Source organism: Vidua macroura, chromosome 12 (genome assembly GCF_024509145.1).
Source record: "Vidua macroura isolate BioBank_ID:100142 chromosome 12, ASM2450914v1, whole genome shotgun sequence".
NCBI classification, from domain to species: Eukaryota; Metazoa; Chordata; class Aves; order Passeriformes; family Viduidae; genus Vidua; species Vidua macroura.
This window is the reverse complement of record NC_071582.1, coordinates 16,039,244-16,252,132: the sequence shown is the minus strand read 5'-3', so window position 1 is coordinate 16,252,132 and position 212,889 is coordinate 16,039,244. Positions and strand designations below refer to the sequence as shown.

The 212,889-nt window shown below is 44.5% G+C and overlaps 1 protein-coding gene across 1 annotated transcript; it reads right to left on the bottom strand.

Annotated features, from left to right (window-relative positions):
- Positions 1-41,248: 41,248 nt before the first annotated feature.
- SLCO3A1 (solute carrier organic anion transporter family member 3A1) lies at positions 41,249-179,681 on the bottom strand. The gene is made up of 10 exons (XM_053988417.1): positions 179,168-179,681; positions 156,265-156,730; positions 77,858-77,956; positions 73,803-74,066; positions 65,150-65,314; positions 63,068-63,266; positions 62,051-62,189; positions 57,574-57,749; positions 54,729-54,793; positions 41,249-50,351 (listed from the first exon to the last, which is right to left on the bottom strand). Exons 1-10 carry the CDS (start codon positions 179,339-179,341, stop codon positions 49,972-49,974), a joined length of 2,127 nt encoding a protein of 708 aa, XP_053844392.1. The 5' UTR covers positions 179,342-179,681; the 3' UTR covers positions 41,249-49,971.
- Positions 179,682-212,889: the final 33,208 nt, after the last annotated feature.

Here is a 212,889-nt window from a genome sequence, read left to right as displayed (position 1 = left end):
CAAGTGTTAGTCATTCTGCACATTCGATCCACCATGAATCTTTACATGATTCAGCTTAAACAGGTGCATAAATGTTGCAGGATTGGGTCCATAAGCATCCACAGCCTCAATTTTATGTCTCATTTGTAAGATGGGTTGCAGGAAGATGAGAGCAAACTGTCGCAAATAGACTGTTGTGGTAGAGTAATATCTTCTAAAACAGAATAAAAGCTGATTATATCTTCTAGTTCCTAATAATTTGAGGAAGTAATTCTGTATCCGGAACATTTGCAGTAAATACAATATGGTCTACTAAAAAAAAAAAAATGTTAGCATTGCAGCTAAAGTAACTACACCAGAACAATATTGCATTTTCTGCTTTGTAAGGAGAAGAGAAAAGAAATGGCATTTTTACATTTTCTTTTGACCTTTGAGAAATATCAGGAATATGTAATAGCCACACTCACCAGCAATAGCTCAGAGGATTCAGAGAATACGAGTTAAACACCTGGGGACATTTACAAACAACTGGCAGAGAGGTGATGAATTTAAGATGTGCGTATGAAAGGCACAGATACACAAAGAGTGCAAAAATAATACATAATTAAAATGCTTTTAATCTACGTGAGAAGCATCATTGAGGTGGGTAGTGACTCCTGAACAAGCACAGGAGGGGCAGGGAACACGACCCACGAGGTCCCTGCTACGCTGTGCCAAGTGCTAGGACCTGGTGCAGCGGGAGGTCTCAGGGGACCTTTCTCCATCAAATTCGTAATGCTGTAAAGCACACATAACCTTTATCGTATCTGTCAGCCAAAATGAGCAAAGTTTACAGCCCATTTTATACAGCTGAGCACTGCTCTGATGTGACGAACAGGCACAGGAGCCCGGGCTGGCCAGGGCTGTCGTGTTCCATCGCGTCACTGCTGACACCCCACCTGCCTCCCGCTGCTTCCACCAGCAAAACCCGCCCACGAAAGAGAGGTGACTCCCAAGGGCCATGAAGTGTCTTTTCCTTCACAGCAGGTTCACTGGCAGGAGGGAAGGATGCTGATTCAGTAGGTTTGATGCCCTTCATCTTCTCCTGAATGCTCTTGCTGGTCTCCATGCCGAGCAAGGGATAGGACAGTACCACCCCAGCAGCTCTGCTCATGGATGGAGGGTGCTGGTAACAGCCCAGCAGCTTCCAGAGCTGCCAGCCTCCTCACCTGGCTTCATCTACCCTTGGGTAAATGGTTTCCAGCTGGATTCTGAAGTGGCTATGCCCATTACTGAGGTGCATTCACCGGGCTCCTGAAGGACAAGATGTTTGTCCCAGGCTGGGGAATATGAATTTTTATTTTTTTTTTTTTTAATCAGCAGAGAGCACTGAGTTGCAGCCCAAGTACGGAAATTTAGACCTGTCCTAAAGTCAGTGAATCTGAATTTTGCCACATTACAGGGGTCCATAACTTTCTGTGATCCATCCCCGATTGAAATGGGTAAGGAAGCATCCCCTGCTCCTCATCTAGACAGGAAGGGAGAGCCTTCACATCCTCGGATAAAGAGCCAAAACCCTCCTGATTCTCTCTTTTCAAGGATTTTTGCCATTGGAAGAAGGATGCCAAGTCTGCCATCTTCTTTGTACCCAGACTTGTGTAGCAGCAATAAGAAAGCTTTGTTGGTTCACAAGAAAGGGAGAACAAAATTAAACTGTATTAATTTCAAGCTTTATTAGGATTTTAAGAAAGTAAAATCAATAGAAAAGGATGGACTCGGTAGGGAATGTGACCTTATTTTCCCAGTGTCTGAAGGGGAAGTGCACACAATAGAGAGATAAAAATACATCTATAAAACCAGATCAGTTTCTTTGATATTGAAGAAAAGAAGTTAAAATGTTTATGTGAACTTGCATCACTTGACTGGCATTTAGGAGAAGCGTCTTAAAGATAAAAAGAGCAAAACCAAAAAATCCCAACCCCAAATCCATCAAAAAATCCCCACACCCCACCCCATCCATTAGTCCTTTCTATTTCTTTCTCTCTTGCACTAAATTGTAAAAATGGAACGATCCATGCAATATTTCATCAAATATGACTCGCTGTTGTCAGAGCAAAATGTTTGATATAAAACAAGAATGATATTTCTTTTCTTTTTGGTCAGATAAGCTGGTTTGGATTAATAAAAATGCCACATTCACAATGATATCGATAATTTGCATGTGAAAAGCCTTCCACCTTGTAATGAAAACAATTTTTCAGTTTTGCCACCACTAGTCAGGAGAGATAAGGTCTGCCATCCTCCCCCTTGCAATTAACCACAGAGACAGAAAAAACGGAAAAGGGAGAAAAAAGGGAAAAGGCAGAATATGTGTGACAATTGCAAATTGCCTGTTACCTGAACCTGATGCCAAGGAATTGATATTTCCACCTGCAGCTGCACAGCTGGCTCACTCCTACAGCCTGGCCCTGCGTACCTGCCAAGCTGGGCACCTCCAGGTTGGGAAGGCAGAGCTGGGTATGTGTTTGTATTAAATTTGTACACCATGTTAATGGCATTTAGGGGAGAAGACCCCACCCTAAACCAAGTTTGCAGCCCCCCTTTGTGGTTTGCAAGCCACTGGGTGGCAGTGCTGTGTGTGCACGGGTGTTTATATACACACACATAATGGGGGCCCCTCTTTTTGGGGGTGTTGTGAGCCTGGGTTTTGCTCATTCTGTGAAGCCACTGTGATGCCCAGGGCAGAAGGCAGGAGGAGAAAGGTGTTTCAGCTTTCAAGAACGTGGACAATTGCTGCATCTCCATGGACCCGTGGGAAGCTCTGCAGCCAAGGAGGTGTGAGTGCCCAAATGTCACTCCCAGTGCTGGCGTTCCGCACCATCCAAGCTGTCCCAGCCTTTTCTTCAAACTTTCACTTGCAGTGTTTGTCTTGCACGGTCACCAGAGGAACAAAGAAGCCTTTTGCTGATAGTCATGGAAAAGAAATGACACAAGACTCCTCCCTGTCCCCTGCTTCTACCCTAACCCACATGCTTCACCCTTTTTTCCCCACCTCACAGAGAAATAATTAAGCCAGCAAGGCCGTGTTTTCAGTGATTCAGAAGATGCCCACGTTCTCAGTGTGTATGAAGGATGCACATTTTTTGCACACAACCAGCAATGATTTGAACTTAACAACACATCCACCCGAGATGAGTCCAAAGTGTTATGTAATTCTCACTTATAATTGTAGATTTGAAGTGGCTGATAAACAGATGTAGGGTTCAGATGCCAAACGGAGACCTCAGCAAATTTCAGATTTTGTGTTTTATCTCTGATTAAAGCTGCTAAGACATGACATTTCTTTCAGGTTTGTTTCTGCAGCACCTCCAGCACGGAATTGCTGCATTTCATGGCCCTCGAAGCACAGGTCATATTTGACTGTAGTTTTGACCTGTTTCAGACAGACAGGTTTGATTAGTCTTGTTCTATACTTGACAGAAAACCAATTACTCTCTACAGCCATGCTGAGGGGGTAAATCTACCTAGTTTGGATAAACAATCTCACATGTAGGAAGAAGGAACAAGCTCTGCATAGGCACTGCAAGGTGTGAGAGGGGGTTTCTTGCAAGAATAATTTGAGATTTCAGATTGTTCCCACCTGTGAGAAGTCAGAGTGAAAAAGAGGCCTGGGAGTGACAACACAGGAATAGATAAAGAAGGGGAAATCTTTATTACCCTCCTTTGGGCCATCCAAGACAGCACTGTTAACCACTCAAAAATCTATCACTTTAGTGATGAGCACACCTGAAAAAACCTGCAGGAAGGCTCTCTGGCTTTTTTCCCTGCCTTCTTATGGTGCTTTGGAAAATTTTGATTGAAATATTTGCAAAATGTGCAGGTTACAACAGCAATTAAAACAACCAAAAAAAGAAAAGGAACAAGAAAATTCACATGCACACATGGTCCTTTGCAAATGAGAACTCTTCTGCCAGGAAAACACGAGATCTGACAATATGTTCCATTTAGCAAAGATGAAAAAACCTAAAAGGGTAACATTAAGAATATAACTTTTTCTTCTCTCCACCTCTTCCTAACAGCTAAAAAAACTGCTGTGCAAAAGGCCTTTAATGTGAAGCCTCATTTCAGCTCTAGAAAGGCACTTGATTTCTGTAACTACGGTGACTGTCGTTCTGCCCCCCATCAATAATAAATGCTTTTTTTCTTCTCTTTTCTACTAATATTTCTCATCCTTCATGTCCTTTGTGGTGGGCAGAGCTGCCGAAGGAACTGCTTGGGCTTTGAAATAAAGGGAATTTTGAAAGAGCAAAGTAGGGCAAAAGGACTTCCCCTGAAGAGCTCTAGCCAGAAGGTGCAGGGAGAGCATGGCCCCCAGGTTAGGTCCTCCTGTGAAGCAAGAACAGAACTTCTTGGCTAGAACTCACTTCTTGGTGGCCAACACCAAGAAAGAAGCACTTATATCGATCCAAAACACTCTTAAGGAATTGCAAACACCCCAATCACATTAGGAGCAGCCAGGACAGGATATTTTCAAGATCATACTTCCCTTCTGGGTTCCAAAATCGAATTTTTGAATACCTGCTCCTGGCTGTGCAGCACCACACGCTCAAAACCCCACCTCTGTGGGAATCTGATTTGTCAGCTCAGTGAGCCCGTTCCCTGGGAGGGAAAACTTCAGTGCAGCTTGTGCCAAAATGTGATTTTTGCTCTGATCTGGGATCATTAGTGTTCTGTGTGGTGAGGAAGATGAATGATCTGCTGCCAGATCACACCTAGCACAGGACACCCGTGGGAGGGGGGCTGCAGGGAACACTCCTTGCAGGTTGAAGTGCTCTGTACAAACACAGGAGGAGGAAGGAGAGAGAAAAAGAACCACAGGCATGTTAGAACCTCCCTGACCCAGTGATTTATTTATGGCAGTCCTAGAGGGGAAGAAGCCATGCAAAGATCATGAGCCTGCATGCTGCAGTAAGTGGTGTATATGTGCTGGCATATATTTAGCCAGCAAGAGTACAAAGCACAAAATCTACAGAGGATGGGGAAATGCTTCCAGTCCTTGCAAGGTTTTTGAATGATTCGAGTCAAGCAAGAGGAGAGGTTTATTTGGAGGAACACAAAAGATTTCCCTTGTTTCTTCCTATAAATAAATTACAGGTTGATTCTTGGGCTTGCTTCCTTGAAAGCCAGGGTGTTTCCTCTCCCAGCAAACATCTCATCATGCCTCACTCTTGGGCTGACCAGCAACTTCAAAGGCCTCAGCAGGGAATTTTGGATGCTGATAGCCCTCTGAGATCTGTAAAAGAAAAGACCCTGTCTGGGATGAGGTGCCTGAGAGGTATTTCACAGTGAGCTGCTCTTTCCAGGGAAGGTGAACAATAAAAGGAGCATTGCAGGGAATAGGCCTCCAGTACAGCAGAAAAAAAAGCAGAATGTGTGTCAGCTGAAACCAGTTGCAATGTTCATCAGCCTGACAAATCCCTGCTCTGGAAGGTTTACAAAGTACAGTATCACACGAGGGGACTGCATAAACGTTTACCCTGCAACCCTGGGGAAGAGCCCATCACTGTGGCCACTGTAAACAGAAGTTATTAAAGGGGTTCTCCTTCACATCCCACTGGAGAGAAGCCTGATTCCACCAGGATGGTGCAGTCAGTGGGACCTGGAGCAGCACAGCAGGGGCTGCACTGTGCATGGGGAGAGCAGGGGGAACACGGGGTGTTTGGTAGCATTCATCAAACCTTGCACATCACAAAATATTAAGCACTAAATGAGAACACAGTGTCACTTTAGAGCTCTTGACTCTGTTGTCTAAATTAAACTTCATCAGAAATAGGATCTTAAACAAGAGCCTGTGACACCATCTTTGGTTTCTGAATTTAGCTCCTGCTTCAGCCTTGGGGATTTCAGAACCCTGGCCTGAGCTCCTGGAGATCTGTGGGGACACAGGCCACCAAGTGTCCCAGCTGCCTCTCCAGCTGTGTAAAGCTGAGGGTCTGATCACCTGAGGAAAGCTCAGAAGCACCACTGGGCTTATCCTATGGACCTTGATGAGCCCTGTGGGTTCCTCCCAACTCAGCATATTCTATGATTCCATCAGCATTGACTTGATTTCAGGAGCTGGATTTGATTAGTCCAGGAGTGGACTTAATGCTTGGACTTGCATCTCAATCAAACTTGTCTGTCATTCATAGATTCTAATGGAAAAAAATAATCTCCATTTATATATGGGAATATAACAATCAATCAAACTTTATAGCTCCTCTTTCCATTCTAGCAGCTTATAACCACATAATAAAAGCATATAATGAAAACATCATAAAAATACACAGTAAAAACACATTTACCATGCATGTATTGCCATCTTAGCACATCCTGGATAGAAATGCTGGAGAATTCTTGAGGCTTCTGGTATGTACTAATAGCCTCCATAACACTACATCACACTCACCCTTCCCACTTGAGGAGTGCTCTCTATTCAAACAGCACTGGTTATAGAAGATGCACGTAAACGTTTGGATTCAGCAAATTAAGAACATGAAAGATCTCCAGAAGAATTTTGCTTTCCTGGCTTTACAAAGTTAGTTAGAATAGCCTATGAGAAAAGCCTCCTCAGCTGCTTTTGTTGTATTATAGCCCTTATTGGAAAAGCTGCATGAGGCGGGTGTTGCATTAACACTCTTCTTCCCTGCGGTTTAAATTAAAGTTCATCTTCACAGGCAGTTCTCTGCTTCACTTGAAGGATGCAAACAGCTCGTTGTGCCTCCCTGCTCTTTCTTCATTTCCCTGACACTTTTCCATAAATCCTTGCTCTAGCAGAGCACGGTTTGCTCAGTGTGGAGGAACCAACAACCTGGTCCTGCACCAGGGAGATGATTCTGCACCCTGATAAAAGATATTGGTCCCTGCTAACTCTGCTTTGAACCCAAACTGTTGTGATCCATCTCAGCTGACTCTCAGTGTGTGGCATTGAGGGCAGTAGCACTCTTGGAATTCTCCTCCCACCCCATGTAGCTGCAACTCCTTTATGTGAGGGAAGCTGCTGAGGTCAGAGCCTTCTGTGGCTGAGCAGTGGACTTGCCCACTTGTCCCTTCACATATTTTCCATAGTTTCTCACAAAGTTGTTGCAGTGAGTGAATAAACCAGAAATTAGTCATCAAACCTGTCACAGTGACTTTCTCCTTCACTTCAATAGTGCCAGAATAGTCACCTCACACTTTAATAAGAGCCTCTTGAAATCTTCTCACTTTCAAAGATTTTCATTTTGGTTTGAAGCAAGCATTACAGTGACACTGTGGACCTAATGGCTCCAGCTACAGGCTGATTTTTTGTATTTTTTTTTAAAGCCACAGATGTTACTGTAATATCTAAAATGACTGAACCTGTTTATCTTAGAGATTAAAGGCAATATAGTTCCCAGTTTTCCCCAGCTGCTTATTTTGTGGCTTTGGGAAGCACTTTTTACTCACATGGCTCTGCTTTTTTCCTCCATTACTTCCCTCTCCTTTGTTTGCTTGACACTCTCGTGCAGAGAAAGGGCAGAAACCTAAGCTGGACAAATGTGGTTTGATCACAGAGCTGGTGGGGGGCAGGTTGCAGTCAGTCACACTGCCATGAGCTCTCTTGTGTGCGATCAGCTGGAGCTTGTTTGGGGAGAGCCCCTTGAAATGATGCTGTGCAAAGATGCCAATCCAAAGCCTGTGATCCAGGGATACATTTGCATGGACCCTGGGTCTGGTGTAGTGTGTCAGTAGCGTGTCAATGTTCCCCTCTCTAGTCTGCAGATGTGTTAAAGCTGGAGGCTGGTTTACCAAAAACTGCAGATTGATTCAGCCGCAGAGCAGAAATTCCTGACCCGAGTCCTTCAGCTCCTCTCACAAAACACAAAACCACCATCAGAGGCTTTTTTTTTTTTTTTTTTTTCCCAAGTTCTCAGCCTCTTCAGAGACACACTAAATTAACCTGAACTCCCTTGGCTTCCCTTAATCTTACAAAAACACAAGAAGAAAAGTAACTGCATTACAGATGAAGGCAGCAGAGCTGCCCCCCTTACCCCAGCTCAGAAGTTGGTCCCTGGGATTTTAACTGTTCCTTTATCTACTGAAAAGGAATGTTGAAAAGTTTAATTGGCATGTAATGAGATAACTATAACAAGTTAATTAGTTCTCAATTAAATTGCGTTTACCATACGTTCTGAATATGTTGTTAGCAATTAATGACACCTAATGAACTTGCAATAGTGACTGAGTTTACTGTGATAAGGGAAATAATAATAATAATAATAATGCTCACACGTGGTTTCATAGAGCATTAGAAGCAACAAATGATTTAATAAGCATGTGGTTAAATCGTCATATCTTGTGCAGCCACTGGAAGGGAAACAGCCAGGAAATTTATTCTGGCGCATCTAGCAGGGGTCTGGGAAGAAATTACTGGCTTTTAGGATAGGTCATCTTGGAGAAAAAAATTCCCTGAGAGCTGTTGAAGAACTGCAGAGGAAAAGGGAAAGCAGAGCTGCAGGATAAGGTGATTCAGTTTAGATATAAGAAAGCATGACAGTTCCAGGTTTGATAGGGATTTGAGCAACCTGGTTTAGTGAAAGGTGTCCCTGACCGTGGTGGGGGGCTGGAATGAGATGATCCTTAAGGTCCTTTCTAACCCAAAAACCATTCTGTCATTCTGTGATGATTTTACGACAAAGAAAGATCATAGCAAACAATTGGGATAAGGTAGAAACCCCTGTGGGTGAGAGAAAAGGGTTAAATTCTTTTCCAAGATCACTTAAGCAGGTGAGTATATGGAGAGCAATTTGTCTCTGTGCTGCCAGTTAACCTCCCCTTAATGCTTTGTGCCATTAGAGTGTCACACTGAACAGGCATTAGAAGGAAAAAACCCTACAAAGTAATTTACATTTTAATGAATTTTTAATTGAACCAAAATCTGTTGTTTCTGTTTAAAGATGCAGTGTTGACTTTGTGGTCTGTGCTGCTGAGAGCCAAGTGGGATCTTAATGTGATAAAAACAATGATAATGCTAAGCTTAATTAGGTTTGAAAGCATCTCTGGTAAAGTGGTGGGGAATAAAAACATCACCTTCCCACATGGAAGCCAAGCAGCCAGGCTAGGGAGAGCCTGGACCACTTGGCCAGCCTGGCTGCCATGAAGCAAGAGCCAGAGCTGCTACTTCTTGCTTGTGTAAAGCTCAGCCTACGGCCCGAGTGGGTTCAGAGGGACAAACCTGACACAACAACGTTAGTTCCATCCTTTCCTGCCGTTAGATCCAGCTTGAATGACTGGCAGGACCTCCTGGGGTTTCTCTAATCACTTTCCCCTTCATAGCTGGGTATATTGAAATTCCAGAGCCTGGCAATCACATTTTCCATGGCTGGGACTTGGAAGCATGGGCTCTCATGCCCTTCTCTGAGCGTGTCTCCAGCAAAATGAACATTTCCTCCTCTATGCATCCAGCCTGCCTGGAGCTTGGAGACAAGAGAAATCACTGCACGGATTGAACCAGAAGTGCTCCCTAGTGTAGAGGTGCACACACTTCCTCTCTCTCTGGGGTACCTGTAATCCTGATCCAGACATTATAAGGAATTTTGTTGTGTTTTTAGTGTCTTGTGCAGAGCGATTTGCCAAGTAGATCGTGGCACACACATACCCAAGGAGCTCAGTGAAATGACAGCAAAGCAGCTTTTTAACACTAGTTGCACATCCTCTACTTCCATCTTTCCTCTGGCTGCCTCTGCTCCTGGGAGGATTGCTCTGTTCATAACATGCTCACAGTTTCACATAATTAAACCTTGCTCTTTATTAGTTATCATTTATTAGGTTATTGTTGATTTGGTTGTAGCATGAGCATAAGCTGAATACACCCCTTACCTCCACAGAGAGCCTGAGCATCTGACACTCTAACGAGCCCAAATAAAATCACAGCAATTGAAAACAAGCTATGGCAGCAGGTTTCAAAACCTGTTAAAATCACTTTGTGAGCTTTGTCTTCAATATCCTGCTGCTACTTACCAGGTCTTGCATTTTGCAGCAATTTGCTCCACTCTTGCTCTTTTATGACATTGAATTTATACTGCACAGGAGTCCCTTGCCTCGATGCTCAACTTTGAACTTTACATTATATACCATGTTATTTTTGGCTTTTAAAAGTAAGGTTTCCCTTGACCAATTTATTTCATACCTCCTCCTGCTGCCACGGGCAGTAATTTGGTTCCCTGTTAGCATGGGCTGGAAATATATTTCATTCTAAAGTGAGCAAGTTTGTCATTAAAAATATCTTTGCATGCATAGTGGGTTCAGAAGAGTTAAGACAGAGACCTTGCACCTCATCACATGCCTGAAAAACTCCTTATTTCTAGTTGGAAGCAAGGAACTTTTCACTGCTACATGAATTTTTCAACTGCTGCTGCTTTCTCCTTCAGAGGCATTAAACTCCAGACTCACTCTCCCTGCCTTGCTGCTGTATCTGAGCTACTTCTCTCTGGAGTTACACCAGCTGAACAGAGAGAGCCACGGCACTCCTCAAGTTGCCTTGCCTTGGAAAATTATTCCTGCCTGCCTTTCCATGCCCTGGAACAGCAGGAGCTGTCAGTGCAGGCTGCCGTTGCTGGGTGTGATCAGCAGAGTGGTCCAAGAATAGCCCCTGGTCCTGACAGGACATCATCCCAGAATAGCTGGGATGTTAGGAAGCTAGCAGAAGGGAAAGGAGTCACTGAGAATTTTGACTTTCAAGCAGGGACACCAGGGCTCCCAAAGCCACATGTACTGAGGAATTGAGCACAGAACTCAGCAGCTCTTGCCCTCACACATCACAGTGGGGATTCACCTGCCTCAGGGAGGTTATTAGGACCTCTCTGGGCAGGGGAGGTGCTGATGCATGTTACTCCCCAAGAGCAGCTCTGGAATGGGTCAGAGTGTTTCCAGTGTATTGTGGTCTCTCTAAACTCTATTTTCATCTTGGCCACTGAGCAAGAGCAGCCCCAGAGCTGGAAGGCTGGGTGCAAACCCAGTGAGCAGAGTGGGAAGCTCTCAGGGCACAGAGAGGGATGGAGGAGAGACCTTTTTACTTTTCTTTCTGCTGTACTTGTACAGGAACTGTCACTCTCTAGCCCATAGGAACTAACTATCCTGAAATCCAGGAAACAGCTGCTAAATGACAGAGATGGCTTTGCATTTATACGATGATCATTACTGGAGGGTGTGAACTCAGCTCCTGCAGATAAGCTCTAAGTGTGGGAGGGTGCCACATCAGTTTGCTTCTTCCTTCAGAATGGGTCTTCTCTTCTCTTCTCTTCTCTTCTCTTCTCTTCTCTTCTCTTCTCTTCTCTTCTCTTCTCTTCTCTTCTCTTCTCTTCTCTTCTCTTCTCTTCTCTTCTCTCTCCTCTCTCCTCTCTCCTCTCTCCTCTCTCCTCTCTCCTCTCTCCTCTCTCCTCTCTCCTCTCTCCTCTCTCCTCTCTCCTCTCTCCTCTCTCCTCTCTCCTCTCTCCTCTCCCCCTTGTTGTTGCTGTGGGACATAAAATGTGATGTCAATTGAACGATTTTCCATTTTGCCCTGACAGTTGCAGGCACTTGAGGCCATCTGGAGATCCTTGGGTTTATCCCCAAGAGATGAACCAGGCCAAGGGACAGCGTCTCCCTCTCTGATGCCCTAAGTGTGTACCTGGCAGGTCCTGGTGAGCACCACAGCAGTTTCTGCTTTTGTGATGAGATGAAAAATAAATAAATAAATAAACCCTGCCTAATTGCCTTTTTGCAGATTTAGGTGGCTATGGCCCAGCTCTACAGAAAAGGCTTTTTTGAAGAGAAGCGTCTCTCTGAGATTGTTTTTTTACCATAGCTTTATGTAAAATCTCTGCTTCTTCCCCACAGTTGAATCAGATCATTGATCTTACACTGCAAGCTTTGCCTCTCCCTTTTCACCTGTTCCTGCCTCTGTTCCACACAGCCTGGTAATGATTCCAAGATACAAAAGCTTACTGCCTTCCTCATAATGAGTCCACTTCTGTCACAAAGCCTAATTTTGGGTACCTGGATGGAAAATATTGTCCAGATCCCATTTATGAGAATGCCTTTAATTCTGAAAGAAGGATGATTTTGCAGCTCTATTTAGGAAAAATGAGGACAACAAAGGGAATTTAGTGCAGAAGGGCCTAGAAAAGATCCATTCCACATGCTGCAGGCCACAAAACACTCTCCATCTTCTTTATCTAACTTAATGTCTAGAGGAAAGAATAAGCTCACAATGCACTGAGCTGCAGGAGGTCTCCCACCCTCCGAAGTCAGCATGTCTAGGAGGGAAAGGTACCTGAACATGGGTTTATGTGAATGTTTCTGTGGTGGTTTAGGGTGTTGCCCCCTCCTCAGAAGGGCACAGGGACCTGGACCTCAGTTGCAGCCAGGCAGGCTCTGGCACCCTTCAAAGCCACCACTGCCATGTGTGAGACAGACCTGCTGCAGAAGAGGCTGAGGTGCTGAGCTTTGGCAGAGAGGCAGCTGAACAGCCAGGGGCTGTAATGTCTGAAGCTGTTGCAGCAGGAATTCACCTGGCAATGCTCTGTAACCACGAGGTCCTAGTGAGTAGGTGGCTGTACACCCATGTCCAGCAAGACTTAGGTCAACTGTGATAATTTTGTTCCCCAGCTCTGTAACGTGGTTAGGCACAGAAAAGCTGTCTTTCTGAGTGGATTGATATAATTGACAGGAGCAGACATCAAAAATTCCTGGGAGACTATGAGTATGATCTTCTTTGAATGCAAATAGTTCCTAGCACAGCAGCCCTGACTTTGGTTAGCCCTAATGCAAATTAATAAGCAAAATAAATTATATAATGGATGGAAGAACTTGAAAAAAACACTTCACTCAAGAAAGTAGAAGTGATTTTTCAATAGCACACTGTCCAGGTTTTCACCAGGCTTCAGCTGCTTTTTGAATAATGAAAGAGATGAGCAAGTAAAATACATATGCTTAAACCACAATCCTAATTGAAATACATTATGGTCAAATAGGGCATGTTCTACAGAGGCAAAGATCAGTGTGATAAAACCAGGAACAAGATGGAATAGTGCTTCAGAAGTGTTTAAAAGCTCTTCCCATTCCGAAGGAGTGGCTCACATTTGCAAAACATTTATTCAAGTCTCAGCCGAAAATAAATCCTTGAACGTAGCTATGCTACTGAGAGGTTGCACAGTGGCAGTGGCCTCTTTAATCATTGTCCTATTCAAGCCCTAATCAGGGCAGCATATGCAGGAATGAGTGGTAGGAGCTGAGAATTCACCTCCTCAGCAGGGTGAGATTGTCTGTGTGTCTTCTTTCCAATTAGAAGCTCTATTCAAATGTTAATCAGCAACACCATGATTAAGGAGGATTAAAGAGAACACTTGGCCATCACTTCGCTGATGTGGCTAAAGAGGATTTTTTTTTTCTTTCTTGTAACAAATAAGGGTGTTCTGCTCCTGGTGGAAGTCAGTGTTGTTTGACTTCTCCTCAGCATCGAGGATACCACCCCTTCTCCAGGATGCTGCTGTGATGGAGAACAGCTGTTTTACTTCCAAGACCTTCTGCCAACCGTCTGAGCCACACTGGTCCTTGGTAAACACTGCTGATGTTTGACTCGTCCACCACAGCTGAGAGGAATTTGGGAAGTACTCCAAACAAAGATGGCCTGAGAGAAGGTCACAGGAATAATCTCTCTGCTCCCCTGACATTAGCTGTGAGCTCTCTCCTTGGTTATTCCAGTGCTTTAATACCCTTCTTATCCCATCTTCTCTGCCAATAGGGGCTCCTAAATGGTTCTGATTGGATTTTTCTTTAGAGAAAGGAAGAAAAATAATCACTGTCAGGGTAAGATGAAATCAAATGAATCTGAGACAAATGGGAGAAGTCAATGAAAGGATAGTCTTATACCTGATGGAAATGGACATAACCCTGCAACTGGAAGGGACAAAACCACTGGAGATTATACCAGGATGACTCCAGACCAGACAGAATCAGACGAACCACAGAAACAGTGGGAACTTCCCCACTCACAATTTCTCTGCTCTTTTCAAAGGAAAAAGGTGCTACATCATTAGAGACCATGTCCTTCTCCAACATCCTCTCTGAGGTGCCTGCCTCACATGCCATGCCTTGCCCAGTGATACCACGTCATTCCCAATGCCTTCCCATGCCCATAATTAGGAGAAACAAAAAGCTCTCTTGTGTTTGTTTAAGCTCAGCTGGCATAATATGAAACCATTTGTCTAATGGTCTTGTATTTGGAAAAAATCCCTTCAAAGAGACTGTACTGGAACTGGCTATTCCTCCAAATACATGAAATGATTTAATTAAAGGTGACAAGTTAAACAGAAATTTTAGTGCATAGTGACCTCATTGTAAGCCTGTATTTTGCCTTTACAAAAACTTAGCGTCAGGTGAGGCTCCCCTCCCAAATCAAATGTCATAGCCAAGGTCTCAACACAAAAACTGTTCCCTGAACTCTGAGGCTGGGGAAACTCCCTCAATTTGCATATTTCAAGGAAAAAAAATGCAACAAACAAGAATGAAAAATTGAAAGCAATCAGCTCATTTCTGGTGAAGAATTTGGATGCTGTCTCTTGCATCCATGCAAAATCCTCAGCGCAGCAATCATTAAAGCCCTGATGATTCATGACTGGCTTCTCCAGCTGAGACACAGGATGGGTTCAGCCCTGAACTGCCCTCACTGTCTGCAGGCATTTAACTCCAGGGGTGATAACACAGATTGCTGTATTTTGAGGCTGACTCTGCTCTGTGGCAAAGTAAGCGTTGACTTCAGCTGTGTTTCTGACAATACCAAAGCAGGCAAGCAGAATTTCAATCCTGCACTATGTATTATATATGATTGATTGGGGCAAAAAAAAAACCTACCAGGGTCTTTAATTCTTCTTGGTATTGTACAGGAAGGAAAAGTGGTGGCAACACTAGGCTGTGTTCTTGCAGAGTCCTTCCAGGCTGGATTAATTTTTAAAGTAAGCTGGAGGTTAGCTCGGAGTTGTCAGGGACTTCTGAAAATTAGGGGTTTTCAAAGCATCCAATTCCCGTGTTGAGATGCTGTTTGCAGTCAATATCCAGCCCAAGTCTTCAAATATCAGCTGGGCCTTCAGCACGCCTTTAGTCACACTAATAGACATTCACAGCCCAGACACCAGCACTGAAAGGCTGGTGACTCCTTGAACTGGAATGCTGTCCCATCTAAGATAGGCTGTAATCTTGGGAGGCACATCTGTGCCAGATTTGATGCACCCAGCACATACAACAACAGGGGATGTTCCATGGAATAGACAGCTGTGTAAGCTACACAAAATCACAGTCTATTGACCCATGGCACCATCCACATCCCTCCACTGTCACAGCTCACTGGGACCTGCACTAGGTAGATTAAGCACAGCTCAATCAGCCTGCTCACATGACAGCACAGCTACACCAAAAAATCTGGGGAGAACTGGAATAGTAGCAAAGTGTGCCAGAGGGAAGGTGAGTAGGAAACAATTATTTGCTGTTCTTGCAGCAGAAGAACAAGAGATCATTATGTGAAACTTTGAAATTGCAGAGTCAAGCAAATGAGCATTTTGCACACAAAGTTAAACTGAAATATACTGCCACAGGATAATGTGGGGGTTGAAAATATTCATGGTCAGAAAAACCTGTCAAGAGTCATTAAAAAGAAGGACTTAAACATTGCCTGAAGAAGTGCATACAATACTACAGCCTGAAGGTGAAAGGACACAGAGAGATGTTTCCTCTCTTCCAATACAAAAAGCTTCTGCTGCTGTTCACTGTTAGACAAAAACCAGAGCAAAGCTGATGTTTGCTTCAGATGAGTACAGCCATTTTTATATCCTTATGAAAAAAAAAAAAAAAAGTTCTGTTCATGGATTTGTCCTTTCCAGGGAAGGTCGGGATCTGCAGATATAGTTTTTGACAAATTTTGGAAACTAATCAGATAATCAAATATGCCTTTGACTGATGCTGGACAAGGAGCATCTTCTTAGCTGATAGCAATTAATCCCGAGAGCCCCTCCAGAGCCTAATGGATTACCAGGACTCCCAAAGGTCATCTCCTACCAGCAGAGCTCTCCCAGGATAGATGAGCCCCACGTTAGCAATGCCATCCATGTCCTGACGGGGCCAGGGTAGCAGTGCCTGCTTCTCCTCACACTCAGGCTCCCTGTTCCTGTCCCTCAGCTCGAGCCAGCAGACTGAGAGGAGCCTGTCTCAGCCTCACAGCTGCCCAGGTCCCTGATATTTTTCTGCTGTCACCGTGGCTGTGTCTAGCAGCATAATTCAGCACTCTGCAGAGCTGTGTGAGCCAGCTCCAGTCAGGCATTATCTGCACTATTGGCATCTGAGCTGCAGGCACGTAGAGCTCCCCGGCACTTCCCACCGATATTTCTACCCCACAGGGCTACTTTGGTGTCTCTTGCACCTCTGCTTGATTTTAATCTCATGGTGAGGAGGCCTAACTTCCCCTTTCTCACCTCTAAGACTCTCACTAATGAGCTACCTCTTCTTACCAAGACTGAGATCACCTGGTGCCATTTAGCTTGGGACACCCAGTAGCAAACACTAGCACTTTTCTTAGGAAAGAAACTGGGAAGAGTTGAATTTCTTGTCTCCATAACTTTTACTTAAAACATGGCTTTGCATCAGAACCTTTCTAGGGTTGGGCTCTTTCATCTGGCAATAAAATTCTCTTAAAGCATTTAAAATATAAACATCACAGAGCTACAAAACACCGAGGTTTTGATCTGAAATCATTACATTCCCACATGCTTAGTAACGTATTCATATTTTTTCTCGCTCATTTCTTCCAGCTAATAGTATCTCCAGAGGGGTTCTTCCAACATCACCTATTTCTTGGCTTGCAAAGAAATAAAAAACGTGATTGATGATCTGCAGGCAGACGTGATGAAAGCATTCCAATCAGAGGCACAACACTGGTGTCTGAGTAATGGGTTTCCCACGCCCACAGGAGGCACAGCACGTACCAAGTGATGAGGTTGCTCTTCTAGCAGGCAAAATTCTGCACCTTCAGATCTACATAAACAGCTACAAGTTCATGTCACTGAGCTAAAGAAAGCAAATAGACAAGCTCAAAATACCTCCCTGCACTTGTCTTTCCTCTTGTTAACATCCAGGCGTGAGCAGTAGCCTGTTGCAGTAGGTCATTTGTTTTAAGATTGTATTTGGCTTGACAGGGAGTCTAGACAGAAGAGTACTCAGTTAATCTGTCACATTCCCATTGCTCTTCCATGCATCGAGCAAATCTTGGATGAGCTGGTGCCTCAAAGGTGAAGCAGGGAGGTGAGGCAGAGGCTTTGCTGCAGAGCAGCCCAGAGGAAAGGTCCTGGCAGACCATGCCAGGACTCCTCTGGAAGCAGGCGAGGAAGGAACTAATTTTCTTCTGAAGCAGAGCTGAGACCTTTCAGGGTGTCACGATCACAAAAACTTTCTCCAAATCATGAGTGGAAGGACTGGTGAAGTTAAAGCTGCTCAGGCTGGTGTGAGTGGATAGGTTGCTTTTTAGGGCAGCAAGACTTTGCTTTATAAACATTATAAAGGATATGTCTGTGTAAGGCACTGGGTCATAGCCCAGTGGGACCCAAGCTGGGTGCCTTTACTGCTTGCAAAAATCAGCAGTAGGAGAAAACAGCTGCAGTTTAATTGTAGTGCTCTCCATGATGCTATAATTCTCACTCCCAGGCTGATCTTTGCCACCCTCCTAGCGTGGCATTTTTTGGCACTTGTAGGTAACCTCTGCCATGAAGTGCTCACCGTGTGGCTGCTTTCTTTTAGAAACATCCATTGCCACAGTTCCAGAGAGCTCTGACCAGCCAACACAAACACTTTTGGGGGTCACCAGGGAATGGTGGGTGCCCATGACAAATGCATGGTTAAGAAACAGGCAGCCCACCAGGCAGAGTGGTTCCACTTTTATGTCAGGCTCCTAACACTGAATCTGTAGCTCTTACAGCAGCAATAATCAGCCACAGAACCTTGGAAAGACAGGCAGGCCAGGTTCATTTTAGATAAGGGAACTGTGAAAAATGACAGCATGACAGACAACTGCACGAGGGAGAACTCTTCACACAGTTAAGGCTTTACTGACAAAATGCTGCAACTTCCCAGCAAGAACTGCTCAGTCACCTCCAAAGCTTCATCTGCTGGTGTTCCTCAGTTCAGACCTTCCTGGTGGGATTCTTCTCCAAGCAAAAGGATACAGGGAGTGGAAGTTATGAGAGATATGGCTATATTGGGGTAGACAGCTCTGGAGATCCTGGAAGTAAGGATGAGCATGCCCATGGCACCGTGAAATCTGGTTAGGATTTGTATTTTGCTTTGTTGGAAGATGCCAAGTGCACCTTCAGCGAGGTCAGGAACAGGGTGCTCATCTACAAGCACCTATCCTCTGTCTTCCCACCCCATTTTTCCCCACCATGCAAAAAATTTTCTACAAATTTTCAAAACCTGCTTCTGAGGGACAGTATTAAGTCCAAACCCCTGGAGGTTGGACAGGGCAGGGTGCACCAACCTTCTTCAGCTGCTCCAACTAAAGGGCAGCCTGCAAAAACTGCTGAGCATGGAGTCAAGGCAGGATGCTGGCTGAGAAGCCCACACCTCTGTCCTGCATGATCCTGGTCATCCCTTCTCTGTGTGGGATCCAGAGCTGGTGTGTGCTGCTGCACCCCTGAGGGAATGTGAGCAAAGGAAACCATGGAGGCAGCTCCAGACAAAGATTTTTTGGCTGCATCTCTGAACACTCCTCTGCCGATGAAATATTTATGATGACATGTTGCCTAGCAATGACCAGATTGCCCTGAACAGGCAGGAGATGAAATATACTATGGGATGTAGGAACTATGGGAGAGATTGTGAAAGGAGGGGGTGGGGGGGAAGAATCAAAATAAAACCAACTCCAAATGGGCACTGATTTTGCTGGGCTTAGAACCTTTTACTAGTAAGAGATGAAAAATAGGTATTGTTCAGTAAAGAATTGGATTGGTCAGACTGATTTCACCAGCTAGGTAGCAGCTTACGAGGATAAAAGCAGGCAGTCAGGAAGCACTTAGCTGTTATGTAGCAAAATGGTTTATTTTTGTCACTGCTTGGCGATGTGTGTCCAGACAGCACTGTCCTGTGGTGTTTTCTTTCCTCTCCTTGTCAAAGTGCCAAAGCTAATTAAAGTGAGCTGGGTCTATCTGTGAAGTGGGATTTACTGAAACAAACTAATCAGGAAGGCAAAAATAGCATGTATTTTTGTCATTTGGAGGGAATTGGTTGGCTCAGAAAGAGGATGGATGGGAGAGCCGAGAGCTACCGCATGTCGTCTGTTCTGCCATCTGATTCTCCTCATTCATCCTGGTGCATATGCACAGCACTCTCAGGTTGTTTTTCTATTTTTTCACCTCCTAGATTTCACCCCATTTCCAGCAAGTTGGAGAGCCAACAGGTGAGCCAATAGTGTTTCTGAAAAACAAACACTTAAAAAAAGCTGGTGATGTGTTTGCTATTTGGTGGTTCTCGATGTAAAGAGGGGAAAAAGGGAAAGACATGAGTTCTTTTCCCGTGAAAAGAGATCATCTTGCAACAGCATTTGTTTGCTGGAGCCCTTGCAGAGGCCAGCTGTTAATAGATGGGCTGCGTGAGCCTTCTCATTCAATTTATCACCAGTCTTGCACAGAAAGATTCTGCTGCTTTCACGAGGGCAGTCAATCCAACCATCTCACATATCTACAGCAGCCCTGATTGTTTTACCATCCATTGCCTGGCAGTCTTTATTCTTCCCAGGTCCCTGTGGGGAAGGGATGGCTGCTTGCTCCATTTTGCAGATTTGCAGAGGAGTAGTGCTTAAAGCCAGACAGGAGCTTTGAATCACCCAGCCCAACACAGATCAGGACATTTCATCACTCACCTCAATTCTCTATGCATTATTGATATTGTCCTTTCTCGTAGCATCCCATCCCACCAACAAGCCACGGAGACTCTCTGGAGAGCTTCATGCTTTTGGTTAAACCTCCTGGACAACTTTCATTTCAAATCAATGCATCTCTAATTGAAAAAGTACAAAATATAAAGGGCAAAGATGGAAGTTTCAGGTAGATGCTTGGCAGTGTGCCAGGGAGAAGTGTGGGCCCACTGGCAGAATTAATCTCTCAGCAAGGAAGCTGTGGTGTGCTGAGGAATGGCCTCCAGAGGGGTCAGAAGAGCCAACATGTGACCCTCACTGTAGTAATCACTCTGTAAACACAGCCCAAACAAATCCCCAAATCTATGGGAGGGACTTCCCTGGCCAAACCAGGCAAAGCACTGTTGGTGGGACCAATGTTTTCCTCACCTAGGTTTTGGTGTGCTCGTGGGCTCTGGTTCCAGCAGGCTCCTTCAAGCATTTTGTCAACAGCTTGAGCTTCTGCACTGTTCTGGCTTCATGGAAGCTTTTTCAGCTTTGTCATTTTGACATTTCTCCTTTGCTGGGTTCACCAGGCAGAGGTGACACAACCTGCTCTAGTCGAGCTCCCAGCACTGACTCTGCACAAAGCACCCCCCGGCACTCGCCTGGGCTGCAGCAGTGTTTGCCAGACTTGCAGTTTTTTCCTTCAGCTTTTATCCAAAGCAGATGCTTGTAGGGCCTTTAGGAATGTTCACTCCACTGCTTGCACTTTGGGAAAAAATTCCCTTCCTCCAAAGTGGGCGATCCTTGTGGAGCTGTACAAAGGCATTGGGGTGTTTGTGCCATCCTCTCACAGCAGTTTTGGGGACAAGGTTACTTCACTCCCTCCCAGCTCTCACTAAGAGTCAGCGTGGGGGAACTAATTGCTGCCACTTCTAATGGATCAAGCAAGGGCTGTTAAACCTTTGATGACAGCAGATCTGGGAAATAAATTGAACAATCTTAAACATAACAAATTATATGGTCGAAAAGGAGCAGAATGCAATGGCAGCTCCATTGAGCTGCTGAAATGGAGGGTGAGGGGCCAAACGTGACCCTCTCTCCTCCACCCAGATAAAAGGCTGTCCATCAGTGCTGGGGGTCAGGGGTGGGGCCATCACAGGTGGCACATCTGTGTCAGGAGCCAGGCTCATCAGTTGCCATTGATGGGCTGTCAGTGGTAAGATATTCCCCGTGACACAGAATCAGAAATGCTGAGTCAAACCATGGCTTTCAGGAGACTTCAAAGGCCTCCACTTCTTGCCCGATGCTGTCGCTGCCATGAGCAGCTGGAAGTGTGAGATGCAGTGAGAAAGCACCAGCTCCCCTGGGTTCAGTGGCTAGCTTGGCCAGTGATTTGCTGGATGCCCTTGGAAAAGCCAATTAAGTTTTGCTGCCTTGGATTTCTCAGTTGTGCAATCCAGAGCTGTACTCAAGCATAATTAACTCATGATCTGACCGCAGTTTCGGGCATGTGGTTTGTAAGAGGGAGGCATGATGGTTTAAAAAATCAGGAATTGAAAGTATTAATAGATTTTTAGGGCCTGAGGCAATGACTCTGCTAATTTATTTATACAGCATTTGTTAACTAGACCGCAGAACCTCTTCCAGCAGTATCTACACTGCAGGCACACCTGTGAGTCCTACCTGTGCATCTAAAGAGATGCTGAGTCTTGACTTAGACATCTCAAGTGACAGAGACTTCATCACACCTGCAGGTCTGCTGTTGAAAGGTTTATTTACCTGCCTCTCTAACACACACCACATTGCCAGTCTGAGCATACCCAGGATGGGCTCCCACTGTGATGGGATTAAAGAGCTGTAAATGTGAGCAATCTCTAACCCAAGAGGAAGGCTGCAGCCAGCTCTTTGCATTCTGGTGGATAAACTGAATAGATTAGGGTTTAAGCCACTCACAGTAAAGAAGGTTTTCAAGGTCTTAAATCATTCTGGGAACTCTCTCCAATTTTCCCAGCATCTTTCTTTGAGTTTCAGATGCCCAAACTGAAGAAAGAACCAAACTCATCTCACTGACATTTCATTTAAATGTAACATCTCTGCACTACTTTTAATCTCCTTCCTTATTCATTCATGGGCTCATATTTGTCCCTTTAGCTACAGCTTTGTGCTGAGAGTTTTCCACTGTGATGCCCTATTTCTATTCCAACTGAGTTCTTGAATACTCTCAGAATACCTGTTTTACAACCTGAGCAATGTTTAGACATAAGGATAGGATGAATAACTTGGTATTTTGATCTAAGGTAGTGTAACAAGTGCCCCAAAGTCAGTCTGAGTTGGAGAGAGAGAGTCAAGTTCACAGCTGGAGTTGTTCAACCAAGACTTGAAAGGATAGCCTGGATGAAGGCTGGAATTAAATTTCAAGGTGGGGTTTGCTGTTGGAGCACATAAAATCTGGCATTAATCTTATGAAATGTGCTTCTTTATTTTTCCTTCACTGTGGCTTTGAGCAAGAACCAGCTCAGGGAATTACAGGGGAAATGCTGCAGACATTTATTCTAAACTTTTATTGCTGAAACGGAAATGTAAGTAGGATCCCTGACCTGAGAGAGTAAACCAAAATATAACCAGAGGCAGATGAGTTGGGGATTCCCAGAGAGCAGAGAAGATGGGCAGGGAGAACTGAATTTCACTGGTGTACCATGCCACATCTGTTCCTTGCTGGCACATTATTTAGATAAAAAGCCTTTGCAAGTTGCTGTGGGACCATAAATGACCTCCTGTACATCCAATAAGGACCCATCTCAAGTGCTCAAGTGGCTGTGGGGCCACAACATAAGAAATTACCAAAAGACCTCTGAGTCACCAGACTTTAAAAGTAAGTTAGAAATAAAGTGTGTCTATTAAAAAATAATTTTAAAAACCCAGCTGCTTCAACAGCATAAAGAAGTTACGGTCCCAAGGAGCATCCATCAACAAAACTGTTGTCCATGGAGGAAGACAGAAATCTGGAGAAGGAATGAAAGAAAGATGCAGGACAGTGGAAGAACAGATGGAGGAATGGTCTTTGGGAGAAAATTCTCTGGTAAGTGAAGGATATTGGCATGTAGAAAAAGGGTGTTTCACTAAATAGAATGTAAATGATAATAAATGAAAATGCCAAGACTTGCTCTAATTAAAACAAACAAACAAACAAAAGAGATATGACAGAGTGGTAGAGATGCTTGCATAGAAATCTGGAGCTGAAAACTGCTTGCTTACATGAATGGCTAATTCCAATTAATAAATGCAAGTTAAGATTCCATTTTCTCATCAAGTGGATCTATCAGGCTAAGGAGGATGGACAGTGAGGAAAGAGAGTGGGCAGAAAATAAAAACAAGAAGACAGCATTCACTGAGTGTGAGGTGTCAGATGGATAGACTAGGGGGCTACATCACAAAAACAACACGTTTGAGTGTTTGCTTTTGAAGTGAATAAATGGGAAACTGGGCAAATGGAGACACAGAGATGAGAATTGTCTAAACAAAATGATGGCTGAAAATCAGGAACTGAAACCAGTGGAAAGGGAAGCTGAGGGGAATAGGGACAAAATCCTATATGACAAAGAGGGAAAGAAATAAAGTGCTGGCAGAGGTGGAAGGGAGAATTGTTGGCAAGGGTGAAAAGGAAGTTCCTCTGCAAAGTTTTGTACTCAAAAATCATAATCAAAGATATAATGAAATGTTTCAACCTCTTGGAAGGTCTCTGGGGAGCTTCATACAGAGCTTCAGCTGCTGTATTCAGATAAACAAACATCTGGGAGGTTTTGTATTGTATATTTCTATCAGCTGGGATGGAGCTGGATGGAGCAGGACACAGGGCCATGATTTACTGTGTCATACATCAATAGTATCAAATTATGGCTCTGTGGTTATTGGGGTATATGGTGGAGTGTGTTTTACTCCTGGCAATAAATGTAGTGTTTGCCTTGGGATGTCAATCAATAAACTATCTGCCTTAATTGGTATTGATTTATTCATTCATTCATTATAACACTGTACAATGGAAACCAACACTCCTGCATTGTCACAGCCCCTGCAGCAACAGAGCTCTCGCCAAATCCATTTTGCACAGCAAAACTCAGGGTTTCAGATGGGGACAAACCTCTGTGAAACTCCCAGTGACTCCAGCTCTCCCCTGGGACACCGAGGGGCTGCCCTCCATCACTTCTGATCTCTACAGAACAGGGGACTCCTGTTCAATTTTGCCTCTTCCATGATCCACTGCTGAATGGGAAGAGAAAACCTCTCTCCTTTCTTTCTGCCTCAACTGAGCAGTGGAGAACAGAGCTTTCCCTAAGTGAGGTATAAATGTGGGTACCCCGTGGGTTCCAAGGCGCGTTTGAAGCCTGCGAGATGCTCAGCAGTGCAGTGACTTGCTTAATAATGGTGACAAAAGCTGCTCATCCTGCCAAAGCAGCTCTAAAACCTGCCCTGCACACAGGGCTGGGTGGCAGGGGCAGTGCTGGGGGGCTCAGGGTCTCTCCCAAAAGGACACCCGGAGTCTGCTGTGCTGTCTGCACAAGGCCAGCGGGTTTCACGCTACTTTTGGCTCAGTGGGATGCTGCCGCTGTAACAATATCTCCTCTCTTTCACCTGGGAGGAGGCAAAACACTCGAGTCAAAAGATTAACTCTGACACGGCTCAGAAGCTGCTCCAGAGGGGAAGAAGCGATGCAGCAGTGCATCCAGCCTGGAGAGCATGGGCTCAGGATGGGGTGAGGGCTGGTTGCTCCACTGATGGCTCGTTTTCTTTTAAGTTAAAAAATGATGACTGAAAAGCAGGAACTGTAAAAGCAGTGGAAAGGTAACAGGGACAATACCCAGTATGAAAACAGTCAAAGAAAAGATGACAGTGGGGGGAGGGAGAATGGTTTCCATGGGGTTTAGTTACAATGAATAAATAAATAAATAAATCTGGTTTTTGTTAATTCCATACTTTAAACAGTGCTCAGGCAGTCCCAAACTTATGGCATGATTCAGAAAGAGGAACCTCTTTTCCTGCCTCACTGGTACCCTCAGTCATGACTTTGTGCTTTGTTCTGGGGATGCCTCTCCCAGACAGAAATATATGTGCTGGCAATTAGAATTAGCACAGACAATTACACTTCTGGGGTTTCTCTCTCGTCTCACCTCATCTGAGCAAGTCAATTAATCTCCCTGCATCTCAGTTTCCCTGCCTGTAAAACAGCTAATCATGTGGGCACCACCCAGCATGGCTTAATCGAAGTGCTGGCATCTCCCCTGGCTGCAGAGGTGCCGTGGCTCCTTTATCTGCAGCCAGGTAAAACGCTGCTGTCTGACTGGTCGTTATACCTGCCAGACCAGCAGCAGCCTCTGCCCACCCCTGGGATTTGCTGGGTCACCTCCCAGGACCTCCTGCCTGCTGTGGCTCTGAGCCCTGGGAGACCCTGCTAAAAATAGCACTTCTGCTCTGGATGCTGCGTTCATCTATTTTTCTTTTTTAAAGAGCTGATTTTACTGACGTTTCTTTGGGGGGGGGGGGGGGGGGGAATGAGGGAGGGAGAGAAAGAAACCGTTCAATTAGGGATGAAAATAATGGCCCCGTTAGGTGGTCACTGCTGGATCAGGCAGGAGGGAGGTGAACTGCAAAGTTCTCGTGTTGGGAGGGAGGGTGTGTGGGGTGTGAAGGGCTCCCTTGCAAAAAGTGCCAGTGTGATGTGAGGAGAGCAAGGCCACAAAGGGAAACAGCCCCAGAGTGATGGTGGGGCTTGCCCAGGGTTGTGCACCACAGGTAGGAACCTCTCTCCTGGGAGGACAGGCCACCCCAGAGCACAAAACCTCTCCAATATCTTCCCCACCCACAGTTATTCCTCACAGCACTACAGAGCATTACTCTGAGCCTCTCGTGCAGTGAAAAGCGACCCAATTATGTCCCAGGATGAATATTTACCAATTAAACAACTTTTCTACGGAGGAAATTGCTGCAGACGTGCCGTATCTCTTCAGGAGGAGATGTCCATTAGTGCTAAATGTGCCTGTGACCCTGGCAATGGAGACACTGGCCTGTTTGGAGTGGGATGGACAAACTTCATCTGATTTCACTTATGCTACCAAACAGATAGTGGCTGTTAATTATTTTAGCCACTAATTCTCTGTATCGCAGTATAACCCACGACCCAGAGGGGAAATGTTTTGTACCCCATTACCATATCCCTTGCATCAGCTAATGACTCCAAAGATAAACATGTTTAAATTAATAGTAATTTCTATCTGTGCTTTGTGACAACACTCCTTCCAGCATACAGTCCTTACACACTCCCTATTTTTATGCAGAAAAGGTATTGTGCTAAAGCTTGGAGAGCTTTTTATTGGGTATTTTTGGTATGCAATGAGTGCTTTTCTGGCATTAGTCCATCTTATGCCCACTCGGATTTTAAGGAGAGACTAAGTGGCTCTGACATGAGTAGAGGAGGATGAGCAAATGGAAGAAAGCATAATTGGAGTAGATGAACTTTTCAAGACTCAAAGAGGAGTAAGAAGAACCACTCTAGAGGTTGGAGAATCCTCACATTTCCCAGCAACAATGTAGACCAAGAAAAAGGGTGTAGGTCTGCAGTTAGTGATGGGTACACAAGCAGCACATGGCAGCTGTGTCAGGCTGAAGCCCTTCTCTGGAAAATCCTTTGTGTTCTCAGTAAACATCTCCTTCCACACAATACGTCAGCCACCCTCCCAAGATTTCAAATTTTCATTGGAAAGCCCCAGTTTTGCTTATAGAAATGAATTTCTTCTCATAATTTGTGGTTTAGGGGTAGGGAAAGGTTGGTTTACTCTCAAATAATAATAAAAACCACCCAAATTCCCACCTCTTCTCATTTTTTTCATCCAGTTCCTATTAGTCTGTGATCATCCACGCTAAAGCACAACAGAAGGGTTCTTTTGGGTGGAGTTTGGCTTTTGACAACGCAACCCTACAAGAACATTTGGAAATCAGGCACTGACATATCTGAATGGGTGCGCTGCGCCTTCAGAACAATTTCTGTAACAGGCAGACAGGTGAAAGGGAGAAATCACAGGAGGATTCGCATGTCTCATAAAACGCAAGAACCAACCTGAGAGCTCACATGGTGCTGAAACAGATGGCTTTCTGAGAGGTAATCTGTTTTCTCAATTTGGTGCTGTGGAAGGCACATAAACATTTCCTAAGGAGAAGATGACTCCTCATCTTTTGATGAAAGGCACCTGCCCTCCATGTAGCCACTATCTGAACAAGGACAAAGAGAGAGAAAACGGAAAAAAAAATATTACAAAAATCATGTTGTGTTTTTCAAGTCTTTGTTGGAAAAAGGATGTAGAGAGGGTGAATATTCCTAATTATTATCTGAGCAGCATTCACAGACAGTAGCTTTGGGGAAGCCTGTGGCAGGTTAAGAGAGCACATCAGCAAGCTCACACAAATGAGAAGGTACCTGCTCAAAGGAAAACAATGCATAAAACATCCTGCTTATGCAAATGTATGATGATGACATTACCAGGTGCTGATTAGAAAATAAATCTGATTTGCTTAGGGCCCTTTTTATCAACAATCCACTGTTTTTTAAAAGGTGTCTGGTGGCTGTAACCTTGGCTCATTCCTCTGTATTTGGCTGTCCCCTGAGGTGAGGTCCAGCCATTTGGAAATTAGCAGAGGAAGGAAGGCTCCTGCTCTCAGGGTGTCCTGCAAGTGAGACTCCAGGCATGACTGATGAACAGGCCAGAGTGGTTTTTGTGCTTGCCACAGGGAAAATGGCTCTTTATACATCCTGTAATCTGTGTTCCTGCTCCTAAGGATGCTCACACGTACGTCAATTCCTCTCCAGCCTTCCTCCTGTGCACTAGTCATGCAGCAGAGGGATAAATACTGAAACAACTTACAGAGTAGGTTGGTTAAATGTTCACTTCTTGCTGTGTTTACAAAGGTTTGGAACTTTCCTGTTTTCACTGCAGGGGCAGAGACATCAGGACATGGCAGGAACGCCCCATCTGTGTAGGCTGCTGTGGTCCCAGACACCAAAGAGCACCACTGTCTCCTTTGATGGCATTCATTGCTAGCAAGATTTTTCTGATAAACACTGGCCATTAGCACATCCTGCAAGTGTCTTTTCTAAGCCCATCTCTTCTTGGCATCCACCACCTGCAGAGACTGGTTCCTAGCTCCACAAATTGGCACCGGATCACATTAACAGATGGCCTCGAGTACACGTGTGCCAGGACTCATTATGCACCTCTTTTTTTTCTTATTTTTTAAGAGCTGTGTATGGACTCTGTCCAAGTATGTGGCAACATCTCTCACATCTGGGATCATGGTGATAGCTCCTTTCTTGTACAACAAAGGCGTGTCTTGTGTGTGATGTGCTCCACAGTCCTCACTCACACTCGAAGGGAGAGAAGCATCTGTCTGGTTGGAGTAAACAGCTGTGCATTGCTTTCGGGTAGCCTGGAGTGAGCTGCTGGCAGCCAACACAAAATGCAGCTGCTGGGATCCATCCAGTCCTCAGTACACTTCCAGCCTCAGTAGATCTTCCCAGCCAAAGCAAACCTCAAATGCTCCCTCAGCTGATATTCCTGTGGCAGCCACAGCACAGGGAACACAGGGCACAGAGTAGGAATTTTCTGGCAAACAGCAGGTGGCCAGCAACACCCAAGAAAAGGGCAAATGGAGCTGGAATCTCCTTCCTTGGGGATACTCAAAAGCTGTGTGGACACAATCCTGAGTAAAGTGCTCTTGGGGGTCCTGCTTGAGCAGGGAGGTCGGACCAGGTGCCTTCCAAGTCCCTTCCAGCCTTACCCATCCTGTGAGTTTGTGATTTTACTGCTCAGGGCTCATTTCTGGGGCTGCCTCCATGGCAGAGCTGGTCAGGGAACTTCTTAGAGATGACAGCTAGAGGACAGAGATACCACAGCCACATCCTGATCCAACAAACTCTGGTTTTGAAGCTTTTATCTTAATTTGCATAACCTCAGGTCTGTGTTATTTACGTGATGGAGAAAGACTCATCCTTTTGTCTTCCTGAAGATCATCACGACTCTGCTGACTCCCCCTTTGTGTCAACCTCAATTTGTTTTTCCTTGGGAAAAATATGTTGTGCACTGATCTGTCAGTCACTTCTTCAGGGATATGGAATCTATAAAAAAGAAAAGCCTGGTTTTATATGACATGTCACACTAAACTGCCTCATTATGTCCAAAGTGAGATGAAATGCATTCTCTCTACATATTACTTTTTCACCTACTTCTCAGTATTATTCTTCATTCATGGGAATGGTGTTTAGCCAGGAAGATTATAGACTGGTCATAACCAAAGAAAAGGAGAGAAAGATTTACTCCAATCATGTCAAAGGGACCTCAGTGAGTATTAACTGATAAAGCATGTACAGGTCTCAGCACCCCCTCACAGCCCGCCTGTGAATTTATCCGGCTTGATAAATGGGAGCAGTTTACAGAGCAGGCAGGAATTGATATGGGAGAGGTTTCTATCTGGAACGCTCTGTATAAATTACTGGATGCTTATCTGTGAGTAATTCCCTTGCATATGCTAACTGTCCAGACACTTAGAGCCTATGGCAAAGACATTAGATAACCTTCGATTCACAATTGCTGGGGGCAATATTCAAGCTAAATAAATAGTTCATCTCCTTCAGACCCAAATGATATATCTGTTTCCTAGCACCACAAGAACTGGTCTAGAAATGGATACTTCAGCTACAATTTTTGAGCTGCCCTTCCTTTTTATTTTTCTGCCTGCAATTTGTGTCTGCACTTTATGTAATTTAGCAGCCTGCTACTCCTGCCTTGCCTATATTATCCATCAGGTTTCTAATGTCCCCATCCAGGTGTCTGTCAAGTAGATGGACAGTTAAAAATACGATTTTTAATCTTTCTCTTTTTGGCCATACACACTCTATTGAGGCCACAAACCACCCCAAGCACCTTCCTTCATTTGCCTGTTTGGCAATTTTGCCCACAGCTCTTCCTTGCTACAAACTTATGTGCTGAACTGAAAAGGAAATATTTTTCTACTGAGCTTTGCAGTCTTAAGATCAGAATTCATCTGAGCAAAAAGTGAGGCCAGGATGGAGGCAGGGTAAAAATCAAGCAGCCAGTACATAAAGACAAGAGCATTTTCAGCACTCAGACAGGTGAGTGACAAATATCATCCTTTTCTGATAGAACTCTCCCACCCCACCTTAATACAGACATTGCATAGTGTTTGTTTGGCATCAGCCGAATTTATAGCTCTATTTTCCAGAAATAAAATCACTATCTCTGCCTGAAAGTCAGAGCAGATTTTTTTTTTTCCCTAAAGGAATTGCATTGGCACTCGCAGCCCATCGTGCAGCCCAGTGCCAACCAAGTGTAAATGAACTAGGAGGAGGAAGTTCATGGAACTTCAGAGAGGAAACTTCAGGCTGCAGGCAATATACAGCAGCAGATCTAAACCAGATGGGTGGAAGCTGCTGCTTGTCCAGCCATAAAGAGCAAAGCCAGGGATTCCCATCCTGTTGTGGCCCAGCTCCTGAGCCATGGAAATTTTCTGCCTTACTGTGAGGGTGAACTGAAATTGCGACCAGCACGTGGCCAAAAGCCACAGTGTGCTGGGAGATGAGACACATGGAGCTGCTGTCCCTGCCTGGAGAGACACAGCCCTCCAGGGAGGACAAGCACAAGGCTCAGGGCTCCCAGCTGCTGCCTTTGGTTTAAATCTGCTGCTACACTTCAGCCAAAACCTGCACCTTCAGGTGAGCTGCAATAAGTTAAACAAGATGGTCTGCACAAGCCTCCTCACCACAGCCGTGAAACAAACTGGAAATTATTAAAACCTTGAGACACTCTTCCCCCAGCAATAGTCTCTGCCCTAACTTTTGCTGCCTAATAAGCTGTGCTGGTGAGTGCAGTTTCCCTTGGCAGTTATCAGTGAAGCTGGCTCTGTTTGTGTGCTGGATTTGTATTTCTCAGCTCTGGAAGAGGTGCTGATCCCATGCCTCATTCTTGGCATTGCCAGGGTCCCTGGCAGAAAGCTGTGCACAGATCCTTCCACAGGGGAATACTTCATTAATCTAGTGCTGACAGTCCTTCTCACTGGGTTTTTTCCCACATGAGGGTCAAACACATCATTTTTTGCTCCTGAAAGACATTGCCTGCAATGCTGCAGGCACAACTGCATCACACAGGCCCCAGCAGTGGCAGAGGCTCTGGAGCTCAGTCTGTACCTCTGGGGAAGGGAGCAGTGCTTCCCAATGCCCAGCCAGGACCTCATACAGATGCAGAGACAGAGCCTGTCTTTTTGACAAGCTTCTTCCACCTTCTGGGTTTAACAGCTAGTGACAGCCCATGGCTGCTGGTCAGAGCCCCTGTGGCTGCCCTCTCTCCCACAGCCAAAGTTAACCCTTCCTTTTCTCAGTTTTCCATGTGGAAGCAGCACTCAGCAGCTGGCCAGCTAAATATCTGGAGTCCATACCCCCAGCCAGGGGCATCCCACCCCCAGAATGGGGGTATCCCATGATTTTATATGGAGGCAAAACAACTCCCTCATTTTCAATGGACTACCTGGTATTTCACAAGCTTTTTTTGGCTGCCACTGCCCATTGAGCTAATGATATTGGAGAAGTGTCAGAACTGAATCCAGCTATGCCCAGTCCAAGCTCAGCACATGCAGAGATGGCCCAGATTGTTTCTCCCCACATTCATTATGGTCAGTTACACTGACACTCAGATTTACCTATTCACACAGATTTCTGAAATCCTTCAGAGGTTCCCTGCTATGGTGATGGCATTTGACTGCCCAGAAGACCTGAGCTCTTCCCCCTCACTCCAGCTGTGTTGTGAGCAATGCCCAGCTGGGATGGGCATTGGGGGAGCTCAGCCCTCCTGTCCACCACTTCTTGCTTCTAAGAACCCGAAGGCAGATTTTACACCACAATTACTTTTTTTCCATAAAAAGCTGACATCATTGATTATTAAAGGTCAGTGAGAGGAAGAAATATCTTTGCATTTGCCTCTTTAGCTGAAATCTGGGAGCTACTGCCCATCTGCCAGCGTTGAGCTGGAGACAAGCCCAAACTCCAAACTCAGCAGCAAGCTACATCTCCTCTAGATCTGGCCAGAGCAAATAACATCTCCTGCCACTGCTACACGCCTGTGATTTGGGTCAAATAAACCTTTTGCTGCATGCTTGCAACAATTAGCAGAAATTTCTTTAGATCCAGGGTCCAACAAGTGCTCTGTGCAGAAGGGAACTGGACACAAGTTTCTTTCTCTGCCTCAGCAGAAACACATTTCCATCTCACAGGAGAGAAAATCTAGATGCTATTTTTTCCTCCTCATGGCTTGTTGCAACAAGGACTCTCCCTACTACCTTTCCCAGAGGGGAGAAGAGTTGCCTTCATTTCTAAATTTAGATTTAATGAGTGCAAAATGAATAAGGCAGCAGGGGAACCTAATCTGGTTAGCAGAGCAGCAGCAGAAAGCACAAGATGCCTGAGTACAGCGCTGGGTTGTCATTTCCCGTGCTGAATCCACAGGAGCTTTGGTTTTGCGGATAAGCAGCTGGGTATGAATTCGGCAGGCAGTCCTTACTGCTGGTGATGAGAGCAGAGCTGAATTTGGCCCTGGGCAAACACACCTTCCTGCTGATCTTGCTGCTTGGATGCTGTGTATGAAGGGAGAAATAGCCCAGGCTGGAATATATAAAGTTCTGTGTAAAATCACCCCCTCGGCACAGCTTGCAGAGGCACTTGGCTCCTAACAGGCACCCTCTGGCTGTCCCTGCCCTCGGGTCTGGGGTGCCTCTCTCCTCCACTCCTGGAGCACTGCAGGAGCTCTGGTCACTCCCTAATTCAAGGCAAAATTATTTGCTGCATTCATTCAACTCCAAGATCCCCCCAAAACCTCCATCAATATGCCTTAGTTTTGCTCCAGACCTGATTCTGCAAGTCCCTACTGATACCCTTCATTCCTGACTTGAATTATCCATTTTAGCCTTCCCATCCCTCACAGCCCAAACGGAGAGTGCTGCTGAGCTCATCTCCCCTGCATGGCTCCTCTGATCTGCAAAATATCTAAATGGGTAGGATGCCCTGACTCTTGTAGCTGAGATTCTCAGAAAACGTTTCCTCCAAGAACCCCAATGTTATAATCCCAAATTTCTTCTTTGGGGTCATTCTTGGGGAGTAGCTCCATGGGGGAAAAGAAAATAAATTTGCCACCAATGTAACCAAAGTAGCTTCACTGCCCAAAAGTATAAAGAAGAATATGTACACAGAGATAAAATATTCAGATTCCACTGCAGAGTATTTTAAGGCAAAATTAGCACCTGGCATTTGTCAGAAATGGCAGAGGATGGCTCATGATGTTAAATGATCAAAGCACTTGCTTTGGTCTCATGTGAAAGCTGAAACTATCTTCAGAAACCATAAATTCTGCTAATCCTGTGCTGATGCTGCCACTTTCTGTGGTGTCCTGGGGCTTCCTTGGAGGTCTGTGGACCAGAGACACATAAAGGATGCAGAGACTGAATTTCAAAAGCATCTCTGCTCCCACAATTTCTAGTGAAGTCATCTGAGGAGACTGCAATGCTCCAATCCTTTCCTAATTAGATCAGCAGTCTCATCACCCCCTGAGAGGGGCTTGGTGAATCCTCTGGCTTTTAAAGGAATTCTGTATCAAAAACAGAGATCCAACAAATTGGAGCCTTCTCAAATACAGAAAGAAATGTAAAGAAAACAAAGAGCTTCCTCCATCACAATTTTGAATAATGACAGCTGGAGAAACAGCACTTGTTTGTAAATAACCCATGACCCTTTTCATCCAAAGGGATCTTGGTAGCAAATTAATCAATGCTTTTCTCAAGACATAGAGGGCATTAATAACATGCTTGGCCAGTTTTCTCACTTGAATTTTAACTTTTTCAAGGCTGTGACCACACATTCCCAGAAGAAGAAATAGATAACGTTATCTTTAATTTCTCACTAATTTACAATGGGCTTATTTTCAGGGGATGGATGATTTATTTTTATACACACTTTATTTCAGGGGATGAATGCACACAGAAAGCACCATCAATTACTCAATCAAGCATGGAGGCAGCAAATCAGCTGGGTATGAGCAACCAGGGTAAATTATCCCCCTATATAAGGTATTTCTGCAGTATATAAATGAATACAAAAGGCTGGATTTGTGTTTCAGTGCTCTCACATTGCCTGGTGTCACACAGATATTTAATGTTTATTTGTCATTGTTGGGATGAGGGGTCATTTGTACAAATGGGTGTAAAGATGACCCTGGATCTGTGTCTCGCAGCATTTGCAGGGTGAGCCGATATGACAAGGGATATTGGCAGAAAGGGATCATTATCACCCCATTTTATGGCTGAAGAGTGAAGGTGTGAGGAAACAAGGCTGAGTGGAAGTGTGTAAAGGACTGAGAGGTGACTCCTGTGCTCCAGCCACAGTGTGCATCTTCCCAAGAAGATCTACACCTCAGAAATTCAGTGAGAATTTCAGTGAGGGGAACCGCAGCTGTGTCCTCTCCACGTCCAGCAAAATGAACAGGATTAGAGATGCTCAGAGACAACAGGTGGCCCAGAGGTCACCAGGGAGCCTAACCCTCTATAAACCCCATGGGTGAGAGCTGCACAAGCCAAAATGAGCAAACAACAGTGAAGTGTTTGTGAGGATTTATATAAATGGTGCTTGAGCGTTTTCCTTGGGGACATTGCTGCCCTTTGCCACGAATCTTCATACAAATGATATTTTTGTGTGCAAGACCAACTGTACAAAGGAAAATGCTCAGAAATATGCATTTGAGTTTCACTACAAAGAAACCTTTGTGGTGTATAAAAGTTTCAGTCTCTCAGAGAGTGAATTGAAGAAATACAATCTAGGTAATACATTTTGCAAACCAGAAAATAGCAACAAAAGGCTGGCAAACAGCCAGGTGCCAGAGCAATGAACTCGAGGACTGAGATACATCACAGATTGTGTTTGAATAAGCAACACTGTCATAAAAACCAACCCTGTTCATTCATGAATAATACAGGACCAAGGGACAGGTCTGAATTTGTCATGTAAATTATTTACTGTAACTATGAAATGGCCACCTGTCTGGACTTGTTGCAGCATTTGAAACACAGCCAATTAAATAAAAAAGGGAAAAGATAAAGTTGATTAAGCTGAAGAGGAACTTCTTTGGTCCTGCAGAATGGGATGGAGACCTGTCTGCCAAAGCCAGTCTGACCCAAAGCTGATGAGAGAGCAGCTCTTAAAAACACAGCACCTTCACACCCAGCATTAGCACTTGTTAAAGGTGGCATAAAATCTGCACTGTAAGATGTCTAAGAGACATTTTTCTGGGTTCTGGCTACACCCTTCCACACCTCCCCCAGCCTGTTCCCAACACCTCACCTGAGTAAGCTCCTCCATGGTGACAAGCAGCTCTGTGCAACTTGAGCTGGAGGACAGCTCAGCTGCTCAGGATTCCAGCGTGGTCTTTTATTTATTGGTTTGTTTTTTTTTTTTTCTTTTAACCTGTTGCTCTATAAAGTGCTTCCAAAAAAAATCCCAGCAGATCAATAATGAACAAGAGTTACTTCAGAAAGGCACTCGGCATTCTTGTTTAAATAACCTCTTTTGCTCCTCAATTGCCTTGTTTTTCTCAGGGTTGTCATAGAGAGGAAGATATTGATGAGATCGTGGTGTGTGAGGCAGAATGGATGAGATGAGAGCAAAGTCATTTACTCTGTTCTCTAAAGCATTTATTTTTGACCTATTTATCTAGTGTGTGTAGCTACAGTGTCCCTCTGCTCCTTCATGTCAGTTTGGTCACTGGGAAGAGCATCCTGCAGCAGAGGCAGAGCACAGACATGGTTAATGCTGCACTGCCAGGGACTAGAGGAGTGTCTGTCATGCTTAATACATCCTGAGAAAGCAGACACCTTGTAGCAGGCAAGTCAATAGGTTGTTTAGTTATACACAGAGCTTCCAGAAGGCAAAACCTCATTTTCACCTCTCTAAAGAAAGGAAAGGTCTCAGGTGTCTGCATTAGATCTTAAGAATGTCCCATCAAAACAGAGGCTGCTGCAAAGGTTGTTACCTTTTAAGAGAAATGTCTTACTGAAATCAGCAAGGTCTCTGCTCTCTCCTATGAAAAAGGAGATGAATGAAAGCAGGCAGTAGGTTCTAAGACTGCTTTCCCCAGAAATAACCCAAAACTTTTCTTCCTGGTGCATCGCACTTGTTTGCACTTAACTAGAAAACTGGAGAAGAACTAAAAGGTGCAGGAAGCCAGGCTGGGCTGTCTCTGAGTTTCAACCATCAAAAGGCTCCTTCAGCAGCAGTAGCATTATGAAAAGTTCAAGACAGAATGTATGATGTGGATCAAGAGCTACTTACAAACTCCAGCCCTTCTGGAAGCTACATTCTTTGTTGAAGACTTTCCTCTGGATATTTCTTCCTGCCCTTGCTGAAACACACAGTTCTATTTCCAACCCCCACAACTGCTTGTCCTCTTCAGGTCTCACAATTCCTCTGTTCACACTGGAAGGCAGCACTGCCAGCAGAAGAGTTTTGACTGCAGCAGTATATTAACCAAACATCCTAATTAACTGATTCACCCTTTTATTGTCTCACATCCTTGCTATCACTGGGCCTGCTGTGCTCTAACAATGCTTTAAAAAGTCTAACTCGGTTTTTGTCCCCTGGCTTTTAAACATCCTGGCATTCCATCTGCAGCTTTGTATAGAGATACACAAGCAAATGCAAACAAACAAACAAACATGCTTCTTGCAGACTCCTTCACCTTCTTCTGCATGCAGCCCCCAAAAGGTGGCTGCCCTGCATGCTTCTAAAGCTTCAACCCAAGCTATGACCACAGAAATGCAGCTCCAGTGATACCAGGTAGCTAACACCAGCAATGGCAGTAAGAGAGCAGGGAAAGGAGGAATTGAAAAGGGGACCAGCTCAAATAATATTTTCTGAAAGATGATCCTAAAGGTTATTAACCTGATTCTCCTCTGCCATCAAAATTACACCAAGGGATCTCCAGTTCAATGAGATTCAGACCATGAAAGACCAACAAAATCCTTTCTGTTAATAAGCCCATAAACTAATGGCACTTGAAAAACTCAGCACACCAGGCTTTATGACCCGCAGTGAAACAGATTAGTAGTAATACAAAGGCAAAGAGAGCCCCCTAAAACCTTATCTTTAGCTACAAAGAGTGTTCTTGTGCTGAGCAGGTTTTGGTTTGTGGCTCAGCACCCTCTTCTGCACCTCCAGAGGCATTTATGGTCCAACATCATGTTTCCACAATATTGGAAAAAAAATAAATAAAATAAGTCAAACACCTCTGTGTCATTTCAACAAAGGCTGGGTTATATTCTGGCTTCATACAGAAATCTAGACGTTTCTCAAGCTGCTCTGCTCCTTTGCAGGCACATTTGGAAGTTGTGTGAGTGTTAGCACTGGATGAGTGGGGATTTCAGTGGCGAATCTGTACATGTCCTGAATGGAGAAGAACCTTTGTATACACTCAAGGCTTGCAGGAAAAGGCCTCCAGGATTTCAGGTGAAAGCATTCCTAATTAACCTAAGGGGAAGGGTAGCTCCAGCATGCTCTAAGGGTTGCCACAAAACCATCATCATATCAATCATTCATATCATTGGCTGAGTAGTCCCTTTCCTCCTGCATATGAAGGGAGGCTTGGAGAGGTAAGTTTAATTCCAGAAACCATCTGTAAGACAGAAAATCAGGAGGAGGGTCCACTCCATCCCAAGCAGTTCTTAGACTCCTGGATTTCTGCTCACTGAGTTTGTGTACTCATCTTCTGGCAGCAGCCTCAGGACCCCTGTTCACTTCGCCCTGCAGCCTTTGGGGCACGTTCACTCCTCACTGCCATCCTGAGACCACCTGAGAATAAGATAAACTTTCCATCCCCTTTGCTCTCCCACCTCTCAGCAGAAATTTTCCTAACCTGCTGTATAATGAGACCATTTTTATTCTTTCTGGCCATCTCCTAAAGGTGAAAATGGGCCCTCTGCTGAGCATCAGCTTCCCAGGCTCAAAACTTTTAATGAAAACCTCAAATTCCTTTATTTAAGGCCAGTGAGATGACTAATGGACTAAACAGCCTGAGAGGTGGAGGAAAGGCTCTGCAGAAGAGCACTGAACAAGGTCCTTGTGCTGGGCTAATGCTCCTGACAGCCAGGCAGCCTCATGGACCTCAGGCAGGGAGCAAACTCCCCTGAGCTGCACTTTGTTCTCCTCAAGCAGCTCTTTCACACCTACAAGGCCAGTAAGAACACCCTATTGCTAGAGCTGCCCTTCAGCTTTATGGATTTTCACTCCCAAAATAAGGAGTCTCCTACTGTGAACTCTGTGTTCCAAAAAATACAGGCTGGGGCTCTGCAGCCTGTGGGACATGAGCAGGCTCAGCCCCTGAACATGGAGCTCCCAGTCTGAGGATGAGACCTGCTCAAGCATCTTCCCCTGCCAGGGAGGGAAGATGCAAATTTGCAAAAGAGCAGACACAAAGCCAATTTTAAAACCAATGCTGGCCTCAAGCTAACAGGAAAAAAAAAATGCACCATTAGCTTTGATTTTTAAATAGTTATTCTCTCAAAGGCTGGATCAATGGAAAAAGGAAGCTGAGCAATGGATGAACCTTTAATTGCTTAGAAGTAGGATTCATCCTCACACTGCCTGCCAGAGCATGGCCTTCTGCTGGTGGCTGTGCTCCTGCATTCATTCCCTCACAGCAGCTGTGCCTGCTCCCATGTCCCAAGCGACCACCAGGCCAGTCAGGCACTCCAAGTATTTTTCTGGTGGGGTCTGGATTGGCAAAAGGCATCTGTGAAAAGTTCCAGAAGGTTTACATGCACTTGTGTCTCAAAATAGAACAAAACACTGAATTTCAGAGTTTCCACAGAAGTGTAATGTTAAGCAGAAAATATTGCTTGAAGGCAATCAAAACATTTCACTTTGATAAAGGCCCAAATACTCCAATTTATTTTATATGCTGAAAAACTTCAAGCTACAGTTTCCCAAAGAAAGCTCTAAATGCTCCAATTTCAACAAGATACTGCGAGCTCATCAGCTTTTGTTTGAATGAAATAGCACTGAAACAGAGACATTCCCACAAAAAGTCATAATTTGGAGGAAATTACATTTTTTTTCCCCTCACAGGGAATATTCTGACTGGCTGTATGTTGCAGGTTGGTTTTGCATTTTGCCTGCAGAGCCAAAGGCATTTGTGTGGAAGGACACCTATTTGTCACAGGAGTGACAGGAAAACAGAAATGAGATAAACACCTAACTTTGCCCTGCCCTGAGCCAGGGATCTGTCCCTCTTCTCTGGCTGGCTGAGAAAGGCTCTTCTAAGAAGGTTTGTGCTGGAGTGACAATTCTAATGCTGTGTTTTATCCTTCTAGAACATTCTATCCAACGTTCTCCACTTCAGACCACCAGGCTGCTCTCTGCACTCACACACACAGCCCAGGGCTGCTGCCAGCACAGGGAGCACCACAACACAGAACCCAAACAGGTTCTCCCAACACCTCCAGCCCACTCAGCCAGCTCAGGAGCACACAGATCATCTTCTAAAGCTTCAGGAGCTGAGCAAAGCTGGTGCAGAGCTAAGACCTTCTGCAGGGAACACTGCCTGGAACACCACAACCTTCTCCACTTGGAGCTCCCCAGATTCATCACCAGGCACTGCCCTAGACCCAGCTCAGGGTGGCCTTAGGAAGGGTTCCAGCATCACAATCTCCCAGAGTGGGCATCATAACATCAAGACTTACCCACAGCCCTGCAACACCAAGGAGGAGAAGGATCAGAGAAGGCTGAAAGGGGCAGGTAAACTGATGCTGTTGATGTGACCTAACTGTGAGTCCTTTCCAATTAAAGCAGGGCTCAAGCACAGCCACACATGGGCCCTGTTCCTAATTAAGGGAGGACTGAGCACTGACTGACACATTAACCTCCCAGTCTCAAAACATTAACTCTACCAGGTGTAATATCTTCTAGGTGACATAAAGGTTAATAGTCTGCACCCACAACAGAATTCAGCTCGGTAAATACCCAATTAACCAGCTTCTGTTAGCAGCAAAAATGGAAGGTCTAGGCTGGTTGAAGGGAGGCTCTGAAATGCTGGGTGTGATTATGCTGGTGAGTTCACCCTCTGTGGGGACAGGGGACCTGCCAGGAATGGCCAGAGGAGCAAGCAGGAGTGATGCCTTCAGAGAGAGCTTGCACAGGCCTCAGCACTACCAGGAGCTGGGCTGAGGAAAAGCAATGAAGTGAAATAAATACAAGGATTCTTCACTATCAACATTTAACAAAACATTTTTTTTCCCAGACTTCCTCCCTCATTCCTCCTGAACTATTCTCCAAAGCCCCTATTGTTGGAAAGTGAATTCAAAGCAACAGTGGTTGGATTCAACTCCTGTGCAACAAAATTTTTTTTTTTTTTTTTTTTTTTTTGTTTTTTTTTTTTTTGTTTTCTGACTTTTAATCTTTGTTTTGCTCACTGCCTTTCGGAAGAGGAAATTGGAACAGGGAAAGATAAAAAATGGAACAAACAAGGAATAAGTGAATATTCAACTCAGTTGGAACGCAATTGCCTCATTTAGCATAATCTTGTAGAAGCTTCAGGAGAAAACTTTGATACACCAGATTTGAAGCATTTAAAAATAAAGGGTCAAAGAAGTGATTACTTATATTCTGACCAGTACAGCAGCTGGAAGAAGGGGAAGCGTGTGTCACTGAATCCTCAGTAATGTGTCACCCTCTGGGCCTGATCCCATTGATGGAGATGCAGAAGCTTCTGCAGCTGCAGGGGCTCAGGGTGCATGGCAGGGCTCAGCCACTTCACTCAGCTGTTGCTATTTCAGCTAAAAGCTCTTTTTTTTCCCCTCCACAGCTGAACTGACACAAAGAGTGTGAGACATATTCATCACCACAGACACATACAGAATTTTCCTGCTCAAATCATGTTTCCTCTGAGCTCCTCATCAATTTAGTGTCTTCCAGGTGTTCAAGTTCCTCTGTTATGCAAGAATTTAGGATGCCTTTGTTCTAGCTTTCCTTTCTCCATTCATTAAACTTCATTGTGCCTTTCCCCAAAACCTGCCTTACCTTCTCTGCCACAGCCACTGCTTCACTGGACCTCCCCTCTGAAAGCACTGCACATGCACAGAACACATTCACCCCACTGTCATTTCTACAAACCTCCAACCTGAACTCTCAACCCTGCTTTTACTGAGACTGAGAACCCGCTGGAACAGTCAGAGCACCAGCCCAGCCAGCCAACCTGGGAGAACCAAAGAGATCATCCAGAGAAACAGGACAACAATGAAAATAGTGTTTTTAATATCATTTACAGCAAACTTACAGTATGTATTTCACATCACATATTTCTAAACTGCTCATCTGGAAAATATAAGCTGCAAAAATACAGAACACAGTATTCAAAATATATCGAGCATGTGGCTTCTCTTTTTTTTTTTTTTTTTAAGTCAATTGTACAGTGAAACATTTCCTTTTCCAAACCAGGTTTTGGTTTATTTTGGAAGTGCTGCTAAACATCTGAAAAATTACCAGCAGTCAAATTACCAGCACAGTTCAAAGACCTTTCTGAGGACCACTTTCCCTTGGGCACTGCAGGAAAACAGTAACCCCCAGCCTGTGAAGGGGCAGTGGCACGTGGGCTCATCCAGGTCCCGCAGTGCTACAGACTTATTTGTGGAGATGTTCTGTGCAGGAAGGACCTTCTCCACAGCCCACAAATGCTGCTCTGCCCAGGTGACTGTGAAGGACAGCAATGGCCTGAGGGACAAACACCATGGACTGGTCTGCTGCAGAGGCAGGTAAATACTCCTCCAGAGCTGTGGACCCTGCACAGAGCTCTGCAGGTGAGTTTCAAGCACAGGTGTGACAAACTGCATGGGGTTCATGGTCTCCAACAAGACAATCAGTGTGGAAGCACCCTTCATGCACTGATGGAAGACTGCATCCACACACCAGCTGCAAACACTTGTCAGAGAAGTCCTGAGCTGCTGAAGCCCAGAGAAACTCCCACCAACAACCCAGTTAAGAGATGCATCAGGATTTGGAGGGCACATGGCAGGCCTGCTTCGTGTGTGTGTTATTTTCTTTATTTACACCATGGAGAATGAGAAGGATGGATGAGGGAGTGAGTTAAAGAATAAAGTAGGTTCCTAATACTAGCCAAAACCCCAAGCCCCTCAATCTCTGTCAGAGACACAGAGGAGCCAGCTGGTCAAGAACTTCTTACCCTATATGCTATGAATTTTAAGCTCTTGAGTTTGCTCATCTGTAGCTGCCACTAAGGGCTGTCAGGCATGGGGAATAACCAGGTTACACAGGCAGGGCATGTGCTACTGGTCAAGCTCTCCAGCAGCAAAACAAAGAAAGAGAGATCAGCCACTGAAACCTGGCTGTTTCTCCACCAGGAATGAGGCATGGCCAAGCACTGGCTGGGCAGTCTCTTCTGCTCATGAACCACATCAAGAGCTGCTCTCCTCCTACCTGTGCAAACTGCCCCACTGCCTCTCCTCTGATTTCAGATGGTGCTCGTGTCTCACCTGCACAGGGCACAAGGAATTTTAGAACAGCCTTACTGCAAACATGCCCCATCTAATGCCATTTATGCATTGTTAGCTCACACGACTCTGAATGTCCCCGTGCCTGGAATGCGATATAAGTACATACAGCAGGGAATAAACCATTTCTGCAGACTGCATTTGACTTGTATCAAAATCCTAACGAACACCACATTTATTGTACTTTATTTACACGGTAGTCACGTATAATATAATACAATACAGCGTTCCATTTGCAGTGGTAGGCACTATGGGTTTTAAAATGTCACAGCTCTCCCTCTGCTCCATCCCACCCCTCCTCCCTACGGATGTGAGCTCCCTGTTGTGCGGTCCCAGCGCTGCTCCAGTTTCCCTCTGAACCTGCTCTGGGATGGCTCTTCCCCAAAAGCAGGTGAGGGAAGCTGCTTTCACGTGCTAACATGGAGACTCCAAAACTTTGGTGGTCACAGACCACTGGCAGACCTTAGCACTTGTCAGGGGCAGTCATGTGCAGCCTCCTCACCGTGCTTTGCACCAAAACACTGTGAAGGCAACGTGGGGCTGTAGCTGAGCTACAGACCCCTAGCACAGGGAATAGGCCACCCATGGTGATCACAGAGCACCATTTGGTCCTGCTGCAGTAAGACTTTAGGAAAAGGGCTGTGAGTCTCCAAGAGGGATCATCCTCCTCCTCTGATCGGGCAGGAAGTGTCACGGGTGAAGAACAGGGCTCATTTCTTCCTTCCAAGTTCACAGTTAAGAGTTGTGAGGCACCAAAAACACAGCACTGTTTGCACTGAGGGTAAATGCACTGCTGTTTGTGCGATGCCATACTGCAAGAGAGAACGGGTTTTGGGGGCTGAGACATCCGTGGCAGAGAAAGATGCCTTTTGCTGTCCCACCCACGGGCAATTCATTTGGGAAGAACTAAGATATATTAGGCCATATGCAACTCTCTTGATGCCCAAGAGGTTTCTGCTTCTGATCCAGGAGCTGTGCAAACATCGCAAATAAAATTTACAGCACCTGCTTCACCTCAATACCAATTCCTTTCTGTCTGGGTTCATACCCTTCTCGTGCTTGCTCTCAGCAATTACTCAAATGAGTGCTTTAACCAGTAGGAATACTGGGAGAGGCTGAGAATTTCAAGAATTTTTGAGAAATTTTTCCTGGGAAATGGACTGTGAGTTGGAAGCCAGCACTCTGGCTGTCCTGGAGCATGGTGTGTCCAGCGGCGCTCAGCCCACTGACACTGAGCAAGGATCCTCTTAGTCAATTCCTAATCACATACTTTTGAACTAAATATTTTTACTGATGAGAAAATTCCAGCTTAGGGAACTCAGGGAGCAGAAATAACCCCTTTGAGTTTTATGTCCATCCAGAACAAATCCCTGTGTGTGAATTATAAGAAAGCTTTTCCAACTTCTCCAGACCACAGATGATATGCAGAAACGACCTTGCACATACACTGGAGGCATTTTCTTGGTTTTCTCAGCAATTTGCAAGGAAGAAATAAAAGGGAGAATTAATGTGTGAAGTTGCTATAAATTATTTGCCGAGTTGCAGCTGACAAGTTTCTTATTGCTTCTTGCTATATGCAGATACCAACTTCGTGCAGAACAAGTCCAGCACTACAAACTGTTCAGGGTATGACAAAGCTTTTTCTTCTCAGGGTTGGACACCCTGCTCTGCCACACTTAATCTGAATAAATGGGGGAAACATCACAAACTCATCCCATCCCAAAGACCCCATCCCTGGGGTCACGCCATTCATCAAACAAATAGAGATTGAAGCAAAGCTTTGACAAGCAAAACGACATCAACATTACAAACATCCTGAAGTCCTACTCTGGCAGCCATCTAAATGGACTGCTCTGTCCACGTGGCTTCTCCTGAATTTCCTGTGTCTTTTTGGACTTTGCTCAGAGCGAAGCAGCCAAGGCAACACTGAAGCTGAAAGAAAAGCAGTCCATGTTCACACTCTGCCCCAGGAAACATCAGTATTGCTTCTGGGCAGGCACAGCCTCCTTCTGCTCCCCTGAATTCAGGGAACAGACAATGGACACAGATTTTACTTGGCATCACTAGTTAATAAAGGAGTACCTCATGTCTAAGAACTGCTGAGAGGCCATTTTTCAGCAAAGCAATTGTATTAAGACTCAAATTGGCTAGAAATGTCAGTGGAATGATAGAAAACATCATTTGCAGCCCAGAAGTTATAGATTTTAGGGGATATAAGAAGAACAAACTATAACATTTTGAACATATGTAAAACTAAGTGAGACTTGCTGGCATCCCAGGCAAATTTAAATGCCTCCCAGTAACTCTGGATACCTTGTATTGACTTGGCAGAGCCAAGCTGTGCTTTGCCATGGGGGGAAGGAAGAACTGTGGCTAGGGAAAGGAAGCTGATGGTCAGATTGGAAGAAAACACCCACAAACCATGGGTCTGGTGGAGGTAGGGCTATCCAGGAGCACAGAAGGGTGGATAATCCTTTCACAGACACTGAGTGGCTCAGTTACAATGTCCTTTCCTCCTCGGATCAGTGTCCACCATCAGATAAGCATGGCTGAACTGGCTCACACCAAAGGTTCCCATCTTAGTAAACTGCTGCCTATATTCCCACCACTTCTATCTTGGCTGCCAACAAAACAGGTGAGGCACAGCAGCAGTGTGGGATGCTGGGAGAGGTGAACCCACATTTAGGAAAGAAAAGCCAGAAGCCCTATTGCAAATGAGAGCAGGTCAGTATTATTGCTTGTAATCAGGGGTGCTCTGCCCTATGCACAGCAAGCTTGTGAGCTTTGCACACGTTAATCAGATCTAGAGAGAGAACAACAACAAACCTGCTCCTGTCTGCAAACAGAGTTCACATGAAATTAGGGGGATAGATGAGCACAGCTGCATTTAAAGGCAGAGCAGGAGTAAGTCTGGAAACCCTTGTGAATAAAGAAACAAAGCTGTTATCACATCAGTCCAGTGAAGCATTTGCACGTGTCTTTTATACTGACAATTCCCCATATCACCTGCCAAGAATATAGCAAACATCACACCAAGAATGCCTAAATATGAAGAAAATACCAAGCCAAACACACACAGCTGTGACAAACTCTCATATGGCAGCAACAGCTGTGGCTGACCTGGGGGCTAAAGCTTCACAGTGCTGGTAGGCTTCAGGTTGTTGTGGGCTGGCTGTGGAGTGAAACTGCTGGTTGTGAGATGGAGTTGCCTTTCTGTGTCCCAGGACCTCATTTACTGAGAGAAAAAAAATGAGTCTGTCTGAGACACAAAAGTGAACCTTAAGCGCATTGCCTCCACTGCAATGTGATGAACATGAAACTCTGATGGGGATAGGAGGGGGTTCAAATCACATTAATTCCCTTAATTTTTTTTTTTTTTTTTTTTTTTTTTTTTTTTTTTTTTTTTTTTGCAAGACAAAAGAAGTAAATGCATCCCAGCCATTTGGAAATACTCCAATCACTTTCTAAATGTCTGCAGACCATCAGTTCAATTTGGAAGCATTTTCAAGTGTAGCTAAGTCAGATAATGGAAGGTAATTCCTCTCTGCATCTTTCCCTTCTCACCTTCTGAGCAAGGTGAGACCCAACCACGATGATCAGCAGCAGCAGCACCGAGGAGTTTAGTGCATCTCAGAGGGGAATGGCAGAGGGAGGTCCCTGTTAGCTGAATTGCCAAGAATGGAAGGTTTGTGATATTCAAGTGATAATTCAAGTGATGGACTTTTCAGTCCCACTCTACATCCAAGATGTGCTGGGTAAAGTCAGAAAAATGGATGATTTCTATCTGTATTAAAAGAAGATTCTGGAAATGCATCACCTTGTTAACAAGGATGCAAAGAAAACAATTCCAGTGTCATCTGCACCAATTTTAGATTGGGGTCCCCTTTTGATTCCACTGGGGCTATTCCAAAGTGGTATCTGAGCAAGGGAAAGGAAACCCCAACCTGAAGTCATGCAAGGCAACTGGTCAATCCCAGAGAGACTGCAGAATCTCAAGCAGTTTGTTTTTCCAAACATCTCATTCCTTAGCAGACAGCCACATGGGGAACACAGTGCTTGGAAATGCCAAAAAGAACATTTCTGCTGAGACTGAGGCCTCAACAAACCCCTGAATTTCAATGCCCTTGAATATGAAGAAACAATTTCCGCCATTGGATCTGGACCACACAGCTCAGAGCATGCCCCTGTTTCTGCTCCTGGGAATAGGCATTTTTCTAACTCCATCCTTGTTTTTTAAGTTTCCTGCATGGTTAAGGCAGTTGCAGGATGGACGTGAAGTGCTGACAGGTGAAGGCCCATTAAGCAGTTTGGGAAGAAGGAGGATGTCTGACACTCTTCTTTTGTTATTCTGTAACAAAAATTGGGTTGTAGGCAAAAATGGCTTGTGGTTCGGAAATCAGAAAAAACCAAAATGCCTTCTGGTGTGGATGAAGGGTTTGGTCTGTGTATTTTCTTTCAACTAAAGCTCTATTCTTGTATCTGTACCAAAGCACTGACAGCAAAGCCCTTCATGATGAAGGCATCAGACCTAACCCTGGGGGGAAAAAAAAGAAAAGAGTGGGATGGGGGAAAAGATTTTCAAGAGTGCCATTATCAAAAGAAATAAAGTAACAATCATGCAGGAAATTCAAGTTACAGCTTAAAAATAACATAAGTAACCCCATTCAACTGCATCTCCCACACATACTAAGAGGAGAGATCAAATAGAAAAAGTAAAGAAAAACAAAAATGAAAATGTTATGTGCCCTGGAATCCTGTTTCTATAACTCTGGTCAAGGGAGACTTTTGACTGTAGCAACAAACCACAGCTCATGAACACTGGGAGTTTGTTTTACATCATATCAATCAGCATGCTATTCTCCTTCACCTTGGACTTTCAGAGGGGAAAATCATGAAATTGTGAAAGGGGTTATGAAATTTCAAGCAATCAGGCTTTTAGAAAGGTTCTATTCTGTGACATTTGTGTTTGAGTCTGAAAGTGTGTGTATAGTATAAAATTATGAGCTAACATTTGGAAAGACAGCAGTCTAAGTAATAAATCTGCAGAACGAAGAGAACTGTACAGAATGATTTCAGAGGCTTATACTCGACAATTATATATATTTTATGAGACAGTTATGCACCCTGTGCCTTTTTTGAATTCATTGCTTTATGGATGCAGTATCTCTATTTTAGCAGATAGGATATACTAAACCAATGTAATGGTCTAAAAAGCATCATTTACCACCCAACGTAACAATGGCACTGCATAGCTTAGTACTTTTTTTCCCTAAACTCCTTCATCAATTGAGTGATTCTTAACATGGCTGAAACCCAAGAATTAAATATCTGCAATTACAATATCTGTTGAGTATTTGGCACAATTGAGTTTATTTGATACACCCTTTTTTCCTGCCCTGTTGCTGAACATGTAATTCTGAGCATAAGTTGCAAGCACACATGTAAAGTCAATCAAGTGGAAGCAGTTTGATATTCTACACCCATGTTGCAAAGCCTGGATAAGAGCAAAGTCTGCTAAAAAGGTGCTGAACATGAGTGACAAGTTATCAACCCTCTGTAATTGTGCCAGCTCTGGGCTGCCCACTGCAGCAATGGACAAGGGCTTGGGGAAGATCAGCCCCTCTGCCACCTGCATGGAAGTGACATCCAGCATTTGAGTCAACATGCCAGGTTACTCCTCTAAACATCCTCAAGTTCACAACAGCTTCAAAATTCACACAAAAAAGGAACTTTTAATTATGATGCTAACCCTTAAAGCCCTTCTGACATTTAGTCCATAGGAAACAAGTCTGGTTCCTGGGAAAAAAAAACTTATCAAATCCACCAATTTGCATTGCTTCCCAGCAGGAATGTTTTGGAAAACAAAAATGTGCATAAAAAATGAGCCTGACCCCCACGTTTCTTGTGATGAGAGTTTCCCCATGGTTTTTGCAGGTTTAGGTAAGACTGCACTGCAGGAGCCAAGCCAAATCTGCTCCTGCATGGATGCTTTGTGGGGAGCTGAATGGAAGTTTGAGTTGCTCAATGCTGGCCAGCCTCTGCTCCCATAACCCAACCTTCCAGAGGGACACTATTCCCACATGTAGGAACAAAATGTGGCATCCAGGAGAGATTATTCCATCTTCCTCACATGGCTTCCACTGAAAGTCAGTGGAATTTCTCAGGTGAAAAATAAAACACCAATTGTGAGGGTTGAAGGATTAAGGTCAGTATTCCTCTCATCTTGTACATGCACACACACACACACACACACACGCTTTAAAGAAAACATCCACCACACAATTTCTAGATTGCAAATTATATATATATATCTTTAAAAACTGGAGAGAACATCAACAGCCTCTCCACATATATATGTATTCACTGAGTCACATAGAATATGAAAAAACTATATTATGTAAATCATCATATTATCTATAATTCTCCAACAGACAATTGTTTTTATAGAGACACAGTGCATTCATTCTCTTTTTTAAAAACATATTATGTGTCTTCATTGGCTTGGTAGCATATTAGAATGAAGGCGTATGGATAAAAAATGCAGAGGATTAAACAAACCCCTTGAGTCACATTAAGTTTTGGTGAATTAAACAGGATCCTTCCCCAAACTGGCATAAATAAAACCTCCTCATGGAAAAGTGTCAGCGATTTAAGGGTTAACATATACTCAAAAATAATTTCAAAAAACATCTTATTAGAGGACTACACAGATAAGTATTTGGAACTCATCCCCCTTTAAAAATGACAGCATGTTTGGCAAGTGTGAGCAAATGTCTTGAACTCTACTGGGTTTGAGATCTGAGCACGGTTATTCACAGACAGCCACGAAGCTGCAATCTGCGAATAAGCCTTGCCTGGAAGGACTTGGATACCCCTGACAGCATTGCTCCCCACTGGGAAGGTTTCCAGCAGCTTTCAAGGAATTTATTGTGGACTCGTGGCTGGTGACAGAGTGTGACTGGTGGAAGGACTCCAGCACCGCTCCCTCTTTGCCATCGAGGATGCAGCAGGTTGGAGCAGCACCCAGCCTGGCCAGCCCTGCAGGGCTCCACACACCCTATCTCAACTGGGAAAGAACCTATTGCTGTTATCACCTTGCTGTTATCAGCTTGCTGTTATCACCTTGCTTTCTCTACGCCTCGTGCCCAACTCTCTGCTGAACCTCTGCAGGTGCCCTCCTCGGAAGCTCGTACTGTCACCAAAAGGGGCTGGTACCCAGCCACAAGGGCTCCCTGCTTTCTCCATCACCCCACAGGATGTCACAAGTGATCCCATTAAAAGATGCTGTTCTCAAGAATCCTGGCTGGGTCTGACTTTGAGAAAAAGACAAAAGTTTCCTGTGTTGCCGTTGCTGTTTTGCAGTTGTTTCTTCTTCCGTTCGTGCTCTCTCCTTGTTTCTATTAAAAAGGACCCTTGTATTATTAATATAGTTCACTCCTCCACAGTCACTATAAAACAGACTCCATGTTTTCACACCACTCATGATCTTCAAGGTTATAGATAAATTTTGTCCTATGTGGTTGATTTTGGGGCACCGAGTCCCGCCCCAGATTGTCTAGGGTGAGAGTAGAGGCAAAAAACTCACTAGTGCTGAGACCACCTTCGTGGTTCTTGATGTATCTTTTATAGTTTTTCCTCAAGCACTGCCAGGTGGTTGTGTACAGGATGAATGCAAAGGACTTGAGGGCGATAGCAATGCTGACATACAGGTATCTGTAGACCACGTTGTCATACAGTGCACAGGCTCCTTGCTCGCCACAGAATGTGCTCCAGAACAGACACGTGGAGTCAATCCCGGCCCCGAAGATCAGTGGAGGTGGGATAAAACCTGCCAAAATAAGAGAGACAAATCATGCTTTTATCATCCCTGTGATAAAGAGAGAGGACGTGACTGCAGTGAGTGGAAAGAGGGTACTTTATCAAGGCTAATAGTCCCAGCTGCAGCCTGTGATTCTAATTTTTGAAGTTCTAAATCAACCTGAATGAAGTTTGTGGATGAGCTTTTAGCTTGGACTTAACATCTACAGAAGAGATTCCTGCTGATATCAACATGCAGCAAGGATTTTATTCAAGTTTGAGTGGCTTTTATTAAGCTTCTTGTTTGCCTAACGAGACTAAGTGGAGGGTAAATGAAAGAGGAGGAGGACAGCCTTGCAGCTCATTCTCTAGAAGCTGTCAATTCTGCACTTTAGGGTGATCACCTGAAGCATAGCATTCCAGTTCAGCACCTAAAATCAGCCTTGGCACTGAGATCCAGTTTTGGACCGTACCCTGACATAGCAAAAGGTTTTCTCTGAATCTAAGGAAAAGAAACAATAGCCTCTAATAGATGTCAAAGATGCCATCTGAAAAGAAGGGAAAATTTCAGAGTGCCATTAAATGAAATATCACAGCAGGATTCTCCCACAGCCACTGCAGCTAACTACCAATGAGTGTTTCTCAATCATAGTTTGCAGAAGAGCTGCAATCTTCAAGCAAAGTAATCACTCCAATCTCATTTAACTAATAGAAGAAATGCTTTTCTTGTCTACTTTCCCTCATGCTGCAGGGACACTGCAGCAACCCCCCATTTCCCATTAGTCTGATGGTGATTAGGATATCCACGTTCCAGCTCTGCGCTCCCCAGCCAGAGTGTGCAGCACTGGGAAGAAATGTGAACATTCTACATATTGTAACCATTTCTCTACCTTCTGCTGTATTTACAGGCAGAGGCAAGAAGCAGATAAACCCTGAAAAATGCCCTGATTGATAAAGTCACTGCTGTGGGTTAAGACAGTGAGCAGAGGAGAGCAGTGCATCTACTGAAATCCAACAGCAGGCAGGCACAACACCCCCCTGACAGTATCACTGCATCCGTAGGTGCTGTGATGCCTGAGACTCTATAAATACCTGTGACAGCAGACACAAGGACTGCAGTTTTTAGACAGGAAAGTGTTTAATCTTGGATCCAGTTTCATCATTAACCTGGATTTCCAGGCTTAAAAAAGATACCTTCCTTCAGCTTGTCACGAGCAAAGTAGTGACATTCATGACATGTATCCTAAGACTACAAATAAATTGGTTGTCTTCACTGTTCTCTGTGGTAACTGAGATCTCTTCATTTTATTTTCTTGATGACTGGAGCTCTGCAGATTTTGTTTGATCTTCTTTATATGTTGATAAATGCAGGAATTAAGGAAGGCTATATGGGCTTTTGGTACTCATTTGAACCAGTCATTAATAGCACAAATGTAGTAAATAAAACCAGATGATAAAAAAGCAAGACAATCTGTTTGTTAGAAATACTAGTTCCAGTCATCATATCTAAAAACCTATCTATGTTCTGGAAAAAAAAATATCAGCACCAGCTCTTTGTTTATCATTTCAATGACTGGAAAATCCAGGCAGGGCTGGTTCTGCTTCTAAGTTACAAGACACTTTTTTAGTTGAAACGTGTGAACAACCACACGCTCCGGCCACAAAGAAGCAAGAGGCTGTGCTGCTGACTGCAGTTTGTGTGCCCAGTGCTACTGGATGGCACCTCAGGAGTAATATCCGGATCTGGCAGTGACTGAGGAGCCACATTCTTTCTGTAATAACAGAAAACCACATTTGGATCATAATTTTGAGGTGTGAGTCCCTACTTGTTAATGTGCTGAGAGATGTCGACACAAAGCTTTGGAGACGTGCAGGCTGAACTTCAGAGAGAGCTGCCATCCCCACCTGCTGGCTTCAGCCTGGTGTCCACAATAATTTGGCCTGGAAAGTGCTCCTCATAAGACTTGAGGAAGGACCTGTCTCCCTTGAACTCCAAAGCTACTCCCATATCAATGCAGTCTTGTGGAGAAACCTTCGGCAACCAGTGAGTATTTCAGGTTGCTTTTAGCAGAGGAGAGAACAAGAGACTCACAGGAGCAAGTTGGTGCTCAGAACCCCTGAGATGAGGGAGCTGAGCAGTTGCACTGCACACCAAAACTCCTCCTGAGAGTGAAGCACTGTGGAGTTTTGTCATGTTAGAGTAAGAGGCAAACAACATAAGCTTGGAGGAAAAAAAATCTAAGGAAGTGCCCTGATAAGCAGGGGCTCTTCCAGGATGCATGGTGAACACCACCCACAAAAAGTGCATCCAGAATCTTAAAGGCCTGAAATTCTTTGCCATTCCAGACAATTCCATTCTGAACCTTTGGCTCCAATGGCACTGCTTTACTCTCTTCTCTGGGAAACTGCAGTAATGCTTTTATATGAAGACACTGTTAGGCTGCTCTCTCACAGCAGAATTCCTATGAAATGAGATAATATATGCAGGAGGATACTGTGAGAATTCAGTCATGTTTCATGTTATTCCACTGAATATTAAAGAGAGTCAATCATGTTCTACCTCTTACTGCAAAATGTTGCAAAAATTTCTGAGATATATATATATATATATATTTCATAGCAGAAACGGTAGGACTGCATAAAAAAAGGTGCTTCTGTCTTACTGAAATCTATTAGCTACGACTGCACCTTCGGGTCTCATACCTCTTGCATTTAATTCTCTCCTTTGGTGTAAGAAGCAGCTATTATCGCTGTCTTCTTAAGTCAAAGCTTAAAGGTGAACTGAAAAGCTTTTAAAATAAATCACTAAAGCTATTCTCAAACCTCAGGTTGATAGAGGCACAATTTGGATACCCTTGCTCATATGGAAAAGTATCTTTCTCTTCATTTTCTGTGCGTTCCAGCTACATTGCTGATATGCTTCAGGATGTATTGTCTTATTTCATGGGAATCCCTTAGTGACAGAGCAACATATAAAGATTTGAATTTAAATTCTCACTATGGCTTCTTTACTGGAATGAAAAAAAGAAATCTGTTCAACTTAAGCATACATAACTAAGCTTGGTTTTAGAGGAATTCAGGATGCTGCTATCTTGGGAGGCTTCTCTCTTTTGAAAGGAAAAAAGAAAAGCTAAAAATCCCTCCCTGCAAGTATTTTTCCTTTGGAAACAACAGCCCACAGCCATCCTCCTTGCACACTTGCCTCCTGAGACTCCACATTCTGCCAGTCACAGCTGAAGTCAGGCCAAAACCCACGAGCAGCACCAGCAGCTAAAGAAAATGCTGTGTTTGCAAGGCTTGAACCAGAGCTGACCTGGGTCATCCCAGAAACTTCCCTTTGAGTTATCTGAGCTCTGGGTAAGTGAACTTGATGGAACTTTTTGTATGGCTGCAGTTACTTCATCAGAATCAATGGACATCTAATTGGCTTTACTGTAAACTGGTCTGGGAGCACAATTTCCTGTTCAGCTTACAGGGAATGAGGTGTTAAAAAAATAAGAAAAAAAAATGAGGCCACTTATTCAAAGCAGTGTCTGGTACTGCTGGATTTTCAGTCCTGTACTTCCCAGTGTCTTGCTGTAGCCTAAGAGATGGCACATTAGTCTCCAGCTCATTCCTTTGGGACCAAGGGAGCCATGCAGGGAAGGTGCTCTCTGTGCCCTGCTAAAAAAAGTAACTTCCACTCCCACAACATGCAGAAACCCTGGGCATGAGATGGTCCCACACAATGATGTATCAGAGGATTTTGCCCTAAACCACTGAGACTAATGAGCTGAAATAGAAGAGCTTTAAAATAGGAGCCACCTCTTCCAGAGGGGGGAAAAAAACCACCTAGAAACAAGCAGCAGCCTGGTCTGTTCCCTTTAATTCATACATGAGGAGAACATACTGGTCCAGGGGAGGAGCCATAAGCATCTTAATGGGATATTAACCCACAGGAGGAAACAAGGACTCAGCTTGTCTCATTCTCCTGGTTTCATTTCTGAGGCACCCAAAGGAAGGGGCAAACTCACCATGTAACACAGGTCCTGCCCTTCAGAGGAGGGTGAAAATCCATATCCCTCTACTTCAGCAATATGCAGTACAGCAGTAATTCTGCGAGCTGCTGACACGTTATTAACAGCTACAGAAGAGAAACTGGTTGTGTGGGACCATGGGAGAAACAGTAATTTCTCATGCAACACTGCATTTTCTTCCATTAGCACAACACAAATGGCAGGAAAAGTGCCTTCAGGAGCCTTGATGTGGCATCCCTCACAGAGAGGGCTTGGACCCCAATGTGTCAGACCCCACTCACGACAATGACAGCACTACAGGGAGTAGAAATCAACTTTTGCATGCTAAAAATGGAGTGTTCCAAGAGGGAACAAAAGGTTGGGAGAGAAGGACACACAACCTTTGTACCTACCTAGCAACCGGAGCAGCAGGAAAAGCACCCCCAGAGCGTAAGACTTGAGTTCAGGGCTCACGGTTCTGCAGGGAAGAGGGAGAGGGAGAGAGAGAAATCAATTCCTGTTGTTCTGCTTTGATTAACACACCCTGTGGCCATTCTGTGCTGTCAGCCAGGATGCCACCAGCCTCTTCAAAAAGTCATTAATGGGGCTTTTCTTCTGCCTTCTCCTGAACTGCCTACAGCCCCAAAAGTAATTGCATTGGTGATAGGTTCAGGAATTAGCCAAGTCATTAATAACAACAGCTAATGTTGACATTGGATGTTTATAAGCTCCCCATCAAGTTTTCAAGGCTCCAGATGTTGAGAACTGGAGAGAGAGAAAACTTTTGGTTCTGAAACTCCCCAGACACTGGGAACAAGAGAGAGAGGGAGAATGGTGGACCAAAAGGTTCAGTCAGCCTGGTGATTCAGTGAGGAAGTGCTCAACACTAGTTTTCATTCACGTGACATCAGCATGCCACTTTTTTTATCTTGGGAGGACAGTGTTTGAAGTGTCTTCTGCTATGAGCAGAACAACCACTATTGCATTGAGAGTTATCCTTCAAAGGTGCTTTAAAAAACTATTCATGGCAGGGGTGGTTCTCTGTATAAATGCACTGGAGGGGCATTGGCCGAAACTGATAAAACAGAACCAGTTTTTAAGATAGGTTTTAAGTTAGGAGAAGATCCTTCTGATCACCTGCCCTCCTCTCACACAATCATGGCCCATGTTATACCACACCATGACGTCTGTGTGAAGCCTGTGACCTCGGGATGAATTTCAGCAGTTTCCAGGCAGACCTCCACATTTTTTATATATAAAGCCTTTATGCCAGGAATTATATGACCTTGGAAAAATCTTACAATGGTTAATGGGTTGGCTCAAATAGGATTCTACAGTTGGGTGAGAAATGAAGGAAATAGAGCATTAGAAGTTTTTTTTTAATGAAAAAGTAGATTATCACATGGAATATTCACAGTGGGCTTTTAACTGGTGGTAGTGTCCTTCCATCCACTTTTCTTTATTTAAGACTAAAGTCAATCCCCATACCTTAGGCTGGAGTAAAAATTGCTACTTGGAGACATCTCCCTTTCTCACTGACGACAGCAGTGACCAAATGACTTGTAAGACAAGACATTTGATTTGTAGACACTGAGTCAATTTTTAAATAACCATGGGAGCTGCCAGCATCACTTGTCACTGCTCTGGACACCAAGGACACATTCATATGCCACAACTTTCTTTAAGCAATGGAAGATGGCAGTTGCAAGAGAGCACGAGGTGGTATCTGGCTCAGAGCTCTCGACTGTACATTTGGTAGCTATCAGTGATTCTGAGTGAAGTTACAAATCTGGAAGCATGAATTGTTTATTTCCTACAGCTCTGAACTGAGTATGTTTAATTTTCCCTGGTATTCTTCTTCCTGGCTGGTGCTGGGCTTATCGCATTTGAAGGCAACACTAAGATGTCTCCATGCTGTATCCTAAAGGTGCTGGCAGCTTCCTTGAACAAAGAACTCTTCAAACTTCAAATTGCTTTTGTCACAATATTTATCATGAAGAAATTTGATTTCCCTTTAGCTACCGGAGATGCAAAGAGAGAAATGAACTAGTAGGTGGAATATCTCATTTTGTATCCTGCAGGGAGACATGCCCTCGCAGAGCTGTTCTGTCCAAAATCCACTCAAGAGTGTGTTTCTAATACAGACCTTATTGATTGAATTTTATTGGAATTTTCCAGGCAGCAGAATGGATCTGCTATTTATGCCTCTGGTTATTAGTCTCAGTAAGTGACAGCTTGGACAGCTAAGTAATTTTGGATAAATGTGGGCTTAGATATATATGTATGTCATAAGGAGAAGTGTTCCATATGTCTGGAAATAACACAAGGTCAGTTATTTGAATAAGCTACTTTTGCCCACCTATTCACATTGGTTTAACTCAGACATGTCCTTCAGACTTCCAAGCTCCTTATGTTCTTGGACTTGGTCCAGGGTGAGAGAAGTTGAACTCCACTCAGGGAGGTATTTACCAAAGCTAATCTTTGCCACAGCTTTTCATTTTTCCATGGTTTCTATGGTCTCCAGACTATCTCAAAAGGTGAGCCTAAGCCTCTCTCTAAGTCATTATGTGCTGAGAACATGGGGTGGCAATTGTGTCCCCCTCCCGATGCAGCTGTAACTTCCTTACTACCTGGACTGGAAAATGCACATGTGTATTTCCATGTTAATCTCAGAAGAACAACCCCTGCCACCACTCTCTGAAACATCCCTGATAGAATCTTGTCTATTTGGGGGCCCAGTTTCACCTCACTCCCTCACTTTACCAAAGGAGAGTTTGAGCAGTTTTTGTTTTCTCTCTAGCAGCTCCATACTGCAGGCCCTGAAATGCCATGCCTGGCTAAACCAGGTGCTACCAAGTGAAAAAAAAGTGGCTTAGGGAGAAAACAGCTTGAGTGGAGGTTCAGTTCAAAGTCATGCGTCTGGGACAGTGAGCTTGGTGTAAAAGGCAGAGGCCAGGAGCTGTGTGGGACCCTCAGCTCCCCCTGTGCTCTAGGGTCCCTCCAGCCCTGATATCATGCCAAGAGTGGCCTCACCTGATGAGGATGGTGACTGATAGCCCAACTTGGTGAGGATGGTGACAGAAGCCCCACCTGATGAGGATGGTGACAGAAGCCCCACCTGATGAGGATGGTGACTGAAGCCCCACCTGATGAGGATGGTGACTGAAGCCCCACCTGATGAGGATGGTGACAGAAGCCCCACCTGATGAGGATGGTGACAGAAGCCCCACCTGATGAGGATGGTGACTGAAGCCCTACCTGATGAGGATGATGACCGATGGAGTCTGCGCCATGGCCCCGATCATGCTGCAGACACACATCACACACAGGAATGTCAGGAAGGCCTCTTCGCACCCAGGGCTGGGGCACTTGCCAGGAACGACGGTGGCGTTTTCGGCAGGGACCGAGGTGAGGCACGAACAGCCACTGAGGTTCTGCAGAGGAGCACAAGGAGTCAGGAGAAGGGAGAGCTGTGATCCCCATCGCTGTAACAGGGCTTGTCAGCAGCAACGCCTAATCCTCTAATGGTCAATTAAATAACTCCGAAGTGCTTGTTGGAGGGGGGTTTGGAAAGAATTTCAGGAGCATCAGAGCTGATGCATGTTGCCAGCAAGGGAAAGCTGTCCCTTGGCTTGTTTCTTTTCTTCTGCTCCTTTCAAGTCTCTCCCATAAATGTCACGGAGACAAAATTATTACTGAGTCCTACCTCTTTGGAGGAGAATAAAGAAACAATTTGTGTCTCTGTGACAAGGAAGATTTCCCCCATTATGGTTCTAATTACTTTCTTATTTACCTCCATCCTCTTGGTATTGTAATTAAACTGAAGTACGTTAAATGCAGGTAAATCTGCAGCTCTGTCCTTGGCTGCAGTTCGGGGCCTGCTTCCAGCACCTCAAACCCTGGGAAGGAGCCACCCACGATGGGTGCTGCAGCTCACCCAGAGCTGAACTACCACAGCCTGGCAGCACGGATGCTGCTGGACTTCAGTGCACTCCAGGGCTAATAACTGACATCTGGTTCAGAGGGATTTGTGTTGAGCTAAAAGCTCAAGTCAAGCAAGATAAACTTTATCAATATGTGATCAGAAGGAGGGTGGAATGACTGCATTTTGCTTTGATCTCTCCAGCAAGTGCAGGATGTGAAAAGAAGCTTTGTTTGCCAGTCACAGATTTAAGGATTTACTTTTTTTTTTCCCCCTTATTTTCCAACTCGCCCTCCTGAATTTCTGAGTGGGGGATGTCAGTGCAATTAAGGCACACAATACTACCAAGAAATCCCTTAACGAATACAGAAAGAAACAGTCATTAATGATTCATGGCTTGTCTTCACAAGCCCGCTGGGTTTGCAGGTCACATGTTTGTATGAGGAGTAACGTCATAAAATATAACATATTGAAAAGCAGCTCAGTCTCCTCCCCTTCTCCTCTACCATGTGCAAGCAGAAATTCTTTTGCTTTTCTGCCAAAGGGGTCCCCTTAGGACCACACAAAACCACACTTTCTGGTTCACTGCCTCTGAAGATAAGGATCAGCAGGGATACTACTCCAACCTTTCTGACACCAATCTCTTTCCTCTGCATAGGACTCAAATAATTTTTTTTCCAATTAAGTGCACAGAGGACAAGAGAGACTGTGGTGCAGAACTCTAGGAGAGCTGGAGCAGACATGCAGGTGCCTTCCCACTGGCAAGCAGTAATTAAAATAACAAATTCCTGTGCTGTGAGTTAGAAGCTGACACCTGAAGGCTCCAGAATGGTGACAATTAGCACCACTGAGGTGGTATTTGCACAGACAACAGGAATTTGTAGCTCCTGGCTCTGACTGCAGTGCATTTCTAGCCACCAACCCTGTGGATCAAAACACATGTAAGTCTGGAAAAGTATATACTTGCATTGAATAACCCTGGGACAAAATTCCCATCACAGCAAACATGGAGAATTGGGTGTTTATTTCCCATGGGCTCTCATCAAGGGACAGAAAGTACCTGTTTCGGGCAGTGGTGGGGCAGAATGTCCTCCCACTGGTGTGATTTTTTTACAAAGCACAAGGCAGGTCTTACCTTCATTGCCTGAAAATTTGTCCCTCAATCTGCTTTTTTGACCACTTTGCTTCAAGGTGCTGGCCTGAAGCAGTGTGAGTGGTTTGTACCAACTACCTCAGCTTGCTTGGCACTGCACCTCATCCTTACCTGGGAGATCTTTGATCTTTTATTACTGACACAGTATGCAACTCACAGACATCAAACAAGGAAACATCAAAGATGGAGTTATAACTTTGTCCTGTGGAGAGGAAATTTTTTTGCTACCTGTGCCAAACTCCTATAGATCCCCTTGTCTGCAACCCCACTGCATTCAACCAGTTGTTATCAGAACCTTCTGCTGCCCAGCAACCTGCACACCCAGATTTATGTGTGCCTGTGAAGCTACACAGATGCAGAGTTTACACCTTTAACAGCATCTTGACTTCGGTGTGATTATCCATGCAAATTACCCGTGTTTTTAATTACTCATTTTTTAAGCCCTGGCTCTGATAGGGAAGGGACAGGCTGGTATTTCAATGCAAAGCTGTGAGGTGCCAGCACAGTAACTCCAGGCTGAAATTCATGTGTGTCCAGCCAAAACGCTGAGAGAATCAATGGCATCAAACAAACAAGATGCACAGTCCAACACGTGGTATGCAAGGGTCACTCCCAGAAATGGCTTGAAAGAAAAGTTCTTGGGGGTGCCAGAGCTCTGCCTACCAGCACTGACATTCCTATGGCTTTTTGGACAAGTGCACCTCTGGAATCACCTCAGTAAGAGAGAAGGAATGAAAAAGAAAAAAAATAACTGAGCTATACATTGCTTTTAGAAATAGTTCACAGAGGAAAAGTGAAGAGAAGCAGTCAGAAACGTAAAATGTAGTAAAGTTAAATAAAGCATTCAGAGAATTTTATGTCCCAGTAAAAAGCAACCCTTGGCTCATCACAAGCACATAACATTCACAAGACCCTCCAGACAGGTCATTACCTGGATTATGGGTTTAAAACTTGGTTTGGCAATTTGGCTTTGCCTCAAGGCCATTGCATGACCAAACTGGTCCATAATTCTTGATAATGCCCTTTCCAGCAGATGCTATTGCTTCACCAATTTGTGTTCAAAATGTTACTGCAAAAAAACCCCCACAAAACAAAGAGATGAGAAGAACCCCAAGGATGACAACAAAAAGGCAAAATAAGAAGGAGTGAGTAAGAGAAAGCATGAGGGAGAGTGAGTTTTTTGCTGAGAGGTTTTTTGCCTTGCAGAGCACAAGGTCAGGCAGCTGCAGACTGAAGGGGCAGAGCTGAATTTTCATTACCATGCTCCTTCCAGAGGAGCCAGAGCTTTGCCCTGCACTGCACAGCGAGGAGATCGCTCCCACGCTGCAGCCACACACCAACATCAGCTGTACTTTTGCTGAAGGCTTGGTGAACTGGTGAGAGACGATTCTGTGGGCCTGAAACAAGCTGGTTTCTTCTTAAAATCATCCTGCAGCCATCTCAGGTGCTGACTTATTGGGAGGAGGAGGAAGAAGAGGGCAGGAGGTAACACCTTCATGTGTCACACATTGATGTAGATCCTTGTAGGGCTGCTGAAAGGTCAAAACTGGTGTTTCAAAGGGATGCCTACATCTCTGAGGCTGGAGAGGGAAAGGAGGAGACAAGATGTGTCTGCTCAGCAGCACTCACATGTGCTTTGTCTCCGGGGCAGGAAGGGAGGTTTGGTATTTCCTCAAAGAGGAAGGATGAAGCCATGGAGGGATAATTGCATGTGGTGAGCACTGATGTGTAGGCACAAACAGTCCCTGTGACCAGGCTGACCTCCCACAGACTCCACACAGCAGTGATCACCACAGGCACAGCCCCAGGCAGCAAGCAAGGATGGAGGGATCCCACCAGTCCCCACCCAAGGAGCAGCAGGCACTCATTTTCAGTGTACCCCAGATGACATTAACATTTCAGCAGCAAAAAATGAAAAAGCTGGCTTTCAAGATACTGTTAAAAATTCCCCACATCTTCTTTACAGAGAGATAGTTTGGTCTTTAAGAGTTTTCTAAGGGAAAAAAACTCTTAGAGAGAACTGAAAAATGCAGAATGTCTTTGGATGGAAACTCTGCTCCCCTGACAACTGCTCTTGCTGCTGCCTCAGAGCAAAGCAAGGAAAGAGAAATAAGCAAGTGGAGTTAAAGGAAAGCTTAAACAAGGGTGGATAAAACCAGGAACTGTTCACAACTATCTAGGAAGCAGATTCAGGGAAAGAGCAATGGAAAAAGACTAAAAGGGTTGGGCAGGGCAAACATGGGCAGGTGGAGAAGAGGGGAGATGAGAAGTGGCAGGATAAAAGAGAAGCTGGTTCCTCAGCTGGTCTGTTCTGGGTTAGGAATCTCTTGCAGAGGATGTGTTCTGCCACTGGACACCTGTGCAGATCTCCTATCACATTCCTTGCTTCCCTGCTGAGGAGAAGACCAGGGCAGGAGGTTGTGAGATCCCATCCTGCTCCGTGGGTGACCCTGGCAGCTGCTGCTGGAGAGAGTGGGCATTTATGGAACAGAGTGAAAAAACAACAGGGCTCAGGCCCACCAGAGGTGTGAGATCAGCTTTTGGGGGTGCAGCCACTGCTGGCTGTAGGTGAGCTACCCTACCAGACATGCAGAACCTCACTCACTTGAGCTCCCAGAACCATTCCTAGAGGCGAGAGGTCCCCAGGAAAGGCCACTCACCGTGCTGCTGCAGCCAGCAAAGCAGGCAGATAAGTATGTGACCCCGTCTGCCCCACACACTGGAGTGAAGGAGTCAGTTTGGCATTCACAGTTGTTATTGCACGGGGAATATGGGTCCAGAGATGAGGTTGGAGTTGAGCTGTAAGACAAAGAGAGGAAGGAATTAATGGACAGTGTGGTATCAGACAGCTTTTCCAATTGTTGCCTCACAGAGATGCCTTTGAGGGGGATAGTTAAGGCAAACACATTACAAAAAAGCAGTGGGCAGGATAGCTGGTTCCAGCTCGAAGAAATCCAGGCTACAGCCTCTCCTTGAAGACTGAAATGCCATGGCCACTATCTCCCTGCAAAAGAGAATCTAATGCAAGGCTTGGGCTGTCCTGTTACCTCAACAAGAATCCTCAAGGAAACACAAAGAGATGCTGTGGAGATTGCTCTGTGTTTTTCTGCAACACTGTAAGCAACTGACAGGCTGATGTTGTCATCTAAAGAGCTGCCACTGCATACAGGAGCACTCAGGAAGAAAATACCAAATAGCTCCCTCCAAGTCCTGTGAGTGCAGGACAAAACAGTGTTACGTGGGCCTCACTTCTCACATTAAAATGAGCCTGCAGCCAAAAACACTCTCTCTTCACCGTATCTGTATTTCCAGGCATCAAAAACCTGGTTCTACAGATTCCCCTCAGGCACTTAAATCAATGTACAGAGCAGTGCATGTACCCTACTGCCAGGACAAACCAGACCCAATGCTACAGAGGTGCCTGTAGGTACAGACTTAGGTCTGGCACTTTTTGATTCAGTTTGACTGAATTTCGAATTTAATGAAACTCTGTTGTCATCTGCAGGTACTCAGCTCTCTCAGTGGTGAGTGGCATGGAAACATCCCAGACTAAGAGCCCATACAACACTGCCTTCTCTGTGCTTGCTCTATGGTTGTCTGAAGGCCAGCACTGCCTGTTGAGGACACTAACATGGATTTATGTTGGTAAAGCTCCCTGAAACTCTCTGTGGACTCACTTGTTTCCATAGGGAACAGTAACCCCTGCCACAGGTCCTGTGTCACACCCTAGGAACAGGAATGACACGTAGCAAGCTGTGGACACCAGGTTCACCAGCATGGCCATCCTGATGGCTCCCAGAGCAGACAGGCTGAGCTTCTTCACCAAGAGGCCACCCAGGAATATGCCCAGACATGCACACGGGATTGCTGTCATCCCTGCAAAAGAAAAAAATGGTTAGCAAGGCCCAGGGAACTACACTGTGACAGCGTGACAGTGCTGAACTCTCCAGCAGCCAGATCTGTGCGCTGGCATGAGGAAACCTTGCAATGCCCAACTGCTGGAGTAGCACCAAGCTGGGGTTGCCTAAAAAAAGGAACAGATGCAAACAGGCATGCTGCCTTGCATGGAGGAACCAGGATCTTCTGCCAGTTCTCATCCGTGCTGGAGGGAATGCCAGACTTGCTGAGCTTGGCCCAGCCTGACCTAAGCAGCAGCAAATAAAGTAAAGAATTTTCCAAAGTGTCTGGAGGCTTTGGATGAGCCCTGCCAGTGTGACTCACAGAAATCTGATCTTCAGAGACTAGGCAGGAGCAGCATTTGAAAATATGAAATCTCCCTAAAAGAATTTTCTTTTAACTGTGAAATGCAAAATCACTGCCAGAAGTGACTCCCTTTCCAGCACAGACAGAAATTACCACACTATGCTTGTTTGGGATCCCTTTTATCCCTTTGCTGCCAGTTACACTCCAGATCTCACTGCCTGAACTGTGCTTAGAAGAGAATCCCAGTCCTGGCATTTCTAGACTCCCTTAAACACCATGTGAGAAATCTGATTACAACTTTGTTTAAGCAAGTTGCTGTGAGAAACACAGAGGTATCCAAGTCTCCTTTCCCACTGTCAGCTCAGAAGCAGGATGTGCTCTAGCTCATGGGTGATCCCCTCTTTGCTGGCCACCCAGCTGCACTCACATGCTGACTGCCCAGCCAGCTCCCACCAAACAGCTTTTCCCCTTCTCCCACTGGGTCAACAGTAAAGTTACTTTCCTTTGCCAAGCCTTTAATTTTCAGGGAAGATGGAATAGCCTAACAACTTTGAGACCTCTGGCCTTCTGTCAAATCGTATTAAAATTCACTAGCAAATTCCTGGGTTGCTGGGGGAAGCAAGGCTGACTGCAGGGGATTGTCTCTTTTGGAAAACCAAGCCAAAACCAGAAGATATCAATGAGTTTAATAGGGAAATAAACAACTGTCAGGAGAGCAGCTTGCAAACTCCTTGTTATGCTATGAAGATCCACCCACTTCCTGATGTCCCAGTTTTTGACAGATCACTGCCAGCTGCCCATCTGGCGAGCTGTGGTCGCAGATCGTCCAAGATCAACTTGCAGATATCTTAATTGGGTGCTGCTGAGAAGGGCTGTCATAAACAAATGGCTGGGCCTGCCTGGGATGAGCAGCAGCAGAAAATAAATGACTATTCTGCCATCAGTGTCCTGACAGGGAACAAATGAACACTGAGAAATGTAGAATGTGAAATCACAGCAGCATGGAATGGTCAGAGAGAAGGGACATTTGAAAGACGACCAAGCTGCACTAACTCAGGTATTGAACTGCTCATTGCAATCTTGTCATTTCCAGGCCAAGGGGAAAGCAGTGACTAACAGGAGACACTGGGCTTCCTAACCCAGACTGAGATGGGCTGCAGAACTGTGGGGCACCAGACCATGAGACAAGCAGTTCAATGGGCCACACTATCACTTGGAGAGCAACTGCAGTCTTGGGCAACCAGACCGTCCATTTCTGCTGCATCCAAGGCTCTCAAAGACTCTCCTGTCCTGGGAGTCCCACACAACAGGCTGGGCCACAGGGGAAGTGATGGCAGCAGGATGCAGTGGAGAAAGGATGCTGGAGGTCTGCCGTGGGCCCTGTAGCCATGGCACAGCTGAAGGCCAACCTCTCACTCACAGACACATCCCCACATGTCAGACAAGTCACTTTTTGGGCAGCCTAACCAGCGAGACTGGCAGCAGTTACCAGCCACGCTGAACGCTTTTAAATCCCTTTGGAGGGCAGAGGTTTGGTGTCCCCTGTGGTTACTCACCCAGCAGCTGGTTGGCAGATGAGGTGGTGAGGTTGAACTGCTGCTCCAGGTACTTGCCCAGGAAGGCGGCGAAGCCGGCCACCACCGCGATCTCCATGCAGGCTGCCAGGATGATGCAGGTGAACACGGGGTTGGAGAGCAGGTGCTTAGTCACTTTGGGGATCACTAGAAGAAAGGAAAAAGGGAGAGGTGTTTCTCTGTAGACTTTACTTGAGGTGCCTTTCTCCTCTTCTGTAGGGTAAACTCACTTCACAGCAGGAGAAATTTCCTGTTCTGCACAGACAAGCTGCTTGAAATGAGGGAACACCAGAACAAAGTGAAACACCCCAACAGTGCCACTTAAAGATTCAAGAATCAAGAGGGTGCAAAAAGAAATATTATTTACTCTTACAGATGATTTTGAAAATTGGAAGAATGAGAAAAATTTCCCATATTGCTTTTTGTTTTCCCCACAGAGAAGTCAATCAAAACCTGCTGTCCCCTTCTCCTTTCTGTACCTGCTCCCCATGAACAAAGCTGAGCCAGCTGATGGGTGCCATCAGTGCTGTATTCATCATAAATTCTTGCAAGCTTTCAGACACAAACTAACCCAGCTCACATCTGGCTTTTCCTTCTCCTGTCATCCAGATTTGATTCGCTTTCCTATTCCAAACTGGCTCACTCACTGATGGTCACCTTTGTGCAGCACATGTGGGTGTTTTCAGCAAGCTGAAACTCTCAGGCTTAGCCTGGCCCATGGATACCCATGGCACAAGGGTCCTCCTTCCTGGGACAGGCTTGTCAGTCTGTGTGTTCCCACAACCTAAGGCTTCTTCAGCCTTCCATGTAGACCCTCCTCTGCCTAAGAGGGTGGAAGAGGACGTGCTGAGCTGTTCACTGTGTAGGACACACACATGTGGCTCTGGTTTCATGATCCCTTGGCTCTCCCCTTCCAAATCATCCGTGTCTAGAGTCTTCTCTCCTCCAAGCCCATCTCAATTTCCCATAAGCAAACAAGAGTTACCCTACAAAGGGAAATCTGTCTAATGAATCAGATTGCACGTTTTCTACTCCAGCGAGCATTTTAATTATTGTTGAGCTAACATAGCTTGAACAGGAGAGCATCCCAGTACAGAAGAGAGCCTTCCTTTGACTCAATACCTGATGACTAATTTCTCCCTGAATTAAATGTGAAAATCATTAAGTTTGAAAATTACCTTGAAGTAGTGTAGTGGAGCCTCAATGGACCCCTATTTGCATTTTGAAAATCCATCCCCCAGATTCCCTGTGGTGTACCAGGGACTGGCAGATGATGTTTCTCTGGTGCTGGCTTATGTCTTCCCTCAGGGATTTTTTTGCACTGGCCTCAGCAGAGAATGCACAGCTCTTTGTCAAGGCTCTGCTTGGGTGCCCTTGGTTCTTTCTTGGGGACAGTGGAAAAAAGGGTTATAATTAGGTTTGGTCTAACCTTTTTGGAAGAGGTCACTTCACAGTTTCTAGTCTCTTTATATCAGAAACATTTTTCCAAGCTGTACAAAATTTCTGCTTGCTAAAGATTTACTGAACATAATTAAGGTGCAAGAGGCATAGCAATTTTTAGCAGAACAGGTGAAAAAAGAAAAGAAAAAAGGGGGAAAAAATACTGTGTGGGAGGAATGGGGATGGGGGAATTCAGACATGGATAAATTTCAGAAGCCACCTGCTGCTTCCTTCAATTCTTTGGTGGCCACCTACAGAATTTCCCCTTCTTGCCAGGAAAAATAAAGAAAATGAAAGGGTGGACTTGGCAGTACTGAGCTTGAAAAGCCATATTTAAGGTATTAATGACTGTTGTGCCTCGGGAGTTCAGTTTGTTCAAGATTAATGGATTCCTTGAGATGTAGCTTTGTGCCAATTTAAATCCAAAGACACTAAGGTCTAGCTCTAACTTTATCCACCAAACAATAGTGATGACAGCCTGCCTTTTGCAGGAGGAAGCTAAAGATCACGGACATTTATTTCTGAAGTTGGCACCCAACCATCATGCACTACCAAGGTCAAAATCCATCTTCTGTGCTTGGGGTGGACAACAAAAAATTTGCAGAGTTATTGCAGCATCTCACATGGAAGAGGAACCCCTCATAAGTGCCTTGTCTGGCAGTACACGGCTCCAAGTCACAGCACTTCATAACCTAAAGGGGCTACAGGAGAGCTGGAGAGGGACTTCTGACAAGGGTGTGTAGTGACAGGACAACGAGTAATGGCTTTAAACGGAAAGAGGAGGGATTACATTAGATACAAGGAAGAAGTTCTTTACTGTGAGGGTGTGAGACATGGGAACAGGTTGCTCAGAGAAGCTGTGGATGCCACTGGAAGTGTTCAAGGCCAGGCTGGATGGGGCTTTGAGCAACCTGGTCTAGTGGAAGGTGTCCCTGTCCATGGTGAGGTGTCTGGAACAAAATGATCTTTAAGGTCCTTTCTGATGCCAATCTTTTTGTGATTCCATGATTCCACGATCATTGCTTCTCCTTCCTGTGAGCTGTCTGGTACAGATTCTGTCCTCTGCTGAATGTCTGACCACTGTCTACTGCAACAGGACTCTGTACCATCAGGCATGTGGGACACAAAACCCAGTGCAAAGAGTGCACAGACAACTCAAGCAGTGTCTGCAGCCTCCACCATCTCCTCAGCCAGGGCTAGCTCATTCTCTTTCATCTTCTAAGGGAAATAGCACGGGGTTCCCTATAGAATTTAATATCCTTTCATCTTGCTACTACCATTTGCTAAGATCAATCATTTGACACCGGCTGCTGCCTCATCTGTCTCAGTTCTTGGGGTGAAATACCTCTGGGAAAAAGGTAAAAAGTCAGCAGCAAAGTTTAAAAATCTCTCAATGGACTAGAGTGACATGCTTTCAGCTGCTTGGCTTATGGTGCTGGGTATGGAGTAGGAATGGAAATGCCTGATGGGGGACAGTGAAGCCCTGGGGAACACAACAACTATGGATGGTGCTTTTCCACTGGAGCCAACCCAGCAGTGTCATGGTCAACATTACCCCATACCTTTACAGGCCCAAAGGTTACCTGAACACTTTGGAGCAGCCCTTTGCAGCTACAAAGCTCAAATGAAGTCCATTTGCCAAGTGGGAAAAGTCTTTTGGAGTCCAAACAGTCTCAAAAATCTACCTGGAGAACCCACAAGCTGCAGCAGACATGGCACACAGACAGACTTGGCCTCCCACTCCCAGAACGATGAGCTCATTTGCCATCCTCATCCTGATGCACCCGATACGCTCCAGAAATCGTGGCAGAAAAGTGATTCCCACTGCCATGGCAAGATGCACTGAGGAGAACACAACACCTCTTTTCACTGCTGAAAAGTAGTGAAAAGTGCTTTAATCCCAACTCTTCAGACCATCCATGTGCAGTGCTGGTCACAGGATCATCCACAGGCTGGGAGGGATGGGGTGGATGTCCCAAAGCTCTCCAAAACCCCCAACCAAACCACTGACTTCCCACCTTTTCACCCTCAAGCAACACCGGTGCCAAGGCATCCAAACCCCCTCCCTGTCTCCCTCCGTGGGGCCTCTGTGGATGACAGGCCAGGGGCTTGACAAATGCACACACTTATGTACACCAAGTAGCTTTGATTTGTCACTGCACATCGGGGAGTAGCGGGGATAATTGGCAACCTCATTACACGAGGTTTAACTACTCTCCAGAAACGACAAACTATAATCATCACGTTGGTGCTTGAAATGAATTGTTTGGAACATTACAATCACCAAGGCCCCTGTTTCTGGTTGGAGCACCCTACAGAGACATGTTTTCAATTTGCAGTAAAGATGAAGAACACAGAAAGCAAAGTAATAAATTAGAGGGAGGTTTACAGCCCAGTCCACCTAGGACAGAGTGGTGAGGGAAAGGCAAAATGTAGTATTGAGCCAAAATACAACTTTCTACTACCCACGTCAGCAGCAAGCCTCAGTTCTGAAGAGAAAACAAAAGGCAAAATCTTCACCTGGCTTGAGGAAAAAGGGATGAAGAAATCAGCACAGGCAGCAACAATAGAACACATTCTGGAAACAGGTAGCTCCTGTAGAAGAGAATATGGAGTAAGGCAAGAGGTGCTGAAGATATCTCAGGTGAGGTTAGTATGATAAAGTTCCATGTGGCCTTGGCAAAATTATCATAATGGATATGAGGGAAAAGCATGACACATAAATCAAAGAAGTCTTCCTGACAAGATGCAAGCTTGAAGCAGCAGTTACATACTCAAGCATGGAAAGCAGTTCCTTCTAGTCCATCATCTTCCCTGCAGGAACCACCTTTACTTGAATTGAGAGGAGGACAGAAACCTCTCTCACCTGTGACACAGAAGTCATGGAAAAGCATTTTCTGGAGACAGGCTCTGCCTGCCTTCAGCTGCTGCTCAGCTTTGGTCCTGACGTGTGCAAGCTGAAGGCCTTTCTGAATTTTTTAAAGGTGCTGACAACAAGATGCTGGCTTGGAAACAGCCATGAAAAACCCGACAACAGTACCTGCACCCTCATGAAACACAAGCCAAAGGAAACTCAAAGATTGATGGGACCTGATGCCTTTTATGATCACCACCTTCTCACCTAAGACTTGGACTTCTCAGCAAGCCTTTGAAGTGTTTGCAGGGGGACAAGAGCCAAATCCAAAGAGGCATTAAAGTCTAAACCTGGGCCAAAGCCTCACCGCTGCAGCTGTGAATGAAGGTATAGATGGAGCCCTCTCCAAAAGCTTGTCACTATCAGTCATGAGAAGTCAGGAGTTAAAAACTACTCTTGTTAGCCTTTAATCCTGCCCAATCCTATGAACTCCCACTGAGGATTACAGGCTCCCTATGGTCCAGGTCCTCCCTGCACAGCTGGGAGCTTCTGGCTATGCTTCCAGCAAGCACTTTTTGGGAGAGAAATCCCAGATTCAGAGCAGCTCCCTCCCTAGGTATTCAGCAGAATGGTACACAGAGCAGGATGGAACTGAAGACAAGGCAGCTGTCAGCTGTACATCCCAGCTCTCCTACACTCCTGAAAATGAAGCTGGAAAGAAACCAAAACATTTCCAAATCTAGGGAATTTGCAGTTCTGAAATTCATTTAATTCCACAGCGAGTTTTCTTTTAATTTCTCATGAATGAGCTTCCCTTTCCAAACCTAGAGGATTCCATATCAATTTCAATCCTTTTAGAGTTTTAATCTCTCTTGCTAGACAGAGCGGCAGAACGTAACGAATTTCTGGTTTAAATCATTGCTAAACAGAATGCACTTAGGGCAGAATGTTTCAGAGGTGTTAAAGATCATGCCGAGGAAGCATTCCGAAATCAAATTTCATCAGAACTGGCCGCTCAGTTCAATAAATGTGACATTTCTGTGTGAAAAAACGAGAAGGGTTTTAACAAACTATTTCCAAGCACGTCCCAGAGCAGGTGGTGTGTCAGAGGCAGCGAGTGAGAGGGCAGATGCTGGACAGACTCAAGCAGAGGGCACAGGTGCCCTGACAGAGCCGAGCATCTTCTCTGGCCCTGAGGAGCAGAGAGGTCTCCAAGGCAGAGCAGAGGTAGGAAAGCAAAGCTGTGCCCCCCAGAAGATCAGGGACTGCCCAACCCATGCCTGAAGTGCTCTCACAGACCACACGGAGAGCACAGGGCTGGAACAACCCTGCCAGGCAGGAGCAAAGAGCAATGGCAGCATTTATTCAGACTTCCACTGCTGTTAATCCTTCACTTCTCTGTGCTCCCAAATGGATTTGCTTTGCTAAAATGAAATACTGATCAGGCAAAGTGGTGCAGCATTCACATGCCAGTTTAGCCATGGGAAGCAGCTCCCAGGACTGTCCCAAAGCTTTCCTGCCTGAGCTGCTGTGCCCCTGTGCTGAGCCCCCTGCTGCCTCCACTGCCTTTGATTGCCTCTTCACCTCGTGCTGTTCAAAGGCACCACTTTCATTTCAAGTTTAGAGCTCTTCTTAAGACTGCTTCTTCCTGGCATGAAAATACCCCACAGGAAGAGATGCCAGGGCTTCCCAAAAGCTGGGCCCTCCCTCCTGCTTAGACTTTGACAGAGATGTAAAAGATCAATACTTTGAGCATGTCCCTTATATATTAGTCCTGGCTTTTTTTCTGCATGCTTAGGCTAGAGAAAGCCAAGGAATCTCTGCCAGCCCTCCATCTCACTGACTTTCAGCAGATCTTGTGGTGTCTGGAGCATCCTCCCACTTGCCAGCCGTGCCATGTCTCTAGCTAACAGCCATGACCCAGCTCAGAGCATGTCCCCAGCTGACACTGCCCTGTTCCCTCTCCTACCATGTCCTTTCTCCTGTGGCAGTCACTGCAAGGCTTGGAAACAAAAGTAAGAAAAAACAATAAAGCTCCTTCAGTAGCCAAAAAGGAGATGCAGTTCATCCTCTCAGGATGTGCTGTTGATACAGAGGGTGTTTGCATAATCAGTCCAGAGAAACAGCTCTTCCTCCCCACACCTGCACAAGAGATGGACAATCCACACCTCCGTGCAGACATGGACTTACAGCAGGGACAGCCCTGTCCAGGACCAGCTGCAGAACCAACGCTTGCTAAAAATGAGTCAGAGTCATGGCCATACAAACCCCAAGGAGCATCTCCGGCCCCAGCCCCCTGTAGAGGCAAATCCTCTGCTGCTGCCCAGAGAAGCTGTGCTTGTCCCATCCCTGGAAGTGTTCAGAGCCAGAATGGATGGAGCTCTGAACAAGCTGGCCTAGCGAAAGGTGTCCCTGCCCATGCAGGGGGGTTGGAACTAGATGATTTTTAAGGTTCCTTCCAACTCATGCCATTCTATGATTCCATGAATTCTGTTCAGAGTCACAAATTCATGCAAAATCCAAGGTCATATTAGGACAGAAGACATGACTATGCATGCACATACATATTTTTAACCTCTGTATATAATTAAGAGCCTTTTTTACCCTATGAAAAAGCCTAAACAGTCTTAACTTTCTCCAAAGGAGAATCAACAAATTAGCGAGACTAAGAACTGCCACAAAGAAATGCATACAGATATTTCAGCTGCTACCAAAGTAATGTACACCCACAGAAAGGTTAAACCATCACCTGAAACACCGCTCTTCAGGAATGATGAGGTGTGTTTGCCTCACTGCAGCAACGTGACTCTTGACCACATTCTGACTATGACAACAGTGGCAAGGGATTTGAAAGGAGATGTCAGATACCAACACCGTGTCGCCTGTGACAGCCTCAAAGGAATAACTAAAAAGGTCATTCCTTGTCTTATTTGATGTGATGTAAATTTTATTTCAAAGTCCATCTCCAAAGAGGCTCCTGGAATACTGACTGATCCGAAATGGGGTTACCCAGTGAGAGGGCTAACGTGGAGGCCTGTGGTGCCTCCTGATGTAATCAATACTTGAAGCATATGGATGTGGCAGTTTAATTTCTCTACTTCAATGAGCAACAGATGCTCAGTGAACCCCCCATGGCCTCCCTGTGTGCAAGATGCTCAGCACCATCCTCAGGCTGAACTGCTGCCCTCCATGCAGCAGGGATACATCATATTCCTTCATTTTACTATATAAAAATCTGCAACCATTTCCAGTGCTCATTCCAAAAGCTCAGTGGCCAGAAGCAGACACTCTGATGTGTACACAACAAAAGCCACAGAACTATCCATAAGGACATATAGTGGGAAAAGCCTATTCAAGAGAAAATCCTTGCAACAAGGATGAAAGGATGAAGAAATGAATTTTACTGACTGAGTTTCAAACAATTTATCCCTTTACCTTCCTTCTGCATTTCCTCATCAAGTCAAAATTTCACATCTTTGACCTTCCCTTAATGAACAACCACATGTAGTATTCAAGGCATTTTTATATATTTAGACAACAGTTTTCCCCTGAAGTCTGTTTTTCCATCCCACTCGCACTTCATCCAATTCCCAATTAAGGTGACTGCACAGGGAGTAAGTGATTTTGTCCTCATTTATCTAAATGCATCAGGCAGTAATGAAACCTGCCCTGCCACAGCAACAGGGAGTGGGAAGCAGCCACCAGTGCTACAGAAACACCCTCTCAGATGAAGGATTTCCCAGTACAGCCTAAAGAAAGGATATCTGCCCACACTCTCCCATGAAATGCTGGATCCTCAGCTGACTTTAATTAGAGTCACCTCCATTTCCATCACTGCAGGACATGATGTGAGGCTTTCTCTCTAATTTGCTACAAATCATGCTCTACCCTGCCATTTTGCTGCTATTCTGGGCTGGTATCTCCCTCTTCCCATTTCAGTTTAAGAGCTGTGGTGATGCCCAGCACTCGCTGCTTTGTATCTGGGATTGCACTAAGCTGAAGCTCAGGTGCTGGGAGCTCCCAATTTCTTTTAAGTGCCCTTGCACTCTCCGTTTCGGAAGGCAGAGGGGAGCAGGACAGTACACTGGAGAGAAGTTCACAAATTGCTGTGCCAGCTGTGCTCCCCTTCATATTTTTTAGCAACTCTACAGGACTATCATGCAGCTTAAATAAAAACAACCCAAAGCTTTCGAGTGGAATGAAATCTCTCTTTCAGACGCGGGCAACGCCGGAGATAATTAAATAGCAGCTAAGGACTGAAACTCGAGGCTAGTGATTTCTGGGGAGGCTTTTGGCGGGCCCTGCTGCTGAGCCTCACGGACAGCACGGCTCACGCCTCACCTCGCAGCTGCTGGAAGCAGGTGGTGCTGCTGTCCCCATCCAGCGGGTGCCGCAGGACCCCGTTGCTGGGCTTGGGCCGCTCGTAGTCCCTGTCGGGGAGCATGGCCTGCTCGCTCTCCCCGGCGCGCTCCGGCCGCGGCGGCAGCGACTGCGGGAAGCCGAACATCGGCAGGGACGAGAAGAAGAGTAAGGCACCACAGAGCAGGAAGCCTCCCCACCACGCTCCGATCCACCGAGGGTCGTCCGGGGTTATGTCCAGCTTACCTGTGGGGGGAGCAAACACGAGTCAGAGTCAGCGGCTTGGCCACGGGGAGGGGAAGACAGCGGTGTGAAGGATCCCGTGGGTTGCAAGGCGGTTGTTGGGGCCTTTGCTGGCAAAGGAGGGGCACAAGACACAAGGTGCGACATCGCCGGCCGGGGGACTATGTGCAAATCACGAACGGGACGGGACTGCTGAGGAACACGTCTCGAGCTGTTTATTTTCCAGCATCAGTCTCATTACATGGCTATGACAATGGGAAGATGCCAGCAGCCCACATCCCCGGCAGCAGACCAAGAACTTAATGTTACAACTTACTTTAAAAGCTTTTTGACCAATTGCACTAAGCAAAAGCATACTGACAAGTAGTTCTATCCAACCACTATAAGCACATGTACTGTCGCTGTTGAGGTAGGACAGGAACAGAAGAACTCCAATTCAGAAGGCGAGAAGAAAACTGATTTATTTCAAATGCACCGCTCTATTTATAGAGAACATCGTGCAGACTAATTTCATTGGTCTTAAAGTAAAAATATCTCACACCATTGGTGCGCTCTGAATGACACATGGTGGCAGAACATATCTATAAACAATGTGAACAACAAGAGAGATAGTGAATTATTTACATTCTTTTCCAACTCTCTCCCAGGCCCAGCCTGGTAGAAATGTCTCTTTTTCTCTCCGACTGAACTGAGAATATCCACAGACGTACCTTTGGTTAAAACAATGCTCGCTTATTTTGAATACAATACCTGCTTGTAAGCCTTAAGATACAATGCATGGAGCTCCATTATTAAGCTTAGAACTTCCTAATATCTCACTAGATATACTTTTCTGTAGCTTAGGGAGTTATTCTAGACAAACATTAATACACAGACCATTGTTCTATTTGCCCTTACTCTTCTACTTATTTTATAATTGTTCTGCTGACAAACCTTATGGCTACTGTTTAGCTCTAATCCCAGTTCTGCTGTCTCTGAGGCCTGCCTTTTGCAACTTGCCCAAAACCCTCTGATTTTAAGGATTCCCACAGTGGGAGCCCACAGTGAACCCCACAGCTGTAGCATGTGAGCCATCAGTGCACAGTGTCCTCCGTATCCAAGAGATCCTTAGGACCAGCTCCCATCCCCTCTTCTATCCAAATGGTACACCCAGCTTCTGCAACACCCTCTAGTCAGAGCTCCTCCCTAGTGTTTTTGGCTATGCCAGCTCTAGGAAGCTACTGTACATCAGTGCCCCCTGTGCTGGCACTGAGGTTTTGGGCATCCCTGTCCAAGTGTGTCACACTCACCTGACACCTATTGGCACAGACAAGGACACTGCACCTCCAACCCTGCTTACTACCCTGTTTTCCCAGGAGCTCAATGCTCCCTCTGCTTTGATTTCACAGCCCTTTTCAGCAAAAGAGAGATTGCTATTTGGGCTTTAGGGGAACCTGTGACTGGAGGGTGCAACAGTCCTAAATCCTGGAAAAGAAACCCACCCACAGCATCAAATGGGCTCAGGAAAGCACAGAAATAATCAGAAAAGGAAGAAAAGTAAAATAAAAGGCTAGAGTATCCTGTAGGCCATCACTCAGCACAGGTAAGGCCTAAGAAAGATCTGGAGTCAGTTTGAGGAAATACATATAAACAGCAGGAGAGGAAAAACTTTTCCTAACAGCTGCCTTGCTGCCACAGCCACAAGGGTGCTCAGTGCTGGAGCTGATTCCTGGGGGAGACCCACGTCCACATGGCTGGAATAACAAGCTCCTCTGTTCATGGTGACTGTCTGGTTACTGCCACTCTGAAAAATCTGTCTCAAGTGAGGCAATCAAGTTGTCTCTCAAGCTGAGACAGAAGGAAACTCTTTTCTCCTTAGGGAAAATAACACGTAGCTCTCAAACACAGATAAAGTTTGAAAAATAGTGCTGTGGAGGGATTGGATTCTTCTGCTGTTACTTCCTCCTGCCTGAAGTGCATTTTTTTCAGGTTCTTGGGAACACAACAGTGTGAAGAGTCAGGCAAATCAGAGTTTTCTTCATATTACCTTCCTAAAATAGCTGCTGGGTGGCGGGCAGTGCAGCAGCATGCCCTGGCGTCCCACACCTGCCCAAAACAGGGAGCAGGACAAGGCTCAACCCCCTGGAGCTTGCTCTCCTTATGCCACCTCGAGCTCCAAGGCAGAGCCAGCTGCAAAGTGGAAACTCTTTCCCATACGAAAACCAAGTCCACGTGTGCCTCAGCTTTTGCATGACAGTGACTGACCGTGGCCAAAGCCAGCTGGACCTGGAGCTGGGAGCACTGCACCATCCCTGAAAGGGGCTGAGCCACAGCCCTTCCAGGTTTCTCAGCAGTAACCTTCCACAGTTCTTGCCTGTGGCTCAGTATTTGTCTGGGGCTTTTTGAGCTGTAAATACTGAGCAATGTCTTATGTTAAAAATGGCCAGAAGATACCAAATTAACTTCTCAGCTAGGTCAGCATCTTGCCTCTGATGGCAACCAACTGCAGCTGCCCAGAAAACCTACAAGAATAAAGCCAGTATATCTTATTCTTGTGGCTTGGAGGCTTTCTAAGCTAGATTGGTGTCATGTTCATTTTTTCATATATATACACACTTGTCCAATTGCTTTAAAATCCATTTGGAGATTTTTAGCACCTTATGGTGAGGAGTTCCACAGCTTCACCTACTGGGAGATAAAATATTTTCTTCTGTACATTCATATTTTAGTGTAAATTATACTAAATGGTAAAATATCTAACAGGTTTCAAACAGCTCCTCTGCCAAATGAGGCTTTGGTAAAGCCAAGGAATGAAAAGGGGCCATGTGGTGTTTGACCAAACTGCAGCCAAATGCCTCAGCCATCCCAAAAGATACTTCTTTCTCATTTGATGTTATTTACATTTCTTCAGCTGCCATGTGCATGTGAGATCAAAAAAAAAGGCAGTAACACACTTGCAGCTTTGCACAATTCTGTTCTGAGTCCTGCAAGGTTCAACTCCATCCAAATGTGTTCTGTGACAACGCATTTGCAACATCATAGGGCTGTAATACACCCTCTAAGGGACAAAACCCCTGCACAAGGGTCTGTGGGGTCTGACGGAGCTGAGATCTGTGGAAAAAGCATCTGAACAATCGAGGGAAAGGAATGAAGCATCAGGTTTGCTGTGTGCAGGGCCGGGGAGCAGCAGAGAACAGCCTGTCACATGTTGCCCTCTCATGGCGAAGAACACACAGTGCAAGCACCAAAAAAAGCAGAATTTGGTCTAAACGAACAAAAGGACAATTTGCAAACAATCTGCTTTAACCCGAGTGAAGTCAAGGTGAGCAATAATTATTTAATGCTTTGGAGAAAAGCAATAACGCTGTGGGACTGATGCTGCCCATCCAAGCAGGGTCATGGGCAGAAGGTGCTGGGCATGGACCTTACTGGTGTGCCTCCGTCAGAACCTGGCTGGTTCCCCCACACCCTGGGGTGGCAGCTCTCCAGATTTCACCCCGTGCTCTGGACACAGCTCCCCCGGCATGACAATGCCACAGTGCTATTTCAAGGTGTCCTTTAAGAGCTGGGATGAAACTCATCTCATAGTAGAAAATACAGAAGGGAATAAATCTTAACCATTAAAAATCTGTTTCTTAACAGAACAGAGCTGAAACCTTTTGAATCCCAGTCTTAAAACCCTTCTAAATGTGACACTCATACATGCAAGAGGCACTGAAGACAGAATGAGTTTCCTGCTTGTGAACATCAACATTTTTGTCCTGATGATAAAAATTTAGTGTATTTGATTTGAAACCAAACCCAGGTCTCCTTACTTGTGTCAATGAAGACAGCATCCACATAGATTTTGGTACAGAAGGAGCCCAAGATAAATCCACAGGCTGGCCCAAATACCAGCATCGTAAACAGGATCCCTACAAGGAGAGAGAAAAGAGAAGATTAGTACCAGGCTCTGGTTATTCATTGCAAGTTGTTCTGCTTGTCTCCTGGAAGATGGTATTACCTCAGTGGTGCCAAATAGATAGGGACAGTCTCTGTGTTGAATGCTCCAAGCAAAAGAGCACCCTAAATGTGTTTTGTTTTTTTCATATCTCTTCAGGAAAATGAACAGATGGAGGTGTGATAATGCTGAAGGATTTCTATTGAGCTGAGGAGACAGTGTGGACATATGCTGTGTTTTGGTCGGCTGGCTGCTCTAAAAGATGTCTTACTCAACAGCACAAGGCAAAGCAGCCCTGCCTTCTCCTCACAGGCAACTCTGTCTTCGCCACCTCCAGCTAAAATCCCGGTAGACAGAATTTTCAAACATTAGGGACAACACATCGATGAAATGAGTGTAGTCACTGACTGCTGGATAAAGTCCCTTTAGAAGTGGGAGGACTCTTCCACATCTGTGAAGCCCTTCTCCCCATCAGACACACATGGCAAATATTCATGCTCTGTGGATCTTCCAGCCTCTCACAACTGCTTGTTCTTTCTGCAAAACCTGCATGAAATTGCCAGTGTAATGCCAGGAGAAGAGCCATTATGAGTAAATTACTTATTTGTTTCAATACAGTATTTAGAAGCATTTATTTTCACTCCCATTTTGGCCCTGAAACAGGAATGCTACAGGCACAGTGCCAGCTCTCAATTATCCAAGGCAGAAAGGCAGGGGGACACAAGGATAATCAGAAAAAGAAGCAGCAAAGGTAACACAAAACATTTGTAAATTAGACAATAAGACATATTCGGTACTTTCACATTTGGGATAACAACAACATTTGGGAAAAACAACAAAAGGTCCCTCAAGGACCCTTGTAAATGGTTTTCTGAAAGGGGCAGGGACAGACTGAGCAGTGTGCAGCAGAGCAAGAGCCTGCTTGTTCCCTCTGGAGGAAGGAATGGACCTTGCTGATGAACCCATGTGCCTGGTGAGGGGGGTACCTCAGCAGACACGTGCCAGCACCAGTCTTGGTGTCACTGCACTTCAGAAATGGCCCATGAAGGACCTTATTTGCATCTGGGTGCTTTTCTCACTCTCCTAATCTCTCTGGGGGTGTTGCCTGGCATCTCAGTGCATTTATAATGCACTTCATCACAGCTATTTCAGCCCTCAAGTTCCTTATCTGGAAACTTTTTCATTCCCAAGCTCCCTCTCTGTGCATTTCTCAGGAGCTGGAGAAAGTATCAGAGCTGCAAAAAAAAATTCCCAGACCCCCATCCCCAGGCAAGGCAAACCACACCTGCCAACAACAGCTTAGCCAAGCAGAATAAACTCGTACGGTCAGAAGCAACTTCACCTTCATTTTTAAAATGCAGGGTGCAGACTAATTCCTCCAGGTGGCTGGCACTGGGATCTGGCTGGATTAATAACCAGGGACAAAGCAGAGGTGCCCCCAGCCAGCTGCTCACACAGAAACCCAGCGTGTTAAAGCCTTCAAGGCTCTCAGCTAGAGCAGCACGAGGGACAAAGAAAGGTGGTGGGAGGAAAAGAAGTGCCAGGTTGTATGAGCTGCAGTGAGGGGTCACTGCTGTCAGGGCAGCAGCAGGAGCTGCCAGCCCCTGTCCGGTCTCTGCCAAGCTCAAAGCTGCAGCAATGCCACCGTGCCTCAGCCTGTGCTGCCAGCTTACATTAATCCCCAGGGTCTCTGCCCGTGCTGTCCCATGTCACAGGAGGACAGCCATCTCCCCTCCTGCAGTCACCTTGTCCTGGGTGCTCGGTTTGTGCTCCATGATCCAGCAGTACATTGGGGAATTTGTGCTCCTTGAGCAACAGAGCTGCTTAGGAAGCCTGTGCCTTGCTCCTTTGGGGATCTATAAAGCCTCACAGGGGAGATCCCTGGACACCTGCAGAAGCATTTCAAGGGATGTGAAGTGAGGGAAGAGACAGGCTGGGAGAGCAGAAAAAAAGGGATTTCTTTTCCCAGCACGTCTCAGCCCCATCTCCCCTCCCTTCCAGTCCCAAGGCCAGCCCCACTTGCGGTTACACAGTTTCCAACAGGATTTTCTAAAATATCCATGTCACATTTTTTGTGGTCACTAGATGGCATCAGTGTTTGACATTCAGCCCCCAAGTGCCATGTGGAGCAGGCTGGGTGACAGTGCTGCTCATCCTTGCTCCCGGAACACGATGCTGTTCCCGGGATCCTACAGCCCCATGGAGGGTGGTATAGTAAAAAATGTGTCAGACCCCGACTCAGGGAAGAAATGATGATGTCTGGCTCCAGATCAGGAGGCTGAAGGATAGCTTTATTAAAACTATACTATATTACATTAATATACTATTTAAAGAGATACTATCCTTTTCTACATACTTACTTCTTACCTCTCTAACTAACTCAAACTCGTGACTCTGCTGAGAGTCCGAGCCACAGCTGGATCCCATTGGTCACTGAACCCAAACAACCTTCACCAGAATCCAACCCAGCAATGACTTCAGGTAAACAATCTCCATACCACATTCCACATGGGGAAAACAGAGGAGCAGAGATAAAGACTGGTTTCTCTTCTTCTCTCTGTGCTTCTCCTGAGAGACAGAGTTATGTCTCTCTGTCCAGAGAATGTGAATGTCACAGGGTGGCACTGACACAGGGCACTGTCAGCACCCACACATCTGCCATATACACACTCAGGCTGAGCCCCTTCCCTGTCTGCATGCCAAAAATCACAGGTTTTAGCACAAACTGTTCTATAACTGTTTTCAGGCACAGAGCTGAAGGAGACAGCATGTAGCAGAGATTGCCACGGCTACTTCTGTGATGAATGAGACAGCATTCAAATACCTTTGAAAACTGAACATTAATTACAAATTTCTATGTAAATATGGTCAAGCACATAAGGACACGCTGGGCCCCATATCAGCTGGAGCAATGACAAATGGAGCTACTCAGGCAGAAGGACAAGGGCCAGCCAGTTCTACCTTCTAGGCAACACCTTTGGATGCATCAGTGTTGGTCTGAGGAGGGATGAAGTTTGTCCTGTGATGATCTCCAAACCACAGAGTTGTCTGACCATGTGTGTACAGCAAAACCACAGAACTGGTGTTTGTTTCATGGAGCAAAGCCCAAAGCAAGGAACATGGAAAAAGATCATCCTTCACCAAAAACAAACAGGAAATATGTTCCTCTTTTCCAAAAGCAGGGACCTGTGGCTGGTGATCCAGCAGCAGCAGCGAGATGCTTGCAGAGAGAATTATTTCAGAAAAAGGCAAACAATGAGAAAGCTGTAGCCAGTGCAGTCACAGGTGACAGATGAACACTGCCCCTCCTCACACTATTGCATCTCGAAACCACTATGCCAGAAACAAGCCCTGTCCTCAGTTATTAAAGTACCTCATTTCATATCCTGGTGGCTGCAGGAAGGCACGATTTGCTCTGCCATGTCCTCACTAGAGGGCAATGTGGGATAGAGCATCCACTGAAACACCTATCTAACATCTTACAAAAGCTATTAAATTATTATTCGCCTCTAGGCTAGCTTTAAAAACCCATGTTAATTTTGTTTTCACCTTTTCTGTAGTTTGTTCTAAAATCAAGAAGAAAACAACTGGTTCACCCCATGCCCTTTTTATCTTTTTTTGAGACTCCCACAAAATCCAAGGGTTGCAATAATAGTATTTTACACTGTAATTCACAAATCAAGCAGATTGTGGAAAACTCAAGGCATGGACTGTCACAATGGATAGTCCAGGGTCTGTACAGAGCAGGACCACGCTCAAGGATCAATGGAGCATGCTGCTGGGCACAAAAGCCAGGCTAATTAAGCAATTGGGATAGAGCCTGTGGTTGAACATCTATGCGGAATTGAGGACAGAAGGGGAAATTAGGCAAGTTTGAATTAGCTTAAGACATCCTTCCTCTTTTGAGAAATCCTGCTACTAGGAGAACCCTTTTCACATCACCCACCTCGTCATGCAACAACAAAGCTGCTGTTTAGTATAAAAGGAGGTCTTGCAAAAGGCCTTTTCCCAGTGCTGGGGCTGCTGCTAAGAATTAAAATGTACAAAATTTGTCGTTAGCTTTAATACCACTTGCTTGGTCTTTTCCCATGTTTCCCTCTAACTTTTAGATCAGTCTGATTTGATGGAGCCAGAGGACACTGATACCAGGAGCAAAGAGATCAAAGGTCCTATCCTGGCTCCACCAGGCTCTTGGGAAACTCCCACTGATGCCAATAAAACCAGTGATCAGTAAAGGTACTGATATTTGATGGTATTTTTATTTTTAATATCTGAGTTATTTTTCTTAATTCTTACTAAATTACAGCAGTTCTTAGAAGTACTTCAGAGAAGAGAATTTAAAAAAAAAACAACTCTGTCTTAGGACAATTCAAACACTTTGTTTGTTAACTCTCAAACATTTCCTTCCAGTTTGTGTCCTTTTATAGCAAAATGACATCTTAGTTTGAAAACAGCTAATAATTTTCAGTTTACCTGTTCTATTCCCAAAAAGGCAGGGAAAAAAAAAAAAGGCAGCAAAGCAGGCTGCACTGAGAAATCAGAAATGTTTTCCTCCTCATCTTTTCAAATGGAACAATTTGCCAAATCCTACTTTGTCCTGTCAAATAACATTTTCCCAGAGCTGAGGAAAGGATTGAAACAGAGGCCAGTATTAGTTCTGACATTTTGTGATGAGACTTTATCACTAGTAAGGCCCAAGACTGATAATGCAGGTTTCCATTAGAGCAAAGGGAAGAAGCAGCAGCAGGTACCCCATCTGTGGAGGGATGGTGGCACAGAGATGCTCTGAGTCAAACAAAGTACACAGAAACCGAATTGCAAAGAGGGATAAAAGCTGTCGGTATTTCAGTAATAAAGAGCTGTCCCTTGGTGTTTCAAATTGCTTTCCAGTAGCAACAGGTTCCTGAAACATGAGCAAACCTGTGCTGTTCACAGGGTAAAACAGGTGAGGCATCAACTCAATCCCTGTGATGAATTAACTGTGGACAGTAACTCCCAGGAGAAGCCCTCCTGGCTGGAAATAAGGCATCGAGGGAGACACTGCAAGGCTTGCCAGCCTCACCAAGGTGCAGCCAGCAGCACCTCAGGTACAGTTCACTGAGGAATAAGAGCACAGTCACGGGCAGAGGAAAAGAACACGTGGGCAGCTAAAGAACACCAACCAAGTAATTTCGCTTCAAAGCCTCAGCCTCACCAGGGGCTGAAGACACGAGGAAATTTACTTTGGAGAGCTGCCAACATACGCCATGCGAAGGTGAGCTGGGTAGGTGAGACAGGAGGAGGAAAAGCAGCATCTCCCACAACAGGGCTGGCTATCAGAGCAGGAACCATCAGCAGTGACTCACACAGCACTTCCCAGCCATGGGCAAACCCCTGGTGTAGCAGAGGATACTGCTTTATTTAGCTATGGGGTTGTCACTGGTATCTGCTGGGTCCCCTGGAGCCAGGCTGCTCCTGCCTTGGCATTTCCATGAAATTAAAGTGTGGAAGATTATTCACCGTGCTCCTAAGAAGCAGCACATCTTCAGCAAAGCACATGGTCAGAGAAATAGCTCCTCCCCCTTGCACCATCCCAAGGGACAGCTTTGGCGGGCAAAAAGCTGACCCGTTTGGAAGGCGTGGGAAATTGCTGCAAAACATTGTCCTTGCATCAAGTAACTACATCCCTGAGGAGGAAGGGATCAAGGAGCTAAATGTGATCTCTGTCAGCAACTGGGTGGTGCAGTGACCATCACAAACCACAGGTTTTGGGGTGTGTGGGGGAGGGCACAGCACAGACCACCTGCCATGGTCCTGGGAGTGCTGCCGTGGTCATGGGACAGCATCTGGCCAGGAACGTCACCCTCAGCCCCCTGCCTGTGCAGGAGCAAGCTCTTTCTAAAAGCACAAAGGGAACTGGCTTTGCAAAGCACGAGATAATCTCAAAACCCTGCTTGTCCCACATTTCCCACTGTGTGGAGGGCTGGGCAGGCCAGTGTAAAGGGATTACTGGAATATCCTAATTCAGGGGCTCTGTGACCTGCCTTTAAAGAGACACCAGCCTAGAACAGCCTGTGGGAACCAAAGGCATCCTGGTACAGACTGGGGATGCTGCGTCCTCCTGCACACCGGGGAGTGGCTCTCAAGGGGATGAAGGGATAAAGGTTCCACTCTCACACCCGGTGGGCAAAGCTCCCCGCTTCAGTGGGTTTTCTCTGACTTCTATCAGTTGATGTAACCTCAAAAACACATAGTAAGGGTAGAGGGAGGCTGTTTCCTACCCAGATAGCTTCTCTGTACAGCAAAACCTGCTGGAGTCACTCAGCACTGCCCATGCTCTCTGGCAGACAGCATGCCCATGAGCTGCTCGTGTCCACAGGAGTGGAGGGATGCCTGCATTCCTGCTCAGCCCTTGGTCTCTCATTCCCAGCTTTGCTCATTTACCATGGAAAGACATCATTTTCCCTGCCACTCAGCTCCCTGTCTACACAACCAGCTGCCCACCACCACCTCCTGCTCCCTTATGGCTGCTGCTCACTCACACTGGCTGTAGGAAAGGTGAAGAGCTGGTGCTGGCCTGGCGGTGTGTTTTGATTTGTTCTGCCTCCTCAGGACACCCACTGAAGTGAAGGGAATGTTGAAACAGGCTGGACAGATGTTTCCAAGTGCCTGCAGCTGTCGATTAATGAGGAACAACTTTGGGACAATTCACTTTAATGTTTAGTCTTTGTTCTGATGGGGATCAAAGCAGCTCCAGCCCTGTATTGGCATGAGGGGGGAGGAGTGAAGAGGTTGGGGGTTCATCCCATCTGTACAGTAGCACACACATTATTTATTAGTCTTGCCTTCAGGAGCTCAACACCAGCAGACCCCTCACACACCTATTTAGGGTTGCTCAAGAGATGCCAGCGACAGGCACAGATGTCCTGGCAGTCCCAAGGCAGTGAGAGGCTGAAATCCCTGCTCAGCCATTCCCTTCCCATGGACCAGTCACTGCATCTCGTTACCTTTCTACCTTTTAACAAAAGCTAGTCCCTCCTTGTGACGTATTGCAGGATGCACAAATACTATGCAGTGCTTTAGTTATCAGGAACACCAAATGTGTTAGAACAAAGTGAGTTTTAGTTCTGAGCTCTTCCCATTGATTCCACTGTTACAACTCACTGCCTGCATCTGTGTGTGCAACACAACACTTGGAGAAAGATCCAACAGCACTGTCCCAAGACATCCTGTTTCTCACTGACAGACTTTCAGCTGCTTTTGGGCCAACAGAGCAGCTCCAGAAAGCCTGCAAAGCAAAAACATTGGATTGAATCTGACTTCTCCCATTTCCATGTAACCACTTGTGATGGGAAAGCCATACAGGGGTTTAATTCCTTCAGCCAGTGAAAGAAATTATTACAGTTTGAAATCTGGCAGCCTTGGACATCTCCCATCCTCCCCTCTTCTCTGATCAAGCCTTTCTATCAATATACCAAATCAGTTTCAGTAGCCTGTAAAAGCCACTCTTGCTTCATGAATATTTGGGTTTTTAAAGCAAGCTACTCACCACTGTATGCAAATGCTGCAGAATGACTTATTTACCCCCGTGTTTAATAAGACTTAGTACCTGTAGCTAAAGCTGGTTGGGGAATTTCATGTACTTACTTACAAGAAGCAATAAAAACATGCACCCATGCTACAGATATAACAAACTTCTAATATGATTCTTCCAAGGCTGGAGAGAGCCCATGGCAGTGGCCTTTTCACTGCCTGCTGGAAAAGACTATTTCACTACTCCAGTACAGTTTTTGTTCTAGCCGATATTTAACATTCAGATATTTATCCCTAAAGGGGCTGCTTGGACTTGAAAGTATCTTACATGGAGGCTTCTCCCCAGACTATCAGGGTCCCTTCAAATATTGATTTCCATCAGAATTCAGGATTTCTCTAAAGAAATGTCTGCTGACTTAGAGATGAAATCTGTTTTCTATAAGCAGGCATTTTGCCTGGTGAACCACCCTGCATTTTCAATTATTACCAAGCCTTAGGTTTGTTTTATCAGCAAATCCCTGTCCTCAGCACTATCAAGGCTACATGTGGAAGGATCAATGTTATATCAACAACTGACAGTCCCAGGGGATCCTGATGCACACACAGAATGTTTGTGGAGTGGCACAGAAGGGGATTGGGCTTTTGCATTAGGAGCACAAGCTCAGCATCCAGCCCCAGATTTTCCATAATGACTAGGTACACTTGCAGCAGCTCAAAACACATTCATGTGCTGGTTTGTGCCCTCATTCTGATGAGCACAGAAATAAGGAAAACCCAAGCCAAACAAAACAAACACCACCCCCCCCCCCCGAAAAAAAACCGTAAAATATAACCTCATATCAACCAAAAACCCAACAGAAAGATCCATGCATATAGGCTTTTAGGTTCCTCCTTTATCCAGCTGCTGAAACAGGATCACCAAAAAGATGGCAGAAAAACAAATCACATCATGAGAAAAGCTCCACAACCCTCTAAACTGTGTTTGCAAGCAAAACAAAAATTAAAGCAGCCCATTTGTGAGCTCTGCAAGGTAAACTATGGGGATGTGCTGACTACAGAAGTCTTGGGATTTATTTGGTCACACCAGTTAACACTGGGAACAAACTGTTCCCACTCCAGTTTTCCTCCCTACCATCTCAGTCCCCTCCCAGGCAGCGGAGGCACCTCTTGCTGCATTTCTCTCCTTACTGATGGGAAGCTGGAGAAGAAATTTGCTTATGCTAATCAATCCCTGGCACCAGCCACACGAGAGCTAATCCACTGGCAATCTCCATCAGTCTCTGCATATTTAACCAAAGCAGTGAACACTCACAGAGGATTACGAACGCAGTGGCATTGTTGTAGCAGTGTTTTCCTACTTCAGCTGCAATCACTCTGATGCCCTGTCTCTTAATATTTACACACACTCTACGCACAAACAGCATGCAAAATCACATCAGTGCATGCAAGCAAGATGAGAGCCTATGAAAACACACACACATTGATTTAATCTATCTCTCTGCACCTATTGCTGTCTCCAACCTCTTCCAAAATGCTGACCTTCATGCTGGTTATTTCTATAAACCAGCATCTCTTAAGATAGTCATATTGCTTAATTCTCACAGAAGATTTGTCTCCTTCTGCAATGGTTTTACAGGTAGTTGGACATGGATTGCAAGAGATTAGAGATCCAGGCTGAGTTAGGAGAAGTCTGAAAAAAGCTCAATAGTCAATTTTTCTGCCACTTTCTGCAAAAAGGAAACAAAGAAACAAAGAAAGTATGAACCCATGCCCTGTCCACTCAGGTGCGTCACAAAAAGCCAATGCTGAGTGATCTCTGAAAAATAAGGACAAGCCACTTGTTCCACCTACCCTGCTGGCTCACATTCCTGTCCCTGAAACTTGCTTGTTATCACATCAGAAGGAGGCAGCTCCATTTAAGAAGTGGGTACAAGCACGTTCCTAACTATAGCATGCAAATCCAGGGCAGGCTATTTCCACCCTGACGCACGAGCCCACGAGCCACGGATTCCACACCTCCAACATAAGGTGCAAACACACCAGCCATAGCCGTGGGCTTGAACCAGCAATTTCCACCTTGTAAGCAATTTTTCCCTTGTGCTAATTACTTTGGGAGGCAGCCACCAAAGAGACTTTGGAAGAAAAAAAGCCACATTGTCCAATGCCAAGTATGGTTTTTTTGAAGGGCTGAAGCCGCACGCCTTCGAGCTGTGTTCATCTCCCCCCAACCCTTAAACACAAACACCTGTTCCACCAAACCCACGATGCCTCTGCAGCTACAGATGGGCAGATTTCCTTGTGTTATTTCCCAGGAATTGTGCCAACTGTAGGTTTGTATGGAAATATACTTTTAGGGTGCTTTCCTCTCTACAGGACTGCAACTCTGCTCTGAGTTTGCTGGCTGATGTCCCCTTCAATACTGGGTGGTTTTGATCCTACAGAAGAGTGTAGGGATACATTAAAGATCTGCACAAAATTCTTCCCAGTCCTCTCTTCCCTGCTCGGACGAGCTGTCCACTCCACCTACGAGCACAGCCTGTGTTTGCTCAACAGACATGAGATTCTTTTGAGGCTCTTGTACATGTTAACCTCCATTACTTGAATTCTGCACAAGTCGAGCACTTCCTTATACTCTAAAATACACTGGGAAAAAAGCCCCCAACAGCTCATGCAACTGACAGTACAATGAGCTATTCTCACAGCCTGTAAAATGTGAATTTTGGCATTTGGAAGTTGCTGCAACACCACCTTCCCTTTTTATTTTTTTCTTTTCATCTGTATACTGCGTTCAGAACAGACACAACATGTTCTTTTGAGGACAGAGCTGCCAGGACTGCCTTTCTCTCTCTCTAACCTCAGTCTTGGGGGTATCCCTTCCCATCCCACATACCTTAAATGAGAACACGTTCAATTTCTAACTGAGGTTTTATGTCAATACAGGCAGCTTGCTGCTTTTCTAAGCAATGATTAGTCAGGAAGAAAAGTTCAGCTCTTTTCTCCCTACTGGACCTCTGACATGTCTGTCTCACCATTTGAAAAACTCTTCCCTGCAGAATTCCCCTCTGCTCCTTCCCACTTCTCACCTGACTACAGCAGAGGGCCACTGCTGCATTTCCAGTCTTTTTCATGCCTCTAAAAGCATTTGCCATTTCTTTCTTGAGCTGACAGCACCTAGGATTTCAAGACCTTTCCTCTTAGCATCATCCAGAGAAAGGATTTTCCAGGGTTGGATGATACAGACTCATCCAGTCATGTCAGGTATGGTCCTGGATATCCCAGCAGCCCACAGCTCCCCAAATCCTGCTCCCCTCCCAGCTGATCAAGCTGTTACACACAGATACATGAGTAATCCTCCATCCCAAACACAGCACCTGCTACAGAATGTGACGCTCTGAACAATGGGTGAAAAGTTCATATTCCTGCTGTTCAGGCATTTCTGTGCCAAGGAAACCCTCCCACTGCCCCGCATCACCCCTGCTCCACTGCTTCCAGCTCAGCTGACAGCTCCCTGGGAACACAAGCAATTCTAATTTATTTTTCTCCTTTTGTTTCATGTTTTCTCAAAAGGTCTTGGAGGAAAAACTCAGAACAGTTAAAGACGCACGATATGGTTTGTTCATCTGTGAAGGAAAGCAGGAAGAAAAGAGCGTCCAAAAAGCAACAGTTCCCTAAGAATTGCCAGGGCAGCTCCTGCCCTCCCAAAAGCCATCAGCACAACTTCCACTTTTAGCAAGAGCAGTTTTCACACATTTTGAGATGTCTGTTCGAATCTCCTCTGCTTGGCTGCTGTGCAGGTACAGACGACCCTGCACGGTGGAGGATGACTCATAGGCAGCTGGCACTGGGCAAGCCCATCCTGAGTTTCCGAGGCAAGGAGAGGCCTGGGAATCACCAATGACGTCAGGCAGGCTGCTGGGAAGCCAGTGCTGATAACAGTTATCTGTATCCACCATTTAAGAAAGCGCCGTGCTTTCCTCTGCACAAGATTAAATCTACTCTGGTAATGGCTGAGCTGTCAGGAAGGAAAGGAAATTGAAAACAAAACGTGTGTTGTTCTGCTTCCTCATATTGCAAACGCCATCAGAAAAAAGCATTTGCTCTTGACAATAGTCATTCTGTGCCCTGACCCAAATCTCACTCAGGTTTAGGGGAACTCTTACACTGATCTTAACAGGCTTTGGATCAAATCCACCCTTTGCTTCTTAGAGCAGATAAATATTTATTCTTAAAGACATTTAGGGTGCTGGCCTGGGACTTGGCAGACTTGGCTTGACACAGGTATCTCACATCTCCTTGCCACCCATCTCCTCCCTCTGAAGTACTCCACTGCAGAGCTGCTCAGCCCTTGGCCATGCACAGGTTGCAGCTCCACCTGCTTCCTTTGGACAGTGGCAGGAGTGTGCCAAGCTGTCTCCAAAGCATCTGTGGGGATCACTGTGGGAAATGTGGGGCTGGGGCTCTAGCTGTGCTTTGTTTCATGGCAAAGCTACTTCTCAACAAGCTCTATGTAAACTTCTCAGCAAGAAAAATTTTGGAAGTCTAAATATATATTATTTATGGGTGAGACAGCACTATGCTCCCACAAAACCTTCCAGGCAGGCAATGGGGTGATCCAGTCTGACAACCCCCTCCAAATATCGCCCCTAATTACCCCATGTGGGGTAGTCTGAGGGATGCCAGATGCCAGTCTGTTCTGGGGGATGGGGAGATTGGCTGGACGCAGGATAATCCCCCAATCTAAGATTACTTCCAATGTAATTGTTTAGCAGTTGCTTGCACTATCAGCACAAACCCTGCAGACTGGATGCAGAGGAATATGCTCCTGAGAGGGTGTTATTCAGCATTTCATCCCTGGTGCACAGCCTTCCCTCCTCCTGCCAAAACTGCAGGCCACATGGCTGTTTTCCTGAAGTTTCTTACCAAGTCAGAAGCTGTGGGGAGCTGCCAGCCTCTTAAGTGCTGTTTTCACATGAATATTTTCTTTTGTGCCAAGGAGGACCCTGTCCCTGAAGAGTTTCTTTCTGCCCAGAGGAGAGAACAGGTGCTGCTATCATTATGGGCTTGTCTCCCTCAATTAAACATCCACAGCCACAGCTGAAAGATGAAACGAAGTCCTCTTCCAGCCCTCCGGGAAAGGGGTTGGATGGAGGCTCTGGGAGAAGACAGCAATTCTCCCACAGTAGACCTGGAATTGTGTTTTAAGTTGAGAAGTGAATTAAAAGCTGCTGAATATCCCATCTAAAATCAATCACGTCAGAACGGCCTGGTTAAGGGTGTTTAGTGGGAGGCTGCCCTTGCCTTAGGGAAGCAACCCTAGTTGGCCGAGTAGGATGAACATAGGAAGGTCCATGATGGCCTCTTATCACTGAAACAGGTTATTCAAAATTCTTCGTATTATTCCTCCTCAATGACCTTTCAGGAGCTAGTCTGACTCTGCAAGGTCACTCTTCTGGGAGTAATGGCTTTAATGACAGATACATGATTTCCACTGTGTTCAGAGATGTCCGCCTCTGAGTTTGCTACTTTTTGATGGGCTTTATGTTTTCCAAAGGGTGAAGGTGTGGATTTGTTCTGCCTTCTTTCTTTTATTTGTTGGCCCGGTTAAAAAAACAACTAAATTAATACAAGCCTCTTAATTCCCAAATTTCTGACTTCAAGTGGCTTCTCTTTGCAAGCATCCTTTCATCCTGATTAGACAAAAATGGAGTTTTAACCAACCAAGCAACTGCAGGTATCTCTGAATAGTATTTCTAAGAGTCATTTTGGTGCTGTCACTCCTGCTCATCTCCAGTGAGGTTCTATTAATGAATTCATGTTGAGTCATTTCTCTGACTGTTTATTACCCCTCTCCCAGCAATCACCTCCTGGAAGACGTTAACTCCTTAGGACTGCATAGGCAAATGAACTACTCAGAAAATGAAACTAGTTTCAGACAACCATGCTATTCTGGCTGGATCTGAGCTGGACTCAGAGGTTTATAGAACTTGTTAGCACCCACATGCTGCACATCCTGCCAGCTGAACTGCCAGTGCTGCCATTTCCAAGCCCAATCCTGTGAAGCAATCCAAGTTAAGATACTCATACTTTTAAAATAATCCAGCTAAAAAAACTGCTGCAGCGAGGAATCCTTGAGAGTCTGTGACAGAAAGCTGGAAACAGCAATTTCCAAACCAGCAAATAGAGCTGCCCCTTTTATCATCATTTCACAGGGTTTATCTCTACTGCAAAGTCCTGGTACATGGAATTGGTCAAAAAGGCTTTGATGGACCAGTGTGCCACTGGAAAAATGCAGGGGATGAAGCCAGGAGGCTTTATGAGGCTGTGGCTGCTTATCCTTACTTTAATTTTTGGGAGGGAAAAAAAAAAAAAAAAAAAAAAAAGGACAGGATATTGAAAATTCTCCCCAGACATTCAAAACAGAACATATTATTTAATTTGGGGTCGAAAAACCAGTCACTTCTCCGTGATGAATGCTCAGAGTGCGTGATACTGAGCCAAATAAAAAAAAAAAAAAAAAAAAAAAAACAAAAGAGTTAACAAAACCCACCGATCTCTCAGGCACTTTGTTCCCAAAATGCTCTGTGTGGGAAGTTTCAAAGCCCGCCCCGTTTCCCTGCAGAGGGAGGCAGAGCCGTTCTGCGCGGAGCCGCCGCTGCCAAGCCCCGCGGGACGCGCTTGGCCGGCCCCCACAAACTGCCACATGTTTCAGCTGGTGTGGCTTTGGACGATGATCTACTTTCATTATTTTTGGCAGTTTGTCGCATTCTTTTGGACAGTAATTACATTTTCCAGGGCAGGCTTCCTGCCAGAGCTCGAAACGATGACCAACAGGCCCTTTTTAACCACCTGCTACGATTCCAGCCTTGATTAGTTATTAATGTGCTGTGGAAACCCACTGCAAGAATCACCCTTTCTGGTTATGTTACCAGGCTGGCTTCGGGGAGAGGGAGGCTTGAAAGGAGAACAGGGAAATACCACAAGCAACAAAGACAGAAATTTGGAAGGCTGTAGAGAAACCATAGAGATTTTGTAGAATGGTACATGAGTGGGGACTGGTTTTTAAGTGGGGACTTGCTTTGTCCCCACTGTTCCCACATCAGCTGGGACTGAGCAGCTGTGATATGATATGAGCAACCCAATGCTGATGATAGCTAAAATAGAAACAAAACTCCTTGTAAGAATCTAGGGTCTTTTTCACCCAACAAGTATCAGTACCATTTTCTTCTTGTATTTTAGCTGACTCTGGGAATGGGAGGCTTGAAGCATTGGGTTTCTGCAGGTGTTGGGCACCTTCTGACTGCCTCCACCCAACAAACATCAGCTTCATGGGCTTATTCATATTTGACTGAGAGCAGGGGTCTTAAACACACAAAATTCTTATGACTGGCAGGCATATGTTGTCCTGGAATAGGTCTGTGCTAGCTCCTAAGTAGCAACAGCCTGGCCACAAATGTTGTATTTATAGACATTATTGTATTTATAGACAATGTTGTATTTATAGATGCTTATTTCAGGGTATCACAGAGAGATCTCAAAGCACAGAAGTTCATCTGTGAGTTGGTAGGATGTAGCGAGTTCACCCTGGCAGGAAAACTGGTCTTTCAGTCCGAAGAAAACCTCTAATTTCCTCCACCTTTTAATTTCTACCATCTGATTTTTACCATTGCCTTGCTTCCAAATAAATAAATTATGGTTCAGTGGCACATGGGGATCAAGCCTTGCATGAGGACAAGTCACAATGTCTCTCACTGAGGGGAAGTAAGAGGCTCTTGTCACTGCATATCACACACTTCAGGTATTTTTTTCATTAAACCACAGAGAACAGAGGATTGAGGCACCAAGAGGCTAAGGCATATGACCAAGGATATTCCCAGGGCTTCAGGGAATGAGGATTCTAATATTCCACCTCTTTTCTCCTATGCTGGTATCCAGAAATGCCCAGATTCCACATTAGATACTTTAAAATCTGCTGTGATGGATCCCTTCTCACAGTTTGTGCTGTCACCCATTGAAGTTTATGTCCTTCTCCTTTTAATAATCACATCTTTATTTTCACTCATTGAGCACAGAAGTAAGTCAAGGGCTTGGCACACATCACAGGCACAAAGGACACAGGTGCCTGGAACCTTCTCAAAGCAGCAGTCCCAAAGTGAGTAATCACAATTACATTCAACAGGCATTTCTACTCTTCACAGGTACCAAATTTTAAAGGAAACGTGACCGACAACATTGCTGACGTCCTGCATAGCATTTAAATTCAAGAAAAATCCCCATTAATCCTGATTTAGGCCCACTGAAATGCTACAATTCTTTGTAGACTTGGTCATGAGTATGTATTGTCCAGGGTGTCTTTGACAACTCTCTCACTCCTTCAAAGCCATCAGGATTTCTCCAGCCAGGCTTTTCCATGACATCCCTCCCAGCCTCTCAGGCTGCAGCTGCAGCCTGCCAGGGCTGGTTTGGAGCTTCCCTCTGAGTAGATCTCAATAAAGCTACCCACAGGATCTTGATAAAAATTTATGTGAAACTCTGCTGTATGCCACCAAATCTGCATCCTGCAGGGGATACAGGAAAACTATTAACTTGATTTTGTAATAAAGCCTCACCAATGGAATGACCATCTCAGAGGAACATTCCACCTTCACTTTCACTCTATTCTTTTATCATCTCCCAGAGGTTTTTAGTAATAAAGCCAGCACTATAAGGATCCAGAGCAGACACACAGAAGGCACTCTGCATTTATTGTGAAGATTTCTGCTTTGCAAAGCAGCCATATGTCTGCCAGAAAGTTCCCTGCTCTGCTCCTGCCAGTGTAACCTGAAACGTGGGAAAGAGAAGGGGACTTAATTTTTCACATTATTCAGGTTTTGCTCCTTTTCTCAACTCTAAATGCGTTTAAAGTTAATTCTTCTCTTCACCTTTTTTCCTTTACCTGATCAAATCCATGATTTAATACGGAGACAAACATCTACAGACACCTTGGAGGTTCCTCAGTGCCTGAGGAGTTGCCAAGAGAAGGAAAGCAGACCACCCCTCACAGATTTAGAGGCTTAGATTGTTCTGTGGAAGGTTTGGCAAAGTAGCACAGTAAAAATAAAATATTTTTCCATCCCTGTGAAAATAATTCCTTTAGTCCAATGTCGAGACAAATCATCAGCCCATGTGATTTATTTTGCCAAAAGAAACATTCCCAAGACACTTCACTGAAATTATTGAAACATTATGTGTTGATAGAGGGGAAAAGTAACTACCTAGAGCTTCTTTCATCTCAGTACTACATTATATAAAGAGATCTTTTGTCTCCACCCAAATACATAATTTTGAATATTTGGATAAATCTGATGCAAAACACTTCAATTTGAACGAATTTACCTTACAAAAAGCCTGCGACAGTGAGAAGTGTCCAGCAGACACAACCCAGCAATCACCTGCAAGGTTCCCTCTGCAAACCTGATGTGCCTTGTTTTCCCAGCAGTAAGGTGCAAGGATCACAAGGGGGTTTCTGATCTGGATGTGACCTTTATGAACATCCTTAAATATGGAGGTTGTAGCAGAAAGTTCTAATCACTGCATCTTGGCAAAACTATGCACAAGACTGTAGCAGGGCATTTCTTTAAAGGAAATTACCTGGGCACTGAAGTCATGGAGTGTTTTCATCTCCAGTGACTAACTGAAGCCTGCAGGCAAATTATTACACCTCTCCACTTAGGAAAGATAAAAGTTTTCTTTGACACTAAATGACCATTAAGCACGCAATACTAATAGGGGACAGTAACCATTAAGAATGGTAACTGAAGTGTGGTGTGTGCCACAAGGGCACTTAGGAAATATGCAATTTTCACAGTCTAAATAGGTTAGAATCCATCTAGTTCATGACTTCAGTAAGTGTATCACTGCTCTGCATTACTATGGCAAAGCTGTTGGGTCACATTTACTTTATCGCCACAGTCAGTGTAGGACTGCTCTTCCTGGCTTTTGCAAGGGGATTATTTTCAGGTATCCAGATGTACAATTTTACATTTATGCTCATTGTTAATACTGAACTGGTGAACAAGGGGAGAAAAAGAAGGTAAGGAAAAAATGCTGCAAGTGAAAACCAACATTCCTTTCAGTAGCAGCTGTAATACACAAAGAGGTGCTGACTGACACAGTCTGAAACTCGAAAACCCTTCGGGGACACAGAGATCTATGATGCTGTTTATAAAGGACCCTTCATCCATCCTGAAGTGACAACACTACACAGGCACTGCTGCAAACAGTGCGTTTAATCCTGCCTTTTGAATGCTCTCTAGCACTGATCCTGCTTTCTGCACACTGCTGGATAAGAAACGTGCTGCAACCTCCCCATCTGACCATGGCAGGCAGTGAAAAGAGCCCTGTCCCCCAAACCACCACTTTGTGCCACTGCTACTCCTCCAAAGCTCACAGAGGAAAGCAATTGTAGTCCTGTCACAGCAAGAAAAGATAATGTGGAGAAAACCAGGTCACCTCTTGGTACACAGAGGAGACAAGCCGTTCCACAAACCTTTATAGCCCTTTAATACTGGCATTTGAAGTAACTCTGGGCTTGTACAGAAGTGCTGGAGTTGAAGAGAGGTTTTAATGTGTTTGAAAGGGGGAAAGGAGCTTGATGAGAGCCATGCTGCACATCTCAGATACAACACCTACAGATTTCCTCACCTGCCCCTGAGATGGGCACAGAAAGTCCATTCCTTTGCATGGAGGAGCTTGCTTTTGTTTCACTGTTCTCACAGCTTTTGTCATGGGTGATTATGAGACCTGAAAAACTCTCCAGACTGAGCAACTCACTTCCAAATCTCCCAGGTGCTGCTCACTCAGCACTTCCAGAAAAAACTGCCAATGAAGACTACATTCTTATAACCTGCCAAAGAATGAAGAGGCCACTTTACCATTATTAGCCCAGCTATTCGTCCCCCACCTGCCTCCAGGAGACCACATCTCAATTGTTTCCCTTGCCAGGGAAGTACCTGCACCACTCTCTGTCTGGTCCCAGATTTTACAAGTGACTATTCCTGAACTGGAACCAAGCTAAAGGTTTCCAAACTTCTCCCTAACTCATATGCTGGCTTAGGGTCTGAATTTTATTGCTCAGAAAGCAAACCAGGGGGGAAAAAAAGAAGCAACAGGAGTAGTCAGAAAAATCACATTTGTTACACACTAGAAATCCACCCTTTCACTAACAAGTGCTTCTCTCTCCACAGAGGTTCTCAGACACATCTACATAAGAGGCTTGATGGAGCTTAGCTCTCTGGAATATGTGTCACGCCAGACCCAAATCACAGCACTGTGATGTCACGGCCAGCAGCAGCTCAGTTCCCAAGACTTGCCTTTTTTGCACCAAAATAGCAGTTAAGCCTGAACAGGAAGTTCTGAAATATTCATAATGATGGAATTAGAGGTAACACTTAATCCTCATTACTCACTATTGGTATTTAGGCAGCATACTGTCTGGCTCGTGAATAATCCAGAGGCAGAAGGCAAAAGAAGTTAATATATGTGAACAGGGCACTGTCATTTCTGAAAAGTGACTCTGCGCTGCCTTTTGGCTCTGTGTAATCTTTGTGGGCAGAGGCAATGCAAATTCCTCTCCCTTTACCTGTCATTGTAAGAAAAATTAGAGCTGGCATGAATAAAGAAGAGAGCAGACAGTTCCATCACATTCTGCTTGCAGCTACCTGGAGCCGTATTTACGGAGAATGAGTCGCATCCAAACTCCCCGGACTATTTAAGAACAGTTTGGTGGGAGGTTCTCCATTCCTACACCACCAGGTCTGCCCAACAGCAGCAACAAATGTTGTTCTAAGACTTAAGCCACTGACAGATATTCCCTCTCAAGTACAGCCATGACCTCTTTTTTACTTCTCATTATGTCTTTTGCTAGCAGTCGGGGCAGCTGGCCAAGCCATCAGTGCAAAGGCATCCTACCTCCTTCCAGTCAAGAGGAGCCAGATTAGCAAAGACCTGTTCACATGCTCAGTCACCTGGCTCATTTTGGTTTAGGGATGGATCAGAGGAGCAACTCTGCCTGCTGGGATCAAGGGTCAGCATCTCTTAAATACCAGCTAGAGAAATAAACTGCAGCTGACACAGTAGAGGCTAGAAAGGTCACATCTCTATGGCTTTGGTTAAGTAACAACACTAATTTCAGGGACTGGACATTCCACAGCCCTTTATCTCAGATTATTCTGGGGAAAAAAAAGGTCAAAATATTGCCTTTCTCCCCTCTGAAGAAAGAACAAACAGAGAGCAAAATACCTACATCGCTTTCCACTGCTGTCCAACAGCAGAGGAGACAGTACAAGCCAAGATTTTTGGGGTCTTCCCAGCACTCCATCACCAAACATCTCACACAGTTTGCGGTGGATACCATCCTACATCATGTTTATCTTCCTGTGGGAAAGGTGCTGTGCTTTATCTTCCCTCTAATTCTACAAGGACCTGAGAGCAGCAGCCAAGCTGAGGGTCCATCTGCCCTCATCACACACCCTTACCCTTCAGCCATGCTTTTCTCTCTCCCTCTCTCCTGGATGAAAGCTCCTGTTTCATCCCACTACCAGGACCAAAGCATCTCACTTCCACTCAACTCATTAAAGCCCTTCAAGAATGGAGGCTGCTGCTGATAAAACCAGCAAGCACCAGGGCTTTGAGCAGAAGCTTTGAGTTCACCATCTAAGGCATCAGCAGGGTGAGGGAGAGAGGGGCATCCAAAGAGGCTCTGTACCAATAATAAAAGGCCTAAAAGGACTGTCAGCTAGCAAAGCTCTTCAAAGAACTGCAGGGAAAGCACTTTTCCTTCTTGTCCTCAGGAGTATAAAGATGATTCATGTTTCAGTGCTGCCACTGTAAATGAGGACACACTGGGTACCACCACGTACTTCACAGGTTCTGCAAGTCATCTCAGTGATGGGGTGACAAAGGCACAAGTTCAGGATTGCCACCACAGACCGGGCTGTGACAAAGTTTTGACTAGAGCACAGTCACTCCAGCTGGCTTCCAGCCTGCCAGCACTTGTATCCCTGCACTTGCAGCCTGCCAAGGGTCAGAGAACTGATCTCCAAAGCAACCTAAGTGATGAAAGTAAAACCTGATTCTCAGCTTCTGAGTCCTGGCTTGCATCAGGAAAGTTTAAAGGCAGTTCAGCTACCTGTCACATGGCAGAGCAGCCTCTGTCCTGAAATGACAGGTGACGTGGATCAGTGCTCAGGTATCTCCATCTGGTTGTGAAATGTTCTACAGATGTGGAAGAGCAGGCAGTGTGACAGCTCTCTGGTTTGTGCAGAGGATGCTGCAAGGTAGCAGAGAAAAAAGAAACCGAGATTCACTCATCAGCATGCAAGAGTGTCAAACCGTCAGAGCCTGTCCTTTCCACCACTGGATTCTGCCCTGTGGAGACTTCACAGAGATCTGTGAGTACAGAACAAAGCAGGAGTTTCACCTCTGACATTACAAAAAGAAAAAGAGCAAAAAGCCTGCTGCTTACTCCCAGCTCCTCTGGGCCATCCCTGTTGTGTGGGCAGCAAAAGCTGATTGCAGGCTGCTAACAGTAGTCGCCACTGCCATCTTCAAAATTGCCATTTGCAAGTGATTAATTAATGCTGCCTGGGTACAGACCATGTTGTTAATTAAGCTAAGGGGGACTTTTCAAAAGCAATACTGGTGAGTGCTACACTGTGCTGGAAGGGCTGAACATGGTTGTCTTTCCCCTCCAGAAACAGGGAAAACAAACAAACAAGTAAAGTATAGACCTGAACAAAACGGGTCCTAGTAAATTTTTAAACAGATCACATTTGGTTAATTTCAAATAAATGCCATGCAATTTAATTTCCAAGGCTAGAGACAGGAATAATACAGCCCTGCTGTGTTGTCTTCATCTGTCTTCTAATAAACTGATTAGAGCCCAACACGTTAAAAGCCCTGTGCACCATTATCTATTATTCAGCTCCCTAAAAGATGTTAATTAACCCACATGTTCTGAGGAGCTCCATTGTAAAACATACAATAGGGAGCCACATGGCACAGTCAAAGCACGTGTTGCTTACTCATTTCAACTTAATTACATGGGCATGATGCCAGGGTGGTACTGGAAAAAAAAATACAGTATGGCAGAGACAATGTCCAGACAAACACGTCAGCTTACAGTTCATTATTTTACCAGGAAAAACCCAAATAAATTCACCTTTCTCTGTTTTTAGCAACAAAAAAGCCTTGTGTAGCTTAGTCAGAACTGGGTTATGTCAGGAAAACCTGGTGTTAAGCAAGACAAGTTTGGGCTCAAAAATCAGCACTCAAAAGAGTTGATCCTACCATGAAGAAGACCTGAAAGAAAAGTTCTTTTTAGGTCAAAATGCAAACCAGAAAGTAAAGGAATTGTAGAAGGAGATGAATGGGGTTTTGACTCAGCTCCTGGTCCCTAAGCCATTGAGAAATGAATGGAAGGACTAAGAACAAGAAACTTCTGCATTAGCTCCCCCAGCCATGGCACATGCATGCCCATCACAGATGAAGCTTCTGGACAAGATGCATTACCCATATCCCCACCAAGCATATAAAATATAAAATCTTTCAGAATTTCATCACAAAATAAAGTCTTTCAGACAGTAAAGTTCAGCATACTTAAATGATTCAATAATGGTGACAAAACTCTCTCTCCCCAGACTGCAAGGCCTGGGAGCACATGATGACTATAAGAATTATATTTCTATTTGAACATGGTAAAATAACATGTGTTCAACCAAAAACACTGAGCCACAGCTGTTTGCACTGAAAATTGAATTTCTTCCTAAAATCTCACCCTGAGGTAAACACTCTTCATGGAAAACCTCGGGATAAGCTCTGAAAGCTGGAAAGCTGTAGGCACTAAAACTAATGCAGTGCAAAGGGACACAATCAGCTGTGAGGCTGCTTGATCCACCTCCAACACTGCAGGGCCAACATTTAACAGGACATCAGGTAGACAGCCAACCTCCTGCAAAGCCTGAGGTACCTGAGTGGTGTTTTTTAAGCCCAGTCTTCAAACAGAGAGATGATCAGTGCACATGGGGAAGGTGTCTGAACTGCTGGGGACTGGTTTCCCAGCATGGATTCTTTGGTTTATGTGGTGGGAACTTGGTGGTGCACTGGTGAGAAAAGCACTGTGCTGAACATCCACACACTGCATGGGTTAAAATACCTAACCTGTGGAACTGAGGTGATGGATAGCAACATAAACCACTAATAGGTGTAAACTGCTGATTTGGGGCCAGCCCAACAATCAACAGATAACCAGATAACCAACAGATAACCACCCCTCACAAGAGATCAGAGGGGATGAAAGGCAGCACCGTGGACTTTAAGCTAACTCACCTCTGTCTTGCAAACCTCTCCCTTCTTCTTGTTTTACAACACTTTCAAAAGAAAGTAAAAGGAGAAAAATAAAAGACTGAACAAAACCACGGATTTTCCTATAATGCTTCAAGGACCACAGGCAGGTGAGGCTGTAAGAGAAGCACTGCAGCCCCTGGCAGGAACGGATCCTCCTGCTGGGATGCAGCCCAAGTAACTCAGGTAACTCAGCAGGCTTGGGCAGGAGCACACCAAGCTCCTGTTGGAAGGGGTCACAAGCAGCAGCTCTCTGCAGCCCAGCACCTGGCTCAGGGCTTGCTGATAAGGGCAGGACTTTACTCAGGGGCAGGAACTGACGCTGTCCTCCAGGGCTTCCATGCTCTGTTTCCCTGCCATAAAACTAAGCCAGCTCCATAAATCTGCTAATATAAACTGCTGGCGAGAGCTGTGCAAACACAACACATGCAATGGGGAGTTTGGAGGGAGCCTACCTCATCTCCTAGTGCTGCTGGTATGTTTTTTTAAAGCTGTTTCAGAGCTGCTCCATCTGCCAAGCACTTGTGATTTCAGCCAGCATAACCACCCAGCCACTGGGAGCACATTACTTTGTGCCATACAAGACCTTTGTGATGGAGTTTCAGATGTCTGTGGTGCTGGGATTTTGTACTTAACTGCAGAAGGACAGTTTGTTCCTTGTTCTCAGGAAAATGGAACTTGAAGACATGACAAAATTTGTATTACAATTTAATGCTAAATGAAAAATCTGTAAAGGTTACTTAACTCAAACTGTCCTTAAATCCTTGTGTGTTCTAGGGAGCCAAGTATCAGGGTCAAGTTATCCCATGTGTATTTACCAAAGATCTCATTCTTTCCTGACATACATAGAAATTTGGAGAAGAACAGGCAATTTGAGGTTCTCTTCCTGCTGAATCAAAGATTTCTCTATACCTGTTCAGCTCCTGCTTTCTCTAATACAAATGTTGAGCTGTCCCTGTGTTTTCTCTGAAATCTGAGCAGTGGAGCCTTTAGAGATGGACCACTGGACTGATGATGGGTTTTAACTCTCCTTTTTTTAAAAAAAAGGAAAAACCAAACAGAAGAACTCAGTAGTTGCTGAAGTAGCTACTCAGCAGCACAGAAAGTTCCCATCCAAGGTTTATTCTGCTGGCAGAACTGTGAACGTGCAGCAGGTCTCCTAGCAGGAAGGGAATGCACCAGAACCACCAGGATTTTATTCTGTCTTATGTCAACCCTTCTGCACATCCACCCAGCAATTCCTACTGCTGACAATGGCAGTATTTTTATGGTCACCCCCTATCAATGCAGATGCCTTTACTATGTCTGTGTCTATCAGAGTAAGCAATAGCACAGTGTTAATTGAATGGCTGAGTGTTCATTTCATCACACATTAACACTGCTAAAAGTTACATAATTCAGTTCCCAAGGAACATTTCACCATACACTATAAACTACCTCAAGAAAAAAAGAAGGCCAAGACAAAGCAAACCAGCTCCTAGCAGCTTCTCCCCTCTTGGAGGGCTGTTATTTAATCAGCTTTTATTTCCATTATTTATCATGGGGAAGCAACGGTGCCATTTCAGTGGCTGTATCTTAAAATGTAATAAAATATGGTTGTGACACAACAATACCTGGATCCTTCAGCCAAAGCCTGCATTTCAGTGTCAGGATGTACAAAATATTAATCATCTGATGCAGCTGCTGCCGTCTTTGTGAACAGAGCATATATTTCACTGCACCCTGGCACGTCTCTTCTCCTGAGGGCTTTTATTAAAAAGAGCCTGTGAGTTACTGAACCATTAAGGTTTCCAAGCCAGAAATTTGACCCAATATCCAGGTTTATAATGCTCTTGGAAAATATTTAAATCAACAAGCAGACACAGACCTTTAAATCACAGCAAAAGAACACCTGACACACCATTATACAACAAATCTTTTTTTAAGAAGAGGCGGCTGATAAAGCTTAGCTCCTGGCATCATTATTTGCAATGTTTTATAACCAAAGAGGCCAGGTTCCTACTTACTGATTAGGTCACCAGACAGAGTCAGGAAACATTAGGGCTGACAAACTCCTTCTTAGACTTCATCTTTGAGTCATGAGTTTCACAACATTTTAATTAAGGAGAATATTAGCACAATACAACTGGGCAACAGGAGCAATGCTTTGCTTGGAGGGGAGTGCTGAAGGGCCATCTCTGATGAGGATGATGATGACAATGACCATGCACTTGGGCTGCCAAGGGTGGGTCAAGGCTCTGCTCTTGCCTTGGCCTGGAACAGCAGTAGCAGCCCAAGAGAAGTAGCTCCAGCTCCTTGAAGCACTGCAGCTTTTGGACAATGTTCACGTGTCTGTTCAGGCCAGACTTTTAGAAAAAGGAATACAGAAACACAAAGGAGGATCAGAACATTTCTTTTGGTGTCAGTGTCACTCCTGATGAGAACTGGGTCATTGAAGAAGAGCTATTTCAGCTATTATATCAAATTACAAAAAAGAATCAGCATCTAAAAATAAAGCTTCGTGTGCCTGAACTATATTAAAGGCAGATAATTCACAATCAAATAGAAGAGGCCACCTTCCCCAACAAGTCAAGTCTGCATCTCTGCTGAGGTGTCACTGAAATGTATCACTAATGTAGGAGCTGCATGCAAAGGACAACAGCCACAGCTCCTGAGGAATGACACCACTATACAGGAACCTCATTACTGGAGACTGGAAACAAAGAACTCCACAGCACCTCAGTAATTACTGCTGCTGAATAGGACTTATCTGCTTTGAATTCACAACTAACCCAAGAACTGGTCAAATATCTGTTACCTCTTTCCAGCATCCCCCCTGTTTAGAACAATATAACCCTAGACACTCCCAAGAACCAAGAAACATGCTCAGAGGCAAATGAGTCCACCTGAAACACAAACCACCCTCTGGCAATGCCTGAGTCTTCCCACAGGCTCCACACTCAGCATTCTAGCTCTGAAAAAAGTGCCATTGGCCCTCCAGAGGAGGATGTCTCGAGGCCACCCTATATACCAACATAAGTGGACACTGCCAAGCCAAACTTCCTGGTGGAAGTCAGGAACAAAATACGTTTAGAACAAGAAGGTGGGAAACTGGGTGCAAGATTGCACAGCCAGCAATGGGCAGAGCCTCAAAGCTTGTTTGATATATGCAAACATGCCAGAGATCAGACGTAGATTTGAAGCACTTGGAATTGCAAAGCTGGATTGAAGTCTCACAAAAATAATCTTTTCATGGTACATCTTGTTCTTCCTATTTCTGAATGTGATGGAAACACTGCAAGAACAGCCTCTGCCATCACAGAGCAGCATATTGTATTCCCAGGCCGTGCCACAACGGAAAAGCAGAAGTGAATGGAGCAGAAAAAAGCATAACACTTTGGCATTATCACCCTCAGAAACACTCTTTTTTCTTTTCCTAGTATGCCATTTGAAAGTTTTTACACCCGTTTTATCCTCCAAGAACTTCTCTTGAGGACAATTTCACGGAGAAGACCTAAAAGTGAAATCAGATTTGAGAAATTCATCCATGTGGGGGTGGATACCCCATCTCTTCTCCAGAAAAGTGTGGATGCAATTTATCCCTGCAAACCCAAGAGAAAGGGGAGGGAGGACAAGAGGGAGAGATCCAGTCCAGCTGAAGGAGAGGCATCAAACACATTAGGAAGAGCAGAACAGCATCGACACTGATGGGGCATCATGGACTGAGGGGCAGTTCTTGAACACCTGAAGGAGTGCAAACTTAAAAGCTGCCTTTAGAGGATCATTATCTTACATCACTCCCTCTCTTGCTTTTAGTGAAACTCCTTCTACTCCACCTCCTTCTGACACACAACCCTTACACACCTTGTTCACCTGCCCCTGTATCACACCCTGCTCTGTGTTCATCCCATTTCTTCAGATTCCAACACTACAAAGATGCTCATTACCTCACACGTGCAGTGTTAGCCAGACTTCCAAGAGCTTACAAGTGGGATTCAATAGCACCCAGTAGACAGGGAGCTGTGGGAAATCAGCAAGTTCTTCACACAGGCCCAATTCAGGGTAATTACTGATCACACGTTCATTACAGATGCAACCTTTTCTGACCCAATTCTCAACAGCCAACATCTGTCTGCCTGCAAAAATGCGCATCATTGTGCTATGAATATTGTATGTGTAAAAAAGGAGTCATTACATACAAAAAGCTCCCATTTTGGTCAGAAATCTTTCTGCAGCTTGGATGGGTTTTGCCAGTCTCTGCCTTCCCTCCTTTGCCAACAGTGAAGGAATTTGCATCACTTGTCACCGCAACTCTTCATGCCCATGGGCTGTCCTGCCCCACACTTCATTGCTTACCAAAAACTTGCCTTTATAGTCTGTGGGATGCTCCTTCCTGGGCCTAAAAAGCAGAAGCAGAAGCTGCTTCTGAGGCTGAAAGCTCTTGAAGGTAGGGAAAAAGCAGAGGAGGGCTGTGTAGCATCTGCTCCTTTCCATTCCTCTGCAAACATCTCACAGCTCCTGCCAAGCTGCTCTGTGCTAGCTACCTGCTAATCCAAATTTGCTCACTGCTCACAGGTTGACCACCTCCTCCAAGATCAGTACTAAGGCATATTAAAAGAAAGATGAAATTAATGTGTAGCCATTTTGTCAGTGTTAACACAGAGCAATTACCACAACGCTCGTGTTCCATAACAGGCAACAAGCTCTTAACAAAGTGGTGTTGTACAGAAGGCTCCTGCAGATAGATCACAGCTGGGAGCAGGGCTGAGAGCTCAGAAGCACTCCTGGTTAAAAATAGGACAGTGCATGGAAGAGGTAGGATTTGTAACTTCTAAAAATAGTCTTCCCTAAAAGGATGCTCTTTACCTCGCTCACACATCACATGTGTATCAGACCTCTCAGCAAGTACCAGCTGTTATATCAGGATTTTTTTCCTGGTCCTAAATTATCATTTCAGAAACATGAAATCTTAACTCACAAATTTAAAGAAAAATAAAATATCTACCATAATGACTCATTCTGAGAACTACATTCACAAATGCTCCCTTTCCCCTAGCAGGAGACACATTCCAGGACCATGTGAGCAAGGAAACACAGTGGCAGTCTCCAAACAACACGGCCTCTGCTTATTTAACAATTTTGGCGAGCCTCTGTTTCCTGATTCAGTGCTTCAGATTTGCAACAACAGAAGCGAGAGATTACAGAGCAGGTTCGTGTGGAGGCTGGGGTGAATGTAGGTCGACCAAACTGAATTTCCTACGAGGTGCAGGAGAGCAGTGTTGTCACATCATAATGGTCTCCAGCTGTTATGCCACCAAAATACACAGCTAACATTTAAAATACACACATATAGTGCTTAAAAGCATGTACAAAGCTGGCTCATCTGACAGCAGAGTCACTAACACAGAACTGGGTATTTATGCAAAGCACAGATAGGATGACACTCTTTACATGGGGCTGATTCTGCTGTGGAAGTACCACAGCTAAATCAGACTGGGATGAGCAGGATTAAAAGAAATTATTCTCTCAATTCCTGCCTTCTTCTATTGCTCTGCCAGCATCCCTGCTACAGCTGATATTAATGCATAGCATCAGAGCTGTTATTCCACAGGAGCAAGGGAAGCCAAATCTGCACTGCTGGGCAGGGAGAAAGGGAAGGGAATGTGACCCAGCAGATACAGCATGGAACTGGCAATGGAGCTGCTGCTCCCAGCCCTGCCACTTGCCCATCCCTGCACAAGGAAACCTGCCTTTTTGTGCTCTAATTCCCCAATCTCCAAAGCCAGGCTTCGCTGTTAAGATCTTTCAGATCCATGCATGATCAAGAGCTAGACTGGTTTCTAAAATGAGGGCAGCAAAGCCTCAGGGCCAATAAAAATGCAGGGACCACCCAAGCAAAATGCGTGAGTCAGTGGAATTCCTCCAGTTTCTCATTTGTCCACGGTAACCAACGAGCCATGATACTGGCAGGCTGCCACAGGACTCTGACAGCAATCACTAAAAAGTATGGGTTTGGTTTTTCCTTGGTTTGGGCATAATGAAGTAAGAGCAATGAACGGATTGATCTATTTTTAAACCAGTAACCAGCAACATCTGACAAAAGTGCTGGGCACCACAGATTTCCAAAAGGAAAAGCTGCCTCAGTCTGGACTGCTCAAAGGATATCTGGCTTTCTCTCAGTGGGCTCCACAGCCCTGACCAGAGGACAGGTGGGACTCCAGAAAACACAGGGTATAAAGGCCACCAGAATTAGCGTCTTTCAAAACATAGCTCTAAAGACTCTTTTTATAGGTGCTTTGACTTAGCCTTTGGCAGAATAGGAAGGAAAGACAAAAATAAGCATTTCTTTCTCTCTTACCTCCTGGGCTGGTTATATTTATACTGCCACACAGGTTCTTGACAGGTTGGTTCAAATGTCTTTGTAGGAATAACCTGAAAAAGCCCCAATTTTCTCAACAGCCACCTTCAAGCGACAAATGAAGATAAACTACACACAGTGATACAGCTGCTGTGTAACCAGGACTCGAGGTTTGCACTCATGGTAGACAAGAGGTGCATCTGCACTATTTGTTCCTCCTACATGAGCTCTAGGAGGTAGCTCAGGAAAAGTTCGCCCGATAGAACTTGCCTCAGGGGTTTTCTTTTCAGCTTTAGCGTTTTAAAGGGTGGAATGGCCTGGGAGCAACTTCAGACACAAGTCTATCTACATGTTAATGACAGAACACTGAAAGGAAAAGCAGTGGCAAAGCTGATGTATGATGAGCAGCTTTCCTTCTATGCAATGTCCTGGCTCCCTGGTGACCAGTCTGGCAAAGCACTTTCTAGCACTTCATCTTGCAGCTTTCTCCAAGAGCTGAAACATTGTTCAGGAACAACAAACAATGGAGGTCTGAGGGAGACACCTGCAACTGAGCTTGCTTATTGCATTATGTTGGAAAAAACCCCAGAGCTATCAACTCCATGTGGGAGGAGACACTTAGCAATTCCTTTATCCTGTATGGATAGCTGAAGGAATCAGAAGGAATTCTGGTTGGCCAAAACAAGTAATTCCTTGTTCCTGGGACAGGGGTGTAACTGAGAGCCCATGTCTGTATTTTGAGACTGAAAAACAGAGCAGGTGTAGTGTACAGGTTGTACTGTACCTGTGAGCACAAACACCTACTGCCTCTCATCAGATCCACCACCAAGACAGAAGTGACCACAAGGCACAGATACCCGGGAGAGTGTAAAAAGCAGCAACAAGGTTTCTGGATTTTATTTGCCTTAGTTACAGCAACAGGCAAGTGTCTGAGCAAGCAGCTCTGGCGCCGTGCAAATCTGTGGCCTCCCCATATGTCCAAAGGAACTGAAAGAAAGGAATTCATTACAGGATACGGTGACATGCCTTTGATGCTTCCAAAGCTACCCTGTCTGCCTCTGAACAACTGAGTCATAATCACAAAGGAAACTCTTCTGAAGTTTATTTCTCCTCTAATTTGCATCTTGTTTTCTTGTGCCTCTTTTGTAAGCTGTGCTTTGAAAGCACATTTCCCTGCCAGCAGCAGAGCAGAGCGGAGAGGCGAGAAAGCTCCCTCCCACCCCTGCAAGGATTCCTTGCTGGCTGCCTACGTGTCTCCCATCGCCGGGCTGACCCTGCCCATGGGTGGGCAGGGGGAGCTCCCTCTCAGAGCTCACCCACCACCCACCTGCGAGGGCTCTGCAGAGAGCTCCATTCCCTGTGCTGAGCCACAACACTTGGGAGATAAATTGAGCTTCGTCAGAAGGACAGAAATACAGATGCTTATTTGTTGATTGACACGTGCCCCATCGCTGTGTGCTCCTGTGCTTTCCTTAGCCTGGTTAGGCAGGAGAGCGGCTGGCCTAGAGCAAACTCTGGCTGAGACTGCTACTCTGAGCTCGACTGTCTGACCATGACAGAGCATCACATTTTTGGGCCACAGTCCCTGCATTTGGTTGGAAAAAAACCAATACATTTAGTAGTGAAGACATTTAGTGCGTAAGGGCAGCGAGGTACAGGTCTATGATAAAGTGTTCCATTGATCTAACATCCTTTATACAGCGTAATGCGCTTCCATCACAAATCCCAACATCTCTCTAAGCCAGAAGTTTCACTTTTGCTCTTTCCAAGGGGCCAAGTTGCAGCCCTGAGGGTAATAGGGTGGTCCCACTCTACACCTCAACCCTTGTACTTGTGACTCTGGCCTGATAGGATGTGGTTCAAAACACATTTATTGTTTTCTGAAGGGATTTTAAATGCAACAGCATTGCATGCTGATGTATTCCAGGGGAAAAAATGCAATGGACAGGCATCATTTTTCAGTACCTCTACCACTGAAGGCCTCTGCTTGAACCTAGAACTCACTTTTATAGGAAGTCTATTAAAACAACCAGAAGACCATGACAGAAAGATATTTCAGTCCTACTGTCTGCAGAGCCAGTTATGCCCTGCAGGACTGACTACTCTGATCTTCAAACTCCTCTTTCAAGGGGCTGGACAGAGCTGTGCCCACCTCTCCAAGTCCAGGGGGGACCCTAGAACTCAGCAAAACTGACAACTCCAAAATTATTGCAAGTTTTTGCCTGGGAAAGACAGCTTTATCCAGTTCTTCAAATCCCATTAATGGCTCCTTGACTACAGTCTATATATCTAGCTCTAGTTGCAGGAGAAAAAAAAAAAAAAGGTAGAAGAAAAAAAAAAGAGTTTTAAAAAAAAGATTTCAAGGTCAAAACGTTATGTTTAATTTTTTCATGAATAATGCAATGGCAGCAGTATAACATCGTGCCTTCTGCCCCCATCATAGTTTCACAATCATCAGAATTCTAAAGGTGCCTTTCTATCTCTCTCCAACGTTCATAGGTAGATACTTGACAATTCAGTAAACTAAACTGAAATGAAGGCTCAATAGAGCACAAAATTTGAGGCTAGTTGGAGCCTTTGAACCAGACCATTACGATATTTTGGGTCAGTGAGTAGGAAAACAAGCTGGGATAGCCAAATGTCAAAGAGTAAAACTGTCAGAAAAAAAAAGATGTCAGAAACAATATACTCTCATTCCTCCCTGAAGATGACTCTGTCTGTGATACAATACCAAAATTATTTTACACACCAGAGATCCACGAAGTCCTTTCAGCTGGAATGGCAGCAACTGATAACTTGCTCTGGAGTGTGCACACTGAGCTTCTTCAGTCCTGATCTCGTGTTTCAAGAGCTGACTTGGACCATGAAATTTTATTGGAAGCACAAAAAAATTCTTCAATAAAGCTAAGCTGATGGTTTTGCACTGCTGAGAAAAGGAGATGTATTTATTTTGTGTTTATTTTATCTCCTCAGAGATAAAAGTAAGACTTTAGAAAAAGATGCAAACATCAAATCACAGATCTTCTATGTGGATAAGTTTTCTTAGTTAGGAAAGACAGAACTGCTGTGAATTTGATGACATTCAAGACTTGCCACAGTCTGTTTTATTTTCTTGAAACAAAATGCAATATAGAACCTACAGTGTCTTTGCTAGAAATATTCTTCTAAAAAGGTAGCAAAGATACTTGTTAAACTCTTGAGGATAAATTGGCACTCACTCATGTATCTAAATCAATGACAAGAGATGGAAACATCTGAAATGATGCATGAGCACTGTGAAGTAAGCTGGCTGAAGTTTCTCCAATTAGACAGTGCTGTGATTCAACAATTAACTTTAGCCATTCATTGTGTGAAGTATCTGATGCAACCTCACTGTAAAAGATCAAATAATCTGCAACTGGAGCAAGAATGTGTCCCTTGACAAACAATTAAAAGTACATATAATATGTACTTTTATTTGTACTTCAAGCTGTACTTTTATTTGTACTTCAAGTATATATGTACTTCAAACTGTAGTACATATATACTTGAAGACTCTTAGAGCCTCAGAAAATCACAGAAGATGGAGAGTTTCAGATTTCAGAACCTAATCATGAATAAACACCAGGGATCATCCTACAGCTATTAATGGATTTATGTAAAAATGCCTATGAAGGGCTCCTGCCACAGCCCTGTGTGCCAATCCCACCCTGGCTTAACTGGAGTCTTTGCTGAAAGCTTGGTGTCAATGCCAGAATAAATCTGAAGAAATGCAAAGTTGAGTTTGCCCTGGGATGCCCACTGAACGAGCACAGAGAGGAACATCAGCAGCTGCACGATGGAGAAGGACACTCTTCGGGTCAGACAATCTGGCACCCATGAGCATTAAACTAATTTCAAATAGTTTAAAATGACAGCTGTAAGTTAGCATCCATTTTCTTCTTCATTGACTACTAAAATGAGAAATCCCCTTCTTCAGGTCCCAGGAGAAAGCCAGGACAAATACCCTTTGTCAATCACAATATATCATCCTGCAGCCCCAGCTTCCCCAGAGAACCTCAGCACACAAGTCATTTACTGGACTGGATGGGCCCTGAGCATACACACTGTTGAAAACTATCTTGCATTCAACCCTGAGAGGACAGCTGTAATGAATATTTCCAAACTCTCATTTCTGTGGTTCCATTTCATGTACTTCTATTAAGAAGATAAAAGGTAAGAGAACAAGTGGAGGTAAAATAGCCACTTGCAGGCAATGCAATCCAAGTCAAGGATCCTGGAACATAAATACAATGCAACAGAGGCTACAAAATAATGGAATTGATTGTTTTCAAGTGTGTCTTTTTCTCCTTGGAGAACCGCCTTTACATAAGCCCTGGAAATGCAGTGCCCTCAATTAGCAGAAGCAGCCTTTGAGTGAATCCGTTGGATTTAATCTTGGATGTACAAGTCTGTGCTTTTCTCATGCTTATTCCCTCATCAGAGAAGTTATTCACAAGGAGAGACCAACAAAGACAATTGTCAAATGTTTTCATCTGCTGAAGTAATGCTTTGGAGATGACCTCCACCCCACCTGTGATCACACAGCCTGTCACCCCTCCAACCCAAGTGATGCCTTCCCAAGAACAGAAACACCAGGTTTCTGTGCATTACAGAAATGCATTACAGGCCACTTAACTAAGAGGAAGACCAAAAACCAAGTAATCAAGCAGGGATGAGTCAGCTGCTGCTTGCATGCAGCTCACAGGGAACAGTTCGGCCAATCCTAATATTTATTGTATATATAAAACTACTGTATTTCCAAAGAGCTTAAACAAATGGAGGAAACTACCTTTTTGCCCCAATTAATTTTGAAGTTGGGGAACTCACTGTCAAGTAATGAGTGCCAAAAGTTAAGATGGATTAAGAAAGCAATTGGACAAAATAAGAAATCTCTCTTCCTGCCAAGTAACACAGTAGATAGGAGAGAGCAAGGTTTCACTTCCCCCACTATGAGACGGGGCAAAAGGCAATTCAAGGAGGAGTTAACATCACATCAAACCACCAGCATTCAAAATTCCAGCCCTGGTCAGTACAGGAATTTGAAGAGACAGACACTCAGTTTATACAACCCAAGTGTACTCTGTTGCTTTGTATTTGCTCAACATTTGGCCCATGGGTTTTCCATCGTGGAGAAGATCTTGTGCAGCCACAGAACTGTGACAGCACACACAAGGTGTGCTCCTCCTGGTGACCAAGTTTGTATTGATGGCATTGAGTTTGCTGACATTGATTCTGACAGGCACTAGAGAAGCCCAGCAAACCCCCAAACAGCTTTTGGGAATAAAGAAGCACTAGTAACTGTGCACAAACATATACAGGGTGACCTATGTGGTCACAAACAAAGCAGTAGCACAACAACAACAACCTGGATCCCAGTCCAAGGACGCTCAATCCAGTAATTTAGACATATCAGCATGAAAGCCCTTGAAGTGGATTCTGGCTGCAGCCACCGTGCTTAGAAGCTCTTTTCTTTGTCATTCCCCTCTAATCAAATGTTTTACTTTGCAGAGACAAATTACATTCCTAGCTTTTATTTACTCAGGAGCTGCTGTGACCAAGAAATCAACACTCTTCTGTCAGTTTTAAAATGCTGATGGTCAAATAACACAAGGGGTGATTCATCTTTCAAATACATCAAGCTGCTTGCAGTTGCCTGACTGCTTTCCACACACCAAGGAATGGCTGGCTTAAGGGTCTGTTATTCACAACAAACAGGATTCCTCCAAGGGACTTTTCCATATGTTCCCAGTTGTCCCACACTGTTATATTTAGGCTCTTGACTTTGATTGCACAAGGGAAGGTATGGAAGTCATACATCAACAGGCAGCATCTATAAAACTGTGAACAGGTTTCAGGGACAGCTAGATCCAAAAACCTCTCCTGTCACCACCTGCACAAGATGCTGGAGCAGCCTCTTCTTGTTCAAAGCCACAGCCACACTGGAGTCAGACACCACAACTGACAACAAAGTGGGTGAAAACCAGGCTACAAGTTGGCCAAAACTTTCCCATATCTTATTTAATTTAAAAGAAGTTTTCCTATAAAAGAGTAAAAAAAATAATTTCAATACTTTTTTTTTCTAATAAAAAGTTCTTCAGAGACAAAAAGTAATTATCAGGAAATTTGAGAGGGGAAGGGGGACTGTCAAAAAGCTGTTTAAGTGGCAGAAAAAAACCTCAGATTATCCCCTTCCTACTGCCATTGTGGGGGCACAATGCAATTCATTGGGAGGCCTCAGTCCCACAGACTGGCATTCTTAATAACCACTATTAAGAATGCCCAAGCTCAAGGTTCCTCTTTCTGTCCCAAGTGCTCCTTCCACCACAGAGGATGATGCTGATGTACAAAGATCTGGATAGATATCTTTGTTCCAGCTGTTCAGTGGACAAAGAAATCAGGGCAAGTAATTAATGCTGGCAGCTGGCACAAATGTAACCTTTCTTTTGAGATGTGGACTCTGTAAGACTGAGTCTCCTGAATCTCCATCCCAAATTCAAACCACTGCAAAGGATGCACATCAGAGAAGCTGTAGCTCAGCATATTATCTTAAACTTCTGCATGTGGAAAAAAATAATAAAGGGAGTTCAGCACTAATTCTTTTCTTTATTAGAAGTCAGTGCAGACCATATGTGATCCAACTTTCTGGACTCAAGACAGCCACCTGGCACCAAAACACTGCACTCAATTAGTATGATGGATTGATTTCTCCAAGAGGCCAAATTAATGCAAAGCATTAGTGTTATCTAGCTTGTATCAGCATCTCACAGTTCACAGAGCAGGTGACACCAGCCTGGCAACACTATGAAGACACAGGGGAAATGTGCATCCCTAATGCTGGCCAGCTGGTCAAGCCCACAGCCAGGATTTGAGGAAACCTCGGGAGGCTGTCACAGGAGACCTCTGCTCAGGCAGGAAACTTCACTCAGCCCTTGATGTCAGCAACCCTGACTGCAACCTGCTTGCAAGTCTTTTCATTACCCTCTTTCTCTTTGCCCCATGCCTTACCTCACACTTCAACATCTTGCCAAAAAGGACTTTTCTCCTTCTGCCATTTACAGACAACACATTTCTCTGCTTCTCATCCTTATTATATGCAGTCTTGGGTTCCCATGTTTTGTTCACACAAGAAATGCTTTCTGCAGGCAAGGGAACTGGCTGAATTCATCTGCCAAACCTTCACATCAGCAGGAACATGGATCATGCTCAAAAAGAGTCCCCTGGCAGGTCACAAAGTCTTTTCAAACTAGAAGCAGACAAAGAGCACTTCAGGAACTCTCACTATAAGCAAAAATAGCTCTGGAGACCCAACTGCTGTAACAGACTCAACAGCTACAGCTTCAAAAATTTGTCAGAATTTTACTTTTCCATAAACCTAAAAGAGCATTTATATTTTTTTTTTGTGAAGTCAAAGGTGGGAGCAAACCACACACAAAGGAGGCAAGGCAGTACAGTGGAGCTCTCATCTCTGCTCAAGTTTGTAGGCATTGCTGCAGTAGACTTCACTGTATAAGAAGTACTGTGGTATTTTGGCTGCTGCAGCCCCAGCTGGAGTACAAACATGTACTGAAAGCCAAAGAAACAAAGAATAATGAAAATAAATCATTACTGTTTAAAAGTTGGAAAAAAATCAATTTGAATATGGCATTTGTGTTTATTTTAATTTAAAGCTATGACAACTGTACCAGCAAACTTATTACAGCCTCTTCACAAATGGACTGGTTCAAGGCAACACCAAATGTTAAATTATGACCACAGACCTGCGAAACTGCAGGTGCTGAACACACACTCAGCGAGTCCAGTTCATGTTTACAAGTAAAGCCCTATAGATTTCCAAAGAACATTAATAAAAATATACTTGTTCTGGTTTTGCTGGGTACACATTGGACCCAATCAGCAGGTACAGTAATACTGAGTCTTTTATAATAACTGATGCTGCAAACTATGCATCACAGAGGCATTTTGCTCCCACCTGTAAGCTCCAGGCTCCTCAGAGTGGCTGCTCTGGGGTGATTTTGTAGTAGCACAACATCAGAACAGACAGTGCAGGAACCAGCTTGGTCCTTTTGGAGGAAATTAATCGGTATCTTATTACAAGAATCAGTTCGACGGTAAATTAATATTTGTATCAAAAGCTGATAAATTGGTATTTTCCCCATATTATCCTAACAGCACAAGAAAAAGGAAGAAAAATAGGAACTGAATAAAATAGGATTTCACAAGTAGAATAATTTACTCAGGCAAATATATTCAGAGACACCCCATTAAGAGAATGGCTTAGCAAGACCAGCCAAGCAGTGATCACCAAGCCAAGCAGAACAACCCCTAACATGCACTGCATTGTCTGAGGAGATATGGCAGGGGAGGGGAAATAAGCATCACTTACAAATAGAAAGGGGAAATGTATTGATGGTTTTGTAACTCAGTAAAACACGAGGAAGGAAATATCTGCAAATTTACGCTTGGGTAGAGATCACCAAGGTTTCTAACTGCCACGTGTCCTCCTTCCTCCTCCTGTCCCCCGAGATTCTTGCTAAAAAGCAATTTACAACCTCCTTGCAGGGCTTTGTTGTAAAGTGGGTCCTTAGTCTCCTGTTTTTTAGGTTCCTTCTGACAGTCTTGGCCTAGGGTACATTGGAGCAGCACCTCACTGGCAGCTGCTGCTCTGGCTCCCTTCTCAAGCTTGCCAAGAGACATTAACTGTATTAGCAAATGCAGATGGGAGGGGTCAACCTACAGCTATAACCTCCATGGCATCCCTTTTAGAGGTAAAAATAATAAAACCAGCCTAGGTGCAAAGGTCCAGTCCCTGCCTTTTAATGTTCTGGTAACACCTGGCCACTTCTGCTAATCCTCTGTTCTTTGGCAAAACGGAAAACAGAAGCTTATCTACAGAGATCATAAACTAGAAGGCTTTCATCTCCTGGAAACTGTGCACACCAAGAACTGTCATGATGGAAAAATCACCAGTGACTGTTTGCAGAGCACTGACAGGAAAACCCAAGCTCAGCCTTCCCCACAGCACCATCTGCAGAAACCTCTCTCTCAGATGCCAACCCCTCATCTCTCAGCTTGACATCACCAATATCCCATCTCTGCTTTGCACTAACAAGATGCCCACATCTCCCAAGCAGGGAATTCTTCACAGAAGAGGCAGCTCCCTTCTTCATGTGAGACTGAGTCCCACCATCACTGCCCAGTGCAGATGCCACCTTCAGAAACAGCCTGAGGGCACTGGGGTGACTTCCACTCTCAGATGGAAAGACACAGAATTAAAACTGGGCTTTGGAGGCAGCACCTGAGTTAAGCTCTCAAAGCAGCTGGGTGCCTGTCCATGGGATTGGGAGTGTGCCGCTCAACAGCCAGCATCAGGAGCAGGTCGAAGAGCAGCAACCACAAGCACTGAAGTGCAGACAGACAGACAGACAGACAGAAAGGCTGTGGTCAAGCCTGTGGAGAGTGTTAGTGAGGACTGATGGGAGTGCCAGATGGTTGCACAGCAAAGTTTTGCCTTCTGCTGTGGATAACAGCATTGCCCTCTGAGCAGCTCCAGTGTCAAAGCAAAATCCACTCTTGTTCAGGGTCTTGTTGATGAATATTTGCACCCTGGTCCTCCCACACTGTTGCCATGTAACAATGCACAAGCCCAGCTGCTGCGGTGGCCACGGGGACAGGAGGCTCTCAGCCACCCACAAATAAAGTGTTTGTCTTGCAGTTTAGATCTAACTAAGCTATTTGGAAACTTTCCCTGGTGATTCTGTTATTCTATAGATTCCGGCAAATGCCTCAGTGAGAAGCCAGATGCCTGGTTCCTATGGATGGGAAAGGTTTCCCTCCATATATCTGTGCATACAGGCATAGTATGATCCAGGCAGCCTAAAATAACTGCCTTAAGCACTGGAAGTCAGAAGCAGATGTTTCTGATGACCTTCATACTGAATTTTTTGGAGGTCATACGAAAACCTCTGTTTGAGTCTTAAGTCACTGTGATTCTGAGGAATAACTGGAGAAATGGTCCAGTCAGATCAAACTTACACAGCTGTACATACGACAGGGTCACAACGACAACTCCCCCCACACAACAGGATCTGTGATACAAAAATACCATTACTTTGTCCTGCCCTATCACACCCAAGGCCAAACTCTCAGCCTCTGGTACTGACGACAACAGAACAAGGGCTCTTGCTTTGATGCACACAAATTTGGGCTGCCATGTAAGTGAAAATCCCAGAATCAATGCATTGCACAACTTGTGTATCATTAAAAAGTACTACTGACTCAAAAAGCAAGTTCAGCATGTGAAGAAAAATATTTGCAGCAAGTCAGTGAGGAATACATCACTGCTTCTCATGCACAGAGGAAGTGTAATTCCCACCTTGCAATTCTCCAGCACAAGAATTCCCAAAGCTTCGCCCCATTCGCTGGGAAAGGAGAGAACAGCACATTAAAATGGGCTGCTGCTCACAAAAATCTCAGGAAGAACTTCCAGCTTCTGTGTCCACATTCATGCACTAGTGACACCACCATCACGTGGGATGTATAAAATGACAGCTCTAGGATTACAGCACCAGTGATGATATAAATAGGTGGTGATGCACAGATGACGACAAAGATGAAGGCTCAGGGATTTATTGTCTGTCAGGTGTTGCATGAGCAGATGGTGGCCAACAGCAGCAAAGAAGCCCACAGCCATGCCAGACAGCTTTGATCCATTCATATCTCAAGCTCCACATCTGCTGTAAGAGTTTCCACTTCCTGAGCAGCTTCCCAGGATTGGCAGGGTGGTATTTCCTGTCCACACTATCCAGAGATGAAGCTGCTGCCTGAGCTCAGACATGGCAGAAGGGACGTGTCCGGTCCCCAGGACACACTCTGAAGTGCAGTGCTGTGCAGTGACCTACATCAAGCAGCCTAGCCACAGAGGCTGGCTGCTTACAGCTAAATGAAAGGCCTAAAAACTTGGAAGATTTGGAGGATTACAAGGGAGATGAGGCTGAGTCAGGACCTAATCCTAAGTATTTGCCTGATTTTGTGTGCTAAAATGAGATCTCTGTGACACTATGTACTGCAAGTTTTGTAGTTTCAATTTGTTCCCAACCTTGTAGCATTTGCCACCTCAGCCTCTTTTCTTACCATATATTTCAGCACTGGAAGATGACACATCACTGGAAGACTAAGCAGTATGAGTAGGACACCCTTTGGATTCAGTATTATCTTGAGATAAGAGACCCAAACACTCAAATCCTCCCTTTCCCTGCTGCTCTAACAATAGTGCTCCTTCATGCCAAAAGTCAAAGCCACAAAAATCCCCAACTGCTGAAAAAGGTATAAAAAAAAAAGCTGCTTTTCCACAACATCTTCTCCACTAGGAACATGTAGAAACATCTTAATGAGCTAAAACAGGATCTTGAGCTCCATTCCAGAGGTGCTGGCAGAATACTGACTGCTCAAAACATGTAGAAATAGATGCAGCACCACATGGCATAATCAGTCCTGCCTGACACCAGGCAGTGATCAAACAGTCCTCAGACTGAGAAAATTTATTTAAAGATCTTAATTAGACACTTTGTCTCTCTCTTTAGTCCTACATATATAACAGGACATGCAATACAAGTCATCAGCATGGAAAGAGGAGGAGGAAGCTCAAGGGAGGAAGAAAGAGTACAGTTAGCCATAAGCTGCCCAGCTAAGGAAAAGAAATTTAGAAGTGTGAACTTCGGTTTAAGCATCCTATTTCCATCACATTTTCATGGGAAAAGAAATATCCATGCTCTAAAGGTTCAATTACTGACAGGACAGCTTGAATGTGGAAAAAAACCCCTCAGATTCCTAGAAAAGTCAGGAAACCTCAACTATGGTTTAAGAACTAATCCGCCACCACCGCTTTGTTAACACCCCGATGAAACCTGTACAGGGCTTCAAGGCTTTCAAGGGAAATTTTAGACAGAGCACTAGCATTTCATGGATCAGACAATCCAATTTAAGGGTTTGCCTGTGCTAGAAGTTCACTGCTTTCACTTGCCTGTGGTGGCTAGAGTGGCATCCTGCTCAGCCAGGCCTCAATATGGGTGCAGTTGTGCATGTAATAGTAATTGCATTTGTAGGCTTATTTGCTTTTTTAGGCAAAATAAACTGTTCCAAACAAGACAGTGTTCCCTTCAGCCCAGCACTGGGAAAACGACGGGTACAAAAATAAAATCCCATCTCTGACAACATGGTTTTTGATTGGTCTGTGTGTTCTAGCAGGACAACATCTGAACACTTGAGAGACAGGAGGTGAGCAGAGAACCAGGAGAGAAGATAAAATACCTCCTTTCCAATTTGCAAGGATTTACTAGTGCCCCAGCAGTGATGTTTCACAGTGTAATGGGCTGACATCCCACTATCTTTTCCACCCTGTGCTGTATCACCTCCAAATTAGCTCTACATGGAAATAAACTCTTCCTAAAGTGAATAAAACTTTTTCTCATAGCACAGTAAGTTTTCTTCTAGCTCAAGACTCTGTAATTTTAAATCAAAACTTGCTCCTTTTACATCAATTTCTTAACATTTATGGTGTGACCCACAGGCACAAAACAGGATTCCTGGTAACACCAACTCTTCATGCAGCTTTGAACCTTGGTCAGGATGTCACATTACCAGCTAATGATTTATTTGAGCCATTTTCACATGAGAAAACTTGGTTTCTCATAATGCAAACTGAAAGGGATGGTTTCAAGTCCCTTCTCTTTCCAAACAGAGTTTGGAAATATTTTTTAATTGCTCCTATATCTTCTCCAAAATGCCTTCAAAACAAGCAACCAGTTTGAAACAATGTTTTGCTTAGAAATTTCAAACTAAAAGAAAAATTTAAACGTAAACATTAAAAAAGATAACCTTTGGTTTATTATTAAGAACTTGTGCTTTTTTCATTTTATCTCCCACCAACTCACAGATTCATTTCAGAGGATGAAAGCAAAGCAAGCCAGAAACACCATCCTCTTGCTGACTCCCTGTTTTATCCATTTGGTTGAAATATCTTCTGCAGCTTGAGGTTTTGTGGGGTTGGTGTGTGTTTGAGTCCAGGCTCCATCCAGCCTCCTTCCCCCGCTGTTCCCACTGCAGCACAAGGGTGCCAACGCTCAAGGAGCAGACAGAAACACTGGATGGCACTGCCTAGCCCAAATGCACATCTAAAAAGTATTTTATTAGCCAACATGGTTTCTGTTCTGGAGCTGTTTAGTTTATTAGTCTTACAGTGCCCTTCCCTCTCCAAACACATCCACACTATTTCTTTGGCCTGCTGCGGCTTCTTGGATCCATGCAAACCACTCTTGCCCTTCCCCATGAAAACCCAGCCAGCAGGCAACACATAACCTACAGAGTATCATCCTGCTTAGCTTTCTTCTTTGTTGTTGAACTGCTGTGTGTGTTTGTGTGTGGGATCCAGAACACCCTGTTCATTAATTAACATAATTAGCTGTTTGGATCTGCAGCACTATCATTAGTCTGCAGCGTAACACAGATCAGGGAACAGCCGATGTGGATGTGAGGACTCGGATCATGGCTCAGTCTCGGGGCAAGCTCAACAACTGCAAAAAGCATCCAAGCTTCCTGAGCACCCAAGTCTTGCCTGTGCCACAGAGCTGGACTCACACACTGCTGGCCAGGTAGAATTGCCACGTGCACAAACGTGGGCTGGGACAGAGGAGAGCCCAGGCCCCCACAGCAGAACCTGGCACAGCTCAGACAATGCGCTAATTCTAAGTTTTCACAACTAGAGCTCTGTTCAAGTCTGAACTTCCTTTTGTGGCTTCTCCTTCCACCCCATCTGCTTTTGGGTAAGTGCAATTCTTCTTATCTAGATACCCATTTCTACATGGGGTTTCACCAGGCTGGTGGATGAGGTTTCCTTATCCTCTGCAGCTTGCTGGAGTGGGGAACAGAAGTGGCACATGAGTAACGGACACTCAGGAGAGGGAGAAAACCATCAGAAAACCAAGCCAAGGCTCACTTAGCCTGCTGGGTTTTTTTTTTGTATTATTGAAGTATGTTTTCATTAGCTGATAAACACTCTGACAGTGAGATTACTCCAAGAGAAATCATCATGCAGAACAAATCAGTACATGCACAAGGCTGTCTCCATTCTCCAGCCTCCACAGGGACCACTTCCCCCATCAATAAATGCAGAGGGAAAGGAGATGTTAATTCTTCCTAGTAATACTTTGCCTTTCATCTGAGATTTTCAAAGTACTCAACATTGAGCATTTGTTTTGTTAATGTTTAGAGGACCCAGGAGAGTGGAGGCCTCATTAGGAAATTGATACAGACAAAGCAGCATCATCCCTGTATTGAAGACTATGGTCTGACCAGGCTGGACAGAGCAGGTGCATCAGAGGAAATGAAGGCAAAGGAACCTGTATACAATTATCCACTGAGATGATTAGGAAGCCAATTCTGTTGCCTGGAGCCTCAGCCTTACTCACTGGATCAGACTGAACATCACAGCCAAGCTCCCCACAGCAGAGGCAGAATATCCCCATAAAACATACAGGAGAGGCCAAAGGAACTCAGGTTTCCAGGAAGCATAGGAAGTCAAAGAACAGATATTTATTTCCCTGGCCCCTAAAGAAAGTGCCCAGGTATCTCCTGGATAAGCCAAGGCTCAAATACCTGCACAGAGACAGCTCCACCATAAATGCCAGGAAGAAATGTGTGGAAAAGCATATATGTGAATAACAGCCACTTCTCTTTTCCATTTCAGTGTTTCCTCCCAAAGGAGAATGTCGTGCATATTACTTGCATCTATAAATAATTTATATGTCTGAAAGAAAGAAGGCAAGGTCTTACAAATTTAGGTACCATATGCCTTCATACACATATTTATGTATAGAAATATATCTGCACGCACAGCACTCTGCTATCCTGGCACTCGGATTTCTACAGACAGCTCATTTCTCTCCCCTCTCCTCTCCTCCTCTGCAGGATCACAGTAATGAAGTTAGGCCTGGCAACATTAGGGAAGCACTTATTTAATCCACCCTTTCAAATTCAACTGATATCTGCCCAGATAATATCAAGAGAGCAGCTGAGGCCCCTTTGTCAGCAGCCGTGAAGGAGTCTTAAGCAAGAAGATAATAAGAAATCTTATTACCACTTTGGAGAGAAAGAGAAAATAGGGATTTGGAAGAGACATATAAGCCAAAATTGACCCTAGGCAAATGCATGTGAGCAAGGCTTTCAAATGCAGTACATCAGGAGAGCCGTAAAACAGGGTTTTAAATGTGTACAATGCACCCAACCAATTAAAATCAAATGCTGGGTAGCTCTGTCCCTGTCAGGACACAGAAGCAAATTTTTATCCTCAACCAAAAAAAATTATTTACCTTTTTGTTTCACCTCCAGGACACGAATTTTCTTTTGTTCTCTCCCCTTCTGCAGGGTGAATGAACAAAAATGGCATTCTTGGTTTATGAATCTCCTCAGAAACACAGAAACTCTCTGCATATATCTGGAGATGCCACCTAAATCTTGAAATTCATCCCAGAAGTTGGTTTCAGTTACAAGATGTTTTTGAAATAAGCAATCTTGAAGAGCAGTAGCACTACAAGCTTGCCTGCAAAGTAACCGAAGTTACTTTATTTCTTGGAATTTCTTAAGAACCAGAGACATGGCATATTTTTATGAATTATTTATCTAGCATTTCTCACAGAATATTGTTTTTTTGGCAAATTTTGACCAGTTTTTATACTTGAAGCTGGATATCACTTTGAAAAATACAAAAGTTTCGTAGCCCTGCACAGAAGAGACAGCCACATTAAAGAATCACCTGATCTGATCACCAGAATGACCTGCACAAACCCTTCTATTACTGTAACTATTACATCTGAATTAGTGATTGCTTCACCTCTGTTCTCTTCCCTTAGAATAGGGCTGGCACTCATAGGACCCATCTCCCCACAGAGCTCCAGTACACCACGGTTTCACACGTCCCAGATGGCAGAGGAACCTCAGCTGGTGAAGGCACAAGGACCCCTCACCACTGCATCCTCACAGCCAAGGCTCAGCAGCGCTTTGAGGAAAACACTTCCACTGAGATGAGCCTGAAGAGCCAAAGGGAGAAGCTGATGGGCTGTTATTAACAACAGATGGCTCTCAGTAGTGCATCTTCAGGGGAAATTGTATCATTTCCCAGTTTGGGGGCTTGGAAACCTGAGACACTGTGGAGGTGAGGTGGTTTGCCAAGGGGCACTCGCAGTGACTCTGCTCTTTCTGATTTATTAATAACTTCGTCTACACTGACTCAGCTGGAAAATATGATGGCCTCTAAAGGCAGATGAAAGCTGGTTTATGGCTCAGAAAGGTAATGTCAGTTGAGCATATTTCTAAGCCTGTTTCTAACACTGAGGTTATATTTAAGCACTCCTATGTTACAGCTGATCTCGACCCAGAAGATAAAGTCTATTGTGCATTGCAGGCTGTCCCACCAGAGGCAGAAACAATTGTTTCAGTTTGGTTTTTAAGCTCAAAAGGAGAATAAGCAGCATTTTAAGTTGACCCAAATACTTGGCTTCACATGACCTATTTCTGACTACGATAACTGCACAGACATTGTTTACAGGTCACTGAAGTGTGATGGGCAGGGAGGAGCACAGCAGCCCAGAACCCAGCCAGAAATATCCTCCCCTTGTGCCTGACCACTGACAATCTGAAGCCTCCTCATCACCACTGATTTTGGTGCAGAATGGACATTTCCAGCAGTTTCATTACTTGCAGATCAAACACACAGTTAGGACATGGATCCATCTGACCCACTGGCTTGGATCTGACAATTCTTCATAAGCTTGGGACATACTCAATTGTAGAATTTCAGCCTAGCCTTATCAATTCTCCTTTTGGTTGAATCTAAGACAATATAAGATTAAGCAAAGTGGCCTCTTCTGCTGCTCTGACAAAGACCAACAAGAAGCAGTAATGGCTGCACAGCTCACTCCTGCACTTCCATCTGCCCATCCTGGGGAAGGAGAGGACTGCTGAAGGTGACGATGGGACTTCTCTGCATCAGGTTTGGCATTTAAACAACAAAGAGTCAAATCTGCAAGAGAAGCATGGACTGAGACTGTAGATCTACTCAGCAATGCAAACACAGCATATGCTGTTGCAATAGGGCCCTTATAGGGGCTGCTATGCAACCCCACACTGTTCCAACTCCTGCACCAGCTCTACCCCTGTGGTCACGTCTCTGCCCAAATACACTTGGGAACCGTGCTGACAGTTCAGCTCTGTGCATAATCAAAACTGAAAGCCTCTCAGAATGACTGCAGTCTGCCAAGACTTCAAAGGAAAGGTTAGTTAAACTGCAGGACTACCTGCAGACCCAGAGGAATGAGATTTTCTTTTACTGTCGTAACTCAAAGTCAGTGCCTGCATGTCATGGCAGAAATATGTGCAAAGAGCTCTTTTACCTCCCCATGTTCTGCCCAGCACTGGAGAGTTATCCCTCCCTCCAGATAAATGTCCCTAGCAGTTCTCTCCCACAGCTGCTGTGACAGCAAGGGATCTGCTTCCCCTCTTCAGTCTCTACAGCTCAGGAGCACCAGCTTGAATTGCTGACAGTATTGGTGGACGTCTCCTCTCCCCACACACCCATCTCCAGCCCATGTAAGGACTTCACAAGATGCTGCCTGGGATCAGGAGGAGGGGAACTGCAGAGCTGTGCAGCACTTCTCCAGCAGTCACATTTGTGTCCTGCGAGTGGATGTTTTTGAATGGTGTTTGAGAAGTTACTGCATCCACTGACACGTTTTGACATTCTTCTATTGACCTCTAAAGATGTAAACAGATGTAGCCTGGCTTTCATGGACATCACTTCACACCCCAAGGGAGGTGATATTTGAGCACAATTCAGTGTAGACAGCAGCTGCCACAAGCCTCCCTTATTCTTCTGGAAGCTTCATACCCTCTTAACTTTGCACATCCTTGCCTTCCACAGAAATTCACCACATGCCCATCCTAACTGCAGTTTCCTTGACCAACTCCAAATTAAATCTAATAACCAGCTCATGCCTAAATGTGATTATTGTCCATGAGTTGCAGGAAACAGGGAACATTCTATAAAACTGAGATCAGGGCCAGGCTTGATAAAAATTATCTCTGGAAATAAGTGTAGTGAAAACAGAGGCTCCATAACAGGGTAAAATAGCCTTTCCAGAGCTCTAAGCCTCTGTCCTACATTTTGTCCAGCTAGTATAAAACCCTCTATACTACACTAGGAGTAAGACAACAGGTAGCAGTTTTATCCAAACAGGTTTGGATGGATGATAGAGCCAATGCAGGAGACAAAGACAGGAAGAAGAGACAAAGCACAGGGAAAAGTAACAGATTAGCCACCACACCAAAGGAGCAGCCCAGCCATGATTTTGAGACAAAGGCTCCTCTGTCATGCACAGTGTTCCCAAAGGCATGGATTGCAAACCCATGCTGGTGCCACTGGAGCATTCAGGGAAGCCCAGTGAATATCTGATACCAAGGAAGACCCTGAGCAGCTGCACATTCTGTCCCTGTCAGTGGGAACAACATTTGGGAATTCCTGTCATGGAATGAGAAGTCACCACCTTCATCTACACAGAAGGCACTCAGCCTTACTCTCATGGCCTCCAGAGCTGGACAGAGTTGTCCAGAGAAGAATGCAGTTGAAAAAAGGAAAATAAACATCAGCTTTTCTGTTCTGGAGTGTGGCTCCTTGCATAGCTGAAGTATTTTTGGCCATATATACAAAATTCAGTTTAGATGTTCCTCAAGTTCAGTTTTGGTAATTAGAGAATGCACTTTTATATCCTGACTGACCCTGTATTTCAGGGAGGGTTGTGTTAGTTTTGGCTATAAAATACTGATTCTCAGCTGTTAATTGCACAAGTGTGGACAACTATCCTACTTCCTTAATTTATCACTAGATCCCTGGGAAAAGCAAGCTTGCTTTTACAGCAGGAAAGGAGACACACAGTAACACTTAAGTCCTGTGACAACACCAAGGAAAACTGGTCAGAGTTAAGCTGGCAGTCTCTCCAAAAGCTTGAGTACAGCAGAGGTGCTAGAAATGAAGCAAGGAGGGGCTGTTTTTTTCTGTGCAACAGCTGGGAAAAATGCTACAAGCTTCTTTTCAAGGCCAGCCTTCATTTAACTGAAAAGATTAGAACAAAATGAAACAGTAAGCCACTCTCAAACTGACAGAGCTGGAGGACAACACATGCAAGCAAGCAGCCTGCATACAAAAATAAGACAGCTGAAGAAGCAATGGCCGTATTTTCCTCCTAGAAAGCAGCCTGGGGAATTAGACACAGCTTGGCTCTGCAAAACTTTGGAGAGTATCATCTCCCACTTGATCAGCATCCTTTCCCACACCTTTCCACAGCAGACTTAAAGAGCAGCTTTCAGAGGATCGCTGAGACACTACAGGGAGGCAGCACGACAGGAAGGCTCCAGCCTGGATGGCAGAATCCCCCCCCAAATCCCACCCCACAGCCCAGCCAACCCTCCTACGTGTGAAACCAAACTGGCTGGCAGCTCTGGGTAGAGTTGTAGGAAGCCAAGGAGAGGAAAAAAAAAACCATTTATAAAACACCCTGTTTGGGGAGAGCTACAGCATAGTACAGTTTCACCGAGTGACTGATTAAGCCCAGGCAGGATGCAGGAATTCTGCTCCAATCTCATCCTCTGTGCCAGTGCTACGAAGACAGAATTAAAAGCAGTAAATGTGATGGCTCTGCCTCTTTGGCATGAAGGTGCACTGTGCCACTAGCTCATCTGGCACCAGGGAATGTGACTCTTGGGCAGATGACAGCAGGAAAGGCACTGACTGCTCCCTCCTCCTCAGGGCAGGGTTACAGCTGTAGGACCATGGACAGCCCAGCAGAAAGCAGAGCATCTTTCTTCTGCTTCCTCCACCAAACGAGCTGAAGAATCAGGTTTAAAACATGGACCTCAATAAGAACTTTTTGGATTTTCTCCCACTTTTACAAGTCTTCCAAATCACATCAAGTGGTACATCTCTGGTTTCGAGGAAGTGCCACATCTTGAAGTACTTCAGGGTTTTTTGCCTTGACTGCAAGTAGAAACCACATGGATAAATTGAATGCCAGTCATTGCTATGCCCATTAAAGCATCTGACAGTATCCTAAATGAGAGCATTTCACCACCACAAATAAAACTTTCACTGAACACAGGAAAGGTCCAGCCACAGCCCACGACAAACATTTAGAAGCTGTGGTTTGACAGACATTTCCATCCTAGTAGCAACTCCTGCTTTTACCTCTTTGAAAATATTACTCAAAACCTGTAACAACCTGTAAAATTTCATAAACAGGGAAAGCCTATTTGAAATAACTCAGCCAGAGCTTTGGAGGAGCAGTGCATCAACTGGACTACAATCCAAGCAATTCTTCTCTAACCTTTCTCCCCAAACGTGAGCTCATACTTGGTTGCTGAGGATTCAATAACAATTAATTTTTGCACCACAAAAACCTAGCTGTCTTTGCTGACAGAGCTCCCATTCTGCATACTATATTATTGTGGTAGGAATGCAAAGGAAAATATCTAGTGAAAAATTAAACAGATTTTACCAAATGCCTTCAGCTCCATACAAAGAGCAGATGTTAAAACCTTCAAGTTGTGTCAAAATATCTCTCTCAAAAGTGGCAGGTTTTGAATGGCTTGGTAATTAAAGACTCTGAAGATTGTTGGCTTTAGTTCAGCACACTTCACATTCACAGAAAGCCTTATTTCTTCCCTCCACAGTGCCAGATACTGATGTACTGAGATATTTAAAAAGCCAGTCAGCCACCAACTTCCATGAGAAAACAGCAAAAAACCAGCAGTGCTAAAATCCCAACATCTGCAGAGTCTGTTCACATATCATCAGCCTGCCTGGGTAATAAAGAGACAGAATTTTGCACAATCACATAAACCCACAACCAGCATTCACACCTTGCAGGTGAGGGGAGGGTTTCTCCCTGGGGGCACCAAACCAAGAGCAGAGGGAGCCCAAGCAGGACGTGCAAACAGCCAAACCCCAATCACCTCAGGAGCCAGGTAGTGCCCAGGGGGAGCTCTGTTTGGAACACACTGAATAGGAGGCTCCAGAGCTGTCACACTTTGGCCAAGCTCCATCACTATTTCAAGAGGAGATCTGTGTATATTCCTTACAGGATACACAGCGCACACTGAAACATGCAAACTTCCCCATAAATATGCTTTAGATCAAGGACAAAACCAAGTCCTTTTTTAACACCAAAAATGTTTTCCACACAAAAGCCATGTTATTAATTACAATTTTTCCCTTAAGTGGCTCACATGAAGGGTTAGTCATATACCTCCCATTGACTCTAATGAGAGCCTTATGGTTAGAACAGCAACAGCTTTTTCCAGAACATGGTGGGTGGAAGCAACTTCTATTTTAATAGGCCAAGAGTAGCGAGAAAGACAGAAAACCAGAAAAAAATTTCCCCCATGCATGTTTGGAAGGGGAAGAGATATGGCATATGTGTTCTCTGCCTCATTTCAGGGACCTGAAATGCATCTTCAAATTAGTTCTTAAAGCATTGCAACGAGACAATAAAGTAATTTTCAGAAGAAATGTTGACCTGCTCCTTCCTTTAGGATGAAGAACTTCCACACTGAAAGGACAACACCAAGATAAAAACATGGAAGCTGAAAACAAATCTTGAGTTTGAGAAATATCTTACAGACAATTATATACACTGCCAGTGGTTCAAGGCTGGCATATCTAGATTACCAGAGCTAGAGAGAAAAAATAGAAAGGCTTCTCCAAAAAGCCACCACATTTCAAGCTAACTTAAATTCTGAAATGGAAACTCACCCCCTCGAACCTATACTTAGAAAGAAAATCCCTAAAAAGTACAGTCTGAGATTTCATTTAGGAAAACTGAAAACAATCTTGTAACTGAGGATTTTCAAAACACTTCTGAAGCTCCTGAAAATGCCTAAAGCTCAGCTGTTTGCAGGCTGACAAGCTGGGCAACAGACATGAGAACTGGGTTTGAAGGGTATTTTAAAGCAGAGGAGCCTCCCATGGTGCACACCTTTGAACAGGAACACGGGAGCCCTACAAATCCCACCTCCAGAGCAGCACACACAGTGTGAGCCTGGAAACCCAGACTGCTGCAAAGCATGAGGACAGCTCAACTTTCAGCTTCTTTTTTTTTTTTTTTTTTGACAGTTCTGTTATTCCATGTCGCCTATTAAGAGTAACCTTAATATTTGTGTAAGGCTTCAAAACTCTGTCCAAACATCAGTTAATCCTCTTAACAAACTTGTGAGGTAAGCAAATAAGTATTATCATTTCCATTTCATGGATAACAAAGCTAAAACATATAAAGGAAGTTAAAGCCACTATTTCCAAACAAGCAGGTGAACAGAATGAATGAATTAATGAGTGAACAGAGCATCCTGAAAGTTCAAAAGAGATCTCTTCCTCTAAACAATCATATCACTTGCTAGTGTGGTTAGATATTAATGTTCTTGAAGGAGGAGAGCATGCACACCTTCATGCAGAGGGTGATACCTGACACTCATCTTCACGTGGGAGGTAAATTCTGCTTGGATTTGATGGCATTAAGCAAGAAGCTGCTTGGTGAGTTCAGCAAGAGGTGCATCTTGCTTCCAGGAAATATTGAAAATTATTCCAACAAGCACCACCTCAAATCTCCCTGAGAATGGTTCACCCCTTAAAACCCAAAGCTGCTATCTGTTGATACAGCAGTTATGGCTGGGGTGAGATGTTTGAATCTCACCCAGCAGTGCTCTTCAGGACAGACTCCAGTGGTTCCTTCTTCCCCAGGGCAGGGGAGCTCAGTTGCCTGATGCTTTACACAGAGGAGGTGCTCACCAGTCTTGTTTTCTTATCTGGTTTGTTTTGAATGTATTTGTAAGAGCACTGAAGTAATTGAGCTGGGCATTTTTATTATCTTGCTCTTATAAATCCAAATAAACACCATACCCACTAGAAAAAAATGGTTTAGTTATTAAAAAATACAAATATGAGAAAACAATAATTTACTTTTTTTTTTTTTTAAGACCTCAAAACATGTCCAAAAGTCCTTAATGCCTGAAAGGATAAAACTCCAAAATGAACAGTACCCCAGAGGCAGCACAGGCTAATTTATATGAGCCAAAAACCTTTTGTACAGAGTATACAGAACTGTGAAACAGGTTTGATCATGGGCCAAGTTGTGTTTCCTGGGCTGGTGTGTGATTATCCAGCATGACTTTGCATTACAGCACAAGGACACGGGTGTGAGCTACAAGAGGATGCTGCAGAAAATCACAGGTGAAGAGCTAAAGGTTAAACATCTTCAACAGAGAAAAATCCCTGCACTTCAAGTACACAAAGCTTTGGGTTAGGCCAGAGTTTTATACTGTGGTGACAGGGAGGAGAAGAATAAACTAATTGTGGTTGATTTTTACTAAGCAAGAACCTAGCAGCTGACACACTTTTTCTGCCGAAATAGAAACAGATTAGATATATTAAATTGATGACAAGGACATTTATCTTGAGAGTCAAGACACAAAGTAACAAACACTGATTTGCTGTCAGAAGCACACAGAGCAAGACCTAGATTTTCATAAATCTCATCTGTTGCTCAGGCAACAGCCACTTTTAAACAGCTACCATGCAGAGAGCATTTCCACAAACCCAGCCTGGAGCATCTCTGACTCAGTTTACTTGCTGCAAGCAGAGATGGGAACCTCAGGGTGAGAGAAAGCAGCCAGTGCTTCACAGTCCCAGTGTGAGGAAAGCCTCCCTGGGGCCACTGTAAAAGCTGATAGATCCCAGGGAAAAAGCTTTGCTGTTCAGTGTGTGAGCAAGAAAGACCTGGATCAGGTCTGTTCCCCATCCCAGATGGAGGGATGATGTGGCAGGGCTGCAGGGAGGCTCTGCCCTGTGGCTGTACAGTTTCCTGCAGTTGTAAAAGCACCACAGACCAGCCCTGCCAGCTACAACTACTGACAGGCAAGCAGAAGTTCTTCCTGAGCCCTGAGGCTACAGAGGCCCTAGAAAACAGCTACCAGGAGGAGAGCTGGCATTCCCAATTCCCTGCCTCCAGCTTTACTGGAGTGCAGCCTTTCTGTCCTCCAAACACATTAGCTTGGATATTTAATTTTCCTCACTCCAATCCTCACTGCCCGTGGAGAAGCAGCTCCTTCCCTGCCAGCCTGCTCCCACTCACCTGATCCTTTTGTTTCAGCTCATTATGACTGTCTGCGTGGGAAGCAGAGCTCAGTAAATGAGCACCAAGTGTGTTATTCTCAGATTTTTCTTTACATTTCGTAGCAAGGTGGCACACGTACATCAGCATGTTTTCACTCTTCTTGCTGAGCAGTTTGGACAGAGCCTCAGAGTCCTTTGGGATGGAAACCTGTCAGGAAAGCTCTGTTTCAGCCTGTTCTGCTCTCAGAGCATAAAGCTGATTTTCTTCCCATTCAAGTATTGTACCTGAAAAAAGGGTTATTTCTTGCAATAACCCTTAATGCTCAGTGTATATAGTGGCCTGCTTTGCTCTGCTTACTGTAACAACAAAACCCTCCCATCTTTATTTCTTTCCTCTGATCAAATAGCAATGGAGGTTTCCAGAGGTGGACACCATGAAAATCTGTATTCTCTACTAGTCAGTAAAAGGTGCATTAAGAACTGAAAGGGCTAACAGGGCATAAATGATTTTCAGGTGGCAAGTCCCACTGGTCTGTACAAAACACAGACAAGATTGGAAACCGTGTGACCTTATATAAGGGCTGTAATTTCAAAACCTGGAACAAGATCTCTAAATAACATTTGCAGAAGAAAAAGGAATCACAATCAAAAAATGACTAAGTGTCTCTCCTGCCACAGGTGAGACTGCAATAGGCTTGCAAAGCAGCCTGAGGCTGAGGCCAGGAGACAGAAGGAGAAAGGGATTTAAATGTGGAGCCAAAGCAAAAATACCCAACAAATGTTGCTTTGATTTGCCTGTGCAGCAACACTGCAGTTACCTGGAGTGACCCTACGGAAGGAGCCCAGCAGCAATGAGGGTTCTGGGGAGATGCTGTGGCCAGATTGTCACAGAAATGCAGTGTATTTTATCAGGTTAAAACAAGCAGAAGGCAGTGCACGACAGTAAAGCAGCAGCCACCCTGCTGACCCCACAGAGGTAAAAAGGCAGAAAAGCAGGAGGGTTTAGCTGAAATTAAATAGACAGTGGATTAGTATGGGATTTTTATCCTTGACCTGGCTTTTTCTCTTGCAGACAGCTTACACCCAAACACACTGGCTAAAGAGAAACCCACAGACAAGTGATACATTTTTGCTCTGGCACAATCAGAGGAAGGAAGGAAGTTATCCATGCTTTACTGTACACAAGGTACACATTAGTTTCCTGCAGTTACAAAAAAGCCTGTCCTTCCTCCTTTCCCAAAAACACCTAGCAGTTCTCAGTGCAGCAATACCAAGTCTTGTACAAGTTTTCTTCCACTTCCTCAGGAATAAAGAGGAAACTAAACAAATTTCTCTTTTTTCTTTTTAAATTCACATCCTCCACACATCCAAGATTTACATTTGAAAACAAAGAGCTGCAGAAAGTGCTATGAACAAGGATTCTCTTCTCAGCCACTTCAGAAACATGCCCATGAATCAGAAACGAGCCCTAGGAAGTTTGCTGCCATCCTTTCATTCACAACAGGAGGCTTTCCCTTTCCCAGCCCCTTTTCAGAGACAGAAGCTGCATCAATAACCACTTCATCCTACACTCCAGGATGAGACACTGTGGGCAGGAGCTGGCTTTCAGCTAAACCTCCGTCCGGAGCGATTGCTGCATTTATCCTCGCAGCAGAGCCTGCAGCCCACCCTGTGCTGGCAGCCTGTACGAGCAAAGCTTGCCTAAAATAGCTGTGTATCTTCCCAACTACAAACCAGTTTTGCTTCAAGTGCCTCAGAGACAGCAGCTACTTCAAAACTTCTTCAGAGTAAGTTAAACTTGCAAGGTCAACTGATAACTTTGGGTTTTTTTTAAAGCTGTGGCGTACAAGAAAGCCTCAGGCAGCGCTTCTTTTCCTTTCCCCATCCCAATCCCATGCTGGCTCTGCATCCCAGCAGGGTAAGGCTGGAGCAATGCTGCTGTGTTCTGCAGCAGACACCTCAGCACCTGTTTGGAACCCCAGGGACCAGGAAGACTTTGAGGTCCCCATCTCACCAGGCACAGCAAACTCGTCCAGTCAGGGTAAGAGGGGGCACTAGGGCAGCTTTGGAGGCAAAGCTCTCCAGCTCCAGCACCACAGGGCTGGGAGATGGTGACACTTCTGCCAAGTGAAGGATGGTGCAGGTGAGAGTCACAGCAGCAGCACAGCAGCCCTTCCACTGCACAGGTGTAAAGTGAACAGAAATTTTCTTAGTATATTTAATTTTGAAACAAACCCCAGGAAAACTCTTGCTGCTGCCTTGGAATGTTAGAAGCAAACAAAACTTTGACATACTTCCTTTTAAAGCTTTTTTCCTCCCCTTCTTTTTTTTAACCCTTGAAATACTGACTTTCTGCTCCGTAAGAGTGCTTGATCTTGCACACATCCCCAGCTAGAGTCCTTCCTTATACCCAACCACTGTGCTACCAATCAGTTTGAAACTCCACCAGTGTTTCTGGGATGTTCCAAAGGAACAGTGTAAGACCAAGGTGTGACCTGAATCTCAGGGCAGGGTGCTCTCTGAGCAAGCTACACCTGCCTTTCCTGAGGATTTGAAAATAAGGATGACTTTGCTATTCTGTCACAAATCCCTAGCCAGTATTTCATTTTAGTGGACTTAAATTGCTCTGGCACACAATGCAGCTGAAGGAAGAATGCTCCCCTGAGCAGCTGCAGTTGCTTGTTTAAAAGCAGAATAATCCTGTGTAGCTCCTCAGGATGGATCACTGGGAACTGTGATTCTGTGATGTTAACAACCCATCCCAAGATGACACATGTAATCCTTTGGCTCTAAAACAAAAGCAAACTGAAGCACAAAGGGGACGTTCTCCTTCAGGTCCCAGTCCAGGAAATGTTTTACTCACTTCTGCACTGCAAACACCTCCAAGAAGAAGTGAAGCAGCAGACTAAAATCCCACAAAAGAATCCTAGCGTGACTCTGAGGACAAAACACAGCTCTAACGTTTCTGATGGGGGGGTAGCAGAGAAGGAGAACTGCACAAGTGTCCATCTCTAGGGCTGTCCCTGAAGCAATGGCTCAAGATTACCTCACACGAACTGCTGGAGCAGCTGAGCTTTCTGGGGTCAGAGAAGGAAATTTCAGTCCTTAAGCAGTTTTGCTTATGTGAGTCAGATGCTCTTGAAGCAATCTGTGTACACACATGCATTTTCACATGCAGCCCCTTGCCCATATATTGATTAGCAGCAGCATGTTCTGTCCTTCCTCCAGTTCCTTAATGCCAACACTGACTGCAATTCAGCCCTGTAAAATAGAGGAAGCTCTTACAAAGCAGGGGGGGAATCGATATGCAACAACCATAATTCTCTGCTCAATAATTACACAGAATTTACACTGCTGAGTACGCTCCCTCCATTGATTTTTACAAAAAATATTTACTGCAGAAGGAATACAGGTGTAAGACTAAGTTTAGAGGCTCTGTCTTTTCAGTGCATTGATTTCAAAATAATAATCAATTTCACACAGTACAATGCTTTAATACCTTCATTCAGAGACACACCTCCACACAGACCATGCCTCTGCCTACAGCATTCTTCTCCCTCTCCATTTCTCTTCCTTTGTTCAAAAATGCCAGTTTAGCAACTCTTAAGTACTTATCACAGCCTCAGTAAAAAATGAGTCATGTTGTAGAAGGCCTTGGGTCATCAACATCCCTGGAATCCTGTCAACCAACTCCACCCAATGACACAACTGAGGGGCTGTGAAGGCGTGCCAGAATGTCTCAGTGCTAGACAATGCTCAGGCTGTTAATTACACTCTCATAGGGAAAACAAACAAACAAATCCATCCTGATACCAAAAAAAAAAAAAAAAAAAAAAAAAAAAAAAAAAAAAAAAAATCAATCTCTTAGAATGTGCTCTGCAAAACTTGAGGGACAAGGGAGGCAATTAAGAAGGGAAAAAATCTGTCACCATCCAACTCCAGAGCAAACCTGTATCATATCAAATGTGAACATCTGGCCATCCAGCTTCAGAAACAATAGAAAAGAACTAGGAAAGACAGACAGTACAAAACAAGGAAACTAGAAATATGGAATGGAAACACAGAAGGAGAGAACCACTGCTTTGGGAACTTAAGATGACCAAATTGTGTGGAAGAGATGAACAAAATATTACTATTCTGTCAGGACTTGTGAGTACCCAGGCAGAAGCTGTCAAAGAGATCTAAAAAGAAAATTTAGTTTGTGGAACTTGCTGCTGCAAGATATTGCAGGGCCTGAAATACAAATCAGCCTATAGTCAGGTTAGATGAATTTGGAAAGTATAGACTCACTTAATATGGCAATGGTCCAGATGGAGCCTCCAAAACCAAACCACTGAACAGCCAGAACTGGCTTCAAATACCCAGGAGAGGATCCTGGATTGCTTTTTTCCACACTTGAACATTTGTTGCTGGTTACTATGTGAGGCAGGGCACAGGCTAAGAGGGACTCTGGCCACAGCTGTCCCCACGTTTAATGTAGCACAGAAATCCTGAACTATTGCCAGTACCAATGGCACAAATGTGTGTGAGAGGAAGGGCAGTCCAGAAGCACCAGAGAAAGATGGACACAAACTCCCCTCAATTTAAAAGAGTAAAAACACTATTTAATTATTTCCTTGCTATTGATGCTGTCCAGAAGGAAAAAAAAAACAAGATGAGCCAAGAATCTATGACTGCTTTTCCACAAAACACTGGTGTGCAGCAGCTTCTGTGGACTCAGCAAAAGATATTGCCCTTTCTCTTTAAACTTAGAAGGGAAAGTGTAAGCCTTCAGACCAAGAGCAGAGATCTGGACCCAAACTAATAAATCCCACTGGTATACATAGATGAAGGGTACGTAGCTATATGGCACTCTCTATTTTTCTTTTCATTGCAATCAATTTCATTTTCTAATTTTTCAGGTGATGTAAAGAAACTGTGCTTTAATTCCATGGAAAAAAAAAAAAGCCAGAAGGTCAATACTGCATTAAAAGTCTCATTTCTCTTGGTTTTCTCTCCTGAGAACACTGATGCTCCTAAAGCACCATGAATTTCATAAGAATGACTCATTATCTAAGTAATGAAAGATTAAGTTTTTCTTCCCCCTCCTTAAACTTCTGCAAGAGAGGGTTTTTCAGGAGCGTGACCAGGGTGACTCATTGCGGAGGGCGCAGGGGCCACAGCTGGACATGCAGCACTCCCCTCTCAGAAACCCCTTCCAGGTGCTTTGCAGAGCTGTGCAATGACAAATGGCAAATTAGCATCTGACATGCTAGAGGAGAGCTTGTAATTACCAGCAAAGCGGAAAGGCAGAGGCAAATAACTGCCTCTCTTGCAGGAGACAAACATTAGAAAGGTTTATTGAGCAATGCTTCTTGGGGTGGCAGTGGCCTCTTTCAACACCTCCTGTAAACCCTTCTTCAATTTTCCCCAAGCTGAGGCACTCCAAAGCCACAAGATAAAATGTCACAGGAGGAAGGGAAGAACAGTAAGAGGAATAAAACCTGGATCCAGGCTACAGAGTAATAAATATTTATTGCCTTTCCTTTCTGCACGTTGTGGAAACAGATGCAAAATGAAGTTCAGTGACTTGTGGGAAGCGAGCCAAACCCAGCTTTGCTGCTGCTGCAAACAAGCAGAGCCACAGGAACGGCTCCTGCTTACATTGCTAGTGGTGCAAATTTGTCTGTCCATCCAGGACCTCCTAATCTCCAACATCCCTGATCCACTCCACATGTACCAGTCCCCCCCAGTGCCACGCGCTCGGGAACAGCCACACTGACAAGTGGCCTTCTGAAGCACTGGGACATGGCTGCTTAGTCCTGAAGTACTGCAAAGACACAGTAGCTGTTGCTGCTTTGTCAGGAAGCCAAAATTTTAATAGCTTCTTTTGTCCGAGGTCCAAACATCGGCTCCTCTTCTCATGTGATGAGAACCTCTCCTTGTACCTTCACTCAACATTTTCAAGGAAGCCTGCTACGTTCTCTCAGACCTTTTTCAGCACAACTGTGTGCTAAGGAAACTGTTTGTTCTCTTGTCACACTGCCAGAAGCATGCAAATACTACAAAAAGCCACACAGAAAAAAAAACACAACTGCCGTTTGTTTGCTGGCTTTCATATTTTTTCCTGGATTAAAGGCAAGTCCCACCATCCAACATACAGCTAGAAAAGGAAAGGCAACTACAATATATAGGGCCTAAGGGCCAAATGATGTCACAAAGTTTAAATACAATAATCCCAAAATCAAACCTGTCTCATATTCAGTAACATGGTTTCAAAGGGATGGGTGGGAGTCTTAATTTCTATCCTTTCTTAGTGGATTCTGGTTCTTCTGTGTAGTCACTTCAAAACTACCACTTACATCTAAGATGAAAAACTAGAAAATGAAATATGCTTAAGCTCTTACAGGCTCCTACCTCACGGGGTGACACAGAGGCACAAATGGATATTTCCAATTATTTAGCTGATGATGCATTAGGCAGGGATTGAATTTGGAAAACTGTGAGCAGCTCAGGCTTTGAGCACCCCAATTATCAACAGTGTGGTGAGGTTTAGGCAAACCCCACAAAACAGACAGGGTGAGAGGGAGAAGGATCCTTCTGAGTGGCCATTCTAAACAGCCTCACTGAGACCATCAGGGAACAAGAACTTTGCTCCCAGAACATGATGTTTCTTCAAAGCATGAACAGGTGGGGAGACAAAACAGGCCATCTAAAAATTGTTCCTGGTGCATTTCTTTCATTAAATAAATGGCTGAAGCACACCACAGGTTACCAGAGGACATCAGAGAAGAATGAATGGGAAGCAGTTCAAGGAAAGAGAGAAAAAACCTTGGCCAGGGCTTGGCAGTGCAGACACCAAGCAGGTGTCTGGGCTGGAGAGGAGGAAAAGCTGAACACACTGACTTACAAAACTCTGCAGGTGCCGTGGGAGCAGCAGGTGAGACAGGTCAGTGCAGTTTCACATGCTCACAAGAGGCTTCTGCAAACAGCAGCACCTGCCAGACGGAGGGAACTGCTGCCCTGTCCTCATGCACACTCTGCCCACTGTTTCCTAATGCAGTTTGGCTTTTTTTTTCCCCCCCTCCTCCATGTCTATACCATCTCTAGTTGACTTAAAAAGCTCTTTTCTTTTTGTGGAAATATGAAAGCTCTCCATTATTCAGCACTTATTCCACATGGATGAAGGTCGACGGCCTCCTTAAAGAGCTTTCCTGCAGTGTGTAACATTAATAGCTGCACCAAGATGAAATTAATTTCATTTTCCGAGATCTTACTTTTGACACTGAACAAAGCATGTGGGATGGGGAGGAACAGCAGCAACAACTCCTTGCATGACTCAAGGGGAATTACACCTCAGGCACAAGGACCAAACCCTACAGACCACTTCTGCCCTCTCCTCCAGGACATGCAAAGGACTCTAAGGCAAACTGGTCCACACTGGCCAGCCCCAAATCCCAAACTCCTGAATACTTGTAAGTCACAGCCAGGAGCCTTCTGTGGGTGACATTCACAACATGTGAGCGTGTTAGCAGAAGACTTGAGGAAGTCTTAAAAATGCTTAGGAACTTAATGATGTTTATTACTAGGCAAAAAAGTACTTTAGTCATTAGGAATAAAACACAAGAAACAAACTGTCCATTTAAGAGAGCAGAAAATGAGAATGAACTGCAGTGACTGGTATCAGGTCCCTCTGCTCTCACTACGTAAAGTTGACATTTCCCATTATATGCCCAGTGTTGAGGGCTGGGTCCTAAAAGCTGCATCTCTGATGACCATAAGCAAGAAAACAAGAAAAAAGGGCTGACCATCACATCCCCCCAGCAGAGGTCTCATTGCAATGGTTACAGCATTCAGAGCCTCTGAGAGCCCTCTGCCAAACCAATCCATACCAGCTTTAATCCTTTCAACAACTTTAACCTTCTGAATCTGAGCGGTTTTGACTGAATGGTGACACCACCAGTCAAATGGGAGTCCTGGTGGGATGGGACATCCCCCATTAGTCACCCCCAGACAGAAAAACACAGAGCCAGACCTTTGCTCGGGAGCACCTCTCCAGGAAAGCAAAGACAAAGCCACCAAGCCTATGAGGCTGAACACAAAACACACTCGGGGTGAAAAAGGAGAGACTCTGGCAGCAGGGAGCTGCAAAGGAAAGGAGACTGAACCAAAGCAATGTAAAGATTAACAGGAAGCTGGAGATTAAGCACTGCTGTGACCTGCCTGTTTTATTATGAATAAAGAAAGGGTACAAGGAAATACAACACCAGTGCCCTGCTTCGTGCTGTGCTGACCTGCTCCTGCTTAGGCCACCAGCATCAGATGGTATAAACAGCCCAAAGGAAATTTACCATCATGGTGTAGAAATCATATGCCATTTAGAAACCCTGGAATTAAATTGACTTTGCAATTCAACAGCAAGCACAGAAGGAAGATAAATAAAAAGCCAGTGGGTTGAAAGTCAGGATTTCCTTCAGTGCTGGGAACACAGTTTGATTTAGCTGCGCTGCACAGCTCGAAGACTAAAGCTTAAGCCGTGATATTAAGGTTCATATGGCTGAGAAGATATTGGCATTTGGGCAGACGTCAGCAATTCTTTCAAGCGAGTTACAGATACCAAGGGCTGGAAAGTCAGAAGCATTTCTGCTGTGTAAAATGTGACATGCAAAGATATTTACTCTGTTGCAAATGATGCTCCACATGAACCTTGAAAGACTGGGCTTCTTGTAGCTGAAAACTACGACACCCCATCCTCCACACACACACAGGTTTTGGCCCAGGTGTAATGATGCTCCTGCCGTCTGCTCACCCAGTCTGTGCTCCCTCACAGAGCATTTGGGACTTGCACAGGATCTCAAATTCCTTACACCATGTGGCTTCAGGGAGAAAAATTATAGGAAAATGCCTCGACATTAGTTATAATAAGGCTTGTGAGCACAGACTGGGTGATGAGAGCATTCTACTAGCGCTGAATACAAATCAGAGGCAACATACAACCAGGGATCGCCTGTTAAGTGATCAGCTCCTGTTTGCACTCCCTGGAAAGGGCTTCTTGCTTCTGGAAGGGCACGTGGAAGAAGCAGGACGGGAGAAGGGCAGCCCAGGACACGCTGCCCACTGCAGAGCTCCCAGCAGGAACGCTGCCAGTTCCCACGGCTGGCGAGACCCGCGGCGGCTCCGCTGTAGGGACCTGGGCACGCCGGGACCCTGCGGGCCAGAGCTGCCCAACTGAGGTTCCTTTGAACCTCACTGAAAATAACAGGCTTTGTAGCTCACGGCCAAATACTAAATGTCACTTTCATACTAATTTTCAAGCTTGGACACAAGTGTTTCTTTTTCAGAGAATGCTCCAGAAAGCTTTCGCCTTCTGCACAGATGGGTACAGCCAAGATCTAGAAAACAATCCACCAGAACTGATGAGACTTGATTTTCCTCCTTATGAAATTATTATATCTGTGATTTTTCTCAATATAAAAGGTTACAGTTAAAACTTGGGATAATGAAAGCAGAAGTTAACTTTCATTAAAAAAAAAAAACTAACCCAGAATGTTGCAATTACTTCTCGCACACAAAAAGCCTACTAAAATTCAGAAATTATTATTCAAGTTAAATATTTGACTAGTTAGGTTCAGTTTTTGCAAGGCTTGTTTTATTGGGTTTTCTTCCTTTCTTAAATAAACTCCCTCCAATTTGCTGCTAGAAAACCCTGAAATGGTGAAATAAAAGGCAGCCAGCATGTCCTGTTAAGGTTTAGACTGTGTCCAGCTGCATAAGAAGCATAGATAAATAGGAGGGAGTAACTCAGCCAACAGGATTTTGGGCCCATAGGATGAGTGTCATATGTTTGAGAAACACTTTTTGCCTTCTTGCCATGATTCCAGATACCACAGAAGGCAGAAGATAAAGGCACAGCTCCTGCCCCATGTGCTCAGGCTGGATGTGCAAGGACACAGTCACTATTATGTCCACTGCACATCAAGCTCTGTGTCACCCTTGAAATTAGTGAGGATCAGAAGGCACTGATGAACCTTTGATTTATAAATTATTTTTTCTGCTCCCTAGAGAAATAACACTAAAACCAAAAAAGACCATTTTAATTTCCCTTGAAGAAGCTTGGAAAATTATAATTCCAATATAAGTTTGGCATTCTGATTTTTTTTAAGTAGTCTACAACTTCCTCCAAAGGGATAGTAAACTTCTTGTCTGTCAGTGGAGATTTACTTGGTTAACAGTTGTATGCAAGTGGAATTAGACCTTCATCACCATTTCTACAGCATCCTGGGTATATGCACAGCATTGCACAAATTAAGAACTGCACCAGACAAATAACAGGTCGCCCATCCAAAAGGGCTTACATTAATTAAGTTAATCCAGCAGAGACAGAGGAGTGTGATTAATCAGTCTCTACTGCCTGGGATTTGGCTGTTATCCAGCAGTAATCCTGCACAATCTGGGTTTGAAGTGTGTGTAAGGAGTATACTCTAACCACCTACACTCAAAATCAAAGCCAGTGACTTGGATAGACAATGGCATCCCAAGATGCAGGAGCAGTTCCTGGAGAGCAGCATCTCCAGAGATGAGCCCCAAGCCCCCAAGCTCAGCTCCAGAGCAGCCAGTCTCTCCCCTGACTACTGTGAACCTAAGGGCACTGGGGACTTGAAGTTAGGCAGTAGCTGTAATTAAACCCCAAAAGCCTCATTAAGGAAGAGCAGAAGGAGACACCAGAAACAAGCCTGGTGCCAAACCCTAACGTGCAGCTGTCTCCTGTGCACCTGATGGGGGACCAAGACTCAGCTACATGGACCCTCCACGCAGTCACTGGGAGTTAGATTTGAACTCTCCCAGAGAGAGCAATCTCTGTACAGGAGGTGCCCCATCCTTCTGCAGCACAGAGGAGTCTGTTAAACAACAATTTAAGCGTCACCTCCAAACCTGCCCTTTCTTTTAGCTGTAACACAGCTGTTATGAACACAACTGGCTGGAAAAGGGATACTGATTCCCGTGCAGCAACACAGCCTGGGGCAACACAGAGCTACAATACACAGCCTCTACCAGCCACATGTTTGTGACCAAGAGAAAAGGAGAGGTCCTTTCAGGCAACTGAAGCCACTTTGTGCTGAACAGACAGGTTGTAACTAACGCACCCATAACCTGGGCTGGAGGCAGTAAGCCTCAGCAGTCAGTACTGGACCTCCTGCTTCTCTTCCAGTGCCTTCCTGCAGAATGCTGTAGGTTGCACAAGGAGCAGAAGGTGCAGACCCTGCAGAACTGAGCCTGTGCCTGCTCTGTGCCAGCTCCCCACGGCAGCAGCACACCAGCCTCGCCCCAGTGATGCCACCCAGCACACTCACTGTGTGAGCGTCACCATCAGAGGCACTGACGGTGGCACCTGGTGTGACACAGCCCTGACCCTGCTCCTGCAGCAAAAGGTTATCTCAGCTTCTGGCCCAGCTGGCAGCAGACCCTGGACACTGCTGTGGGGACCCTGCTGATATACTCTCCACCTGCTGTAACCAGAGCACAGCTTATTTATTCCCTCTGTCTCTGGCAGGCATCTCCACGGAAGAGAAGCCAAAGCCCCGAGTCACTGCTCGCAGGCATGGGGAGCTCTGCCTACCCACTGAGGAGCCTTCTCCAGCCCATCCATTCCTGAACATCACCTCTGGCAAGCAGGCAGCAGTTCTGTGCTACCCAGCACAGCTCCAGAGGGAAGCTGGCAGCAAAAACAATGAATCATCTGCTGAACCTTAACTCGTGACAGCGTGAGCGTGGACTCTGCTGTGCTGGATACAGCTCTGAAAGCTGTGAGGAGCAGAACCACAGGCACGACTTCTGGGATGTGAAGTGGGAAAGGTCTGCTTCCAAACACCAAAATCCACTTCTACACTCGCAACTGACAGGGAAGCAAATCCTTAAATCCAAAGAGATCCACTTAAACAAATTCCATTCCTCTCTCCTGCATCCCTCTGAGACAGAAAGTCTGCAGGATATTGTGGAAAAATCAAGATAGTCTCAGAACAAAGGCTGAGGTCCCAACCCTCCTTTTCCCCACTTTGCACAATAGAAAATGACATGTGAAAATGCAGGTCTGGAGAAATGCTCTGTTTCCAAGTCTCCTGGACAGAAAACTGAAGTAGTAACTTCAACATACACACTCACAAAAGATGCTAAACAAGTCTACGAGCTATTTCTAAATTCTCAGTCTCATTTGCCAACTGAGATGCTACAGACAGCAAGTAATTTCTCTGTCTCAGCAGGGGAGACAGGACAGAAATCAGTAGACAATGCGAAGAAATGCTGCTCAGGCAGGAATCAAAGAGTCAATCCTTGGGAAGTGCAGATCACTGTTACACAAGTCTGGTTTGCAATGCTTCTTTCATATTATAGTAGAAAAACCCACTCATACAAGCAGGGAATAATGTATAAATGCACCTATTCTACTTCTAACTTTGTGGTGGATAAACTCACTGCAACCATAAAACTCCCAAACTTAGGGGTTTGCTGTACCTGTCACTCCCACAACCTCAAATCAAAGTGCTCTTTGATGATCTGCTGACAACTCCCTTGTTCAAGGTTTGCATTTAGTTTGAAAAGCTCAACATCCCCAGCATGAAAAACAACAATGTTTTCCTTGGGTCAGCAAAACAGGGCAAACACAGCTTTTATTTTTCACCCTAACCCTAGCTGGGAGAGGCATGGCTCACATTCAAAGGCACAAGTACTCTCTGCCACACGGCTGGGAATGAGTTTTGCTCTGTAGCTCTGTAACATCATCCAATTCTCAGCTGGAGGTTTTCCAGTTAATAAAACGGCCATATGGGGCATTGAAAAACAAAACCAAAAAACCAAAAGCATTTCCTTCCTTTGCAACCTTCAGTCTCAAAATCCCTCCCCCCCCCAAAAAAAAGAAAAAAGATAGAAAAGTAAAGCAGCAGCCAGTGGCAGTGGTAGTCCTGAAATTCAAGAGCATCTCTTTTCCTTCTTACAACCTTTTGCTGATAGTGCTTTTTAGCGAAAGTGCTATCAGCACCTTTGATCGGTGTGCTGCGGGCAGAAGACAAATAATGATGGGTTGGAGGCAGCAATTAGCATCTTCAGTAAACACTGGATCTCTCCCTGGGAACAAGGCTTCTGGCACACTCGCTTCCTGACACCACCCACACTCACCATCAAAACACACTGTTTATTCACAAAACAAGCTTGCCTTGCGAGAAAACGGAGATGTGAGCACCCTGTGGTCTAGGAGGAGGCACACACCAATACCCTCCTGAGCCCTGCAACAGCTGTGACCCAGAAAGGCAACGTTTAGCACAGATTCCACTCACACACCTGATTCCCAGGTGGGTGTCGATTATTTTAAGAGCCTGAATTTTAATAAAAAATTGAGCCTTTGGATGTAAGGATCCAGGCTTCTGTAGACTTAATGGAGATGGCCCATACCATGTTTCTGCTGTATTGGCTGAGCTCCTGTCTTAACTCTGCTTGCTTCAATACCTGACCCCTCCACCCTCAGACTGAATATGCTGCTGCTCACTCCACCTCCCTTTCACCACCATCATTATTCCTGCCTCTGCTGAATGCAGCCTTTGCTCAAGCAGATTTCCCAAATCCTTACCCCATCCTAAGCCACCCCCAACAGCTCCCCAGTGCACTGTAGATTTAATTTCCAATTGCCTTCCTGGGCTGCAGTAAGCAGCAAGGACTTTCTCGAGCATATCCTCAACCAGCCCTACACCTCCTTACTTGACTCTCATTCCTTTGCTCCTCTGGCTCAGCTCTAGAATTTACTGCCCCTCCAGGGCTAATAAAACCCAAACTTGCTGATTTTAAGGCACAGAGTGTCTCTTCTGTTTACTCAGACTTGGAATACCACAGGACAGCAAGACTAATTTATTCAGAAAGCTTCACTCAGCTGCTCTCATCTCCACATTACCACAGTTTTGGGGGGTGCAGAATGTGAGATGAACTCAGGGAGCTACACATGGGAGCATTTTACACAGCAATCTGGAGAGCAGCACAGCTGCATTTTCACTTCTCTTGTTTATCTGAAATTTTCACTTCAACAGGTCTTTTATGCATCGGCAAAACCCATTAAGACCGTATTTTTCACCTAATGGGATTGCCTGTCCTGATTTTTGCCAGCTGTGCCAGCCTGTGCCTTATCTCCCCAGCCTCAGTGCACTTTCTCATCAGCCCAAGGAATTCCATGTGCACTCCTATCTGTGGTGGGATGTTGCAAGACCAGGGCGATGGCGGGACTGCTAATTCAGCAGGTTTTTGATAGGCAGATGCCACTTCGAAGATATCTTTACTCCAAGAGAGGTTTTGTGCCCACTTCGCCACCTCCACAGCCTTAAAGCCAAAATCCTAAACATCCAATCAGGAAAGCAGCAGTCTTGGGAATAAAAATGCACAGCCTAATTAGGAGATGACAAAAGCCGCAGGGAACTGTGGAATTTGCTACCATTTTTGTTGTGCAGGCTGCAAGTGAGCTTCAGAGGTGATTGGACAAGTCTGGGATGTGCATCCCTGAGCTGCTGGCTCCTGGGAACGAGCTACTGAAGAGTGAGGTGTCAGACTGTTCTCAGAATACTTCTTGCAGCTCACCAACCTCAATCACAGGATGGTCTGTGCTGGAAGGAAACTTAAATTCCAACACCCCTGCCATGGGCAGGGACACCTTCTGCTAGACCAGGCTGCTCACAGCCCCATCCAGGCTGGCCCTGAAGACTTCCAGGGACTGGGCATCCACCAGTTCTCTGTGCAACCTGTTCCAGTGACTCACCACCCTCACAATCAAGTTTTTTCCTAGTGTCTAATCTAAACCTACTCTCAGTTTGAAGCCTTGTCCTGTCACTACATGCTCTTATAAATAGTCTCTCTCCACTATGCAAAGACAGTGTTGGTCTCAATTTAATCATCCAGCTCTTGGAGGCAAGTTAAACATAGTTTGCAGAGGTGGAGCAGGCTAGTGCTAACAGACAAAAAGCCAGGATCTGTAACCCCTCTGACACTGAAAAGAAAGGAATGTCTGCACCCATGGAAGATACATTGCTTTGCAGGAATGTAGTGAAATGCTTTAGTTCTCAGAGCAATTGCAGAGCACTGGAGTCAAAATTCCTGGGGTCTATTCTCACCCTCTTATTAACTTGTTTTATAGCCCTTGAGACGTTGCTGAGTAGGAGTATTTGCTTAACCTAAGCTTAATTTAAGTTTTGCTCCTACTTCTGAATCGAGTACCTCCAGGACCCTAAGCTCCTAATGAGGTGGGGTATACAATTACAGAAGAGAGTTTCCATTTGATAGGGAGGTCTCACCAACGCGTGAAGTAAAGCAAGGTTTGAAGGGATAAGATGTTATTTTACCAGATCAGGTGACAACTGAGAAACAAAATGTAAACATTCTTGAGCATGATTAGTCACACTGATCAGAACAAGATCCACCAAGCATGAACATGTGTGTATTAAATAGGTGTTATCTCTCCCTACAAACCTCTTACCCTCGGGCACTTATGGGAAACTCTTCACAGAACTCTTACTTAAACCACTGCAAATAATTTCCTTTCCTGCAATGCTGCTTCCTGCGGTTTACAACACAGTGTGCCTGTCTCCCACCAGTACCACAGCAGCACATTTACAGAGGACATGACAAAACACAAGGGCAGTAAAACATCTGTATGCTTGCATTCCAGGAGTGTGAGTTTTTATATAAAATGAGGAGGGAGAATACTGAAAACACACACACACTTCTCTACACCACAAACCAACAAGTGCCCAGAATGAACAGAAAGCTCAGACAGAACTGACAGCTCAGGCCAGTAAAGCATGAATCAGTGCTCAAGACACCTCAGAAGCACACCCAGGGGAATTTGTAGTTCACTTCTTGCATGCTACCACCCATTCAGTCTCTAACCCCAGCACACAGTTTATAACTGTCTGCCGAGAAAAAGCTCAAACAAGTCTTATTCTTCTGATGATCAGCCTGATTGGATTAGGACATCCATATGTTGTAGCTGATGGCTAACAAGATAGAGGTGGTTTTTCATCACATGGCTAATTGGTCTCTGCAGCAATTACTAACACAGCAAAGTTGTCCCAGTTGTCTTTTTCTCCCCCCTAATATTATTTCTTTCAATCTCTAATAAGCAGTATCAATGTCTTGTACAAACAGTCACAGTGGGACTGGTTTGTCTAACACTGAGGGCAGGAATGTACAGAATACCACAGGGGAAAAGTGAGGCAAGCAGAGAGACACAGAGAGGAAAGAACTGGTGCACAGATTATCTTGCTCTTCTACCAGTTTGAACACTTAAATGTTCATTATTGCTTTGATCTGCTGCCTTTAGCCAGATCCTGCTCCTTGTCACAGACACAGCTTTGTTTGGCTGCACTAAAGAGCTCTGAAGTATTAAGTCAAAGAGCAAAGTCACATGTTGTTAACTTCTATCCAAGAAACTAAATCTCACATTTTAACTGGTTAATAAAGAGCCAAATTTGCATACGAAATCCCTATTACTGAAATCAAAAGGGGGCTTAGTGGGAGCAGGCCTCCCTCTTAGAAAAAGCCAAATACCTCATTACCAGCATAGTTAATGGAATGGCCATACCCTGGCAAAAAGAAATCTGATAAAAGACTGAGTCCTTTCAAAAGAGCAAAATTAGAAGAAGCAATTTTGGGAGCAGATGCCAACTTTGACCCAAACCACCAAATAAAGTAAAGCCAGAATTTCTCCAAAGCCAAAGTGCTCAATAACCCCAGATTTATCACCTTATCTTTGCAACTTATCATTTATGTAAAACAAATAAATCCATAAAGTTATAAACTTTCAACATTCATCAAACCAAGGAAGAGCTTCCACTCCACTGGCCGCTAAGATGACCACAAAGGATGCAGAGGAATTTTAGTTTTGTTTTACAAGGTAGCCATCACTTGTGGCCACACTTTTTCCTCCAGGCTGGTGCATGAGGGGCAATCAGATACTTGTAGTTAGTGAGGCTGCACTGATGTCCCCACAGCAGCTCTGCCCCAAGTCCCACCCTGATGGGCCATCTCAGGGCCTGTTGTGATAGGACAAGGGATAAAGATTTTAAACTACTACAGGGTCAATTCCAACTAGATCTACAGAAGAAATGTATTACGAGGAGGGCCATGAAACAGTGACACACGTGACATTTACAGGGAGGTGGCGGAGTGCCCTGCACAGTCCCCGATGCCCAGCAAAGCCAGCATAAAACCACACTTTAACAGCTTTGGCAGCTGAGGGCTGCCAGGCCCTGTGGGTCAACAGAGCTCCACGTTTGTGCCATGGCACTGCTTGGGACTTTGCAAAAGCAAACACGTGTAGGTTGTTACCCAAATAGCACTTTTTTGGCACCCGAAGGGTGTAAGTGCCAGCTTGCCCAGGGCCCAGCTCAGACCTGCAGCAACTTCTCCAAGTGCAAGAAAACTTGGTTGAGCACCTCACCCAGGCACAGGAGAGGCAGTTGTGAAAGAGGGAAAGCAGGAACTTCTCTGCATTCTCCTATACACTCATACAAACACCTTGTCCTGCAGATAAGTGAGTAACACCCAGCCAGTGCCCTGAATAGTGCTGGTGAAGGGGAAAATTCTGTGCCTTGTCCTACCATAGGAAACAAAGCCCCAGCTGTCCTCAGTGCCAGCCTGTAAACTGTGACCAAAACATCTGGACACTCCTTATGTGCAGTAAGTTGGGGAGTCTCAGTCAAGTTCCCAGAGGAAGGGCCAAGACTGGCACACACCACTCCTGATTGTGCCATCAAGGAGGCACAATGCAGCCTTCAGCTTTTGACATGGGCAACTCACCACCTTCCAATCTGTTTAATTAATTTCACGAACCTTAGGACTCTGCATATGTGCCGTTTAAATGACAAGGGCACTGCACAGACAGGCTGCCCCAGGAATGATGTACCTCACTAGGCTCTCCCAGCTGATGACTATTTAAAGTACATCACAGAAAAAACCCAACAAACTCAACAAATGGAGTGATTTTTACAAGACATCAGTGTCAGCAAATCCCAATTAAGGCAAAAATCAGCTGCAGAGTACATAGAGAGCACAGAGTAACATGGAAACAGCTCCCACCCTCAATATGCTTTCACACAAAGTCATTTTGTTGGCCCTAAGCTTTATTTACTCAGCTCATAACAACAGAAAAAAAAAAAAAAAACTATTAGCAGAAGGTTAAGGTACCTGAAACAATTGCTGTAAAATAATAGAGCGCACAACAGTTACGACTTTGTGCATGTATTTATTTAATTGAATAAATACATCCATTCACCTACTGCTTTTTGCAACAGCCTTCCTGCCTGTAGTGGGAAAGGTTATTCCCATGAATTGATTATTGTTACTGCTCTAATACACCCGACACACTTGTGTTTCCATTTAATTTTCTAGGGTATTACCACCAGCCCTGTAAAAGGGGACACGTGTAACGGAGCCAGCCCCGCTGACACACGGCAGATGAGAACACCCATCTCTCCCCAAAGGGCTGCAATTATAAAAGGCTGCAGGTTATCGATGGATCAGGGGGTTAATACCGGGATAGCCGCATGAAGCCGTGTAATTTAATCTGATCACAGTCAGTCCACGGGGGAGACAGCCCAGAGAATCTTCCAGCACAGACACCTTCCAGTAATGAACAGGCATCACGGCCCTCGCGCTGGCAGCAGCTCTCCTCGGAGCTCAGAGCTAATACTGTGCCTTTCTCAGCCCATGGGAGGCTGTGACAGGAAGGAAAGGCTCTCCAAATCACCCGTAGGAGGATGCATTTACTGAACAAAAGCATTACAGAATTCCGTCTTCAGGCTAAAAATATTACACACCTATAAAACTGCCTATACCAGCAAGGAGAAAAGCAATTCTCGCTTCTGTGCCCACGTGGGGGTGGACAAACTCACCAGGCAGCTGATGGGTATGGAGTGGGCACAGAGCAAATACAACAGATAGGAGTCAGCTACAATCCACTACAAAAGACCTCATAAAACAGGCTTTAAAAGGAAAAAGCGTAAGGAATGCACAAGGCTGGCAGAGCCTTAGGTGGTGAGCTCAGAGAAGCATGTTCCAGCAGGAAGAGCTAATGTGAATAAAGTATCCATGTTGCTTGCAGACCACAAATGAGCACAACAGGAAGGAGAGTAGCCATGTGGGAAATGCTGTGAGGAGTGAAAGGATAAGCAGCCAGGATGGGCAGAGCTGTAGAGACCTCTCAGGTGGGTCCTAAAGGCCTTCCAATTGATACACATCAACAGATGGCCTCAAAGGGCTGATGATATGACCTGTATGCTATAAACACACAATTATTCCACTTCCTGTGGTTTAGAAATGTAGGTTCAGACATACATGTCAAGAAATTTGAGAGCTTTGGAAAGGATAAGACTGACCAAAATACATTCATCCTCCTTGTAAGAGACTTTTCATCAGGTAGAGACAAAACCAGCAAACCTCGAACACACAAAATGTTTACCCAAACTCTGATTTCAGCAGCTTATGCTGATAACTTGCCATTAACTCACCAGCATAGATACTAACTCTCAGCTTAAATTCTTGTCAGTTGAGAAAATGTTTCTGCTTTTCCAAAGCACAATGGCTGCTATCATTTTGACTGACGTAAGCTACCATAAATGATTTTTCAAATGGACAAATTTATCTCTGAAGACAGCAAGATTCCAATTAGGGCATGTTTGTCTTTCTCTGCAGCAAATCTTGGGCTGGTGCTTAAAGCAAGACAGAAGGCATCAGAAGTGAGAGTGAGCTTTCTCTCTGTCATCACAAAACAAAAAGTGCTTCTACACATTTCATGCAAAATAACCCCACACTAACACAAAGGTCAAAGCCAGCAGCTGCAATGCAGGGTCCCGTCCCTCTTACAGGGTTAGTTAGGGCAGATGTGTTAAGAATACACCATTCTGTTGAGTTCTCCTCTCACACCAAGGGTAAGAACTGGAACAACCATGATAAAACCAAAATACAACAGAAAAGGCCAAATAGGTAAGACAGAAGAAAGCAGCTGAACAGACACATCCAGCAGAGCTGAGTTATCCATTTTTGCATTCCTCTGCCCTGTCATAAAACAGGCCAAGGACAGCTCTGTGCCCCAGAGGATGCTGTGCTCAGATACACCCTTGCACAACAATAATTCAGGAGCACTCATCACTCCACAGCACGTACTTCTTGACTCAAGATTTGTCCCTTCTGGGGTTTCCTTTAAGCCATTCTTCACATTACTGCAATTCAGTGAGGAGCCCTAAGTCACGGGTCCTGAACATGTGGGGTGTGTGCCCACGATGCCAAACACAGAGACAGCTTCAACAAATGCAAAGGGAAACTCTGAAATGCATTAAAGATCAGCACAGCATTCTTCTGAATGAGTCTCACAGTCTGGCAGGGCTCCTTCCAACATCAATATCAATTTCCTCCATCAACTGGAGACAGAATAATAGCAACTTCCTCTGTTTAATACAACCCTTAATTGTCCCAGATCAAATACTGGCTCCCAGAGGCTATTCATTCTGCTCTATAGGTAACTGTGTCCCAGACAAGAGGCAAGAACTTTTATCAGCAAATGTTAAATGCAGCAGGAAGGCCAGAAGGTGTGTCTCAGGCTGCTAAAAACATTAACCAACTACATCACTGCACTGGCCTCTAATAGAACTCACTGCTGGGAGCAGCACAGGCACTCCAGTGAGCAGAAAACACTTGTAAGCTCCTGCTTATCTGAGAGGCAGCAAATCTATACAACCACTGTCAGGTCAGGGCTTTTTTCCCTCTTTGTATCAGCTCCACGATGCCTCTGATCCCCCTCCTAATGACAAAGTTCTCACTGATTTCAAGAGAACTCAGCAAGACTGAGCAGAAAAAGAACTAAAAAAGGAAATGCCAAGTGAGTCATTAGTGGGTGGAGAAAGGAACTGTATAGTAAGTAGTCTTTACTCCTTTAAGATAAACAGTGCCACAAATTGAAGGAATCCTTTGACACTAGTGAAGATGGAGCAGTAACAAGCCCCACATGGTCTGTAGGAATGATGAATTCTTCCACTCAAAGGGGTTATTTATGCCAGATGCCAATAAGCACACAGGTAAAATTAATCTGCTTGTTTGGAAACCTCTAGATGGGAGTTCCAATACTAAATACCAGGTCAGATTCAGAGAGAAGCAACCAAACCAGCACCAGATCAGAACATTTTTCCCAATTTCAAACTGCTAAGAAAATTCCTTTATTTTTTCCCACTGTTTGGCTGCTACTGCCAGCATTATGACCTTTGAGTCAAGCAGGTGCTCAGATGCTGAAAATGGGAGGAGAGTTTCTTCCCCATCATTAGGTTTCACCTGATCAGCAACCTGTTCAAGTGAAAGGTGTCTCTGTCCACAGCAGGGGTAGGAGCTGGATGATCTCTGAGGACCCTTCCAACCCAAACTGTTCTATGATTCTATGATTAACCAGAGCAGGCAGGGTGCCATGATCTTTCTAACCCTGCTACAGCACAAATGTGTTTCCTTTGGAACATACTTTGGTGTGTACTTTCACACACTCATCTCTTTGGTTCACTTTGCCCTGGGTTACCAAAACAGCCCTTTTCCTAGGCCTGGTTACTACAGCAACAGAATCTTTTTGAGTTTGGTAGAAACACATTGCAGGCAGCAAAAAAAATCTGTTCATTAGTTCAAGAAACATGAAGCTGCAAGTCAGCAGCCCATGAAGAGAAATATTCCTGTAGTATCTCACCCCTGCCTCTCTAATTAAGAAGCTCTAAGAATCCCCACCTCCTTGGCAGAGCACAAGCCTGAGCAACCCCTGACTTCAAAGGATGCACAACAGAGGTGCACTGCCCACAACCTCCTGTGTGCCTGTCACTGCAGAGAAACCACAGGAGAAATCTGATGGGCTTCATAGCCACAAGAATATTACACTTCACAGATGCTATTAGTTCCACTAATGATTAAAGCCAAAGCATCACTTTAAACTCCATATGGTATCACATCTGCATTCTTCTGCATACACATGAGTATTAACACACAAAAAAAAAAGGTTTGGGAGGGTGTTCTGGGGGTTTGGACTTTTTTTAAAAATAATCAGAGAAGGTGTACTGTATTGTTATTTCACTGCAAAGTGACTGTATTAGATATTATATTATTACTCCACTTATATTTCATACAACTCAGAAGGAGTAAAAAACCCACAGTTATTTCTAATTCACTGCCTTGGGACATGAGGATTTTTATTGCAGAGGTAAACAATGACTAGTGCATAGCTGTCAGGTTGAGAGACTGCTTCTAACCCTCAGCTACAGTCCAGCCCAATGCAGCACACACGGACTCAACATAAGCAATACACTAAGGACAGCACAAACTGGTCAATCTGATCATTTCTCCGCAGCAGCCAGTCATTCTAGAAAGTTCAGCCAGACTATTATCACTGTTATTAATTAGTTCCTATCCTGAGAGAACGATCTATGCCAGATTTGCCCCTAATTTCAACTAAGGGAACTTACCCAAAAACATTTCATCTGGTCACACACAGCCCCCACTGAGTGAGTGAGCTATTATGAGAAAGCAAACTGATATAAATATAGCACAGTGACAGTATCCACTCTGCAGTTATTTCCTCTGCGAAACAGAGCAGAATGAAGTGGGTAAGCTGCTCAGCCAGCTTTCTTCTAAGGCCACTAAAAACTGCATTGATGACATCAACAAAAATAATCAGTTAAAGACAAATCTGAGCAAATAATTCTCAAGTATCCACCAATGTAAGATGACACTTCCACTTGTTTCTTCTCCATTTACATTCATTCATGGAATAGATTTTTTTCCTGGTAACTTTTATTTTCACTAGCCAAATTGATTGCAAGTTGATAGATGAATTAATCATCCAATATCTCAAACCCTACTTGTGATGGATAGGCTAGGAGAGGGCAGAAATTAAACTTCATTGCTGGTTCAGTGTGCATACACAGGCACCCCTCTGTAATCCACAATTCAGGTGTAGAAATTCAGGTTATGATTTCCTTAGCTAAAGCCAGAAAGCAAACAACCCCAAAATGCTTGGGGTTTTGTGGTGAGGTTTTTTTTGGTGTGGCTTTTTTTCTTTGTTCGTTTTTAAACTCCACATGTAGTAACAAATATGGTTAGACAACATCCTTATCTCTGCAGAAAAAATAAAAAAGCAGCATATAGTAAGCAGAAATAATTTTCTGGAAGTATTTTCCCAGCTACAGTTGAACTGCCAACTTTAAACACGTTATTTTAGCATACAAGATGAATGTAGCTCAGGAAGAAGAAGAATCACTCTTCCTAATCCTCCTCTTATGCACCCTCCTCCAGCCTGTTCTCAAGACATGAAGCATTGCTTAAAAAATGCCCACGGAACAGACTGAAAGAAGTTGCTGCTCCTCTATATAGTTATTTATAATAGATAATCTTAGAATCACTCTTAATTCCAGCTCATCATTTATGGTGTTGGCACAGTTGCTCCAGTGAATTCAGTCTCATTATTCACCTTTGGGTTGTACATTATCTTGCATTTTATACATCATCCTTCTTTGTCCAGTGGATCCCTCACAAACACTTACAGAACCAAGTGAAGATGAATAATGACCCAAGGACAAAGCTAAATGCTGAAATACTATGATTTTATGGCCAGCTACAGAAAAGCAGGGTCATGTTTTGAATACACAGACAAAGCTCTAAGTGAAGCAGCAACACATCCATGAATGCCACACTACGTAGTAACTTTCCACCAGGCTTCTGCACTACCTAAGACATTAAACAGCACTCTGAAAGTCAGCAGGACTGCTCAGCTTTGCTGTCAGTGGCCACATTCAGCTTGGAAACTTGATAAAAATGTCTTTGGGAAAAAAAACCCAAAGGGGAACAGGATCACCCATTCAGCTGAAAGTCATACCAAGGTGGGGATGATGGGACAAGTGCACACTTCTGATTACCAGGATTATACTAACAATGGCAGCACACACTCCACTGATTTATTCCATTGGAGCAGCTTACCTAGTGACAAATCCTGCAGAAAGAGGAATGTGACAAGCTGGTACATTTTTTTCAAAGAAAACTTTGCCAACAACATCCTCTTTAAACCTGCTGGAAGAGGGAACTACTGCTGAAACCCACAAGCACTTTACCCCAATAACTGAGCTGTTTCACTGGGGATTCAAAGGCAAATTTCACAGTGTAACCATATGAGAGAATTTTGCAACATGATCACCAGAACCATGAGTTACTTCAGGCTCACTGTATCTCAAAATAGACCTCACCAGTTCCCACATCCCATTCCGTTACAGGGATCACATTATCGAGGGTCCTGCCACAGCATCCTGGGTCACAGCACCTACTCTGTAACTGGCACTTCCTTGTTAAAATGTGACAGTGGTAGCGACAACACGTGCGTCCTCTCGGTCTCCTTAGACTGCAGTGATCACTCAGACACATGCTTTGGAACAGGAAGAGTACTAGGGTATCATGTGAGGGGAAAAAAGCCAAAAGAGTCAATCATCATCACACACACCACTTGAAAATTCTTCAGCTAAAACTGAGCCATAAGCCACCAATATAAGAACTTAAAGCAATCTGGGCAAACACAAGAGAAGGAATGAGCATCTGCCCAATCATCACGGCTGTCAACCTTTACCACTGCTACAATATAAGCAAGCACTGCTGTGCTTCCCTGCTGCTTGATGTAGAGACCCATGCCAAGTTACTTCCACAGGCACAGCAGCACATGGAGAAGAGGCCTTGAGGCATCCCTTCCACTGGCATCAAACAGGCAACAAGAGCCAGATGCCAACCCACAAGGAAAGCCTTCCAGGAGAAGTTCAGAGAGCCTTACCTATGTACAGGGAGGAATCTTTCCGCCTCACGTGGTCATCAATGTAGGAAACTCCCAGGGGCTGGACAGGGGTAGCACCAATGCCCAGGAGGACTTGTGCCCCGATGAGCAGCAAGTACATCATGTTGGTAGCAGTCCTATTCCTGCAGATAAGGTCCGGGTCTGGTCCCTCATCACTGCTAGACCCGTTGACAGCACACACATCCCTCCCTTCTGCTCCCCAGCGTATTTCTCCCGATTCGTATTCGTACTGGTGGGTCAGAAATTCAGGCAACGCAGAAAGGAGGGCACCCAAGGCCATGACTATCCCTCCGCATCCTATCAAGCGTGGCCGGTGTCCTCGGGCTCCGAAGTAGCTCACGAAGAGGATGAGGGCCAGGTTGCCAATCTCGAAGCTGCTGGCAATGACGCCCACGTCAGCGCTCTGGAGGTTGAATCGCCGCTCCAAGGTGGTTAAAACACTCACCTACAACAGAGAAATCCAGAGAAAATTACATTCCATGCCTTCCATTCTCCCCATATGTACTGCTAAAGCGTAAATTTCCTTGACTTCTCCTTGGAGCTGAAACCATATCCATCAAGGACATCCAAATCACAGTACAGTAGCTGAGCTCCAAGCATGACCTGACGGCTCAAATACAGCCATGCCAGAAGGTCCTAATACCAAGTGACATTTCACAGCCTGCCACCTGTCTGAGCACATGTCACTTCCGAATTCCTGTGCCCATCAGTGTGTATTTTGGATGCCTGCAGACACCCACGATTCCATGATTCTGTCTTTGGGCTCCCTTTCTATTTGACGGCACAACCTTCATGGTGCACTGTCCCACAGAACCAAGGCACAAACCATACTGAGCTTCACATCCTGCCAGGCACCCAGCCTTTCCCCTGGAATGAACTGCAGTCAGGGAGCAGCAGAAAACCCTGCAGATTCTTTGCCTGCACACCAGCACAAGGCTATCGAGCCACTCAGAGACAGCGATGTACAAACAGGCAGTTTAGTTGGCATTGAATGCTTTTACTCGAGTATATAAATAAAATGCTGATCAAAGGGTTTAAACTGTGGATTAGTTAATGACTGGGATTGTCACAGAGTATTTTTGAGACGACAGGCCAATTAAGGTTTACATAGAAGATTTAAATCCACCATGAAGAAGGGATGATTTAACAAATTGTGGGTATTTAACACTAGGAAGAGAGAAGCACATGAATAGTCTTCAAATATTTAATAGTGCTGCAAAAAGGAATGATCTGTTCTTTGAATTCAAAATGGACAGGACAAGAAGTGACAAGTTTTAACTGCAGCAGAGATGATTCAGGTTAGATACAAGGTGGGGAGAAACCAGATTTTACTGATAGGGATTGTGAGGCACTGAAATATGCTACCTGGAAAGGCTGCAGAGGTCTTTAAGAGAGCACAGACCAGCATCTGTCAGGAAAGACACAGATATGACTGATCTTGGCATAGGGGCAGGAAAATGAACAAGATCATCTCTTGAGAGCTCTTCCAATCTTGATTACATGGTGCAGTGAAACACAATGTGGATTTTCTGCAACAGTCGAGCACTGATCAGAGCATGAAGGATGAACCATTAAGTACCTCAGTTGCTGTCAGCTCTGCTCAATGGAGAAAACAGAGTATCCTCAGATCTATGGCAGTGTCCCTCTTCTACAGCAAAAAAGCAACAAAAGAAATCTTGAACGTGTCACAGAAATGCCAAAAACTTTTACCTTGAATAAAAAGCTATCTAGTTTTTCAAACTGCAAAAGATGAAGGTATTTAAGGTTGTCCTAAAAGAGGCAGGTTTCTCCATTCCAAAAAAAAAATGTGATAAAGACCTCAGAGCAGAAGGTAGCCCCTGGATAGAATAAAAATAGCCTCCCACTGGAGGCACTGAAAATCTTTGCTGATAAACCTCACGAAGCAGGAGCCAGCCTGACCGACTTTAAAGTATTCTGACAGCAGTTCTTCTCCGGGGGCAGTTTGCCTCTGCTAGGGTACACCAGGGCACAGTTGGACAAAGACAGCCCCATTGGCAACAAAATGGAAAATGGAAACAACCCACTTCTGCTTCTTTGCATAAGCAAAAGCTCCCAAACCTGACTGTGATAAGTGTCCAAGTCAGATCTCCAAAACTGGACTGTGCTAATGTTTTCTGAAAATCCAGCTCTCTTCTCATACAGGCAGTTATATTTTTATGCTACCACCAGCGTAATCCTCCCCAACTAAAGAGGAAGAGCTGAGGAAGGCACGGAGAAAGAAACCTAAAAATGAAATCCTATGAATAAAGGCAGTGCAAGAGCGGTAATTCTTCCCATGCCAAAGCCAGGTGTGTGTGTCAGAGGGAGAGGCGATCACCACTTTGCCTGCAACGCCAGGTGCAGGTCCCTGTTGGGATGAAACAGCCCCGTGACTCACGAGGGACAACGGTGTCCCCTGTGAGAGGGCACAGCACAGCCTGTCCCTGCTCCAGTGGCCTTGGCCAGCTGTGCTGGAGCTCACATTCTACAGGGACACTGCTGCTCCCAGCCCTCTCTCTGTGGGAGCTGAGCAGGTGAGCACAGACGCTGCTGTAGAACATCATGCTGGTGTTCAGAGAACAAGGCACGCCAAGGCACAGCATCCCATAGCCACAGGCAGATCCACCAGGCACCCACAGGAGAGAGAACCATGGAATGGTTTGGATTTGATGATTTGGATCATCTACAGTTCCAAACCTTTCACCATGGATAAGAATTTATCATCCATGGTTTTATTGCAAGGTGTGGTTTAATGGTGGTGGTGCTGGGGTCCTGTGAACACCAATTTTGACAGACTGGGGAATCTCTCCAAGATCAATATATAGCTCTGAGCATGCAAAATTATGTTTGTGGTGCTGATTTCTGAGCTGTACCTAGATGGGAAACTCATGATTACTCATTACAGCTGTATAAACTGAGGTAGAGAGCCAACTATTAATGAGACAAGTACAGTCAACAAAATTAATTTCTGATGGAATAATTTAGGCTGGAAGATTGAAAGCCAACAGAAGTGATTTCCCAAGGCCAACTGGTATTAACTAGTTTTGGAAGTCTCCCACATTTCAACCTGGCTATCACATTTTAGGCTTTTATCATGCATATATACAAGTGGCTAGAAAACAGGATGGTGTTTAGACACATGTAGGTGCCAGATTCAAAAGAGTCAGATTTTGGACAGCTGGATTTCAGATACAGAAAACTGCACCATTTCCAGGTGCAATTCACAGTGACAGAGACAGTAAATTCATGACAAACCAGGGAACTAAAACCAGAGTCCCAATTCTCATTCCACTTTTATTTCTGTGGGACTTCAGCCATTCTTTTGCTTTTTACAAACACTAACCCACTCACAGTAGGGAAAGAGTCTCACTATCCCCTAATACTTTCCTGTTTTACTCTGTGGAAAAGACTGAAACAAAAGCAGGAGGAGGACAACAACACAGGGCAAATTCCAATGCTCTTGAAAAAAGCTGGCAGTTCTCCTTATTCCTCTGGCCAGATCACACTGCATTTCCCAGTTTGTTCCTTCTGGCTGTAGCACTGCTACCCAGTGCTACCAGCTCTGCCTTTGCTAAGTGGGTTATGAGGAGCAGGGGGTCTGGTGAAAGAACAAATCCATCATACCAGCCTTGAGCATCCAGAAGAAAATAGCATCCAAGTACAAAATGCTGAGACCAGCATCAGCAGAGCAGCCTCCAAAACTGACAGTCACAGTGACAGGGGGAAAAAAAAATCCCAAAATAAAAATAGGGCTGGGAAATAAACTATCAACATAACTGTCAACATGCAAATTCTTAGCCAGAGAACAACAGGAACCCAACTGCATTTTATCCAGGGTGGCTGCAGCCTGGACAGCACAGCCCAAACTCTTTCTGTGACATTGGCTGTGACCTTACAAAGACCAACTACAAAATCAGCAATAGCATAGCACAGATGTTACCTGCATTTATGCAAAATAAACCCCTGCCCATGGCTAAAATCATTCCCCCACCCTCTATGCTCCACTTTTATGGGACTTTCTGCATATAAGGTTTAACCTGACTAAACTTGTTGTTTCTATGTGGGATGTTCCCAGTGCCCTTGTAACTGTGGGATAAAAACACTGCATTGCCCATATTTCCTTTCACAATCCTGTTCCCCAGCAGACCAGCCATCACCACTCGCAGACACTAACTCTGTTTATCCAGAGTTACATAAAATGTTGTAAAAGACACCACAGGTCCCTGTAAAATACTGATGTCATGTGGAAAGGCTGTGAGGATTATAAAAAGTCCCTGTGTGCTGATGCCAGGTCCATCACTCCAGAGCACAGCCCACGTGGATGCTGTTTAAGAGCAGGGACATGGGCCATGGGATGGTGCAGCAGCACAGCAGCTTCAGATGGACAACCTCCTGCTAAAACACAGCAGGGAAACACCAGGAGCCCACAGCTGTGAGGCTGCTACTTCCTGACTCCTGTCAACTTACACAGCTGTTTAGTCAGGGATGGAAAGAATTGACTAAGAGGGTATTTAGATAAAAAAACCTTCTAACCCAAGATCACAACAGTTACCAGGAAGCAAAGACAGCGCCCAGCAAAACTCCTGCAGACAAGACAGAGCAGATCATGCAGTCTGACCCCAAGAAGTCACTGGTGTGAAACCACCCACAGGACCAGTCAGGTCCAGAGCAGGCACAAGGACAGAGGCAGGGCCAGCGTTCTATCCATGGCACATGCCAACATCCAGGAAAATGGGACCAGCACTGAAACTACAGCTTCCCATGGCAATGTGCTTGCCTGCCACCCGTATGTGCTCACATCTGTCCCTTAGCAGGGCACTGGGGCTCTGACCAGCCAGTCCTTTAACTGCAGCACTGGACTCAGCCTTCTGTTGTGCCAGCTTTGCTGCCTCTTGCATGACTCCCTTTCACCTACCCCAGGTATCTCCTACTCAGTTTTTGCCAGCAGCTCCACCAAGATGTAGCTCTGGGACAGACGAACTGTGTGGCTGCTGTTCCTCCACAGGTTCCCACTCCTCCAGACTGGGTCTGTACCACAACAGTCAACTGGACCACTGAAAACTACACCAGTTTGGCACCTGCACGCCTTGCTATGCAGAAAGCAGGCTGGGCATCTAGAGGAGACCATGTAACCCAGCCTTCTGGCTTTCTGTGAACACACTGCCACACACAAGAACTAGAAGTGATTAAAATTCGTAGCAAGCTTGCACTGTCTCCTCCTCTTACTGAGCCACGGCAGGCTGCACACACGCATTTGGATCAGATGACTGACATCAAACAGGCCTGGGCTAAAGGGGCCTCCTAACACCATTCTAAAACATTCTTCAATGATTGAAAAAGGAAAATGTCTCACGTAACGCACACAGTGATAAATGACCCACAACAACAACAACAACAAAAAAAGAAATCAATCACCACCTTAAAATTTTCCAGCCAAAGCAATTTGTGCTGCAACTTTTGTAACTAAATCCACAGAAGCTTATGCCATGCTATTCTGGACTTATTTCAGTAATACATGCTCACATTCATCATTCCTGTCTGTCCCAAATCTACAGACCTCGGCCTGTCTGAACCAAGCTAAATTTGTTTTCTCTACAGGCTGTTTATTTTATATTAGTGCTCAGCAAAAATACAATCCACAGACCTGCTTCACCCTATTGCCCCACTTTATCACTAAGGAATGAAATGAAGGCTGGGAGCACCATTATGGAGTCAGAGCCACAGTACATTGAAAATGAATATCATATTGTTCAGATCTCTAATGATCAAGTCATATTCACCCACAGAGTCTCCAGTTAAGTTCATTGTATTAATAATACTGGGTTATATATAGAAAACACATTGACTTTATGCCTGAAGGGCCTTTTCAAAAGGTTTCTTTTTAATGTAAAATATATTTTCTCAGTTTTGTGGTAAAAGATTGGACTTGAAGAGACATGTCTGCAGTGCTACAGGGTGTAAAATAATTGCCTGGCAACTACATTCCCAAAGGAAAACAAATGCAGTCTCCATTACAGAGCTGGGAAACACAAGGTTCCTTGCAGAGCCAAAGGGACCATGCCAGAAGTGCCACTCCCTCCAGGTGCATCCACCCACTTCTTCAGGTGTCACTTCTCTTCCAGCAGCTGTGCAGGATGGGGCAAATGTGATCCCATCACTAGGAGACTCTTAACAGCCCTTGTCCTGCAGAGCTGGGCCCCAGGGGCTTGGTCACCCTTCCTCCCACAGTCACCAGGCTCAGGCTTCAAGCCCAAGGGAATGATGCTGATCCTCTGCTCTGACATCTTCCTGCTCCACAGTTCCAGGGTTGAGATGGATCACTTGTGGTTGAGCCAAACTTTTAAAAAGGCAACCACTTCCTTGGCATTTTGTACACTCCTTCCCCATGGGATGGTTGGGAAGAAGGCAAGAACCTTAATACCCTTTGCCCAAAACCAGGCAACAGCTCTTCTCGCTGCTCCTCACCCCACTGAAGTGAGGGCATCAGGACTGTCTCACTGCTGATCACTGGTTTGAACACCTTTCCTGGTCCAGCAAAATCAGTCAAAATTTAAATACGTTTTCACTGCAGATGCCAACACCTGTGCTGGCTCTGGGCACATGAACACAAGGGAAACCAAAAAAAGGTGGTGATGTGAACACACCCAAGCTGGCTCTGCTCAAGGTCTGGAAATCATCTCTGCATAGAAATCTGCATTCACATGACAAGGGATAATAGATGCCACAACTGAACCCCTGCTGAAAGTAGGGTGTTATTAGCTTGGCTCTTGCTGCATGTGCCTGTGCTGTTTCTAGGCCAGCACTCGAAAAATATGCAAGTTACTGTACTGGTGCCACAAGGAGTTTGCAGATTGGATCTGTGCCTCACTGGTGTGAAAAATTCATTTTATATTCTAGTGACCAACTCTGAGGTTAGTGACACAGTGCAAATTAAGCACACGTTCAAGGTCAGGATTTTCAGGGCCTGAAAAGAGAGAAAGTATTGGACCATGCAGCAAGAGAAACAGCACACCACACTCCCAGCTGAGGCAAGGCACACGTTGGCAACCTTCTTCTCTCTGGCATCAAGCAGAAAACTTTCCCATCATCTCCTCTAGCCCACTGTGCATCTCCTCGCCACATTTCAGTAGCCACAGCATCCTGTGCCACTGGCCCTTGGCCAACACCCAAGGCACAAAACAAGCGTACCTGGGCACCTTTTGCAGGGTTTCACAGCTGTGTCACAAGCACAGCCATGCTCCAGGCTGTTGCACGCTGCAAACAGAGCAAAGAGTACTCAGCACCCATGGAAGATATCCTGTTTGGTCAGAAGCTGATACATCAGTGCAAAGCCACAGTTTGTTCCAAAATAGCTTAAACCAGAAAAAAGCCACGTGCCTCTCAAAGGTAAACGTGCATTTTCCGCTACTCGAGTGGAACTGGGATCCAAATACGCTGCATAAAAACCTCACCTCTAACCCAGGCACTCACTGCAGCAAGCAGAAAGGCAGGCAGGGCTGTCAATACCTCCCTCTCTTGCTTCCTACAGATCCTGCATGGGACACAATGGGCTGACCCCCTTTCCCAGCTCCCCCAAGGAAGGGAAGGTGCAGTGCCCCATTTACAGCGGTGTGAACAAAAAGATCACTGGGCTGTTATTTGCAGCTACCCCCTCACATTCATCATGGAAAGTCAGCCTGAGTCACCAACAGGTCAAAGCAGACCCAGGCCACATGGAACTGCCTAAGCAGAACTTGAAAGGCTTTTTCTGTTGCTCTGAAACAGATGCACACCGCAGCCAAAATCTCGTTTTTTAACCTTTTAAAGCCCCAACCTACAGTGTTAGTATAATCACAACCACAGACTTAGTGTCCACACAAGCTTTATGTCTCTAAGTCTGCTGCTCAATACTGATCTCACTGAGTGAAAGCAGGTGGTATTTTAGTCCCTGACAAGGTATCTACATAAAAACATCCAGCACCAGAATCCCTTTTTAGCACAAACTTTCCTTGAGTAGCACACTTACAACAAAGCCAGTAGATGTTTGAATCCTTACTTATTTTTAAATGTTATGTCATTTTCACTGGCAGTCAAACAACACATCATAAACATGCAAAGAAGCACAACACCTCAACCCTGCAGCTACATTTCTGCATGCTTTAAAAACTGTAGCACAGAACAGCGCTGCTGGCACATTTCAGACCTGGAGGATGAAGAATTCCATGTGGAATAAGTGCTCAGCAGCAGGGGCTGGTGAGCAGGGGCAGCCAATCTCTCTATCAAAGTAAACAGCCAAGGGAAAGCTGCTGGAACATTTTTGACACATTCAGAGATGGATCTTTTTTTTTTTTTTCTCCATGGCCAGCAAGTACAGTACAAAACCTGATGAAGAGGAATTCAAAGTGTATAATTTAAATGTAGGTTCCTGCAGCACTCCTGGCCACATACAGAACTGTAGCAAGATTCATACATGGGTCTGGAACTCCGAAAACTGGGCACCATCATGCTGGATTCCAGCTGAGAGGAGAAAATGAAATTCATGTCACTGGAAGACTCCTAACAGGAAAAAACCCTTTCCTATATACTGTCACATGGACTATGTACTACCACTGGAGAAGCACAATCCCAAGCTGTCACACTGCAACGCCCTCCCTTCTCCACCTCCACAACTGAATGCAGGTTTGCCTGTTCATCCAATAAAACACTTCCTAACACAACACTTTCATGCCTGCAGAGAAGGCTTTCTACTATAAACAGGGCACTTACCACACAGAAACCGTAAGGCAAGCCTGACGAGGAAACCTGTCACGTGAAGGGCTTCATGTTAGGTTAATTTATGATCAAGAGATGAACTCGGGGCTGAGGGTTGCACCTGAGTTATGCCACAGCGCAGATGAAGAAGCAAGGCCTGTGGAGCTGGTTGCTGAAGTATTCCCAGCTGCCAGGCATGAATCAGGGCAGAAGTGACACAGGCAGGACACTCTGAGGCAGCATTACTAAGAGCTTTGAAGGAAGCTGAATTCAGTTTTCACGGTTGGAGGACACTGGTGATTACATAAAGGCTATATACTGGGAGAGGAGCTTTTCTGACAAGTCCTACTACTTTTCTCCTCTTCTGCTCTGGCTCTGCTTATATCTCTCCTGCTCTACTCCCTATCCAGCAGAAAGGATGCCTGGCTGCAGCAAATGGGAACTTGGTTTAGGGAGAAGTTTGAGGCTTTTCCCATCAACCAGTGCATCAAGTGCTTCAATTTAGTGAGCCTTGGGACATAAGAAGCCATTTAAAAGGGAAACAGCAAAATGGCCACATTGTACTGCCATTCCACAGCACTTTTTAACAACTCATAGAAGAAATATTGAATTACACTTCTGCATGTGGAATTGAGGTCTTACTCTAGCACCTAACTAGCAACACCCCAAGCTTGCCCCAGAGCCACATGTGCTGCTTGCTTATCCCCACCTCACACCCTGCAGCCCACACAAGCACTGTCCGTGTCATCCTGCTTATTTGCTAAGTAACACCCTCCTACAAAGCTGCCCACAAGCAACTCATTTCTCCTTTCACATTGTCTCTGCACAGTGACAAGGGTACAAACAGGAGCCATGTGCTGGCTGCTGCCAATCTTCCCACTAAAGGGAGAGGCAGGCTGGGAGGTGAGCAAGGAGGGCCATGGTGCAAGCAGGCGAGTCATGGCTTGAAGGTGATCTTAAATCTATGTACAGCAGAATCACCAGACCCTGAAAAACTTTAATGAGCACACAGAAGGAAAACAGAAGTTCCCACCTCTTCTATTTACCTATCAGAGTCTGACATGAGCCAAAGCACAACAGGAGAGGGGTTCCTATAGAGGATCACTGCTCCTAGGGACATAGCAAATTCTGGGAGGAATTCATCATTCAGGCACTAGAGAGTGGGAATGGTTTTCTATTCAGCATTCAACACAAAGCCAGAGACTCACTAATGGTTACTGCAGCCAACATGAGCACTCTTTCTTTTCTCCTTGAACTTTCCCAATCTGGGTTCTCTCAACCTCCACAGCCATTGCGAATCCCATGTTTTCATCTCCTTCCAGTTCTTCACTCATCCTTTGCAGACAGCTTCTACATGAAGTTAATTCTTTTTATACTCAGCTTCTCCCTGGTTCCTGCCTCCCCAAGGTACTAATTACAATACAGTTTATTAGCCAGGCACATAACATTTAGACTCTAATTTTGGCCTGCTTTAAAAGAAGCTAGACACCACTGAGACAGTCCACTGCAGTCAGTAACAGGGAAGGATATTTTTCAAAAGCACTTCAGTGGCTTTGGAACAAGAGTCCCATTTTCAAAGAGACACTTGGAGTAAGTCACTTCTGTCAATGACAGTATGGCTCAGAAAACATCCTTGAAAATAATACCCTCAGGCTCTTTTAAAATCCATCACTTACCAAAGAGTGAGTAAAGCAGCCCCAAGCAGTCTTTTCCAGTGAAGTCTCAAACAGCAAAAGGCTAAATGTTTCAGCCCTGACATTTCAGACAGGTGTGAAGGAAACAGGGATACCATTCAGCAACAAGGCTGCATCATCACAGGTAGGATAGCACAAAATTACCATCCCATTAATTAATTTAATTCAGCCTGTTATTATAACTGCTAGAGACCTGGTTCAGGACTCAAGCCTGGGGGCCTCTTTCATCCTAGTTACCATCACTGGAGCAGCTCAGTGCCCATCATCCTACACCACAAGATGACCACGGAACCTGACAATAACACAGCTAGCACATTTGCTGATTGAGAGAGAAAGCCCAAAGACCTGGAGGTGTCCATGACAATGCCAGGAGATGAGCCCAAGCATGCCTGGTCTGCACCTTCACCACAAAATACAAAATAGTAGTTGTTCCTCAGCCAACAAGAGTTACCCCATGGGCTAAGCTGTCATCTCCCAAGTCTGCCACATGTCACATTGTCCAAATGCAAATAAATCCAGATTTCTCTGGGCACGAATATTAGTCTTGACTGATGAAAAGAGTCAGTTTGGACATGACAGGTCTGGACAGCCAGCTACAAAGTAAGAGCTTGGCTTGAAAACATTATCCACATGTGGCAGGAGTGCTCCTCTGTTCCTGCCAAGATGCCACCATCACCAGATTCAACCTCACCAGTATTGGTTCAGAGGAATCAAGTTGCTGTTCCTCCATCATTTAATCTCTCACCTGCCTCACAGTGGGGGCAAGGAGGAGGTCAGGGAAATACACAGTGACAGGACTCCTGGAACATTCCATGAACCTAATATTTTGTGACACCGTCTGGATACCAAGAGTTCTGAACACAATCAGCATGCCAAGAATCAAATTGAAAGTGTCTGAATCTATGCATTATGAAGTAGAGGGGGCAAACAAAGAAAAAATCAAATGTCATTTTAGTTTCATTTGCACTTCCACTGTAGCAAAGTTCTGTGCGCCCCTTAAAGATCCCATTCCTCGAAGCCTCAGTGTGATGCCTAACAGGAATCTATAAAGACTTGATCAACAATAACTTGAGTACAAGTATTGAAGTAACCAGACACACTCCATCCATGTCAAAAGGCCAGGTTAGCTAAACCAGAAGACCACACTTTGCCACCAGCTATTTGCAGAACATTTTTGTCCATTTTGGCCAAGAACTCCCTCAAATTGTAATGCCAACTCAGAGCAAGTCCATTTGAACATGGAAATACAGAAGTATTGAGCTGGAAAGATTGTAGGAGAGCCTGGGAAAAAAAACTTCCATGCATGAGAACATACATCTTTATTATACCAAATCCCAGAGAGAACTCTGCATCCAGATTCACCTCCCAGCTGTTAGCCTGCTAACCAATTGCTCACTGGATACCTGCCCACAGGTACCAGAGGTGCAGTCTATTAATGTGGGAGTATCTGGAAAACTTAGATAACAACAAGGGACAGATTTCAAAAGTTTGCAATCTGAAAACACACAGAACTGATTCTAGTGGCTGCATCCAGTATTTCCCAAGAGTCATTATATAGAACTACAATAAATCATTAGGGATCTATTTAAATAAAAAGGCAAAACAAAAATTCTGGCAAAAAGCTTGTCCAGCATTGAATTAAGCTGAATAATTCAAATCAATGAATGCCATCTAAAATACAGGAGGCTACACCATAAGGCTCAAATGCTTCCACAAGAAACAGCAAGATGATATTTGAAACTTCAGCCTTCTTGCTAAGAAAGAGCAAGAACTGAGATTAAGTGCAACACAGCAGCCTTGATGCATCCTAATCCATGGAAAACACTCAACTTCTGTACAGGGCCAGCATCTGAGAAAGCTTGTGCAGTTGTGCCAAATGACACAGCAAACCCACAAAACTGTGCCTCTAGCACATGGCTTGCTAGTGTGGCTTAACTTCAATAGCCATCAAATAACTCCCAGGCTGATTTTGGAATCCATTCATTCACACAGTGATTTGTCAATGCAGAAGAGGCCTCAATTAAGTGAATTAACTCATGGAAGTGAATGGTTTATCTAGCTCCATGGAATATTGAATACTTTCAGCTGTTGCTCTCAAGCTCTCTGAAGCTGGTAGGTTTGAATCCCAAAGACTATGAGACAGCTTTTCAGTAACCCTAAGCAGCTCCCTTGAGTTACAATTTTTAATAGTATTAAATACCACAGACTATAGAAAAAGAACTAACAAAACCCAAAACCCAACCTAGACTAGCATCTTGTGACCCAAGGGCTCAAGTAGCCATGTGGTTTTGGTATCACATTTTGATATCAAAAATAGAAACTTGTGATCCAAGCACCCCCCTTTGGACCAAAGCTGGAGAACACAAGACAAGGCAGGTTCCTGCAGGAACACAGCTGAGCTCAGTGGGCATTTCTTGCACTGAGAACCTTGGATGAGACCATCTCAAGGATCACCCAAACAGCCATCACTGCCCTTCACAAACAAGCACCCCTAGACAAGGCATCCCTTCAGCTGAAGCTCCTGTCCCTCAGCCAGCAGCTGCACTGACTTCAGACATAAGGACCTGCATTATAACTAGCTATAGGCAGCAGGAAACAAAGTGTGCATCTCATGCAGAGGCTGAAAGGCCCATTGTAATTAACCACTCTCAGCCCTGTATCCTAGACAAGACAAAAACAAAACCCACAGTTTTCCTTTGCTGGTACACCCTAAAAACACTGCCCACTATTTATCAAAAAAGGGCCTGTATGCCCAGCACTTTCTCTATCACAAGCTAGAGCATTTGGCATAGGCTATGGGAAGGGTAATTCCCACAAAAATCACATTTTACAGACAATGCCTGCAGGACAGAAAGAACACCACCGTGTTTTAGTCACACAGACATGCTTCTCCTTGGGCTGAACCTTGCTGCCCAGTGGGACACCACAAAAACCAGTGACTGATCACCAAGTGCAGACAGGACCCAAGCAAAAGGGAAACCATTTACCCAGTGGCAGCCAACATTTCTGCAAAGAGCATGTCAGTGCTCAAACATGATTAATGATTTACTTTAGCTCATGGCAAGGGTGGATGCTCTCTCGGCAGAGCACAGTGAGGATCTGACAGAGACATACTCCCAGAGAGTCCGGGGGGGAAAAAAAGGGGGTGGGATGGGGGGGAATATGGTGTTTTGATTTTTGGCTTTGTTTTAAACATCAAAATCTATTTTAATGGGCGATGACAATTAATTTTCCCAGGTCAAGTCTGTTTTATCCCTGACAGTAATTGCTATATCTCAACCCACAAGCTTTTTCATCTCATTCTCTGTGTTGATGAGGGAGTGAGAGAGAAGCTGGGTAGTGACCTGGCTGCAGACCATGGTTAACACACCCTAACATCTCACCAAGCAAGGTGAACATCCTTGAACAAGAGTTAAAGCTTGAAGAATAACTTGGAGAAAATAGCTTTCCTAAGTCACAACAATTACAGCTCTTCCTGCAGCTCAGTGAGAAGATGAGAAGCAAGCTGTAGGACTGAGAAACTGAAAGTCTTAAGCGTCTCCTCTTTAAAAATCAAACCTTAGTTATTTACTGTTGTTTTTCTGTTGTTTCCAAATTACTGGGTAACAAAGAATCCATCCTTAATATGGCAACTCAATGCATTATCATACAACACTCAGACCATGTCAGGATGAGAAGTGAGCATGTTTCCAGCAGATGAAACTCATTAGCAGGGCACAAGAAACAGCAGGACACCACTGGGGGCATTCCCCTTTCATGTTTTTCAAAATAATTTTCTTTCAGTCAGTATTTTAGCTTCTCTCTTGGAACGTTTTAAATGCTTGCCCTCTTCTCTCTTGGCATTTCTCAGTGTAGACAGGCACATGTGGTATTTTTCAGAGGTGCAGGGACTTGCCCTGCTACTGTCCCAAGCAATGCACGTGCCGGTCCTCCTGCATCTTCCTTCAGAGATTCCTTTCAAGCCAAAGCGTGAGGTTTAATCCATTCCAGCACCAAAACACTCCCAAGCAAATCTCTGGTCTCCTGCTAATGATGTGCCAAACTATGTTTGCATGAAGCTGAGAAGTAGAAAGAGGTAGCAACTATTTCATATCCTCCTTTTCAGAAATAAAAAACAAGAACTCCAGACAATCTTTCTGCAGCCCTTCCTGGTAAAGTTCCAACAGAGAAAACAAATACCATTCATTGTTTAACAGGACAGGTTGCAAAACTATTAAGTTATGATGTTTTCTCCCTGCCTGTTATTCCTTTGGAGAATTAAAGGGATGAAATAAATCTGAAACTCCAGAAAGCTCAGGACTCTGCAAACAGGCCCACCACTATCCTCTGGCCCTGCTGTGTTTGAACATAGGTGCTCCATAGGTTAGCTCCATCTAACACACATTCCAAGAAGACTCCAGGAAAAATACTTCCTTTTTACCTTAAACATAAACTCATAGAGTAATTCCTCTGTTTTAGGAAAGCAATTCCACATTGTTTCATGCAGTTCTCCAGGTATTAAAATTAATCATCCTAAAATACACACATGCAACACACATTTCAAGGCTGTTTCTTCTATACTGACCCAAACTCAATGCTGATTGCAATTCAGCCAGAAGTCTTTCAGTGGGAGACAAAAAAAAAAAAAAGTATGCCACAAATATACCACTATTCATTTCTGAAAATAAAAAGTGAAACATTTCTGAAAGGTTTCTGTATTCTACCTACACCACACACCTCTTCTCAACAGCCGAACTTTCTTTCAGTTTCCTTATGGCAGAGTTTGTATTTGCCTTAAAAAAACAAACAAACAAAAAAAACCAAACCAAACAAAAAAAAACCAAAAAAAAACCAAAAAAAAAAAACCAAAAAAAACACACACTAAAGAAAATGTTGGATTCAGATGCAAACATCAAAGCACCAAAAAACAAACCTGCTATAGCTGCTTCAGAAACTGGGTGAGTCATGAAGACCTCAATACAACTGATTATCCAGGTTCTGTCAAAAACTTCACTGTCATTTGATGGATCACCATAAAATGAAATTTTAAGTTTTTTTCCACTTTCAGTAAACTAAGGAATTATGAATTATACCAGCAGACAGCATGGTAAGTATTTCAAAAGGACACTTAAATATTAAAAATAAGCCAATTCCAGCAATCCTTGCCGAGGAAACAGATGTAGCATGAAATAACTCCTGTGCTCCCACACCAGCTCTCACAGCCACTTATCTAAGAGCCACTGTGCCTGCAAACATGCAGAAACCATCCAAGTGATAGCTGCAGACACCAAAATGGTGTTAAAAAAATACAGAGAAATCAGCTGGCTGCTTGGTGAGGTTTCAAAAGGCTACTATGAAGGGAGAGGCAACAGAGGGGAAAAACAGAAACCAAAGCAAATTCCTTTTCTTCTTGAAAATAACAAGGATGATAAACATTCCAGCAAACCAGAAATAAATATTTTGCTTTTACACTCCAGTCATCTAAAATAACTGCCTGTGTTCAGGCACTGCTGCAACAGAAGCTCTCAGTAAAAGATCTTCAATACAGTGGGCACCGTGCAATAGCAGGAGGGGGCTGCCTGTCTCACTTCAGCAAGGAATACTCAGGTGGTAAAATGCTGAAGCACATCAAATGAAGAATAAGGCTGGGAAAAAAACTTGCTAAGTGGAGAGCTTAGAAAATCTGATTTTAGTTCTGAGGTGTCTCCTAGTTTGCTGAGTGAGGGGAGGCAGATCCAGACCTGTGCTCTAAGTCTGTACCTCGGTATGATTACGACTGCATATCTGCTTAACATCTGGGAAAAAGGAACACTCCTTCTCCCCCTCCTCTCAAACAGAAACAGCTTGGATGCAGGGACCACCTCTCTGAACACTACAGAATGCTTCCCATAACAGGGCAGAGCCCTCCCAGCATGGATGGAAGGAGTGACAGACACTCCAGGAGCTTCCTCAACATCCTGCAATCACTACTGATCCTATTGACAGCTCATGGAGCAGGGCAGTGTGAAATCCCTACTCTGTGGAGCAGGCACAACTCTTTGCTTTGCACTGCCTATCTACAAAGACACAGAGTGTCTAGTGGTTGTTCCAAGGTGACCTGGAGATGGGACTCTTGGGGTTCTAGTCCTGGTTTTGCTGCAGAGTTATAATGAAGCCTTGTAAATCAAACTCAGTGGCCCATTTTTCTGTGCAATAGGAAAAATTAAGTCTTCCAAACTTCACTGGAGCGCTTAAAGGAGTTACTAAACAAGGTACTATCACGTTTATTTAAATTTCTTTGGATGATGCTTAAAATACAACACTTGTAGTTTCATCTGTGTTGATCAGGAGACGAAGCTACACTAATTCATCCAAGGTGCAACCTCACCCACTAAACAGCTTGCCATTGTTTGATCTTCCTGTGAAGGAAAAGCAGGAGACCAAGCAGCCTACAAGTAAGGATTATAATACACAGAGGACAAATTCTTCTTGATGAATTGCAGAATAACCTTTCTGAAGCAATAAATTTACACCGCTGTAGCAGGACAGAAGTTGGCTTTTGGTCCTTTGCAATATCCTGAAGGTAAGGGACAAAAAAGCCCATGCAAACCTGACAGACACCCCTTTCTGGGCAGCAGGGAGTATCTGCTCTGCCTTGCAGAGAAGGGGAGGGATCACAGCTCCACTGAGCTCTCTCCGGGACAGGGGCTACAGGACCACTAAAAGTCACACTACTGAAATTCCTAAGTGCGAATGGCACAGCCCTTCAGACCAGTGCATCCTCTGCTCTAATTCAGGATCCCTGTAAACCTCAGCTGTAGGAATACTGCAGGCCATTAAACCACTCAGAGCCTGTCACACAGCCACCCTGCAAGAGCTAGAGGGATTCTGGAAGAAATCAGACATCGGTTTTATAGTGGACCATAGCATTTCTAACTGTCCTTCTTTCAGAGCCTACAAATATCACTTGGCCCTTACAGAGAAAATTAAGAACTGCCAAACTTTCTGCTAAAAAATAACAAAAACACTAAAATCAATTAGTCCACATTTAGACATCAAGTGCATTTTGCCTTTAAATGCATTTAACCAGGAAGACATCAGGTTGTAAGTTGCATATAACACATAATCTAAGAGATAAGCATGTTATCTCCACACTGTTTCATCTATTAGTAGCAGATAAAAAAAAACCCTTTCTCCTAATCAACACATATATGCCAGTTACAAGTTTTCTTGATACTCAAAAATCCACAATTGGATTGGAATTTATAACTTAAATAAAGTTTTTAGGTTAATGTGTCCATGCCACACTCCCGATTCACACCCCACAGGAACCTGAAAGCATCAGAACCCAGAGCTGGATCTGGTTTCTGCTCCACCCTGCAGTCAGAGATCCAAAAATATATCAGAAGGCTTCTTCAAGAAGAAATATGAATGTAGTCAAAAGAGCTAGTTTAGAATAACTTTCTGTGCAACTCAGCTGCAGAACAGACAATATTCTCTAATGGGAAAGGCACACTAGAAACAACTTTCCAGAAATAACATTGCCAGCAAAGATATAGTAAGGAAAAATAAATGGTAAGCAACAACCAGCCAATACTTGGCAATACTCGTCCCCACTAAAACGTTTATTTTCACTCCATGAGTTTCTTCCCCTTTAACTACCCCAGTGACAAATAAATTATGAACATTACAGCTAATTTATTACTCAGCATGGCTGAGGATGGAGAGAAAAAAAAGGCAGCAGTATTTTCAAGCTGAATCTTATTCAAGAAAAACAAATACTTTATTAAAAACAATAATAAATTAAAAAGGAAAAACTACTTTTGTAGTTAAGTCTGCCCATGCCTAAGCCATTCAGGCTCTGCTGCTGCCAACCAATCAAGTGCTTTATCAATAGCTTCAGAAAAAGAATCAAGCTCTTAATCTCTGCCTCAGTTTCCCCACCTGTGACACTTCTCCCACTCCATCCATTCAGACTGCAAATACACAGAGGCAAATTCTATTGTGCAGCACCAAGGACAACAGAAAGCTCTGAAGCACTGCAGTATTCCCAGAACTGACTTTAATGACATCCTCCATGCAGATCTTGCCAGATTTCAAGGTGGGTTTGATCAGGTCTGTGCCACAGAACACAGTATTGTTTTGTTGTATTTGAGAGGAAGGGGTTGCATAGCAAAACAACTTAAAAAATACAAGAGCCAAATTCTGCTGTTAACCCCGCAGTTCCCAGCTATGCATCACACAGGGCCCCTATTTCTGTTTGCTCCAGCAGGAACCCTTTGGCCATTAACTTCTGTATTTATCTTTTACACTTATCTTTTTCCTGAAGATGGAATTTCAAGATTTTCATTGATATCTCAAACCCCAGCAGCAATAAAACGACACAGAAGGAAGCTGTCTCAGAGACCACATACACACACGCTCTCACCTGGAGTCACACAGCACTAATTTTACTGCAGACACTTAGTTAAGAGAGTTTTTGCAGGCTGCAGTCAAACACTGCTGCATGGGCAAAGCTCTCCCTAGGAAGTTAAGCATGGCTCAAAAAGTTTTCATTCAGCAAAACAAGAAACAATTTGGCATTCATTCCCACGCAAACACCAATGCACCCTCCTTGGGAGGGACCAATTATTTTCCTTTCCATCCCATGCTCAGGCCAGTCATCCTCTATCACTTGATAAAACACATGAATAGCTGCATTCAAAGCTGTAGCAAACAGATACAGCTCAGTAAAGCTCTGTAAAAACAGCTCCCCAGAGCACACCACAGAACTGGCTCCCAACGCGCTTCCCATATGCATGCCCTTTATCTAAAGAAGCCCATGACTTTGGCAGATGTTGGATGCTTGCAACTAGGTCAGTTTGAACCAGAGCAAGTCAAGGCTAAAGGCCATGGAGAGAAATTAAACTGTGCTCCTGCTCCACAGACTGTGGCTGTCAAAGAGAGAGCGCTTTGCCTTCTGCTCAAGCAGTGATTCCACCACTGGCTAGGCACAAGATTTGACTGGCAGGGTGATGAAATGCCTCAGCGACGACCCGTCAGGAGCACTTGGAACGTTATTACCAGCAAAAATATTCCAAAATATAGTGCATGTAGGAATTCATGGGGAGGGAGGTAGACAGGCAGGAAAGTGTTGCCAAGGTATGTGAATCAGCCTTATCAAAATCCTCATCGCTGCACGGCTGGCATGACTGATCACACTGCTGCATCCACCCGAAAGGCACAAGGCTCCAGCTGGAGAACAGAGCTCCAGCCCTTCCCTCTTGGTGCCATCTGCACCAGTCACCCTCAGCTCTTTAATCCACTGCCCAGCGCTGCAGGAGAGCAACTGCAGGTGGAAATCAGCTGGGCTTTTAAAAGTTGCTGCAAAAATCCTGAGTAACTTCTGCAGCAGGAATGCCTGCAGACTACAAGCAGCATTTTCCCCACTGCCGCTGCAGTTGCTGGGAAATTCAAGTTTCCAAAAGCACGCAGGAGTAATTAGATGAAGCCAAATAAATGTGTACACAAAACCTTACACGAATATGCAAATAATAGGGTGTATTCAGCAGCCCCAGAAATTAAAGCAACTGCGCAGGCTTATATTTGCATAAACTATGCAGGATATGGCACCAAGTAATTTTGGAACATGTGCATTTTGCAAACAGCAAGCATAATAATAGACAAATATTTTGGAATGTGACATTGATCAAATACTCCCTAAAACTTCACATGAAGAACCTCAGAGACGCTGCACTATTTAAACACAGACATCTACTGCTGGCATCCTGGGGTATTTTCACTGCTGAGTTCTGTGGGAAAAGAATTGGACTTTATATAGATTTTTATCAGCATTTATTATTTATAAAGCCCTGCTGGCAAGCAGAATGTTTTATGAACAAATAAAAGTGAATGATCCTTGCTTAAAAACCACATAATGAATGAATGTATACTTTGTACATGTATGCAAGTGGTTGCTGCTAGTCTATTGCACAGTGAACATGGAAAAGGGGAGGTTTTTTACATCTCTAAAAAGAAGTAACAATAGCAACTTCTAAATGTACTGACATGAAAGCGAAGCCCAATCTAGACTGAGCTCTTCAATCACTCCTGAAAAGCCAAGCCCCTGGCTTGTTTTCTTAACAAGCTGAGTTTCTGCCCTTGTGGTCTCCCTGTGCAGAACAAGACAAAATCTGAGGAAACCAACTTGTCACCGTATAAGGCAAAAAAAAGGTTTCTCTTCCTGAGTTACAAATAACTAGGGAAAATCACACATGTGGCCAAGGAAAGCAGAACTACAATACAGAACTCCCTCACTGCTGACAGGCTAAAATTAGTAGTTTATTCAACTGCCCAGAACTACACACTGCGCCTGTCCTATGCAGCATCTCCCTATTTGTCTTTCTGCGCTCTCCACTTTGTCTCACCTGCTAATTTGTCCCTCGGGGAGCAGCCCAGCAGCCACCGCCGAGCCCCACTCATCCCAGGAGCCTGAGCAAATGAATATCCACTTGCATTTACACCTGGGCAATTCTGCAGTGCCTCCACTGATTCCACCCCATGGCAGCACCCGAGAACAGCACCTGGCCCCACGGGACACTTGGTCTGTAAAAACGATTAAGTCCTCGGTGCTTTCCAGCAAGCATCTTTGCTGCTCCTGCTCTCACTCCCCTGCAGCACCTGTAAGCAGAGCGCTGGGCAGATTTGCTTTGAGCACAGATTCACCCTGCAATGACAATTCCACATTTCCATCTGTTCATTGTATGAAGAGCTTCATGGTATTTGCAATGATGGCAGATAAATTATACAAGGGAACAAGGGAACACTTGCCCACTGCAGCTGGGCCACTGCTTATGCATGCTAGGGATTGTTTTGAGTTTAGTTTGCTTTTTTTTCCTTTTCCCCCACTGCCCAGTTGTCTGTTACTGCCTGTGGATCCCGCTGGCCATGAGGCACGCTGCCCTGCTGCTCAGGACATAGACCTGGAGAAAGGCAGAGAGCAGAGAGACAGCAGCACCTCCGCTGAGTTCACCCCTTGGAGGAGGGAGGGCTCTGGGAATGGCAGCGCTCATTTCCAGACGGTGGGGCTGGGGTGTGTGAAAACACTCTGCACAAAGCACGCCCCAGGAGTTGGGGAAAACAGGAAAAGAAATGCAAAACTGGCGAGGAGTGAGCAATGCAAAGGAATTTGAGGGAAATGCCACGCTAGGGACTAATGCTGCCGATCCTACGTTCAAACACCCCAGCGAAGCGTGCTGATATACAGTCCTCTAGCAGATCCATACATTCCCGGCACACCGGTGCCCACTGGGTGACATCACCCGTGGGCTCTTCCTTGGCTATTACTTTGAGGAAGGATTATCCTACACTCATTCACACTGACAGCTCATTTTGCAAGTAGCTCATAGGAAACAATATATTTACTTACTAAGGTGTTACTCACATAAAACAGGCATGTTCCTGTCAGGCTCCTACAAATTTAGTTATATCCACATATACTCACCTAGGGTATAGAACTGCTGAATTTAACTCATCAGATGTGATGCAGTTTTCTTTGGAATTACAACTATGTTTCAAACTAAACTTATGTTTTATTATATGGAGATGAATTCTAATTTCCATTTCATATTAAGAGGGAATATTAACATGGTTAGTTTAGTCACATACCTTGAAAAATTATAGATCACGTTCAGTACAAATTTGCATAAGTAGTTTGAGCATGTGAAAGAAGCAATGCTAAATACTGAATGCAAGTACCAAATGCAGAGTTCTTACATTTACTGTAGAATATATTATGTGTATGGCCTCAAAAAGCCTCAGAGATTACGAATACATTTCTTTTCCATGGAAACTATAATTCTCAAATCCAGCAAGCTATTTTAAGAAATTTAAATCAACTATACACTTACATCTGCTGGAAGCAGAACATTTCCACAGGCTGTACACTTCAAGGCACAAGTACAGCCGTATGGACATCTTCCCAACTCTTGTACTACACTTCTGCTTCTGACACCACATCTCACTATGCAGATTTAGTGCTAAAGTCTTATTTGGATTGTTCTGTACCCAGCACCGGGACTTTCGGGGCTGCTGCGCTTTGCACCGCTGCATCACTTAAGAGGATGAGGAAAAGCGGTAACGCGGGAGGCACGAAATAAATGCCCCACTAGCTTTTGCCGGTATTTATTCAGTGTGAAGCGGAAAGGCTGGTGCTGGAGCCGAGTGCCCGGCCAGCCGGAGACCCGCGTTGGTGCCAGCCCGCCCCGGGCACGGCCGCGCTCCGGGCGCTCGGGAGTCCCGCGGAGCGGCCGCACAAGTTGGGCGGCAGCGGGTGGGTGACCCCTCGGCACTGCTGAGTCATTTCAGCCGCCGAACGCCGGGCTGTCCTGACCCCCCCCCGGGCTGGGGGGCTGCCCGCAGAGCCGCCCCGGCGCCGGGGAAACTTCCCCTGCGCTCCGCCGCGCACCCCGCCCGCGGCTCAGCCCCGCCGGCGCGGGGGGCTGCGGAACGGCCGCACTCACCAGGTAGGCTCCCACCGTGCCCTGGGCCAGCATCAGGGCGCACTCGGACACCAGGAAGAGCTGGATGCTGGAGAAGCAGGAGACCTTCCTCCGCCGCCTGCGCTGCCGCGGCGCGCCGGCCCCCGGGAGCTCGCTGCCGCCGCCGCCGCCCGCCGAGCCCCGCTTCCCCGGCATCCTCCCGGGCACCGCCGCTCCGCCGCCGCGGGATGGCGGGCCCCGCGGCTGCTCCGAGCCTTCCTCCTCCGCCTCCTCCTCCTCCTCGGGGTGCCAATCACAGCGGCAACCCGCGGCTGCCTCTCCGCCCGCGGGCTGCTGCCATGGCCAGCTCGCCGCCGCCTCCGCCGCCGCCTCCTCGCTTCTCCCCTCCCCTCTCCCGGCCGCGCTCCCTCTCTCCGCCGGCTCCGCGCAGGCCGAATCCGCGTCCCCGCCGGCGAGGGGCGGGGAACGCGAGGGGCTGGGGCTGGGGCCGGGGCTGGCGGAGGCTCCGCGGCGGGCGGGGCGGCCCCGTCCCGGGCTGTGGGCACGGCGGGGGCAGCGGCCGCAGTGCCCGCCCCGAGCCCGCTGCCCCGCGGCGGCGGCCGCGCACCCGCCATCGGAGCGAGCGGCGATGCTCCCGCGCGGCGCCGGCAGCGGGGACTCTCCCCGCAGGTGGAGGGCTGGATGCCCCCTCATCCGCCCGGCCGGCGCCCTGCCGGTGTGTGTCCCCTGTTCCATTCGGTTGTAGGGGCCCCTTTACAAAGGGAAACGGAGGCCCCACAAAAATTAAACGTCAGAAGAAATGAGCGGCTGGACGTGACTTGCGTCGCACCGCCGCTGCCATGTGCGCCGGCCTTGGCCATGCTTCGTGTCCCTGGCACCTGCCTTCAGTGATGCCCTTTGTGGCCAGCCCCACCTCGAGTTCTAATTTCAAGAGATATCTTCTCTTAAAAACCACTAATCTTCACTTCTACTATTACGGATCACATTCCTTGTCAGCGTAATTGCAAAACCTGATCTGTTTCACTCTTCAGATGCACTTTTCTTGTTCATTTCTGGATCCACACAGGGGGCTGCTGTTCTACTTCCTTGTGTTATTAAACTCCAAGTTATATGGAACTTTAAATCCATGATTCATTTAGGACTGGGATGCCCACGGCCTTTGAGAGGAAGAATTTTTTGTGGAAACACAGGTTACATTTTTCAGAAATACCCCATGATTTGCATCCTAAATTTCATTTTCAAAGGTAGTTGAGGCCTTGAAGCTCCTGAACACCTCAGAAGATATCTTTGAAAATGGAACTTAGGACCATTCTAATTTATAAAGCATAAACCAGTCAGCAGCAGAAAGTCAAGAGAACTGATATTTTGAATTAACTCCTTTTTTCTTCCCGTACTCTTTTTGAGTTTCTTCTCCCAAAATATTATCACCTCTTGGGGGCTTTTTATTTTGGCCTATTGTTACATGAGTAACCTTATTAAATGCAATGCTGAAAATCTCATCAGACAGACTGATGAATCTTTACTGAGTCCAGCTGGTGCCCATTGCAGAACAGCAAACCACTGCTGGAAAGAAAATGGAGAGGCCTGGCACACTCAGTTGCTGCCCTTCGCTCATCAGCTGCCAACAGGTCCCTCCCATGCTGAACTTTGTCTTGTTCAGCTTTTCCAGCAGGTCTGTGCCACATCAACAGGAGTCAATAGTCCGGTCCACCTCAGGGACACAGTCTCCAATATTAATGGCCTGAGGCATCATTATCAAATAATTAGTGAGGAGAACAGTCTGGTGCTTGTAGATGAGTGGTCTTAATTTTAGTGAGATACAGATCAGTCCTCCAGACACTGCAAGGCTCACAAGATGCACATTAGAAGCTACCTGAGGGCTCAGCTGCCACGGTTTTTGCATGAGGCCATGAGAAACTGGCTCTTCCATACAGGTTTCTGCCAGTTCATAAGGTGTTTGTTTTCCATCCTGAAAAAACTGGTTCTTCCACCAAAGAAACCCCAAAAAGGCAAGTGTTCTGGAAATCTCTTTAGACAACAAAAGTGCTCATCTCCTTCCTAAGATGTTTATTTAGGCACCTGTTCTGTAAAAATCCTGAAGTTGGGAAGCCAGCAAGGTCTCTATCTGTAGATGGGTAAATTCACAGACTAATTCAATTAGCGTGGCTAGACAGATGCTTTGCTCCAGGTGGATGCTGTAGTGCGTGATAAACAGGACGGACAAGCTCACAGACTTTTAAATAGGTGAAACCAGAGTGGTGTCTCTTAAAATACTTGAACATACAGAGCTGTGCTAGAGGAAGTCTTAAAATTTCCTGAAAAAAAAACCCACCCGACAGAACCAATACACATTTTTGGGGCATGCTGGTCTTTCCAGTCATCTTTTGGCTGCTCTATGTTAGATGCTAAAGACAGCAAAGCTCTGAAAACTCATCTAGCTCACTGAGTATATAGCTGGAGGCAGAAGTAAACTTCTGCACGTGCTACTGCAGTTACCAATATTCAAGTTAATGCTTTAAAGCTCTTGAGAATATATATATATATATATATATATATGAAATATATGCAAATGACATCATGTGTCTTGATCACATCTTAGACATCCTGTTGGAAGAGTTTGTCCGGGCTGATACACTGCTTGTCTTTCACAAGGAAAACAGCTGCTAGAAAAATTTTACTTTAATACTAATTATCTGAAACATCTGGTTGCTTGGTTTATTGCAGCAGAATACAATTTTCAGTTCTGTTTCTCTCCAGAAGAGACAGAATGCCTGCATTTTTTTTCTCTTATTTATGTTGTATACTCACACTTATTTCCTCTAGAAAAATTCCTCCTGCATTGCTTTGCTGAAAGACAGAGTAAGGGTCTTGCATCTTCACTTGAAGTAGATTGGCAGACCTGAGTTTGCTTTCTGCCACCTCGAAACAGACCACATTCCTGAGAGATCTCAGTAGAATGCTTCAGGGATGGACAAGTGACCTGGTTGGATTTAATAGTTAATTATTGCTATACCCAAACAGCTTTTCTGGCCTAAATTGACTCAGCTTTAACTACTAATGTGTGGAATACTAATGTTCTTGGATTATCATTAGCCTAGAATGAAAAATGACTCTACAGCTAGAATAGTCCCGTCTCCTCAGGGCTCAGCAGTTTGGCCAACACAGTTCTCAGCTGTTTCCACATCCAAAGCAAGCATTTCCCCCACAGTAATTTCTACTAAAGCATCTTGCAGGTACCTTGTCAGGTTTTCATAAACACTCCGACATTCATTGCCGGCAGGGAGTGTGCTGCCCTAGATAAGGGTGGGCACTGCAATCTTAAACAAGCCAGCTCTCCTGAGACCATCTCATTACACCTTGTCTCTGGACATCTCCTTGCTTCTGGGCTTGTGTCAACATTCACCTCTGGGTAACCTTAGCAGGCAGAGTTTTCTTAGTCCGTCACCACGCTGAAACAATTTCTGCTTTAGTTCACTTTTCCCCCCTCCCATTTATGGTTAATATTACTCCAAATTAGCTGTGTCATCTTGTGGCTTGATACTAGGCAGGCATAACTTTTTTGGCCCATGTGTGGAGTCGTCTGTGGTATATGGGGTGTGTGGTACTGAAGAACTGAGAGAGAGCTGTGCAGGGTGAGGACCTTAGTGAAGTACTTGACTGGTATCTTACACCTCAAGGGGCAAAAGTGCAAACTGAAAATCTAAGCTTGACCATCAGCAGTGTGGGTAATAGGAGAAGGAGCAGGAGAGGATGATTTCCCTTCAGCAGAGCTGGTGGAAACCACTCCTGTGAAATGTGCCAAAGCAAGCAGCTGAGCTGTATCATTAGGCATCTCTACAATTGCCATTGGAATCATATTTCCAAACCTTCCAGACATATTTTACAGTCCAGGGAGCTAATGTGTGCCTCACCCAGTACAGCCCCTCTGGAGCACTGTACCTATTCCTGCTGAGGATGTAGCAGGGAAAAGCAAGAACAGGTGCTAAGAGAAAATGATGTTCTTACAGAAGACCTGTGATATATATTAAAAAACATCCAGCCAAAGCAGTCCTGCAACCATAACTGTTGACTTCTGCCACCAAAACTTCTGTGGATGTTCTCTACAGGGTGACTGCACTTCACTGCTCTCCTTTCCACTGCTGCAGGTCAGCTATTGCAGTCTGACACTCACCCAAGTGTCTGCATCCTCACCCCTCCCCATGGCTATGCTTTTAGACGGGTGTTTGTGCAGTGTTGGGGCTGCTCTCCTGCCCCGTGGCCCTGGGTGCCAGCCCGGCTGTAAATCGCTGCTAATCTGAGATAATTGCAAGGGCGACTGAGGAACATCATCGTGAGAGCCGCCCCCGAGGCATGCTTGCCTCAGTCTGCCGGGTTGACACTTGTTCTGCCCCTTGCTCTGGCAGAGAAGATGCTCTCACCTGGCTGTGAGGATGTCACAGCGCTGCATTAGGCGCAGGAAAATAATGTCCCTGAGAGCTTGCATTCTGCTCTGGTCAAAATCCCACCAGTGAGGTTAAAAATCAGGCACAGCTGTCTCAGATACCAGTCTCAGACTACACCCATTTAGGTTTCTTTCCAGGACAGTGTATCCATGTTCGGGCCAGGTTTCATTTGCTTTAAGCCATTTGGATGAAAGGAGAGCTCATCTGCTGCCAAAACAGATTTGCATGTAACGTAAATCATATCCCCTTGGCACCAGATCTGCACCCCTGGCTGGTCCTGCCTGGTGCATTTGTCTGAGGGAAGGCTTACATATTAAGACAATAAGGAATAACTTTAGATATGTTCAAAGTACAAGGAAGAACATGAAAATAAATATGAGATCCCAGGGCTTTGGCCAAGAGACTTTTCCTTGGGATGGCTTTGAAATTATGTTTCGTGATTCCCCGGTGCAAAACCCTGTGGAGCAGCTGGCACAGGAGGGAGGAGACAGGAAGGGCTTTTATTCACCTACCGCTGTAGAATGGGGGTATAAGTGTGCCCATCAGCCAAGGGTGTATGGCAGTAAGGAGAACTGAGACTGGAGCAGCTTGTGGACATATCAGCAGCTGTCATTTCCAAGATACCATGACACTAACAGTTTTAAAGCAATTTCTTTCCATAAACACTTCTGACTTTACTGCCTTGCTATTTCGAGTCCTGCTGGAGACTTGGACTCATTAAAAAGGTATTTCCTTCAGACAAGCAGATTAGATAGCTGTTCCTTCCCCCACATGATGAAAGGATGGAGAACACCTCACTGAAGCTAAAAATGCAGAAAATTAGGACACATTAGTTTAACAAGAGGTCAAGGCTCACCTTGAAATCTCCACCTATGAAAAAGAGTTAAAAAAGAGAGTAGATTCCTAAATGCAAGAATTGGGTGTCTTGTCTACAATCCACATTGCATAAACCTGGCTCCTAAGCTCTAATTACGGTTTCCCAAATAAAAGAGACTTGGATCTGAAGGCAGCTGAGTAATCTCCAGTGCCACTGACTCCATGAGACCTGAGGGCATGCGACACTTTTACAGCAGAACTAGGCACCCAGCAGGATCATGGTCTAAATGGAAATCCGAATGACTTTTGAATTAAAGCAATGTCATTTAGCAAACACAGTATAATTGTGGAGTACCTGCAAATATTGACATCAGCCTAACGCCTCATTTAGTAGGAAAGTTAATTTGCAGAATCAGAAAATGAAAAGTAAATTACTGGACAATAGACTGCTGCTTTCCTGACTATTAATCAGCATCTCATAAAGCAATGCATGTCCAAACTTTAAGTCAATACACATTAAAAATATTTAATTTCTTTATTGTAAGGATGAGACCTTGAACCTCTTAATTCTAAAAAATAATTCTATTTAGTCAAAAAAAGGAACATCATCTATATTTTATACATTGATGTGCATTTGTGAAAAAACTAAGATACTCACAGTAGTAACGCATTATTACAAATGTTCTGCTTTCCTGTCACTGTCACACTCTGAAAAATATTCTTGGCCAGACCTGTCCATGGCTGATGATGCAGCAGAAGGCAATGTTCCCTGGAGTCTGCAAGAATTCATCTTCCAGGTGGTGGGGTAACAGGAGGAGTGATGGTGACATCTTTTGTGTAGGAAGTCACACCAAGCTCTGACACAGTTGCAGTTGCTGGCGACACATGGACACTTCTGCCCAGCTCTGGGCATTAATGTTAGTGAGTCAGCCCAAAGTTCATTGCTGTGATTTCATTTTGACCCCTTACTTTGGGTTTTTTTTGGTATTGGTTGGACATAATTTGCTCCTTCTACGTGTCCACATTGTGAGTAACTTCCTTTAACAGCAAAATGAAGCCGAGCTTTAATATGAAAGCTTGTGAAGCGCTTTGGACCAAGGGAGCTATAAACACTGTGTAAGCAAGTGGAGTTCCACCCAGACACTGAACAGTTGTGCCCTGACACTTCTTGCTAGATAATGACTTTAGGGACCCAGTACTTGTAAATCAGACTGTCCCCTTAGTAAACAAGTTGTTTACAGTGATGCTCAGTGGCATCTTGAAATCCAGCCATGGGCGCATGGGCTGACTTCCCCTGGAGCCTTTTATTTACTGTCCATGACCACATTCTCAGTGGATCTTGCAGCTTGGCGTGAACACTTTCAATCAAACACTGCTTGCTTTCAGCCCAGTCATATTTTTTTTCTCTAGACATAATGTAGAGCATTGTATTTCTCTCACGGTACTAGTTCCTGGGTTTATTGAAATGACTGTTGTATCTCTTTGCAGAATAGATTTTATTAACATCTCTGAGCTGGTAAAAACCTGGCTTAGGGCTTTTCTGGATTAGCTGTTTCTTGCCAATGGAAGAGAGTTTCCTGTGTGATTTTGTGGTGAATCTGTAGTACCAGGGTCTCTCTAACACACACTGTAGTCCCAGATGAAGTGAGCCACTGTGAAGGGTATTCCATCTCTCAGGCTGAGGTAAAGGTGTTCATGGCAGAGTGGGAAGCTGAATAATTGTAGATGATAATTAAAATAGTGGCCTATGCTGTCCATGAAAGAATCAAGGCAATCAGCAAACACAAAGTAGGACAGTACAGGCAGAAAAGGGAGGAACTTCACTGATAGCATTGTGATGTTGTGGAACAGCTCCTCAAAACAAAACCAGCTCCCATAAACCAGCCTTTTATTGCCTCTTTTTTTTTTTTTTTTGGCCAGAACTGAGTTCTCTCACCTCAACTCATGCATCACCTCAACTGTTGCATGACCCCAGTTCAATTCAATAGGTTCATCTTAGGAGCAGCTAACAATGTTGTTGGGTGTTACTTTATATACTTATGTAATTTCAGTTGGGTGAGCTTGATGTAAAAGAACACCCTTTTGTCACCTTAGCTATCCCAGTGCCTCTGGGTACCATAAGGTCAGTCACAATCTGCTTTGGCTGGACACATAACCCTGAGCTGAGCTGTAATCTTTTAAGTTCATGTTGATAAGTAACAATGCACCTTTGAAAAATGGCAGCAATATGAGTATATAGTGAGCATTTTGGCCAAAATTAAATGTTTTTCTTTTGTCTTGGACTCTAATAGCTGGCTATAATTTGGTTTCAGCATTCTTGACAACATTTGGTCCTCAAAGGTTTGCACACAGACTAATGGAAGCAAGTAGGAACTTCAAGAATGGAATTGAAGTTTTTTAAAAACTTATTTTATTGGGGGTTTAGTGGTTTATTCTGCTTTATTGGTTCAAGCTTTTAGAATTAAGAGAATCCCTAAATTATTTCATGTCTATGTGAAAATGAAATGTCTATAACAGCCTCTTGTAGTATGTAATGTCACAAATTGATATTTAAGGCAATGGTCATCTGATATAAAGACTCAGCTGTGAGGGGAGCCTTTACTGAAGTCTCTGCAGAAGACCTTGTGGAGCATTCCTGAAGTCTGCAGGCAAACTTTATCCAAAGAGCACCAGAGTCTTGCTGCATCTTTTCATCCCTGTGGTCGTAGAGGCTGAACTTCCCCATGTGAAGGATCCTTAGAGTGTTTGGTATGAAGGAGTGTAATATCTCTGAAGCAATGATAGAAATACAGTGATAGAAACGCAGGAGCCAGGAATGCAGGGGAGAGAGGAGTTGTTGACCTCACTGGAACTTAGCTAAGCCAGTGAAAGAGAAAGGGAATTCACTTGCTCTTGGCCTGACCTCCAACATGAAAACAGGGCAGTGCAATGGGTGGTCAAAGAATAAAACCAAGTTACTTGAAACTGCCTCGATAAGGCAGCAGAGTTGCTCTACTTGACCTTGAAATAAGCAAAGCCCTCGAAGGAAAAAATGTCCAGTTCCTTTGCTTACTGTGAAGCAAACAGAGCCCATATTTTGGTTGACAGAACAACTCTCCTGTAAAAAAAAAGTCAGGGAAAGGAAGGTGTCATTAAAGGAGATTTGTGAGCTTTTTATCTTGAGGCTTGATGCTAATTCTAGAGTGCTCAATAAGCATGGAGAAAATGGAGCAACAAGGAGAGGCAAAGCCTGACAGGCTCTTAACAGTGTTACATTCCTGCTCCACTTTTCATTGCTATTTTAAAAAGAAAATAATTGGGTTGCAGGAAATATCCTGAAAGCTCTCACATGAATGTTTGCTTTTTGGGTAGAGTGGCTTGCAGGTGAGCCCTCAGCAGGTATTTTTCATTGAAAAAAAGATTCAGTTTCTATCTCCTACATTTTTGGTGTGTGAAGGGCTGTCCATAAGCCAAGAATGGCATTCTGCTAATGCTGAGGGTGCAGTGGTGGAGGTTTGGATGCTAATTATTATCTCACATCAGGGTATGGGATGCCTAGTTCAAATGGATTAAAAAAGAAATAATCTCTCACTACTCATTTAAATGTCCTTCCCTTCTAGATCAAGAAACTAGCTCTGGCCTTTTATACTTATGGTGGGACATCAAGAGATGGGATTCACTCTGCAACTAAAATTGTTCATCTTCCCAGAGGAGACCATATGCACTTACCCAGGAACATTACAGACAGGACCTAATCTAGAGAAAGGAGTGACCTTGAGACACTGTTTTCAGGGATATTCCCTAGAGCTCAGTGGGATCTGGTGCCATAAAGACACCACAACCTGTATGGACACCACAAGCATGGGAGCTGATTCCCACTGTCTAACTACAGACACTTGAAACTTGTAATCATTCAGGATCTAGCTTTGCACCTACACCTTAGCTCCCTTTCTGACTTTCAAAGTCTCTTTTCCGAGAGAAACATCCTAACTGTCAATTATGAGGGATATGTTTGGCTGCATAATTAGAATGAAGGACAGTTGTTCTGAAGGTAACTATTATTTTTATTTTTCTATGGTAATATAAAACTCTCCTGTGAATCCATCATAAATGTCTCTCCAGTGATTTATGACCAGTATGTGAAAGCTGAGAGATGACTTGAATGCAGATTTTGTTATAAATTATTTCCTTGAGTTTTTGTCCCAAATGTAATATTTTACTATTATTAATAGTCTGTGCACATCACATTGAAGCAGAATGGAGCATGGCACCTTAAGACAACCACTGTACTCAACAAAACTCCCTTGCATAACTTCCTCCATGTGGATGTGTATCATTAATCTTTTGAAAAGAAGGATCTTGATTCTTTCCTTTTGTACAAAATTAAAAATGCCTTTCTGGAACAGAGAACTGAAGTAGTACCTCTACTGAGAGGATGAGAATCAAGATCTTTACGAAAAGATATGGCTTTTTAAATATTCAGCTTTGTTGACTGACATAAATTGCATCAGTGCTCACCTGGTCTGTTGAGGACTGAAGTTCTGGAGGTGCTGCTTTCTCCTGAACAAAGGCTCGGTCTCAGCTCTCCTCTACGTGGAGATTGTTTTACCACATGCACAAGCCAATATGATAATGATTATTCAAGAGAGTGATTGTCTCTCCAGTCATTCCATTGTATCAACATGCTTTTTCTCAATCAAGCTGAACAGACCCTCCATGAACTATTGCTGTTGTTTGCTTGAGAAAAGCTCATTACCAGAGCTCATCAAGAGAGATGCTTCAACCATAATAAATACATGTATTTCTGTGAAACTCAGTTTTTGTGTAATTTTTTATTAAAAGCAGTATGTTTTGATTACTGGATTTTCTATTTTCTCCTTTTAGTAAGTAAAAATTACAATGACAATTTTAATACCTTTATCTATAGTTTTCTCTCTGTTTTTTTCTGGGAAGGTCAATAAAAGCGTAAAAATATGTCCATTTTACATTTCAAAATGAAATCAGAGACTTCAACATATCTTTCAAATTGCTTTCTCTATCTTGATTATTTAGACATCAGAATGTATCTTACATCTCCTTCTGTGCAATGAATTAGCCTGGTACCAAGGACATTACCACAGTTTTCACATCCTTCTGAGCTTTTTGTGGGTTTAGGTTTCCTAATAGAAGCATTAGAGGGACACATTTACATGCTGTCTGTGATTTATGAGTAGGTTTTATTTGTGGGGAGATTAAATTGTGGTAGGTTGGGTCTGTTTGGTTTCCTCGATAGCCTCTGATTAGTTTTAATACAGGTAACCCTCACAGTAAATCAAGTGTCTCAGCTGATCTACAACAAAATGAAGCTGTGACTCATTACCTGGTAGGGCAGCCTTTCCTCAGACTGTAACTCATTAAACTGAGGGAGTTATTTACGATCATCCTTGCAGCCACCTGAGCTGATGGTGTCATTTAGGAAACCTGGATGATCCATATGGAATGTGAAATATTTGATGGTTCGTAGATAACTCATTAAGGCCTGAGCAAATTCAAAGTGTGCTTTCCAGAGGAAAGCTCATCTGGGTGATGAATGTGGCCATCACTGGGCTCCAGGGGTCTCCTGGAAGCACAAAGAATGTCCCCTGCCTTTGCCCAAGGTTGATGTACATAAGGTTTTCTTGGAAACTTGTTAACTCTGTGACCTGCAAAGTGTAATGAAGAAAGGATTTTCTTTCCAAGTCAAGCATGTGAGTCCTACAGAAACAGCACAAGAACAGACTCCAAGCTGCAGTTGTCAGGAGCATTGTTGAAAGAAAAAATGTTCTTGAGCTTGGAAGCATGGCTAATGCAAGCCTGAGGGCATGCAAGGCTTAGACACTGCCCAGTGCTTGCAGTGCATCTGAACCCAGGCCTAAGGACTGGATTTACAGCAGCACTTGGGTCAGTTTATCATCTCTCTGTTATTCAGCATCTGCAATATATTTCTTTATACTTCTTTCTTTCTGTCACTCTTTGGTGTCTATGCCAATGAAGTATCAGTGCTCACAATCACTCCATTAATTCATTCACCATCGTGCCATTCTTGGAAACTCGTGGCTGCACCATCATATTTACACTTCAGCAGCAGCACCAACGCCCAAATCCCTGTGTCCACCAGCCAGCTGGCCCCCCTCTCCTGAGCAACCATGCAGCCATTCCAGGAGGATCCTGGCCACCCTCTTTGAAATATGTTTTATTGTCCCTTGGACACCAGTCTGTCACTTGGATGGCAAGCAGTCTGAGACAAGGGCTGCACTCATGCTTTCTGTTAAGTGGCTAATGCACGGGGGAGGCAGAGGGGGATATTAAATAATAATGACAATAATAGTACATCTGATAGAGTTCTGTTCCACTTTAGCACTAAATGGAAAGCTGAAAGCCTCCCTATGGATCTTTTCCATCTCCTGCACCAATGGTTGTAACAGATGCATCAGTTTAAATTTATGACTTGCATGACAAATAAGACTGATACATGTGTTTATTATAAAATCTGTGCCCAACTGGCATGTTTTGATTAGCTGCAAATGATGACACTGCCATGTCTGTAATGCAGCTTATAAAAGGTATGGATGTGGTCCACTTTTTTAGTTGGATCAAGACAACATAGATCTGTTAATGTGATATCTGTCCTTTATCTCCAACTTTATGAAAACCTTATGAAATAAAAATAAAAGCAATGAACTTTCTTCTCTGATTTTAAAAATACCTACAAACAACAAAGAATTAGTAAAACCCAAAAGAGGAATGAGGAAACACTGGAGATGAAAACCACTGATCCATTTAAGCACAGATGAAACGATTTGACAATGTACTGGAAAGGAATATTAAACAGATACAAGCTATTAATTTTCACTGAGGGTCAGCCTGGGAGCTTGAGTAGAACCTGAGATTCAGGTTAACCCTTCACAGTGAGGAGGATCTCACCATCAATCAAAGCTTCTTACTCTTCTTGGAGGATGTTGATACTGCTCATATAATAACTGCAAAATGCTTTGGACAAGTGATAATGTTTATAGAAGGGAAGGATACTTTGAAAGGTGGAAAGAGTTCAAAGATTACAAGGAAGGCTAGCAAATGGCAAAATTAGCATGGAAAAATATTGATCCATTTCATTTATTTCTTACAGGGAGAGCACATTGAGGGGTGAGACTGGTCTCAATGAAAAATAGTTTCTGCTATCAGGGCCTCTCATGGGAGCAGAGACCTTCCAGCCATAGATCAGCTGTTTATTCTGCAAACTCCCTGTGGGCCACTCTCCTGGCCATTTTTAATATCTGTCTGCTCCCAGAGTATTTGAGCATCTTCCATCTTGAGCATAACAAAGCTTTTACAGGACTTTACAATGTCACTGGCTCATCCCTCATTTTGAGGTTCAAACTCTGCTCAGTGCTTTTGGAGGGGAATGAGGTTGCTGGGAGAAGCTGTGCAAGCAGATAATGTAAGGAATTTCAGCCTTGATACCTCTGTTCTGAGCACTCCTTCACCTAAAACAGAGCATTTACCTCCTCTCAGCTGCCTATGCAGCCAACTTTTTGTCCTTGTCCTTAAAAAAAAACTCAAAAAACCCCACAGCATTAAACTATACAACAAATCACTACACTTGTCCACAGGGAACAGTAAATGCTACTCTACTCATACCTTACTTCTTCAACAATCCTATTTCCAGTGCTAGAAATAATGATGTGAATACTTCTATATCAGCACTTTCTGTCATGATTAAGGCTATGCCAGTCACCATAAAGGTCACCATATGATAGACTACAGACCACAGGCCCCCACAAGCCAGTGTGACTAACACATTAAATATTGGATTGCAGTTTGGTCAAGTGACTAGTGTGGTGTGAGAAATGAAATCAATACTCACCCTGGTGAGAAATGATAGAAATGAGCATTCACTGTCAGCCACGTTCAGATGGCTGTGAGTCTGGAATGCCATATTTTCATGTTTATAACCTAGATGTTGCACTAAAAATTGCCCTGAAACTCAGTAGTAGTGACAACACTGAGCACTTATTCCTTCAAGCCTTTCTACAACTTTATCAATGTCCTTGATTTTTGAAGCAGCAGTCTCCTCTGTGGAGGTCTTGACCCATCCTGCCCCAGCCATGAGGGAGGACCTCTCCTGCCAGGTACCAATTCCAACAGAACAAACTGTACTATGGAAGATTCAGCTTGTTCTGCCAGGAAAAAAATACACCCAACAGGACTATTGTAGCTGTTTCAAGGGGATTGTATTCTGTCCCTCACGAGAGAAATATTCCAGGTACAGCAAGATGCATTTTAATGACTTGCACATCCTGTGGAACAAAAGCCTTTATTCCCCAACCTTTCTCCTTTCACAATCTTCCCCATTTTTAACACGTTCATTACAATTATTATTGTTATTATTGTGGATAGTATTATTAGTATATTTTATTTCCTTTCACTTATTAAACTGTTCTTTTTCTCAGCCCACAAGCTTTACCTTTTTTCCATCTTCCTCCCAATCCTGATGGGGCTAGACCATGATACCATGTTGCATTTTGTTGAATTGGAATTAAACAGAGATGTTTCTAGAGGAAAGGTTGATGTCTCAGTATCTTCTCTTTTGGTCTTCAAAGAAAGTTCAATTTTATTGTTCTACATTTTATTTTTGTTTCAAAGGTGCACCAGTTGAGCATACAAAGAGGGTTTCAGATTGATCTTATTATCTGTTTACAACAGGCTGGTCTTGAGTTCAGAATCATCACTGTTTAAAAAGCATTGAAGTTGTAGTAATGAGTATTGGGCTGTGTTTTATGTGCAACCTTCTGGTCTTGAAAGCAAAAAGAAGTGCTTCACCTCTTCTAGCATGTCTGCTCCTTGAATATCTATTTTCCAGGTCAGTCTTAAAAGCAGCCTTTTTTTACAAGAGCAAATCCAATATTGAAGCTGTTAAGTCCAGGCAGCTGCTTAAAACTTGGCCCTGTCTGAATAATAATTAATAATAAGAAATAAAACTGTGTTTGTGTAACCTTTCTGTAGAAGAAGCCACTAATTGATACAGATGTCAGTGCAAAGAAGCACTCGGAAGAAGCATTGATTACAAATCCCGCTGGGATATGGCTCTCTAAAGGTCAATCACTCCTTCTATTAATTGCTTTAAAAATAAGGCTTGGAGAAAGCTGCATATGAAATAATGGTGGGATTTTGGCAATCCCTGTTGTAAACTGTGGCAGTGTTTCCATTGGTTTTCAGGAGGAGAAAGTTGTGCCATGGCTTGGACGGGCCCTTTTATTCCTCCTGGGTTTGTGTGTAATGAAATTGGCTGGTGAAGAGGTGAGCGTGGCAAAGAAGTGCCAAAACCACAGGTCTCATTACTGACTGCTGTACTGAAAACACATTCATTTCAAACACCTCAAAAAGCACAGGAGAGAAGATTAAGTCAGGGTATGTTTCATTTCTCCAGGCAATTTTTCTTCCTGGGTTACACAAATCTATTCTTTTCGGTTGTTTAATAAAAAAAGTCACAGAGTGTAATTGTTAAAACGAGCAGTGGGAAATGCAACAGCCTGACAAGAAATTACATGTCTTATTTCTCTCCACTGACATTACTCCTGCAGGAGCTGGGTACTGGTGGACTGTATTGCACTGGAACGTGCCCCTCTGATGCTGGGCAGGGGTACTTCCCCCAGCTCTGCAGCAGTTTCCTCCCCACTGGAAGTCCTAAAGGTAAATGCAAACCCAGGACTGAATTAACCTGTGAATCTTGCCAGAGACTGATGCCCCTCTGTGCCCTTGCTGTTAATGCTGAGGCAGAAATGAAGCAGGTCAGGCAGAACTGGAGCTCTGTGGGTGGCCTCCTGACTGTAGGAAAAATTAAATCAAAGCTCAAGGAATAGTTATCCCTGGGGAAGAGGATTGGTGCTTACAAGTTTTCTCTGTAGATGCCTGAAAAACTGCCCAAGCACAATGCACAGCCCCAGCACAACGAGCTTTGGCCGAAATAGAGATGAAAATAGATAAGACAAGAAGAAAAAATGGTTTTAGTACATTTATTTCATGGAAGTGGCAGCATAAAATCAGATCCTGTTTAACCAGATTGGAATTCTTCTGTGCAATGATTTAACAGCATGCTGATGTGCTGATAGCATTTGCCATCAGCTTTGTTAAATGCTGGTACATGGTGCTCCAGTCCTACAAAAATTCACTCATTTTCACAGATAGCTATCCAAGGGCATCAAGGCTCTTCTGAGATGGATGGCTTCTTCTTTTGAAGACCCTAGCTACTATTTTGATCAGCACAGTGTAAAAAACCTGAAGGGAATTTAAATGAGATTTAAATTATTTCCTCATTTTGCTGCCATTATGTATATTGGGAGGAAGGGGAATGAGCAAATAATGAACAATATTGCAATTATACCTTCAGAGGGTTTGGCTTATGTAGGGCAACTGGGCCAACAGATGGTGAAAGCAATTTGATGTAGAAAAGTATGAAATAACTGATCTGGACAGAAGGATTAAAGTGGGGTGTGGGTATAAATTGAACATGGATCATGAAAAGTATATTGGACTATAATGGGAAATCACTGCAGCCTGAGCACAGATGCTGCAAAAGAGCAAATCAAAGTGCACTGGCATACCAATAGAAACAAAGACAAAAGGTGAAAGCCTTATTTGTTTTAGTCCTTTGTCAGTGGTGCAGGCTTTGATCTGCTGGAAGAAGAGAGCTGCCTCGAGGGAGAGGTGCTGAAGGATCTGGTCGGGAGCAGAAAGTTCACAGGGGCTGGGCAATTTGCATGGCAAACTACAGGGTGATGTGCTGATTTTAGAGAAACACCTTTAAGGAAGCGCTCCATCAGGGCATTGCATTCCTTAAACTAGCACTGGACAATTTATTGGTGTTGGCAAAGAGGCCTGGACGAGGCAAAAAGGCCAGGCTGCCTCTTCTGAAGCATAATGCAAGCACAAAATAAATAAAATGAGGACACACATTTGAGAACACTTAATGGGAAGCACCAAGTTTTTAGTTGATAATAGCCACTTAATCAAACAGCCTTATGTAAAGTCCTTCTAATCCTAGCTCATCAGCAGAAGCTATGCACCGCTGGGGTATTCCCAGGACAGAAGCACAGTTTTGCTGACAAAGAAGACTAAAAGCAGGAAATTCAGGCAGTGCTCCTGTCCGTGCTGCTCACAGTCTAAGGGAATGTGTGCCTCAGACAGGGCTGCCTTCGTTGCGATCCCCAAGGAAGCCCTGTCCAAGCTGGTTCCCAGGGTGGGCCGGGCATAGCACAAACCAAAATGCACAAATTCGGGAGTCACATCCTGCATCCCTGCTCTGCCCTGCGTTCTGTACAGCAGAACAGTCCAGCCTGGGTGTGCCTCTGGGATGGCCACAGCAACCCAGCTAACACATCTCTGTTAAAAATCTGTTTACCTGCTTCAGGTGGGTGTTGTGAGGCAGCTGAGCAGGACGGCAATACAATCCCTCCCTGTTTTTAGGAAAGAATGCCTCCTGGTGTTCCCTTACCTGTGCATGGCTGCAGAGCTGACAGCAAAATACAGACTCTGGGCATCTTTTGCTGTGATCCAGGGGGAGAATTTGTGGGGGCTACTACTGGACTGGTCCATACAGAAGGATCCCTGAAGGATTCCCCAGAAGGGAAAGGGAAAGTCTGTGGGAGCTGCTGAAGTAGCTCACTGTTGCTCTGTGTTCAACAAATGATAAATTGAATATGCTGCCCCAGAAAGCCATGACCAACACATGTGTCTAAACCCAGAAACACTCTCATGTTCACTGAAAAGCTCTTCTAGCACAAGTGTGGTGCCATGGAGTCCCACTGACCTGAACTTCCATGGCATTGCCTTCGTACCTGGGGAGGATGACAGCACATGGCTGCCCTGGACCAGCAGCACATCCCAGTTTTCCTTATTTCCTAGCTGACTAAATTGCTTTTGGCTGGACATGTGGTGGATGGAGGATTGCTTCAGCTCATTTCCCACCCATAACAGAGCAAATCAACCCATTTACACTTAGAGCTCCCATTAGCAGAACTGATGGAGAGGCATGAGGAAGTTCTTGTTTGCTTTTTCATCCGTTTAGTCACACAGTCCAAAACCAAATTAAACCTTCACCCTGGAAATGTGTCCTATTGTGAGGGGCATTTAATTCCTGCAAGGCTCTGGGAGTGCTGAGGAGTCAGAACAGCACAGCCTGAAGGGCTGAAGCACAGTAAAACCCTGACTTTGGGATTTAATGGCAGAAACAGAAAATAAGAGTGTTGGAGAAAATCAGTTTAGAGGAAGTAAAAATGGATATTTTAAAAAAAATAGTTTTCTTCAGGTTTGGATTATTCACCATTATAAACTTTTCTCTCTGTTAAAAAATCACTTCTAGGTCAATTTTTCAGTAAAAATTCCTGTCTCAGCATGAAGGGACCAGTCTTTTCAGCTTGAAAACATACCCCTGCAACTGTCATGCCTGCACTAAAATATATTGTTTTAACACTGTGTACATGAAAGTTAATACATAAAAACTGCTGCACTCACTTTTTCCAGTTAGCCTAAGTCAGCTCACATGCATTGTCTCGCTCCATCTGAATTGCTATATTTTAGGGAAATTTTCTTGCAGAAAATAAATCAGCTGGATCCTTCTCTGGAGCCTCTAAATCCTGAGGTTCCAATTTTGTTTTGTTTTCATTTTTATTCCCTTGTTTTGGACATTTTGAGGCAGGTAGACAGAAGAAATTTTCAAACTTGTTTGCAACTTGTTGGACCATTTCTTGCTCCTCCTCCTCTCCCCCTGTCTCACAGATGATCTCCACTCCCCCAGATCCCAGAACCTGCCCCATCTGGAAAGAATGCATCAATCTGGAACACAGGCCAGCAATAAGTCAGGAGTAGGAGTGAAGTTATAGTAATTAAGGTGGAATCCTGAAGGGATAGGTTAGTGTTAGTTAGCTTTGAAAGAAATTGCAAGAGTATGCTCAGACCTTATTAGTAGATATTCCCTGGGTAGAGAATATATAAGATACCTGAAGAGTTAAGCTGGAAAATAAAAGCTTCAGCAAGGGCTATTTAGGTCTTAGGAAGGACAGAGAAGGATTTAATTTAGATTTAGTCTAGTGAGAATTTTCTGTTGGAGAGATTCTTCCTGCTCTCTTTGCTCTCAGGGCAGGATTCACCAGCATGCCAACTCCCCATCCCTGTCTGTAGGTGCTACATATAGACCATGACAAGTACAAGCCAGGCAATGATGTGCAGGACAGAAATCCCACCCTTGTCACTGAACTGTGCTGAGGTGCCTACACCAACAGAGAAAACCTGCTGCATGAGTGCCAAGGCAGGCACTGGAAGGAATTTAAATGGCTTACATAAAGCACCTGAAATGAAGCAGCAGGGAAATGATGGTGGCCCAATGTCCAGCAGACCAGAACTTGTAGCAGAGAAAAAATATGTTCCATTGGATGTGAAGTATCTTCTGGCTCACACTTAATTTCTGTCCCTTCATCCTGAATTTGGAAGACAAAATAGGATGCAGCCCAGCAATGGTGTGCAGTTCTTGATCCAATGTCTTCCTTGCCCTAGGGAGGTGCTGAGGAGCATCCGGTGGCAGCAAAGCCACGTGGATATGCTGCAGACCCCGAGCAAACAGCCAGTCCCAGGGAAGGACTACAGTGTCCTGAGCTGGCCTTGCTGCCTGGGCACAGCTTAAGCCTCTCAGCATGCAGAGTGTGGATGCTTCTTTAGCTCTCTTTTTGTGCTGGGATTGACAGTGTCCTTGTCCCCAGTGTAAGTGCCACTCTGTCACAGCAATGCCATGTGTCCCAGTCCTGGGGGAGAGGCTGGGCACGTGCTGGGAGCTCATGGGGTAAGCAACAATGAGTGTTCCTCCCCAAAACGCGGAGGCAGGGGAGCAGAGGAGAAGATGCGACCTCAGCAGATGCTCGAGAAGGAGAGGGGGAGGATGTGCACTGCAAGGAACCAAAGTTAGCACAAAAGAGAAAGTGTTAGCCTCGTCACAGTAACAAATGCATTCAAATCTCAGTGGGGGCTGACAGCAGCTCTGCTCTCCCAAATGCCTCAGAACGCTGCCCTTGAGCTCTTCCTTCAGTTCACCACACCTCAGCACTGCCTCCTGTGCAAGCACCCAGACCTTTCCTCCTCCCCGAGCCCCTGGGTGTGCATCCCCACCTGTTCTGGTCCTCCTTCAGAACAAGCAGCACTCCCGAAGCATTCTGCGTCTTCACGGCATTTCACAAACACCAACATACATCCCCTCTGCAGGCCAGCAAATGCTCTTTGACAGAAATTTGTGTCTTGCAATTTTAGTAGGAAAGGTTGAAAGAGAATGGTGTTGGCCCAGTGCTTGTTCTGGCAGGGAGCCAAATCAAGTGTGGGAAATCCAAACTGGGTTTAATGAGAGGAGAAGATTTTGTGCCCTACTGCACTGTTGGTGCAAGAATTCTGGTTAATTGTTAAGAGTTGCTTACGCAGTGTTTCTTTTTATCCATAGACAATGTCTTGCAACATGTGACTGTTTAAAAACTACAAAAAAACCCCACAATTTTTTGCCTGTATTCAGTATCAATAAAATAGCCTACACAATCTTACATGACCATACTCCCTGATGTCAACACAGATGAAGCACCTGTCTTCCAGAAGAAACAAAATGTTGTCAAATCTGTCACCTTTAGCAAACAGAGCAGCCTTTTTTCCCCCTGCTGTCTCATCTCTGAAGTACCTCTTGCCTGAATGACTCTAGTTTTGATGATTAACCAGCCCATTTTCAAGCACCTAGAAAATACCCTTCCCATTCAGGGAAGGATTTGGATATTAACTCCAGCAGCATTGTGCTCAAACACAGACCCATTACTGCTGTTTGTTAATCATCTGGGGAGACAGTGTCTGCAAACAACTGTGCAGGGACCCTCTGCAGTGTTTATAGAAGTGTTTATAGCTTCTTCTGTACCTTCAGTGAAAGGCAAAATCAGTGTTCATTGATACATGAGGTCTTCAGGCTTCATTTTAGAGATTTCTGCTGCAGCATAACAAGATGTACTGAAAGCAGTCTTGTGTGCTCTGCTGTACCTCCTCAAACTCCTCTTCTCTGGCAGATCAGATGGATGGGGGGCTGCAGCCATTTGCATTTTTAAATAAAGTCAAACACTGTAAAGTGGAGCTTGGCTTTCTACAACAGTGTGCTGAGCAGTTGGATTTGGTTGTATTTTGAGAGGCTTGAACTCTGCTCCAGTCTACTGCTGTCTCTTTTCTGAGCACACTCTGTAGTGCTCTAATAAATATTAAAACCAGGGTTGTGCCTTTTCTTCAGCTGAAACTTGGATTTAGCTGACATCTGGCAGAATCTGACCCAAAGGTTTGACAGAATCATAGACTGGTCATTAGAAAGCACCTGAGAGAGCTGGTTGTAACCCCCATGCCATGGGCAGGGACCTTCCACCAGGCCAGGTTGCTCAGAGCCCCATCAAGCCTGGAGATAGTTTGGGGTAAGGTTAGGGGCAGATGAGTAGGTAAAAGGATATGCAGACAGAATGATCTCAAGAACCTTCAGAAGCTCTGCAAGAAGCAAAGAGAAAATCATAATAAAATAAATAAATTAAAGCCAGCAAACAAGTGCTAAATTCAAAGAAATCAGAATAAATGTATCCGCAGGGGTCAACTTAGGGAAAAGCCACTTAAGTGGAGTGATGTTCTTGCCCTTCTCCTTTCACCCCTTATTGTTTTGCAGCTACAACCAGAAATGATCCCCCCCTTCCCCAGGCTGAATTCAATCTTCTACCATGTCAGCAGCTGGCACCGCCTCGGCGCTCACAGAGACACTTTGGGCACTGCCAAGACTATTTGCATTGCCAGAAGAAGGATTGCTATCCACTGAATTAATGAAACCTGTGTCAAACTCAGCTGTCCTTCCAATATTCTGAGCACTTTAGCTCTGCCTGTGTCTGAGGCAATGGGAACTATTTAGTGGAAACGTGGCACAATCTCTACACCATTACTGCAGTTTTTGTGTGCTCTAGGTTGAAGCCACCTGAATGGGAACCTGAAAGAGATGCAATAGATGTTTGAACTTGTTGGTGCATGAATTTTGAGCTGGTGAAGTACAGAAAAACACCCTCCCTGTCTGGAAATGTAGGGAGAGTCACAAAAGGTTAAAAATTCTATAGTGGCGTCATTTGGGTTTGAGTTATAAAACAACTACTGTGTTAAGAGGTGTCCGTGGAAATTTTTCAGGTGAGCTCAGTGAAGTTTGCATAAGTTCCCTTTCCAGTAATGCTTTATCCAAACACATCCTCACACACGCTACACAAATCCTGGCAGTTGGCCTGCTGAGTGGAGAGGGCTGAACACATGGCAGGCACCATGTGTGTGCAGTATACTTTGCCCCAAGCTGCTTGAAATCCCCAAGATTTCCAGAGACTTGCAAATGTTACACTCGGTTGGCCATTTCTACCCTACACAATAATCTGAGTTTTCCCTCCAACTTCTGCCAGTATTTTTAAACAGGGCTGGAGCAGCCTTTTCCTATAAATAGTCCACTTCTACACCAATATTTGAGATTCCAGCTGATCAAATTCTGCCTGTTATGCCACTGCTTTGTTTATTATGTATTAATGCTTTTCAGCACCCATTTCATTTCTTTCCCTTCTTGTGTCTTGCTAGGGCACACTCAGACTATAGAGATTTACAGAAGAAACCTGTGTTTTTCCCAAACCAAGAGTCCTGCAGCTCACAGCCTGCAGTGTTTCCAGGCTATAACACAGTCAGCAGGACAGCATGTCAGTCACTAGCACAGGCCAAAAATAGCATGTGTAAGGCCAAACTCAAAGGGCTAAAACGGTGCTCTTAGAGCAGATGTTTAAAAGCTTGTGCACAAGCTCTAGGCTTGTTAGCCAGCCTGGACCAACTGCAAAAGGCCTCTGGGAAGGATTAAAACTCTTGGCTAGTACACACACTTCTCTGTTGGAGGCACTGGAGATACGTTTTACTTAAAAATGAAGGTGGTAACCTGGGCTGAAGTCTTGCTCAGAGATCTCCTGAGCCAGAGGTCCTGGCACCATTCCAGATTTGGGCCAAGTACTCATTAAGTGCAACGTGATCTCAGAAAGGGCTAAGAAGGGGCATTTATGGCTCAAGAGAATCTTGAGGAGGATGGGGTAGAAAAAACTACTTGAGAAATTGAGAAATTCCATAAGTAAGACTAATAGATGGGATGTTTTAAAAGTGTAAAAGAAAACATATTGAAAAAACATCTGAAGAAAGAAGACTTTAAGATTCCTGGTTGAGATAACCCCAGTGGCAGCACTCAGCAGTCCCAGACTCACTTTGCATCCACTCCAACATCAATGGAAGTACCCGGTCCTGACACATTCTCTGCAGTGAACAGGCAATATCTCTGACACTGTCTTTTTTCCCATTCCCCCTACCTGGTTTTCTAAAAACATATCCTGATGAACAACCCATCCACCTTTGCTGTTTCTGCCATACTTTTCATTCTGTGCACTCTCTGGCTAAAACCTCGTCTTTGGCTTGTTACCATGGCAAGGAGGTGTCCTTCTGTGTCATTCACAGTGAGAAACCAAAGGCCCTAATATTCCACATAACAATTTTATAGCCTAATGTGTGAAAACATGAGCTCATTGGGAAGCAGAAAGCCAGCATTCACCCTGAGCTACAGATGATTTCCTCAGTCATGAAACCTTTGGCCAAGCAGCACCACTTTTTTTTTTTTTTCTTTTTTCATCGCAAGAAAAGATACCATTGAAGCTTTTCCCAAGTGCCAGATTGTACAAGCAAAAGGCTGGGGGTTATTATGAGTCTCATTAGTCTCCATGCCCTCCTTCCCACACCTATGAAAACCAGCACATTATAAAAAGGGTTAGTTGGACTCAACAGTGAATGAACAATTTAGCTGGGTAAAGAACAGAGAAGAAATAATGGATAATATGGTGCAGGAAAGCAAAATGAATTTCCTTCCCCCAGCTTTAGCTGAAATTAGATGAGTGCTTGGATTGGGTACCCACTAAGGGAAACCCTATAGTGGTGTTTGATCTTGGTCCAGTGAAGAACAAGAGATTTTTTCTGATTAAAAACAACCACTGTAGTATTGGAAATTCCACCCAAATACATAACGTTATTTTTTGTTCTCTCTGGCACAGCCGTGTGAGAGCTCTACCAAGGGTAGGTCAGAGAAGGAAGGGTACTGTGGTGCTGTTTTCTTGCAGAATAAGGCAGGAAGTGAGAAATGATCACTGTTGTGTCTGAAAAGATCAGGTTAAGTGCTGGAACAGAAATCCACTGAGGAATTAATTTGTAGACTTTTCAGAGAGTAAGGAAATTAAACCTAGCTAAACGAGTTATTCCTATTTTTTCCCTTAACAGTAGTAAGCATTAAATCTTGAACTGGGAGTACAGTGAGGCACTGACACACCATCAGTGTGTTAACTGGCTCATTCATGCTGGAGCAAGGCTGTGGATAACAAGGAGCTTTCATTAACAGCTAATCTAAAAAGGCAGCAGTTTTAGTCAGCATTTACTTTTTCCAGGCACTCCAGGGACTTGTTTGAGCTGGGAGGGATGTCCAGGGAGACCTGGTGGTACAGGCAGGCCAGGAGGTCTCTCCTGATGGTGTCGATTCTAGGAATGCTGTCTGTGGATTTTACTCTTCCCAATACATTGGCTCTGGCTTCCTGTCATCACCTGAGCAATCAGAACAACACCACATTGTTCTGATTGGTTTGGCACCTGGAAAAAACTGCTTTCAGGAGTGAGGAACCAGCAGTACAATGTGGTGCAGCTGGTGTCATCCTAGGAGTGAGAAAGAAGGCTGGCAGAAAACAAAATTTTGACCTATATAGAGCAATCCATCTGTCCAGGGAAATATTTCTATACTTCCTAGAGTCAGCTTCTTCCCCTCCTTTACCTGTTGGTGTTCTGACAGAAATTTTCAGTGTTTTTACCAAAAGGATATTTTTCCCCCCTGCTGGAACCCTTTTCCCCAAGATGATTTCTCAAAACATGGTGCTAGAGAAGGCTTAGCCACCCAGACTTGCCATTCTGATGTGGTTTTCAGCAGCCTCCTGGGAACTCCCTTAAGGCTGTCCTGCTCAGTCATTGCATTGCCTTCCTGGCTGGTTTTTTCCCCCTTTTTTTTTTTTTTCTTTCCTTTTTCCATTCAGCTGCTTGCAATTCACATGAGCTATTGTATTAATAAACAGACCTTTCCCTTCACCAATCAGACAAACATATGGGATATGAAGCAATAAATGACAAAGCAGCCCCACATCTTTCATACCGTCATTGGCCTTCATGTCTTGCAGGAGAGGAATTTCATCCAGCTGCTTTCATCATGGTTGAGTGATCCTTAGTATTAAATGCAGGGCAAAAGCTAAAGATCATGGCACCAGAATCCTTTATATGTAATGTTATAAATGACTCGCCTGCAAATGGGACGAAATGTCAGAAGATTATATCAAATAAATGAAGATATCACCACAACTACTCATGTGGAGCATAATGCCCCAGACCTTCTCTCTATTATTTCAAAAACACTCACATTTCAAAAGAGTGGGGATTTCTTTTCTCTTCCTCACAGGGGAAACTGACGCTGTAGAATTGCAAACACGACTGTGGTGCATGCTGCGTGAGAAGCAGTCACTTGCTGCCTTGGAAACCTTGCAAAGGCCGTGTCTCTGATTCTAGTTTCTCTTTCTCTCACCCTCTAATTATGTAAGCCCCACTCATTTAGGTTTGGACTCAGGCTGCTTTTCTTCCTGGTATCCATTACACCATTAGGCTGTTGCAGTGACAGAGTGACCTGATGGGAGGGTAAAAATACCCCGTGGGTTAATGGAGGCAGCAGGATGTTTTCCCTGGATGAGCGTTGCTGTAAGTGGGATACAATGGAAGACATGTTCCCCTGTCAGTGGTGGTGCCTGTGCTACAGCAACAACCACCCCTCCCCTTCCAACATCACGGGGGCTGAACTGGTAATTTAGATGTAATTGGGCACCTCTGATTCTGTTTAATGGGGCTCCTGATAAATGTCTCTCCTGCCTAATTGGTACAGTTACCATAGGAGGGCCTGGCCCAAAGTGTGAAGCAATGCAGACCCCTAACTCCCACTGAAATCAATTACATTGAAATCAATGAGAGTTAAACAGCTGAACAGCTTTTAAAATCTGGCCCTCAGTGCCCCCCAGGGCTGTAAATTATCAAAACACCAAATAAATGGCATGCCTGGTTGATTTCAATGGGTGTGATTGGTTTATAGGAGTTATTACTGGAAAACCCCCAGCTTTTAATACATGTCCCCTGTTATTTTTCCAGAATTTCAGTCTGTTGATGCACAAGAGCAAAGCAAATGTACTTGAGTTCCAGGAAGGCTATCAGGTGGAGTCCAGCATATATTTTGATTTTGACCAGGATTAGGAAGGGGACAAAGGATTAGACAGACATCTGCTGTCATCCTATGCAGCCATTTGTGCAAGTTCTTATCAGGGCAATTGATTTGAGGAAAAAACTCTGCAGTCTTTGCCCATCAAAACTCTCCTGAACGTAACTGGGCATAAAATCAGCAGTGACCTTGAGGATGGAGCCTTTTCTGCACATTGCAGTGCTGTGAAACTCTCTGCACACAAAATCAGGAGACTGCCACAAGTGCTTCATTCTTTAAAAGATAATTCAATTAGGGTGTTCTGGTGCTTGCTGGCATGATCTTATTGCTCTGTTACAGCTTCTAAGCAGGGTACCTTATCTCTTATGACTGTTGTGAAGTGCTTCACTATTCTGCGTTTCTCAGTAGTACCAGACACTAAACTGTGTCTCAGTCTCTACATCCCTGAGAAATTGGGAGTTGCACCAGGATTGCTGTTAAAAGGACATTTTCTTCTGCAGGCGTCAGTATTTCAGAGCATCCTGCAGTGAGTGGGATGTTAATTAATGTCTGATTTATGTCCCAACATTGTAACACACAACCATTGTGTTTGATAGGTTAATCATGGGACTTTTCAGTCAATTTTCTGTCTACCTTTGTTTTTCCTATGTGTGTTGATCCTTTGGCTTCAGGGTCTTCTCAGAGGTGTGAGTTGAGAGGCAATTAGATATTCTCTTTCCTGATATGAAGGGAGGGGTACAGCATGCCATGTGGCCTTGGAGGGTGACTGTCCAAACTCACCTTTTAGAATCCCAGAACCTCTGGGATGACTAAAGTGTTATTTATAGACTCTGATGAAAGAACTGAATTTCTTCATTTACAAGGGTGCCTTGTAACCTGTCAAACCAGATGTCAAATGTCAGTCTTTCAGAGTGTGACAAATAATTTCCATTCTGAGACTGCTTTATGTTGCTGATTAGACTGTTGATGGGCCATCAAAGACATCAGATTCTGGCATCTATTCTTGATGACAATATGTAAACTCTTCAGTGATCTACATATTGGCTCAGGGACTGACTTTGTTCTTTCCTGCTCAGAATAGCAGTATTTCCTCACTGCTCCAGAGAATATATTTCTCACTTTTTTTTTTTTTTTTTTGGTGGTGCAGCTTGGACAAAAGGCTTGAAGGTGTGAAAGAAAAGTAGCAACAAAAAGTTGCATCACTCATTCCCAACATAACTTGTGTTGGCAGTGTTTGTATTGTCCTGGTTAAAGATGCCAGCGTGTACTTGAGTTTGTCACAGCGTGTGGCACGATCTGCTCCCAGCTGTCCTGCCAGGGGAAGCCAGGCTCTTTCTCCTCTTGTGATACCTCAGATTGTTTTGACTTGTGCCAGCCATGTAGTTTTCTCCAGCCTAGAGCAAGGCATTAAGGAGACAGCGTGGTTAGTACTGAGGACTGGCTTAAATGCCGACTGAAGCCCCAGCTGCAAAGGATGAGTCTTACATTCCCCAAAAGACTTGTTGGATGGAAGGCAGATAAAGGTACAAGTAGACTCTAGGTGTAGTGCTTGGAAAATCAGAACACTTCATTCCACATGAGAAGAGATACAAGTCCTTGGAGAAGAGACACCAGCCTCTTTGGAAATCGCACTTTGAGTTCCTGCTGAAATGCTCTGTGTGACTGGTACAGAGCTGCTGCCAAGAGCTGAGATCACAGTTCACCTGGCTTTATTTTCTCAGAGGTGCCTAGAAGTGGCTCATTTTAAACAATAGCAGTATATGTTTGGACTCACGTGATTTTCTTTCTTTCCTTTTCCACCCTAAATTCCTTCATGCTTCCTTGAGGCAACAGGCATGGTCTTCCATGTAATTTGATCTGCTATTCCACAAACTCATCTAGGTCACATTCTTCCAGTGCCAGTAACTGAGAGGTATCCATCAGTATCTTGCCTATTAATGATATTACACTTCCATGAAGTTCCTTCAGATCCTCTCCACCTGTACCTATAACAGGTATAACCTATGGTGCCTTCTCTCATCTCTTTTTCTTTGCTCCTAAGCTGATGCATTTCTGACACTGGGACATGTCTTGGTGAATTTCTGTATTTCCTAGAATGACCTTGTTGGCATTTTGACCACAGTATATGAAAGACCTGAAATGCTTGCAACCTTGTAAAAATGAAGTTAACAAATATGTAAATCAATCTATGTTTATTTATAGCCTGGCAGAACTCAAACACCCAGGTTCCAGCCAAAAACTGCTATCTATGGTTCCAAATGGCTTAACACTAGAATTTGAAACACCAGGAGGAGGTGAACACATTCAAGAAGGACCTTTTTAAAAAAAAAACAAATTACTGAATTACCCATAATTTCCTCTCTTTCATTTTTTTACTTACATATTTACAAGACATTGAGCAACACACTATTAATTACACAGATGTCACTAAATATAAAATGATGTATCTCCATTCCTCTCCGTGGCAGTTCACAGAAGCTCCACTCAGGTGAGAGTGGAGCCTATGTTAAAGGTGCTGCCATGAGGGCCACTGTGTATGCATGAATTTGTTTAATTCTTTATTATAAAGTATGCCTGGATCAAAGGATTACTCCAAGGAGTGAAATCGAATCAGCTAAAAAAAGGGGAAAAGTAAGAAGTCTCAAAATGAATGCAACACAGCCCTTGCACATCTTATTTATTTTTTGTTTGTGGGTGGTATTTCCTTCATTCCTCATCAATCATGCCAGCTATTGATATTTTTTTCTGTCAGACACTAAGAGTATCAGACTGACTGACACTATCTGTCTATTGACTGCCTCGGTTTTCAACCTTTTTGGATTTGCAGCCCCCCTGAGCATTTTCCAGCTGAGGAATTTAAGCCAACTGACATGGATCATTAGCTTGAGTTACTCTTCATGAACCTGCCAGACGTAAACTAGAAACCTCAGAAGCCTTAGGTAGATAACAGTGATTATATAGGATAGATATTTACATAACACCATTGATGTCTCAGGTATAATCAGTCTCTAGCTGGATGAAATAATCGATAGGAAACCTGGCAGAAAATGCAGAATGAGATTGTTCTAGGTATTAGGGAGCCAGACCCATCCATAGGTGGATCCATTTTATGTCTCTCTGGGCTGAGACAGAGAGGCCTTTACCCACTCAGGAGGAGAGCTGTGATCCAGGCATCGTTTGCATGCTGCGGGGGTGGATGAGGATTTAGGTTAGCCCCTACAACCTCTTACAGGCTTGGGGAGATATAGGAGACTCTAGCTCAGGTGGATCCAGTCTCTATATTGAGTACTTACCTCTTGGGCTTTATTACGCTTTATTTAGCGCCTGAAATCATGTTGGAGACCTATTCTCTTGGGTCCTTGACTGGAAACTAATTATACTCTCATAAGCCTGCTAATTTAGTGTGTGCTTCCAGCTACTCCAGGCAGGCACCACCTGATGTGCAAGTTATGACTTGCATAATGCTTGGGGACTAAATTTTCAGAGGTACCTTTGTGCCATGGAAATCAACAGGACACCTCATATTGCTCTTTTTTGCCTTCACATCATTGCTCAAATAAATACAAGAAAACTATGTAGTCATGTGTAGAGACTCAGCATTTCTATATTTCTCAAATGTCAGTCAGATTTGCTACCTCTGCTAGACTGAAGAATGTTTTCCCAGCCAAAACCTACAAGCTGAAACTTCAAGGGAGATCACGTCCAGCAATTTGATATGGGCTCTTCACAGTCAAGAAGTTCAAGGGCACGTAGATATATGAAGTTGTGTTGGTTTAATTGATAGTTTAACCTAGTTTTGTCAAACTAATTATGGTTTCTGTGAAGGTTTACTTTTCCTCTAATTCATTTAAGATTAAATTGCTAAGTAGCTGATTTAGGCTGGAATATGATAAAACAATTTCTAAGCAGAAAAATTATCTTGATATGGTAGAAAAGAGCACTGCAACTTCTATCTGTCTTGGTTACACTGTAGTAATTTGTGTGTAGACTAATCCTGGGAAGTTTAAGAGCCATTCCTTTGTGGATACCATGCCCCAGTGATGAAGGAGGAAACTTGCTGTCCGCTCATGTTCCAAATGTTCTTATGAGGTGTTAATGAAGCATTTCATCCTTTAATGGTACCACTGGGATTGCAGTTATCTATATTTTATTTTAAGTGTTTTTCATTTTCCAGGGATCAATACCTAGTTCCTAGAAAAGATACAAAAAATTCCAGTAATATAAAGGAGAGAATTACTGAGAGAATTACCTTGAGGGCTGATATGTTGGTAATGAAATCTCCTCTGCAGTGTGAGCCAATTTTAAATTCTCCACAACACTGAAATTCCTTTTCAAGATGCAGAGCAGAAAGAAAAATCATGTCATATTGTGGCAGCAGCTGTCTGGCCACAGAGAGCAGGCACAGACTTTCCCAGGCATTTTCCTGGGGAAGGCTGTGAGAAGATCAGAGAAAAGAATGAGAAAAAATTCTTATCTCCACTTGTTACACCTGCTGTTGTACACATGTGGAATGCGTCATGGAGATTTGTTTACCAAAGGGTGATTTCTTAATTGGACACTAGATAGTAATTAGATTGATTGACCAATTAAGTCAAAGCTGTACTGGACTGGCTAGAAGAGTTACTAAGTTTCTTAATAAGTATAGTATAATATAGTATAAGATAATATAATAAAGCAATTGATCAGACTTCTGCAATCATGGAGTCAATGCTAATTATTACCCAGCTGGGGGCCTGCAGCAACATCATGTTACAAATACCAAGACAGAAGGGGGGCCCAGTAGCTTATGACATATGTGTTTGGGACTCAGTCATTTAATAACTCAGCTTCAGTGGTGCTCTGGCAAGTGAGACAAAAAATCCAGTGCACAAGGCAATACAAGAGGCCACTAATATGTCAGAAAGTGATGCCAGGATTTGTTGCTACCTACTCTGCTTGATCTTCTCCACAAGGGACTTTGTGTTTAATAAAAGCAGCAAGTGTACTAGACAAAAGATTTTTTGGCGAGATCTCGCTTTGGTCAGTTGGAATCCAGTTTCCATTACTTCAGGGCTTGGCATGAACAAAAGCTGCAGAACTTAAACAGTTTACAACCCACTTGTTGCATTTAAAAAAAAAATTATATATTTTCTGTGCTTTAGTAGTCTGGTTTTAATTGGATATCTTTAGTATAACAGGCTCACATGGAAAATTTTTACCTGACAGAGACAACTATAAGAACAGATCCAGAAAGTGCTGTGGGAAAAGCCATGTTTTCCATGTGTCATTGCTGAGTCCTGTCCCCAAACCAGGTTCATGTTTGTCATCTGGCTCTGTGAACTTTCCAGTGTCATATAGCAAATGTGCTTTTCTTTTCCTACCTCAAACCATCTGGAAAAGCTGTTCCCAGCTGCTGTGTAAAACATAGTAGGAGAGGCTGTGAATTTTCAGAAATACGTTTTTCCCTGTGCTACTTCTGGCTGGAGTAAAGTTTGTTTTCTTCACAGTAGCCAGTATAGGGCTGTTTTGGATTTGTGCTGTTGATAACTCAAGGATGTTTTTTTCTTGCTGAATGGTGCTTACACCCAGCCAAGGGCTTTTCTTCCTCTCACCCCACCAGTGTGCAGCATTGGGGCACGAGGAGCTGGGAGGGGACACAGCCAGGACAGTTGACCCAACTGACCCAAGGGATATTCCAGACCGTGTGGAGTCATGGTCAGTGTGTAGAGCTGAGGAAAGAAGGAGGAAGGAGGGGACATTCAAAGAGATGGTGTTTGTCTTCCCACATCATCATTACATGTGATGGGACCCTGCACTCCTGGGGATGGCTGAACACCTGCCAGCCCTTGGAAAGTGGCAAGTGAATTCCTTGTTTTGCTTTTTATTTGCATGCACAGCTTCTGATTTACCTAATTACCTGTCTTAACCTCAATCCACAAGTTTTCTCACTTTTGATTCTCTCTTCCATCACACTGGGTGGAAGCAAGAGGCTGTGTGGGGTTTAGTTGCCATTTGGGGTTAAACCACAGCATTCCCCATCAAATATTTTTCAATTCAACAAAAAAAAGAAGCACCTCAATGTGCTGTAATTCCCATGCAAATCCACAAGCTATCCAAATAAACCTTCCTTACCAGCCATGTCCAAACTGTGCCTGGTTTTGTGGAGGGCTGGCTCCTTAGAAGGTCTTCTGGCAGCCCTGGTAATGCTTTGCTTGGCAGCATCTCTATTTTAGATTTGTTTTTATTAAAAATTATGGCACACACCCCAGAATGAGAATTTCAGCCTCTAAATTATGGTGCTGCACTGATGTGGATGGCTGCATTTTTTCTAACTCCCATAACAGGATCCTCATACATGTGGCTGGTAACATTTTTTTGTAAAGATTTTCCCCAATCACTTGAGATTTCAGAATTGGGCACATGATTTTCCTATACCTTTTTTCTTTTTTTGTTGTTGTTGTTGTTTTGGGGGGGGTTTTGTGGTTTTGTTGGGGTTTTTTTTCTGTGTTGCTAAGTGCCTGGTTGTAGTTGACAATATGCTGGATACTGCTCCACATATAGCAAGACAGGAGAGCTTGTAAGGCTACATGTGCATGGAAATACAGCAGAGATATGGTCTGTTCCTCTCTGCTGGAATTAGAAATAACGTGGGTATGATAACCTGAAAGGAATCCTGTTCCCCTTTTTTTCTGGATGACAAATGAAATAATGGTGTTCTCTATAGTTTTCTAAAAGAATCAGCTTTGATCCTACCAAACTGAGCTCATGGTGACAACCTGTCATTCAGGAGAGAAAAGTGGGTCTGTGAATTGTGATCATGAGGGCACATGGGTTTTGATGCATTCCAGAGTATAAAAGGTGGAAGTGAGAAAATCTAAGGTTCAGTAAGATTTCATCCCTGTCTTCTCCAAAAAAGGCAGAGTCCCACTGCAGGTCAATGCTCTGCTTCATTTTCTTACTTTACCCTTACACCTAAGCAAGGTGAGCTCTGTTCCCACTTCCCCGCAGGAGGAGATGCATTACAGAATCTCTTTTAGGCCCGGAGATGGTTTCTCATTGTTGTCTGTGAAAATCAGATGATTTGTGCTCCATTGTAATGGAAATAGCAGAGCTCGAAGTGCTCCAGCAGCCATCCAAGCCCAAGAGGAGAGCTGGCAACTTCCCCCTGACATTTCCAAAACAACTTGCTGTATTTTCACTGCTAAATGATGCTATGGACAGAAGCCCTGAGACCATTCTTCCTGTCAGTTCCAGGGACGGGCAATTAATCACTAGTGATTACAGATTTTTTTCCTAGCCAATAATTGCAAGGCAATTAAGTTTGGGGAAGGGAGAGCAGGGTGGCAGCGTGGATGGCTGTGCAGAAGGGGACTGTCAGCCCCTGGCAGTGTTAAACTGTCCCACATCACCTACGAATTTCAGTTACCAAAGCATATTTCGATATGCAGTAATTATGCTTCCACCTCAGTTTTCATCCCTTTCATTTGTCACTTCCATTGAATGTCAGGCATTATGTGTCACGGTTCAGAAAGACTTGAGAAATCCATTAAAAGCTTCCACAAAGAGAACAATTTTTCAGACAAATGTATGATGAAGAAACTGGTGTCCTCTGATGATTAATTCCAGTAACTATTCATCAAGTCAGGTGCCAGGCTTTGCAGTAGGCTTGAAGCATTAAGAACTGTGATGAGTAAGGTCTTCTAGCCCTGAACCTATGAACTAAATACACCAGCAAACTCCCGGGCAGCAGCTAGCAGAAATACAACATTAGTTTTAGTCACTCTACTGTTAAAACATGTATTTTCACTGGCAGGCTGCAATTGCCAACCCTTCATAAATCTTTCCACACAGCCAGTGCCATAAGCACCACTGGTTTAGTTCTAATCCCTTGGAGTGTTGCAATCTGTCATCCTCAGGGGCATTCCAGTGACCCCCCAGCCAGACTGTGCCTGGCTGATGTCAGTGGGAGTTTTGGACAAGACCACTGCAGAGGTTTAGTCAACCAGATATGCAGCCATGCTGTGATAACTCCAAGCTATAGTTAGGTACTGGTGGGGAGTGTTTAATCCACTGGGTGATACACAGTACAGAGATCAGGGGTTTATTGCAGTCACTCCTGAGCAGAGCTGGTTCAG

What these genes read in the sequence shown, in the direction of transcription:
- SLCO3A1 (XM_053988417.1), bottom strand. Translation starts at nt 179,341, where the DNA reads ATGCCGGGGAAGCGGGGCTCGGCGGGCGGCGGCGGCGGCAGCGAGCTC. An exon ending in ATCTGCCAACCAGCTGCTGG is followed by an intron (nt 63,267 to 65,149) that starts GTGAGTAACCAC and finishes TTTCTTTTGCAG; the next exon opens with GGATGACAGCAATCCCGTGT. An exon ending in TTGCTGGCTGCAGCAGCACG is followed by an intron (nt 57,750 to 62,050) that starts GTGAGTGGCCTT and finishes GCTCCTCTGCAG; the next exon opens with AACCTCAGTGGCTGTTCGTG.